Below are 262,651 nucleotides of genomic sequence, written 5' to 3' on the forward strand. Positions count from 1 at the left end.
GAAGCCCTAGATAGACATGCGTGTGTTTCTTCCATAAATTTTGACTATTTTGCTATGGACAGCCTGGATTAATTGAAAAATGCAGTGTACTTTTTCCTAACATGAAAAAAAGAATTGAATCAGCTGAGAGAGATGAAGTAGAAGAATAAACACGGAAATAAACATTGTAGCCAAAAGTGAAGTAACTAAAGTGAAAATGTTTTCGTAAATGAACTTTTGTGTTTAACAAGCCCAGACACTGGGAACAGTGTAAGCTATATTAAACCCTTTTATGAGAGGATTATGTTTTGTATGATGAGTGTTTTAATATAACTATGGTACACAGCATAAAATACTACTACATTTAACTCTAATTAATTACGAGAATTCAGGCAAAATTATTTTCTCCTGTGCTTTCACACTGATGCAGAAAAAAAAAATTCTCCTGGAACCTTTCACCAACATGTCTCTGTTTCAATTATTTTTGGCAGTATATATTGCGTCGCTGCCTCAGCTACCTTTTATATCGACAGTTGGTAGCACAAGCCTTTTAACGCACAAAGGGTAGCAGCTCTTCAGCCAATCTGTGATAAAAGGAAAAAAATGAAATCACTATGGAAACTGCAGGAAGGATCTAAAAGCTCTCTTTATAAAGTAAACGTCTGATGTTTGTGACTGCAGGGGTAAAAAATTCATAAATCTGTATGATGCTATCATTTCTGATTTGTTATCACTGCAGATGCCAACTCGAAGCAGCCTGACCTTAGCTTCATTAAGTGCCGGCTATTCAGAAATAGTTACTATTCAGCAGGAGGAAGACGTGGTCTGCGGAGAGGTCAGGGGTTTAAGGGGATAGTGTGGGACTGAGCGAAGAAACTAATTTGCTTAGAATGTCTCCTTTCTTTTCTTATTTAATTGTCTTTTTCTTTTAAATCACAGTGATTTGATGGAATCAGGCACACCGAGTTGTTCTGCTCTGTGTTTTATTTTGATTTGCTTTTTGTCCGGGAATGGACACATCTCAAACCCAAATTCAACTTAGAAAAACTCTGTCTTTTGATTTTGAATGGAAAAAAAAAAAAAAAAAAAAGCTAACCACTTCCTTCCATTCTAAAAGCCAATAAATATCAGGGAGAAGCCGTTCTCACTTCAGTACCCTGGACCCCCAGGAGGAAAAAAATGCAGGAAATTGTGGCTACCCAGGCAACTGATGAATCTGATCTGACCACAGGCAGCAGCAGACACCTGTGTCACGGAGGAAGTTTCAGAGCATCTCGTCAGTTCTCAGAAGTCCAGTGACTCTTAAAAGATAGTTGACTGGCTGTTGAGATGGGGAGCTTGTTATGTGACGACAATTTACCTGTGGAGGAGGGACTGTGGGAGGAAGAGGATGCTGAAAAATTCTCAAACGTGAAAGTCTACAAATTCAATAATGGTTTTGATTGAGAGGAAGACGAAGATTCAAGTAAGTAGACCAGTTTCAGCATTGCATATGCTACTACGCTTATTTCTCCAGTGTTCACAACTGAATTCTTCATTAGTGAGATTTTTCAGGCAAGAAAACTCTGGCTTTTTTTTTTTTTAAGTTTATGGCAACTTTGCTACAGTTATAATGCATTGAAATGTCAAAGATTGATGTGCATGGTAATTGATTTCCTAGCGTCATGCTGTATTTAGACAATTATAAACATTGCTAATCTAATGTTTCAAGGTACTTATGAACAATTAGTGATTCTGCACTAGCATCTCAAATGCACTTTTGATGATAATAATATACTGAGATAGGTTCTATAAATCCTAGAGGGGCTGTTGTGTAAATGATTATTAGAGAAAAAAAATCAGAAGTTTTTTTTTTTTTTGATGTTGTTGTTTGTTTATTTTTCCCAGTGAAATGATGAAGACTTCGAAAATAAAAACACAAGTATTCTGGTTGTGAGCATGCACAAATTGAGCACAATTAGCAGGGAGGATACATTGCTTCGTAGTGATATACATGCTTAAAATGAGGGAATAGGCCATCCACCGTCAAACTTTATGGAACTTCTACGACCACTTGTGACTAACTTGGCTGTTCATGCAGCTGTTCTGATTTCCACAACGCTTTCTCTCATGCTGGAAGAGTGTTAAGGGTCAGGGATACATAATCAAATGGAATTGTGTGTTTGGGCTCCCAAACATAAATACATGCATACTTTCATTTGAAAATATTTAAATGTCTCATACATATTGACTACACTGATGCTTTTTGTGCATCTAATGAAAACCAATTATCTGTGGAGAAAACTTGACTGGGTGGAAGGAAATTAAATCGGTTTTTAAAGACTTTCTTAAACAGCAGTAGCTAGGGAAAGCTCTAATAACATTTTAGCTCAGGATTATAATGACTTTGCTGTATCAATAAATCATATCTTATCCTGACTTTCATCAAAAGAGTGGGATGAGGAAGACTGCAACATGATGGAAGAGAGAAGAGAAGAAGAGCACTTTCAGCTGGAGCTTGGCATGTGTTAGGCCACTCTCCCCATCCCTGTGAAGTTCTGGAAACAGCTGTTGGAGAAGTCAGGTAGGTTTAATTCCCTCAAAGAATGGGATACAGAATAACATATGTCTGCTAACAAAAACTTCCAAATTGTAATTCTTGAGGGAAATACTCATGTTCTGGAAGAGTCTGTGATTTTTTAAAATGCTGTACAGGGAAATCTTTACCAACTTTTCTGCCCAGTTCCCTTCTGGGAGTTTCCCAATTTGTATGAAATGCTTTTATGTTGAATATCAACTCTCATCAATCAGCTCCATGTCTCCCCCCCCCCTTTTTTTTTCCATTTTTGCTGTAAGTCTGAGACCACTCAAGAGGACATTTATGGAACCATGGAAAACATATTGTTTCATTTACACGTGCAACAATGCAAATTCTTGCCCTTTGTGATTATTCAAAATATTAACATTCTGTTCTCCCTTTGTGGGTTCTTAGAGTTGAATTCCAGCGGCTATTGTAGAACAGGAAGGCGGAATGCTCCACTGTTACCTCAGAATATCTGATTGCTTACTAACGGGTGAGTAAAACATGTCATTGAGTTTTTCTGAAACCAAACTTTTAACTCGTTTACACTGTATGTCAGAAAGTTGATCATGTGAACTCTGTGAAGTATATACATTATAGCATTACAGGGAGGGTGTTGTTAGGGGTCAGTGCCTACTTTTCCTCCTATTCATCATCAAATGGTGGAATATTAAAATGTTGCAGGTGTTTGGGTGATATAAAGTAGTCCCTAATATTTTCCATTAGATTTTCACTAACTTTTCACAACAAGGCTCTCAGAAGTAGTGTTTCACTCAGTGGATTAAATGGAAATGTAAGTAGCATTTACCCCTTCCTGGGTCTAAAGTATTGAAAGCTTTAGCTTTTATATTTAATGATGTATTTTCTAATTAACCAGGTTTTATGATCAGATTTTTAAGCCTTCAGGTTGGAATGTAATCATACTAATACATTCCCCGCAGAAACTGCACCTCTCGTATGTCTCTCTCCAACTCTCAAGAAATTCAAGTTCTGTGGAATAAGTCACCAGGGAATATTTTCATGGCACTAAACACCCATCATCAAAAGCAGGTCTTGGAAGTTGTTTTTAGTTTTGTATTATTTTCTTTCTATTAGAAATACTTTGTAACACGCCATTCATTTCCAATTGGCAACCATCGGAAATCTCCATTCCTTATGAGCTTTCACTCTGCACCAGAATTCAGTCTCTAATCTCGAATCGACCAACTGAGATAAGACAAAAACTTTTAATTAGAATTTTAATATGTAATCCAAGCCATTTATAGGTCATGCACACAGGTGATCTTCTATGTATTTAATAACTGTGTGGAGAACTTAGATAATGTTTAATTTGGTGCAGAGACTATTTTTAACTTTGCTGGAGTCGGGTTACCTGCAATGTTCCCGGAGAGTCCCTTAGAAGTTTTATCAGCGTGAGGTTTATTGTGTGAATGAGTAACTGAAGGTGTCTGTAGCAAGTCCTGGGGGTAAATTATAAAAATTGAAATATTATTTAACACAAAGAAGGTATTCTGTTTTCCTTCCACATTTCTCCTGGAAAATCTGACTTCATGTCTCTCAGTTCAAGCTATGTGGATGAAAAGAGATAAATATAAATGCCCAGCAGAGTACCAAGGGAATTAGCCTACCCCCTTGTTATTATTAATGAGTGGTGCCCCTACCCTCATGTGTTTATTTCGTAAAAACCCAGCACGTGAAACAGTTGTTTGTTTGTTTTTTTCTCTTTCAAGAAATAGTTGGCACTATATGTTGGACTTCTGCTTGACATGAATTATTTGGCAAATTGGGGACTGAAGTGTGAATTATAAACTTGGGGCTGTGTAAAAGGTTTCAGGGGTGTTCTAGAGACATCCTAGTAGGATGTCAAAAATACTTTATTGAGAAAAAAAATTACCTTTACTTCTACTCATGAAACAACAAAAAAATGTATACTTTGAACAAATGCTGATATCCATTTATAACACACACATAGACTTTGCAGGAGTGTGTCCTCTGTTTTTTATTTACATGTGCACATGAGTCTCATTAACGTTGAATACCCTCTGCACATGCCTCCAGAAAATAATGGACCCCGACTGTGAGAACTGTCTGTATTCAGACATGTTAAGAGCTGAATATTTAAAATCTGTTTGGCACACGAAGCTTGGTTTTCTGAAGACAACAGAAGTTGGACAGAAAGATCAAAGGGAAAAAAAAAGAAAAAGAAAAACCACCGTAAAAGATAATGACATCTGGATGGGGCCTGGGTAATGCTCTAATTAAATGTACTTACACCTAAGTCTTATCACATGCTCAGGAGTGAGAGCTTAGATGCCCCTTTTAAACTGCAGCTTTAGAGGCAGTCCTGAGAGCCTCGCATGGGAGCTGTCACCTCTTGTGATCCAGCTGTTCTATGTGTGGACCTATAATCTATCATCCTTTCGTCCATTGAATGGGCTTCTGCTATTTTGCTGTTAAGATAGCCATGATAAAAATAGGTTACCCCTTAAGCCTGCAAAGATACGCATGTTCTATGAAACAGATTTGAAAAAATTCTGTCTATCCCACTTGGAAAAAAAAAATAAAAGCTATAAGATTGTCTTGTTGCTGCTGCTCACAGGTGAAGGTGAAACCTTGTATACTTTTCTCCCTGTTCAGGTATAAAGTCATTTGACATCCTTGCCCTTCTGAGCATGATAGAAGCTCTCCCCAAGTACGAAACACAAGGTGGACTTTTCAAAAGTCACTGAATCAAGCAGTTTTAACTTCTAAAAGAGTTTCTGAAGTCTTTATTAATTGCACAGTGTTTTTGTTAAATTAGCATGACTAGAACTGGTTTCAGAATTCTGGGATTTAGGACAAGAAAAAGGAGACTGTCTTTTATAAGTCTTTTTTCTTTCTTTCTTTTTTAATGGAGTTTTGAAACATCGTGATGCAACCTCTTATTAGGATTTTTTAAAATAAATAAACCCTAGTTATTTAGAAGAAGCAGCTGGGCAGTGCATAGATACATACTGCATATCTCATTACTATTAACAGCCATGCATGGTTAAACCTCCTCCTATTGCCTTGAGTATTTACCCTCTGGCTTTGGAAAGTGATGCTTGAGTGTGGGTTTTACAAAGGAATTTCACAACCACTTTATATACTGCAACACACCTACAAAGTCAGAATATGCACAGTGTTTCTTAGGTATATGGTAACAATTAATGAAATTGGTGTTCATTCTGGAAAAAAAAAAGTCTGAAGTGTTTGTATGTTTTAAGTCTTTGCGGGGAGTGTAAGTCCATCTCTTATTTTAACTCAATGAGAAGCTACTTTTTCTTTTTTCTTTTTCTTTTTCTCTTGTTTTTCTATGTTCTGTCTTCTAACAGTGCCAAACAGTCAAATGCAAGGTATTTTGCCTTCTTCCATGCCTTAGAAGAAAATTAATTAATATACAAAGGTGAAAATTAGAAACCTACTGTAATCCAGAAAGGTCCAAGAATTTAAACAATCGCATATACCCTCTGGATCTCAGAACCCATCAGGGATAATGTAGAAGAAGTTATTTTTCTCTGAGCTCCCTTGATTTAATATTACTGCCTTAGACATAATTTAAATACTGATAATTTAAATACTGTTGGGGTTTTGGGGAAAGTGGATTTGGGGGGGGAAGGGGGGGTGCCGCTTGCAAAAGCAGTGAGGTCTAGAAACACAGAGTTCAAAAGATTCCAGCCCCTAGGAAAACAGGTCTGCCAAGGTAGCTTTTTGAGCGGAATATGGTCAATGTGCCACACCCCTATGCAAAAGATTGGAACCCCTTTGGCTAAGGTAACCTTATTCGTGCTCTGAAGTATATGTACTTATATTCAGGGGGCTTTGAGCAGCCCCTATTTCTGCCTTCCTTTTAAAATGGGCTGTGCTATTCATCTTGGATGTCAAGATTTTCTTTCCCTTGCTAAGTCTTTCCCGTTTAATCGAAATGTTTCATTTCCTCCCCGAAAAAATAAGATATAAGATTTTTGCCTTACATTCAGCATTTCAATCACAGGAGTGAAAAGTCCCTCTTTGTAAAAGATACGGGATTAGCGCCTGCCAGGAGTTCATCTGCATTATCTCCATTTATTTCTCCTGGGTGATGAGAAGACCTTTGCATTTGGCCAAAAAGCGCTAGTAAATAAGGAGTTAAAACGAAGGCAGGCTCACTGGTTTGCTGAGATCTGTCAGAGTCTGACTGGCTGGCTACATATCTGTCTCTGGAACAATAGGTACCTGTATTCTGCACGGACTGCTGGGCAGCCCTGACACTCTGGAGAGGGTCTGCCTCTGTCTGCGCTCTCCTGGTGAGATTCCCCAATGACAGCTCCACTTTTCAGTGGAGGAGGAAAAAAAAAATATCTGTCTACTCTCTTGATGAAGGACAGAGCTTTGATCATTTTTATTCAGGCTTGTCTTGGCCGGAGGTTTTAGGTTCTTAGTCTCAAGTCAGCAGCTCTCTCTCTCTCTCTTTCTCTCTCTCTGACACACACACAAGCACACGCGCGCGCACACACACACACTCCCTCCCTCTCCCTTACTCTCTCTCCCTCCCTTATTTCCCCTCGTAGGTTCTGTGCAGGCAGAGGAGTGCCACAGCTGCACCTGAGGCACAGAACCATCAACATAGTGAAGCCAGTTTCCACGATGGCGAGAGGGGGCACCGGAGGTGACAGCGAGGACAAGGACCCAAGGACCATCCTTCCGACAAGTTTTAGGTAAGAAAACGTGGATGCCCTGATGCTGGCGGGTTTTTTTTTTTTTTTTTTCATCCTTGTGGCTGAGAGAGACGCTGAGACAGAAAGCGACTCTCAATAGGAAAATATTTTCAAGAGGCTATATCCTCTGTGCTGTCACTTGCCTGCAAACCTGTGTTCTCGGGGCTTTGTGTTAGGAGAATCTCTGGAGGTGAGGTGTGAGCAGGGCTGGTCGGAAGGGTGAGCTGCTTTTTATGTCTGTCTGGTGACATTTATCATGCTGTTTAAATTCGTATCTGGAAAAAAATCCTGTTTGATGATAGTTAGCAATGTTTTGTGCAACGTAGAGCATATGGTCGTGTGGAATTCAAGTGATGCTCTTTCATTCTTAATTTGAAATTATTTTTATACTCAACTGTACTGAGGTCAGAGAGTTTTAAAAATTAATGAGATTCCCTGTGGAGTTCAAATAGTAACGTCTACGTGAGCTGACACAAAAAGATAAGATAGAGCTGGTATATTTTTAACATAGATTTAACTGTCTTAATTGAACATGCTCTATTTGAAATGCAGGAATGGTACAATAGTTTATGGAAACCTAAGTGTTTAGGGATATTAGCCCTGAAAAAGAAATTTTTTTTAATGACCTGGAGAAATTTTGTGAAAACTAGACTGTAGAAGATGAATATATTGTGTGGAGATATTGCTGAAACTTAAAAGACACGATTGTCCTGGCAATAGAGAATACCTTATACTTTCGAGGAAATGACAAAAAATGAATGAACCACATGCTAAAAAAAAAAAAAATCTGCAAGCGTGCTTTCATCTTAAGTAATATATAAGAATTCAGGAGATATTTAGGGTGAAAAACTGCTGGCACGAACAATGAGGCAAGTGTACCCACAGATGAGAATTCTTTGTCACAAAAATGAATCCGGGGCACGGATTTAGGAGGTTAAGTGATTTCTACATTCTCAGTGCCCCACAGAAGGGGCGACTCCAGACATTTAAAAATGTCCTGCAAACTTTTCATTTCCCACAATTTAAAAACATTGTTTATGTTCTTGATACAACACATTGTTTAAATGAAGGGGATTGAAAAGCAGTCTGAGTATACAGTAATCGGGGCTAAAGATGCTTTTTATCCCAAGTTCCCCATTTACAAGACCCATTCTGAGCTTCCTGTGATATATTGTCATGTAAATACTGTGCAGCCAGGGAAAGCAGTACTATGGAGATTCAATTTACTTTGAAAGTTGTTCATTATGGCAGGGATGAATGTTATTTATTTGATGTGATTCAAAGGCTGGAAATGACTTTTTCATTGTGGCGCCTTTTGTAATGGGTGCAGGGTGATCTAATCTTTTTAATTTTGGCTTTCACACCAGTGGAGATGAAAAGAGATCTGAACTCATTTATCGGTTGCTAGGTCCTTCTGGAGACCCAGGTCCTGTTCTTGGTTGCTATGGCCAGTCTGACCTCAATCTCTGTGGTTTTGGGGACTTAAGGAGTCTTTTTTTTTTTTTTAATTGAGGAGCATGTACCCTGATTTATGTCCAAAATTGTGGCTGAACGTCTTTGTCTGTGAGTGATAAATGGTGCCGGACAATTCATCAGTTCTTACAAGTAAACACCGCTGTCCCACTAAAAATATGTTTTGTTCTGAGTTAATGGTATGGAACAAGGCAGCCTCCGCAAACAGCTATCTTTTATTGCAGAGGGACCTCTGAAACTTAGAGCAAAGTGGGAGAAATTGGCGTGTCTTTTCATGTGCATTAGCATCTCGCTGGTGCCTGGGATGAGGCCGCCTTAGGTGGATGGGGACAGAGGGGAGACCTTCCCTTCTCTTACCTCCCGGGCACTTGGGGCCGCAGGAGGAGCAGGCCCTGCCCCAACGCCCTCCGGGAGGAGGTGCCCTGCCGGCTCGGCCTCCGCTTCCCCAGGGCGGAGCGGGGGCACAAGTGGGCAGACGTGCTGCGGCTCTGGCACCTTCGCTCTTGCGCTGGTTCTTTGAGGCAAACTTGTATCCAACGTTGGCGACTGCCCGGGGCCGTGCTGCTGCTGTGCCCCTTAATGGTCCCTGGCCGGCCTCGCATTCTAGAACCTCGTTAGGGCAGGCGCCGCGCTGATTAGCAGGCTGTGGAGGCTGCAACCCGGCTTAGCAGATGAGCCCCCGTGCGTTGGCCGGTCCCTTACAAAGTGCTTAATTGATGCTGCAGGGAGCATACAGTCTGCTCATCAGACGCTGCTCACAGAATAGGTATCAGGATGAGGCGTTTATTGCTTATAAGCGCTGTCAGCTTCTTTTCCGAGACACTGCAGCTCTGTAGTGTAGTTTTTTTATTTCCTCTTTTCATAGTAATATGCTAATGGTTTTTATTCTAAATCGGCCAGAACTGAGTATCTTCGGGAGATATGGGCTCCAAAAGAAGTGGCATCCTCCTCGAATGGAAAGGTAAAAATTAAACATTTTTTCTTTAAGTGCCATTGTCAACCCATTCCATGTACTTGCCAGTAGCATTGGAAAACTGCTTCCTAAATAAAACGAAAATGTAAGCCATTCTTTCTAGCTGTGAAAGGTTTTGGGAAGAGACTGTCTTAGGGAATTTTATTGTGAGTCATTTTCTGAAGATTGTCCAGCCTTTGTTAACAAAATGCTACCAGGTACTTGATATGTTTCCTTCCAGCCTTGGAAACGGGCAGATTTTGTTTTTGTTTTTGTTTTTTCTTGAGAGGACATTATCATTTGGGGGATCCATAAAAGTGATGTTTGTTTTATGTTTTATTCCTAAAGCTGGTAATTTAGAACAGGGATTGGGTGACATCGAAGGTCTTCCAGCTTGACAGTCCCTCAAAGAGCACTAGTTTTTCAGAAACAAGGCATGAGATGCCTTTATTGGTGTTAATTGCGCTTCTTCCAGTGTTCAGCTCCTTTGAGTGGAGCAGCACTTTAAAAGTTCTATGCTCTGTGGTACCGTTAATAATTGTGGCTGGAAGTCATTTTCCAAAAACTGATTTTTTGAAGGCATTTTTTAAATTGCTACTCTCACGCTTTATGAAGACTGGGGTTTCGCAAAGCTCAGTGCTGACTCCTTGACTTGGGTTTCTTACTTAAGGTCTCCTTGAAGGTAATACTTTAGATGAGTGGCTAATTTCACAAGAAATGTTTAATTCTAGGTATCCGGAGGCCGATATTCCCCAGTCTGTGGTATGTATGTATGTGTGTATGTGGACATATCTTAATATAAAATGTCTTATAAATTTTACATTGTGTTTTGCCTTGCTGTTATTTCAGAGGATTTAAGTGAATGTAGATAGCGCTCAATTTCCTGAAATGATTAAATTCAGTCTCTGAAGGATCTGGGGGAAAGGCCTGTAATGACATTTTGATGACTTTCATTTTAAGGAATAATAGAAATTGAGTAAAATATTTTAATAGCTGTTCTCTAATATCTCATTGCAAATACAATGTTTTTATTGCTCATTCTAGCTTACCGTTTTCTGGTGATAATAATGTTGGCTGGTAATTGTTTCTTACACAGAAATCATTTTATCCTTACGTAAAAGTTATTTCAGAAAAGTCTTCATGCATTTATCTCAGCTGAAGCAACTGCATTGAAGTCTTGAGATAAACCAGTGAGTATTTCCAGATTCCTCCCATTTTAATTTGGGACTTCCTTATAAGAATTAAGTGTATCTTAAAGGGAGGAATATTGCAAATGATAGTTGGTGGTGTAAAGAGGGAAAACAAAGAGGCAAGTCAGGGAAAGGCTGCGAAGACAGAAAGAATCAATATTGTGCACTGTCACAGAACTGACTTCACTTCGAGATGTCATGTGTCTTTTAAATTTAAAAATGGACTAAGAAATCAAATATGTGTATGTGAATATGCAGTTGTATCTGTCTGTACTGAATAGGTAAATGCATGTATAGAAACTTAAGGTAATTGCAGCGAATGTTACCAGGAACATCTTTGCACCTCAATTCTTTCGGGAGATGTAGACACAAGTAAAGTTAATCATGTAGCTTTTAAAGAATCAAATCTTTTGGGGACTGGAGTTGTGACATATTAGATCAATTTTCATGTAAGTCAGAATGAAAATCTTAAATCAGTTTTTCTGTGCAAGTTACACAGAGCCATTAGCTTCCAAACTGCGTTGTTTTAAACACTAATTAGAAAAATTTGTATGCAATTGAACTTGATTGTCATGAATATTTCCAGTCGGAATACCATATTATTGCTGGATCAACATACCATCGGTGTAATTTTTTAGAAAAGTGAAATTAAGTTCTGATATCTGCTTATTCTCCTCTCCTAATATGTTTGCTAGATTTCCCCAAGTTTACTTTCTTTTGGTCATTAATACTCCCTTCCAGATGCCAGTGTTGCAGAGTAATTGATTACTCTTAGTTTCTCTCTGCCCACTCTAATTTTGGTTTCTGTCTTTTTGGTGTGCCATTATTCTTATCTGTCATCCAGACAGTTATATTGGCTTTGAAGCTATTTGTGTGACCTGTCTGTGTTTAGGGGGTGGAAAACTGATTTCATTAGAAATTGTGGATAAAGTGCTGAAAGATTTGAGTTGCCTTTGGGATGTGCCAGGGCTTGCTATTGGGATATAGCATTTCCTAAGGGGTAGCGAGGCATTTGCATAATTCAATAAAATCTTTCCTTCAAGCTACCTTAGTTTATTTTCCACCAAGTGGCAAACCTCAGAATTATAGTGAACATCATCTAGAAAACTTACAATTAAAAAAACCTGGCGGGGAAGGGACCCTTTTGGATAGCTGTCGAAGGTGTCACTCCAGGTTACTCGTCTAGCCTGTTGGCAAGGATACATTGTAAAATTTTACCGACTGGCATTTTGTGTTTAATCACCTCTGTGATCCAAGAGCAGAATTTAATTTGCATTACCATCAGTTGGGTACTTTTTGTGTAAAGGATCCCAGAATGATTTCAGAAAATAGAAGTTGTGCTAAAACCTTAATTATACACTCTAGCACTCACTGATAATTAATTGAAGCATTGAAAACTTTGTTTAGATTTTTAAATGTGAAAATTGTAGTTTTCTTCGTGGTCTTTATAATCTTTTTTTTTTTTCTCTCAAGAGATGGCTTGTGTAGAATCAATGGCGCTAGGTCTTTCTAAAGTTGATAGACTTTATGACCCTACACCCTGCGGTGAACAGAACTGTTTCACATTTTTAATAACATCTCTGAGCCATAATATATGTTCTTAATGTTGCTTGGCATTATTTAAGCACAACATAGTTGTGATTTATAAATCTTTGAAAGTCCTGTATTTTTCTGACGATTGAATTCACAGTCCAAATGGAAAGACTGAAATACACCATAAGGCCAGGAATTTCCTTAAAGAAAGAAAGACAAGGTAGCAAGCACACCATGGTCAGGAACATATGGTGTACTGTTAATTATCACAATCTCAAGGGTTTTAACATAGTTTACTGCAGGCATCTTTGAAAATATTGGATTTTCGGGATATGTTTGAAGAAGGATTTGATTTGTTAGAAATTTGAAACATGGAAATCAAATAAATTATTTTTTAAATGTTCTCCCATAGGATTTAGAAAATATTCTTTCATTCATTCCACAGACATTTATTCAGTGCCTACCCTGTGCCAGACACTGTTCTTGTGGCTCCTAATATGCACCATTAATTCAATATTCATTATTTGTCCAATTTTGCAGATTATAGGAGTCTCGCCAGTTAGTCATACACTATCAGCTAATCACATGACAATCCAATATTATTTTGGAACTAGTACTTCACTTGCCTCTTAAGGGCTTAAAATATATTCTAGGCATATACACCAATTTAGAAGATTCTATTGGCAAAGCAGTCAGAATGTGTTATAAGAAGTTACCGTGTTGATGTGTATTTAGAACTGTGGTCTAAAATCATCCTTTCCCCCTCACTATTTAGGCCCATGATGCAGCAAATACTAACTTGGTTCTTTTACATTTACTTCCTTTCATGCTGCTTATAACTATTTTAAGGGACTTCTAATTCTAATTATTAATGGTCAACGTTTATTTTCTGCATGCCAGTCAATGTACTAAGCCTCCCACCTAGGTTTTCTTGTCTAATCCTTTCAGTTACATTATGAGAAAGGTAGTACTGGTGTCCCTGCTTGTGGAAGAGGAAACCAAGGTTTTGAGAAGTTAACTCCCTCAAGGTCACAGAGCCAGCAAAGCAGCTGAGATGACTTAAAACCCAAGTGTTTCAGGCTCTATTCATTCTTCCCGTCATTCAAAAAGTATTATTGAGCTTTTATGATGTCCTAGGCCTCCTCGAGGTGTTTAGAATAGAGCAGTGCATATAACAGGCAAGGCTCTGCCCTTAGAATAGGAGCATGCAGCCACCTTGATGCTTTCATTCTCTCATTTCCCTTTGCATCTGCAGATTCCCCAAAACCAGTAGGGTAAAACATTGGAATGTCAAACCCTCTTTAGACCTCTCACTATTTGGCTTTGGTCTTTGTTTCCAACGCATTATTACCTATTTCTAAATAGGAATTTGCTAAACCAGAAAACTAATCTACTCATTGCCCCCCATGAACTTTGCCTTGTGTTTTGTCTTACCGTTCTTACCCCAAAACACTTTTGTCATCGTTCTCTCAACACTTCCCGTCCTTCTGTGTCTGGGCCAAAGCCCATGGTGCCAACAAAGTCTGTCTTGGAAATGAAATCCTAAAGTTCTGTTATCTGCATCGATCATTTGACATGTGATGTGTGTGACAACCAAAGTGATTTGAGGCTAGGTAAGATTTCACAAATTCCCTCTGTCCTGGCTGCTTTAATGCTCGAATGTGGGACCAGGTGGTATGTTGGCAAAGAGTTCAGGGAACCAGTAGTAAAATAAGAGAAGAAGGTAGAAGAGGAAGAGGCCTGGAAAGCTTGGAAACAAGAGCTCCACAGCCTAGCACAGTGCCTGGCATAGAATATGCAGTTAATATACATTTGAGGCCAGGAAAAGAAAAAGAGAGGCACAAAGCGGGGAGAGATTGACAACAGGAGGAAACATAGCAGGGAAAGATAATATCATATTCCTAAATTTATAACCCCAGTCCAAGATCTTTAAATATTTAATACTAATTAAATATTAGTATTTTTTTATTAGTATTCAGAATATTAGTATTAGTATTAGTATTAGTATTAGAATATTAGTATTCAGAGATCCCTTAAGAAATGTGTGTGTGTGTGTGTGTGTGTATATATACACACACACACATAATAATCTTACTTTCATATATGTTTTTGCCTTTTCTAGGAATAATCTGTCACTCTTTTCAACATCAATACATTAGGTGTAGAATGAACTTTCTGGTGTTTCTAAGAGAAGGTGCAATGTGGGTTTATGTTTATCAACACTCTTCAGGCCCAGGGTGCAGCAGACTCTGGTTGTTGTTTTTTTTTTATGTTTCTCTATATCCTGGGACATTATTTAGTATCACAGAAGTTGCTGACCACCCCTCCCCAAAAAGAGACATTCTCCTAACCATCATAAAGTTTTATTGGTTAATACTTTATGTTAGATTTTTTTTTTCCAACAAAAGCTAAATTCAGCATTCAAAATCCTAATGGAGCTCTTCCTCTATCAACAAGCAGCACTTGTAGTTAATTTTACTTACATTTTTACTCAGTTGTATTTAAAAAAATGCAGCTTTGACATCTCAAAAAAAATTACACATCTGTATTTTGTGTGGGTTCTCAAATCAAGTGCATAAGGTAGAAATTTTATTTTGTAGGAAATCCAGGTACATATTTCTCAAAGCAATTCCTATACCTGAGCTCTGCTGTGGAGCTCTTTTACTATCAGAGCCATGACTTATATACATAGTCACGACTATAGGGCTTACTTCAAGGAGGTATTACTAACTAATACATAATATATAATCTAATGTGTATTAATTTCCCCAGGTAAAGCAACCTAGAAAGGTAAAGCAAGCACCTGGAACCAGTGATCATGATAGCCCGTGTGTACCGTCTAATGTATATGGGAGTGCTCTGCTGACACAGCCCCGTTCTCTGGGAATCCCTATTTGCTAGTTAAGAAATGAGTGAGGATGAAGCTTTGGCCATGAGGAGCTACATGCTGCTTTTAGGAAACAAGGAGTGTTCTGCAGTCTGTATTGTAATAGTAGCAGTTGAACAGCCCATGAGAGTTCCAAAAAGTGAAAATGTGCTCCAAGTACTCATCACATGCTGTGTTGGTGTCAGTGAAATGCTGAGGATGAGCTTGTCTCCCCCTGAACCCTAACTTTCTGTGGTCCTTTCATTTTAACGCTAATTTCAGGCATGAACCTTGGCACTTAGCTACAGTGTGTAATTGTTGGTATCTTGCTGCCACCTGGGTGCACAATGGTGAACAATATTTAGCCCCTGTGATTTGCCATAAGAACACACCACATGCAGTTGGAAAGGGAAATGTTTAATCAGCCAGTTTTTTCCACGCAGCCCCAATCAGTTGAGTTGGTTGTGAAGATTCTGTTTTCTCTGAATTAACTGTGTGTTTTGTCACTGCAAAATGAAAACCTTTGGCTCCTTCTCAAATTCATATTCTGCAAAACAGTGGACATGGCTTATCCATTTGAATGTACAAACAAAAAGAAGGTATTTTCAACGTATGCTAAATTAATAACTTGTTTTGGTCAAAAGATTTTTTTTTTAAAGTTCGTTGAGTCCTCTGTTTTGTTTGCTTGCTATGGGTATAGGATATGAAAGGCTGTGAGTGACGCACAAATAATGGCATTCCACTTTTAGGCATCCCGTATGATGAGGCTGTTGATCTTTAAAATAAATTCCATTTGGTGACATATGCAAAACTAGTTTCACATTAGCTTTTAATTTAAATTTTTAAATAAATAACGAAAATGATATGACTTTCAAGTGACCAGGAAGCCACCTAGGAAGCGTGTACTTACATAATGGAAACAGGAAATACACGTGGCTTCCCATCAGACATTGTGCTTATAATCAGTCCAGAGAAATAGTTTTGACAGGTAGAAAAATGGGATAAGAATAGGATTATTTCTATAAACAGGCAGCATATCATCCTAGAGATCAAGATCTATTTTTTAAGCCTCGTGCTTTCCAAGTGCTGTCAAGATTTGAATCCAGAGCTTAGTCCTCATTTTGCTTTAATCCTGCTAATTCAGTGCAGTACAATAGAATCCACTCTAACCTACGTCAATTCATTGGATTTCTGATATTTATGAATACCTTAACCTCTTTCAATCAGTTATCTCTTCGATAGTATTTATTTCTTGGCTAGGTGAGTACAATAAATAGGAAATGTCAGCATATAGGGCAAGGAAGTTCTGATCTATAATATTTTAAAGAGTTAAGAATTTCTGCGTAGTTTGGGGGCTTTATATTTTCCATTCTAAGGTGAGTTAAAGTTGGTACAGTATATGACCTCTCTAAAATGGTATCTTTTTTGCTTGAAAATCAAGATTATTGTTATAAATTTGGGAAAACTTCAAATCATTTATTTACCCAAATATTCAATTGGCTTTTTTCCCCCTTAATTATCTTGTCTGACCAATTTGCTAAAGGCACTGAGGAGGATTTTATAAAGGCAAAAATACGATGTTTCCCTCATCAATTCTTGTATAATTGGAGAGAGAAAATGAATTTTAAAGAATTAATTGGATAATATAATAAAATGACTTTTAACAATCTTACTTCAGTTCTGTGAAGGAAGAAGGTATTCCCTCACAGGTAGAAAGCAGTATTAACAATCAAATAGATAGCTTTTTGCTTCAGAATATTGTTTCAGACTATTTGTTGTAAGAATAGTCATGAGAATGTTTACAATAGAGGCTAACTCTTGAAAGTGATTTTTACCATTTTTAATTGATCTCATCAACAAAAAGATTTTCATTTTGTAAAGACTTAAAAAAAAATAACTGTGTTACATGGTTAGTAATTCACCATCCAAAACTTGCAAATACTTTACTAAAGGTTTATAATAAACTATGTATGTGTGGGGGAGGGATGGGGTTTACCTTTGCCTTCATTGTACTTCATGATACTCTTCTAAAATTTGGACACAAATGAAAATTGAAAAGTGTTTTGAAATGCTTAAACTTCCTCCTGCTATCTTGAGAAGACTAACTAACATATTCTGTGCAATGGAAAACTTCTCAAATCTGTCTTTAACAGCATCCCAGGTGTATCAAGCCCTGCCAAGAGCATTGTTCTCTGGCAGAAATACTACACTATTCACCCACGTAGCTAAAAACATCATTCCAAACAACACCTAACAGTAGGCAAAGAGCTTTGGGATTTTTTCAGTCTTCGTTGTTATCACCATTATACAGTTTTAGTATGTTAAGGAGAAACAACTTTGTATTCACTTGTCATTTACCAGGGAAGCCAAAGGTTGGCCACCCAAAAAAATGTTAAGGTTTTTTTTTTTTTTCAAAGATTGTATTTATTTATTCATGAGAGACACGGAGAGAGAGAGGCAGAGACATAGGCAGAGGGAGAAGCAGGCTCCATGCAGGAAACCCGATGTGGGACTCGATCCTGGAACCCCAGGATCATGTCCTGAGCTGAAGATGATGTTCAACCACTGAGCCACCCAGGTGCCCAAAAATGGTAAAACTTTAATCAAAAAAACCTTGAAGTTTTGCCCCTAGTTAGGTTAAGACCTCAGTATTGAAAAGTTCAGAAATAATGTAATTATTCTTTGTTTTTATCTTGTGGAGTTTATATTTTATAGATGTAGGGAGAAAAGCCTTCTCCCTAGAATACTATCTGCCTTCTCTACTCAGGGGAGGGAAGAATTGGAGGCAAGTGAGCACCCTGTTCCCTCCAAACACCCCCTGTGGACGGGGTAGGGCATTCAGTAAGTGAGGAGGACAAATGCCCTAATGTGTTGGAAATGGGCAGGGTGCAGCAAAGGACTGCCTCCCCTGAGTATCCTGTTAGGTGAGTGGACTTAGTTTAGACATGTCAGAGACAGCTTTGGGCAGAAAGATATTTAATGAGCCCCACTCAGAACAGAGGAGTTTCGTCTCTAAGAGGTGGCAGCTCATGGTTCCCCAGGTCTTTGGGAAGCAGGGCTCACCATCCACCTGTCTAAACTGATAAGGAGAGCAAAGACACTACCCGCCTTCTCTCTGTGACTTGTGAGTGCCTTTGGTATTCCCAGGTCAGGGACTCCTCTCACTGCTGGCTACTCTAAGCTGCGTTTCATTTTTGACAGCCATTTGCAGATGGCACTTTCAGACTGCATGGAACACAAAAGGTGTGGTTGAGATATTCTTCAGTGAGATTTTCCCTGCCTATCCATCCCGCACCCAGTAGGTGATTTGGAACATACATTTAGAGACTTAAATACATTCTATCTATCTCTACCTTTAAAGCTACACATTAGGGGCCCTTGGGTGGCTCAATAGTTGAGTGTCTGCCTTCAGCTCAGGGCCTGGTCCCGGGGTCCTGGGATTGAGTCCCACATTGGGCTCCCCGCAGGGAGCCTGCTTCTCCCTCTGCCTATGTCTCTGCCTGTCTCTCTGTGTCTCATGAATAAATAAATAAAATCTTTTAAAAATAATAAAACTACACATTAAAAAGAAAACTACATATTTAGACTCACAGCATTTGCAGAGAAATGAAGCAAACAAAAAAACCTCAAGAAGGAGAAAGCATTCTACATCGGGGCATATGATAAGTGGCTAAATTTGTGAATCAGAAAAGAGCAAAGACAATATTTAGGAACAGAGATCAAGTTTTTGTTGAATTTAGATTTTTTTCTTGCACCTATGGTGAATCCCTATATCTTGTCAATAATTGACTGTTAGCTTTTCAGGTTCATAGTCATTTTTTAGGCTATCTTGCCTGGTCATGTCATTTTCATGTTTGAGCTTAGCACTCTGTGATTATGAGGTTCTTGGGTGTTTTCTGAAAGTCTAATATTCTAATAATCTGATAGTTGAGCATACACATTAAAGAGAGGTTATGACAACTCAGACTTCCTTGAATCATCAAGATGGCATTTGGAGCATCTTCTCAGTCACTGTGCCCTGTTTTTGTTCATTTTAGGGCCCTACGTTAAGAAGCAGCCTTCAAGGCAGGAAATGATAGTCTCAGGAATAAGACTGAATTTGATTCAAAATCCAAGACATTAAAAAAAAAATCCAAGACATACTGTTATTACCTTGGACCAACCGTTTAGCATCTTTGAAACACAGTTTTTCCCCCTGCAAAATAGGGAGTATAATACCCACCTTACTAACATTTCTTGACCATTTGCTACATGCTAGGCATCTTACTCACATGGGCTGTAAGGCAAGTACATTATTATCCATGGTTTGCAAATTATCAAACTGAGACAGAGAGGTAAGGAAAATCCACCCCAAAATACACACAGTTGTTAAGTAGTGGGGTCTCTGGTTGGTTCTTTTATTTCTGTGGAATTTCTTTGTAGGAAAGGACTTGCAGGGTCAAAAGGTATGTACATAGTAAATTTAGTTAGTTTCCCAACATTGTTTGGTTTTAAGCCCTTGACTAGGAGAAGCAGTATTAAAACTGTAATTTAGATTTCACTGTGTTGCTGCATTGCAGATTGTTGCTGGTTGAGAGCGTTCTCTGTAAGTGGCCTTGGAGAGCTATATGCTATGAGAGCTGCTTTATACTTTTCTTCTTGAAGATAGCGATGATGCTCTCATCTTGATGAGCACAACTCCTTTTCAGTAAAGATTCTGGATAAATGGCTGTTGCATGGGATTGAATACTAGTTTACAAGGCAATTGTTATGTCTTAGATGAAGAGTAGATGCCATTTCCAGAAGAGTTTGACATTCTCAGGGAGGAGTTTTATAACCTTGAAGAATTTTATGTTTGTGATTTGTATGGCTCTTGATAAAGAAAAAAGAGGAATTATTTACTAGGAGCTTAAAACTTTTGTTCCGTTGTGCTTCATCTGCTGCCCGTTCCCCATTCACAAGACACCACTAACTTTAGTTTCTCCTCCTACTTCACCTGCAGGCTCTTGAAGTCTGTGGGATGCCCAAGTGTATACAGAAACACGGAAATAGCACAGTCCCTTTGGTTAAGAATAACATGTCAGTTTTCTTTTCTTGCTTTTGTGTGCTCTCTGGAGCTTACCCATGCATGATGTTCCAGTTGACTTCAAAGGCAAGTCTGTGGTTGGATTAGCTCCACAGGACAGAAAGCAAGGTAAGCAACAGGCTTAGTGCTTTCAAGGCCCACTAGGAAGCAGATAGAGCCAAGCTATGTGGTTACCAACATGATTTGTTCATTTATGTCCTTGTGGAAAAACAGGTACATTCATGTAAGACTTTCTATTTTATTGTCCCTATTAAAGTCATTTTTTAAATGGTGACTGGACAGTCCTGAAAAGATTGATTTATAGCTCTATCATTCCCATACTCAGAGAGTTTAAAGTCTAATGAAAGAATATAAATATAGTAAGTTTGGTGTGAGAAAATACTTGTAAAGTAATGAAGGCAGGAGATATGCAAATAGGGTCAGTCTAGATATTAAAACAGGAATGACCTAAAGAATGGTATGTGCTTGAGAAATTGCAACTATGGCACATTTGCTTTCCAGATATTACCAGCAAAGGTAGAGTTCTGACAGAAGGCTAGAGCCAGGCATTTCTGAAGGCAGGACGGAGAAGACCTCATCACACACTTAGGACATACTTTGGGAGGAGTTTCAGAAATGAAAGAGGGATGGCTGGATGATGTGGACATCGAGATGCCTTGCCTGGAAAGAATATGACAGATTGGAGACAGTTAAGAGGCAAAGCACATAGGGCAGGATGGGGTGCCCATAGGAACTGTGAAGCTAGGAAAACCTACCAGGTAAAATGTCAGCATGGAAACCTAAGAGGAAGAGGAAGTGATGAGGTCCTCGGGAAAGGGTGGGAAGCAACCCTGGCGGTTCTGCTGTGTATTGATGTCTGGAAGCCACACAAAGGCAGATGAAGAGTCTGAACTTCAGCAATCAGAAGGCCAGATAAAAGAGGCCACAGTAATCCTTGTGGGCGATCACCAAGCCCTGGCCTGAGACTGAAGATATGATATAAAAATGGGTAAACGTAGTAGTGGTGAAGGAAAAAAATAAAACAAAATACCAAATGACATCCACAAAACCCAATGTCAGTGAAGGAGGGCTCAGAAACAGGAAAGGAAAAAAAAGGGGGAAAAAAAGTAAACAGGAAAGGGTAGAAAGGAATTAGGTGTTTGAAGGTCTTGTTTCTCTGATGTTGAAATTATAGCTAGAGCGAGCTCAAGGATACACAGAATCCCACCAAGGCCTAAGAAAGGACCAGAAATACTTATTGCATGTTTTTTCTTCTGTCTCTGGAAGAAAGAAGGAAGAGAAGAAGATTTCTTTGCATTAGGATTTTTCCCTTTTATCTCCAGGGTCCCAGAATACGCTTTAGGTAAATTTCTATCAAACTAAAAGCACTTTTTAATTTCCTCATCCCCACCCACTAGAGTTCTTTGAGGTCACTTTATCCAACATCGTCTAAGGAGATACTACAGAGAAACTGCTGTCTGTGTGGTAACCAAAGGCATGGACTTTGTATTAGTGAACCTCAGATTGAATCGCGACTGCAGTTATGTTCTTCTGGTGAACAGAGCAGGAACAGAAATGAATCATTTGTCTCCAGAAATTGTCATTCTGACTTTGTTTGGAGACACTGGCATGTGTACTATGACTGGAACAATCCTGCTTTGATTTGTCATCAAACACTTGTTACTGGACTTTGAAAGGGAAGGAAAATATTGTGAGATTCAAACGAGCTTTTCATTTGGAAAAAGAGAAGACAATGTGTATAGCTCTTTTTCCTAATTATTACCAGGAGGTGTTTCTCACCCAAGATATAGACTGTAATTTTATGACCTTGATCTTGCTCAATATTTGCTATAGTAGCCACAAAAATGTATTTTGACTTAATTTTCCTCAATCTTAGAAAATATAAAGGGGTATTGGTGGTAGTTTCCCATTAGCTGGAAATTCTGGAAGAGGGAACAATTAAGCGGAAGCCCCTCATTCCACAGTTAGAATAGAGGCTGAATCTTGGAGAAGGAGCCTGGGTGAGGTCACAGGGCTAGGTGGTGACAGAGCCAGGAAAAGCTCAAATCTGCTCATATCTGGGTGACCCTCTTTTTTAACTATTACTTTCCAGTGTAAGAATTTCTGTGCTCGGGATCCCTGGGTGGCGCAGCGGTTTAGCACCTGCCTTTGGCCCAGGGCGCGATCCTGGAGACCCGGGATCGAATCCCACGTCAGGCTCCCGGTGCATGGAGCCTGCTTCTCCCTCTGCCTATGTCTCTGCCTCTCTCTCTCTCTCTGTGTGTGACTATCATAAATAAATGAAAAAAAAATTAAAAAAAAAAAGAATTTCTGTGCTCTTGAAAACTAACTGCACAGATAATTGCCGTCCACCAACAGATCAGATCTCATGTGTGACGTCTCCTAAGACACCTGCACATCTATCTCAAAAGCATTAGCTAAAGTACTGTACAAGCACTCTGATAACGATAGAACTTAAGTAGGAGGTAAAGAGATTTTTTGTTTGTTTGTTTTAGATAGTGGCTAAGAAAACAATCACTTTTTCTCAGATTTCCTCAGGACATTTCATACAACAAATTTTGATTCCGACTCCATCATAGTTCATATTGTGCTCATTAATGAGCCTGCTATCCTGAGGACCAGGGCACATCGCCTGGAAGGGTTCTCAAACTGAATGTGGTAGAACAGAAAGGATGAATGGAAGAGGAGAGGAGGTTGGCACAGCCGCTGACAGAGCCACAGCTGGCTTTGCTGCGGTCGGGTTGGTGCTTTGGGACAGACGGTCGTCTGTTCAAGTGTAATCCCTTGTTCCTGCTGCCTCGAGTTTCCTCCCTTCGTCCTGCTTCCAGTCCATCTTCATGCCAGCCTCTGTCTCCCCTCTCCGTCTCATTCAGACCTCTTGCCAACCTGATGTAGGTATCCTTCGTGCATTTCCTTGTCTCCCCTTGGTGGTCCCCAGCATTGGCACCTGCTCTCAGTTCACAGCTGGATGAGTGGTTCCTAAATCGCTAAACCTAGGGAAGGTTTTGAGTCTCTGCTGGATCTCTCAGTGCATTTGGCCATGTGGGTCACTCTCTCCTTCTTCAAGGTCCTCTAGTTGCTTGTTCCTTCCCTGTCTCTTCTGTGGCCTTCTCTTCCCCCTTCTTCCACGGGGTTCGTCCTCAGCCTGTTGCTTCCCTCCCATCCTGTCATCCATTGTCAGGATTTACAGTTATGCACACACGTCACTTATAGCTCAGATCCCCTTCCTCAAATATCCAGCTGCCTGCTGTGTCCACCAGGCGCTGTCCACCCTGGCATGCGTACAGGGCCCTCATCTCTGTCCTCCTCACTCAACTCTCTCACTCGGTGCTCTTCTACATCATGTTGTGGACCCATGGCCAGCATTTACCTAGACTAGACACCAGAGACTCCATTTTGGTTTCTTTTTCCCATTTTTGTTGCCAGGACTGGCTCTCATCTTCCATCCTAATTACGTCTTGGGTCTACTGCCCCCATGGTGGTTCAGAACTGCTGCCGCCTGGCTGTGATTTCTCTTTCTCTGCCACCTGCACCAGGTAAACAGCTTTGTCACCCTCAAGTGCACCTTGCACATCCCACTAGGGCAGACCTGCCTCTCGCAGGCTTAAATTAGGCTCATGTATTCTTGCTCTGGATCAAGTCCAGAATGGTCCCAACTTGAGTCTGAGCCTTAAATACACTACATCCTGCCTTGCTCATCTTATCTCTAACAATTTCCTGTTTTAAAATTTGCTTTCCAGACACAGACAACAGCTGGGGATTCTGCTTATGAACCCTATTATTTCTTAGCTCTTACTGTCTCCTCTGCCTCTGTCACTTCTGGGTCCTCTGTCCTGGCTCACTCAGAGGCTTCTTTTACCAAAAACAAATGTGTCACCTCCTCTAAGAACCCTTCTTTGGTGTGCTTTGCCACCCTCCTCCCAACTGTCCTCAGCTCTACCAGTGCCCTATGCATGTTCCACTCATTGAGTGAGCTGTGTCATTTTCTAGTTGGTGCTGGTGTGAGTTCCACAGTCCATTGACAGCTGCTAGCAACTTGTTAGCAACTTATTCCTCTCAACTTAATTCAGACTGACTTCTTTGGATAAGAATGTGGTGCAGAACCAGAAAGATCTCTGTTCCACTGTTGGTAATTGAGTCAGGAAGCTCCAATGTAAGGAGTTAATATGTATGTAATTTACCTTTAATTTAATTGTACCTTCCCTTCCTTCTGAGCAGTAACTGAGTCACAACTATGCAAGTATCTTGATTTTACCTTCTCTCCCAACATCCACACCTTACCTATATTTTACCACCAAAAGAAGCTGAAATTTAAAAAGACTAAGTTTTTGGCTTACGCCAAACACTTCCTCTAGTTTAGAAGTGTCACAAGACTCCATTTTCTCAATTTCCAGATCTTTCCTCTTGCTGCTTTATGGCATTGCTTCTCTGTGATTTTTTTTTAAAGATTTTATTTATTTATTCATGAGAGACACAGAGAGAGAGGCAGAGACCCAGGCAGAGGGAGAAGCAGGCTCCCTGTGGGGAACCTGATGCGGGACTCAATCCCAGGACCCCAAGATCAGGACCTTAACCAGAGGCAGACGCTCAACCACTGAGCCACCCAGGTGCCCCTATTCTCAGTGATTAGAGACATTTAAAGGTAAATTTTATGACTTTTATTCACTCACATGTCTAAAACATTGATTTTCCAGGGTAGTCAGTTACCATGCCAGAAGAAAAAAACTTTAAAGCTTTATTTATCACATGCATTTTTTTCATACCAAAATGTAGCACACTGAACTTTGCCATCCCCCAAAATACTATAAATGCTATTTTCTCAGGAAAAAGAGTGAGGTTTATTTTTTGTTAATGAAGTGCCAAACAGGCCCAGCCAACTTGCTGGGCATAATTAAATTGGAGCATCTTTGGCAGTACACTATGTAGCTCCATCCATGCAAATGTTTTGCAAAAATTTAGCTTAAGCAATTTTTTTTTTTGGACAGATTCTCTTCAGGAAGAGACATTGAGGAATTGGGGGCAGTTCTCACAATATTATAAACATTTTCAAAGACTGGTTAAATAAGCTCCATTATTTTGCTAATCACTTAATTCATCTTTTCTCCTATCCTTAGCATACACATTCAGATTTCAGCCCTTGGCCCATCCGGGTGTGAATGAAGTGGTAGCAAAGTTTAGATTTAAAAAACATTGTAAAGTCCCTCCATTTCTAATTTATATATTTTTTTTCTACTGATGCTTTACAGTACTGTTTTTTTCGCCATCTCTTTTTGTTCTTAATCGTATCAGGGAGGAGACACACATGTTTCTTAAGAAATCACTTGTAGACTATCCTACGGAAACAGATTCCCAAATAAGAACATACCAAAATGGAAGACAAACAAGTACTTTACATTTTTTTACGTATACCTTCTGATGTACACAGTGAAGGCATTGGCTCCTGTTTCTGCTTACCTCTTCTGTTATAGCTCAAAAGCAGCCATAGATGATTTGTAAGCAGATTAACCTGACTGTGCTCCAAAGAAACTGTTTACACAAACAGGTGGCAGGCTGAGTTTGGCCCACTGCATGCTTTGCCAACTCCTCATGTAACTTGGAACTCCCTTGTTTTGACTTTTAAAGTCATGGACATAAAAAAGTAATGCTTCCTTCTATAATGAGTAGTATTTTATAATCAAAGACAAGTACATGAATTCTTCAAAGGTTAGAAAAGATTGATAATTTTTAGGATCTTTTCTTTTCTTTTTTTTTAAGATTTTATTTTATTCATGAAATACACAGAGAAAGGCAGAGACATAGGCAGAGGGAGAAGCAGGCTCCAGGCAGGGAGCCTGATGTGGGACTCCATCCTAAGACCGCGAATCACACCCTGAGCCAGGGGCAGGTGCTCAACCGCTGAGCCACCCAGGTGTCCTTTTAGGATCTTTTCTATACCTGAAGTTACTGCTTGGACAATTACACGTTTCTTGAGGGGAGAGATGCTAATTTATATCATGCCCTAGCCATGACCAAAGTGCTGGCTTCATCATACAGGCATATTTTCAAACAAATGAATGAGCGCTTAGGGCCCTGTATGCCAACCGTTAAGGCAAGTTGATCCTATTGCAGAGTATAAGACCCAATGTTTAAGACTCTTAGTTCTTTGTGCTCCGATGTTTCAAAGGATCCCAGCTTAAATGCACTGACCGTGATGTAGAGAATGATGCTGTGGACAGTGGGGAACACAGTGTGTGCTTCCATCTGAGCTCATATTCTGAAGCAGCTGATTGGGGGAGTGTTATATGCTAAGCCTGGATGGATAAGATTTTAATAAGTACAGTATGATTTTTTTTTTTTTGTCCTGTGCTTTCTATCTGTCCCATTAAAACTAAGAAGGAAAACTCTCTTAGCAGAGTTTGAATATAGTCTGAGGAGCAGGATGGATTTATTATTATTTTCACCTCCTTACATTTGAGGTTATCATGGACGTAGTGTCTTGGGTGGAGCTTTGGAAGACCTTGTAACAGATCAGTAACCCTATGCCAGACGAGATGCTCTTCACGTCAATTAAGAATATCTGCTCTGCAGAACCCGGTGAGCAGCATGAAAAGTAGAAGCTTCAATTACCAAAGACCTGTAATTACATTCAGTATTCCTTTAGTATAGGTGCCCTAATGTGTATTTCTTTAAACTTACATTTCTTTAAAAATTAATTATAAAAATGATAGTAATCACAGTGAAATTTAAAGAGAGGAAAGGAGCCCCCCTCCCACCTCAATTCTACTTCCCTTCTCACATAGAACATCTGGTAACAGATGGATCTTCGTCTTTTTTTTTAAATACTTTTTCTATACATATACTTGTCTGTGTGTGTGTGTGAAACCTGTTTGGGACTGTGTTATGTTTAATTTTCTACAAGTCCTTTCTCATCCTATGTATCATCTACCCAACTATCCTCTATCTATCTATCTATCTATCTATCTATCTATCTATCTATCTATTTATCTATCTATCTATCATCTATCTCTCTACCTACCTACCTACCTACCTACCTACCTACCTAGTGATCACTCTATGCTAGCCCATATGAATCTCCCTCATTCTATTTAGGAAAGGACTGCCCATTATGGAGCCCCATTATACTTTTCTACCCTTCCTACTTAAGCTCTGTGCTGTGCCTACAGCAGAATTCCAAAGATAATTGTATTAGACATAAAGGAGACAAACACAACCCATCCCATGTGGAGAAATGAATATCTACTTTGATTAACCTAGTTTTACCTTCAATTGTTTTACGGATGGCTATTGATAGCTTTGTAGAGCTCTATAGCACTCTGCCAAATGTGTCCGAGGTTCTTCCAGTGGCATAGTTTCGTGTAACTGTGTTGTGTTTATAATTATACCCATGTCTTCTCATGCATGCTCATGTACATATGCAGATTTATTTATTTCAAGGAAGCAATTCAGATGGCTAGGCTCAGAGTGGAAATCGTTGTGACATGTATCTGACTTTTGTGACAATGGCATCCTAACAGATACAATGTGCGAATGCAAAGCTTTCAGAATATTCCACCATCCTGCAATAATTGCTACATGCTTTTTAGCTGTATTAACAAGAAGTATCTCTAACCTTCTACATACAGGAATCTTTATACCTTACTATGCAGAGACAGCTATTTTTAAAATTTCCAAATTCACTTGCAACTCTGTTCTCTGCAAGATCTTCCCATCTATTCCAACTGTGTCAAACTCTGACAAAAACAGAAGAAAATAAGAATAGACTCTACATGTCACTCATGTTGGCTTAGAGATGAGCTGAGAAAGCAAGAATTGGATGATGGAGGAATAGATATACCATCGTTGGATAAAGAATTCTTCTCTTTTGAGCTATATATAACATCTGTTGTAAACTGAGCAAGACTATTAAGAGTAATAATTATGTCTTATACTTGTCTAGTGCCGTCTAACTTACAAAGTCTTCTTCAAATTTTAAGTCATTTAATTTTTTTTTTTTTTGACAGTCTCATCAGTGAATCAGGACAGAGCTTATTGTTTCCTCCCTATATCCCACCCCTGCAATTACTTCCTGCTGTTCTTTCCAAACCTGGTACATCAGATTCAGAGAAGTGGAACTCCCAGCCTTCAGCTCCACCCAAAAGTCATTATGTTGGGCAACATGCTTGGTGAAATGTTAGAATGTGGAAATTTCTGTTGTAGTTAACATGCCCCTAGAGAGAAGAGGAATCACTAATACGCTCAGGTCAGATAGCTCAGAATCATTGAGGTACTTCTACTTTTTGGCAGTAGAAACCTATGATAGTATTCAAAATAGGTAGCATAGATTAATGCCTAAAATTTATTCTCACTTATATCATAGAGCCATTTAGATTCCATCCATTTCTCTAGTCAATTAGCCACTGATAATCATAATTACCACCCTTAGGTGTGGTAAGACAATGAAATGCCTCCCAAATTATTAAGAAGTGTCAATTTAAATCTACTCTATATGTGGTTTCAAACATTTTACTGCAATTAAAAATTGGTCACCTGTATATATGATATATACATAAGCCTAAGTTTTGAGTAATGATATTTCTTTAGAAGAAAGCTCTCAGTGCTAAATAAACATGATTATGTTCTATGTGGATTTTCCCCTAGATCTGTTTGATGTCCATGGTCTTGACCTATTTCCTCATTAGTCATAGGTAATTATTTGAGAAAAAATAATGCCAAGCATTTGTATGGTGTTATATGATGGATCATGCTTTGACCGTCATATACATTATCCAATGTATTACATAAGCCTCAGAAGGTGTTTTATAAAATAAGCCTCAGGGAGCATAGGTGGTTGGCTCAAAGCCATGTGGCTAATAATAAGTGGTAAAGAAGAAGCCCAATTCCATCTGCCCAAGCCAAGAACTTTGTCTATCAGTCTGCAGCCATACCAGAAACCCGTCTGCCAGAATTTGCATCAGGAGATTTCAGAGGGCCGCAGACCTCTCCACTCATAAGCCCATCTGGTGGAGTTTGTTCTGAGAGCCCGTCAGTGGAGCTAATATCAACCAACAAATCAAAGATTCAGGAAATTTGCTATAATCTTGATTATCAGTGAAAAGGGATAATGTCCCCAGTATTAGATTGCTTTCCATCCATCTGAAGAGGTGCATAGGATACATCATTTTGTAGAGAGATGACTTTATTTATCCTATGACACAACCAAGACTGATTGGGCAGGACCCTTCGCTAGCTTTTTTCTTTCTTTTTTTTTTTTTTGGGGGGGCGTGTCTTGGGTTCTTTCGTTGGCTGTGCTGTTTCTGTTTGCTTTGGGAAGGACGGTTCTTTACGTTTGCCTTCCTTTCTGGCCTTTCCTTTCCGTGCCTTTTCTACTTCCTTCCTTTCGTCCCTTTTTCCTTCTTCCTCCTTCTTCCTTCCTACTTCCTTCCTTTTTTTCTTTCTTTTCTTTCTTTCTTTTCTTTTCTTTCTTTTCTTTTCTTTTTCTTTTCTTCTTTTCTCTTTTCTTTTCTTTTTCTTTTTTTTTTTTCTCTCTTTCTTCTTTCTTTCTTTCTTTCTTTCTTTCTTTCTTTCTTTCTTTCTTTCTTTCTTTCTTTCTTTCTTTCTTTCTTCTTCTTTCTTTCTTCTTTCTACCATATATGAGAATAGTAAGCCTTGACAGGAAGTATAGGTGTGGGCATTCTCCATTTACCTTGGATACAAAACAGATTTTCTGCCTTTGATGAAAATGATAGGCAGTACCCCATTCAAAGGAGAGAGTGTGAAATAAGAGCTCTGGGAAAAAGATCCTGCTCCTCCGCCACCCCCCATTGTAATCAGAAACCTGTTTTTAAACAAGCTGCCCTGGGATCCCTGGGTGGCGCAGCAGTTTAGCGCCTGCCTTTGGCCCAGGGCGCGATCCTGGAGACCCGGGATCAAATCCCACGTCGGGCTCCCCGTGCATGGAGCCTGCTTCTCCCTCTTCCTGTGTCTCTGCCTCTCTCTCTCTCTCTCTCACTCTCTCTCTCTGTGACTATCATAAATAAATAAAAATTAAAAAAAAATAAATAAACAAGCTGCCCTGATACTAAGAAGTAACATAGTGAAGTCACTGCCTTGAACATGTTTATATGAAAAGCGGCATGAGAAGGTGAAGGACACCTCTGAGGAAGAAGAGCCTTTGCCATTAATAATTATCTGTAAGGAACAAACAGTGCCTGGAAGATAGAGCCGGATTCACAGAAAGAGAAATCCAAGACATTAGGGCAGGCCTCTGCTTTTTTGTGAGATATTGCTGATGCTGAATGCATATTTCCAAACAGAGTGAAGCTGATAACAAAGCCATCCTGCGCTCATCCATTCCAGAATATTAAAGAGAAATGTCTCCCGTATTTAGGAAGCCACTTATAATTATTTCTGACATGTCAAATATACTGAGGATAGAAAGAATAGTAGAAGATTCGGGGGGAACATTTTTTAATGTGATGTCAGTCTTCAAAGAATTGAACAAGTGGCCCCAGAAATGATCGTTTCTTTAAGTATGACATTGCCACTTAATAAACCAGCAGAGAAAATATTGAAAGGAATTCTGTCAACATTCTGGAACTAGTGTAATTTTGAACAATCAAGCATAATGGCAAGATCAAGCTTGGTGTCACGCTGTATGACTTGTAATTCTGTGAAATTATAAAACTTGTGAACAAAAGGGAATGAGAAATATGTAACTGTGGAAGGGAGGTAAAGTTTCAGGAAGCTTGAGATTCCAGGTCTGTCCCCTCTGACCTTACTGATACGCACGTTGGTTCATTATATCAAAACCGCAGAGGAGGAGGGGATCCCTGGGTGGCGCAGGGGTTTGGCGCCTGCCTTTGGCCCAGGGCGCGATCCTGGAGACCCGGGATCGAATCCCACATCGGGCTCCCGGTGCATGGAGCCTGCTTCTCCCTCTGCCTGTGTCTCTGCCTCTCTCTCTCTCTCTGTGACTATCATGAATAAATAAATAAAATCTTTAAAAAAAAAAAAAAAGACAAAACCGCAGAGGTGAAACGATCAAGGTTTCCCAAGAATAGAATTTCCGGTTTTACCACAGAAAAAGATAAGTTTTGCATTTGGAATGACTGAGAGGATCTAAAGTGTTGTCTCATTAAAATTTATGATCAGAATTCAGATTCATTTTGTTAAGAACCGAAGCACCTGGGTTGAATTTGTATGGGGACTTAAAAAAAGATAATGAGGAATGATAGCAGGTCTGCAGAGTAGCCAGTTGAGGACCCCTTGTAAATCTGATCTTTTTTTTCTTTTTCTTTTGTAAACTTTCCACTTGGCGTTTGAAGATGGTTTGGTGTTGAAGAATCAATGTTATTTGTTGGTACTTGATTTGATATGAAATAAGTAGGATCTTTTTATTTTTTTTGAAATAAGTAGAATCCTTTTTTAAATCACTCATGTTAGGGACGCCTGGGTGGCTCAGTGATTGAGCATCTGCCTTTGGTTCAGGTCATGATCCCAGGGTCCTGGGAGCCTGTCTGTGTCTCTGCCTCTCTCTCTGTGTTTCTCACAAATAGATGGATAGAAATCTTTACAAAAATAAAATAAAATAAAATAAATAAAATAAAATAAAATAAAATAACTCAAGTTAAAGGATTTTAAGACCCTAACACGTAAAAATAAGACTGCCACAGGAAAATAAGAATTTTGCTTGCTGAGGGCAATTCTGTGCCTGGTACCAGGCTCAACTGACTTAATGATGCTTGCAGATAGAAAGCCTGAGCACAGAGTGAATACCTTTCCTACAAAGTTTCTAATGATCCATTTCCTTTGCTATGGATGGTTCATCATCAGGTAAGAAACCAGATTGTGCTGTTTGGCCTCTCGCCGCCCCCTATTCTCCACATCCTCTTGGTGGCAGAATGGCGAGGAGAGCATCTCCTCTTCGTGCCCCTGTCATTTGCATGGATAATTCCCAGTGGAGGGTGTGGCACCTCTTGCAGATAGGAGTCATTGTGCATTTCCTGGCCTTTCCATTTACTTTCTAATGACTGAGTTGCTGTCAGGAAGTTTACCTCTTCTCTAACCCTTCAAGCACCTTCTCCCTCCATGACTTCTCATGCTAGAACTGTCCCTCACTTCATGATGCTTTAGACAGGTGAGTATTTCTGGGACATGCCGTGCTCATCTAGAGAACCGGAGGCTAATCATTTGCCTAAAATCTCATTTCAGAACGGAAATCAGTTGACCTGGGTAGTTTATGAGTCCATGCCTTCTGCATGTTGATGGCAGGAAGCTTTCCCAGGCACAGATGTAGGATTAAAAATTGAGATTTTGTGTGCTTTCTTTCTCCATTCCATTTTCTGTCTACTTTCTTTATGTCAGATGAGGCTGCACATTGGCCTCTTTATTCAAAAATTCATGTCTTGACCAAGGTGCTACTTTATCCGTCCATACTTGCTTCCCCTCTGGATCGCCAAAGAATATGCCATCCCTGAGGTACTGGGAAATGAGGCACTTTCCTCACTCCTAGCCCCCTGGGGACCAGCAAGAAGTCCCCGAGTCCCATCACAGTCCTGTGTACCCTGGGATATTCAGGCAAAAGTGTGAGTTTTACCCAGAATGGCTTCTCCATGATTCTCCTGTTAGGCCTCCAGGCTTCTGTCTGTCTGCTGTCTGTCTCTCTCTGGTGATGGGGTCCATTTTAGAACCAAGAGGAAGAAAGGTTTCAATCTGTTCCTTTTCCTTTTGTCTAACATTTACCGAATAGCTCAATTGCAAGTGCTCACTCAATGAGTCGTTTTCCTCTAGTACTTGCATTATGCTCTCTTTGCAATGGAAATTTCTATTTCACGTTCCTAAGCAGCCATTTCTACATCACCCATGTGGCCTCAAAGAGTTGGGACTTACACATAAGCCCAAGCTTTTAGAGTATAGAGAAAGAAAAGGACTAAAGAAAGACACAGATGAGCTGAATGCATGGACAGTTTGGCTCCTGTTGAATTGCACAATTGTTAAAATCACCTCCCCACTGTCCAGGTCACTTTCACTTCAGTAACTCTGGGCCGAAATCTGGATTGTGATATAAAGAAACAACAACAACAACAACAAACCAATTAGGCAAGCAATCCTTTCAAGTTACTTAAAACCTTGCCATATAGAAAAATCTGCTCCTGGTGCTTGAGGTTAGGTGTCTGACAACATTGTGAGCTCTGATAACTTTCTAAGTAGTTGTGTCATATTCTGTGATTTGCCTGTGCTCTCGCAAAATAAAGTGGAATGAAATTATTTGTAGAGATCTGTCACAGTGAATTCTTAAAGCTAAATTGTCCCTGGGCTGAAAGGATTTCCTGTGACTACAACCGATTTTCCTAAAATCCCTATTAATACTTTCACACCCAAATAACAAAAACTTTTGATTGTTAGTGCTTAGTGGCAGCTGAAGGCTAGGCTTAGTTGCAGCGACCAACTAAATGTAATAGCAACAACATGTATTTATTGAGGGCTTGCTACGAGCCATGCACGGAGTCAAACTATTTTACATAGATTAGTTTATTTAATCCTCAGGATCCTGAGCAATGGTACTATTTTTATGCCCATTTTATCGATGAGGAAACTAAGGGACACCTGGGTGGCTCAGTGATTGAGTGTCTGCCTTTGGCTCAGGGTGTGATGCCCAGGTCCCAGGATCGAGTCCCGCATCAGGCTCCCTGCAGGGAACCTGCTTCTCCCTCTGTGTCTCTGCCTTTCTCTTTCTCTGTCTTTCATGAATAAATAAATAAAATCTAAAAAAAAAAAAAAAAAAAAAGATGAGGAAACTAAAGCACAGAGAGAAAAAAACAACCTGTCCAGCTTGTAAAAGGTAGTGTCAGGATCTGACCTCAGTAGGTCCGATTCCATGAGGCAACGATTAGGTTCATGCTCTACTCAGAGGCCCTATTTAATTGGCAGTTTCTATCTTTGCATTTTCTTCTTTATTTGCTATTTTCCACATTCAGTAAGCATCTTCCAGGATATAAGCTTTAAAGGAGTAAACGGTACCCTTGAAATGATTAGCGAGGAACAGTTTTGCTTCTGAGGACATCCAACTTATTCTGAAAGGAGGAGATGCTGGCTCAATATGGAAGGAAATGCCTCCAAGGAAGACGCAGAAAAATGAGCCAAGGGGCCAGAACAGTTCACAGAGTAAAGCTTTTAGTTCCAGGCAAATTAATTCCACTTATATAGGAAAGAAAGCACCAATTTAAAAGAATCACCTTTTGACATAAATCCTTGTCTGTAATGACAGCAGTTTGGTTAGCATGGCTGGGCAAGGAGAGAAGCCAAGTAAAAGCATAGATTGGAGCCTGTCTGGATTCAAATCCTAGCCCCACCACTTCCTACCGTGTGATCCAGGGAAACTTCCTCGTTGCCTCTGACTCTGTTTTCTTCTCTGTCAAAGGAAGATAACAGTACTTGCCTTATAGGGTTGTTAGGGGAGTCATTGAGCTCATAGGTGTTGTAGAACAGTGCCAAGCACACAGAAAGCACCACAAGGACCTTTGTTTGCTTTATGTCATCCTCATGAGGTACTCAACATTGTGTGCCCAAAACATTGACAGCGGTTTTATATCCAGACATTCTTGGGGGTTTCATACAAGACAAGGAGATACTAGATTTGATTTATCTTGGATGGACCTTGCTAAATAAAGTGATTCTTAGACAGCTCAGATTTCTTTTTTTTTTTTTTTTTTAAGATTTTATTTATTTATTCATGAGAGACAGAGAGAGAGGCAGAGACACAGGCAGAGGGAGAAGCAGGCTCCATGAAGGGAGCCCGATGCGGGACTCAATCTCAGGTCTCCAGGATCACTCCCTGAGCCGAAGGCAGGTGCCAAACCGCTGAGCCACCCAGGGATCCCAGATTTATTTTAATTTCAGAATTTGAGTGGTATTTTGCAAAGTCAGTCGACTAACTTGTTGCCGTGACTCAGTCTGAAGGTGGAATTTTGCTCCCAGCAGAAGGAGCTTTAGCTTATAAACACTTATCAAACAGAAACAGACAGACTGGCCATGCTCTTGAAAATCGGAAAATGGGAGTAGCAAAAAAATGAGAGATCATCCTTCCTGCAGTCCAAGGAATTAGAGAAACTGAGGTTTGGACTTTGACGTAGCAAATTTATTTAGAGGTGATATTGGTAGAAGTAAAGTATGGTTCATAGATGATGGTGTGGATGGATTCCCACACGTTTAAATCCTGTCTCCTGCTTTCTTTGAAGAGTTGGAATGAGTGATCTGTGACAGCCTTTAAAGGCTTCCATGGAGGTGAGGGGGGCTTCCTCCTTCAAGGCAGTTTGGTCCAGCCCTGCTAGTTCACCCATGAGAGAAGCCTGGCAAAATTCCAAAGGTGATTAATGTTGTATCTGTTATTTCACAGAGTGGAGTGTGTTTGGGTGGATGGAGGAAGAAACCTATAATTTCATAGCTACTAATAGAATATTTCTGCTAAACATCTTTTTATTTAAAAAATTGGTGAAAAGACCTTAAAATTCGAGGTGATACAAGGGCATTGACCTGTCCCCAGAATAGAATGCACCCACAGTTGTTAATAATATCTTGTTGGCGCAGGTTGGAAGGGTATAAAATATTTCCTGCAAAATATCAATCGCCGTTTTGGCCCATTGTTCTGGGAGGTCTAAATGAAGTTTTTAATTATCTGAAGTCTGAAGGCTTTCCCCCTACAAATATAAAGTCAGGGGTTAAAGCCTAACCTAGACCATTTAGGAAAAAGTACTGTATTTTAAAATCACGCCACCACGGTCCTGTTTGGGAAGCATACAACCTGGGTCAGACTAAATGTTGAGTCGTCAACTATTTCAATGCCCATATTCATCATGCCTAAGAAGTATAAGTGTTCTTATTTTTAAAAAGTTTTTTTTTAATTTTTATTTATTTATGATAGTCACACAGAGAGAGAGAGAGAGAGGCAGAGACATAGGCAGAGGGAGAAGCAGGCTCCATGCACCGGGAGTCCGACGTGGGATTCGATCCCGGGTCTCCAGGATCGTGCCCTGGGCCAAAGGCAGGTGCTAAACCGCTGCGCCACCCAGGGATCCCAAGTGTTCTTATTTTTTTTCATTTTCTTTTTCTTTTTTTTCTTTTTTTTTTTTTTTTTTAAGAAAGAAAGAAAAAGAAAAGAAAGGGAAGGGAAGGGAGTGAAATTGTGTTCATGGATAGGAAGAGTCAATACATCAATTCCTTCCGACCGGATCTGTAGAGTCAGTACAGTTGCATTAGCTCCCAAAGGCCCGGGAATGCTAAGCGCAGGCAGACAGAGGATGGAGACCTCTGGTGTCAGAGGGCCCCAAGGAGAACTAGGAAAAGACTGACTGGTAAACTCCTAGGCTCAAGCCTGGCTTGAGAGCCAGCCCCCTAGGGGCCGTACCAAGAGCGAGGCCTATCACCTTGAGCCACAGAGGCCCGAGGACCGCCACACCCTCCGTAAGGTAGAACTTCTCTTTGACAGCCGGTCATTTCCCCCGAGGGGGTGCACCTTCCCTGGAAGTACTGCAATACCAGGTCGATGCGCGGAGTGGACAGAGCAAGCTCCTATTCCATCTCCCTGCTCCAAAAATCCATTTAATATATTGTCCTCGGATAGAGGACGTATCAGATATTAAACTGATAAGAACAGATACTATACTTGATCTTAGCCAAAAGGCCGAGAAGCGGTTCTTATTTTTTTAATAGGTTCTTTGAATTATATTCTAAATGACTGCCATGTAAATAAATTAGAACAACAATCATGCCATGCTTTTTTGTCGTCCTGGGTCATTTTCATCAAATGCTTAGTAATTTCATTGCACGTGTGTAATTAGGTGAAGAAGCTCCACCCGAGCATCCATGGGTCAGCTATGTAGACTCTAGCTGCCAAAGGCGCTTCTCCTTCTGAACAGAGCGCTTTGCTCAGCCAGTGTAGACATGGCCTGATAAACAATGGAACTTCTCCCTTGAGCTGGAGTTTGGATTGATCTAATTCTTTAACTCAGAAATGTGCACAGGTTTGATGAGTGTTTAAATGACTGCATTTTAGTAAAACAGGAGCTTAAATTGACAGTAATGTGAGAAATAGCATAATTTATAATGAACTTGAAAGGCAGTAGCACTCACTGTTGCTCAAGCTAATCAAGGGACTATCAAATCAAGGTTTTAACATGAGCTTAAATATATGTGGCAGGAAGGTAGTTCTTGCGGGCTTCTGTCTGTCAGTTCAAAGCACTAAACCTGTCAGAGTGCAACATGGTCGTGTCACTTTTAACCAAGATGTCACATATATTGTGAGAAACAACCTGCTTTGTGTTTTCTCCTCTAGGATTTTGCTGGGAAAAGCAAATGTAAAAGGAATTTTTTTTTAACACTGCATTTTTATTTTGCAGATTCTCAGGCTGATGGAGTGAGTGACAGAGTGGGTTGCCAACTCGAGTGACTCCACTCAGTGTACACAGTGGCTACGGGGGATAGATTCAGACATGCCCAAAGAAGTCTGCCTATGGGGAGACTCATACCTTTGAGGTTTAAATCAGGTGTGTGAAGAATGCTGGAAACATGACTTTCTGGAGTTTGGTCTGGGTTGGTTTGGTTTTTTTGTTTTTGTTTTTCAGGGAAAGTGGGAAGCTTGGTGGCTCTTGCCTGTTCTTCCAACTCTTTCAGAGCCATAAAATACTTCCAAAGTGTAATGTACTCTCTCTCCTAGGGTTTAGTCTACTCTATGCCACTGCTTGAAAGGGTCATCCTATATTTTTATCAAAACTTTAGGTGTTTAAAGACATGATGTGGTTTTTCATATGCAAAAAGGGTTTTGATTTTGGAGACATTTTTAAATTGGGGATTGAGGTTTACTGATCTGTCTCTTACCATGTGTCTATTTCCTTAGAAAAAATAAGTACAATTTGTCATACACAAGTTAGCTACCACATACCTGAAGAAATTACGTGCAGATTATCTTTAAAAGTAGGTGTTCACGTTATCTTTAAAAAGTTGTTAAATAGCTCCAAAATATCAAGCAAATGTAATGTTTCTTTTGAAAATACAACCCACGTTTCCTTGCAGAATGGTTATGCTTAATAGCCTCTGTTTAATTCATTCAGAAACTACACGATTCTTGTTGCTATATTTTGTTAAAAAGGAAAGAGAGGCTGTTTCTACAGGTGTTACAGAAAAATCAATACTGAGCCACGGATTATTGGATCCCATAGAACCATGGAGACTTGGCAGTGAAATTCTTCCAAAGGTGAGTAGAGGCATTGATTTTCCTTCTCATGCCTGAAGAAATATGACACGAGGAACGGAGGCTAAATTTAGATTGGAAGCAAATCTCATCTGAAGCTATGCCTTTAAAAAAGTTAGTGACAATTTAAAAACAAAATTAAATGAGCAAATTGAATGAGAATTTGAGTATACAAGATTTTTCTCATGTATTTTTTCTTAGGTTCGCTTTTTTTTTCTTCATTCCTTTGAATGCTTTTGAAAAAAATTTGACTGTTTGACCAACATTTTGTCTGTAATTAAGATCCAGTGATTTCCCTGTACAATATAAAATAGCCTCAGTCTTTTTTTTTTAAGATTTTATTTATTCATGAGACACACACACACACACACAGAGAGAGAGAGAGAGAGAGAGAGAGAGAGGCAGAGACACAGGCAGAGAGAGAAGCAGGCTCCATGCAGGGAACCCGATGTGGGACTCGATCCCAGGACTCCAGGATCATACCCTGGGCCTAAGGACAGGGACTAAACCCCTGAGCCACCCAGGGATCCCCTAAAACAGCCTCAGTCTTAAACCCATAACCAGGAGTGCAGTAATCCTTCAGCTCCTAAGAAAAAGCATATTATTTACACAGTTTTACTTAAAAACACATGCTCATCACGAATCTTCTTTATTTGAACTGTGTATTTTTCCAGCCAATTTGTGCCATAATTTTTAGACACATGCTTGCTTACGTGTTTACTTATTTCACAGTTTCTCCTAGATTTCAAAAAGTTGAAAAGCTATACATAACGCATTGGTGGTTGTACTGCATTACTTAGCATTCCATCCATGCAGGCAGACGGTGTTCCTAGGTTTGGAAGTATAAATCCCAGGGGAAGTGAGCTGAAGAACATTTCATGCATCACTCATCCTATTATGAGCCTTGTGCTGTTCCATCTCTCTACAAGGTAAGAGATTTATTGCGAGCTGGCTTCTGCCAGTAGAAAATGACATATGCTAATGGCTCATGCTTCTAAGTGTATGTTTTTGGAACTCATAATGGCCAGTATAGCAATTGTTTTATAAAGAATAATTGGAAAATTTAAGTTACTCACACATGCTCTATCATGTTCATCTGTCCCCAGGTAGCATTTGGTTGCTCTGTCCTGAGACCCCACAGTGTATAGTATTGTCTTTTCCTCATGTGAAGTGGGATGGTAAATTGGTCATTTTTATAATGAATTTGAGTAGAGTAGATGATCAAAGGAAGATAATTCAGGTCTTAAAGTGGAAAATTGCCCAACTACCCCTGGCTATGTCTAGGGGTAGGTGTAATTTAACTTCTAATACTTGGGATCAAAAACTGATTATGAGAAAGTTAAAATGTAAACTGCTAGTGAGTACATGGGAATGTATAGAGTTATCTTAATAGTAAGCTTTTCTTTCTGCTGTTCAGTAGAACATTCTCAGTTCTTTTTTTTTTTTTTTTTCCTTTTCCTGAACTTTCAGACTGGCAGAAACAACAACAAAAATTGTTTATAATTTACATTCTAACTTTGGATCACCTAGCTCATACCCTGACTCTGACTACCCAGAGAGACAAGGCTTTGAAGGAAGAAGTAGCTATTGGAAGGCCGTTTCTGCTTTATTAATAAAATCACAGGGAAAATGCGACATTCTGGATGTCCCATCTGATGAGGTAAGATTTTATCATGTCTCATAAAATGAGATTACATTTGATCTTATTTAGCATTATCCCAGCCCCAAGAAAGTTTGCATTTGTCAATTTGACACGGAAATCTGTAATATAAAGCTTTATATACACTGCCTAAACTGTAACCAATTTGAGGCATTGAAAGCTAGGCTATTTAATAATGTATTTTATTTATGTACAAATTACATTATTGTTACTGTTTTTCTGTCCTCAGCTTGGAAAATTGTAACTCAGTATATCATACAACATTCTTAAATAAAAATAAATTACATACATTGTAATTCTTAAGGGGGGCAAAGGCACACTATTTTCTAACCTTCCAGGAGGTTTAACTTTGGAAGTGTGAACTCTTAAATGTGAACAAACCAAAGACGATGGCATACTTGGGAAGTATTCTAAAACTAAAATGGGAAATAAAGATTTCATGGTAAGTGCCAGCCTTGTGTTTACTATTGTAATACTTTCACATATGCCTGAGAAGGAAACAAGTACCAAAGACAATGGAGCAGTGATGAAGGAACTGAACGTATGGGAAGCTCAGGTACCTGTAGATACAATACGAGGAGACACAGGTCCCTCGGCCCCTTTATTTGGTACCTATCCTGTAATCCATCAAAGTGGCCAGGTACTCACTTTCCAGTTCAAAAATATTAGTGTTTTCAACATAACTGCTCTTTCCATTATACCCACATCCTCTCCACTACATAAAATATATCTTATCCGTGTCTGAGCAACATGAATGTAGACATTCTGTCTTTGGGTTAAGCACATTGGTATGACTTTTCCTAAAATGTTGCAAAGATGAATTTCCACAGATAATTTGTAGTTTGTGAAATATGAATTTTTCAGGGGAAAAGTGGCAATTAATGGAAGAGTAATTATCTTCAATGTGAAAATAGTCTGGGCTGCTGACTTTGGCAAGCACAATGTCTTTGACTCATTATCATTTTCTTTGCTTGCTTTGTTGTCATTCTTTGGATTCTTTCTGGATCCATCTCTCTTTTGTTCCCCTTCAACTCCTCTATTATATTCCAGTTGGTAGTTAAAGAACAGAAACAGAGCAGTAAGACTGCATGGCTACATTTTTCCAGTGCCACCAACTGGGAGTTAAGCTGGCTAACATTTTGAAAGCCCAGCCCATTTCGTTCACAGCAGGAAAGGCAGGTAAAAGCATTTCTGTATTAAAGTACACACTTTGTTTCTTCAGGTTCTTCTGGTCTAAATTCTCATGTTTGCCAGTTGGAGGGAGAAATGGAAAGGAGGTTGGGGACCAAATACCTGGGGTATTTAATCAAATACCCAGCAACTCCTATTATAGAATGCAGAAATTTCACTTTTGAGGATTAACTAGAGTGGATTTTGTCAACCCAAATGGGTGTCCCCCTCTTCCCAGCATGTTATTGGGCTACTTCCTACCACTGCCTAAATACGATGCAGTGGGAGAACTCCAAATAGCTTTAATAGTAACTCCTGGGTTAGCAGAAACTAAATAGGCAGGGTGAGAATTCCCATAAAACATAAGTATATAAAAAAAAAAAGAAAAAACAAAAAAAAAAACATAAGTATATGTGAAGTTCCTCAAAGAGTACCTTTTACCTGTGATTGTTTACTTCTATTACAACAAGAACTTGAGAATGGATTTTACTTTGTTCTGTTCATTTGATTACTATTTCCTAAGTGGTAAGTATACACCTTCTTAAATATTTTATGAAGCTCGCTTAATCAAGCAAATATCCCAACACACATCACTGTATTGATCCTTGACCTTCTGACCTGTCACTCTGCCATGCTGGATGCCTTTTTCTCATGTTCTTGAAGATGAGATTTTAGGGAACTGATAGAGTGAGGAGAGATGTCTGCCTTCTATCTCCGCAGCAGCAGACCGTGGTGTCATCTCATTGGAGGGGACTTCCTTGCTAGTGGTGAAATTGGGATGAATAATATCACTTCGCGTTCATGCTGAATATATATATAAGCTTAAGAGCACTATGTAAGAGTTGTCTAGGAGGGATAAACATAGTATATATTTAAGGCAGGAGGGCCAAAGTTCCAAGATGTGTTAGATTATTGTGATAATATCATAGCTTATTTTATGAATAAATCAACATGCTCCCCAGCTGGTGCCCACGGGCCATATATTGAAATAAATCCTACAGATCCTCTTTCATTGGAGTTAGAGCCTTTACACGCACCACCTTACCATGGACTAGAACCCTAGTTTGTTTTATGTTTTATGAGTGTCATAATATGGATATTTCTTATCAAACAAATCAGAAGTTAATAGAAGGTGCAGTGGGAAAATCAAATAACTTTGTCTTTGAGGTTTAAGCAAAAAAGGAAAAAGAAAAAAAGAAAGAAAAGAAATAAAAAGAAAAGAAAAGAAAAAGAATGATGAAAGGCCATGGATGCCTGCACCATGAGTGAACCTGGGATCTTTTCAAGAGTATGAGGTCCCTTCCAGTTTAGCAGTTAGACAGATTCTTTAGCCAATTTAGCTTCAGCTTGACAAAGATTTCCTACTTATAAATGTCTCTTGGGGTCCATGAGGAATCTCAGATACTCATTTATTTTGTAAAGAAGTGTTCAGGATCAATACCATCAAAATATTTCACAGTTACCGTGTGCATTCCTTGACTGAAGTGACGGTGCCAAGGATCTGGCCATATCCTGTCAGGCACCTGGCACAGCTAACCTCCACTGCACTTGAGTGCACTAAATGGCCTTCTGGATGTCCAGTTGCCTGAGGTCTCGCATTTGTTCACTTATTGCTTTCTTGTTTCGAGACTCTTGCCCAGGATAGTCATGGCTGGGAGCAAGGGGTAAATGGGTAGGGGATGATTTGTGTGGGTGTTTCTTTTCTAATTTGTTAAATGAAAAAGGCTGGAGAATAAAATGTCCTTCTTTTGTTGATCATTCAAATAAGTACGTGAGATGTGAATCATAGCCTAATGGTGGTGGTGAGGAGTGAGGGAAGGAGGCAGTTCCCCTTCAGCTGCTATGGTTCTCAGAGCCCCACTACACTATCTTAATAAGCTAAAAGGAATGATGTACCATTTCTATCTAATATGACATAAAGATAGCAGTTCCTTTAAATGGATTCATTTTTAAACATGAAAGGCAGTGGTCCATGGTCTGGGTTGAATATGTGCACTCACCTATTTGCACACATATACTTCTTGTACACATTTTTCAACCAAGTAATAAGAATGGTGGAGGGGAAACCACAAGGACTCCCTCAGGGTCTGGGGTGTGGGTGTGACCCTAAGCAGGTACCAAAGCAAGTGCATTTTTAATTCGAAGCTTTGGGTTTTAGCTTAGAAATTGGCTCACATTTTACATTCTGTTTCATTATATATCGTGATTGTTTTATTAAAGAAAGAATTTTAATTTGCTTACTGTTGAGAAAATCTGATGTTTGAGACGTGTGTGCCATGTTTGCCCTTCTTTGATATTTTTCAAAGAACACTTACTTAGCTTCTGCTATGTGCCAGATACTAGTTCACCCCTCTCCCCCAACACTGATGACTATCCCAGAGGCTCCTATTCGAATCTGTAAAGTACAAAATAGAGGTTCACAGGGGTGTGAAACAGATGAATTGGCAATAGATATGTGAATTGTAAATTGCCATAGCTCCTTGATCCTGGGCACATTTTTCCACCCAGGGATTTTAGTTGGTCATTGTCAGAATTTAGCAGAAAGCCCCATCAAATCTGTAAATTTTTGTTGAACTTAACGCAATCCCTTCACGCTTTAGAAGCTTTCTAAAGCTTCTTTTCTACTTCCTACCTTCCAGAGGCACAGAAAGTTATTCATTTCCCATTTCTACTTTGCACATGCTCCACACCTAAAGATTGACACACCCCCACCCCCATCCGCCTTCCATTTTCACTCTTACGCTCCTTGGTTCCCATCTTTTCTGAAGATAAACTGCTGCATGTTCTCCTTGTTTGTCTAATTCTTGTGTACTTGGTATGTGTTAAACCAGGAGCTTAAAAACTCAGTGGATGGTGGCTCTGTCTTCTCTGCTGCAGGGTCTGCGGTATTGATTGATGCGTGTGTGTCTGTGTCATCCTCTGAAAACATGGCAGCTTAAGTTAATGCATAAACATAGCAGTTAAACTGGAATTGGATCGATGGGTTTGAGTTCCTGCTGTACTGCTTACTAGCTGTTTAAACAGTTCTAACCCTGCTTCTTCGGCTATAAAATGAGGAAAGTAATCATACCCACCCCCCCTTGGGTTGCTGTAAAGATTACAGGAAATAATGAGTATAAAGCACAGTGCTTGGCGTATGGTAGGAGGTCAATAAACGTCAGTAACCATCTTTAGTATCGCTCCTATTTATTGCATGTCTGTGCAGCTACTCACATACCCCATATATACAATTTTTCTATATGCATTAGTCAAAGAAGGATGGCTAATCTTAGACAACATCGTGAAAAGGCAATATCCGCCTTCCGCATTGCCAGCTTTTAATGTACCAGAAGGTGCATTTTGTCCTCGCTGCCTCTCGATGCCCAGACCCTGCCTCTCTTGCCTTTCCTGGTAAAACCTCCTTTCAAGCAATGACCTGAAATTTATCCACATAAAGGTCTAGATGACGGAGAACATTTGAGGTGTTGCCCTTGTCAAGGTCACTAACCTCTTATCAAAGATCAAATACTGAGCTGATGAGATTGCAGGCATCCAGCAGCAGCTGGAGAAGTTTATTTGACAGTATGATCTCTCCCTTGCCTTCAGGAGATCTCCCCAGAGTGGGAGTGGTTAACTGGGCCAAGGAGGAAGGTTAGTCCTCCTGTGGAAGGTGCCTGCTGGGGCTCTCCTGGGGGTTGTCTGACATCCTCAAAGGCTGCCTCTCTAAGCCTGGGGCCACTTAGGAATATCTGTCAGCTTTTCCTTTTTTTTTTTTTTTTTTTCCAATTATGACTGAGTTTTGAACCTAGTTATGCCTTAGACCACAAGCTGAAGTCCTTTGAGCATTTTTTCCTAATACTCTTCTTTATGTTTGGCTATACATCCCCTTTTCTCTGTGCACACCCCATCCATGCTTTCGTTGTCAGTTGCCTATTGTATTTCTTTCACAAAAGGCCTGTATTCATGATTTCAAGTTGTTTGCACATCAAACTATTAGGCTGAGATGTTCTCCTAAAATACTCTCTGTGTATATGTAACACTTTCTATGCACATTTTTCAGAGTTCGAAGGGCTGGGTTTAAGTTTAGAGTATGCCTTCAGCAGCAGTATATGCTTAGGAAACCATTTACTTCCTCAGCCTCAGTTTGTCAGTGAAGTGGGAATAAAAGGGTCTGCCAGAGGGTTGTAACAATCAAATCAAAGCGTTCTCTAAAGTCAAAAGTAGTATAGAAGCTTCTTGATCTTCTTTTTTACCCATCATGCCTACCTCCTCAAGCAATTTTTTTTTAATAGAGGGCATGCAGAGACACATTATGTTTAGTAATTTGTGAAAGAAGAGATCAAATTATCGTTCTTTGACATTTTTCCTCATTACCTGACATCACTCTTCGGTGCCTTCTCCTACCCCTGTCTGCTGCCTCCTGTCAGGGCTTTGTCATTGAATCAGAGATAGCCCAAAGGAGAATGTTCTCCATGAAAATAGAGGAAGAGAAACAAATGTCCACTGGTAAACAAGGAGTCCACACCAATGGGCTAGATCCACAAATGGCTTCTCAAAGGGTCCAGATCATTCTGTAGACTTTCTGTATGTGGCATGGTCAGGCCATGCCACCGGGTCACTCAGGGGTTTGGAGTAAGGCCACAAGGCATTAACATTTTCAGAATCTTCTATGCAAAAGTGAGAAATAAATAAAAGTATTTATTGAGTAGCTACTATGGGCAAGATACTTTTCAATAATAATAACAGCTAACTGAGTTTTTGCTAGACACCAAATAGGCACTGGGCTGCAAGGCTACCCAATTATCTAATCCTTACAACAACTTTGCAGCAGTGGTATTATATCCATTTTATTGTAGGGAAACAGTGCTCTGACACCAAACCACTATTTCCTGGGTTTCCCAAGGATCCTGCGATAGAGATAGCATTAGGCACATTTTGCATATGAGGCAGTTGGGTCACAGAGAAGTTAAGTAACTTGTCCCCATGGTTCTAGGTGGAATCCCACCCAGGTCAGCCTGACCCTGCACACTATGCTGCACTGCCATTCTGAGTGCTCTCATTCTCAAAGGGGACCTTTTTTCTTCTCTCTGAATTTACAATCTGTTGTGGATTGATACTTTGGTAAAAATATAATTAAAATAAATTACTGGAAAAATAAAATTAATAAAGACATTCAAAACACAAACTCATGTATTATTAGATTCAACAAACCTGAAAATACCCAGGTTGAAAATAAAATTAAATGCCACGTCCCCTGTTTTTGTATTTTTTTTATCTCACTAAAGTTCAGCAGCATGTCTTAACAATATACCCTCGCAAATTGAATTTTATATGGGATATGTCTATTATTGGAAGGCCTATCATCTCATAACCTACAGAACCAAGAAATCTAGACTGCTATAAATTCATTTATTTGATAATGAAGATACCACTGTGGTACGGGTATATCACTCTGTCTCCAGGGCACAGGCTCATTGTTGCATTGATTAATAATATTCTTTCCCACTGCATCGAAGTAGGCTGAAGAAATTAAAAGAAGCATGATAACACAAAGCCAGCAAAGCAAACTGGTTAGTTCCCACAGTGGTTAGTGCTCTTCTGGGCAGAGCAAGTTAGCTGAGCAACTTCCCCTTTTCAGCATTCCTGAAAGCAAATTTTAAAATAGAATGGCTATGAAAAACAGCAAATGTGTATTTCCCAAGGGAGAACAGGATCTGTAGCAGGTGCCTATCTCCATCTCCATCTGCAGAAGTGTCTGCAGGAAATAGATGAGAGAAAAAAGGCTTAATAAACAGAAAATGTCAGAGACACTATTTTTGATTTTTATTTAGCAAAATCATGTCTCAGATTTCAAGACAAAACTGTTTTTTGCCTGATTCCTGGCCCAGCCCTCCAAACACATCACTACTGTTTGAAATGCTGCATCTACACAGCATACATGTTGGTTATGGTAGATCTCACTTGGACTTTGGCTTCAAGGAAGAGATGCCACCTTAGAGGACCTGTTGGCAGCAATCATTGTGTTACCAGTGTTACAGTTTGTTAATATAGAACTTTCTCTGCATTCGGTGAAGGTAAAAACGATGGTAGAAAATAGAGGATTCTTGTTTGCCCTTATAGAGGAGCCCTTTGCTGACCGTTACATTAACGACCATAGTTTTCTGAAATTCAGATGGAGTTCCATTCTTGTTCTTAAGCAATGCCCTGCCCTGGTATCTAATCTATTATTTAAGCTTAATATCATCATTTAAATATTGATCATTTGTTTATGGAGTGCCCACTAAGTGCCAGATCCTGTGGGAGACTGCTAGATCTTGGAGAAACAACTGTGGCAATTTGGTTCTACCTCCAAAGAGTTTCTATTTCTAGCCTGGTTGGGGAGGCACAAGGTACAGATTTAGAACATCATAGCACCGTAATAAATGGAGGGACCAATAGACCTATCACTGTCGAAGAAGTGACAAACTCAAGCTATGGAGTCAGAAAAGGCTTCACAAGTAGGTGACATACAATATAGAGCTGGAAAAATAAGAGTTTAAGATTTAGTAACAGTGGGGCATCTGGTAGGCTCTGTCAGTAGAGCATGTGACTCTTGATATCAGGGTCATGAGTTCAGGCCCCGTGCTGGGCTGAGCATGGGGCCTACATAAAACAAAAACAAAAACAAAAACAAAACTCAGTAATGGTAAATACAATATTTTTGTACAGTGTGGTTTTCCTTGAACTCTTCATTCATGACCTGTTTTCTGGGGACTCTTATTTGGCCTCCCAATGGAACTGCTGTCTTTATGGAATATTTTCATATTGTTTCTCTGCTTCTCCACATCACCTTTCTGTGTTTGGGCAATATCTAAAACATAGAGTGGTTAAAAGCAAAATTGTATTCATGCTCACAACATCTTCCTACTGTCTTTGCCACACTGACTGCTAACAGTTTCCTTCTAGTTTCAAAAACTCAGCATATGTGATCATATTTGTTCCTTCTTCCCCATGATAAAATTCATCAGTGGTTAATGAGCTCCCTACTATTAAATGGGACTTTAGCCTTGCCTCCAGGATCTATGAGACAAGGCATACCTAAGATAGCTTTAAATTTTTAAAAAAGTAAGCAATCTCTACTCAATTTTAGCTATGGGAGTCTTGACAAAATGGAGGCTTTTGTTTTAGAAAATGAAAGTGAGTAAGTAATCTTAGGGAGATTAGATGTTTAAAAACAGCTTTTTCTTTCTTTTTCTTTCCTCCTTTCTTTTTTTCTTTTCTTTTCTTTTTTTTAAAGAATTCCAGGGAAAAAGAATGGTACTTATAAAAAAAATAAACACTTTAAAGAATGAAGATTGTAACCATGCATTGCTAACTGGCAAACCAGACATCAGCAACAAGGAAAAAAGATAATGTGGAACAGCAGGAAGAAATTGCCCAATGAACCAAATAAGCTGCCTGACAATGTTTGGTTGGAAACTAGACCCTGGGTGGGGCCACACAGAATTTAGGGTCATTGGCAAGGAGTCTCACCACTATAGTCCATGTCAACTAAAGGATGAAGGTAGCATATCCCTAGATAATAAGAAAGTGGCACAAGTGAATCCCTGTATCTTATTTTTGTACAAATATACACTCTATTGCCATCCAGAATCATGCAGCTCTGATCTGAATAAAGACATCTGAGCATCCAAAGAAGTTGATAGGAAGTGCTCAATAAATGTCAGTTGCTATTCATTTAAGACAGACTGATGCCATTAAAACACTATTTTTACAATCAAAACCAAAATCTTGACACCACACTGTCACGTACCAGCAGAGTTCTTCTAGGGATTGGAGACACTGCAAAAAAATGAGCAACACTTATTCCCAATCTTGTAGCATTCATGGCTCAGATGGAGACAAAGATAGTCACCTAGAGTTGAACATGTGACAACAGGGTACGTAGAGGGCACCATAGGTGTAACTAAGAAGGAGAGATAGCACCAGGTCGCGGGGTATGTCTGAGGAAGTTTCCTCAGGCAGTGAGGTTTCAGGTGGGAATTGGAGGATCCATCGAAGCTAGCCAACAGTGAATAGAGGCTGAGATTGGGCAGAGTTTGGAGTCCCAGGATAGAATGGAGGGGGAACAGATGTTGAGCGAATGTGAGAGATAGGGCTGGATGTCATAAAAGACCTGTTGAGGGATCCCTGGGTGGCTCAGCGGTTTAGCGCCTGCCTTTGGCCCAGGGCACGATCCTGGAGTCCCGGGATCAAGTCCCACATCAGGCTCCTTGCATGAAGCCTGCTTCTCCCTCTGCCTGTGTCTCTGCCTCTCTCTCCTCCTATGTCTATGATGAATAAATAAATAAAATCTTAAAAAAAAAAAAAAGACCTGTTGGCTAAAACTCAAGATACAAGAATTGGGGTATAGCTCTGGGAGCTCACAGGAATGGGAAGACCAATTAACAGGGGACAAAAGACGTGAGACCTGGTGCCACCTCAGACGCTTGCAATGGGTCAGCTTACATGTGTCTCTTGATCTGCTACACTTTCCTTTCTTTCATGCAATATGGTGGAAAATACCTTGCCTAGCTCATAGGGTGCCTGTGTGGATTGTATTAGGAAAGTTCTTTGTTAGCAATAGTCCGTATATGAAGATAAGTTTTGTTTATTAGTACTTTCCATGGCTAGGGAAACCACTGGAGGAAAGTATCTCAAAATATAAATCCATTTTGGAAGATTGAGATCCAAGATTGGGAACTCAAATGAGCCAGGCAGGTCACATTAAAATTTGAAGGGGCCTCAAGCAGAGCAATGCCAGAGAATAGTGGGGACTCTGGCAAGCTGGAGAAGGCATGCCCTGTCTGAAAATCAAAATAATGTGTTGTTATGTAAGAATATAGATCTTGCCATGCTAGGTCTTCTAATTTTAACTTCTAAATTGGTAAAGACCTTCTAACTTTAAAGCTGTAAGTTCAAATGTTTATGTGAACCTAATTGATGACTAGTTCAGATATTCAACAATGATACTTTGTGGGTCAGTGTGAAACAGTGTCGCCCTCCATACATACCCCAAAGAGCTGTGAATTCTGACCTGTGGACTGTGATATCACGTTTAGAGGAAAAATGGAGAGAAATACATCCCTAATCACTTGAAATCAGTATCAAGGTCATGTAAGTGAGCCACATTCTTTGGTGCACAAAGACAGAATACTGGGGTAAAACACTTCATGATGTACATGGCAGTCTTTATGTTCCTTGTCACTGAACTACTACGACATTTTACTCGCTCTTTCATCTTTTTTTCCCTTCTGTAAAACCCATTATAGCCCTTTGAGTCCTGCCTGCTGACTTCTGTATTGAATATGTCACTCCCTTGCTCAAGAACTTCAAGTGGTAACTCCCATCACATACACCCAATGCAAAATTTGATCTTGGCCTACTTTTTCTTGCTTTGTCTTCCTCTTCACTCATCCCACCTAATTCTTTCTTTCTGTTCTACTCGTCATTCTTTACATCTTACTAAAAGCCAGCTCTGCACCTTTTCCCATGTGCTTTGAGCCTTCTGAACCCACTTTATTGGCTGTCCATTCTTAGAATTCTTTAAAACCACAGATACACAATTGCAGAGCTTATAGGCTTTCTTCATGGACTTACAGAAATTTTCTTAATCTGATCAAGAAATGTGGGCCTTCTTAATCACTTATTATTATGGCTCTATCTTATTAAAGTATATTACATTTCAAGCCAACTGAAAGATGTAAATACCTGATTAAGAATGCAAAGACACACACTTTAATGACTAGGTTTAATCCAAACTGTAATGACTACGTTTCTTAAAATACACTTCTTATTTTATCTTAGCATTTCATCACAATATTAAAATATCATCCTAAAAATATTATTAGCACAATAACGTATGTGTTTAGTGGGTGTGGTATCATAAAACCTCAGCTTTTATCTTTGGCTTTTGTATTACCAATAAAGGAGAACTCTGAGTATTGAATTCCTTTTAGAAACATGAAGAAAACGTTCTTAAAAAAATTATATGCTTTAAAAGGGGTCATTTGTATTTGTTTTTATATTTATTTTCACCATATCTTGGATTTCCTAATACATATGGTTTCAGACTTCAATTTGCTTTATATCCAGGATATAAGGATAAGGAAAATGAGTAATTTCTTCTTGCTTATTGCTCTACTGAGTTCTACCCTTTGGAAATGGAATAAATGACTCTTAGACTTGTTCTCTGTGATTGTAGAAGGAAGTGTTAAAGGAAGTAATATAAGAAGGATTACCTTCCTGGAAACCGTGGTCACCCTTATTTGAGAGCCTCTCATTTTAATCTTCGTGATATGTTCACTTTTATTCCACTTTGCTATTGATGGCCTATGAAAGTATTTTAATTGGAAGATACTAGATTCTCATTTCTTTCTGGGATTTATACTTTGAAACAGGTGAAATTTAGTTGTCAGATGTGTGCAAATTATTCAGAGGTGTCTGAGGCAAAATCAGTGTGATGGTTTCCCTTCAGATATTCAATTAGAAAAATATTAATACCCAACTCCTGTGATTATGTTACAGGATCACGAGTGCACAGGAACAGTTAAGAATGTCCCAGTAATCATTGAGGAATACAAATTTCAAATGAATGACTGCTTGCAAAGAATTTGGGTTTTGACAAAAGTTTAAAACAGAACTTGACAGCTGCATGGGGCTGTGTTTAGACTTCTCCTACTGTAGGGTAGCAGATGCTCAGATATGACAACAAAGACTGAAAAGGTTTATAGTGAAAACTCACAGAGAGCAACACTTGTCTTCTGCAGCAATGAATACTTTAGGCTTTTTGCTGTGAATTGCAAATGGTTTCTTTCATGAAAACCATAAATATAGGTGGTGACAATGCCCTGTATTACTCACTCTCTCATTCTTCTTCTCTATTAACAAGATGTATGTAGTTGTGGATGCATATTGGTAATGTAGTGGATAATACATGGTCGCTTCTGTTTTTACCAAAATCACTTTTATTTTTATTCTTCTAGAGTTTTCAATATAGTCCAAAAAAATTTTGGAGCTGGATTTAATTTTTGATATCACTGCCATGGCAGAGTATTTCAAACAAATTTAGGAAAACTTCCACTTGTATCATTCTTACTGCAAAAAAAACCAAAGCAGGTCAACACTTGATTTGTAAATTTTCAAATAGGATGGAAAGAAAATATGATTAGGTCTAAATATCTGAGAAGCAGTTTATTTTCTTATACATTGACAACAGGATAAGTATACAATATATTTAAGACATGAAGGTGTGAGTCATTTAAAATGTGGACATAAATAAATAAATAAATAAATAAATAAATAAATCTATTTTATTATTGAAAAACCATTTATTTTAATAGAAGTAGACATTAAGCTATTTATTTAAAGTACATTTCATGATACATTATATTCTTAATATACGTCAGATAAATAGACTGAAAATATAAACATGCATGTCCACATAAGATTTTATATTATAATTGACAGGAATATGTTAGTCTTCAGGCTATCTTGTTAACAGTCCTAATTTGTCCCATAAATATAGCTTTATAAAATGGCTTAAAAATCTACTTTCTTTATTATCTACATGTTTAGCTAATTTGTAAAGGTAGCCTTTGAGTTTAACATGATAGACATGTTGAAATTAAAATAGTGGTGTGTGGTGAGTTTCTTCCCCTACCTGAATGTTTATCATTAATTTTCAGTGATTAATATAAAATATGTATCAAAAATATCAATTTTATATGTACTGACTACTGCCTATCTCCCAGGCGCTGTGCCATGTTCTAGAGATATAGAGACAAGTGAAATAACTTCTCTGTTCTAAAGGACTATACTGTGGTATCAGTGACAGAAAAATGGATAAATTGCCACACAAAAAATTAGAGAAGATTTTGTTAGTTTCAATAGCTCTGTGGGGTAACTGGAAAAGGTTTTACCTAAAAAGATGATATTCAGTCTGATTATTAATGGATGCAGGATGAAAATGTAGGGGAAATCTTTCTAGGCAGAGAACATAGCACCTGCAAAGTTGGCCCACAATTACCATGGAAAATCAGTATGGTGAGGTTTTGGGTAGATGTACATATGAAGGAGGGGAGGTAAACAATGAATTAAAAAGATGTGATGAGGCCAGATGGTGATAAGCTTTTTTTTTTTTTAAGATTTTATTTATTTATTCATGAGAGACAGACAGACAGAGAGAGAGAGAGGCAGAGACACAGGCAGCGGGAGAAGCAGGCTCCATGTCAAGAGCCCGATGTGGGACTCGATCCCCGGTCTCCAGGATCAGGCCCTGGGCTGAAGATGGTGCTAAACTGCCGAGCCACCCGGGCTGCCTGGTGATGAGCTTTGAATGCAAAGGGAATCTGAATTTTAATCTTATAGAAAGCGACCAACCAAGATATATGATTACACTTTTTTTTAAATGGTCTTATGATTTGAAATGCCCTGTTTTTATGATTATTTTTTAAAGATGGCTTACTCTGTCAATCATGGAAAAAGGCTAGACTCAATAAATATTTCTGAGTTAGTATCAGTAAATGTTAGCGACCAACGAATGTGATGAGGCAGAGAGAGGGAAGAGTCAGGGATAGCAGCAAATTGCTCTGGGTCAGAAGACTGTAACTGATGATAATGCCATTCATATTAGTACTGAGAGTGGGATAATTTACTGGAGATGGGGTGGGAGATAAATATCAAGTTTGAAATACTTGAAAGAAATCCTAGTAGGGATCTCCAGAGGCCATGGAACTCAAAAGGAATTTTAAGGCCTTTCGAGTACCTTTACAGACAGGTGAACGTTGGCTAAATAAATGGGGTAATATTTATGTAACAACAGAACACCTTTCTCCTCAACCTCTAATCTAGGAGAATGAGGAGAAAAGCATTGAAGAGTGCCATGGAGGGAAATTTAGCAAACTAGCTCACATTGAAAGAATGAATAGGATGGGCGAGTCTACCAAAGGAGAGAGTGAAGCAAGGGAACCTTAGGGAAGAATGACACTGTGGGAGCCAAGGCAAAAAAAAAAAAAAAAAGGATTTTAAGCAGAAGGGAGTCTTACGGGTGCCAGATTTCACTAAGCTGCCAAGCAGTATGAAGATTAAGCATCCAACCTTTGGTTGGAAATAAGGAAGTTTATGGTCATGTCAGAAAGACTGAATTAGTGGGAACGTAAGCCATATTACAATGGATGCAATGACGAATATGACTGGAGAAAAGTAAGAGTAATGGCAGATAGCCTACATTTTCTACACATTTGGTGTTGAAGGAAAGGAGGGGACTAGAAGGGTAGCTATAAGCAGTGGTAGGATAAAAGGACGACTTTTGAAAAAGTAAAAGAATGAAGCACATTTGTAGGAAATATGTTTATAATGAAAGAGAGAAGCAGAAGCCAAACCGATTACCTAATGCTAGAAGTTGTTAATCCATCTGAAGGAGAGACCTTAGAAAGAAAAATGTTTGCTTCTTTCCTGCTAGAGAGAAAGAAAGAAGCTCAGGATGATTGTCAGCTGGTAAAATGAAGATATTTGCACCTCTTGGGATCTTTTATTCTTTAGGAAGTAGGAAGCAAGGTAGTCAGCTGAGGGTGGACAAGAGAGGAGTGGTGAAGATTTGTCAGAGCGCTCATGAGGACTAGGGCAGGGAGATGCATTGAAGGAGTTTCTGAAGGCATCCTTTTGTAATGGCATCAATCTTCCCAGTGGTCTAAGTTTTTTCAGCATCATTGAATAGCTTTGGAGTGAGAACAGAGAATCTATTAATTAATTACCCAGAGTTAGAAATTAATCCGGGGATATGACAGAAAGACAGTGGGGCAAAATATAAAAGCCTGAAAGTGATAATGCAGTGATGTAAGGTGGCAGACACTAAATAATTGAGGCTTATAACACTGCTTTTATTTTTTACTACAATCTTGGAAGTTTCAGCAGAGAAACTTAATGTATTCTAAGTCAGCTTTAAAAGAGGACAAATATTTAGACAGGAATCAGCTTCTTTTCTTTACTAGATTCGTCATTGTGTAAGGTGGCACAAGTGGAAGAAACCTAGACTCATTGGCTTAATTTTCTTGAGTTTTTATAGTAAAATGAGTTCTTAGAAGGTTCATCCTTTGAATAGGATCTTAACCAGGAGACCATTATTACTTTGTCTCAACAGCTATCTTTGTAATTGCTTGAATTCTCACTTACATCCTAGTTAGCAGGAGAGAATAAAGATAGACCTTTGAGAAGGGATAATTATAAATTTATTTGTAAAGATTCTATTGTAGGCATACAGCTGATTAACTAGAGTTACTCTATTCTGTTGGTGTCTTAAGTCAGATCTTTAATTTACTGTCACAGAAATGTGAAGTCTGCCTTCAAGTATAAAAAGCTTTTTCATTAATATGTTCGCTGGGGTGTGACATAGTGAATGATATAGTGAACTTGCTGGCCCAGTTCTGCTTTCAACCACTTAAATCCAGATATGTCCCTTTATAACTTAGGGCTTCAGTGTGATCAGCATGAAAGTAACTGCGCTTTTTCTCCAAGGTACAGGCTCAGAGACTGCCATCTAGGAGAAATCACCTTAAAATAAAATCCTCTTAGATGGACAGTTAAGATGGCTCTATCTTCTCTTGCTCCCTTTCCCTTTCTCCTCCCCAAATGAAGCCAGAATATTCTGGAAACATGCAAGTAAAATCAAACATTTCCTCCTCATCCATCACTCCAGTCTGCAGCATGAGTGCCCGAACTCGATGTAGGCAGGTAGCTCTTCTGTTTCTCAGGCAACTGAGATTCATTCAGTCGTTCATCTAGTCAACAAGTATCTGCTGAGGGCCTACTATGTGACAGTCACATTTCTGGATACCAGTGACATTTGTGAACTTAGACAATACTCTGTAATTCTATTTTTACCTCACCACATTCACATTTTATGCTCCTGTTTATGTCTTACCCACTAGAGTATACCTACCTGAAGAAAAGGAATTGTGCCTTATTTCTTCAAATCCCCGTGATGTAGCATGATGTTTGACACATAGTGGGTGGTCAATGAAGGTTTGTTGAGTAAGTTAATTAGCACGGTTAGATCAGTTAACCTAGGGATATTTGGGTGGCTCCGTGGTGGAGCGTCTGCCTTCAGCTCAGGGTGTGGTCCCGGGGTCCCAGGATCGAGTCCCACATCGGGCTCCCCACAGGGAGCCTGCTTCTCCCTCTGCCTATGTCTCTGCCTCTTTCTCTGTGTCTCTCATGAAGAAATAAATAAAAACTTAAAAAATAAATCAATAAAACTTATTTAAAAAATCAGTTAACCTAAGCACATTTATATTCAGAGACCTAACAATGGAGGAGACATATTTCCAGAAGACTTAGTGTAACTTATCTCTTAAGATGTTGCCATCTGCCACATTAAATACAAAGAAGTACTTTTAATTGCTTTGTTCGGGACCTCAGAAATGAAGCAACTTTGTAATTTTGATGAAAGTTAACAGTTAAACTTCTATGAGGAACACTTATTGAAAGTGCCAAGAATAAATGGCGTTAAAAAATTCTATTCATGAAAACTACAGAGGGGCAGTTTAAGCCCGTAAAGAAAATAAGATCTTTGGTTTGCATTGTTGCCCCCTAATAAGTGATTTCTATGAGTTGCTTATTTACTTTGTAATTGAGCAAGTTATGAACTGAATTGAGCATCCACAGATTTGTTACAAATGAAGATGAACCATCATGTGCTCTTATTTAATAAGAAATTGAATTTTCAAGATAGTTAAAAAGGTCGGTACATTGTATGGTTATAATGCCATTATTCAAGCAAGTGATTATGTAGTTTGTCTCAGTAGAATGTTAGCTAGCCTATTTGGAAGGAATATTTTTGTTGAATTGGCAGTTGTTTGAATTCATTGGTCAAAATTGCCTTGATCTTTTTAGCATACAGGGAGTTGTTTCTGGACAACAGATGATACAAATTATTGTCATGTATATTCGCTCTATGTGACATGACACCCACCAAAATGGCCAACAATTTTTTTTTTTAATTTCAATTTACCACTAGTTTCTTCTGGCTCATTTTCATGAGCCAGAACAAACAAGTAGAAATACTATCTTTTTTGTATGTGTGCACAGTTTTTTAAAAAAATTTTTTTCGTGCACAGTTTTTTAAAGTTGCATTTAGAAGTTGCCTTGTCATTGTGCAAACACAGTTTATTCACACAGAGTCCAGATTGGGGTCTTGTTTCTCCCCGCCTTAAATTTTTTGTTTTCTACCTCTACCAGTTTCTTTAGTCATCGGAGTGAAAATTAAAAATATGATGTAAATTTCAAAGTTAAAATTTTCTTTTAGTATTTTAATCTCTAGTTGTTGGAGACTATAGAGGAGAAAAGGGGAAATATCTTAAGGAAAAAATGGTTTTCTACTGGGAACTTATAATAAACTCTTTGGAATGGTACTTCTCCTTATCGGGAAGATAAGATTATTAGAGAGTATCTCTCTTTAGAAATTCCTTGCCATGATTTTCTCTTTCCCATCATCTTTCAATTTTATAAAACGGGGAGCATGGAATGGTGGAAAACATAGGATTTGGTCAAGAGATACCTGAATTTGGGTCTTGATCCTGGAATTTTCCTTTGGTATGAGCCAAAGCTGGTTATTAATTTTGCTATGTCTCAGTTGTCTCATGTAGGATATGATGACTATCACTTGAAGGGTAATGAAATAATGACTTAGAGCAGGATTAAAAAGTGAAGTTAATGTACAGAGGGATGTTTACTTTGCAGTTGAAAAGTATAGGATATGATAAAAACCAAATGACTTTGAATCCATCAGGCCTCATAGGCAAATTGATGGAAGCCATTGCTTTACAGTCACTACTTTTTTTCATGCGTAGGTACTTGCATTCAGTTTCAGCTATCGCAAATGCCTGATCTAATCCCAGACAATATTCAACAGATACATAGCCCTATATTTGGATTTTAAAAGTCAGTTTCATGAGTATTGAATGGAAGGGACGTAGCTTGTTAACAATGCAATAAGCAAAGATCTAGCATCCTCAAATGGCTGTTTTACTCCTTACATTTATTCACCAAATGTTTATTGAGGCCATCCATGTGCTCAGTGCTGAAGATGGAGCAGTGTACAAAACAGACAAGAATTCCTGCCTCTATAGAGCTTCTGCTGTAATTGATCATAAATTCAACGTAAAACACATCCCGTGAAGCTACTGTGAGAAAGAAGGAATTCACTTTTATATTGTAGTTTCCAATCACAGTAAATCAGGGCTCTAATGGATTTTATGCTTATTGAACATACTTGCTTTCTTATGTTCACTCTTGATGGTACAAAGTAGAAGAGATATTGATAAATTGAAGTATCTTGGGAAGAATTTTATGAATGCACCGTGAATTTTCTGAGACCGTGTGCACAGTAAGTGGTGTAGTAGGAGAAATGGGTGAAGGGCCTAGATGGGTTATGTTCAGAAAAGAAAAGGGCCAGAGGAAATGATAGTTGACCTCAAGCATCTAAGGGACTGGTGCAAAGGAAAGGCTGACTTTATGTTGTTCCAAATACAGGACTAGAACCAAAGAGTGGCAGTTTTTTTAAAAAGTAGATTTCAGTTCAAGACAGAAATTTCTGTTTGGAAGAGTTATTCTAAAGACAGGAGGTTGTCGGGGGCAAGCTTTCTCTTTGCTGGAGGTAACGCAATAGAAGCTAGAAGAACAGGATCAGAAGGTCCTCTCTGAGCAGGAGACTGGCAGGTTGTGCTTTGGGCCCTGCAACTCGACAATGCCATTGTACTGTGTCATTAACCACTGCAACCAACAACAGCCCCCCAAAAACTCCAAGCCAAACTATTTCCAATGGCAATCTCCCTACAGGTCTCTAACCTTGAAGGTTTTTTTTTTTTTTTTTTTTTTTTTTTACATTTATGCAGTTCTAAAAGCATCCCTCTAATCTGGTACATTTTATAGGAAATGAGAATGAAGCCTTCCCTATTTAATAGCCACATTCAAATCTTTTCTTGATGTTTGGATTTTGCTTTCATTTTTTTAAAATGGTGACCCCTTGGAGATTTGCCTGTCTAAATCCATTTTCTTACCAGGATTGGAGATGACAGGTTATTCTACTGCCCAAATATTAATTTCTATGGCACATCTATATATTTCATTGGCCAACCTTCTGTGAATTTTCTGGATTTCGATTATCTTGTCCTAAACTCCTGGCAAGCTAAATTTCTCTAACCAGTCTTCAATTCATTGCATTAAATGCTTATTCAGCCTTGGATGATATATTGATTTTTTTTTCTTAGCAAAGTGACAAATACCATTTTCATGACTATAATAGAGATGGATTACATTTTATAGAACACAGAGAGAGCTGGTCTCTCTCGAGCTTACAAAAATGAAAAAATCATTTGAATTAATAATGAAGTTAATGAATTCATCTGTTGCTGATGAAGTTGAAGTATTTTTGAGAAAAAGCAAAAAGTTCTATAGTGGCACAATCACTGGGGAGCTTTGAGACCAATTTCAGTACTTTGAAGGGTCTGGTTTGTGAAAACTTTAGAAAAGTTAATAGTGATTATTCTCACATCTAAAGCTGTGACATTAACCCTGGTTACACCTGGGTGTGTTGCATGATAGTATTCACATTGAAAGACACTTTTCAATTAAGTCCAGACAAAAGCAAATCTCAAATAACATCAACTAAACTGGGAATATAAAGAAGTCTCTGGGGAGCAGTTTAGGTTTCTGATATGGTCTGTGTAGCCTAAATTTAAAATTGAGCCCAGTTTCCTTTTCATTCTAAGCTTTTTTACAGTTAGACCTAAACTAGAACAAATGTTAATATGTTTGTATTGCTCTTTCTGTCCAGTAGCCCTCACCTTATGACCTAAGAGGTGTTTTGGAAACAAACAGAAAACCATACACACATGTCATAAGCCTAGCACATGTAAAGGATACCTACTGTGGTTTTTAAAATAAACAAACAAGAAAAGAAATAAAGAGTATTTTAAGGTATTGAAATAAGCTATGGTGGACCTGGGAGACATTGCTAGGAAAGATAATTGGATTACTTTAGGGGAGAGGGAACTCTAAAAAAAAAAAGAAAAAACAAGAAAACCAATTCATGTCTGTTTAGGGACCTTATGATTTATTTATCTTCTGTCTCCGATTTCCCAGCATCATTCCAAACACAGTATCAAGCATATAGTAGAGCTCAACAGTATTTATTAAATGAGTAAGTTTTTCTGATAGTCGAAAGAAATAAAAGTCATCATAGCAAACAACACCCTTAAGCTACTAATCTGTGCCTTGGAACTTTAGTATTTTTACCTCTGATGTGTGGAATTCTTACATGGCTACAAGGTGATAAGTCCGGGGTGAGGTTGAAGCAGGGAAGCTAGCATTAAGGAAGCTGAAAATAAACGCATATTCTGTGATCTGTGCTTTCATGTTTGTTATACTTAGGAGGGAAGATGACCATACCTGAGGATTTGAAAAATACCAGAGAAATTATGGATGTTTTTGTAGCTCACCCTCTTAGTCTATGACTGTACTACACATAGTGACACTCAAACATTTGAAAAATATTTTCTAATTTGTTTCATAGGTATATGCTTTATCTCTTCTATAAGCCCCTTGTTGGTGAATTATTTTTGGTCCTTCCTAGATGTTCTCCATCAACCTGAGTGTAATTTTGAATTCAAAGTATTTCTAACTAAAAGTCCTGGGTCCTTGATCCAGATGGTGGAGAAACCTCCAGTTGTATTTATGCTTAAGTGATGAAGAAACTATTCTAACAGGAGTTGACTATGTCCTTTGGTCATACATCTAGAGACAACATTTTATATTATTTTTGTCATCTTCTTGAACTTCCTAATTTTACATGTATGGAAAAGAGTACTTTAGCTCAGGAACTTAATGTTAGATGAAGTATTCTCCCCATTTGTAAAACATGACTTTAAAAGTAATTTAAACAAAGTAAGAGCTGTAAGATTTGCTAATTGCCATCAAACTCTAGGAAATTCTGTGGGTAAATAGTTTTCTCCTTATATCTTATATGAATAGTCTTGGTAAAGCTGTTCCTTTCACTGTGTCATACACAGCAAAGGATGCATTCCACTGGTACTATTGTAATGTATGCATTCCACTGGTGCTATTAAATATAAGAAAATGTGGGGATCCCTGGGTGGCTCAGCGGTTCGGCACCTGCCTTAAGCCCAGGGCGTGATCTTGGAGTCCCAGGATCGACTCCTGCATCGGGCTTCCTGCATGGAGCCTGCTTCTCCCTCTGCCTGTGTCTCTGCCTCTCTCTGTGTCTCTCATGAATAAATAAATAAAATCTTTAAAAAAATAAAAATAAATAAATATATTAAAATGTGATTTCATTTTATATCATACAACTATTTATATTTAATTTTTCCTTTCATATTTCTTAGAATTGGAAGGAGCAGCATTCCAATTAAAACCAATTGCTAGGGGATCCCTGGGTGGCTCAGTGGTTTAGCGCCTGCCTTTGGTCCAGGGCACAATCCTGGAGTCCCAGGATCGAGTCCCACGTCGGGCTCCCAACATGGAGCCTGCTTCTCCCTCCTCCTGTGTCTCTGCCTCTCTCTCTCTCTCTCTCTCTGTCTATCATAAATAAATAAATAAATCTTAAAAAAAATAAATAAATAAAACCAATTGCTAAAAACTTGAAAAATGAGATCTGAGAAATACATAAATCTACCCAACTGTAGAGAATTTCATGATAAAGTTATGTTTTTTTCCCATAATGTTTAAGAATTTTCTCTAAGAGTAAAAAGACATTTTCTAACTTTTAAAAAATACATAAATTAGCTTTATGCTAATTTTTAAAAATTGTGATGTTGGTTTAGGAAAAACCCCATCTTTTACATAGTATGAAGTTGGTACATTAAGTAGCAAATTTTGGAAGCATTTTGAAAACAGATTGCTATTATACGTAAATGAAAATTAGTGTTCATATTTAGTCTTCTCATATAAGTTGATATTTTGTGGGAACCACGCATATAAATCAGAACATAAGTGAAGGTGGGCTCACGAGATGTATCTAATGAATGATCAAGCAGCATAATTATATAATTTAGGCTATAGCTCTAATATTATGTGTATCTATTTATTTCAGACTCTCGTCTTTAAAGATGCAAATATAAAGTTTTCCTCCATCAGATGGGAAGATTGATAGATTAATTAAAATGGAAAGGCTTTTGTAAAGTAGAAGTCAATACATGAATCGTTAACGTTTCTGAATGATTTTTAAAGGCTGCAAGTCCATTAAATTTTGAGAACTAATTAATCAAAATGAAAGGAAGCTGGTTTCCCCTCTACACCATCTTTAGAAGTGACACTTCTGAAGTGTCACTTATATTCAGAAGTTTTTAAAATTCTTGTCAAGTATTTAATAGATTTTGCAAATACTAGGTTCATTTTTGTAACAACTTCAAAAATAAATATTAAGTTATTTTTTTAAGTTACAGAAGAATTTTTGCTTATTGTTTAAGGAAATAAATGATACAGACATGTAAAAATTAGAGTGAAAACCTCACCCTTTATTTCTTGTGCTATTCCTCCATCCTACTACTGTTAATGAGCTTTTTTTAAAAAAAAAATGTATTTCAGAGAGAGAGAGGAGCAGAGCAGGAGCACGAGCAGGATGAGGGGCAGAAGGAGAGGGAGAAGCAGACTCTCTGATGAGCTAGAGCCTGAGGCAGAACTCCATCCCAGGATCCTGAGATCATGACCTGAGTCAAAGTCAGATGCTTAACCCACTGAGCCATCCAGGTGCCCCTAGGGGCTTTTTCTATAAATAAAGAGACGTACATAAATACACTTATTAACACACATTGCCTTTTTCATTGAAAATTGGATTATTCTATACATATACATATTCTTATAATTTGGTTTTTAAATTATTTATCTTGAGCATTATTCCATAACAACACATAGATTTTCAGAATTTGTGACTATAACTGCACCATTTTCTGTAATATATATGTACCTTGATGTAATTCTTCCATTACTGAGGCTCTTATAAATTATTTCCATCATTTTTCTGTAAATTAATGATTACATTATGTGTGTGTGTATGTGTGTGTGTGCGTCCATGCACTATCCATCCTTATATACTTCTGTAGGTACTTTTCTAAACTAGACTTTTAGAAGTATTTTTGTTGTTGTTAAAGAGTGTGGACATTTAAATTTTTGTTAGGCATTACCAATTGCCCCTGAATAAGTGTATAAACTTATTCATAAATAGGTATAAATAATACCTATATAAATAAATAGATATTAATAGTCCTCTTTTCTTAGTACCTCCATCAGCACAGAATATTATTTATTGTCTTAATTTTTGACCAATGGAATAGTATGTATAGATGTTATTCTGACGGGTCAGACTTGTGTGAGACCTCCTGAAAATGGGTACTTAAAGGAGTGATCAGCTGTAGATTCGTGTACTTTTAAAAGTTTTTTTTAAAGGTGACAGTTATGTCTTACAGAAATAAGTTGGACTTTCAAAATCATTTTTAAAGACATTGGAATATTAATATGTCAGAAATTGTGGTGAGACTTAGGATTAAGGGCTTCTGCTTTTGAGAGAAATGGAAGTTTATTTTTTATTTTTATTTTTTAGAGCAAAGGTGATTATTCTTACCATGCATCTAGATTAAAACAAGGACGTCTGATCTGGGAGCGCCTGGGTGGCTCAGTTGGTTAAGCGTCCAACTCTTGATTTCAGCTCAAGGTCATGATCTCAGAGTCTTAAGATTAGACCCAGGCCCCAGGTCAGCTGCAACCCTCAGGGCAGAGTCTGCTTGAGATCTTTTCCCTCTGTCCCTCTCCCCTCCCATGCTCCTGCGAGCTTGCACTCTCTAAAATAAATAAATAAAATAAATCTTTAAAAAAAAAACAAACTTCTGATTTGACTTCTTGCTCAGTGTTTCTTCTTGTCTCAGAATCTTCACTTCCCAAAGTCCTAGCTTATCCTTCAGTTTGCTTCTTCCAAACTACTTTAAAGGTTCCCTATTGTCTCTAAGACATTAAAAATAGTCTCATTTGTGTGTTTGTTCAAAATCAAGTTTCTCATTTCTTATCTCTGAAGATTCTGATCCACAATGTCCGGATCATGAGTTTTTGATAGAAATGCAAAGTGATTTTCCAGACTACTGGTAGAGAACATGTCTGAAAAGATGGGGCAGAGTGGGGGGAACCAGCAAAGGTTCCTCATAGTTACCTTTCTTCCCTTTCTTAAAAAAAATTTTTTTAGGGCAGCCTGGGTGGCCCAGCAGTTTAGTGCCGCCTTCAGCCTAGGGTGTGATCCTGGAGACTCAGAATCAAGTCCCATGTTGGGCTCCCTGCGTGGAGCCTGCTTCTCCCTCTGCCTTGTGTCTCTGCCTCTGTGTGTGTGTGTGTGTATGTGTGTGTGTCTCATGAATGAATGAATAAAATCTGTAAAAAAATTTTTTTAAATATTATTTATTTATTTTAGAGAAAGAGCAGGCCGAGGGAGAGACTGAGAGAGGGATTTTCAAGTAGACTTCCTGCTGAGTATGGAGCCCCGATGCAGGGCTGGATCTCAGGACCCTAAGATCATGACCTGAGCCAAAACCATAAGTCAGATGGTTAACCAACTGAGCCACCCAGCTGCCCTCTCTTTTCCCTTTTAACATCATACACATGTCTCTATATGTCTCAGCAAAATGGAATGATATCTCTCTCTCTCTCCAAGTGGATTCTATGTTCTTTTATCTCTGTACTTCCCCTTGAAAACCAATTTCCTCCCCTTCACCTCATCCCTCAGGTCCTAAGTCAATCCCACCTCTTAAATAAAGACCTCCAGTTCTTTAACCCACAAGGTTCCACTTCTACAGAATTTATCCATGTCACACGTTTGACACCTACGGTTTAGTACTGTTACTTATAGTTCTCTGTATCCCTCATAGCATCTTACACGTAATCCACACTGTAAAAACAGTTCGTTAGTTGGTTGGTTGAGTGAGTGATCATGTAATTAGACTACTAGGGAGCAGGTCAAAGACTGCACTTCAACCCCATGAAGCCACTTCCTGATGTTTTGCAGCTCATTGTACTCCTGAGAGACTCTTGCTCTCGCTGCAAAATTGGATTGCTTGTTTTGGTGAATTAAACAAAAGCTGATGCTTACCATATATTTTGGTCTATTAATTGCATGTTTAAATCACCGTACATGCTGTGCTTGAGAAAGTTAATCCATACCAAAGGTAAAGTTTTTAAATTTTATTTGAAGTCTAATGTTATAACTCCATACGATCTTTTCCCAGTAGAGCCTAAAGGCCCAGCATGCTTAGCTTAGCTTTCTTAAAAGAAAATTGTATTTATGTTCAGAATAATTTCTTATCAGTAGCTACAACATAACTTGTGGTGAAGTCATTAGAATAAATGTACCATTTGTCACGGGCCCAGGACATTAAATGCATTTGATTTCTGTGCTGTATTCTTGCTGTATGGAACTGAATTGTGTAATTTAGCATAGCTCTGAGTAGAACTTGGCCTGATGTTCATAAAAATTGGGATCTACTACTAAGAATGATAATTTCCTAGGAATGGAAAATAGAATTAGCATATATTTACCAGTGTTACTCAAAGTGGTCTCAAGAAAAGCACCATTTATTGGAAAGAAATTGATCATGAGGTAGGCAGCTCCCTAATACTGTCTCATGACATACTTGATTTTGAATCAAATACACACACTTGAAAATACACACTTGATTTTGAAAAGCAAGCATTTGATAAGTCACCTTGAAAAATGGAGGTGATTTATTAATTTGTCATTTTCCTGGACTGAAAATATCTTGACAAATAAAAAAAGACATTCTTAGGACATAAATTCCGTTTTCTTAAAACTGGCAATTTTGTAGACCATCTTTGGCCAGGCTGGTCTCCTGTATGTTTGACTGTGGAGGAGCAGGTGTGCACTTCCAAAGTGTCTTTACAAGTGTCTCAGTGGGGCTTCCCTCCCACGCCTCTGCAGGAGACAGCTCATCTGTTTAATCCTTATGTTTTAGTCAACCTTTCTTATTATGCAGACAGGGCTCTGAGGCTCAGCTGGATTTTGACTCTCTGAATGAATTGATGGGGCTCTTTGATCTTAGCTGTGTATTGCATCTGTTTCATCTTTCCTCTTAATATATAGTCTTCCAAACTCTCATTCTGGCTGGTGCTCTTAAAATAAGTGGATAATTTTACAAATAAATGAATAAAAATTGTCATTTAAAACTCAGGTACACTCTTCACTTTCTGTTTTGAACTTTTATTTTTGGTCATAGCGAACTTTCTTGAAAAAAAAAACCACGCAAATGATTTAATCATATAACTTAGTAAGGGACCATTAGAGTTGAGAGTATTTAACCATGTGCGTATGAATGTGCATGTGCTTTTTGTAGGATTAGATTTGCACAGAAAGTAAGAATGACCAACCTTTGCAATTTAGTAAATTGTGTAGTAGCGTAATATCTTATTAATAGACCATATAAGAGCAAGAGTTATACAATCTACTTAGAAAAATCTACCATGTAACTAAAAGATCCTGCTGGGAATCCTTTTCTTCTCTTCTCTTTTCTTCTTTTCTTTCTTTTCTTTTCTTTTCTTTTCTTTTCTTTTCTTTTCTTTTCTTTTCTTTTCTTTTCTTTTCTTTTCTTTTCTTTTCTTTTCTTTCTTTTCCTTTTTTTTTATGAAAGTGAAAAAGGCTGAGTTACAGAGAAAATCAGTTGGAATTAGAACAAATCCATATTGAGAAATCTAAGATGTTAAAATATCATCATTTCTTTTATACAAATCTTGGAAATGAGATGTATTTGTTTTTGTGTGATGTGGAAGTGGATGATTGTTGATGGCACAGCATGGATTGTTTGCTTACCCATATAAAGGTATGATTACTTGAATGAGAAAATATCAAATTTTTATCTGAGTAACCTTTGATATTCTAACTTGGTATTTTGGAGACTTGTATTAATTCTTTTTACTTTTAATTCTCCATGAATCCTTATTTATCTTTAAGTATACCACTATCTTGTAATGATAATGTGCTGTCAAAGCTGTCAGAATAATTTCAGCAGAGAGCAAAAAGCTGGCTTTTAGTAAGAGTCAGGGGCCTGTAAGAGAGTTGTGGAAAGGTCTTTCTCTGAGAGGAGGAATATTGTGATATGGCCTTCCAGTCTGTTAAACATATCTTTATCCTAACATATATACACTAAATATACTACCTATTAGCGAATTGTTGGAAAAAAACATCTTCCTTAGAAACATTTAGGGATAAAATATATAAGGCATATGATCTTTGATCATCACTCTAAAATATTGCTGTTGTAAAAATATTCCACTCTCTTCCACTGAAAAGTATCTCTTAAGCCTCCGCATGGTACCCAACTCTGAACTAGGGAGATTTTCTTCACTATTTTTGTACTCCCCATATGGAATCTGAGAATAACTGTGCAGGAGGAAGTATGAAAGGTTACCCAATCCTTCTTCACACAGAGCTACTCCAAGACCCACTAAAGATAGCAGTACTCCCCTCTCACCAGTTTGTCTGTCTTTTACCAACTGCGGTGCTGGTGTTCTTTCTCTTTGCTTGTTTGCTTGCTTGCATTGCAATTGGAAAGAAGAGATCTAGCCAGTACCCAGGCATTGACATGTGGCTTCAGTCACTTCGCTTAGGTTCCATGACTTCCTTGGCTTTAGTTTCTTATCTTATACACCTGATTGCTGACTTCCTTCTACACAATGGAAACGAAAATGCCTATGCTTGTTGTTTATAACAATTCAGTGCCGCTTGAATTTTTTGAAAGGTACAGTTTGGCCTTTCCCACCTGAAATGGATCAACACAAACCAAAATCTCATTCTGTTTCCATGCTCTTTTCATGATTTACCAGTCCTTAAAAGTTCCAGTTTCTGTTAGAATAATGTCCATTTGGCTTACTGGTGTGACTCCCAGATCAATGCAGCTTACTATATTCGAATGTGTTTAAAAGATGCTAAATTGCTACCTGCACATTCCCTTGAATTCATCAATTCTGACCCATAGTCATCCTTCACTTGCTTCCTTATTACTTCCTAATGGTAATTGGGTAATTCATTTAAACACCATTATTCTACCTAATTGTGAAAGGTGATTTTCTTACATTATCCTCCAGAGAAGGGAGGGAAGAAAACATTTATACTGAATGTATTGGTGGAAACATGGTCTGTTATTGGCAATTAAAATGCCCTTGTATGGGCTTTTTGACCAGGCCTTTTGTCTGTGAATGTCAAGACAACGTGGCCTCAATTCTTAAACATCCCTTGCACCCATGAACTTCCACAGAACTAGCCTTAGCTCTCAGAAGTTTTCCAAGGTTGGAAGTTTGAAGGACCCATCAGTGGACTTTGAAATCAACTGAATAGGTCATAGCAGCATTAAAAATTAATAATTTAATAATTTTAATAACATTAAAATAAAATATTATTAATACTAATACCATTAAAATAAAGAGAAGAGAATTATCAGAGCACACTGAATGCAGTAAATATTGTTTCATGAACACATTTTTTTCAAAAGTATTCTGAGTGTGTGTGGTACTTAAGTCTGTGGTAAATATTTTCTTACCATGGATCTCAGTTTGAAAAAAAAATGAGAAAAACAAAAACAAAACTGAGTTGAACCATATAACTCCTTAGCTTTTGTCTGGATGCTGCGTTTTAGAATTCAGAGTATTATTTTGCCATATTCATTTTTTAAAGAGTTTATTTATTCATGAGAGACACAGAGATTGAGAGAGAGAGGCAGAGACACAGGCAGAGGGAGAAGCAGGCTCCCTGTAGGAAGCCTGATGCAGGACTGGATCCCAGGACCTCAGGATCATTCCCTGATCCAAAGCCAAGCCACCCAGGAGTCCCTATTTTACCATATTCAAATTTTATTGTTTTTTCACCATTTATCCTCAAGGGAACTAACTTATAGCAATAGAGATGATAATGAAAGCTTAGCAAATATTTCCAGAATTGTTAAGAGTTATGCAGTATCAGCTTACTGAGGGTACAATATTCTTACTGATTAAACCATTTGGCTTTGTTCTAAAAAACTGACGTAAATGTTTAGTTACACGAGAGTACCATACATATCACAGAAAAAAGATTTTGCTAATACCTTATTTTGTTGTTGGGTCAAACAAAATGAGTATAAACAATGACTTGGATTGTGGTAAGAAAGGAAATAATAGTTATCACTCTTTTAAAATATCTCAAGGGTTAAGGGCATCTGGGTAGCTCAGTCAATTTGTGTCCAACTCTTGATCCCAGCTCAGGTGTTGATCTCAGGGTCATGAATTCAAGCCCTGTGTTGAGCTCTACCCTGGGAGTAGAGCCTACTTAAAAAAATGCCTCGAGGCATTTTCTTTTCCCTTAAAAATTTTTTTTTTTTTGTAAATGAGACCCTTCCTTTATGAATGATATAACTGATTTTTCCCCTTGTATCCAGCAGGAGTCAACATCAAGAGGAAAGTAGTTGTACTTTTATTGCACACCTACATTTTATTTGAAGACTAAGAAATGTAAATTCAGAGACATAAGCATGAGAAAACAAATATCTCAAGGTTAAAATCTTTGCCTTTTCCCTTAAAAATTTATTTTATAAATGTGCCCCTTCCTTTGTGGATGATATAATTGGTTTTTTTTTCCCTTTGCCTTGTATGCAGCAGGAGTCAACATAGAAAGGAAACGAGTTGTACTTTCATTGCACACCTGCATTTTACTTGAAGACTGAGAAATGTAAATGCAGAGAGATAAGCATGAAAGAGAGAAGAAAAAGGTATTCCTTGGTTGCACACATAAATATATATATATAGATAAATATATATATATTTATATTGTTTAATATTCATTGCATTTATTACCAAACGTGTCATTCTTACCCTCTGTAAAGTCCAGGGTCTACATAACCTTGATACCCCAAAGCCAGCAGTGGCAGGATCCCTCCAGAGTTCAGAAATGTGGAATGTCAGGCTCCACACAGACCTACAGAATCAAAATCTGCATTTCAACAAGATCCCTAAGTGATTTACGTGATCATAAAAGTTTGAGAAGGACTGGCATAGAGGATGAGTATTACCAGTTGCTGTATGAACTTGTGTTCATTTCATGAATAGCATTTACTCTGGAAAAGAAAAATTAGCAAGTGGAAAGAACAGCAGTTTTCCATATCCTACTACAGCAATTGACCATCTAATGGTGTTTAAAATTAGTGATGATGACAATGATGTTGCTACTGATGAGAACACCTGGTATTAAGTGCTCCCAAGCACTGGCCATTGTGTCTTGTACATCAGCTAACCCCTTTAACCATCATCTTTTCACTATGGGTTCGATACTGTTTTTTCTAGAGAAGCAACAGAGGCCACAGGTTGTCTGAAGCTGTTGTAAATCCAGGCATTCTGATGGCTGACATCTGTGATTGGCAGATGCACCTTTTAAAAGTAGGAAAGACCATCCCATATAAGGTGGCAACATGACGCATGAACAATCTCTGTGAAAATTATCAACTGGTAGTCTGGGTGGCTCAGTTGGTTAAGCGTTGGCCTTCAGCTCAGGTCCTGATCCCAGGGTCCTGGGCTCCTTGCTCAGCGGGGAGTCTGCTTCTCCCTCTTCCTCTGCCTGTCATTCCCCCTGCTTGTGTTCTTTCTCTCTTCATCAAATACATAAATAAAATATTTTTAAAAAGTTATCAATTGATATATGTTTCGATAACATTTATAATTACCAGTGAGTTCTCAAATCTGCATATTTGAAAAGACAAGAGGAGTCTTAGTTGGAAGCCCATACCAAACTTTCAGGTTATCAGTGTGGAATTGACTATATGCCAGGAGTTGCATCTTATGCCCCATTGGACACCCTCAGCTCTGGGCATTTCTGCTGGCAACTAGAGAACCTAGCCTTGAGAGCCAAGTGCCTGTCTGAAGACAAACATTTGTCCATTTGTCACATGAAGAGGACACTTTACTTGAAATGATTTCTAGAATCATCCAGAATGTAGGAATACAGTTTGTATCTCATATACTGGGTTAAATCCTTTATAAGGAAGACATACTTTGAGATAGGAGAGACTGCTGGAAAAAATCAACATTTTGGCATTTATTGGGTGAAGAAAATTCACGCAGGCAACAAATGCTACTGAAATAGCATTGAAATGAGAATTGAAAGGAAAAGGTCCTGTTATGATGCAAACAACCAACATTGTGGGGGCGCCTGGCTGGCTCAGTGGGTAGATGTTGACTCTTGACCTCCAGGCTCTGAGTCAGCCACTGAGGGTGAACCCCCCATAAGCTTATGACTCTTAACATTTCTGTATCTATACATCCATCCCATTTTTCACTTTCTGTACAGTATCCAGAAAATCACAAGAGATACTCAACACTTAATTATAAAATAGGCTTTGTATTGGATGATTTTGCCCCACAATAGGCTAATGTAAGTGTTTGGCACATGTTTAAGGTAGGTGAGGCTAGGCTATGATATTTGGTAGTCGAAGTGTATTAGATGCATTTCTGACTTGTGATATTTTCGGTTTTTGATGGGTTTATCAAGACATAAAGCCATGGTAAATCGAGGAAGATTTGTACGATGGAGAGTTCTGTTCCTGTCCTACAAGCCCCACGTTCCCTACTGAAGCAACCACTGTTAGTGATTTCTTGTATATCTCTAATACAAGAATACAATTCTCTAAATATACAAACATCATGTACAAACTTCTATTAAATAAAACGGTAACATATGGTACACCTTGCTGCACCATTCTTCCTTCTCTTAAGATGGATCTTAGAAATAATTTCATATCAGTACTTTTTCATTCATTTTAATGGCTGCCTGGCATTCCACAGTATGAATATAACCTTCTTTAACCGCTTACCTTTGATGACTTTTGGATCATTTGCAGGCTTTTGCTTTTGCAAATAGTGGTGCAGTATGAATATGGACCTCTGTGAATATATGTATCGTGAGGTTGTCACATTCAAAGTCCTTATTTGTTCTTACTAGACAATAGTTAAGCAATAGGGAAGAAATAACCAATTAGCACAGTAGGCAGAATAATAATAATATTTGCAAACATTATTTACTATGTGGTAAGTACTTTGCAGTAGTCATTTAAGTTTTACAACTCTAATGGGGAAGTTATTATTACTATTATTATTTCATTGTTGGTTTTAGTCATTGAAGTGAGAAAACCAGGATCTAAATTTACCCAAGAAGCTTGATTGCGGGTCTCTTACTCCTATGGCAGAATTCTGTTGCTTCCCAGTGATTCCCCTGCTACTTCAGCAATGGCAGAGCCTTTATCGAATGCCTACTGTGTGCTGAGCCATTGATGTATAATTTAATCTTCACAACAGTGTTACAAGGTGGTGTTACTGTTTTAAACAGTTTTTTTTTTTTTAAGATTTTAAAAATTTATTTATTCATGAAAGGGAGAGAGAGAGGCAGAGACACAGGCAGAGGGAAAAGCAGGCTCCATGCAGGGAGCCTGACATGGGACTCGATCCCAGGTCTCCAAGATCATGCCCTGGGCCAAAGGCAGGCGCCAAACCGCTGAGCCACCCAGGGATCCCTAAACAGTCTTAATGAAATTTGGTAACTTGCCCAAAGTCCCAGAGCTGGTAAGTGAGGGGCCAGGAATGGAATGGAAGCAGGCTCTCTGCCCCGTGACACCACGGTGCAATAGAGAGGAGAAGTAGGCATTTGGTTCTACATCCAGCGGGCCAGAAGCAGAAATAAAACAAACATGTGTGTGAGATTTAATTAAACACATTCAAGTGACCAGAAGGCATGTTGTGAGGGCCAACAGAAGCTGGTTGGTGGTACATGGATAAAAGCATAAGTAGGATTTACTGGTCCGTGTGGATCCGTGGTGAATACTTATCTACACTTCTCTGCAGAGAGGGCGTTTCCAAGTCTAGATTGCCTTGTTCTCACTGTTTCCATCTGCACAAAAGTCCACACCTGTGCATTGCATTTATAGAATAACCTGTTGTGAGGTGTGGCCCTGTCATCCCTAGAGAAAGAGCAGCTTAGGCAATGCTGCTCCGAGTCAGAATTTGTGCCCATAGGGAGCAGAAATAGTCAGAATTTGTGCCCACAGGGAGCAGAGATCAGCAGGTACCATGTTGGAAAATAGAAGGAAGAGCATGAAACTCCTCCGGGTCCGTTTCTCCTGTTTCCACTCCACTATTCCCAGCAGGGCTGCTGCTTGCCTGGCGTGTCCCAAGTCAGAACTGGGACACGGAGGTCTTCTAAAATAAGAGAGGTCTTGTAAGTCTAATACAAAGTATAATTTGTAACTGAAGTCATGTTTATCTGTTATTATTATTATTGCCATTAGGTTTTCATTGACGTGTATTTGCCATACAGTGTCATATTTGCTTGTGTGGTGACCGATGGTGACTGTGCTCAGGGTGAGAACTGAGTAACATATAGAATTCTCAAATCCACGTGTTGTACATCTGAAATTATTACCGTTGTTATGATTTTATAAATCAATTTTATCACCTAGGCCATATTTCTGTGCTAGTTTTCCGTGTTTTAGATTGTGCCGTTTAATTCAGCGACTCTTTGGTGATGTTTCATAGACAAAAATAAAAGATGTTGTATAGATCAATGTGTGAGGACCACTTATGTGGGGCTCATAGTAAAGATACTATGATATGTAGTGAGTGCTCACCGCAGGAAAGATGCAAAAGGTTTTATATGCATTATCTGAGTGAATACCAAAGCTCTATCAGGAGGCTATTATTCTTGTTGTTCCCATTTTACAGATGGGGGCTCTTTTTCAGACTTTTTGAGATTAACAACTTTAATGCTGTCAAAGCAAGCGGCTATGCAAGAAGAGAACACTTTCTAGTCCCATAGAACATATTTCCTCTTTGGGCATTTTTCCTTCCAGTCTCTGTCCAGATGTACTCAGTTATCAGTATATAAACAATCCCTATTCTGCTTTTTTCATTCACTATAGTCATAAGAAGTTAATTTTCTCAGCCATCCCCATTCTCATGTAATGACTGCCTACAAGTAATTGCTGTAATTTATTTAATAATTTTCCTCTTTGGGAATATTAGATTGTTTTCATTTTCTCTTACAGATACAACGGCGATGAAAAACTCTACATAAGTGGTATATTTTATCTTCTTTGAATTTCCTGGGAAAAAGTCTTTCAGTCAAAGAATAAAAAGCTTTTGACTCATTGGAACTTTCTGAGTTAGACTTGTTTTCACAGGAGCAAATAGTGAACAACATTGAAACATTTATTTTGGAATCTTAAGAAAAATTATATCTCGAACTCTTTGCAGGTCTGAATTGTTTTTTTGTTATTTTAAAGATACAATTTTGAATGAATATATGATAATTGATATATAGTGACCAACATGAGGCCTAAAGAGTGATTTTTTTTTTTTTTGGCATTAAGTTTAAAATGGGTAAATTGGGCCTTGGGGAGGCTGATGTGTGCAAAAAAAGTATTCATTCTCCATCAGTGTGCACTTCTTGAGAAGCTACCACGTGCCAGGCCACATGGTGGTCACCAAGTCTGTAATGATGAAGGTGACAGCCCAGATCCTTTCCTAACAGAGTATCACTAAAAGTCAGGTCTAAGATTTTTGTTGTTGTTGTTGTCCTTGAGACTATGCCACACGACACCCTCAACCTCTAACATTTTTGAGTCCTTTGTTCTTTTGCTTTCATGGATCCTGACATATTTCTTAAACGCAGCCCCAGACACCAAGGATAGAGAATATTTTATTTTCAGAAAGACATATACATAGATAAAATGTCTGAGAATTTCTGGAAGCATATGTTTCCCCTCTCATCTCTGTTGATAGGATTTAAGGAACCCTTTTATCTTCCTGGAATGAAAGTATCTTGCTCTGTAGTTTTGGGGATCCCTACATCATCTTATCCCTGTTGTATATAGCTTAGATTGCATCTAAATACATTTATCTTTTCAGCACTTCATGCTAAATAAACCAAGTGCAGGGACTTTGGACCTTCCATTACAGGAACATCCTCATGTGAAAATAAAATGTAAATTTAGGATACATACCATGATTTATTAAAATAGTGTACTGTACCTGCAATTTTCACAGGTAGAGAACTGTTTGGTCCCTTTTGGAAGCCAAATATATAGGATTCCTATTTAAAATGTAATTCAAATTGCATTTTAACTTTTCACTAAATTCTTCCATCCCCGAAAGACCTACTAATTTGTTGATGAATATAATTTTGTCATCATGTTATATATTATTCTTTTTAAAAGTCTGCAGCATAAGTGTTATTACTTCACTGATGTTGAAACATTTCATTGGGGAAAAATAATCGTTTAGTAAATATTACATTGGTTTAATGGCTAACCATGCAGATCAAACTCTTCACTGGCCAACTGAATGTTTCACTTTAAAAAGATATTATAATGTCATTTTATGGGAATGTTAGTATGTGTGTTACCAATATGCGTTTCAATTTCAGTAAATTCATGAACGTATATGTGTGTATATCTACCAATCACAGTTCTATATGGTTTGAGTAGACTGATTTTTTTGAAGGAAAAATTTATATTAGGATGTAAAGACATCTGTCTCTTTGTCTAAAGTGGTATAAGTTACTCTTGGCTGCCATGCCCAAATCAGTTTGTCACGTTATTCTCTATACATTTGATATCAACTTCTATGTGAGGATAAGTTCCAGGAATGGGAATTTATAGAGTACTCTTCTTGATGAAAAGGAGATGGGTGGAGACAACTTCATAATGTCAGAATCCTGTTTCTGTGGGTCGACTTAAAGTTACTGAGGCATGAAGCTGGCTCTGCTGGGTGGCAGTCTGTCCATAGACATTATTACCAAGGTAACCTTGATGTGGAAAAGAAAATACAAAGGCATCTGAAAAAAGAATTCTGATAGATTTTTTTTCATTCTCTTTCAATTTCTAATATCCCATATCCTTAACACTGGGGTTGAAGTACTACTCTCTGTTGCAACTTTACACATACCCTACTGTTTGAACTCAAAACCCTAGGAACTACATGTCTGAGATCTGAATGTATTCTAGGTCCCAAATCAATCTTGTCACTCCTCAGAAAGCAATGCAAGATAATAAGTAGTATTCACCTGATTGCTTTCCTGCTCGGAGACAGCTGGTGACGCGTGTCTTCCTGATAACCAGGAGTTTCAGATCTAAGGCAGGGATAAAGGGAAGCTGGGAGCTCGCAGAATCTAAATTTGACAGTCGATGGCTGAGGAGAGGGTCAGAAGGGATAGAATCTGTGACACGTATGAGAAAGGAACAAAATTTATCTGCTCTGGTTGCAATGATTAGATGTCTCTTTGTCTGGCTTTCTTACAGCGGTTGACTGATTGTACCCGCCAGCTGGCTAATATCATAATTAACAAAGTTGCTACTACATCTGCAAAGTTTAATCGAAAAATTTGCCAGTGATATGATGGCATTGTCACAAAGATCACAAGGGACACGGAGTTGACTTTTGCTCAAGGTGGAATGGCAAAGCTGTATAAGCAAGACAAGAAATTGTGAACTTGTTCAGCCAAAGGTATGTTTGTTGTGGGTTGTTTTGTTTTGTTTTCATAATTCCACACCTGAGCTTTCTTATTAAGGTTTTTGTTCGGTGGCTTGTGGGTTCGTTTTTATTTTTTCTTTTGTGATGAAAATGATTCCTAAAAAGATCCATATGCATCTTGAGCATTTACAGCATATTCTCTGAAAGCTTTGTTTGTTTTTTTTTCCAAATCTGGAAATTCAGAAATATAATAAAATGGCTTTTGATACAGAATAGAAATATAAAGCAATGTTTTGACTGTCATTGTATCTAATCTTCATCAGTTTTCAGAATAACTGTTAACAAATATCAATTGAACATTTTATATCGTGTAACATTGGATTTATTTCTCTCAACAATAAAAGCCATTTCTCTACTTTATTCTATTGTGTCAACCTCGTTATGGGAGTGAAAAAAGCATGTATAGCTATAGAAGATGTAGAGGTTCTATTTCAGTTTTAAGAAATGCTCAAAGCAGGGGGAAGGAAGGCTGGGGTCTTGACTTTCGTCAAAGTAATTGGGTTTTTTTTTTTTTTTTTAACATTTAGAAAGACTAGCATGTCTTAAAATTATGTGCTATTCCTCAATGCCAGTCTGGCCATTGACTGTCATACCTGTATTTTCTTTTCACTGTGATTTGCTTTGCTTGATTGAATATTCAGGCTCTGGGGAGTTTCCCAAATTACAGCCATCACATATTGCTAATTAATGAACTTGAATATTGATGAGGAGGAGCATGTGCCTCTGTGTATATATATATGCCTGTGTGCTTCCTCTGAGTACAAAGACATAGAGAGGAAGGTTTCTCAAAAAAAAATATGCAGAAGGTAGAGTTTGGGCTGTTTATGCTGTGTCACACCACTGCTGGAATACCAAAGCAATTGATTTGCAGTATAATTGGGACTTACACTGAGGTTTTTTACTTTCCCTCTGCGGTCATGCAGATCACTATATCATGGCATAAATAAAGCAATGTTTTATTTATTTATTTATTTTTACCCATGCCATTCGTTGTGTGTGTTAATAGCAGTTTTTAAACATAATGAAATAATATTTGGAAACAAGGTAATACATAACAATGCATATTTTTAATGCCTATTTAAACTTTCTCATGGCTTTATTCCTACTCATGGGAGACTAGATACTCTGAATATATTCATAAATATAAGAATCAAATTTCATGTTCTCAAATTTTAAAAATGGGCCATTTATGGGATCGTGAATTTTAAACCCTTTAAGTGTCCAAATAATAGAAAAATACTGTCTGTTGAAATTTTGGTTAAAATTTGACTCAACACATTTCCAATCTTCCCTAAAATTTAATGACATTGATAAGAAAAGCTGAATGTGAAGGCTTAAGATATTATTTTGTTATATTCTGGATGTTATTTTCAGAAGAGAGTGTTATTCTCATGAGAGAGACTCTCTTTTTTTTTTCATTTGACTTTGCATTTCTCCCCTCCTGGTAAGTGGTACATAATAGGCACTCAATATATATTTATCGAGTGAACAAATTAATGAATTTAAGTCTTTCTGCTGCTATTCAAATATGGTTAACATTTGCTTCCTCCAAATCAATAACTTTTGAACACCGTAAACATTATGGATAGAAACAAGGAGATGAATGGCATAATCACAGACAATAGGGGGGATTAAGTTCCTAAAATGATATAATGTTGTTTTAACCTAAACCTCCATAACATTTTGTGTCATTGAGATTTCCTATTGTAAGAACTCAGTTGGAGCAGCGAAGGTCTATGAGGATTAGAAAGAGCCAGGAAAGTGGTTCACAGCTGATGCACCCGTTCTTTTAAACAGGATTATCTCCTGAGATGTGTAGAAATGAACTCTTGTCAGAGTTTCAAAGGAATTAATATTTTTGGTAAAATGTGCTAATGTAAAGAGTTAGAAGATTAGTGATGCATAATGAAAGCAGTGCATTCTTTCGCATGGAAATAGGAATATAATAAATGTCCTGCAGGTGATTGGGGCTGTAGCAATTTTATTGAAGATTAAAGTTTGATTGACCTTTGTTAGGGTGATTAACCCTTCTGAAATTAAAAGCCAGAGCTGAATTATTCTGGCCAATTTAAATGCAAACATTAAGCAGGTCGTATGTCATTCAAATAATAATAATAAAAAACCCTCCTATTTTAATTTTCATTTTTGCACATCTGAATGGGATGATGCTTTGGAAAGATCATAGCTCTGGAGAGAGCATCCCAGTGGCAGGAAACATGGGATAATGTGTAGATAATTGGGAGCACGTGGAAGAGTCTCAGGCATTCCTCCCCCCATCAAAACATCAAAACCACCACCTCGCAAAAAGCAGGGAGCCTGAAGGCAATCTCCACACACTGAAAATGCGTGCTCTCAATAGAAAAACCAATCTAGAAATATCCTGAAGAGGTTAGAAATAAATAACAGTGACATCTTTATTCTAATCCACTGGCAGCCACCTAAACTGCATATTATATCCGTGTTAAATCTGTATGATGTCTCCTGAAAATGGGGGCTTTGTGGTACGGTTGCTTATGAAGCTGTTTGTAAAAGTTGATTATTTCCAACATTTAGAATTTCATTGCCTGTAATCTCTGAGAGTCTATAAATATATTCAGCATCTTATATGAAGTCCAAAAATATTATAAGAGGAGCAAGCTCTCGTTATTTACAAAGTCACATAATGGTTGGGTTTTATTTTTCTTTGTTAAATTTTTCAAGATGCCCTTGTGAAAAGTTGCATATTCACATCACTTCAAAAAACTGTTTCCATTTTTTCATATCGTGTTAAATTTTTTTATTACAAGGTCGGTGGTCTTTTTTAAGTCCCATCACATAATGAACACATCTTCCTTTTATGTGTCTGTGGATTATTAAAATGATAATATGAGTTCTCTTCATTCTATATGTAATTTACTTCTCTCTCTTTTCATCAAAGCATTTACTCTGAACATGTCAAGGTACAAAAGTCCCAAATATTATAGTGTAAAAATTAAGAAGCCTGAGGTGCTTTGGTTTATTTTTGCACAAGCTTTTCATGTACCTTTTTTAACAATTTTTTTCTGAAAGATAGGCTTCTACTCCAGGCCTATGAGGAAGTCAAAGATGAAAATCCTGTGATAGAGTGAGAGAGAATTCAGCTGGCAAAGTGACTCTGGCATCCTCTAAAGAGCTGGATGATACCTTGCAGCATAGATTAATAATCTGTTTGACTAAGATCTGTCTGCTATAAAGATAATTTCCTAATTCTTAATCATGGGGCTAGTATTCAACCATAAGCTGTAAACAAATATGTTGTCCTGTACCTTGCCTGATAAAGTGTAGATTATCAGCTTTAGTTTAGGTACATTAAATGTCCAACTTAAAAAAAAAATCCAGTTGTTCCATGATAATACTTGTTTTCTTGTTAGAGACACTTCGCCAAAAAGAAAGAAAGAAAAAAAAAAAAAAAAACCCAAACACTACTGCTAAACTAAATCTCTAAAATAAGCACTATTCATTCTTCAGCTGTAATTCAATAATCTCCTCTAATTTGATTATTCTCATTTTACCTCTTACCAGAGCTGAATGAAAATAATCGGGAGCATTAAAATTTATTGTAAATACAACATCCTCTAAGCATAAAAAAACGAATATGCCAACCTACTGATAATATCTTCTATGCAATGCCATTAGTTACCAGCAATCTCTCCCATAAAAGAAAATCATGGCTTGAGAGGGTGAGATTCATATTGTCTTAGCATAGAGAAAAGACGTGCTGAAAGAGCAGAGGCAAATAAGATTAGATTTTGTTAAATCCCAAATCCAATCATTTGTTTTGCTTCAGTGTATTTAGAAGACATTTTTATTTCTTTGTTGCCTTTGTCTCTGGCAATCTGTTCCCCTCTAATCCACCCAGTCCCAGACCTGACATTTTCTCTTATGGCTGGAATAACATTCTTTACCATTAACAAGCAAAATTAATCCATTTGGTATTTTCTTGGGCCACATATTTTAGTGAGAGTCCTTGCGTTTAAAAAAATAGACTGGTCAGAGAGTGACCAGTGGTGTCATTTTATTCATTGCATATTGTGTGGTTTGTGAATCAACAATTTAATTCCACAAAAATTAAGACTAGATGTACTATGAGCCATTTTGTGGTGCCAAACAGAGATAAGTGGCAAATGCAAGGATTTTCAAGGTTTTTAAAATCACTAATGGTCAAGAAGTTGTCTGAATTTTTCAAAATGTTACTCTCCTCAACAGACAGTACTTCTAGAATAAAAGTATTTGGTTAATATTGGTCAAGTGAATTTTTTTCTAGGAATTTGTTTGACAAAATAATAAAGATACTCTAAACACAATAAATGCCCTGATGCTAACTTTCCAGGTAATTGTGAAAGCTCCATAGAATTAGTTTTCAGGTGAATTGGAAGGCAACCTAATGAAGTGGCATGTGGCCTATTGATGTATTCCATGCTACTTATATTAGCACCACCTCTACATATTACTGTGGAATATGGAGAACTGCTTGATGAAATAACTTTGACTAATCTGAGTTTAGCATTAGTATTTCTGGACCTATAACTGACTAATCTGCATTGGGTTTTGACAAGAATGATTTGGGCACCTTCTATGTACCAGGTATTCCCTACAACACAGTGAGGTGGGTCCATGAGCCATGTTTTATGAACCAGAAACTGAGACTGAGGGTGGAGAGTGATTTGACTGGGTTGGGAGCTGGTGCCATATTTCAAGGCCTTCTTCATCAGAGCTAGTGTTGCCATATCTGTTTTCCACGTTGCTAAAATTTTGGGTGCCTGTGAGCACAGGGGTTTTAGATTAATATAAACTCTTTCCTCACACAAAGGAATTTACTAAATTGCAGGAACTACATACAAGGGAAGAATTGGCTCTCCCTTGATTCACTCCTAAGGAACAAAAGTGCTTTAGAATGACAGATTATTCACTGGCACATCCATGCAATGAACTTCACTTATTTCAGAGACACTAAAAATTGCCCTCCCCAAATATTATTTAGTTCATTGGAAGTCAGCCATTAGGCTTTTTTTTTTTAATCTTTAAAAATGTAAGTATTTAGCATATCTTTCATTTGAAATTCATAAATAATTCTGTTTGAGTCAAAGTCAGAGGTATCCCTGACTTGTCTCACACATTTTCATTGGTTGAGCAGTTTAACAACCATTGATAAATGTGCCACCATGTTTGATGATGCCTGCTCTTGAAACTGGATATAAGCACAGGGGTCTGTTATATTTCTATTCCATTGGGAATTATCCAGTTGCTTATGCCAAATGAGTTTAAGGAAATATGTGGGAAAAATCTTGTTGATAAATATATATACACAAAAATACAGGTTATATGAAGTTACTGCAATATGAGAGAAAGATAACATGCTATTTGGCAAAAACAATTTTGGTTCTCATTTCCTGATCTATTATGAGAACAAAAGAATTAGTAGGGGTTAGACAAAAAGTAAACCTTTGCAAAATTAGGATAAGAAGTTCCAAAAGTTTGGAATTGACAGATCAATTTTCAGTTGGAGTCTTGGTCCACTTTTAAAAAGTTGATTCTTTTGGTCTGTGAATCTAAAGCCATCCTGTATCTGTCCACAAGGGCCTAGGAGAGTGCCTGAAACATGGAAGGTATCAAGGAAATGTTTGTTAAACTGAATTGTGACTATTACCATTAAAATAAAATTAGGGACACTGAACTCAATATTTCATTATAAAGTCCTGGGGTTTGCACTAAGAAATAAATCTAAGTTTCAAAGTCAGAAAAGAGAAAGGAGAAATTGAGATGATAGATAGATTCCCATACCTACTGTAGAATGCTTTTGAAAATGACCCAATTGTTTCCTTTTCTTTAGCTTTAACTCTAAGCCTAATTTCCTCCCACCCTGCATTTTTAGTTACTGGTTACTGATAACTTATCAACAGCTAAACTAGTTTTTCTGAACTGACTAGAATATCTAATCAAAATTACCAGATAGGTTTCTTTTTTTAGGAAAACAAGAAAATGATTCGCAATATTCGTTTTGAAAATGAATGAAAAGGCAACTGGCAACTAGAGGGCATTGTGTAGAATAGGGGAGAGATGGGAGAGTATTTGCAGGAAAATTAGAAATTTCTATTGTGATTTTAATGGCAAATGAAAGTCCTTTGTAGCAGAGAACAGTAAAGTGTGTAAGAAAAGGAGATCTACTGAGAGCATGTTTCCCTAAGAAAGACTAAGCAAGATGGAAGAGCAAGTTTGACCAACATCTCTTCTAAATATATAAATACTTGAGAATTCATTAACCATTTGAGTCCTGCTTAATGATGATTAAATCCTTAGGCAGATGTGAATCAACTTCACTATGTGGAAACATTGAGAGAAACATTTATGAAAAATATCCAATTTCTGAAAATACAGACCGATTAAAGTTTGAGATTTAATTTAGGGATTTTTACTCTGTCTGCATGATGTATATATTAATGATGATTTCTTTCCCCTCATTCTTCATCTTCATAAGCAAAAGGAGATTTTTTTACTTATTGACATATTACTGAAGAATCTAGCTTTTCTCCAAAATTACACATTTTTTGCATAAATGTGCCTAATTACCTGAATTCAGTTTTGATTAGCAGTGTTAATTGATGCAGCTGTGGATGGTATCTGTTTACCTAAATTACCATGTGCAAACAGCAATATGTCTGGAAGTGAATATGCTAAACTGAAAATACTAATTAGCTAAGACAGATTGTTATTCAAGTCACATCGTGGAGCTTTCTAATGAAAGCCTAGATGTGTCAGGGTTTTATGATATTCAGACAGAAATGTCTATATTACATATGATTTCTAAATTTAATTCGTAAGAACAGATGGGATGTCAGCCAGGGTTCTTCTGCCTTATTCCTGTATTAATGTGAATATTTTACTCAACTGGTGATATATTCATATGTTTTTTTTTGTAAGAAACTCATCGTGTGCTTTGACAGTGTGCCAGCCCTGCACATCCAGACTCATCTATTTCTTGGCCAATATATTCCCAGATTACATCCACCCACTGTCCCAAAGATGAAGATAAATAAACCACCTTGCAAATTTAACCACATCAACTGGTTAATTTAATGAAGTCCAGTAGTAGAAAGGTTAGTTAGCTTCCAGTGAGTAGTATTTTAGGGATTTTTTTTTTTACATCCCAAATAACTAATAATAATAATTTGATCATGGGATTCTTAGGAATCAATGAGCTGTTTGCAGCACTAAAAAGTAAGTTCTCGTTGCCTTGATGTTGTCGCTCATCTTCAGTCACCTAAAGATGGGTAGCAAAGCCATACTTATTTTGAAGTGCCCAGTTTTAAAGTATTACAGCTGTTACTGTGTCTTTGATTCCCATTACCAGTGTCCTAAAGCATGACCTGCTTTGCTTAAAGTTTCTCTCCAATGAAAGCATTAATCTTTTACTGTCTGCTGTGGCACTCAGTGCTCATTAATGGCAATTTAACTTAGAGGTACCCAAAGATTATAGTACAAATCCTGCACATCATATCACAAAGAATAATAGACCCATCCTCCCATTCCCAAGAGGCTGTATAACTGTGCTTAATACATAATAAGTCTCTTCCCAAAGGCTGTGAAAATAAGGCCTCTTGACTCAAACTTAAGAGTTTAAGATCCCTTATTAGATATTTTAAGATGCCATGAGCAAAATGGGGATAATTTTCATGATGCAAATTTGAACGTAATTATAGTTTGGCATATTTAATTTAGGTTTAAGTGAGAATTATAATTACCAAAAATTGAATTATTTCAATTATGCTAATTTCTATCCCCAAAGTTTTGTGTCATTTGGGTTCTCAAAGATAGGTTTAGATCCAGCAAAATTACAATGGAATCTAATACTAAACATAAGGAATTTGTCGAAATGATTCTGTTCTCATTATTTTGGCTACAAAAACGCTAAAATACCATGAACTGACCCAGGAAACCATGGAGTCCTTGAAATAGCTTAAATCAAAGTAGAAAAACCGAACATAAGTCCTGCTTGGACCGTTGGTCTTCCATTTTCTGTATCAACACCAGTTGTAGCATATGATTGGTATTTGCTGTCTAATCAGTGACGCTAATCCCAGCATTTTTAAAATAAAATTTATGTGTAATAAAATTATGGTTATTTAATAGTATGCTTTGAATAATCACCTTCAGAATTTTCTCACCTTCGATGATCATTCTAGCATTAGTCTCTTCAAAAATGCTTATTGCCAAATTCCTTTATTCTTGAAATATTTTTATTTTTGAAAACTTGAAGCATTTTATTTCCCAGTAGCTAAAAGTAGCTTGCCACATGTTCTGTGGATAGTCTCAGGGAGTTCATTGTTAAAAAACCAAAACATGTGTGTGTGTTTAAATACATTCATAAAAATCACCTAAATGAAGAGTTGAGTGTAGACACTAGAGTCTGCCAACCAGTTTGGTCATTAGGTATATTTACTTTTTGCTGCTGTGTTCATGAAAGCGACTGCTAAATAAATGTATGTCTGCTTTTAGAGCACAGAGAAAAGAAGGAAAGTTCTCCCTGCAAAGTTCAGTCATGTCTTCTATTCCAAGTGATGTTTGGGGCACTCTTTGCTCTTCATGAGATTCCCTAGATGTTTTAGTAAAAATTTTTGTTTGTTGTTTGTCTCTTTGTGAAGAGGTGAACTTGTTTGGTGTCAGAATCTTTTCTATAATCTTGCTGACACATGTTAGCATTTCTACACAGTTACCTTAAAATAAGAAAACAGGTCAGCGATGTAAAATGTGAAATGGAATTAGTTATGGAGTTTTATCAGACATTCCAGTGAATTGTCTTTAGGCAAATCACTTAACCTCTGTGTGCAAATTAGTTAATTTTAAGAATAAATATAGCTATCTTTCTGACTTATTAAGGATTTATCACTTGTGCCCAGGGTTCAATAGATCTGTAAATGAAGTGTATGAATCTTTTCTTTGAACTCTAATTGGCATGTGGGGGAAGCAGGTCAGACTGAGTTAAAGGCTGAGAGACTTAATCCTTTGAAGAAATTTTGATTTGGTTTTATTACTTCTAAGTATTGCTAATGTATTTTAAGATTAATTTGACTCTTTGGCTGCTTCGTGTTTGCTGGTTTCTTTTCAAAAGGGTAGATTGTAGACTTCCTGAGGGATATCTTTTGCTTCTTTGTTAAACCTTCTCCTGCACCTTCATGTAGCTCTACCACAGGAGAAGTGGTATGCACACAGTAGGAGCACTCTTGCGAGGTCTCTAGTGAACTGTGGGGATCAGTAAGTAAAACTCATGGTCATTAACCCCATTCATAACTCAGCAATCTAAGTTATGAGATACCATGCATTACCTGACCCAGCAATTGTAAACCCTCTAAAGATGTGTGTAAAAAAATGTTTTAAACCCCTTATTATTCTGAAAAACTTGCACATTTTTGATCATTTGAACATTTTACAAAGGGTAAAGTGAATTCATTTGAATTCACTCTCAGAGAAGCATAACATATGCTATACTTGAATCAATGCAAATTTCAGATGAATAGGATTTGACTTGGTAAGCCAAGCTTTGTAAACAGGCAGACCTGAATGCAGATTTTGCCTTTGTCATTTGCCAGCAGTGTGACCTTGGGGGCATTTCTTAATTCTTTTGGGCCATGGTTTACTCATATGGAATGGAGAGATAATAATACCTACTTAGAGTGGCGCTACAATGAATAAACCACACAGTGTGTATCAACACCTTAACCCAATGCCTGTCTTTGAGTTGACACTTAATAAATAGTAGATACAATTACTTTTTAAAACACAGTAGCTCTGCATCAAACAACAGAGATAGAGAAGTTTTCCTAATGTGGCATTCATTAGCTCTTGAAGTATTATGCAGTAAAGTGATTCAAATTTCCCACCAGTATATATACAGGTTCATTTTGTCCCAGGGGTAGCTGTATGCATGTGTGTTTTTACACATACACGTATCATTAACATAAGATTTAAATTAAACACCTGGCTGCTCAAGGCATGTTATACACGAGCGTACTTTCCTTCTTTTCTAATAATGTCTTACAGCTGTGTAATGTTTCATGGCTCAAAAATAGTTCTGTACACGTTATTATATGTAATCTTCACAGTAACGAGATGGGACAAGTGACATTATGTTCTTCTTATTTTATAAATGAGCTATGCAGGGACTTCCCTAGTGTCACTTACTACTACAGCGAGGGACAGGGAAGAAATGAAGGTAGATACTCAGAGACTTTCTGGACTGTTTGGGAAAAAGAAGCTAATAATGCTGTTTCTCCACACATTAACAGAGTGACATCCTATGTAAATATCACTACATTTAAGTGTAGGGCCCAGGGATACCATATATTGTGAAATTCAGGATATCATCCAGGTTTTGACAGGTGGAGTGGAATTTGTTTCCCCTCAATAAACATATGTGAAGATGCTCTGACTCATTGACTTGTTCACAGTAGTTAAAGATTGTTATTTCCACCGTTACTACTAGGACTTTTGTGGAAATGAGGTGAGCTATCGTTTGAAAAGCTGGGACCAGGAATTTAGGTCTCCCTCAGGCCTGGCCCAAAGCCCAGAGGTGGAAACCTGGGTGCATGTCTAGGGATGTCTTAAGCAATTAGCACCAAGAGCCAGATTTTAGAAAAAATCCATTCTTCCTACATATAAAGAGCTAGTATCAGGAAAAGGCAAATGATCCAAGGAAATCATTTCATTCAGGTGCTGTTTGTTATGTTGGGTTAAAATATTTCACCGATTCCACAAATATTTAACAAATGTTTTGCATTGCAAAACAAATGTATCATAGGAATCTAGAAAGTATAAGACACAATGCCCCCAAAGACTTTGAATAACTATCCTGTCATTGTATACCTACTGTTGCAACAGGATATAGTTTAAGTGGCAGATTCTTCCTCCTTTCATCCTAAGGGTATAAAAAATACCCTTATTTTTCATTTACATATTCATTCAACAAGCATTTATTCCTCCCTGCATTGGGGGTGGAATACAAATGTGGTCTCTGAAATCAGATGGCCTGAGGTAGGGTGAATTCTCTGAGTCTTCAGCTTGCTCATCTATAAAATTCAGGTGATGATAAGATTGCTATAAGGTTGACGGTATTTGTGAGGGGTTTTCCTTTGCGTGGGGCATACACACATGCTGTCACTTCATGAAAGGGAGTGCCTCCTCCACTCAAGGGATGTAAAAGTAGTTGGGAGTGGACACACTCCTAGAGCAACCAGAGAATTCCACCTGGCATTTAAGTAAGTAGAGTCTAACATGGTCCAGACCCCTTGGGTGCTGACAGAATTTAGAAATAGGAAAGGTCTTTTAGAGAAGGGGAAACAGTAGCAAAAATGTTTTCTAAAGAACAGTGTGGTATCTAGATGGCAGCGAGGCCTTTGTTCAGTTTATGCAGCCTGATGAGCATCTCCCTGGAGACCACTGTTAATTTAGGAACCTACAACATCTGTACAGTGGAAATGGGACCAGAGCCTAAACCTAAAAACACACAGAACATGATTTGCTATTCAGTGTGGTTGAATAGGGCAACATCCATCCCTGGGGTTTGATTCATGAACCACATGGACCTAATTGACACTGGGTTGTCGCCTTTTCAGATAGCAGGCATGGTCGAGTTTTGGTGTATTTGGACTTTTTCAGTGTTCTTAGGTCCAGAAATTCCAAAGTAGATTTTTGTCATTAGCTCGCCAGGCTTGTCTTAAACCCACTTAATGAGGTCAGCCGGTGGAATGTCTTTTATGTTCTGTGGCCTTTATGCTGAGTCTCAGCTACTCTCAACTGTGGCAGAGAAGTTAATGAAGTTACCACAGTGCTCGCTTGTCTGCTGCTTTTGAAAACACACCTCGTATGTGTTTGGGTATTTAAATTCTGTTTTCTAGCTTTTAGGGTTTATATCCTCGTGGTGCATTCAAGTGCTATGGAAATAAGACCAGATGGATGTGACAACCAGCCATTCGGGAAATTACATACACATTACATTTCAGAAAACCAGTGTACATATGTCTATCTGGATGCGTTCATATGCTGGATTATTTTTGTTGCAGCCAAATGGTTGAGATTTCAGTGAAGCAGTTACCTTAGAATGTCAGCCTGAGAATTCCTTTCCGAGGAAAAGCAGGGCCTGCAGGGAGCTGTTGTGTCAAATATGGTGAACATGGGGACAGAGTAAAGATCACCCTGCATTTCTCCACCTTCCTTTAGTTTTCCCCATAGTATTCATCAGTACAGACATTATATTATTAATTTCTTTATTGTCTACCCCCCCATGTAAACTCTATAAGGAGAGGGAATTTTTCTGCCTTGTTTAATACTGTAGTGCTTGGCACATAATAAGCACTCTATGTATGATAATGAATAAATTGGCTATTGCTGAGATAATGAAATGGCATTTAATCTCCCTCATGCTAAAAGTCAGCTTGATGTGGACATGATCTTTTGTCTCTGAAACTATGAACCGATTCATTGGGCATAATGGTGGTGATAGTCATGGTCATGCCCATCACTGACATGGGGTTAGCTATGTGCCAGGTCCCGGTCTGAGCACTCACAAGGGCCTTCAGTGTAGAGGCTGTTACTCTCCCTAGTTTATGGTTGGGGAATTTGAAGCACAAAGACTCTGATGAGACAGAGCCAGGATTTGAACCCACCAGCCTGCTCTTCTACATCTCCTGTGTTGTCAGAGGTTACTTTCAGGGTTTGAAAATAAATCATCTCAGGAACTTATCGATCCTTTTGATTAGCCAAAATCATCCCACAGCCACAGTCTGTTAGTTCTGTGCTCTTCTTAAATACACTGTTGAGTGTAACCAGGGGTGCAAGGGCAAGTGTTCCCATTTTACTCTAAGAGGTAGAAATCTGGAAAAGCAGTCACTTCTCTTATGCTGTAATATTCTCTCCAGTGAGTTGCCCACCTACTTGCTCTTGTGTGGAAAGGGAAAAATGATGATAAATGCTGTAAATAACTACTCTGGGTTTCTGTACTGATTAAAATATTGTGTTAACAAACCCCAAAGCATATTGTCAAGCCACATGGAAACAATGAGTATTGGGGAGTCCATCTTGGCTTACTCATACTCAGGTTTCATTCTCAGTGATGCAAATGGTGACAAATTTAGACCTGAAATCGAGACACATTAGAGAACTTTCAGCATCAAACGTGTCTGCACAATTGGGGTTGGTTAAATTAAAATTGAAGATTAGTTTCCATACCTGAGCACAGCCCTCCAAGGGTAGTATAGGCTTTGTCCCAGGTGAGGGCCAGAAGAAATGGAGAAGCCAAAATAGAATTATAAATCCCCTACACATTGGTGAAAATCACCTCCAGTCACAGAGGCAATCAGGGAGTAGACACTGCAGAGAATATAATGACTACCAAATCCTCGGAAGAATTGCACAGCTTTCAGGGATGATTTGTGTAGTGGGGGGACAGTGTTCCACAGCAAGAGGGACACTTGTTGGTGGGAGATTTAATCTTGTTCATCAAGAATGGGGAATTTTGTTCCTGACCTGCACATTTCCTTGAAACCTTTCCTGTTGTCCATCCATGCAGCCATGTTGTTTTACCAGCTCACTTTTCTGATACCTCTTCTCATCAGTCCAGATGTACCCAAATCATTCTTCCTATATCCCTTCTCTTGAATTTATCAGTTCCATGAAATCCCATTCAAAAATGAAATAGCCTTATTTGGGGCTAACTCTGCTGGTTCTTTTTATATAATTTGCATTTCTATATTAGACATTCTCGGTATTACCTAATACGGTACAATATCAGTTCCTGCCCCTACTATCTAAATGAGATCATTCATGCAACAGGCTTAGCGATAATAAGTATATGGTAACAAACCCCAATAAATGACATCTGTTGTTAGGCATCTATTACCTGTAATCATATTCAAGTACATTGGAAGAAACTTGGAAAAATTCATTTGACACAAGAACTTTTGAATGAGCTAGTGATTTTTCCCCTTCTGGGTCAGATAAACAAAATCTTATGTTTCTATTAAATTGCACTCTTGGACTTTGTCATTGTACTTCCTCTATGTGCTTCCTCATACTTTCCTTTTCATATATTATGAAATCAACTGGTCTTCATGTAACAATTATGATTATCATCATCATCATCATCATCATCATCACTACCATCATCATCATCACCATGATAACTATGTCTCAACCCCCACCCCCACAATATTTAGAGTACTTACCAGTTTATAAAGCACTTCCCCTTATGTTTTCTTCTACCCAAAACCCTCCATAGTTGACATTGCAAGTACAGAGGAAACAAATCATGTTGCTAGTGTGGGACAGATCCAAGATTCTGATTCTCAGATTGCACATCACAGAGATAAATGGGAGATCCACATGAGTTTTAGTGCTGCAGAGAATTTTTTTTTTTTTTTTTTAGAGAATTTTTAATAACACCTGCATGTGTGTCCCACCTTCAGAGAACAAATTTTGGAAAAAGTATTTTTGAACTAATCAGTGACTGAGTCTGACCTTAAGGAATGTAGACATTCTCTCCTGTATCTCTCCAGCTGCTGACTGTGGAAAGGGCTCTCAGACATTGGCTTGCAGCTGCCCCCAAGCTCTTCTAGCAGTCTGAAAAGCAAGTGGGTAATCAGGGTATAGAGCTAAGAATATTTGCTTTTTTATCAGGACTGCAATATGACAAGGCCAGAAATATGGCAGATCGTGGCATTTTTTTTAAAGACTTAATTTTTCTAGAGCACTTTACAGTTTACAACAAAATTGAGAGGGAGGTACAGAGAGACCCTGCTTCACACGTGCACAGCCACTATCAACATCACTCACTAGAATGGTATGTTGCTTTTTACTGGGGATGAACCTACACTGACACATCATAATCACCCAAAGTCCATACCTTTACCTTACGGTCCACTCTTGGGGATGTACATTCTGTGGGTTTGGACAAAAATATAATTACATCTATCCATCATTCGAATATCCTACAGAATATTTGTACTGCCCTATCAATCTTCTGTGCTTTGCCTATTCAACCTCTTCCCCCTCCTCACCCCACCTTTGGCAAACACCAATTTTGTTTCTGTGTCCAGTTTTGCCTTTTCCAGAGCATCATACATTTGGAATCAAACAGTATACAGCCTTTCAGACTGGCTTCTTTCACTTAATAATCTGCATTTGAGTTCTCTCCATGGCTTTTCATGGCTTGGTAGCTCATTTCTTTTTAGCACTGAATAATACTCCATTATCTGGATGTACCACATTTATTTATCCATTTACCTACTTGAAGACATCTTGGTTGCTCAGGTCATGGAATTTGATGAGGAAAACATTTTAGGGATGAACAGGTCTGTTCATTAATGTGTCTGATACTGTGATGTTACCACGACTCCACGTAAATAGGTCTAATGGCTTTAAAGCTGAAGAAGAGATAAATGAGGTGTGGATTTTTAGAAATTATTTGTGTTGTTGGATGGGAAGAGAAGTGGGAATATGCCAGTTTCTTATTGAACCACCAGTTCAGCAGGTGACAAACCATTCCAGTTAACAAGAAGGACGGTCTGTGAGTGCAGTATAAAGGCTTAGTCATTGCCTGGCAAGAGGAAGTAGGAAATGGAAGAGGATGATTTAAGTAGAGCTGAAAGAGATAATGCCTAGTCATCATTATTGTTATCAACTAATCATTGTTGTTTTTCCATCATACACCCCGAATCTGAGTGCCGTCTTCATCCTCCAAGGGCTTATATCTGAGGTAGATGAACTGCTATTTTTGCCGACTTGTTTTCCTATTTATTGAGAGTATTTGAAGAATATGCCTGTGTGTTGGCGGGAAATTTAATCATCACACCTCGGTTTTTAGTCAAGGAGATGTTAGTTTCAAAGTACCTTTTTGTGATTTTTGACGTTTTGTATTTGAGATATTTGAGAATATCGACAAAACAGAAAAGGATCTTAGAGTTTGCAGGAAGACGGGCCTGCCCATTCCCTGCTAACTCACCTCAAATGGTTTTAAACTCTGAAAACAACATAGAACAAACACATCTGCACAACATTAGCATTAAAACTAGGCCCTGTAAGAAGTCAAAATATCCTTTGGGAACAAATTGGTACAGTCTCAAATCCCTTTGAAATTGCAGAAGAGAACCTGTTTTACCTTAACCGTGATATGACTGGTAGACCGTTGAGACTACCTTCTGTATACATATGTATTTATTTGATTTGTGTAATAGGCTCTTTTCCTTCATAGCCAAAGGAGTCATTCTCAGAAAGCATGCAGGCAATCAAAATATTTTCAAATCCCAAAAGCCAAAGAAAACTAGCTTTTGGTTTATTTACCAGGGTGTGTCTTTCTAAACATTTTCTCTTTTAAATTGGCCCTCAAGGGCCATAAGCCCTATTAGGCCCGAGTGGAGAAAAAAGAGAAGGATTAAAGGACATTCAGCAGGAGTGTCCTGAAAATGATGTCTGCCTGAAGGCGTATGGTCAGTCAGGTAAGTCTAAACAGGAAAAAGTAAACATAGGATAGTCTGGGTTCATGCAAAGCAGCCAAAACATTCTCAGCAAAATGCTTATCATAAACTCAACTAGGTGACGTATTTGTCAAAAAGAGATACAGGAGGGGTTTTCCCCATCCCAGTCTCATTCCTAGGTGTCAGCAGTGTGCTATGTATTGATGAGGGAATACAAACATTCAAGAAATCAATGGCTGTTTTTTTTTTCCTGGACATATAAGCAGGTATTAGATAATAAAGGGTAAATTCAAGATCTGTGCTCCACAGAAAGAGAATGAAGTGACTTAAACCAAGTTGGAGTTTCAGATCTCTACAGAGTTCCATATTTTTTTAAAGAACGTTTCCTCCTCACTTTATATGCTAAGAGACCAACACACACAACGTTTGTTAAGTAATTAGCATCACTCAAAAGTTCAAAGTTGAAAACAAATTGAGAAAAGCAAATGGTATTATTGGCAAAGGACCCGTTTTTAGTGTTCTAAATGCTATATAAGTGGTCATCAACTAAATATTAAAAGAAGTGAAGGGCAACCCGGGTGGCTCAGCGGTTTGGCACCACCTTCGGCCCAGGGCGTGATCCTGGAGACTCCAGATGGAGTCCCACGTCGGCTCCCTGCATAGAGCCTGCTTCTCCCTCTGCCTGTGTCTCTGCCTCTCTCTCTCTCCTCTCTGTGTATTCTCATGAATAAATAAATAAAATCTTAAACAAAATTTTTTAAGTAATAAAAAAAATAAAAGAAGTGAAATAATGTAAATAGTATCCAGATATAGAGACATTGACTGTGTTTTGACAGTCCAATTACCTGTATCAGATACTTTAAGGTATGGTTGGAGCCCAGGGACCCAGAACAAAATATTATTTTGTGGCATTTATCCTTAATAAATGTCTTTAGACCATATACTCGTCTACATACATATGAAGTGGGGATGGGAAAGGAGGCTTACCAAATCCCAGAATTTAAACATTTATGGAGTTCTCCCTGAAACCATTGATGAAGGAATGGGACCGTCTTTATTGAGCCCCACTATATTCCAAGTGTTTATTATATAACCTCTATGTGTCACAAGTATCTGGAAATTAGACAACACCATTGCTATTTTGTAGAAAGAGAAATATGAAGCTAAGTATGGGTTTTGTTTTGTTTTGTTTTACATCTTTTAAAGATTTTATTTAGTTAAGAGAGAGAGGAACAGAGGGAGAGGGCCAAGCGAACTCCATACTGAGCATGGAGCCCGATGCAGGACTCAATCTCAGGACCCTGAGATCATGATCTGAGCCAAAACCAAGAGTCACTTAGCCAACTGAGCCATCCAGGCACCCCTCAAACTAATTGTGTTTAACGGATTTTTCCAAGGTTACCCAGATCAGATTTTTAAGTGAGTTTTGCTTCCAAAGGCCATATTCTTCCTTTCACACCACATATGCAAGCTTACTACCTTGAGAGGCTGTACCAACTCGAAATTTAAAAATAATCAGTGGCGTTTATGGTCCATGGTTAACAAGTGCTAAGTACCATCCCCCTTTCATCTGAAGCTTCTCAGTCCTCTTGATAAGTGAATTACTGTGCCTGGCATTTCTTATGCCATCTACGGAAAGATCGAAAGTTAGCTAAAGGAGGGGAGAAAAATGAGAAATAATATTGGATCTGTCCAGTTGGTGGTTGCTGTCAGAAGAAGTAAAAGGAAGACACTTGTTTTCCTACTGGGTTGTTTTGTTTTGTTTTGTTTTGTTTTCTGTCTATAAAGGAAAAGGGGTAGCATGGAGTAATGGTAAAGAGAGAATATTGATGTGGTGATGATGAAGAAGACAGAGCATAGGAGAACTGGTTTGTGTTATTTCTCCATCTCCCTGGCCATCCCACCCTTCCCTGAATGAGAATATTCTGTTTAGCTTTCAGGCTGAGGTTGTCATGCGAGAAGTGTATATTAATTTCATATTTTCTCATAACTTTCTTTCGAGGATAAGCGTTTTGGTTTTCTGCTGTTTATTATTTCAAAGGCATCTATATGCTAATATATCTTATGCTAATTATTTTCATGTTTTCCCCTTAGGTTATGCTTCATATCACCCACCGGGGAGGATCATCTCTCATGAAAACTTTCAAATTTGATTTTGAAAATTATTCAGAAAAATTTAAGCCACACTGTCTCCCAATATAGGAAAGAATATACTCTGGAGGTTCCTGTAATTCAAAGAAAATGGACCAGGATGACATTTGGGTTCTCGTGCTACCAAAATCCTCTTGAGAAGGATAGCCAGGTACACAAAGCATTTAACATTGTGACATTGAAGTGTTGGAATAATAATTAAAATAAAAATCTAATAATGAGTTTTTAGAAATTGCTAAATTGCTATGTTTGATCCAGAGTTGAGAAAGGAAAGGCTGTTTTCATTATCTTGACATCTGAGGTGTAACTGCTTCTACTGCTATAAATACTATAAATATTTTAATTGTATGTCATCATTTCTTATCATCATTGCTAGAAAGTTAATTCTAATGATATTAATGCCTGAAGCTGAGTTTCTGCTCACAGGAAGAATCCAGTAAAGGGGAATTTCATATGATAACCCAGTTTGATGTTTTCTTCCAGTTTTATTTTTTCTTTACAGAGATCGTTATTGTTGTTGTACTTTGAGAGTAGGTTGCAATAAACACACACACACACACACACACACAACATAAGAAATTAGCCAATTAACCTGTCTTAAAAAATACATTTTTCATGCATCTTCTTGAAAACAATTCAAATAGAAAAGCAATTTGTGTTCAGTTGGGCTCCGAAATTTATTCGGTGGAGGTGAACCTCTCCAGCCAATGAGGGAGGCTGCTGTGAAGGAGGCTCCCCTTCATGTGTGCTGCATTCCATGAGGACAGGAAGGGGGTTTGTCACCAGCTGTTAGCCTGTAGCTCTGGAAGGTGGCTGCCTTGTGTGCACTGTCAGCAAATGTTTGGTGGGCGTGACTCAGCCCATCTTAGCAATGAAATTTGGTTCAACATCACTCCAGAAATGCTGGGAACTGTGAGGAGCGACACTCCTGGGGCCTGTGAATGCTCAGGGGGCATGGTTCAAAGCACACAGCTTTGAATAATAGGGACTAGAATCAAGTAAGCCTGGAAGCTGAGTCCCACATCAGTACTTTCTAGTTTTCTGACCCAGATGAGTTTCTTGCTCTCCTTGAGCCTCATTCTCCTCATGGCTAATAACGGGAAGAGAAAGAAAAAAACCACCTTTATTTTACTTCAGTTAGCTGTGATGATTAAATGAGACAATACATTTGCATGGTGCCCACACCTCGTAAATGCTCAACCAATAGTCACTAGTTCTATTATCATTATTATTGTTACTCGTAATACTACTTTTAGGATTGTTATTATTGTTGTGATTAATGATATTAATGGTTAGAGGAAATGCTTAAAATTCTTCCTCATGGAGAACTTAGGTAGTGGAAGTCAAAAGATGTGTACATTAGGTACGTTTTCCACTAGTAACACAGGGCTTATGAAATGAAGATGTGGAAAAGCTTGAGTTTTAAGTGTGATTCACTCGGAACTTCTGTACCATCATGAAGTGTCCATAAGCATTTTCTGTGGTTAAAGCTATTATGTTGTACAAGGTGAAAAAAAATGTTTTTTTAAATCCACCAATACCAATCTAACCATACCAGATATATTCAGGTAAGATAGGAAGAAGTCACTTGGAAGATGGATATTTTATCCTCCCTGCCAAGAACTCAGATGTCCGGCTAATGAGCCGGCTTTTCCACTTGTCTTGGGGGTACCTGAGATTATGCAAAGCCATTCTGTGGTTGGCTTCTTGTGTTGCTGGAAGTGGTGGCTTGTGGATGGCAGGGTATCATTTAATACTCCTGAATCTCATGAGGCCTGGCATGGATCAGAAAGAAGGTTTTCTATAAGAAAAGCCATCCTGCTGATTGTAAAGCCCTAGTGAGCAGCCAGGCCATCATCATGGAGCCAGACCATCATGAGAAAGCATGCAGTTGGGTCTGCAGGCCATTAAAAAGTTCCAGCCTCGCTGCTAAACAAGAGGAGAGTAAATAGTCTTGTGTTTGCGTCTGAAACACATGGCTCCTCATAGACAGAAAAGTCAGATGTTAATTAAACCTTCACGGGGTTAGAATGGATCATGCCATTCCATACTGAAAAGTCAGTTCTGACTTCTAATTGCATACCAAAAAAAAAAAAAAAAAAGACCCTCAAATGTATTTGCTAACAAGTTCTAACTGCACGCAAGTCGCATTTAAAGTAAAATGACAAATCTTTTTTTCTTTGTATTCGGAAGGGTTCTAATCCCCACAGAGCCTTCATTAAAACAATATCTTGAGTCTATATTTATATGTTTCATTTACTTCTTATGTTTCCTGTGGATTTCTCTCTTTCCTGAAGCCATTCCTCAAAGGAAATGCTGACAATAAATTAACCTGCACACCCTGGTGTATTTTATGGTGTTTCATTTTAAATATTCACACTTGGATTAAAGCGCAGCATCCTTTACCTTTCGATACTTAGCATATAGTAGAGGCTAAATAAATGGCAATTAAGAGAGCTCGCCTTAGGAAAATTGCAGCAGTACTTTCCTAGATTCTCTTTTCATCCCGTCATTCTTCTATGAAGTGGTGTGATTTCTCCTCTGATGGGCAAGATTTGGGATTGTTCACAGTCACAAGTGAGAAAACAAAATACAAGAGATTTTCATTTAGAAGATGGCCTTTCTCTTATCTAGTGGTCTTGCTTCCCAGACTGTCTGTCTGTCTCTGGAAAGCAAAGTCAATAAAAATGATTAGAGCTGGCATCTCACAAATGTACACCCTTAAACCATGAAGCAGTAATGCTGTGCAGGAAATATTTTTCTGACCTTTTCAAATTGCATCCAACTGTCTCGGGAATTTCTCAGTGACTAGAGGTAATAAGGTTCAATCCGTTTTACTGGCTGGCTTCAAATTTAGTTCCTCCGAATCTCTAACTTATCTATTCTTTGCATCTTGGCTCTGGCATCCATTCAACACAGAAATCCATGCATCTCATCTTCACCTCGACCCCCCTCAGGTTTTGCTAAAGGATCACACTGTGGCCTCTACAACCGTGACAACTCTGCACTTACTGCCCCTTGAAAAACAAAATATCAGCCTGGGAAGGTTAGTGGGCATGTTGTCTTTTCAGAAGCCCTTGTTGAATTTAATTAGCCTGTAGATCCCGTCTCTGTCACACATCTCAGTTCTTACCTATGTGATTTATGCCTCAGTAATCTTCATTATGTAAAACTTTTTCAATGTAGCTATACCACAGACCCTCTGCAGAATAGCAAAGAGGCAAAAATACGTGAGTGTCTTTTATGTTAAATTGATTTTTTTCTTTCCTGTGAGTCCAAATGCAATGGACATGTTCCCCTCCAACACCCTCCCCCCGCCCCTATCCCCCGCACCCCCAGTGAGGATGGGAGTCATCCAAGTGTGATGTGCTAGAAGGCAGCTGGGTGGCCCCATTCTTCACCATGTTCCCTGGAGGAGAACAGAAAACAGAAGCTGGGGACACATTTCTTGACCTCCTGAAAGTGGTGGATGTCAGGAAGCCTTGACAAGGAGTTAAAAAGCTTGTCTTACTTTCTATATCAAGAGCATCTCTGTGCTGAATGTGATTCTGGGGAAGACACCCGTGTTCCCTCATTTGTAGGACACACCAAATCCCACACGCACCATGTCTCCTTGCTCCCGTCCATCGCCTTCACACTGCCTGGCGCAGCGGTGATTAGAATCTGGGCTGGAAGTTCCTGTGGCCCGCGCAGCTTGGAGCCTCTTTCTGGAGCCTCTCTGTTTGTGGGCAAACAGCCATCAGCGGGAAGAAATCCTTTTGAAGTTGCCCTTCTAAGAGTCTGTGTTTGCTTGTGTGGTAATTGTCAAGTCTGATCATCGTAAGATATTTGGCTTTATAGAAATGAGATTATTTCAAACAACTCTATTCAGAAAATAGGTTTAGAAGGAAGAGGTTGGAAAGCAGGCCGTTTTTTTTTTCACTCACCGCGATGTATTTTTAAAAGAAAGTGAGTGTACTTGTGCAAAAGTTCATCTTCATAATACAGCCTAGTTTTTTTTTTTCATTTTAGAAAACAAAAGTACTGGAGTTGCTGAAAGTTAAATGGGATCATGCAAAATGTGTTTCAGAATATGAGTGGCTTTGGGGCACCTGGACGGCTCAGTCGGTTAGGCATCAAACTCTAGATCTCAACTCAGGTCTTGATCTTGGGGTCATGAGTTTAAAGCCTGTGTTGGGATCCACGCTGGGTGTGGAACCTACCAAAAAGAAAAGAAGAGAAAAGAAAAAAGGATATGAGTGTTTTTCGAAGTTGCTGTTTTGTCTTATGAAATTCAACCCATACTGATAATAGATGTTGACCTTGAAAGGGACATTAGGGCGGTTGTCCCTTTATAACCCCGAGTGTGGCTGGCTGGTATTTTGTTTCGTAAAGATGAGGTATTTGGGCAGTTTGGTAAGATCAGAAATACCCACTATTTGCGGTGTTTTCGCACCAGCTGGGGTAGAGTGAAGATTTCCAGGTGAGGCCCTAAAGCAGGGTCTGTTCCCTGACAGGTGGCGTTCCCAATAGGTTATTCATGCAGGTGTGTATATGCCTGTGCACATGTGCACAACCAGGTGTGGGGCATACAAGGTGTGCATGCGAACTTGAAATTGGGCTTGGGGGACAACACTCTGGTTCAAAACCAGATGGATTCTAAGTTCTCCCCGGGGACCCCATGTCTTAGTGAATGGCAGACTTGGCTATGCCCACGATCCCTCTCAGAACAGGGGCCAGCTTGGCCTCTGGGGCTGGATTATTACACATCTGGCACCTCCTCTCTCCCATTTCTACCCGCAGGACCTGGAGGTAAAGCAAAATCAGTGTCCAGCCCTTCCACTGCAAGCGTGAAGTGATTTGAATTGGGCGGAAGAAAGAAATGAGGCAGAGCAGGGGTCCATTTGTCATGGGTTAGTTTGTTTTGCCAGGTGTTCCTAGAGTTTGGAGCATGATAGGGGACTGAATCAGGAATTTCCAGGTAGAGAGGCACAAGGGGGATGAGAAGCCCGATGAGTGACAACCCTGAATGCTAATGGTTGTTTCTTCTTGGGAAAGTGCTGCTTACGGGGTGCGTCCTACGTAGCTCAGAACCACACATGTCATCCTCTGAGAAGCCCAGTGAGACAGGCCCAACTAGCCTCAGTTTACTGGGTCACAAAGTGATGCCTTAGAAGGGTTGCAGCTGAGTCTGCTTCTAAGCGGCAGGGGCGTTAAGAGAATTGTATTTGTGTAGAAAGGATGGGACTGACTCACTTGGACCCCACAGGCTTCTGACATTTCCTCTTCCTCTTTTCCCTTCTCCTGTCACTTCCTTCTTTCTTGCTTGACTTCTCCCCTTTTTCTTTTCTGAAAGAGAAAACGGAAGGAGACCAGATTGTTGGAGCACCTTCCCGCTGTGTCTCAGGCCACGGGGCAGGCATTCCTCTCTGCTTAGTCATAGGGTTACTTTCTGTAGAGCTACGGACTTAGTGGTTTTGAAACTTGAGTGAGGGCCAAGGGTTCTGCCTCGAGTGGCATATATTACCTTCACCAGAGGCAGTTTTTATTACCTGAGAACAATCATACAGACGGCGGAGACTGGTGACTGTATGCTGCCCTGACAAGTTCACGTTCAGCCCGGCCTAATCTGTCTGTCATCTGGGTTCATGATTTACCAGGGTCAGGGAATGGATTGAGGGAAGCAGAGGCACAAAGATATTTTTGTGAGTCATCCAGCAGAACCGATTTCCGCAAAGATTATGCTTCTAAATCAGGACTGAACTCCTTCAATTAAGGTCTCTTTTCTTCTTCTATTTGTCTCACATATCAATATTACAGAAATAAACATCCCTGATTGCCGAAGCAGGCTTGTCATTGTGGCCGTGGCTCAATGGAGATGTCGATGCCCGAGGATTCAATTTCACTCTTACAGAGATAACTAATATACTCCAATTTGTTTCTCAGTGAAGGGGCCTGGTTATTTATTCCAGGTAAACTGGGCTGCTTCTGTTGCCACAGCATCGAGTAGTCACCGAGACTGAGGCTGGCGTCCTGATGGGCCTCCTTTGTTCCCAGGCTTATCGGAAGACAGGAAATGGATGCAAAGCTTCGGCAGGGCAGTGGACTCTCAACAGCCCCGTCACCACCGTTAACTGCAAATATACCTCTTGCTAGAGTGGGTGCCCCGAAAAATCGGGGCTGCATCTCGCTTGTAATAAGTACCTCCCTTTAAAAATTTCAGACGGAGCTGCATAGGAGAGGCAGCGTGGCTTTAGATGCAAAGATGATTTCAAGGCACCTCCCTCTCTCTCTCTCTCTCTCTCTCTCTCTTTCATATGCATGTGATCCCAGCACAGAGTTCTTCCATGACAGCCTTTATGTTTACACAGGTCCCCCTCGATTCCCCACTATCATCCTTCCTGGAAATAAACTCAAAATGACCTAAACAAGGAGAAATTGTTCCAAAACTGTCTGCCACACACAGTTCATCTCCAGCACATTGCTTTCCGTTACTGCTGAAGGAAGGGAGCCGAAGACATCGGCTTTACATCCGTGGATTTAGTGGTGGGCACCTGCCTGTGCTTCCTGACAGCCTGGCCATCCCCGCTCCCTGTCCGGGCTGCGGCAGTGTTTATTCTCCCCTAATTGGAACCCCACTGATGCCCCGTGGGAAGGCCTCCTGTTGGCTAGGTGACACATCCATATAGATGTAGGCCATAGCCACCGTGGGCCACGGTAGTGCTGTCCTCAGGAATATCAACATCGGGGTCAAAATTAAAGCAACATCGAGGCTAATGGAGTTTCTGGACTGCCTCTTGATATTATTAGGAGCTCCCCCATTTTTCTCAGTGTTTATCTTTGGAGTTAAAGCAAAGTCAGCAGAAATTCTCATCGGAGAGGCTTTATCGCAGCGTTTTCCTCTCCTGTTTAATTCTTCAGCGCACTGCTTCCAGAAGCAAGGGATGACTGATAAAATTACCAACTAGCACACGTAATGAGCAAGCAAACGAGAAACACACGAGGTTAGGGCACTCTGTGGAAATGTTACCCTCTCATTATGTCTTCTTCCTTTTTAAGTGAATGGGTATAAGGAGATCAGCTTTATGCTGATGCCTGGGAAGCTTAATTTTGTTTAAAATTACATTAATTAAAATGAAATGAACAAGTAAATCCCCTTTATCTTAACTTTCAGTGTCGGAACAGAACTCGTCACCTTGGACGTCGGAGGGCCCCTTCGTTGTCTCTGTTTGTGGTTACAGCGTTTGCCTATTCCTTGTGCTATTTTTATTTTTGTCATTGGAGTCCATGAAGACTTAATCATCGGCCCTCTCTAATTTTCCGGAAAGAAAAATAAAAAAGGAAATATGTTGATTTATTGAACTGGCTGCAGAAAGAGAAGAAGAGGAAGAAGAAGGAGAAGCAGAAGAAGATCAATCTGCCATTGTGGGTTAATAGTAGGGAACAAAACACATTCATAATTAGAAGAGAAAAGGACTTTCCTCGTCCATTCCAATTTATAATAAAAAGCCCCTCGCCGAAGTGTCTTAGAAAATAATGCATTCAGACTGAGTCGAATTACCGCCTAGCAGATTCTATTTATCTGTAGCTTAAAAAGCAGCTGCGTTTTTGTAAAAAGCAATGAATGTGGCAGTCCTACTTAAAGGTGGAAGAAAAAGAACACCCCTTGTTTTGTAATAAGGGGATTTTCAATTTAAAAGAGCGAGCGAGCCCGTTGTGTGGAGAGCGGTTATTACATTCGCTGTATTCTATCTCGCCCACCAGGAGGCTAATACCGGGCGGCCGGGAAGGAGGCCGCGCTCGAGGGTTATCTCGCCGCCTCAGATGCCGGGAAGCCCAAGGAGCCCAGGCGCTTCTGGACGACGTTCAGCAAGGCCGCGGGGATTCCTGCGCGGAGAGGAGCCTGCCTGTTCTGTTCCAAGGTAAACAGCCCATTTCCTCCGTCGGCTGCATGGTTCGGTCTGGGAATAGGTTTCCGTGAAGATCCCTAAAAAGTTTGCCTCCGAAAACACCGTTTTAGGTGCTGGACACCCCCGCCTGGCCGGGCCGGGGCCCAAGGAGGTGCAGGCTCACTTCTCATCACGGGAAACGAACTGCCCACGGGGCCAGCGGAAGATGCGCGAGTGGAGCCAGCGCCTGGCTGCGGGTCGGGCTGCGGGTCGGGCTGCGGGTCGGGCTGCGGGTCGGGCTCCACGCCGGGACGTCTGCAGCCCACGGAGGCTTCGCTTAGGAGAATCACGCTCCCTCGCAGGAGCCCGCGGCCCGGAGCGCAGGGGCTCGCCGAAGGGCGCTCGCAGCAGCCGCCGGCAGGTGCACAGGTTCCCGGTTGTTACTTCCCGAGACTAACCCTACGTTCGCAAATAGGCAGAAGGCGATTCGGGCGGTCGCTCTGTGTGTCTGTGTGTCCCGCTGTGAGTGCACGTCCACTCCCGTGTCTGTGTACGTCTGTGCCCCCGTTCCTGTCTTCAATCCCTCGTGCACGTCCCTCCCCCCGGTCGGTTGGTCCGTCGGTCGGTCGGGGAGGTTTGGCCAGCCAGCGCCTGCTCAGATGTGGTCCCAGGCCCCAGGCTCTCATTTGATTTTTGGCCCGGGACAAAAAGAACGTGTCACATCGTGATGAATGGTCAATCTGAATTTTCAATTCATCTGAAAGGAGGAGGGGGAGGAGGATATGAGCCTGCTGATGAGACGAACCTTTTCCCTTTGGGAAGAGCAGGATTCAAATTAAACATCACTTTCAGTGTGAAATGAGTCTGGAGGCTTCTTGTCTCCCCCCCCCCCCCCTTTAACTCCTTGGTGGCCGCTCCTTCGGAGAGGACCCTTCGTGGCCAGGTCCATCCCCAGTAGGCCGCAGCTCCTCTTCTTTTGTTTTATTTTCTCTCAAGACTGGGTCCAAGAAACTAAGAAACACACACACACACACACACACACACACACACAGTGGATGTCTTACTATTTTAAAAGTGTCCTTATTCACAAGATATGATTTTCCCCAAGATGTGTTATTCCCTTGCGTCCCAAACTAATGTTTCCAACAAGTACAAATAAACCAACAAACCAAGAAGTCAATATGTAAATAATGTCCTTCTTTTAAGCATAATTTTGCCAGGAAGGAGGAGGAAGAGGGAAAGCAAGGGATCCTTTACAAAGACCCTTTGAGTGCCCTGTGCTGTAGGCCAGGCTCTGCTAGCCCGGCGAGCCCCAGAGGAAGGACAGCAACCAGAAACCTCGAGTCCCAGGATCGTCCTATCGACCTGCAGCAGGTTTGGCTTCAAGTCAAGCCTCTGCGGGGACACCTGGAAACTACCCTTCAGTACATGCTGGTCCGAGGCCTCAGGCCCAAGCTTGTAGAAAGAACCCGCTGACCATGGCAGTGCTAGATGGCTTGCCCACCTGTGCACGGTCCGGATGTCGCAGTCTGGCATCTTCCATCCATGCTCTTCCTGCACTTTGGTGGCTTGTAGGGAAAGAGAAAGACTAGAAAAGGCTAAGAGACAGGCTTGTTCGTCCTGTATCTTTTCAAAAGGAAGATGTCGGGGCTTTTTCATCCCTCTTCCTACAGGAAAAGAGGTGTGGCAGGGGAGGGGAGGCAGCTGGAGTGGGCTGTGGCAGGGGAGGGGAGGCAGCTGGGTGGGTGAGGCAGGGGAGGGGAGGCAGCTGGGGGCAGAGGTAGAGGTGGAGTGGGGGAGGTGGAAGGTGGAGGCACATGAGCAGCTGTGTTTATTTTAATACATATCATTTAACCCTCACCTAAAAACAAATTGGAGAGGTTTGGGAGTGCATTAATCTGGACCCAATTAGCATGTCTTTCTCCTTCAAAAGTGCAACCTGAGATTAATGAATATAAAGTAGAGTTTCAGATGCAGTGCTTACATCATTTGCATGTTTCATGCATGATAATTGAATTTATGTATGCACTTCCTTTCATTTAACTATTTCCAGTCTCCTCCCTGTGATTCACATACACCAAGATTTCATTACAGTAACCTCCAGGTGGAAATAGCTTGCCTAGACTTTACCCCTCACGAGAAACTCGGGTTCTTGTTTCTTTTATTTGACTTTGAATAATACAATATTAAAAAAAAAAGAAAAGAAAAAGCAAAGGGCAGTGCTTATTAGTCTGGGACATTGTTTTAGGAGTTGGTAAATAGGCATTCCAGGCCTAGTTTGGAAAGGCCAGCGAATCCATCGAAACTTAGGGCATTGAGTTATTAGTGGTCACAGGGAACTAGTTTCAGTGTGGTCACTTAAAAGTGCATCAACAACTCCAAGAGTAGTGTCACTTTAATGCAGCATAAAGAATGTTCTGGGGCCCTGGGCCTGAGTTATTTAGATCACTGAGAGCTGTAGTACACCGGATTGTTTCTGGCATAGATATTGGCTTCTACAGATGTGGGGGGGGGGGGGGTGTCAGCCTCCATGGAGGTCTGCAGATGAGCTTTTAGCACTCATGGTCTCTTAGCAAGCTGTAGGGTTTCTCTCTCTCTCTCTCTCTCTCTCTCTCTCTTTCTCTCTCTCTCTTCTTTTTTGTTATTTAGGTGTAGAAGGCTTAATGCTGACTTAGGCTAAGCAGGTGCTAAGGTCCCCCCTCTGTCCACCTGCTCCAGAATGAAAGGTCTGAATGCTGGCAGTGGGCCGGTAAGAAAGCTTCCCGAGGAAGAAAGTGAAGCAAGAGGTTTGAATGAAATCCCCTGGTTTCAGTTCGTATCAGTGATTTGTCTGTCTTCCGTCTTTCCTCCTGTGTTTCCAAGTCCAATGTCAAAGTGATGAGCTTTTCTCCAGGAATTCTTCCCAGTGTCCTTTGTTTTCAGTGAATTCAATGGTTGAGTGTTGCTGAGTGTCTCTGGTCTTGTTTCCTGGTCCTTGTAGCTAAGAATGTCGTTGAAGGATAACACCTTGTTAATTTGTGATGTCACAATTTAAGTGTGCTTCCTGTCACTTATGTGTAGTTTAAAATGTTCCTTAATGTAGCATGAAATGATTGGTTAGCTTTGAAATGGTTGTGAAGTCATGTGAAGAAAATAAGTTTTGCATCCGACCAAGATAAATTCACTCTAGTGCTTTATGGCTTTTTATTCCTATGTGATAGTAATAAAGTCTCATGTAGGGATGGAAGCCATGAAATACATTGTGAAAAATCATCAACTAAGAAGGGGCCATCAGGATAGAAAACGTTAGCCTGTGCAGCTGTGAATGTGATGGAGCACTGACTTAGCGTCTAGCTCTGCTACATGCTTGGTGTTTGAGTCTCTTTATCCTTGGGTTTATGACAGCTAAGGAATCTAGGTTATGAGAGTTGATTCATCTTCGTGATCATCGATTGACATGCACATTCGGTGTCGCATGTTTCTGTTTATCATACATTTTTCTCCGTCTTCGATGAACCAGTGCACCCTAGGAGAACTGTTGATAGCCTGCCAGCCTGGTAGGTAGTGGTCGGTCCTCCTATGGCTTCTTTCTCCTGTGGTGTTCTCTATTCTGAAACAAAGAAGAAATAGTCAAATCAGACGTGCCCTCTTGGAAATGTGGTCCAGATTGCTCTACTCCCAAGCTCCAAAAAAGGTATACGTTTCATGGGCTAGATCGACACCGCCTCAGATGCAGCAGTCCACTAAGGCCTGTCCGGTGTCCAGGTGTAGCGTGGTAGAGAAGCACCTGCTGTCAGAGGAAAGGAGGAGGGCTATGGGGTGGCGTTGGGTTCTCCTCTCTCAGCCCCTTCAACTTTGAGCCCTGGGGCAAGTTATGTAACCTCTGTGAACCTCTTGTAGTACGCCTCGCAGGGCCGCTGTAAGGATTAACTGAAGTCATGCACACAGGACCTAGTAGCACATTACTGAACGTGTTGCAAAAAAGGCCCATGAGATATAAGTTGTTCTGTTTTCCCCCCTTTCTTTCCTCTCCCTTTCCCCTCTCTCCCTATCTCACATCCTCTCCTCCCTTTAGACATTGGTCTAAAAATATTATCTCTGAGAGAGAAAACAGTTCTTCTAGAATGTCGAGTTGCAGCTCCTTTCCATATGTGGCTTAAATGTCTTGGTTGGATTCATAGTTTCCTTTCTTTCTTTTCTTTCTTTCTTTCTTTCTTTCTTTCTTTCTTTCTTTCTTTCTTTCTTCTTTCTTTCTCTCTCTTTCTCTCTTTCTTTCTTCTTTCTTTTTTTTTAAATGAACCGTTTTAATGTTCATGACTGACTTATTTCACTGTTCTTTTTTTTCTGTATATATATTTTTCCTCGAACTGTTTTCATTCTGACTGTTGACCCTTTTTACTGGTGTTCTGTATTTTTTTCAATGAGAATTCTAATAAAGATTATTTTTGTTATCTTTTGCCTCTCTGTTTCCTCCACACAATGGGATTTTAGCTTGTGCTCTGAAAATGTCTGGGCTGCCCCAGTAAGATAAATGCTGCCTTTTCTGCAGAAACTGCCCACTGGCAAGGCTGAGCCATAGCCTCCCTACATTTGCATATCAATGCACTTGGGGAGATTTGTCAGTTCAGTTGTAACTTTGGTGCTGGTTTAACTTCTAAACACAGAGGAGTTATCATTTGACTTTATCACTAAGGTCTATAGAATATTTGTGAATGAAGAAAAGCACCACACAAGTACACAAATGCTGAAACTTTAAAAAAAATTACACAATGGTATAAGTGTACTGCTGTAAAAAATAAAAGATAGTGAAAGTCAGTGACCCCATATCTGTATCCAGAGTTATTTTATTATAATTAAATTTATTTATCTACTTATTTATGAAGATTTGTTTAGAGAGAGAGATTGTGTGTGCGTTGGCGGGAGGGGCAGAGGGAGAGAATCTCAAGCAGGCTCCCTGCTGACCTTGCAGCCCTACATGGGGCTCAGGCTCATGACCCATGAGATCATGACCTGAGCTGAAACCAAGAGTTGGCTGCTTGACTGACTGAGCCACCCAATAGCCACCCACCTATTTATTTATTTTTAGAAAAGGAGGAGTGGCAGTGGGAGAGGGAGAGAGAGGATTTTAAGCAGGCTCCATGCCCAGGGCAGACCCCTCCATGGAGCTTGATCTCATGACCCCAAGATCATGATCTAAGCCAAAATCAGGAGTCTCATGCTTAACTGACTGAACCACCCACACGCCCCGAATTTATTCTTTAAACCTCATGCTTACCTCTACCTATCCAGAACCCCGTCATGTCCCTGATGCTTAAAGACATTAGGTAACTCTTCAGATGTTTGTGAATAAATGAATGAGAAAGAAAGGAAGGAGGAAGATGGAAGCAAATACAGAAGTAGAAGGCCATATCACCTTAAGAAGTTTATTGTACGGTTAGGGAAATAGAGAATAGCTGACACACATACACAGTTAAAGGTGAACTGCAAGAAGGAGAGCTTAATTCTGTAGGGGGGGGGTCAACATTACTAGTCATTCAAGATGGCATGTAGTGAACGGTGTATCCAGAATTACGATAGGGATCCAGAGCAGGAAAAGTTCCCTAGAATCAGAGTAAGATCCATGTGAGGGTTGAAAACAGCCAGATTTTCATGGGCAAGAGTCAAGGATTTAAATATCAATTCATCAAGGAATTTATGAGAAGCTCAAATGAGTGGTTCTTGGAAAATTTTTCTGGCCTATAAAGTATTCTACCCCGGAGAACATATTTACTTTTAAATATCTTCACAAGGACTGTTAAAAGCAGATCATAGATTTTAATGGACACACTTGCTTAGATGAATTAATCACTGCTGAGTCTCAGTGGGCTGCAATTAGTATCACCCATGGGGGCACGATGAGTCCAAGTTGCCAAGATGCCCATGATTTCCAGGATGGACATGTGTTCGCTCAGTTTCTCCCCTCCTTTATTCTTGTATTGAAACTCTAGTACTTGCTGGAATTATGAGGCCTCTTGTGCATTAGTGGCTGCCTTTGAGAAGGGCTCAGCATCCCCCAACAGCTCTGGATAGTGAGCCTGCCACTGGTCTCTTCAGGGTTATTGGTTGGCAGCAAATCTCTTCGTATGCCTGGGTAAAGTGCATATAGGTATGTTGGCCAGTGGAACAGAATGCTGCAGTAAAAAGGGATCTCACTCCTCAAGTGAATGAGTCCATCTCCGTCTTGCCAGTGGTCACGACGCAAGTGGAAGATGCGAGCTTTCACCACCAACATCACCTTACTCGACAGAGGATAGCATGCACGGAATCTGGGATTGGGCAGGTTGAGAAAAGTCAGATTGTCTTACACATTCAAATCCCAAAATGTTACAATTATTGGAATTGTGAGCCTCCCAGAGAAGATGAAATAAAGAGTTCAGAATCCTTCTCTCATTTTTCGGATGGTCCCAGGTACTCTGAAGCCATGGTTCAAATAGCAGAGCCTGATCTTTTTGTCACAATTTGGGTCTCACCAAGGAGACGATGTGTCCTCTGAAGTGTCTTTGCCCGAGTGGGAATGGTTTCAGTCTGGCCCACACACTCACTTGCCTACCGTTAGCACCACAGTCACTCTCATGGGTTACACACCATTAAGGCATGACTTGGGGGGAGATCCAACCAACAGCTCTGGATCACAGTGGGGTCTACATGGACCAGAGCCCTGAATCTCAGTGAGCACCACATAACATGACCCTCTTGGTCATGAGCTTCAGATAGTCATGACCATCTCCAAACCCATTCTTGCAATCAGATTTCCCAAGGGTAGCTATGCCAGAAAGAGCTGCCCCAGACCCTGTTCTTCTAGATTAGACTCTCTTTGGATCTGAAACATTGATAGTCCAAGGGTGGAGTGGAATGGGATTTAAGAAAATCTCTCATGATTTTACCGAATGGCTCTTCTCCTCACAACCTTTCATAAAGCAGACACCAAGACATATGATGATCTGGGGATGCAGGCCACTGATGCCAGGCCCCTCTTACCTTTATTTCCACCTTCAGTCCTTATCAAGAATATAACATAAATTGGTTGGCTTAAGATAATAATATCAGCCATGTTTCATTCTTTCATTCCATCGGGTTTGTTTTTTTTTTCCTCTTTTATGTGTTTAATTAGGCACTAAGAATAAATGCTTTCTAGCCAAGAGATTTATAAATATTCTGGGAGTATGTTTTAGTAGAGAATATGTAAGCAACATACTGGTCACCTAAAATTAGATTACAAAAGAAAGGCTCAAAATATATTGATGACTTAATTCCTTGCTTAATTAAGTTCAAAGTCTTGGCTATCACCCACAAGGCCCATATGGCCTATACTCACCCCCACTTTCTAGTCTCATCTCCTGTCCCTCATTCATCCAGTCCAGCCCCACTGACTTTGAGGTATTTCATGAATGTACCGAGTTGCTTCTACTTCACAGTCTTTAGAATTGCTGTTCTCTCTACCCAGAACACTCTTTTTGGATATTACATATCTCACTTCTCACCACCTCGGGTCTCTGCCCCAGAGTCTCCTTATCAGTGAGACCTGCCATGACCATCCTATATAAAATAAGTCCCCTCCTCCTGCAGACACCCACCACCTTACCCTTATTCATCTTTCTCGACAGATGACACTTTTCATCATCTGATGTACTACATATTTACCTGCTTTTAAAATATTGATTGATTATTTTTTCACACTAGAAAATCAGCTACAGGAGGCCAGGACCACTTTACCCACAGAGCCTAGAATTGTACATAGCAGGCACTCAAATATTTGTTGAGTGAAGTAACACTTAATCTGGCACTTCCTGGCATCTCTGTGTTAAGATAGTGGCATCATATATCACAACAAGAAAGAATCACTGATATTTCTCACTATTTGAATTAACCATGCTTTAAGCATTATATTCTTTTTTTTTTTTTTAAGCATTATATTCTTGTAAGACATATGGCTTTGTTTTTCCAGTTTTCCCCTGTTAGAGTACTGTGACGTGCATTTTCACCTATCACTTTTATGCCAATTCTTACTTAGGATAAATTTCTTAATTGTGGAATGACTGTAGTTTATGGGCATTTTTATAGTTCCTCATATATATTCCCAAATTGCTTTCCAGGCATGATGTACCAGTCCACATTCCTATTAGAAAGGAGATGTCAGAAACTTACAGCTTGAGACTTCTTAAAATTGGTATTAATGCTGTTTCACCAAGTTAACTATATCCCCTTGCTCTTTTGGTGTCTTTTGCCTATTCTTTCCCGGAGTATCAAACTGTGCTATTTCCTTTTTCAACTTTAATTTCTATGATCAGATGAATTATTTTAGAAATGGAAGTCAGAAGTCATATTCTTTAATTCCCCTATTCTACATATGAGGAAATGAAGTTCCAAGATCATTCTGCTGGTTGCAAGCAAGGCTAGCAAGTCTAGGACTGAGGGACTCAGCACTGCACTCAAGTCAACACCTGAAAATATTTAAAAACCATGAGTCAGCTAGTAGGAATCAGAGTACACCATGCTCTTACCTATGAGAGCCTACCTGTTCCTTATTAAAATGAATGTCAGAATGTCCACAAGAGTATCTCTTGATGTTGAGAGATTAGCTCTATTTGTAGTGCGTAGGATGTAACTTTTAAGTTGAACTACCTGTTCCACTTGCTGTGTTAACTTGTTCTGGAATCTTTTATTTGTCTTAGTCTCTCTTGCACAATCTGGCTCCTTCTCATTTATCTTCTTTCTGAATTTCATAAAGTTACAATCCAACCAAGAAACTAGTAGCATTCATTGCACTTCTTTAAATATAAGTAAAAATAATTAGATTGCTGGTCTTTTTACCAAAGAAAAAGATCGTGTGCTTCTCTGAAGCTAGCACAAAATTGTCATTTGGAGATTTTGTGGGAATGACTATTCAAATCAGCATATACATTTGTAAAAATCTATACACCTTTGAAGACATCTGTCTTCATGGATAAACACACATGGTCTCCCATTTCTCAGTAGAGAAATGTACACTAATGAAAAACTTTGGAATCCTATATTGCCTTTCCTTTGAAATCCTCAAAACTGGCCCCACATATTTTTTCTTCCATGTATATGCTTTCATAAGATTTCAGATAAGGTGTTCACACCTCATTCATAAGTTGAATTGTTACGAGAATGCCAGAGCTAAAGATCAAACTGGTTAACATCCATGGTAAACAAGAACAATGAACAGAGCTCTATTTCCCAACACATCTTGAGGGGTGAATCAGTTGATAGCTTAAATAGGACACTGTGACCTGATAAAAAGCATTAGTATACAAATATATGTCTTACCCTGGGTGCCTACACTAAATTCAGGAAGTCTGAAATTCCAAATGGCTTATGGAGAATACACTGTTATTTACCGATAGGCTTTAATGGCTCTAAAGAAAATGTAAGAGCCCAGGTGAAGTAAATAACTCAATTGACGGGAGACCTCCCAAGGGAACTAGCATGACTGAGTTGAACAGTTGTTCACCATAGTTGAATGGGGCAGATGTGTACATATGGGTGAATCCATTTGTTTCAGGGGAACAGATTTGTTAAAGGGCAGGAAGTAGTGAGGCTCACCTGAAAAAAACCAGGCTGTGCAAACAATATACATGATTTTGCAACTTTTTTTACTTTGAATATGTATTTTCTAGTTGTGGCCCCTTCTTACGAGATTGTAGAAAATAATTTCAGTAAATATTTTTTCTCAGTTTTATCAAATCCAAATCTTTAAAGCCAGGTGTACCCTCAACATCTGTCAGCAGGTCTACCCTCTCAAGTCTAGAAATAGCCTTCTCTTAAGACACCGATGGCCTCTTCCCTCCTCACTTCATTTCTATACTCTGTCCTTCTCCGAGGTGCCTAGGAACTAAGAAAACAGTAATCCACCAAAAACCTGTCTTCCAACCATGTCTTCAATGTACATCATCTTGATTAATCCTCTCAACAATCTCACCAGGAAGAGTTTATCCTCATTTCTATTTTTCATGTTTGGAAACTGAGAGACTGAAAATTGTGATTCACCAGGCTGCTTCTCACAGGATTCTCGTTATGCCCCCAGTGTCAGTCCTCAGACCTGGGGCATGACTCCTACTAGGTGTGCTAGTTATTAACATATTGTCTCTTAGCTCCAAACCCTCCTTCTGTGTTTTGTATATAGTGATACAACATGATTCTTTTACTCCTACTTCTTAGAGGTTTGAGATCGCAATGAGTGTCCAATACCACCACCACACCACCTCTACACACACACACACACACACACACACACACACTCACCCATTTCCTTATTTCCTCTAATGGCTAATTTGCCCAGGAAAGAGAGGCCTTGGGTCCCCCAATCACAGCTCCCATAGCTGATTTTTTTCTGTCTGCTGTTGGCCAACATTTTCCCGTAATTCTAGCTTAAAGATCAGAATGATGCTAAAAAAAGCAGGGATGGCCCTATAGGGGCAGAATGTCCTATGAGTACCTGAGTGGTAATCTTCCTGCCTCCCACAAGGGAAACAAAGCATCAAGGATCACTCGGCCCCCTTGGGGACATTTTCTAGACCTTCCCCACTTTCTTGTGCAAATAGTGCGATTGTGGGAGGGTCTATATCCTAATTCTACTAGAGCAGGTGACAGCAAGAAGAAAGAAGTAGGTATTTCAAAGTGACCCAGCCATCCTTTTGCAACCCCTGCAAGCTTTTGATAATAGAATACAGAGCATGCTGTCCAATAACAGTTGGAGAACATGAGAGTAGAATTACAGTCAGAGTTCCCATCGCTGCCCCTGGCTAGATGCTGTGACCATGAGACATTCATTTCCTCTCTTGAAGCTGAAATTCCTCATCTGAAATCTGGGTATAATTTCCATCCTTCTCATTTCAAGTTGTTTTGAAGCTCAGCTCCAGCTATGCATGAGCAGAAATGCCTTGGTGAACTACGTACTTTGGAAACGTAGCATCTCGAGGGTTGTTAAGTTGGAAATTAACACAAAATGGCAAAAACATAATTTCACTTGAAACTTAATGTGGAGATTTTAAGTTCATTCACTGGTTCACGTGCCAAGCCCTGTGCCAGGGGCTGGGGATAGTGCCAAGAACAATACAGGCACAGTTCTCAGTGGAGCCTAATGGCAGGGGGGATGACCCAGACTGAACAAGTGATCAGTAGGATGAGTGCTATGAGAATGCCTGCCCAGGGTTGGATGGATACATGGATGTGTCCTTGGGGGAATCAGAGAAGGCCTCCTAGAGAGAGAGGCCACAACTTCCTAAATATCATAAAACTAGAGTACACAAATACTGATACTCTCCCATTATGATTTCCACATCTTAACTAAAGATTCAAGGTCATTCCTTTTACTCTCACACAGACACACACATAAAATTAAAAGGAATTCTTAGGCTAAAGATAACTTTACAAAAAAAATTTCCCATTCTGACCCTCTTTGGCCAGCTGTACAGGGTTCAGTGTCTCCCTGAACCACAATTGGGAGGTGCACCTCCATTTCTCCTGATACATACAACTGGGAACCATCTCTCCACTTCTCCGAGGGGATAAAAGTACATTTTCCTATCACCACATAAACATATCAGGGGCTTCCCTCTGAGGGTTAAAACCAAATAAACTTAAATTTAAATCAATTTAAAAACAAATGTACTTGATGAAAGAGGAACCCTCTTACACTGTTGGTGGGAATGCAAGCTGGTGCAGCCACTCTGGAAAATAGTGTGGAGGTTCCTCAAGAAGTTAAAAATAGGGCTACCCTATGACCCAGCAATGTACTACTAGATATCTATCCCAAAGATACAAATATAGGGGCACTTGCACCCCAATGTTCATAGCAGCAATATCCACAATAGCCAAACTGTAAGAGCCCGTATGTCCACTGACAGATGAATGGATAAAGAAGTTGTGGTATATATACATTGGAATATTCCTCAGCCATCAGAAAGGACGGATACTTACCATTTACAGTGATGTGGTTGGAACTGGAGGGTATTATGCTCAGCAAATTAAGTCAGTTAGAGAAAGATAATTATCATATGGTTCCACTCCTCTGTGGAATATAAGAAACAGCACAGAGGATCATAGAGGAAGGGAGGGAAAACTGAATGGGAGTCATCAGAAAGGGAGACAAACCATGAGAGACTCCTAACTCTAGGAAGCAAACTGAGGGTCTCTGGAGGGGAGGGGATAAGAGCAAGGGGTAATTAATTGGGTGATGGGCATTAAGGAGGGCACATGATGTGATGAGCACTGGGTCTTTTATGCAACCGATGAATTATGAACTCTATTTCTGAAACTAATGGTGCACTATATGTTGGTTAATTGAATTTAAATTAAAAAATTTAAATAAATAAAATTGTGCCTGAAACATAGGAAAGATACAAGTGGAGGCCGATGTTACAATGACCACAATCGCTGTTTTCTTTGCCTCCCCTCCTGCTTGCTTCCAGTTTACTTCAGTTTGCTTAAACCTCATGACTCATAGCCATAAACAGCTCTTAAGTTCACCAGTAGCTTCTATGTAGCTGGATCTGAAGAACTATTTCATTTCTCATTTTACTGACCTCTCCATGGCCAGCTACCTTGTTGATCAGTACCTTTTAAAAATGTATATTCTCTTCTGTTGACCTTATGAGACAACATTTTCCTATTTTTCTTCATATGTCTTTGGCTATGGTTCATTTCCTTTGCTGGCTTTTCCATCTCTGCCCACACACTTAATATAAAGTTATTCAGGATTTAGACCTGGCTCTTTTTCTCCTCTCCCCTTAAGTAAGTCTTTTTAAGTCCATGGCTTCAATAACTTCTTCCCAGATGACATATATTCAAATACGTCACTACCTCCTAGACACCTCCACTAGGATGTTACAAAGGTATGTCACTTGCATTATGTTCAAAACATATCCGTTATCTCCTGCCCTGAACCTGGGACTCCACTAATTTCCTATGTCAGCAAATAATATCCATTGCATAAAGTAGAAATCCAGGAATAATCTTTGATTCAGTTCTCATTCCGTTTTTAAACGATTTCAAGTTGTATGTCACATGTATCTGTTGAATACGTCCACTTGCCTTTGTCCCCATGGCCACGACTCAAGGTCAATGTCCTCTCTGTTCTGTAGTCTCTTTGGCCTCCAGCCTCAGTGCAGCCAGACATAGTTCTTCATATTCAAGTCTCACATGTCAACTTGCTCTCTTGCTTAAAATCCTTTAAGGGTTTTCCACTTGCTGTTAGAATAAATAACAGTCATTACCATGCCTTCCAAGGTACTGTGGGGTCTGGACCCTGTCTACCACTCCCACCTCATATCCCCAGTTGATCTATGCACTCTGTTCACTGTTTACATCAGTTCCTCAGTCTTTCAAACATGATAGTTCTTTTGCGCCTCTTTACACTGATGGCTGTCTCCGTCTGGAAGCTTCTCCAAGCTTGCCACTCCACCTTCTTGTTTCCAGGGAAGGACTTCTATTCAACCTCCAGATTCTTCTCCTCCCCTATGCCACCTTCCCAACTTCCCAGTCTAGATCAGTTTCATCTGTTATACATTCCCACCAGTGTTTCTTTTTCTCAGGAGATTTGACTCAGTTTGTAATTATTTACTAGGTAATTAATTAATGCTCTTATTCCCAAAGATAATTTAGGCTCCATAATAGAAAGGCCTGTTTTTGGCCTCGCCCCTGTTTTTCCCCAGCACTTACATAGGAGGGCCTATATATGGACGGAACTAACATTTGTTGAATACTTGAATGAATGTTTTCCCGCCCTAGCTTAAATTATCAGAATATTTCATGCTTCTTTTCAAAACTCCCAAATCTTCTCCAGATTGTGATCTTACCACATTCCAAGAAAGACTTGAAGATTATAATTGAATTTTTGGCTAAAACATAGCAACAGTTCCTTTTTTAATAGATGTGGCTTTCCTATAAACGTGAGATTCATTTAAGCAGAAGTTGAAAGAATTTGTGTAAACATCCTCAAATCAAGTATACAAGATTCAAATAGGATCGCAGCTGCAATTAATTTGAAACCTAAATTGCATTTTTACATCAACAAAGTTACAGAAAAAAGAGTCATTAAGTAATTGCTATTGTGACATAGATTCATGCTATAGTCGAAATACTTTGCACAGTTGTAATCTCAAACTACCTTGAGGTTTGCCACATTCTTTAATTTTCTGATTGATTAAATGGATTATTTGACATTTTGGCAGATTGTAGAAATTGCTGAATAACAAAGACTCCTTTCATTCCTCATTATTTGCTCTCTCTGAGCTTAATGCAAATTCTTTAGAAACAATGGTGTGATATTTCCTTTTCTATAATTTTATTTCAGTGTTGTAGTTTTACTGATAACAGTAGCAATTCCTACACAAAAATTGCACATCATTAACTTAGCATTCTCTGTAATTAAAATGTAATGCATAATGAGATATGAACTTCATATCACATTCAGACTTTTTTATTCTTGCCATTGTACAGATAAAAAAAAAAACAACGAACCGACTGATGATGGAAAATTTCTTCAGTTTTGGCTGCCAATGCATCCTTTGGGAAGCTAGGTATTTCCAGGTGGCCGGTTAAATGATGGTTTGGATAGTGTTTACATTGACTAGACTGGCCAGAGAAGGGCTTTTTTGTTCCAAGTTCATTTTTTCTAGTCTATTCAGTTAGTACTGGTTATATAAATATTGCATTATTTTCCCTCATTCACTGGGACACCCACAGGCCTTCCTTTACAACCTACATCCAACTTTTGACTTGTGTAAGGTTCCCTGGGTAGACTCTCTAATTAGATTATCGTGCCTTCTCCAGGAGGGAGCGTATTTGTTATGGGGCTGATGGCCCAGATAGGCTACCCCAAACAAGCATTCACTGAGTTCCTACTAAGTGATAGGAGCTGTGCTAGTCTTAGAAATAGATACTGAAGAGATGCTGACTTGTCTTTAGCACAAGATACTCAGACTCAAGTGGGGAAAGCAATTACGACATATAAATAACTGCTATATTGGAGGATTTAACCATCCCTTACCCAGACTTGGCAAGCAGGGAAGCCTTGTCAAGGAAGTAACATCTCAGCTAAGATTTGAAGGATAAGTAGGAGGAAGCCTTGTGCAGGGGAAATGTACAGCATTCAGAATGAAGCAGCAACATATGTTCAGTGTGGAAACATCATCCACCTTGACAAGATTCAAGATCGACAATCAATTCCAATCCAGTACATCCCAAGCGCAGACTATAGAAGAGGTGGCTTCAAAAGAGGTGATTCCTGTAGACGTGACGGGTGTGTCAAATATGGAACTCTATGTTATCTTTGTATGCAGTCAAGAGCCACTGAAGATTCAGAGACAGGGAAGGCTATGATCAGCTTTGATTCTCAAGAAGATCTCCCTGGTGCTTGAGTGGGAAGAAAAGATAAGATGGAGGCAGGGGAACCCATTAAGAGGCTGAAGCAGGAGACAGTGTTTATCAGGACCTGAAGTATGTGATAGCAATGGAGGAGACAAGGAGGGACAGATGAGAAAGCCACTTAGAAAGAGTATTAGGCAGGAGTTTTCAACCATTGAATACAGGTGGGGAAGGAGGAACAGGGTTGAGGACAATGCTTAGGCTTTCCTGGGCTCCTGCGTGGATGGCATTACATTCCATGAGATTACACATGCTTCCTGATGGTAGGGCTAATTAAAAATAGCTGGACACACGCCTGGATTCTGGGAACTTTAAGCAGAAGTGATCCATAGCATTCCTTAGCTGGAAACCTTCCTCTCTGTGCGAGAGGTTTGAGACTATGGCCTTTTCCACCACAGGGAGTCTTCTGTTAGGTGGCCTTTTATGTTCTCGTGCTACCCTCCTCCATGGGTTTCTTTCTTTTATACCACATAGTAGACTGTGCTGCAGTTGTCTCTTTACTTAACCCTTTCCCCTGCTAGACTGTGAGTACCTTTTGAGCAGGGACTGTGTCTTAGGAATCATTACTCAGACATCCGTGAACTCCACAGTGTGCTCAGCATTCATAGTGTGTACTATGTGTCAGGCACCAATTCACTGCAGACTCAGGACCTTCCATAGTGCCTGGGACATAGGAGATCCTTAATGAATGCTTGAGGAATTGAATTCAGCCCAACATTTGATTCAGTTGGCTACTCTTCAAAGATTTTTGCTCCAATGTGAGCAAATCTCAGAGTGTAAATTCTGCACAGTTTGGTTGAGACTAGCCTTTCTACTCGTGGAGTCTGAGGACCAATAGCATTAGCATTACCTGGGAGCTTGTTAGAAATACAGAATCTCAGTGCCACCCCCTACTACCCCCTCCCCCCACAACACACACATTTACTGAATCATAATCTCTGTTGTAACAAGGGCCCCAGGAAAACTGGGAGCATGGTAAGGTTTGAGAAACCTGCCTCTGGAGAGTCAGTGTGCATTGCTTTAGCCCACAGATGAGTAGTGTGCAAACAGTGTGCAAACCCAGCATCCCCTGATTATGCCTCCTACATTCAGTCTAAACTCATCTTTCTTCTCCACTCTGCCCCCACCAAACTTCAGTCACAAAGGGGCAAGTTTTCCCCCTCTCTTGTTTTATCAATCTGTTACCCATCTGGTCTGGCTGCACTGTGGCAATACCCTATATAACAAGTCGTAGTGCCTACCGTTTTTCCAGAATAATAGTGAATAACCATGGGTGCTTTGCAATTAAGTTCAGTATGTATTTAAATCCTGAGTCTGTCACTGACTATTGGACCCATTTTCTCATCAGTAAAATGAGGGTGACAGTAGTATCTACATCATAGGATCATGGTGAGGAATACATGAGGTATTGAGTACCGGCTCAGTAATTGACACACAGAACTTGTTACATGGAGCTGCAATGATTCCTCTCATGGAAATCCTTTCAACTTTTCAGTAGCTATTTAATGACACTTATTGAAGATCTTTGATGTGTAAAGCCTTGGAGCATGGAGGTTGCAAAGATCTACACCATAAGTCCAGTGAAGGAGATAAAATAACAAATAAATTACTGTACTGAAAGGGAGCATCTACTGAGTGCCCCACGTATGATTGGTTGCTCTAGGTCAGTGGTCCCTAATGTGGTTTTTATAAAATATTGATGCCAGGACCTCCCCCTAGAAACTTTGATTTAATTGACCTATTTGGCACCTGGTAATTTTTAAGTACACCCTGGATGGTTCTATGTGCAGCAGGTTTCAGACCACAGACAGGAAATCCAATGAGAAGAAATCACTTCTAGATGAGATCCTTGAAGAAATCTTATAGAAGGGGTTAGTTATCTGGAGGGCATGGTATGGTATTTTTTAAAAAAAGATTTTATTTATATATTCATGAGAGACACAAGGAGAGAGAGAGAGAGAGAGAGAGAGAGAGAGAGAGGCAGAGGCACAGGCAGAGGGAGAAGCAGGCTCCATGCAGGGAGCCAGACGTGGGACTCGATCCTGGGGCTCCAGGATCACGCCCTGGGCTGAAGGCGGTGCTAAACCACTGAACCACCTGGGCTGCCCTGGTATGATATTTTTTAAGCTTAATTAAGAATCATACTTTTTGTTATAAAAACTTAAAATGGTGAAGACTATTTTTTTAAAAAAAGCAAAATATTCACACCAAACCCCATCATTCTTTTTATTGTGTAAAGTTGTCTCCCTTCTTTTGTCCATATGCATATATATGTGTCATACTGAAAGAGAACTATTCAATAGAAATATAATGTGAGCCTGAAATTCAAGCCACATATGTAATTTTAAATTTCCCAAGATCTGTATTATAAAAATTTAAAGAATATAGGTAAAAATAATTTTAGTAATGTATTTCATTTTACCTAATAATGCAAATATTATCATTCCAACATGTAATCAATATAAAATTAAATAAAATATAATTTGTTCTTTTTGCACACTAAATATTCAAAATCCAGTGTGTATTTTACAGTTAATACAAATCTTAATTCAGACTAGCCTCATTTCAAGAGCTCAATAGCCATATGCAGCTGGTGGCTACCATGTTGAACAGTATAGTTCTAAAAAGTCTTATTTAAATAAGACATGGAAGCAATTCAGAATTAGTGGATATTTTTTAACTATTATTATTATTTTTGTAGTTATTGCTGATATAGAGATCTGGTTCAGGACAAATCTCATAGAGTCAGACCACATTGGGAATTACCTCAAATACTGGGTTAAGGTATTTTAATTTGATTTAATGGTCATGAGAAAGGACAAGCAATTCCTAATAAGAACATTAATTTAGCTGGAATATGTTAGGTGAATTGGAAGAAAGGCCAGTTGGAGGTGAGAAGGCCAATTAGAAGTCCAGGGGAGAGCTAATTATGTCATGGATTCCAGCCAAGGCAGGGGAAATGGAAAGAAAGAAATAAATAGGGTAATGTTCACAAAGACATGGTGATGGATTCCATTTGGGATTAGAGTAGAGAATAGAGTCGATGATGACTCCTTGACAGATCAGAAAGTCAAAGGGAAGAGTTTATTTAGGGGGTAGCAGAGTGATTCTGTTCAATTTTAGTGTTGTTGAACTTGAGATGACTTCCTGATCCAAATGTCTAACTGGTGATGATTGGAACATGGGCTTGGAGTTTACAAGAATGAGGAGTGAAACCACAGAAAAGAGTGGAAGGCATAACAGAGGAGTGCTGTAGGGCAATAGGAACGCTATCTTTAAACACCTAAAAAACTGGTGTCTGGGAAATGGGCGCCAATGTGACTCTGCAAAGCAAAAGCAGCATCAGTCGGGAAAGTCATAGAGAGGCAGAGTTTAGCTTCAGATGAAAATAACACTCAGATAATTGCCCACACATAGAATACGTGGCTTCAAAAGGTAGCAATCCTTGGGATTTTTTTTAGAGCAAACATTGAGAAATAAAAGCACATATAAATTCACATGACTTTCTCCCTAACTAGACTTTGCCTCATTTCTATAAGACCTTATTTAAACTCCAGTCTTTTTTTTTTAAAAAAATACGTATTTATTTATTTATTCATGAGAGAGAGAGATTGAGAGGCAGAGACACAGGAGAAGGGAGAAGCATGTTCCATGCTGGGAGCCCGACCCAGGACTCGATCCTGGCACTCCGGGATCGCGCCCTGGGCCAAAGGCAGGTGCTAACTGCTGAGCCACCCAGGGATCCCCTAAACTCCAGTCTTAAACACACCACCTGAGTAAACTGTTACTCTCTATGAAACTCCTTTATGCATAGGTTTCTGGGCTTAGGCCATACCACTGGTAGGTTTTATTAGCCACCCTGGACTCATCCTTCTTCTGCTTGCTCCTTGAGTCTTTCTGACAGAGTATTTCTCTCAACACATGTTACTCTGTTTTCTAGCCAGGGATCGACCTTCTTTGGCTTTCTTCTCTCTATCCTACCAATGGTAACTATTAAGAGGGCATATGCGTTTTGGTTTGTAGGGAGAATCTATTATTCCCTTTTCTCCTCCTACCTCTCCTTAGATCGATCCGGAATCAATAAAAAGTACATTTAGTCAATTATAGGGTTAAGTTGTGGTATGATTTTTGTATGATGTGAAAAGAAATAAAATCTGAACCTGCATGAGGGTGCATAACTTCCCTCCCTCCCTCTCTGTCTGTCTCTCTCTTTCTGTCTCTCCCCCTTCCTCCCTCCTTTTTTCTCTCCCTCCCTCCTTTCCTTCTTCCTCCTCCTCTCTTGAATCTTTTTTTAATTTTGGCTTGACATCGGACATATTATTGGTTATAAAGGGACCTCAGTCTTTCTCCCAAAAGATATAGGGGTTCTTTCTCTTCATCTTTTTAGAAAACAAGCAGGATTCTGGGAGGATTTGAAGCATTCCAGATGATGCCATACTGTTTTCTCTTTTTATTTTAGCCCCAGATCCCAGAAGCAGAAGAAGTTGTGTGGATACACATGGCTGAGTCTATTAACTAAGACCTCTATTGGAGAGCGTACAATGTCGTGGTAAGAGCACAGAGTCTGGAGCCAGGCTGCCAGATTTAGTCCTAGCTCTACCACTCACTAGCCATGTGCCCTGGATCAGTGTTGTTTCACCTCTGTGTTTCTTCCATTCCTAACCTGGAAAATAGAGATGTGTTATTTCTACAGTTATGTGGCTGGTGATGAGGATAGAGCAGTGATGAAACAGATAACATCCCTGTTCTGATAGAGCTTACATTCTGGCAAAGAAGACAGAAAGCAAACAGGTATATCATTTGTTGAGTGGTGATAAGAGCAAAGAAGAAAGGCAATACAAGGTAAAAGGATAGAGAGTGATGGAAGGGTTCAATTTTTATGGAAAAAAATGTAAGGAAAGGAAGAGAAAGCCTTTGTGAAAAGTGATGTTTCAGCAAAGACTTTGTACATATTTGGGCAAGGTGCATCCACACTGAGGAATAGCAAGTGTAAGGCCTTGGTGAGGAAAGCTTCTTTGAGTGTTCATGAAAGTGAGGGGGCTAAAAGGCTGCCAGCAGATGAACATAGAGAGAAGACAGATCATGTATGGCCTTGTAGGCCATGGTAAGAGATTGGATGGTATTCTGAGCAAAATGGAAAGTCACTGGAGAAGAGTGAGAAATGACTGCAAAGTATTTGCCAGCACAATTAGAATTCTGTAGAAAGCTGTCATTTACTGAGGTGAGGCAAGATTGAGGAAGAAACAGAATGGGGACATCAAAAGTTTATGACCAGACATATTAAATTTGAGATGCCTATTAAATTTTTAATTGCAACGGTCTAGTAGGAAGTTTAATGTATACATTTGGAGTTCAAATGCTGCTGTGAGTCCGTGGGGGATGAGAACTGAAAATTGACCATTGAATTTGATAGCACAGAGGTCGTTAGTGACTTGGACAGGAATATTTCAATATTTTCATATTTCACCATGTCAGTGGGAGAATGAATGCCTGACAGCAGATAGGGAGACAGGATGAGAAGATTCTGCTTCTCGCTGTGACAAGTAACCTCCTGCTGAAATAACTAGAAAAGCTGGATTTTAAAATCCTATTTGAAGATATCTGAGATATATTGAGACTGAAAGTATTTGAGAAGCCAAGGTGCACAAAGGAAATTCGTTGAGGCAAGCTCAATATTTGGTACGGGTGTTCTTTTCTACTTAAGGAATTTGCCTATTCCTAAGTGGTACTAGAAATAGAAGCTGGGAGACCAAGCAGGAAGTCATAGCAAAGGAATTAAGAAGCTTGCCAGACCTGCAGACAGTGTAACAGAGCTGTAAAGACCAAAAATTAGAGGGAGGAGGACGGGAGAATAACTCAGGATTTTATTTAGGACCCGTGATGGGCTTTATCTTGAGTAAGAGGAACCAGAAATAGGCCAACCTTCCCAAAGAGTAAAACCCAGCTTCTCCTCACCTCAATCACAGACTAGAGTAACTGTCTTCCAGAAGTGAAAAGAAATTCTCTGGAGCAGATTTGTCTAAGAGAACTTTACGTGCTGATGGAAATGTTCTAGATCTGTTTTGTCTAATGAAAAAGCAGCCACTAGCCACACATGACTCCTGAGCACTTGCATTGTGACTAAGTATGACTGAGGAAATAATTTTCAATTTTTTAAAATTTTAATTAATTTAAGTTTAAATAATCACATGAGCTAAATTGCCATCATATTAGACACTCTAACTCTGGAGGAAAATAACATCATTCGGAGCTTCAAATTATCTCTCTAATTTCTAATAGTCATACATCTTGTCTACTTTTGAAAAATGGCAGGCATATCAGAATATTAGGATAAATGATTAAAAAACAAGAGAAAAAATTAAGAGAACCATAGATGATCCAAATGTATCAACTATGATTGATATATTTAAAAAACTTAATAAAAAATAGGAATTTCAACAGAAAATTGGTACTAGAAACATAGAAATAAATGGAAATTTGTGAACAAAAAAATTTAAAATTCAGTAGATGGGTTTGGTTATAGATTAGAACAGCTGATGAGAAGATTAGTAAACTGGAAGATTGGTCATTAGAAATTGTCTGTATTGAAGTACAGGGGAAAAAAAGAATGGGAAAAAATACAAAAGCTCCTGTATGACATGAAACATAGTGACCAGGTCTAGCCTAGTCAAGTGAAGTACCAGAAGGAGAGGAGAGAGAATGAGGTATGAACAATCTTTCAAGACATAAGAATTTTCAGAACTAATGGAAATCCTCACACCAGATTCAAGAAACTGGACACATTCTAGGTAAGATGAATGCAAGCAAACTACACCTGGGTACACTGGGGAAAAAACTGCTGAAACTAAAAGACAAAAGATCTTTAAACCATCTAAGTCTGGAAAAGTTTCATTACCTTCAAAGGAGCAACAGTTAAGACTTAAAAACTGACTTCTAGTTGAAAATTATGGAAGCAAGACAGCAACAAAGCATCTTTAAAGAACTGAAAAAACAACAACAACAACAACAAAAAACCCTGCCAACCTCACATTCTATACTTCAATGAAGACATCTGTTTAAAAGTAGGCAGAATCACAATGTTTTCACACAAATAAAAATGAAGAGAACAGATTCGCAAACATAGATGAAATATTAAGAGGAGATTTTTAGGCAAAAGGAAAATGATCCCAGATAAAAGTGCAAGAAGGAACAAAAATCACTTGAAAGGATAAAATCTGGATGATTCACATAAAACAATGTAATGACATCGTCAAGGAGCAGTGAGCTACTATGGTACAAAGTTAAGGGTCTTGGATCCAAACCAAGCATACATAATTCCATTTCATATATCCTACATCAGTGCCTGGCCTAAATGAATCAAAACACCATATCTCTTACCATACCAGTAGAAGCTGGTATACATCCATGTACAATGCCAGGTTGGTTATCAGGTTACCCCTGTAAACTTAAGTATCTTATTAGGATAAGCAAAGTAAGAAAATTAAATGTGTTGAAGAGAACATAAGTGAAAAACAAAGAATTATTTTGTGTTGAACCACTTACCACATCGTAAACTGCTGGCATAAAAAGGATGTGGTAATTCTAGATGTTATTCACCTCCATTTTGCCTTAACACAAATGACTGGACCATCTACTTAAGAAACCTGCATCCTACTTCTCTTTTCCATATTATTCAGAAGTTCCTCACTTCTCTGAATTTTTAGTTTAGCAGGGGGGTACAGAGAATGAAAACACTGACAACAAATCTGACACTTGAAATGGAAGCCATACACAGAATAGAATAATGGAACTGAAAGTTGTTGAGTCCAGGGAGCTCTGAAGGTTTGGAGGAGGGATCGTGCTAGGTAGGTGGGCAAGAGATTGATAGGGCTCTTTAGAGTTCCTCCTTTATCCAGAGCTATTCCAGTTCAATAATGATTTTATTTGAGGGAATCTTTCTATTGATTACACTAAAGAAAAAAAAACTTTTCCTGATATATTTTTTTTATTTTTTATTTTTTTACTTTTCCCAACTAAATGGCAGTTACTAGTCTAGTCCAACCTACTCAGTGAGGAAACTACCTCCGAGAAGAGACCAACACAGATTTATTTTTTATTTATTATTTTTTAAAGATTTTATTTATTCATGAGACATACACACACACACACACACACAGAGGCAGAAGGAGAAGCAGGCTCCATGCAGGGAGCCTAACATGGGACTCGATCCCGGGTCTCCAGGATCCCATCCTGGGCTGAAGGCGGCGCTAAACCACTGAGCCACCTGGGCTGCCCCAGATTTACATTACAATTTTGTGGAGCTTAGAAGCAAACTTTTTTTTCCCCCTACAAAAAAAAGACCCCAAGCTTCATCCAGTATGAGTACTCATGTGTGAAACTTTACATTAGTCAGTTTGAGGAAATTACCTGGATAATTTTAGTGGCAAATAAATCAGTAATCTGAAGTGATTTAGCGTGGGACTAATGGCACTTTATATCATTTTAAGTACAGTTAAATTTCTTAATTACAGATACTCTAGGGACTTAGAAAAATGGCTACAATTAGGGCATGTCATTAATTCTAAGGAAATACAGCTTCCTGGGCAGCACCTGCTAGGTATATGCAATTGCCAGGTTAATATGGATGATTAGAAATTAATAGTTTCTGGGCTCTAAAGCCAATTAACTCCTGAAATTCCAGCTACACTGATGTCCACAGTGGTTTATTTAATTAATTAATTAATTTATTTATTTATTTATTTATTTATTTTTAAAGGCTTTATTTATTTGAAAGGGAGAGAACATAAGCTGGGGGAGGCAGGGGGGCAGGCAGAGGGAGAAGGAGAAGCAGACTGCCCGCTGAGCGGGGAGCCCCGACGAGTGGCTTGATCCCAGGAAGGACCTTGAGATCATGACCTGAGTGGAGCACAGACACTCAACCAACCAAGCCACCCAGGTGCCCCAGCAGTGACTTATTTTAATATTCTATGCCAATGTGCTTACATTTCATAACTATCAGAGGTTGAGAAAATTCAGTACACATATTAAGTATTAGCCATAGAATAGTAGAAGCTGATTCCTTGACTCCGCATGTTCTGAAAATGCATCTTTTACGAGAAGAAATATGTTCACAGTGATGACACTCCCTTTCTGATTTCTTCACTTCCAACTACAAAAGTTGAGTAAATGGTAATGTACTTTTTTTTTTTTTTTTTTACCATTTCATATGTGTCTGATGGGCAAAGACATATATTTATGTTCATTCTCTTCAACCTAAATCAAATTATCCTTCAGCTTTAATTTGAAAGCCTCTGGATATTCTAGTTCTTAGCATCCCAGCAGAATTTTGTTTTCATGAGCCACCCGTACTACATAACTTTAAGAAGGTAATTGCAGTCATACGATGCATCCGTGTTCTTTAAGGTCGGGACAGTGATCATAGTTAATGTAGAGAACCAACTCGACAGCGTGCCCAACCATTTGCTTTACACACGTTATCCCAATGTCACCTATCCTGCAACCCCATAAATACTCCAATTATACATGTTTTATAGATGTAGAAACTTAGGTGCAGGGGAACAAAAGAAGAAATTGTCCGATGTCACAAAGCTCATTGGAGTTAAGCTGGGCTTTGAACGCTGCTTTTACTCCAAAATGTATGCCTGGAAGACTATGATTTCTAGCTCTGCTTGCAATGCTATGGCCAGGAAAAAATACTGTCTCATTTGAATGATGCTTTGTATTTACAGAGTTCTTTATCCCTTTGTCATATTAGATTTGAAAAGTTCTCTAAGGAGGTAGGAAAGTAAGGAACCTGGGACATAAAGAGGATGTGACATACTCAATATCCTATATTTTACTGTGAAATCCAAGTTCTTCCCAAGAACTTTGTTCCCGTGCAGTAAAATACATAATAATTATAATGATAATAACAATAATAATAAAATAATGTAAACACGTATTGAATGTCCATCTTATGCCAAGAGGCTTTTCTCCTCTCTGCCATCATTTTGTTTGAAAATCTTAACATTAAAAAACATATGAAGATATCATTAAGATTTTTATGTCTATAGTAATGTCAATGGGCCCATAATTGTCTCAGCTTTCGATCTGGAATTACTTTTCCATTAGGCACTGTCCCAACAAACATCTACACATACTCATTTAGGAGCCCTGAAAATCATTCCTTTACAGTTTTCTGGCTATTCTCAACAGTAATACCTCAGTGTAAGATCTCTTCATTTCACACCAGAGTTACAACAGTTTTCTAGTCAACCTTTATTTTTTTTTTAAATTTTATTCATTTATTCATGAGAGACACATGGAGAGAGGCAGAGACACAGGCAGAGGGAGAAGTAGGCTCCATGCAGGGAGCCCGATGTGGGACTTGATCCCGGAACTCTGGGATCACAAACTGAGCCAAAGGCAGATGCTCAACCGCTGAGCCACCCAGACATCCCAACATTTTTTTTTAAAGACCTAATTTTTTAAAAAGTAGTATTAGGTTTACAGCAAAATTGAGGTGACAGTACAGATACTTCCCATAAAATCCCTGCTTCTATACATGCAAAGTCTTTCCCATTATAAATATCACTCAGCAAAGTGGTAATTTTTTTTTTTAATCAAGAACAAACTCACATCAATACATCATAATCACCGAAAGTCTATAGTTTCCCTGAAGGTTCACTCTTGGTATCATATACTCGATGGCTTTGGGCAAATGTATAATGACATACGTCCATCATTATAACATTGTACAGAATATTTTCAGTGCCCTAAAATCTGCTGTGCTCTGCGTATTCATGGCTCCTACCTCCTCTCACCCAGCAATCTCTGATCATTTTACTGACTCCATAACTTTACCTTTTCTAAAACATCATTTGTTTGGAATCACACAATATCCAGCCTTCAGATTGGGTTCTTTCACTTGGTAATATGCATTTGAGGTCCCTGCTTGTCTTTCTGTGACTTTATAGCTCATTTCGTGTTAGTGCTGAATAATACGCCATTTTCTGGGTGTACCACAGCTTCTTTATCCATTCACCTACTGAAAGACATCTTGGTTTCTCCTAATTTGGGGCAGTTATGAATAAAGCTGCTATAAACATCCATTTGCGGAATTTTTTGTAGACATAAGTTTTCAGTTCCTTTGGTTAAATTCTAGGGAGCATGATTGCTGGATCATATGTCAATAGTATGTTTAGTTTGGTAATAAGTCATCAAACTATCTTTCAAAGTGTGTACCATTTCTCATTCCCAGCAGCAATTAGTTAGAGTTCCTTTTGCCCTACATCCTCTTCAGCAATTGGTGTTGTCAACATTCCAGAGTTTGGCCATTCTAGTATGCATGCAGTGGCATTTCATTGTTTTAATTTGCATTTTTTTCTGATGATTTTTGATATAGAGCATCTTTGCATGTACTTATCTGTATGTCTTCTTTGATGTATGGGTGTCTTCTTTGATGATGGATGTCTGTTAGGGTCTTTGGCCCATTTTTAAATAGAATTGTTTGTTATTGTTGAGTTTTAGAAGCTCTTTGTTTATTTTGGATAACAGTTTATCAGATATGTCTTTTGCAAATATTTTCTTCCAGATTGTGGCTTGCATTCTCCTTCTCTTGACATTGCCCTTCACAGAGTAGAAATTTTTAATTTTATGAAGTCCGGCTTATCACATTTCTTTCATGGATGATGTTTTTGGTGTTGTATCTAACAAGGCATCACCATACCTAAGATCACCTAGGTTTCCTCCTATAATATCTTCTAGGAGTTTTATAGTTTTGCATGTTACATTTAGGTCCATGATCCAGTTTGAATCAGTTTTTGTGAAGTTCTAGATTCCCTCTTCTGCACATGGATGTCCAGTTGGCCCAGAATCATTTGTCAAAGACATTATTTTTCCTTCCTTGCATTGCTTTTGTTCCTTTGTCAAATATCAGTTGAATAAACGTGTGGAAGTTCATTTCTGGGTATTCTATTCTGTTGCATTGATCTATTAGTCTGCTCTGTCACCAATACCATGCTGTCTTGATGACTACAGCTTTATAGTAAGTCTTGAAGTTGGGTAGTGTCAGTCGTCCAACTTTGTTCTCCATCAATATAATATTGGCTACTTTGGGTCTTCCGAACCATTTTGCCTCTTCCACTTTTTATTATCTTTCTTTCATATTGTGTTTTCCTTTAGCTGTATGCTTTTGTGAAAAGTAACTTATCTCGCAAAATCTAGTTCCTCTACTGTAATCAAAGCATTTGTTTTGGGAATAAAATGCTAAAGTTTCTTAAAATTCTGATATTCTCCAGTTCCCAAAATACTTTTTTTTTTTTTTTTACCAGATCACCTCCCTGCTTAACATTCCATGGCTGCCATTACCTATATTTTAAACTCCAATATTTTTAAATGTAAGGCAATAATATTCTTCTTAAATTATATCTCAACTTGTCTTTCAAGTCTTTCATCTCTTTGTTTTAATCACGATTTACTCCATGAATGTCAAGTTGGTTGTAGGCTGCACACCATGTTCTTCCCACTCCCATAATTTTTCTCATTAAACCTTATAACCTTCCCCACAGAGAGTACCAGGAGACCACTACAAACAGAAGAGTACAATCTGAGACAATAAAATAAACATGCTTAAAATATTTAAAGAGATAAAAGAAGGAACGGAATCAATAATGGAAAAACAGGACCTTATGAAATATGATCAGAAGATGATTTGAAAAAGAACCAAGTAGCGTTTCTATAATGAAAAGCTAAATGGACAGACGAAAGCATACATTAAATGCTGAAAAGAGAATCAGTGAGCTAGAAGATGCATTTGGAGAAATGATGCAGCATGCAAAATAGAGAGATGAAGAAGTAGGAATTTTGAAAAAGCATTTAAAGATGCAAAAGCCAGAATGATAAATTTCAATAATACCTCTCAGAAGAGTTTTACAGAGTGAGAGAGGTGAGAAGTTAATTTCAAAGAAGTAACGGCTGACAATTTTTCTTAATTAAAGAATACATAAACACACAGGCTAACGAAACACTGATTAGAAAGAAATTGCAGAAAATAAAAATAAATCTACTCCTCCGTGGGTCCTAGTGAAATTGCAGAACATGAGAGACAAATAGAAAATATGATATGGAACAAGGCAAATATACAGATTACCTCCATAACATCTTGACACCGACAACCTAAAATCCATATCCTGCTAAATTCTCCTCCAAGAATTAGAGTAAATTAAATGCCTATTCAGGAAACAATAAAATTACATGAAATCATGGTTGTACCCGAACAATCATGAATCTGTAAATGTATTCCATCCCTGTAAGGAAGTATACACCGCCAGAGAAAATACTGCATACATTTTCTAATTTCTTTTCATTAATTTACTATCTTATACAAGCTCTATTAGCACAATTCTTTCTCCACATTGTTGTCTGACCAACACACCTAAAAATCAGCCCTGCTCAAGGCACCTGCATGGCTCAGTCACTTAAGCGTCCCAGTCTTGGTTTCGGCTCAGGTCATGCTCTCAGGGCTCTGGGATCTTGCCCCATGCTGGGCTCCCGGCTCAGCAAGGAGTCTGCTTAAGGATTCTCTCTCTCTCTTCCTCAGCCCCACCCGCTGCACACGCACGTGCTATCTCTAAAATAAATAAATAAAATCTTTAAAAAAGATTTGCTTGCTCATTCTACTTGCTCATACTACTTTTACTCAAAAACTCTTAAATATAGGCTAATGCCATCTGAATCAGGGATCAGCAAAATTTTTCTGTAAATATTTTAAATATTCTGTAAATATTTTAGGCTTTGAGGACCACATACATCCTCTGTTGTATATTCTTCTTTATTGTTTTTTTAATCCCTTTTAAAATATCAAAACCATTCTTAGCTCTTGTGCTGTACAAACAGTGGCTCTAGGCAGATTTACCTGGGTCATATATGCTGAGCCCTGATCTAAACTCTGAACTCATCATTCAAGGACCCCTATTCTTTTTGCAGGGTTTCATTTTAATACTGTATAGCAGAGACCTTCTATCCTGATGTATTTAACAGAATAAAATACGTTTACTATAAATAGAAGAATATACATTGTCTTTCTGGACTCTCTCAAATGCTATATAGGTTGATGGGGCTGAGGGCAGCCTACTGGTCAGCGGGATTCAGAAAATGTTCCTCTTTAATGAGGTTATGATTTAAAAGCAAAGCAGTCAACTGGAGGTCTTACTGGTTCATAGTTATCCTTGGAATTATGTTCATATGTACTAGGCTACAAGAATGAATAGGGTTCTCCTCCTGAACGTGGACAATTCAGTTTAACATTTGCATTTCACGAATACCCTGAGCAGATCGCGTACACACTGGCCTAGTTGCCAGGGTTGCAAAGATGAATATAATAGTACTTCCTCGGAGGACTTCAGAATCTCTGAAAGAAGAGGGTTTGGTTGAATCCGTCAAAGAATGACATTTAAGTTCGTGATCATCAATTTCTAACTCTTGTCTGCCAACGGGACATTGCAAGCAAAGTCTAGATGTTAATCTTGAATGCTTGCCATGTAAGTCATTTAAAAAGCAAAACCAAGACTCTTGTGTCATACAGAAAAGTGCCCGATTACTTCATGATTCTGTTTTCTTTGGGCCATAATGTATCACACAAACATTTGAAATATCTGTTATTTCCTCGCGTTCTTGTTTTTCCAGATACAATCCTTGATCTCTGTGGCAACCACTAGGTTTAGGAGACACTTGGATTAAAAACTGTTCTAAATTAGCCATGCTTTCTGCGAAAGGTGTGGTTATCTTGGTATGTGGGGGGTGTGAATGTGTGTGAGCGTGTGTGAGTGGGTGTGTTTGGTAAAGGCTGGGGGATGCATATTGCTGTTGGTATACAGACAGGAAGGTCTCCCTTAGACAAGGAAACTGCTTTGTTTTTCTGGATCTTTTAAGCAACTGAGAAATCCCTGAGAGTTCTGTCCTCCTCGCGGTCATGGATCACATCGCCCAGTCAAACCCCCAGTGCAGTCACCTTGGCCTCCCCGTGTAGCTGCTTGGCCGTAACAGGACTGCAGCCTCTTGGCGCTGGAGCCGCAGCATTAACGGAATGGATCAAGTTGTTTGTGATGCTTCATTCACAGTAATCAGAAAAGGAAGTCAGGCGGGCACATTTATCATGGTGACCGTGGAGTTTGTAGGTTAGCTGCTCCGAAGGGAGAAGATACCTTTGATTAAGTTAAGACAAACTATAATGGATGAGAGTTCTGCTCCAGTCCAATAAATCACCAGAGCCTTTCCAAGCTCACAGGACTAGGGATCGTTGGTAAATTAAAGCTTGCTGCAGTGGCTGTGCTGGTGCCTCTGGTTTGGCTGGCGCCTGGACCCCTCTGCAGAGGACAGCTGGCTGGAACAGGGACTCTGAACCGTCTTGAGAGGGTGTTGGTGATGGATGGCTGCAGAATATATTCCCCACTGGACTTGTTCAAGGGCTACGCTTTCATAAGCCCCGGGCCCTTGTAACTGTGGGATGTGGTGAAAGGTCGCGGGACTCCATCTGAGCAATCAGGCTGGCCTTGGTGTTGGGGCCCTTGTGTTTGTGGATGAGCCTCTCCTCTGAGGGGCTGAGACTCAGGACGTGTCGCTGGAAATAAGACTGTGGTAGCCTTTTTGTTTTGGATTTCTCTGCGTCTATAAATTTTTGGATTTTTTTTTTCCCCTGGGATTCTGAGGCCATGAATAAAATATGAGTATGTTCTATTTCTTTTTCCTTAATGAGAGATTGCCTTGGATGGTAGGCCATTCCCTGCACAAAGAAAGCCACACGCCGGATTTATTAACTCTTAGCAAATGTTTGTTCGATGCTGAGTAATGAGGAGGTGTGCCGGTGCAGCAAGATAAAAGGCTTCCCTACTTTGTGTTTATCCTCTGGGTAATGAAAAAACAAATTGACGATTTTGTATTTTTCCTGTTGGAAATTCATAAGGTCACCCGGGGGAAACTGAGAAGGTTAAGTGGCCCGAGCACTTGCCTGTAAGCAAGCACGGCGTCGGGAAAGCAAGGTCACAAACGGATGAGGCGTCCTCAACCACGACCGGCGCCACCGCAAACGCAGGGCCGCAGGAGAAGAAATTGCATCGGGCGAGCGCGGAGCCTTGGGAAGGGCCCGGCGGGCAGGCGGCCCACGTGCGTCCGCGGCCGCCCGCGCCGATGCGCCTTCTGCAAAGCCAGAGGGATGATGAGCTCTCCCTGCTTTGAAAGCCCTTCGGTTTTGGCCGCCTTCCGTTGTCTCCCTCCGTGGGCGTCCCCCCCCCCCCGCCCCGCCTCTGTATTCTGTCCCCCGACCCCCTTGGCTTCTCCCCTCCCTGCAGGGAACAGGGTCCGCGGGCGGCGGGCGGCTGGGAGCAGCTGAAGCGGTGGCCCCGCGCAGGGTCGCACCTGCAGGCCCGAGCCCTCCCAGCCGCCCGCCCTCGGCCCCAGGACTTTCCTCAATGTGGAGCAGGACTGGGTTGTCTGCCTTTGTTCTGTTTTCCCGTTCCTTCGTTAGGCGCCGACCCCTCAGGAACCGGGGAGATGGGATTTCCTACAGGTTTGCAGACTGTTTCAGGGGGATGTTTCACCACGAAGTCATACCGGTCATTTCCCCCCGGTTGGCTAAGCGGGTCTGGCTAAGGATCGTGCTGACTCCGAGAGCTGAAGCCAGGGGCCTTTCCTGCCCGCGAGCTTATTTCCCCACCCGGGGGTGGGGGTGGGGGGGTGGGGGGGTGGGGGGGGGGGAGAAGCGCCTTTTCTCCCTCGCGAGTCCCTCTTCTGCTCTCTAAGGATCTAAATTGGGTTAAACTTGGAAGGACACTGTCTTCTGATTGACCAGTTACTTTCCCAGAAGGCACAATAATCCCTGCCTTTGACGGCGAGGCGGGTGGTGTTTGTCACCAGAATTGGAAAACTGGAAGAAAAGGAGAGAGAGAGAGGGAGAGAGGAGAAGAGAAGGAGAGGAGAGGAGGGGAGGGGAGGGGAGGGGAGGGGAGGGGAGAGGGGAGGGGAGGGGAGGGGAGGGAAAAGAGAGAAGAGAGAAGGGGAGGGGAGGGGAGGGGAGAGGAGAGGAGACAGAAGAGGGGAGGGGAGGGGAGGGAGAAGAGAGAAGAGAAGAGAGGAGGGGAGGGGAGGGAGAAGCGAGAAGAGAGGAGGGGAGGGGAGGGGAGAGGAGAGGAGAGGAGGGGAGGGGAGGGGAGGGGAGGGGAGGGGAGGGGAGGGGAGGGGAGGGGAGGGGAGGGGAGAGGAGAGGAGAGGAGAGGAGAGGAGAGGAGAGGAGAGGAGAGGAGAGGAGAGGAGAGGAGAGGAGAGGAGAGGAGAGGAGAGACAGGAAGAAGGAAGGAGGAGAGGAAAAGCCACAGGGCGAGGTGGAAGCAGTAGTAAGAAGAGAGAGAAGAGTAGAGAAGAGACATAGTGAGAAGAAGCAAGGAGGAGAGGAGAGGCCCGTGGCCGTTCTCCCTCCCACAGGAAGGGGGGCGGGGGACAGGAGCGGCGGGGAGAAGCCGAGCTGCAGGTCAAGTCAGTCAGGCTCGAGGGGACGGGGGCTGTGGGAAGCCAGTAATGCCGCGTTCCCAGGATTCCTGTAGACCTTCTGACCTTCACAGGTGGAGGGGAGCGGGGTTCCGACCGGGACACTGTCGCCCCTCGTGCTGGACCCGGGAGCGAGGGAGGCCCGGGGCGCCCAGGGGCCCGCCGGCCGGCGGTGAGGCCTCTGCGAGCGCGGCGCCCCGCCGTCGTCTGCGGCCTGGAGGGGCTCGTCCCGCAGGGGCCACAGCTGGCGACAGTGCCGCGTTGGGAGCTGCGCCCCGGTTCTCGGCGGGAGCAGGCGCCGCCTCGGGCGCCCTGGAGCGCGGCAGGCAGGGGGGCCCCCGCGGGCTGCGGCCGCGGACTGACGGGAGCGCGCTGGTGGCAGAGGCTGGGTCTCGCGGCCCGTGAGGCGCGCGGAGGCTGAGGAAATCACGACCCCACAGGGCCCCTCGCACAGGCCGCCTGCTCCCTGCCTTCGGCTTCCGCGGGAGGCGCCGCGCCGCCAACATTTCCCGCCCGAGGCCCCCGAGGCCCTCGTGGCCTCGTGGCCCGGCTGACAGGCTATGGCGGGCCCGGCGCTTGCCCCCCCTCCCTCCCCTCGCTGGCCGCCCAGGCCCTCAGGCGAACTGGCCCGACCGCGGGCAACTCCGGGCCGACCGTGGATCAGATGCGGAAGAGGCCGGGCGCACCCGCGGCCCTCAGCTCCGCTCCCCTGGCCGAGGGGATGTGATCCCAGGTAACAGCCACAACGCAGGGAGAGTTGGCACAGCAAGAGACTCCCCGCGGGGTCCCCCGGCCACCAGCTGGCGAGAATAGCACCCCGGGGGTTCTGGCTAAAATGGTTCAGGACCTAATTGAAGGCATGGGAGTAGCAGCCGATTCTGACACCGGTAACACTGTCGTCGTGAAGAAAACCTGACCCCTTAATTATTTCAAACCAGTTGCTCTCCTGTTTTACATTCTGGAAGATACAGTTTCAAAGAAATGACTGTCTCTTGGCAGAACTTATCCTTAGGAATCAGGTTGGTAAGAGGCCATTACATGGAAAGAAGGGGTCAGTAATGAGGCTCTGAAAAAATAGTTCTTGTCACAGAAGAAGACAGAAGTGTCTCCCAAAAGATACAGTGTTATATGGGGGAATATTGCCCTAATGTTTTCAGAAATGTCGTGGGTGGTTCATAAAGCGTTCTCTGAGGTTCGAGAAAAATTAAGTTGCCAAGGCTAAATCAACAAACAGATTGGGATATTTGATAAACACGGGGAAACTAAACCAGGATCTATTATTGGATAATTGAACTTAATGCCCACAACAGATAGGAGGAGGACCAAAAAATGAAGTCAAGGGAAATGAATTTGCCTGGAAGGAAGAAGTAGGTAAATACTGAATGGCCGCCCACTCAGAAATACAAGAGTGTGTGTCTCTAACTCAGTGATCAGCCTGAAGAAAAACAGGGTTAGGAGGTGTCATTTGTTTCACTGAATTATTTTTTCTTGAGAGGCATTCACAAGTCAAATCAGAGAATCTGATTACTTATAGAATTCTGGAATCAAAATGATTTTCTGAGAACTTTGAAGGCTCTATTCTATTGTTTTCTAGCATTCATGGTGACCTGTTTGATTACCTACTTCTTGGTCTTTTGTAGATTATCTTTTATTTTTTTCCTCTTTGGGAACTTTTGAGATCTCTATCTTTGGTGTTAGGAAATTTTAGAAATTATACGATGTTCCTTGTAGATCTTTTTTGGCATCTGAAAAATTCTTTAAAATGAAGCTTCTCTCTTGAATGCTGGAAATTTTTATCCATATTTATTCATTATCTTTATTTTAAAAATTTTATTTATGTATAATCTACTTAGAGAAAAATGCATAAGTCATAAGAGGACACTTTGTATTTTTTCACAAGCTGCAAATATCCTTGGAACAAGCACCAAAACCAAGAAATGGAATGATTCCAGCACCCAAGAAGCCTTTTTCATGTGCTCTCTTCCAATCATGCTGCCAATGTAACCACCACCCTGATGGCTAACAGGAAGATTCATTTTGTCTGTTTTGCCTTTTATATAAATGGAATCTATATATTATTTCTTTATTAATTTCTTTCTACGCACATTTTTCACCCTTTCTCTGGAACCCCTAGTAGTCAGATGGTGGACCTTCTGGATTTTGTACTTTATATCTATTATCTGTTGTCTTATATTACCCCCTCTTCTGTTGTACTGGGACATATTTTTAACTTTTCTTCTAATATTTTGTTGTAAAGCCATTTTTTTTTTGTTCTTTGTTACTTTTTCATATTATGTAAACTATTGATGAAAAGTTGAGTTGCTGTCATAATAGTTCCCCAAATATGGTGACTTGAATAATACAGAACAGTATCTCATTCTCATATAACTGATGTGGGTGGGGTGATTGTGCTACCTGAAGACATTCAGGAACCTAAGTCCCTCCATCTGTCACTGTGCCAGCCGTCAGGGTGCTGTTCTCATCTGCATGCTAAGTCAGAGTGAGGTCCTGGCCACATCCACACAAGGAAGGAAAATGAAACTATAGGACATGGCATGGCTGCACACATGACTTCTTGCATTAAGTGGACTAGAACTTTGTCACATGTCATAACCAACTATAAAGGAAGATAGAGAATACAACACTGCGGTGGATGCCATCAGGAAGAAGGATGGCATGGATTCAGGGAGGAAAAGTAGAAGTCTATCATACCATCCTGTATTTGTATTACTGATAAAAGATCTTTTTGACTTTCTCTGAAAATAATTAGAATATTCTTTTTTTTTCTCTTTTCTTCGTTCCTTCATTCCTTCCCCCCAGTCTCTCTCTCTCTCTCTTTTCTTTCTTTCTTTCGATTTTTTTTTCTGTTTCCTAGATTATGATTATTTCCAATGGTATATTTTTTTTGTAGTATATTACTCTCATTCAGACCAAGGAAAAATCAATTGACTGACACACCCAAAAATGACACAGATAATAGAATGAAGAAACAAGGACATTATAACAGTTAACAGTATTTGATTTATTCAAGAAGATAGAGGAGTGATTTACTATGTTACATAGAAGTTGGAAAGACATTTTCAAAAGACCTAACTCAACATTCTAGTAATGAAAACTACATTATCTGAGATGAAAAATACTCTGAATATGGTTAATGGCATAATAGGCATTGCAGAAAAGAGTGAGAGAACTTGAATTTTATTTATTTATTTATTCATGAGAGACAGAGAGAGAGAGGTGCAGAGACACAGGCAGAGAGAGAAGCAGGCTCTCTGCTTAGTAGGAAGGCTGACATGGGACTCTATCCCATGTCTCCAGGATCACGCCCTGGGCCAAAGGCGGGGCTAAACCACTGAGCCACCTGGGCTGCCCAAGAACTTGAAAACATAGCAGTAGAAACTATCCAAAATTAAACACACAGAAAAGGGACTTTTAAAAAATAAACAGACTCGTTATTATTTAAATAAAAAAATTAATTAACTGCTTAACACAAAAATAATATTGGGTATTGTGGGGCTTAACATATATGTAGAAGGAAAATTTTGATAGCAATTAACACAAAGACTAGCAGTGGAGAAATGGAAGTATACTATTGTAAAGTTCCTGTAATACATATAAAGTAGTATAATATCACTTGAAAGTAGACTGTAAAGCAATAGATGACCTCTATAGCCCTACTCAATACAAAGCAATTGATTTTGAAGGGGGAAAAAAACCTTATCACAAAGAAAACTCCAGGTCTAGAGTGTTTTACCAGTGATTTCTACCAAACCATTAAGGAATAAATGACAACAGTACTCTGGTATCTCTTCCAGAAACTCTTCCAGAAAACTGAAGAGGAGAGCATATTTCCAAATTCATTTTATGAGACTAGTATTACATTGACACCAAACCATAACGTTATAAGAAAAGAAAACCAAAGGCCATTATCACTGATGAAGATAGATACAAAAAATTCTTAAGGAAAGTTTAGCACATTGATTCCAACCAGTGGGGTACATTCTAAGAATTTAAGATTGGTTTGACATTAAACAATTAATAAATACAACTTATTAACATTAATTTATTAAATTATGTAACATTAATTTTTAATAGTCAAAAGTTCAAGCCATATGACATAGCAAATGATACAGAAAAAGCATTATATAAAATCCCACATCCATTATTAATATAAAAATTTCAAACTAGGGATCCCTGGGTGGCGCAGCGGTTTGGCGCCTACCTTTGGCCCAGGGCGCGATCCTGGAGACCCGGGATCGAATCCCACGTCGGACTCCCGGTGCATGGAGCCTGCTTCTCCCTCTGCCTATGTCTCTGCCTTTCTCTCTCTCTCTCTCTCTCTCTCTGTGACTATCATAAATAAATAAAAATTAAAAAAAAAATTCAAACTAGCTAACTAAGACTAGAAGGGAACTTCCCCCAATCTGGTAAAGGGCATCTAATAAAAACCTATAGCCAACACCAAACTTCAGAGTGAAAGACCACATTCTTTCCCCCTAAGATCAGAAGGAAGACAAGGATGTCTGCTCTCACCACTTCTATTCAACATTGTACTTGAGGTTCTAACCAGTGCAAGCAAAAGAAACAAAATGCTTCCAGTTTGGAAATAGAGAACAAAATTTCCTTTATTCTCAGGCAACATGATCATTCTGTGGAATCCTATAATCCTATGGAGCTGCTAAAACTAATATGTAAGTTTAGTATGTGAGATCAACACACCAAATCAATTGTATCCCTTTATAATATTAACAATCATAAATTAAAAATTAAAAAACATACTATTTCATAAGGTCAAAACTCTGAAATAGGGGATCCCTGGGTGGCTCAGCGGTTTAGCATCTGCCTTTGGCCCAGGGCATGATCCTGGAGTCCCGGGATCAAGTCCCGTGTCAGGCTCCCTGCATGGAGCCTGCTTCTCCCTCTGCCTGTGTCTCTGTCTCTCTCTCTCTCTCTCTCTCTCTCTGTGTCTATCATGGGTAAATAAAATCTTAAAAAAAATAAAACCTTTGAAATACTGGGGAAAAATTTTAAAAGATGCATAAGCCCTATGCAATAAAAACTAGACATATTGCTAGAGAAAGTAAAAGTCACCTACCTAAAATAAGAAATATACTGTATTCATGGATTGGAAAACTTAACATGTTGACAATTCTTCACAAGTTGTTCTATAGATTTGGAAAAATACTAATAAAAATCCCAGAATGCCTTTCAAAAAATAAAAATTGGTAAAATACATATGAAAATGCAAAGGCCAAGAAATGCTAAAACAAGTTGGAAAAGTAGAATAAAATTCTGGAAAACTTTATTTCCTGATTTCAAGTTACTATAAGGTTATGGAAATCAAGATATCAAGACAATGTGGTATTGGCATAAATGTAATCAAATATATCAATGGAACAGACTAGAGAGTCCAGAAAAAGAAACAATATATGGTAATTGTTTTTTGAAAGAAGAGCTCAAGATAATTCAGTGGAGAAAGGATAATCTTTTCAACAAACTGTTCTGGAAAAATTGGATATGTTTATATAAGAATGGAACCTCAATCCATTTCTGACACCAAATGCAAAAACTAACTTAAAATGGATTATAGACCTGAAAACCTGAAAACCTAAAATTATAAAACTCCCAGAGGAAAATATGGAAGCAAATCTTTGTGGCCTTGTATTAGTCAAAGATTTCTTAGATATGACACCAAAAGCATGATAAAAAAATTAATAAGTAAAAAATCATCAAAATTAAGAACTTCTTCTCATAAGACATTCATAAGACAATGGAAAGACAAACTACTGACTGGGAAAGAATATCACAAATTACCTATGTGACAGAAGGCTTGCATCCAGAGTATATAAAGAATATTCTAAACTCAATAATAAGCAACGGAATTTAAATTTGGCCAATTTAAAAATGGGCCAAAGAGTTGAACAGACACGTCACCTAGGATGGTATATGGATGACAAATAAGTACATGAAAATATGTTCAACATAAGTAGTCATTAGGGAAATGCAAAGTAAAGCCACAGTATGATACCACTGCATACCTGTTGGAATGCTTAAAGTTGAAAGACTAACCCCACCAAATGTTGGCAAGGAATTCTTGTACACTGTTCCTGGAAATCTAGGATAATATCATCATTTTAGAAAACAGTTTAAGGAGTTAAACATACACCTACCACATGACCTAGCTATTCAAGTCCTATGTTCTTAGCTGAGGGAAAGGAAGTCATATGTTCAAATCCAAATTTATGTTCATGTATTTACAGCAGGGTTTTTTTTGTTTGTTTGTTTTGTTTTGTTTTTTGTAACAGCGAGATTTGGCAACAACCTGAATGCCCACAAATAGGTGAATGGGTAAGCTAATTGTACTATATCCAAACATGGAATGATAATAAGGAACAAACTATTGATACACACAACGGATTACACGATTCTCAAAGTAATTATGCTGAGTGAAAGAAGGCAGACCAAAAACGACCTTATCCTGCATGATTCCACTTATAACCTAGAATTCCTAGTATATGGTGAGAGGAAGGAAACCAATGTCTGCCTGGAAATGAGGTGGCAAGGGGGACGAGAGGAGAGGATGGCACAGGGGCAGAAGAAGTCTGGAGTGATTGGTCTGTGTATGGTCTTGATTGTTGTGGTTTATGGATGTGAGCATCTGTTGTAAAAAAAATCTTACTCTCTTTCCCTTAGAATTTTGACAGCCTTTTTGTCTTCTCTTTAACCATTCAATAGATGTTTAGAAAACTATTACTTTTAGGGAAATCTTTCTTTGCTGCCAGAGGTCCGAGGGTATATATTTTGGCCCCTATATTCCCTTATATCTATTCTTTATATCTCACAGTATTTACCAGATAGACTTTATGATTTTTTTTTTTTTTTACTTTGGGGTCATGTTGTTTTCTGATTTAATTTGACTTTTTTCACTTTTTTTTGTGTTGTTTTTGTTGATTTTAATGAAGTTCAGGAGAGAAAGTACAGTAAAATGATCATACACCATATACCTCCACCACCTTTAAATTTTTCTCTGGATGGTGTATTTGTAAGACATATTTAAAGCCTCGAGAAATGGTGTGATTCATACAGGACATACTGGATTGGAATTATTACCCAAAATTAACCTACATCTGTAGGTAACTGGTATAACTGGAAGACAGCAGAGCAGCTGAGACAAAACTATGTTTATGTGTAATTGAAAAGAAAAGAGAAGAAAACAATTAACATCCTACTATTTTTGAAATTCGGACATTTTCTCTGCCCTGAAGACCAAAGTTCAAGCGAAAAACCTGAACTGTTTTGTTAGTTGAACGTTAAATAAGGTTTATAACTGGCCACAAACTTGGTTTGCTATTGTGAAAAGCTACCATTATTCTGGGTCATGTTAAATAAGTATGAGGCAGAAGAAATCAGAATTTATACTTCTAGCAATCCTTGTCAGACCATTACTTTAAAAGGCATCTGGTTTCATTCATAAATTTTTCTTATGCATCTTCTATCTCCTCCAGGCTCTCTGCTGGGCACTGATGATATTTAGTGAGGAAAAATTTTATCCCCCCTCTTGAAGTGCCAAGTTCCCCCCAAAATCTGTATTGTGAGTCCTAATCTCTAGAAATATGTTGCTCAAAATTTCTCAGGTACCCCTTTCTCTGCTTCAGGGGGTGCTCTTCAAACCAACAGCTGAGGTTGCTCAGATGCCCCAAGAGTTCTGGGACTTAGGCCTGTGACATAGTCCTGGGCCTCAGAGCTGTCACCCGATTCCAGGAGGGAGACCTGGCAAGCAAATCTCTCTTGCTGACCAGTATAACATTTCCTTCAGGATAACATGAGCTTCCAGGACAGTGCTGATATATATTGTTTATATAGACAGAGATCCATGGGAATTTTCTAGGACCCTGCCTACTTTCAAGGCAAATCTGGGAAAGGAGCACACTTTCTGTTAGCAGAACAAAGAGTTCAGAGGCTGAGTGCAAGGGAGAGCAATGGGACTAGGGCAAATGACTTCCATAGTAGAACATGAGGTGCCTTGTATCCCAAGGAAAGAACATTGGACTTTATTTTTAAGTGGGAGGGGTTTAAGTAGGGAAGTTACCAGATCAGATTAGTACCACTCTACTCCAAAAAACTAACAAGGACAATATCTAAGTCAGTAGAGCAAGGAGGAACAAAAAATGATCAGAGGAATCAAGTCAGTCTTTAAAGATGAGATTACAGGGATAACTTAAGTTTTCTCTTCTCCTATATGACAATTTGAGGGGGAGAAGGACATGGAATTTCTCTGTGGCTTTCTGAGAGGAAATGAACTTAATCTAAATCAGGAGAAAAAAATTGAACATTAAAAAGATGTTGTCTCCTAAGAGAAGGAAATACAGGAATAATCTGCTTAATGGGTGGCTGGCCTATCCCTGGAAACCTACAAGAAAGCATAGCACCTGAATTTGGCTTCTATCTTCTCCTTGCCCCAAATATGATGACGAGATAGAGAACCTTGGTAATTAGAGGGAGCTTTTGGTTTCGAGTGACAGGGATGCATCTCCAATTAGTTTAAATAAGAGGGAAGAATTTATTGATTTATGTAATTAAGAAGTCAAGGAATCCACATACCTTTAGGCATGGCTGGATCTAGAAGCCCAGAATGTCATCTGGAATCTATTCTGCTCTGTTCCTTCCCTCTGCTTTTGTTGTTGTTGTTGATCATGTTGCCCCACGCAGCAGTTTCATATTTACATCCTACTTCTTTAAAAGCCTCAGTGAAATGATAATAACCTTCTCCCAAGAGTCCTGGCAAAATTCTAAAATTGACTGATTATCTTGGTTTGAGTCAAAGGCTTACCCATGAACCAATTACTGAGAGGAAGAAGTTTGAATAGCCTGACTTGTCATTCTCGAGTCATATGCTTAACTGGGAGCCAGGGGGATTGGGCCAGCCACACCTAAATTAAGAGCCTGAGTAGTATGCTGGTAGTGAGGGACTCCCAAAATTACACTGGAGGTTTTGTTTTTTGTTTTTTTGTTTTGTTTTGTTTTGTTTTGTTTTGTTTTTTTTAGTAACAAAAAAGGAAGACATGCTGGACAGGCAGGACAAATAAACAACGACAACCCTCATCCCATCCCCACGCACAGATGCTCTACTTTTAATGTCTCTTTCAAGCCTATTTTTATTGAGTTTGATATCTTAAGATGAACCCAGCCAAGAACCTTCCTTGATTGACTAAATTTTACTCTGTGATTATTTATGCTTTTGCTGTCAGCTTCCAAAAATGTGTTTTTGTTTCCATCCTGCACACTTTACAATAAAACTAACTTCTTGGCTGTGGGTCACCCAATAAAATGTGTTCCCCATATATGTTCTGGGCTGGAAATACCTCTTGGCAAGAAAATAATGCAACTAGCTGCCTTCATCATAAAGGAGAAGAGCCATGTGTAGCTTATGTATGAAATAAAAGACCCAGTGTACAACTTTCAAATAACAGATTGTCCCCAGCAGTGGTGAGCCATGGGCAGTGACAAATAAAGCCTTCTCAGACTGTCCCCTGTACCTTAGCTGTTTTCTGAACTGAGCAGAGCCACAGCTGAGAGTCATCAAGGCACGGTGCCCAGTTAATCCTTAGTGCTCATGCCAAGACTGTCAACAAAGGGTCCCATTGTCATGGCACAGTGGGGCTATGGGCACCAGTATGCTAGGAACTGGATAAAGACGACCAACTCATTGACTAAATGCGGCCTGCCTCCCACTCCCTTCCCAAAATGGAAATCAATGTTTGGCACTTGGCATTCATGAGCAGCCTAATAATACCGTTCTCGATGTGCACATGCTTGTGAGAAGGAGAAATGGATATGCTAAGAGCAGACTCCACTTTCCAACCGCAGAGGGGTCGCACACATCATAGAGAAACATTTATTTTAACAAAATTATGGGCAATCCTGTCTGCCCTTTTAATTCCATGCTGAGTTTGGTGAGGATGTATCTGATTTTCCTCACGCATTAAAAAGAAAAGAAGTAGAAAGAAAAAGGATGGGAATCAAGACTCCCTGAAATTTCCTTCAACATTTTCAGTCTCAGCACTGTCATGCTGGCTGTTTCTCTTTATTCCTTGCTAAATGGTCTCACTTTCAGCGTTGGAGGTTATTCTCTTGAACCCTTTCAGACAGTTTTCTGTTATTACTTTAATTCTCAGTAAGCTGTTGGCAATTGCTATCAAATTGCTTCATGGATCAATTCTTCCCTCATAGCCCATTAAATTTTGCTTTTTTTTTGTCCCAGGTAAGAAGTCACAAACACATTTGGTTACAAATGGTTGGTGGGCCATAAGCCCTTTCTTTAGAACTTACTGCAACAGACTCACATTTGGATTCCTGAATGCCCCACATTTATGGGGCTTTTCCATATTCAATCCTGACCCTGCTATTATGGAAAGGTCTGCTGGGATTCCATGTTATTTGCTTGAATATGTAATCGAGGAGGGGCATAAGTCTACAGGATGTACGTATCTTGGTTAAATCGCAGGAGTCTTATCTATTGTAAAAAAAAATGGCCACAAGTTAGTTTTCTTACATTATCCAGGCCGCTTGGCAATGGGAACTTTGCAGCTCCTTCTACTAAGAAGTGGGTCTCTTTCCTCATGTCTGAAGTATGAGTGGGCCCTGTGACTTGCTTTGATCAGCAGCATGTGGCCAAAGTCCTGGGGTGCCAGCCCCAAGCCGGTGCATGCTTCTGCTCACTTTCTGGGAAGCCTGCTGGCCCCAGGTGAGCCACCCCAGAGACTAGCGTGCGGGAACATGGGAAGACTTGGAGGAGAGACACCGTGTCCCCGCTTAGGATAAAACAGTGCCCCCCGGACCTGGCAGCTGACTCCACACACAGCTAAGACCAGGCCAGATTGCCGACCACAGAGCTAAAGAAATGCTATCGTTTTAAACCACTGAGATTTTAGGGCGGCTTATTATTGCTACAAGCATTAATTGATAAAAACCTCATCTTCCTGGTTCTGGTGGTCCTCAACATACTTATCCTGTGAACATCATTTTCCAACTTTTACCCACAGTAAGAAATCCTTTCTCTTTGCCTGGTAAGGAAATGAATGAAGGATCCAGAACTATACATTTCTGTCGACGATGACAACAATCCTCGGTTAGAAGACTACGAGCAGCTCCTTATTGCCTTCCGAATAATACTCGAGCTTATCAACCCCACACTCAAGGCCCTCCACGATCGGGATTTAGCCTGCCCTGTCAGCTCTATGAACGTTTTCTTTCACTGAAAAACACTGTTTTCTGGACTGCCTGGATTACTCTATTTTTCTCAAACTGCGATGCTTTCCCCCTCCTTGCTTTTCCTCCTACCATATTTCACTACTTGCACTGCTTTTTTGCCTCATCTCTGTCGGCATGGTAAAATCCCACGTATCCGTCAACGTGCTCCTCCCCCCCGCCAAGGGTCAGTAAATAACACAATTGTTTTCCCTTTAAAGTCTATACTCGAAGTATACATCACTCAACTCCTTGGGTAATCATGGAGTTTTCCAAGGTGCAGTCGTGAGGGCATCACAGCGTTGCTTCAACGTCATCGAGTTGCCCAGTGGGGAAGATCCCTCCCTCCGCGCAGACGCCCTCGGAGCCACGAGTTCGGCAGGTGCAGGGCGGCCCAGGGGGGTCGCGGGGTGGGGGTGCGGGGGAGGGCGGGCCGCCGGGGGGAGCGGAGCGAGGGGCTGGAGGCTGCGGAGCGCCCCTGGCCGTCCGGGGAGCCGCTAGCGCCCGCAGGGCCCGCAGAGCGCCGCGAGGGGAGCCCCACTCCGGGGCCGCCGAGGCCTGGGCGTGCGGGGGTGGAGCACCCGGCAAGGGCGCGGCCCGGGGCTCCCTCGGCCCAGACCGGAGAGGAGGCGATCCCGGAGGCCCGCACGGGGCTGTCCCCGCAGGGCCTCAGATCCCCGGGCGCTGCCAGCCATGAAGGCTCTGCCCGCCGCCCCAAAGCCTGGCCTTCGCCCCGCAGTCCAGGGCCCCAGGCGGGCGATGCCCTGTGTTCCTGGCCCTCCCCAGGAGCGGGGGCCCCCAGGCCGCTGGGCAAGCTCCCCCGCCTCCCCCGGCCTGGCAGGGCAAATCCAGGCCTTTTGTGTCTCCCCCTGGCGGAGTCCATTTTGGATGTTGCCTCTTTCGTGATGATTTTCCAAAATATCCTGATTAGAAGGGATGATTCCTTCCGTCCTTGGAATGCTGAACGGCCCTGGCTCCCAGCCTTCAGAAGTGGCCAGAGGGTCTTGGGTTCTCCTTGCTTGGTCCCCTGTGATGCCCTGGTACAGGACACCACCTCTACCATTGTCCTCATAGAGTCTGTCGCATGCTTATCACAGGCCAGACCATCACAGATGAGCTCCTTCAGTCCTCTTAATTACTCTCCTTGGTAAATGTTACACCTTGCAACTCGTGGATGTTAAGGAGTGAGACCCAGTAACCTAAGTAATTGGTCTAAGGTTCTATATCTCTTGAGTGGCAGGTATAGCATTAAACTTGGGCTTTCACTTTGTCCCTTAGGCTTCCTCCATAATTCCTTGTGCAGGGACACACAGGGGTTGCCAAAACAATGCCTTAGAGCATGATGAGAGCTTTGGCCACATTTATTGGCCCACAGAACCGCTGTACTGAGTTAGGGAGTCAAATGAAGAGAAGATATTGCTGAGGTGACTCAGTGGGGTAGCTGGTTAGAAATACTGAGCTATATCAGGATTTGTTTCTTCAGTTTCTTTTGCCTAATCTAGAATGTTCTGAAATATTTTATGAGCTATTAATGTCAGACAGTGGCTCACCACTATAAACAGTTGATAAGCTTCTTGCTGTTTGCTGCTAATTGGAAACTAATAACATGCCCCCCCTCCTTCCAGTCATAATGAATTTCTGTTTGTGTAGTCTGACTATCTGTAAGATTGAGTTTGTGACATCCAAGAGGTTGGCCCTGATTGATCAGATTTCAATATGGCGGCTGCCCTTCTACTCACGTACTGTGTGCAGAGCAAGTTGGCAGCAGAGATTCAAGGTAAGAGGGGGAAAGCTTGCCACTTGGGAGGTGCAAACAAGCCTCGCTCCTTCTACCTAAACTTTTACAAGGGCCTGGTTTGTTTGTCTGGAAAGCCATGGATTATTCTCTCACACCTATGAGGGAAGTGGGAAATTTTCCATATTTGTGAGTGATTTCCTTTTTAAAATAGCGAAAAAGAGAAGAAATCAAGCGACATTATGTTTTGGTTCTTATAGAGAGAGCATCTGGATTCTAGTGTTGAATGGCAGGAAAGTAAAGTCGATTTCTCACAGTCCCACAGCCCACTGGGCCACGGTCTCGGCCATTAATCTTCAGTTCAATTGGGAGGTGGCATCTACCTGACGGGCAGAGCTCTGATCTGGGGTCTTGCACTGGGAGATATTTTTCCTTGAACATGGCTCAGTCTTCCTGACTAAACCTGTGTCCCACCGAGGAGTTTCCCAGGCTCTATCTCCAACCATCCTCCCCTCTGGCCAGAACCTTGAGTGTCGCTGCCTCAGAACACAGCGCATGTTCCTTGAGGACCAAAGCTGTATTCCATTTCACCTAAAGAGCTGCCCGCTGAGGAAGGCTTTGGGTTGTCTGTAGATTTTGTTATCACCCAAGCACAGTACCTAATTGGGTAATGGTGATCCCTGCCAAGTTCGCTCCCTGGCTTCTTGAAAGTCTCTACCCCAGTGGAGTTGGAGCTGGCTGATGCCAAACATGCTCATGGTTCAATTTGATAGGGCAAATATCTGTAGGCATTCTGAAGGCCTGGCAGTGTGCTAGGCCCAGAAGGGAATTAGACTCGAATTCCATTCTCCAAAATATATTCAAGGATATGATATAAATAGATGACATTAGAGAGAGAGAAAGAAAACAAACAAAGCTTGTACTACAACCTGCTTCTCATTGTGTTTCCATGCTTTAACTCCATCAGGTTTCATTTGCTTCCCCTTTCATGATGCCACTTTCTCATTTTCAGGTCTGAGAACAGCAGAGACAGTGTTTCTTTAGCATCTTCTTGAATCTGTCCTTCACTTTAAACTGATAACCCACCATTTGAAAAAAGCTGTTACTGGAAGTTCAGGATTGGACACTGGCAGTGCCTTGCACCTCATAGGTGTACAGGCAATACTGGCTGAGTGGAAGAATTATTTAATATACCACAGTAGGCTGGCCAAGTGGTCAGTGCTTGTTCTTTAATATCAGGATATCTGAGTTTGACATAGGGCCCTGCTACTTGCAGTGACACTATGGGCAAATGTCTTTTTGTTTGTTCTTTTTTTTTAATAATTTTTATTTATTTATGATAGTCACAGAGAGAGAGAGAGAGAGAGAGAGGCAGAGACACAGGCAGAGGGAGAAGCAGGCTCCATGCACCGGGAGCCCGACGTGGGATTCGATCCCGGGTCTCCAGGATCGCACCCTGGGCCAAAGGCAGGCGCCAAACCGCTGCGCCACCCAGGGATCCCTGTTTGTTTGTTTTAAAGATTTTATTTATTTATTCATGAGAGGCACAGAGAGAGGCAGAGACACAGGCAGAGGGAGAAGCAGGCTCCCTGCAGGGAGCCCAATGTGGGACTCAATCCCGGATCTATGAGCAAATGTCTTGACCTCAAAGTCTCACTGTCTTCATCTGTCAAATTAGGATGATAACAACAACAACAACAACAATACCTAAACTGAGGATAGTTATGAGGCTTAAGCCATAAGCTCAGTGTGTAGGACATATTAAGCACTTAATAAATATTATAATTATTACTGTGATGGTGATCATCACCAAACATTACACAAAGTGCTTTTTCTGCAGGTTTTCACTGAGTGTTCACAACATACACATTGAAATAAATATTAATATATATTTTTTAAATTCCCCAATAGAAAATCAAAACTCAAGAGGTAATAAAGTTATCCAAGGCCATAGAAGGGACTGACTTTGAAATCTATTCCCTCAATCCCCAGCAGCCACAGAAGGTGAAGATGTGAGAAGCAAAAGGCTCTTTATGAACTTAAAACATTTTTTTTAAATACTCTGTAAAGTTGGTGGGAGGCTTATTATTTCAGAACTGGCAAAGGTTATTCTACACAACTCAGTTGGTCAATAAGTTTGGCTGCCCTTGAAGCAGGATAATTCAGTCCAGAGCTGTTTTCTCTGAAATCTCTTTGCAGAATGCTAATGTTATTTCCCATCAAGTAGAATACGAAGCTCTCATTTCCTTTGTTACTGGAACCTTCCCTTTCTCGGGCCACTCATCACACCAAGAACCTGTGGTCAGGTTATAATTTAGGATCTCTTTAGCAGTCCTAGGCCCCATTCACATTTGGGTCTCATAAGGGGGTGCTGAAAGACTAAAATATGAACTCTCTCAGCTTCCTACCCAACCACATTCCAGACACACAGAGACATATATGCACACGTTCACCATGTCTCTAGGGGCCAAGAGGGTCTTTGGTAGAGTGGAGTGGGCTGGAGCTCCTAAACAGTAATATTTCCTGCAGTACTCAGATCTGGAATGTGGTTACTCCTGGCCTCTATGACCTTAGGCTTTTCAACAATGTCTTCTTATATATATTTTTAAAGATTTTGTTTATTTGAGAGAGAGAGAGAGAGAGAGAGCAAAAGAGAGACAGCAGGGGCAGAGGGAAAGGGAAAAGCAGACTCCTCACCAAGCAGGGAGCCCAATGTGGGACTCATCCCAGGACCCTGAGAACATGACCAAAGGCAGATGCTCAACCACCTGAGCCACCTAGGCACCCCTACAGTGGCTTTTTATAGAAGAGATTCCAAAAAGACCCAGCTCCAAGAGGGTCTCCCAGTGACAATTGTGGCAGCTCCCAAAAGCAAGCCTTGTTCATGGACCTCCTGTGCCTAGGATATCTCAGGCATAGTACCATGCCTGTCCTCGGGGGGCTCCCATTTAGTGTGGGACTGCTGAAGATAGCTTCCTTCAGTAACGGCATGTACTAGTGGCCATGAACCATTCTCCTGGCAACAGCACTGACCTCCAGACCTCTTAGGTTTTATCGGGTCAGAGAGCCCACCCTGAGCATCATCCCTGAGGGCAGCTTCCAGCTGGGCCTCTGCAGAGCTCTCTACTAGCAGGAATGAGGCACACTCTCTTAAAGAGCTCCAAACTCAGCTTTCAGAACTGCTTAAAGAGTAACTACTACTACTACTACCACTACTAATGATAAACTAATATTAACAATATTTGTCATTTTTATACACTTCCTACATGCCCTATATTAATCCATTTTATCTGCATCGCAATATTATGAGGTATATACCCCAATAACCACTTAAGACATAAGGAAATTGAGGACCAGAGAAACTAAATGACTTGCTTAAGGTTACTGATTGGCAGACAGCAGAGTAGGTATTGGAACTCAAATTTGTCTGACTCAGAAGCCCTCGCTTTTATCCTCAAACTGCCATTTTGTTAAGTGACAGGTACAGTTCCAAGAGCCTTATACACATTGCCTCACATGAAGACTGCAGACAGTGGGTGCTGTGCCAATTCCCATCCTTCTGGGATGGGCCATGTATGCCTCTCACTCAGCCTGAGCCCTCGGTATTCTGAGGAGCCATCCTTACCTCCTAGAAGTGCCTGTCAGGCCACTGGCAATAGCTTAAACTCTACATCACATCCCTATGCTCTTCTCTGCCACCACCCCTGCCCCCAACCTCTACAAAACAAATCCCTGTAAAACCCATTTTTCCCTAAGACATACAAACCAAACTCCCAATTTTGGCTGACCTAAGTTCCCTAAAAACTGGTGGCGATGAATGCATCTTACACTAAGTAAACCAATTTGTGGATCTCCCAGGAAGCAAGCTGAAGTCAAATCTCATAACGAGCATAAAACTCCAACTCTGATTATCCATGAATGGAGTACCCATGGCAAATGTTTAATCCCACATGAGGTAACATATGCAAGAGGGCTTTGAAAAGTATAAAATATTCTACAAGTGTCAAATGTGATTATTCTTGTCAATGCCATATTCGCCCTCCCAGCAGGTATATGCTGAGGGAATAGAAATGATCTTGGGACTAGTCTGAGCCAAGCATAATTGGCATCGTAGACTGCGTGACGGTTAAACCTGGTGATGTCAGGGTAAGATCCCTCATGAAACAGTCAGGAAAACTGGTTCTGAGCCCTGACCCTGCCATTAACAGGCTGGGGGAAATTTGGCAAGCCACTAGCCTTCTCCGATCTTCAATTTAGTAATCTAATAATAATAATAATAGCATATAGAATACGATCACAACTATTATCAATTGATACACACTCACTGTAAGCCATGTGCCTTGCAAAGAGCTTGACATGCAATAGTTCATGTAATTCTCACAACAATCCTCCATGCTATTAACAACCCCATTTTACAGATGCAGAAACAGAAGCCTAGAGATGTTAAGTGCCTTACCTCTGGCTTCATATCAAATAAGCGAGGAAGCCAGTATTGGATCTAAGCCAAACTCTATTTTGCTATTCATTAAAAAATGATTTGGGGGTCATTTGTGCCCTGTTTCTAATTCACTTGTAGAGAAAATTAGCTATGGATAGATTTAGAATTCCTTAAGAAGAAGGAAGACTCTTGTTAGAATCCCAGAGAGAACAAATAGACTCCTAATAAGTGAAGCAGGCACATGATTGATTATGACGTTTTTCTAATGCATGAGCTATGCTTGCTTTCTCTGTAGAAAATTCTTTTCAGACTAAGGGCATTGCTACCAGAAGGGGCTATTGGGAGAAAATGGAATATTGTTCTTAACTCCTTGTGTTACAGATATTGATTGACCCTTCTGTCTTGCTCCTTCTAGACTGAATTCTTTACGGAAAGTACTGGGACTCATCTCCATCCCCAGTACCTATCACAGTGTTTGTCACATCAACGTTTAATGGCAGGATGAATGGACATATGTTTGCAGGATAAATGAATGTATAAGTGAATGAATGTCTGGCTCCTTGCTCTTATAATTCTTTGTTCTTTGCTAGTAGAGATAAATGACTCCCTGGGAGAACTAAGTGACTAATCTTGTCCCACTTGGAGTCTAAGAAACTTAGTTCAGCAGCTCAGGTATTGAGTCAACCTTGGTGCTCATGTGCCTCAGCTCTGTAGGTCTCTGCCATCTTGTAAGAGTAGTGACATTTGTTGGTCATGAGTACCTGGAATCCATCTTATCTTCTTTCAGAAATATCTATTCCCTATTCTCAGTTCATGTGATACTGATTGGGCTAACAACACTCCTTTCTTTCCTCTAGCCCCAGGGCCCAGGGATGAATATCCTCTGGTCAGAATAACTGCTTAGTTAATAGAAAAACACATCATTCACACTCCCCACATATTCCCCAGTGAATCACAGGATTTGCATCAAGTCAGTAGGGAAAAAAAGTTCTTTTCCACTAGGAATGCTAAGCTAGTTCAGTGTAAGCCTGTAGCTGCTAGTGGCCATCCTGCTACCACAAGAGAATAAACATGCCTGAGAATGAAGCCAAATTAGGAAGAGTTGTGTCAAGAGATGAAAGAAGCATCCTTACCACAATTTATATACTGTTTAAGAAGTCATCCATGCTTGGAGCCAAGTCTATTATTGACTTCTGGTTATGTAATTCAATAAGCCTAGCCCCTCCTGTGTGTGTGTGTGTGTGTGTGTGTGTGTGTGTGTGTGTGTGTCTGAGAAAGACAGAGAGAGAAGGAGAGAGAGATTTGACCACCAGCTTGGGCCACCATGTAGCCCATGTCCATGTTTGTTGAATACTATGCTTTAAGGATCTAACCTAACTTGCTCCCACTTACAGGATATAGAGAAATCTTTGGACCAATGTCTGCCATTGGTGGTCATATGTAGTCTCCAGGTCTTTGTTCCCCACACTGTTCCATCACTGATAGAGTCCTGACATTGTGGTTTTGACACATGGTAGTGGAGAAAACTCAAGGTTTTCTGTTAAAGCTACAGCAGTCTTGCTTAATAGGTAAGAGACTTCAGACTCAGGTAAAACTGGGTTCAAATCCCACTTTCAGGAGCTATATAACCTTAGACAAATTGCTTTTTCTCCATGAAACTCTGCTGTCTCGACTATACATGGGGATAAAGATGTCTATACTACAAGGAATTCAATGAGACATGTAAAGCTTGGAGAGCTTGGCAGTACATAGCAAATGCTCCATAAATGGTAGCTATTACATAATTTTCTTTTTATAAGTCTTAAAGGCAATCTAGAAAAAAAAAAGAATTCTCTCTGGTCCCCCTCAAAGCTGTATACTGTTGTGCAAAAAACAGATGCCAAATGCACATGGAAAGAAAACACTGTCATAAAGAATGACTCTGACAACAGATTGTGTGATTACTAAGAACTTCAGAAACTGGAGGTGATCTGGCATATATTGTTGTGTAATGTGGACTTCAGAAAGAAAACAAAATGCCTTGAGGGGCTTTTTTAAATTGAGCGTTCTTGGGCAGAACAATAAAGATTTTACAATTTATGAGGCATCAAATAATTTACATGAATACAAAGAAATATGGGAAGCCATTTTAGATTTCATTTAAAAGGATTAGAGAAATATGGGTAGGACTTCTTGATAGGATACCAGCTAAATCAAATATCACAAGTAAACAAATATGTGGAGGGCTTTATTACAACAATTTATTTACAAGTATGTGACATTGTACTATAAAATTTTTGAAAGGCAAGCACATAATGTGGAGACAAAAATAGTCACTGCACAATTTTTTGAATGGAAAAAATAAAGATAAAACATGCTAAAAAGGCAAAAGAGTCACGGTGCAAAAATATTAAGAAAAATGTGAGGACATACCGTGTATCAACTCTACTTCGATTTTAAAAACAATGCATACACATACAAACTGGTACACAGAGAGAACACTATTTTAAGGCAAGAAGGTCCTTAGAGAAAGAACAAAGTGTGGTTGGCAGAGGCGGTAAAAGGTAATTAAGTAGCTGAAGACCAACTTGCCTTATTATTGGGGCCCTTAAACTTGCTTGGGAAGGAAACTCTGATCTGGAGCAGAGGTTAAAGGGAATGAAAAAAGAAATCTAGGTTTGAGAGGTGACAAAGTCATAATGAAAAAAAGTGGGGGGCACATAAATAAGAACACTAAGACCACAAGGTAAAATATGGAGTAGTCAGTGGAGTGGAGATGTAAAGAATCCAAAAGACCAAGGGAAGTGGAGCAGAGAATAATGAGATGGGAGAGAGTAGGGAGGAACCAGAGCTTTCCCAAGCGGGCAGCAGCATAATGACAGGTGAAGGCATCTCTGAGGTAGTCCAGCGCTTCCCACAGGTTCTCTTCAGTAGGACACAAGATCACCCGGTATCTGTGGGTGTTCTGCAGAAGAGAGGGCCTATGATGATGGTAGTTACTGTGAGCTGCATAGGTTCTTCAGTCGGCTTCTTCAGAGCCCTTTTATGATTGCTGAGGGACTGTCTAAAAGAGGAGTAGAAGAATGAGGAACATAACCTTTTACCAAGATAATTTCCCAGGGAATGGTGTGGGGATGGAAGGAAGAAGGACAAGAACTCAACTTTTTTTTGGCGGGGCGGGGGGTGGGGGTCAGAATTCCTCTCCTTTCATGAGGACTCAGGAGTCAGACACACTGTTGAGATGAAATTTTGCCCTGCCTATGTTTTGGCCTGTGGAAAAATGTTCTACCATTGATCCTAGAGTTATCATGGGATGCAGAATGGATTCTTCATCGTTCTGAAACCCCCAGTCTGGATTTCGGGAAGATTATGGCCACGATTTGAAAGTGGCTCTTAACTTAAGCCCAGCATACCTCCAGCTGCCCACGTTAGTGTGTGAAGCCTCGCCGTTTCCAAACACCATCCACACTGAGTCTTCTCCTTGACAATACATTTCTGTTTTTATCTGTAACCCTCTACATCCCTGCATGTATCCTAACAAGCGCTTAATGTATTATAAATGTAACTAACCCATGGTCTGACACCACCACCCAAAAAATCTTCTGCATGTTTCTCAGAGCTAGATTTTCCCAAAACTTTTATTTGGGAAATAAATTCCTCCTTTGCAGGAGGAGGAAAGGAAGCAGGGCACCCTCCTAGGAGCCCCATCGATTAAGAGATGAGGGTTTTGCAGTGAAATTGGTCTCCTTTTTGAAATAAGGCCAGATTCCATCTCCAATTGCCTTTGGCCCTCTTCATCGTCCCTCTAAATGTCACATCTGCCCTCATCGCTCAATATCTTTTGCATAGGTCAAGATGTTTCCCCAGCTCAGCTGAGAAGGGATGAAGTCTTGGGCATGAGGATTCATCATCTTTATAGATGTTGAGTGCACTCAGCATTAGGAAGAAAAGCCACAAAGAACAGTATGTGAAATCCTCTAATCCCAGGGATTTGGTCCTAAGAAATATTTTGGAAGGTGTACTGGGGCTACTTCAGTGGCATCAGAGAAGGCTGACCACTAATTGGTTAGTAAGACCCCCTTGCTAATGGTTGTATGCCTAGTGTGTCATTATCATATTCTTTTTACTCTTAGGCAATAAATGTCCCTCAGATACATACAACCAGTGCCTCAGACATTGATGGGTGATCAATTTAGATTATTGGATAGTGGATCAACAGCAGTTCTCCTGCTCAGCTACTAGAGCAGTGTGGCTGAACCCATGCGGTGCCCCATGTCTCACGTGGGCTTCAGTAGGAAAGTTACCCTTGAGCCCCCCTTCTACTGCCCCATCCCCCTAAAAAAACTTGTAATTGGTGTGTTGGGTTTAAATCGTAGCCTAAGTTTTGTTTGCTCAGTGAACTCTCCCAGGATACCTATTTTGAACAGAAATAGCAAGAATAGGAGGCGAATGTTTTGCCTAGAGAATTAATCTAAGAACCCAAACAGAATCCTTTCCAGAGGCAAGAAAATTGACAGAAAATGATGGGTGATACACAGCTTGCTGTCAGAGTAATCATCTTTAGTTGTGGGAAGGGGGGTGGAGGGTGAGAATGATCACCATTAAATGAAACAGGTATCACAGAGAACGCATTCCTGGGAGCACATTTTGATGGAGATGCCTCATCAACCGCCAAATCTCTCAGCGGCTTTGCAAGGATCATTCTGCAAATGGCCATTGCGGTCTGGATTTCATCGTTTCACATTTGCACCTTGCAGCTTTTAAGGGCTATTAGTACCTAAATACTGCCCCATTAAAGCTCGACCTAAAAGGGGTTGTTGCCGGCAGCCAGATAGCCAGTGGAAGTCTCAGCCTTCAACAGTTCTTAATAGGTAAATACTTTTGCTTATGAGAGAAAAGGATGCTCTGGAAATGCCTCTGCTCTAAAAGTCTTGGAAATTTGACTCCGACTCCCACGGCAATCTAATGTAACTCCGCTGTCCTGTGGGGTGGGCTTGAATATCAGAGACCTCATCCTTTGAAAAATTTGCATAATGTGAGATGTTAAAATTAAGGCTGGTGTTTACTGTTCAGTTCTTACAGAGATATTCCCAGATTCACAGTGAGATATTATTTCCCTTGGAAATGCTTTCTGTCCCTGCCAGTTACTGAATGCAATCAGATAGCTTTGTGTGGGCTAGCATACCAATTAGAGGCCTTGTCTGGGTTACGTGTGATGTCTTCCCTCCTAAACTCAATGACACGTCTGCACATAAACAGATGCAGGGAGCAGAAAGCCCAATTCCCATAAAAACCAGGAGACTATTTCAGTTCTTAAAACTACATGTGTACATATACTTAAGGTGGAAGGCAAAATAGCCATAAAGCATCGCAAATAAAAGAAGATTAATGAGGGAAAGAATCTGACAAAAATATTTAATTAGAAAGCAATGGCCTGGCCCTATTATCTTGTATTATTATATATCTTGTCATTAACCAAATCTGTAGCTAAACTGTGGACATTTGTCTTCATTATGTAGTAAAATGGTATAACAAGCAGATTCCAAACAATGAAGAGCTAGCCTAAAATGATCACAAACCCAGAGAATGGCAAATGTTTCTATTTCGATTCACTGGGGTCTAGTAGCTAGAGCTCAGCCCTAGAAGCAAGAGGGATTCTTCTGTGTTCAAAGTTGTGGGTAGATTCATAAAACTAAGTCATCTTTGGTGTGACATCTGACAAGCTGGCATCCAGAAGCCCAGAGGCCTGCCTCCGCCGTGAGCTTACCCGGAGATCTTCTAGCCTTGTAGTTTCCTCATCTGTCAGGCGTGATGAATCTCTGTCATCACGAAGGTCCCTTCTGGTGCTAATATTCTGTGTTCAAGAAAATGATATGAATTGTTAATTCTTGTTTGGGGTCGAGTTTCACTGCTCTGCAGAAAGTCATTCTTCATTCATTCATTTGTTCATTCGCTAGATATTTATTGAACGTCAATAGGACGCCAGCTGCTGCCTGAAGTAGGAATAGTCCAGAGATAAAATTTCTGCCTGTAAGCTAGTTCCAATCTTAACTGCACATCAGATCAACTGGGGAAATATTTTATGACCCTGATGCCTAGGTCCTGGCCCCAGAGATTCTAATGAAATTGGTTTGCAGTAAGACTCCGTTGTAAAGTGTGGCCTGACTTGGGAAACTCCTGGTCTAGAGGCAGATGCAGAAATTGCATTATACTGCACATTATTGCTCTGTTAGGTGTGGTATCTCCTAAACACCTCCTAGTCCCTGAGAGAACTAACAGCACAGAGGAGTTCTTCATACATGCAAGACGTGACAGTTGACATCGGCTTTGCAGGATGAGCAAGAGTTAAGCTGGCTGACAGGTGTACTCCTGGGAGCAAGAGCTGCATACCCTAGCATAGAGATATGAGACATCAGGGAGATGTCCAGAATCTCAAGAAATTTAGTGTGGCCAGAGCACAGGGGAAAAGGCTCACCAGGTAATGTTAAGGAAGAAAGCCCTTTAGTAGAACTGTTGCCAAAGTTACCCAATGTCCCGTACTTTTGATGGGGGCACTTGGCTATCTAGTGAGCAGCCATGTGCCCCAGCTCCCTGGCAACCAGGGATTGCCACAAACTAAGCTCTGGCCAACAGGGATGTGAATAGAATTGATATGGACAACTTCTAGGTCCCATCTTCGGGAAGAAGTCTGCTTACCTCCTCTTCTTCCTTTCCATGAGCTGAAACACAAAAATAATGCCTTAGCCATGTTTGTCAACAGTATCTGAGGGCATGAGAGATCAGCAAAGCAGAAAAAAAAAATCCCTTCTCCAACTGATGCGTGGATCACCCACCAGCTCGTGCTCATTATACCCCAAGAAATAAATAGACCTTTTATTTTGCTTGAGCAATTGCTTGGTATTCTCTGTTACAGCCGTGTAGACCGTTCTCTAATTAATATACCACTAGAAGGTTAAAAAATATCACATTTGGAAGCATTGGCTTTTCAGGAACATCTGCTTTTGAGAGGTTCTGTTGTATAAAGTATAAGATGGAATTTTTAAAAAGTCCTAGTAAAGGAAGAAATTCTCTGAATGATAATTTTTCACAAACCACCCCCTTATTCTCAATACAATTTTAGCGTGTCTAACATGTGCTGTGTTTCTAAACCTCTCAACATTATAGATAAATGTTCTTCATTCAACAACGAAGTGTGTCTTCAGTTGATTAAGGCTCAGCTATAATTCCCAAGATCTGTATTGTTGGAATGGGGCCGGAGTTGGGCCTTTTGCTTGATATTCTGGAATATGATTTTAGTACAATTCCCAGCCTTCAGGGTAGTACAAGCTCCCAGACATTTTATTGGGTTTTGATTGAGAATATTTACAGGAGCAATTTCCAAGGGAACATTTAGGTGATGTGCCCCAGGAGGCAGCAGAGCTAGCTGCAATCTCAGGTCCCGAGGGGAAGGAAATCACCAGTGGAAACTTGACTATTACTGAGGAAATAGATCTTCTTGACAGGACATAAATCAGAAGCTCTGACCAGACATGGCAATGAAAATGCCCTAGGTTGTCCTACGAGACCAGAGGTGTTAACATCATCAGGACAGGATAGCAAAGAAAACCAGTTTGACACCAGCGATCTCCCTCCTGCCTCAGACTGGCATTCACAGACCTGCTTGCAAACACCAGGCAATTGGTGAAGTCACTCAGAACTCAGAGGTGCTGTGGGGCCTGTTTCGCCGATGGATGGTGGTTTCCACTTTCCTTTCTCTGGAGCTGAGAGCCCTCATTCAGTCTTACCCCTAAGGCCTCATCTAGGGTAAGACCCTCTCCTTACCATCTCTGAGGCTCCTATTCTTTCAGTCTCTCTTGCTGCAGTCTTGGTTCACATTCCCCTGATCTTTAATCTGAGCTACTGTGGCACTGGCTCTTAACTGGTCTTTCATCCTCCCTTGGTTCTCTGTGCTCTAATGTCATACTGACGCCACAGACCTTCTAAGAGCACAAATCTAATTGTGCTTCTCTCCTGCTCCAGGCTTCCCATGACTTCCTTTTGCCTGGACCAGATCTGTGACTTCCTACAACTCCCCTGGTCTTATCCCTCATTCTTCTTCCCTTAGATTGGCAGGTGCACAGCTTCCCCTTGCCTTTGAGAGTGGGTGCCACCATTTTTATTACAGGGACTAAGGAAGACACTCCAACCCATCGGGACATTTCTGAGCCCAGTGTTCCCTCTCTGCTTCCATTTGTCCCAGCTCTTGGGGAGCAGCATTTCTACATTGCAAATGCAACCAGAGTCCAGTTGCTGCCAGCATACTTGTAACTGGCGTCTTGACATTCAGGGTACTTTTGCTCCCAGGGTGAGACATCAGATTGATTGGCTGTGGATGGTTCTTATGATATAACTGGCAAGTGGCAGTGGGTGCTACTTTCATATGTGGTATGATTTTAAGAAGATTAATGAGTTCATTAATAAGCATTAATCAGTGTTGGGTGGACCCAACACACACATACACACGTACTTCCTAAGAACCATATGGTTATTTAAAACACCTAGGATATGGAATAGGGAACAAGATAATATTAAATGGGATGAAGGAGTGTCAAAAGACAAAAATGGAAGAGAATATAGTCCTGAAAGATAATTGAAGAGACCAAGACCAACACTGAAACTTTGAATCTGTCACAGTTTTGTCCAAAGCTGCCCCTTGGCCCAGGCACACCTGTTTTATAGTCAGAGTCCTTTGGGTTCGGGTGGTCTGTGGAGCAATGACTTCAGAGATGCTTAACATTTGTAATAACCTATGAAAAAACCCTTTAAGAAGTTATGATTCTCTGTCACTAGTCCTCTCTCTGAATCTCTTCAGAAATGAGGAAGCAAGATATTAAAATGCAAAGAGCACTGCACTGAGGGTGAGAAAAATTGGCTTGCAGTCCTAGCTTTCCAATTTACTACCTCAGGGCCCACAGATAAGTTGCTTAACCTCTTTGAGCTTCAATTTATTTAGTGGCAAACATGGGAACACAAACTCCTACTTACTAGGCTACCATGAGTCTCAATGAGATAAGGATGTTCAATAGCCAGTATTGAACCAGCACATAGAAGTGATCACAGATACTTTATCTCATCTCTTCTGAGCATGAATCCCATCTATGTCAAATGGTAGAAGGATGATTTGTTTTGTCTCTTCCAGGGCTAAGATCTATAATTAAATAATGCACATTGAGATACCACTGGATATTATAAAGTACTATATAACATAAGTAAGATTTTATGCTGCTACTGTGGCTTTGTTAATTGTGGTTCTGATTCTTGAGATATTTATGGGGTCCTGAAACTTAAAATTCTGATTTTAAAATGCTAATGATCCTCAGTCAAAAAAATGCCGCTATCTGGTTCATCAGCAATATAGGTCTCTTCTGGGAGCTAGGCCACCTGTACTGAAGAGAAAGGAGAAAACCAAAGTCAGAGAAAGGCTACCCTGGGAAGGAGAGTGAATGGAGACTTAGTGGGTTGGGATGTAGTCTTTGCTCTAGAGTCTCTGGTTCCTGGATAATGGGAAAAGCTCACGGTTGCTTTGCTGGAGCAAGGTGATGGTGAGATCACAATATAGCATCACTCTCATACGGTGGTTGTCAATATCTAGTGAACTTCTGCCTCAGCTCAAAAGTCAGCTCAAGCATCGCCTAGTTTACGTGAGTTTGGTTCCTTCTCTATGTTCCCACAGCACCCCATGCTTATCTCTGCCTGTGTAGCTATCATCCTACATACTCCACCCATCCACCCTTCCACCCATCCACCCACCCATCCCATCCATCCATCCATCCATTCAATAAATATCTACTTCATGTCTTTTCATGGGCTGGGCACTGTGCTATATACTGTCCTTATATAATTAGTTCATTTTCCTCCTTCCTCCACTAGTCTGAGATTTCTCTGACCTTTTTTTATTCGTGGCTGTATCCTTGGAGCTTAGCCCAAGGCCTGGTACATAATAGACACTCAGGAGATGGTACAGCATGGTGATTAAGAACATGGCAAGTCCTGCACATGTTGCTTAAGCCTTAAGCCTCATTTTCCTCATCTGTCATTATAATATCTACCTCTGTGGTTCCTGCAAGGATAAAGATGATGTAGTCACTTAGTGAAACACTAAGTCACCAAGTGAAACACTTAGAAAGATACCTTGGATCTACTAGGCACTATGTAAATGATAGCCACAATCATAATTAATAAATTCCTTAGGCTTACACTCCCCGGCATGGGAGACTGGCCTATCACAGTGGATGGCAGGAGCTCATGTTTCCTTGTCCTCCTTTCCTCATCCTTGTCTAGGTGCCCCTCCCTACCGGCACCCCTGTGACCATATACAACTACTGCAGCTTCTTCTGGGCCCCTCTCGCCCAGGGGCTCAACTGGGATTTAAAATTTGCTACAATCTCTGACAGGCCTTCCCAGGACCAGGTGTCATCTGTCCACTTCTTAGCAACTTGATTCCCTCTTTCTGTTCTCATGTCAAGGAGTTACAGCATCCCAAGGGGCGAAACTCATATCCGAGCACAAAATGCTTCATGGTAGAAGCAATACTGAAACTGTCTGGCCACGAACAATGTCCCTTTCCCCAGGATTAATGTTTCCTTTTCATAACTGCTGATCAAATTAAGACTACAATGTGAGAAAGCAGAGAATGGCAGAGAGGAAACCACAGAGTATAGAGAATTCACCCTCCCCGGCCCCCCCAGCCAACCACACAAGTCGTGAACCTAAAATAAAATTAAAGGGAAAGAGAAAGAAAGGGACCAAACTGATTAGGTGCTGGTATGCAGTTTAGAAAACCCGTTTAACTGAAGTTAAAAAAATAAAAAGTGCTGTGGTGGTTTCTGTGATTGGATTTAAAAATTCATCTTCTCAGATAAAATCTACTTTGTCACTCTGCTGCCCTTTGCCCTACCACCAACTCATCCTGATGCTGGCTCGATCTCTTTGAATCCTGTTTCCTGCCTCCCTGGCCAGAAAGACTGTGATGTGTCAGTGACAGTCAGGATCCCAGAGTCAGCAGGAAAAACTGTAAACAAAACCATGGGCTTTGGGGTCAGTTAAACAGAGATTCCATTCCAGATTCATCTCTTTTGCGTTCTGTGGCTTTGGGCAAGTGTTTGAACTCTTCTGAGCCTATTTCCCCATCTGTAAAATGTGTTTAATGCCTACCTCACATCAATAGTTCTGAGAATTGCATAAGATATGTAAACTGCCCAGCACACAGTAGGTACTCCACAATCAGTAGCTCCTTTGTCCTTGACACCCAAACATGTTACTTTTGTTTTTGGTTTTATACAAATCCCCAGGAAAACAGTAACTGTAAGCAATTACCAGTTCCTTGTTCCTGAACAGATTCAGGTTATCATTTTTTATCTGAAAACAGACTTTCATAGAGGAAATGGAGCACAGATAGAGTGTGCTGGGGTCCAGAGTAACCATAGGATCCTGGGGAGAACACAACTTGAGACCAGAAGCCCCCAAGACAATCACACTTCCTTTAAAATCTTAACACCGCCTGGTATGTCCTTCCTCTCTCCTTCCCTGCTGTCTTGTCTCCCTGTCTTCTTCCTTCCTTCCTTTTTTTTTTTTTTTCTCTCTCTTCCTAAATTCCAGTGTTGCAAGTAACAGTGGTCAGATTGTATAAAGAAGTGAATGAGAAGTTGTGAAAAGTGATCTGTTAGCTGTGGGCAGAGCCATGGCTGGAAGAAGCTTTGCCTATTTTTTCTGATTCTTGTCTCTTTGGTCAACTTTCAGGTGCTACAGGGAGCAACCTATACAAATACAAACACGCATACTACATGCAGATACATATGCATGCAACACAATGCATGACACATTTAGGGAGCTCTTCGGATATACTAAAAAATCTTGTATAAATTATCCTTATTTCGAGGAGAATTCTCAGAAATCCGATTCAAACAGCTCAGTGCAAAAAAGAGAAATTATTGACTGATAGAACCAAAAAATACAGAGCTATGGCAAGACCCAGTATTTAAATCTATCTCCCTCTACCTCCCATCTCTTACTGTCTCTGTCAGGTTCATTCTTAAGCAAGCTTTCTCCAAGGATTCCAGCAGCTTTGGGTCTAATTCCTATCAGCTCAGTTACTTGAGCACCCAGAGATCACTTTCCACAATATTTGCCTAAAATATATTTAGTAGGAGTTTCATTGTCCCAGCCTTGCATGACTTTGCAGCAGCTCCCATGGCCAAGGGTTGCAGTGCTCTGAGAGTCCAGGTGCAGATCCTACACCCCATCCCAAGAGCCTGAGGTGAGGACATCCCCCAAAACTACAGGTCTGGAGGGTGGAAAGACTGCTCCTCCAAAGATAATTAAAGGTCTGTTACCAAAAGAGTAGAAATGGATGCCCGGGCTGGTGAAGAAAAGAGATGTTCACTGCAGCACTCTCCGAGGTAGGACTGTTTTACAGATGATGAACTTGAGAGTTTGAGAGATTATTAACTGACCTGCTCAAGGTCGCAGAGTTGGCCAGTGACAGAGTCAGGCCTGGAGCTGACATCTGCCAAGTTCAGAGCTATGCTGCCTCAACTAGACGTTGACACTGAGTGGAACAGTTAAATATTGAATGGTCTGTAAATTGAGAAAACTCACTGTTTTGTTGTTTTTAAAGACCATATGAAATGAGTGTCCCTTACCCCCTTCATGATGTTAGATTCATCCTTTTCTCATTTCTTCCTTCTGGACAGATAATGGCTCTTCCTATCTATCCTTCTTGACAGACACAGCCTCTATGTAAATAAGTTCTTATTAGTAAATTTGGGGGAATATTTATCTGCTGCCAGCTTAACAAAAAAAGGGAAGAAATTCTTCTCAGCAATGTCAGCCTTGTCAAACTGAAATGTGTGGAAATCTGTGTGTGGCAGCCAGGGGTCCATTGTGGGGATAGATTTTTTTTTTTTTTAAATTTATTTCTACATTTGTGTTAAGGTCAGTGTATTCATTTCACAGTAGGGAAGGATGAATTTTGACATTTTTATAAGGGTGATTGATTGCTTTGTGTCCATTTGTGAGACTCAACATGGCAAGAGGCCATGGCTAATGGAAGAGAAAAGAAAAAAAAAAGAAAAAACAACTATTTTTGTCAGAAGTCCGCCTATCACCATTTTGGAAGCTACCCAGAATTGTTGAACACGGACAGAGATCTGAGCAGGAGATAGAGAAGTGTTCGACACACATTAATTAAGGTACAAAGGGAAAGTTATTGACAAGGATTTCATTTGACATATGCATCCCAGTCGCCTTGAGATAGAGTTCTCCAACTCCCCTGTCCCCTATCCCTTGCTGATAAACCTTCGGCGTTGCTCAAAAGGAATCACTGCAGAGGAGTGAAATCCTCACAAAAGGACAACATGCTAGACCTTCTGCCTAGAACCCTCTTGCCCAACTTCATAGTCTTCATTTAAATTCAATTTACACAGATATTCCTTTGAGGGAAGAGGGAGCAGAAGACTTTCTAAGCTCCCAGACTAATTCTGTACACCCTGACCTTTGGCTTTTACCTGATGATAATCAGAGCTCATAACTACTCAGAGGTTGTCTTCCTAGCTGGCCTCTAAGTCTAATGAGGCTAAGTGGCATGAGTATCGTGTATCTGCTCATCACCATATCTCATGTTGAGGATACGGCACAATATTTATAGAAGGCATTACCAAATATTTGCCAAAGGAGTGAATGAATTTCAGTGTCTCCTTTGGAGCTGGAGTGAGAACTTGCTTTCATTTTGAGGAGATGTAACCTGGTTGATATTACTCATCCACACTCTGGCACCATGGATGAGGAAGCAAACTCACTAAATAGAGATAGGTTTTCAAGAACCCATAGAACCGTGAGGAAACTGTACTATGAGTGCTTCTTATTTGGTTAGGTTAGCAAAGGAATAAGCAGAAGGAAGGAAGTTAACATAGAATGTTGCTATATGACAGCTCTAAACAATGATTTCTTCCTGTCTCATCAAGGATGAGAGCAAGCTGCATCTCAAGTAATATGCTTACAGATTAGTGATAGCAAGTTACAGACATTTCACTGGAAAACACTTCTCTATGCAAACAGAATACAGTTCCTTGGTAACTCACCACATGTTTTCTGTGATGACCTCACTGATTGTTTAATCACAGGGAAACTTCAGTTTGACTCCAAGATTATTGCTTTTCCCTGGGAACCTGTGTGCACTGGGCCTTGTTTTAGAACATTTGAAGTCAGAGGACCTCTGTGGATGTCAGTGTTGGTTATCCCAAGGTCCTAAAACTGACCATTCTCATGGTGATGGTCCCAGGTTTGGGCACGCCATGATTTTAGTTATATTCTTATAGGACCAGTAGGTGGAAATTACTTGGTTCTGTTAGCACCATAGGCAGTTCCTGAAATAGTTAATACATGATATTGTCCAGGGATTCACTAGGGTCAGTTATGCCTAGAAGAGTAGTCTCAAATGTTGTATTTTCTGCTTTGAGATTTATCTTGTATGTCTTGCATAAAGGGATGAAGCTACTATGGACACTTCCAGATTATTGCCTTACTACTCTTTTCCCCAAAAGAAATTCTGGTTTTGTGAATCAGTTTTAATTCTTCCTCTATTCTAACCTTTGAACTTCTGTGTTATGGAATCTGAAGGGGTAGAGTCGAAAACACCTCTAATTCAGGAGGTAGGTTATGATAGCAAAGTAGGCCTGATTAAAGTCCTCTCCTCAGAGGTGGGGAGTTGAGTGAAGGGGGAAAAGAGTATGAGGAGGGAGCACGTTGTGCATTCACGTGTGCCTTATAGGGTGGGATGAAGGTGCAAAGAGAGAGGAAATGAGTTAGAAATTCCCAGAAATGATAAGATATTGGAAAACTGGAGACTAAGGTCACTTCTAACAGCTTCCATGAATTATGTACAGCAGCCTGCTTTATGATTTTCGAGAGACATGAGGATGGTTGGAAATTCTGTTCAGACCCCCTTCTTAGCTGAGAGCTCTCAGTAGATCAGGACCCACACAAATAGAATGGACCCAAAGCATTCCTGCAACTTTACACAGGTCTCACCAAAATAAATGGGCTTCTTCCATGCCTCGTTTCAGGCCCTTCTGGAGGATTCTTTCCCATATTTCTTTTTTTTCTTTCCCATATTTTTTTTTTCTTTCCCATATTTCAACACCCTCCAATCCATATCCCTCCTTCCAGCTCCTTACACTTGAACCAGCTTTAGGATTTACCGGTAGACTAATTTGAATGTGGACCTACAATGGTGATGGATATCCCAATTGTGAACCTTCTCTTATTTTTCCTTATGAGTATAACTAATAACATGAAACCAAGGCTTGTCACTCATTGTCAGACTGCTGCTGACTGCCCAGTGGAATCTGTACCTGAGCTGACCCTCAGAGTTGGCTTGACAAAGTACATGGATCTCATCCTTGATGGCCACTTCAAACGAACCTCGTGGGTTCGCCCCGGTAACCCCTTCTGTTACTACCTCCCTGGGCATAACCTAAACTTCTGGGACAATGTTTTACTACTACATCCTAAAGCATCACTTAGGAATAAATGTATTCCCAGTGCACAACATGCTCTGTGCCCTTTACTAAATGTGCCCTTTTCAAAATTCAAAGGATAGTTAGTCATGCATCTATTCTCCAAAGGTTTAGCCAGGCCCACTCCTGTCTTCTTCAGTAGCACAACCCTTCCTCCTTCTCCAAATTCTGTTTATATCTCCATTCACTTTTCACCTATCAACAGGGTTTCTACCATTCTACCTTTTGCCCACAAGCACTGCCGTAGGCCGCAGGGCGAGAGCAAACGAGCTGAGAAGCTTCCCTTTCCAAGGTTCAGCAGCTGGCACAGTATTTGACACACCGCGGGTGTCCAGTATATCATTATGGAATGAACAGTTCTCCTTCAAAGATTCTTTGGGTCTGTGTCTCTCACAGTATCAGGTGGAATGAAGAGATAAATTCTTTAATTAACCTACTTATAGATTGCTCAGCGGTATTGCAGAGGGTTTTATTCATTCAAACAACGCCTAGGCTCCGGGCAACATCTGGGGCCAGTCTTATCTCCATACCTCTTTCAGACGGATAAAGAACTTGCATTTGGGCAAGTCAAAGACTTTGGCTTAGATCTGGCTTTATCACAGTAGGCTCCAGTGACTTTAGGGAAAGGATCCAACCACACAGACTCTTATCTTGCCCATCTGGAAAGTGGGGATAAGAATGTCTTCCTCACAGATTTATAATGAGAAGGAAATGAGATAAGAAAGCATGGCGCAGTGGAGAATATTCAATAAATGGGCCCCGCTGGTATTGATTGATTCGCTGAAGAATCTCTTCAGGAAAATTAGGAGTTTTGAGCAGGTAAGTTAGCACAGATTCGTTTTAAAGGGAACCAAATTTTTTTTTTTTATTTCGATTGCAAGAATGTTGCTCCTACCTCCCTCTGCAACTCATCAATTCTGTTTTGAGCCAGTCTCACTGCTGGAAAATTCAGGCTCACCTTATTCAGGCAGGGGCTAATTTCCTCTGTAGAAAATGACTTCTCATAATCCTCGGCAGAATAGCTTCTCGTAGCTTTGGAGGCCATTAGTTGACATAAAGCTCCACAAAGTAAAATTTTCATTTCATTCAATGTGTTTGTTGTTTTCCTAGGCATAATGGAAATAGGTCTATGGTCACGAGTCCTGCATCCTGGGCCATTGCCCGTAGAGGAAAACTATCACTAATTAGCACCTTTGTGCTGGCCCGTGGAAGGGCTTCTGTGTTTTTTTGCTGCTTTCATCCCTTTGGCAAATGTCTCTGGAAGGCTAGTCGCAAATGCTAATGAAATCACAATTTCTGTTGGAAGATGCAGTCCCAGAACATTTGAAAGCTCAAGCACTCTCTTTGCTGTGTGATACATTGTCATGTATATTAATATGCTTTTGAAACCTGCTTTTTATGTAATTTAAAAATCTATTTAAAGGGCATTTGTCCAAAAGTAAGGCATTGCCTATGACTTTGCTCACTTTTTCCATCAATCAGCAGGGACAACGCATCCCAATCACCTCGCATGGGTAGAAATTATCGTTTGAGTTTCAGAGTGCCTTGGTGATAAGAACTACATAAATACACAGGTGGATAGATGCAAACTGTCAGGCTCTCAAAAGGGATGTAAGATGAATACCTAAAACAATCTGATCCAACTATTTCAAGTGGCACATCTCCCTCCTCAGAGCTGTGGTCTTGATTGGATGGAGTACCCACCCAAACCAGAAAACTGAACACCAGAAACAAGACCTTGAACATTTCACATTTAGTATTAATTTCCCCAGTAAAGAAGTCAATCTACTTTCTGATCCCTAGCAAAGACGTGGAGGGTATCAGGCTTAGAGGTCACACACACATCCCACGATTCTACTTGAGGCGGAGGAGAAGAGAAGAAAAAATACACCCTAGTTTATAAGTGACTGGAACATGGGCTGGATCCTCTCTGAGGAGTCAGTTGGTCTTGGTTCCTTCTGCCACATTTTAAATTCCAGCTTCCTGGTCTCTGAATTTTGTTGTTCTTGGTTCTACTACACACACCCCTTCCCTCCCTTTATCTGGGAGTACACGCTGGTGTCTGGTGCTTCACTACAGTTTCAGGTCTTGACAGTGTTTCCCATCACAGTGTGAGAATTTTCTATTTTCCCAGGCTCTTGAGATCAGCTCTGTCTTTTGTGAGAAGGAGGCTTTTAAAAGACAGCTGAAGTGGATAAGAGCAGCGGCCGGCTTGTCAAGGAGGGGCCGTGCATGAGCTGCCAACCGCAGCATTAGCCCTGCTCCAGCTCAGCTTCGGAATGGCCTGTGCTGAGGGGTTTGGCTTAAGCCTATGGAAATAAAAAGACTTTTCAATTTTACCTGTCCCCGGGATGGACCAGAGTTACCATTCAGTGAGCAGAGGAGGCCCAGCCAAGAGGAGAACCAACAAAACTTATTTTAACTGAGCAGCAGAGTCCCACAGCACAGCGGTTCCAACGAGGTCAGACGAATGCAGCCCTTCCTTGCTTGGCCCTCTGATATTTCCTTGGTTTATTTATATATTCAATAACACCATGAACAGCAACATGAACTCTTCTTAAGGCTTTGGTGCCGGGGGTAAAGTCCCAAGCATGAGCTTCTGCACATCAGTCAACAAGATTGTTGTCCAAGTTAAGTGAGGAGAATGTTGTCATGTGTGTCATGCCAGGGAAAACCATTATGCAAAATCAATATCTCCTTAAATACAAATGACTCTAATTAGGTTGGGACAATGAAGGGACTGATCTGTACAGAAGTGAACTGGCTTATTGTGATGATTATTTATCCTTTCAAAATAATCTCAATAGGTGAGTCAAGACATTTGCCAAGTCCTTCCTTATATCCCACAGTTGGCTTCCCTTTACTTCTCTGTTTTTTGAGCTGTTGTTGAAGAATTAATATATAACAAGAAGATCATTAAGGGTGGCCTAGCAATGGGAAGCCGGCATTAATATGAGCTCAGACTGTCCCTTTAAGTCACTTGTGAGATAGCACAGAGGACGTGAGGACTAGGGGCTTTTATTGCGTGGCTCTGTGGGAAGCAATGCAATAGAAGGAACATTAGTATTATTTCTGGCTTAGGTTGCAGTAAGATTAATCTTCATTTCATTTGTGCTGAAGAGAGCAAGCAAACACAAAGGCCTTTATCAGAAGCATTACTTTCTATACGATAATGCTTTGGAATAAAATCTTCGTTTTGGTGGAGACACATTTCCGCATAGAGATTTTTGAGTTTCTGCCCTGAGTAAGAAGCAATGCAATAATGTAATCAAAAAATGCAAAAAGAAACTCACAGGAGACCTTTACTACCATTCTTGCTTGTGAAGAAAAACTTAATCAACATGATATTAATGTTAAAGCCTGTATTTTGGCAGTGTTTGTCACCCTGTTCTCCAATGGAAACAACAACTGTGCTTGGAACCAGAGACTAAAACATGTAAACAGTTAAAGTTCTCCAAAATCTGAAAGGAAATAATGCATGACAGCTCCCTGGCATGATGGTTCACAGCTGTCACAATGTGATGTTAGCCTTACCATAGCCGTGGAAGTGGAAGGGGCTCCAGCGTGGTTATTAAGAATGCCAGGTATTTGATGTAGGTCCTGAATAGCATAAGACTGAGCAAGAAAGGACTAGGGCACCGGAAGAAGGCTAAATGGTGGAGGCACATATTTATACCTGAATGTGGATATGGTAGGCAGCTTTGGAAATGGCCCCTAATTATCTCTGCCTCCTGGTATCCTGCCCTTGTGTGATGTCCTCCCCTTGAGTACAGTGACTCAATTCTAATGAATAGTGTATGGCAGAAAGGACGGGATGTTACTTCCAAGATTAGTTTACAAAGAGATGGGTACTTCTGTTTCATTTGTGCTCTCTCTGGTACTGCCTGCTTGTTTGCTCTGATGAAGCCAGCTGCCATCTTGGGAGCGAATCTGTCGAGAGGCTCAAGTGGCAAGGATCTGAAGGTGGCCTCCGGCCAACACCCAAAGGAACAGAAGCCCTCAGTCCAACAACCAGCAAGGAGGTGAATCCTGCCAACAACCGTATGACTGAGCTTGGAAGCACCTCTCTCCTCAGTAGAGCCTTGAGATGACTACAGCTCAGGCTGACATTTTGATTACTGCCTGTAGACATCCTGAGCCCGTAGACCCAGCTAAGCTGCACCTGGATTCCTGACTCACAGACACTGTGAGATAATACATGTTGTTCTAAGCCACTAAGTTTCAGGGTAATTTTTTTACACAGCTCTCTATAATGAATAAATTGGAGAGTTGAAAGTTCTATCAAATCAGGCATCATTTCTGGAATGACTCAAGCTTTTCTATTCCTCTTTTCAAAGCACAACACACAATAGCAATCTTGTTTATGGCTGAGCCCTCCTTTTTTCTCTTTTTCTATCATTCTCAGGCACTCCACTAGGTTAGGGTCTGGTTCTGATCATTGTGGTGCTGTATCTGATCCCTTGGACCTTCTGGATCTTTTTGATGGCCGATAGAGCCAGTAATCACATGGATCAAGATGATAATGAAAAGTTACCACAGATGGGGAAGCATTTCATTCCCAAAGTTCTCAAGAAATTGATTGTAGTTTCCAGTAATAAAAGCATTAGACCAAATCCGGGGAGTTCAGCTTAACAACTGAAAACCTCCTGCATTATCTCCTTGATAGCTGTGTATCTTGTGCCCACCAAATGGAAAGCACCACACCAGGACTCTGAGGAATACCAAAATAAATAAAGTATTCTTTGCTTTCAATGAATATCTAGTTTAATCAGGGTGATAGATATGTCCATAAACAATTCTAATATAAAAATGGAGTAAACATCTGTGTGAAGCAATCTCTGGCTACTTCTAATTAAATGACCAAGAATAATTTGGGGAAATTATTTGCTATGAGACTGTAATAACTTTGAGACAACCAGAACAGGTGCTTTTTATCAATGAGGTTTAATTTTTCTGGGGGAAGCTGAATGGGAGGGCACTCAAACTTAAGGTATTAGCATACCTCCGGCATCATGTGGCTTGAGCCATGCTGTCATGCAATGATCATTGTGTAACCTCCAGAAAACCTGATTAAATGCCAAAGCTGAGGATGACTTCTCAGTATAAATTGGGATTAAGCTCAATAAATATTAGAGAAGGGAAGATTCATAAACTTTAAAAGACATTATCCCAATATATAGTGAGTATAGCTTGAGATGGGAAATAGAATGGCAGTTAAATATTGCCTAGGATATAGTATGATCTTGAAGCTAACTTAATTAATGTCCTGTTTCTCCCACTTTTAGCAACTTGTGAGAGCCACAAGTAAAATGTCATTGGTTTTAGTTCTGGAGCACAAAGAAACAGAGTTAAATGTCATGGGAGCCCAACTTCCCTGATATTACCTTGTTTTCCTTCTCCAAGGAGGCAGTCAGGCCTCTCATGGAAAATGGACTTTGGCTATAAAGTCTCACAGGTTAATAGGATAAAAAGATGGGAAATAAAAGAACATGGATTAAATTTCTGTTCCTTTCCACAGTCATGTGCCCACTCCTTTAAGCCTCCCTAGGATAGAAAATACTGATCGTATTGGTAGGATCACAAGATACTAATTAGATCCCATTTGCTAGATGGTAGGTTTGTTTTTGCGTTGTCACACATATACCTCGGACCTTTCCCCTCTTTCTCATTTCTCTATGAGACTGGGGGTTAGGTTGAGGAGGATTTCAAGCCAAGACTGGCCACAAGGGATCCCCACTGTCTTGCCAGTATTCTTTCTCCTCAAACGCCACTTGGAAGTTCTCTTGAGATTTAACTGAGAGAGGCCCTCCTTAAGCCCAGGGACTAATCTATAAACTGCAACCAAGTATTACTATAGTTCTGAATTGGGGCATAATGCTTTGTCTCAATTAATTATTGATACTTTCTTTTTTATTTGGCTATTGGTCCCTATGTATGTATTTATGTGTATTCTTTCAGAATTTCAAATCTGCTATCATGAAGACGTGCAGGGCTATGGAATTTAGAGAACAAGGAAATTAATTTTGGTAAGAAAATTTAGGAAGACTTCATAGAGATATAAGGTGATTCTTGAAGAACTGGTAAGATTCAGTTAAGTAGATATGAAAGGTCAGGGCATTCCAACCTGTTTCAACTTTAGCAGGATAGCTCTGGTGGCCATATGGAGAATATATTAAAGTTGGAAGCAACTAGAGCTATTAGGAGGCAGTTGTCATAGTTCTGAGATGAACCTTACAAGAGACAAAGAATAATGCTAAACCGAGAGTGTGTGATGTCATCAGAAGTGACATGAGATGAGTCATTTTTTGATAGAAAAGACATCTTTGAAACATCTCAAACTTGTGATTTTATTTTTTAGCTTTATTTTTTATTTTTTTAAACTTGTGATTTTAAGATAGATCTTAGGTGGAACACCTGGGTTGCTCAGTGGTCGAGCATCTGCCTTCGGTTCAGGTTATGATCCTGGGGTCCTGGGATCAAGTCCCACATCAGGCTCCCCACAGGGAACCTGCTTCTCCCTCTGCCTCTGTCTCTGCCTCTCTCTGTGTGTCTCTCATGAGTAAATAAATAAAATCTTAAAAAAAAAATAGATCTTAGGCTAGAAGACATGAACTGTGTTTAAAGCATTGTATTAGACAAGTGTGATAATAAGGAAACAATGCTTGGAAACCTTCTCTGAGGAGACTTATATATAGCCTCTTCATACAGAAAATACCAAGATGTTCAAAATGAATGAAAAGCACTTCTGAAATCATTTACCTTACAAGAGATGTTTCTTCCATTGCCAGTTTTGAATTGAGAAGAACAGCACTGAATGGAGATGGTGAAGCAGGAGAAGCTGAGGATGAATGTATTGGTATATTCAAATATGTTCAAGGACATGGAAGAGTATATTGAATTGGTGAGGATTATTTGTTTTTATTCGTGGGCATTGTACTCGCCTATGAAGATTCAAAGCTTAAAAATAAAGGGTTCCTACCCATAAGAATCTTACATCTAGTGTGTGTCATCTGGGAGAAATAAGTTCAAAACAACTTTAAGGAGATGAAATGCATCAGTTCGTGGAAAGAAATGTATCGTTCCTGCTAGAAAAATAAGATCGTTAAGCGGAAAGAATACAGAAGTGACCAGTATATTCCCTTGGTTGTAGATGATGTTTGGAAAGAGTTGAGACTAGATGTTAGTAGATTTAATGGCCACACTGAAGATGTTGGTAGAAGTCTTGGTGATAGGTAGGTCATTACACATAGAGTAGCAAGTGGCTACTTTCTACTGAAATCTGAAGGATGCTAAGAAGGTTCCCTCTTGAACTAAAAACATCCTCTTTTAAATGGGCCATTACTTTTCATAGGCAATAAACTCTCTTAAAGCATGACTACCTTAGAAAAGCTAACATATTAAACTGGCCTTCAATCATTCATACTTATACTGGCACTTGAGACACTATAATGCCTTTTTTTTTCCTGAGAATTTCTCCAAGGTCAAGAGTTTTCAGAAACCAGGAGAGGACTGAGAAAAAAATTTAGAAGTTGTGGGTATTGCCCAAGAGAGATATCCTGATTTGGGTACCTCAGGAGGACCTATTCCATAGAGAGCAGATTGATGAGACTGGGTGGAGGTGGATTAGAAAGTTAAAGAAAAATGGAAGTGAGAGATAAACCCAAGTTTGCAGAAGAATCTCTTGGAGGAACACAAAAGAAGCACTAGCCTCTCCTCTTGGAATCAATCCTGAAAGAAAAGTCAACACAGTTCTTGGTAATTGACCTCTGCTACCTGGTTATCAGTGATAGCCAACTAATGGGTTGTCATCTCTGAATAGAGCAGACCATGAGAGCTGTGGGTAGTACCAGGCCTAGCTGGAAGGTCAGGAAATGGAGAAGCAATATGAACAGAAGATCACATCTGGGGTTTCTGTTAGTATAGTAGAGTGGTCAGCAAAGTTTTTCTTTAAAGGTCCATATATTAAATATTTTAAGTTTTGTGGACTATATGGTCTATGTCGCAAATAAGAAACTCTTTTTATTGTATTGTGAAAGCAGCCGCAGACAACACAAAAATGAACGAGGTTGTTTTTATTCTAGTAAGACTCAGTTCACAAAAATAGTCTATAAGCCAGATTTGGCCTATAAGCCATAGTTTGCCAACCTGTGGCATAAACAAGGTGTCCTATTCCTATGTATGTATGTATAAATAAATAAAATTTAAAGATAGACAGACAGACAAAAAGAAAAAGAAAGAAAGAAAGAAGAAAGAAAGAAAGAAAAAGAAAGGAAAGAAAGAAAGAAAGAAAGAAAGAAAGAAAGAAAGAAAGAAAGAAAGAAAGAAAGAAAAAGAAAAAAGTAACTAAGGCCAGGTTCAGCACATCCCAGACAACCAGTAGTTTTAGGTAAGGTGAAGAGTCTGGAATCACGACGTAGGCATCAGAATTAGGCAGGATGGCCCAGACAGCTTCTGTGTCTGACCTCTGGTAGTACTTCTTGTTCAGAGTTCAGAAAGGCTAAGAGAAAATGAATGAGGTTGGAGACCAAGGGAAATCTCAAGATAAACACTTAAGGAGCGGGTAAGGAGGAGAAAGGACTAATTTGGGTCAAAGGGAAAACAACATATAACCAAGTGCTCTCTATGGAACTAACATTAAGTACCCTTCTCTATGGACAGATAGGGGCTGGCAGATATGACATTGGCTGGATAATGCTTCACAAGCAAAATGGCACCACACTAAAGCATCCTGCCCATTCTAACAAATAGTGATTTCTCATGTCTCTATGTCTCTGAGCCCAGGAGTTCAGCCCCCTCACCAGAAGTGCATTTATTGATATTCCACATGGTTAATTTGTTTCTAAATTTCTTCATAGAATTCAAAAGAGCAGTTTGATTTGGGACATTCCATTTGTACTCAGAGAATGAGACTGTAATTCATCTTTTATGCCTTTCTGCCTCGCATGCCAAATAAAACTCAAATTGTAGTTCTTTGTTCAGAACCAAATGCCATCTTGAAATTGTTTATTCTTATTGTTTAAAATAATTTTTATTCTAGATGGCTTTTCTATCTCAAGTAAACAATACACATTTAAGAAATTAAAAATCAGATTATTTTTTCAATTGCAATAATTTGTCTAAGAACATTGTTTTGTCACTAATTGGAGTGTCTCAACACTTTCTATGGTATTTTTTTCAGAGAATTCTAGTTGCAGTGTTAGATAATTGCCCAAAATCAGAGTCTTATTTCTAATTCTGCCAATTATTAACCTGTGTGATCTTGAGGAAATTGTCTAATTTAATTTTGTTTTATTTCATTTTGTGGTTTCTCTTTTTTATCCTTAGAGGAAAAGAGAGATATTAGTTCTTACTCTGGCTCTCTAGTAAGATTTTGTTACAATCTGAGGAGTTAATATATACAAAAGTTTACTATAAATTGTAGAACTCTATAAGAATGGTAGATATCACTATTGATGAAGAGGGGGTTTTTGTTTTTATTTAATACCAGAAACTGTGCAATGGAAAGGGATATAAAATCAATAAGATTAATCTATTCTCTCCAAAAGCTAACTACATAAAATAGATAATTATGAGAGCTAACACTTTTACAGTATTCACCATGTTCTAAAAAAAATCTCTATGTTTCATTTAATCTTTATAATATGAAAAAGTATAATCATTATTCCCATTTTAAGATGAGAATTATAACACAAAAAGAGATTAAGTAATTTTCTCAAGCTTACATAACTAGTAAGTGTCTAAGTCAGGATTCCAATCCAGGGTGTCTGATTCTATCATCCATGAGCTTCACTATTATGCTATTCTGAATATTAGGACTGCAAATACTTAACTGAAAGTGATTAGAAAGCCATTACTGATTTAGAAGGCAAATAATTCAGAGAAATAAAAGTGGGGATGGCTAGAGGGAATAAATATCTCCCTAGGTGTATACTTTAGAATGCAAGTCACTTGGATGCTCAATGAACAAAGAATTATGTAGTCAGAAGTGTGGAAGACACCTCGACCCTCATTAGAGTCTTAATACATGTTAGCTGGTAAAGTCCTGCTTAGAGATCCTACAAAAAAAAAAAAAAAAAAAAAAACCTATCTTTTGTTTGGTTCAGTGCTTCCCAAAAATATGTGTTCTCAAGATCCTTTTTCACCAACCTAGTTAATTGAGTTATGCTGAATACAGTTCTCCATGAAACACTGGTGTAGAACTTCCTTCAAAAAAAATCTGGCAGAGGATAGAAGGATACTGATACAAAGAGCTAAATGTAAATGAGAACGATTTCTAACAAGGGGCAAAGTAAGGAATTGCTAAAGAGCCTGTGGGCACAGCTGGTCTTACAAACTATCCATTGCTCATTGTGACATAGTTATGAGATCATCTGTAGCTACACTCAGCAGTTGTAGAGTAGGAGCAGAAAAAGTAGAAGTTCGGGTTGACCCCAGATTGAGAACTGGCAAGGCAGATGAAGTAGACCATAAGAAGGGAGGAAATGAATTTACTATTTGCATTTTCAAAGGACAAGACAAAAATGTTGTTAGGTTTCCTTCACATTGTGCAATGTAACAAGCTTACAGTATTCAGAAACGTTACCAGAGACATAACTTGACAAAGAAGACAGAGAAGCATGTTCATGAATTTTGAGGGAAAGGTGGCTCTCTCCCTTAGTTAATTGGTGTCTCTTACGCATTCTCATTAGAGTTGCAACTAAGACATTGGAAGCACTGGCACTCAGACACCTCTGCCACTATACCTACTACTTGCAGAAACTGTATTATTATATTAAAAGTCATTGAATCCTCTTGGACTTTAAATGGATGTTTCATCCCTGTGAAACTTCTTAACATCATGCATTGGCCATTTGGAAAATGTTGGTTCATGAAGATATACAGATCTTTATAGTTTTTAGTGTTTATAATGTTTCATTATACAGTATAAAAATCACATTTATTAATATCACTTTCATCTTGTCAAAAAAGTCTTTAAGTTCATAATAGTCATTATGGGAAAGCCATAAGTTCATAATAGTCAATACGAATTTTCAAAATTACAAATTTTGCCTGAAAGCTCAAAATTTTATCATCAACCACAAATACTATCAGTATTTTCCCTGAAATGGCAGGTTCCTTTAGGGTGACCAACCATTGTACTTTGCTCAAGGTTGAGGGGCTCCTGGGAAAGTGCTAGGCTTCCAGCACTAAAACCAGGGAAGTTCCTGGCAAACCTGGATCTGTCGCCCTATGTTCATTCTTTGTTGTTGTTTTTGTTAGGAACCCATGCTGAGATCAAGACTTGAGCTGAGATCAAGAGTTGGATGCTTAACTTAGCCACCCAGGCACCCCTGGGTTCATTTATTTTTGAGAAAATATCCATCGACTACTCAAATCAAAGTAAAAAAGTAATTGCCATTCTTTCCAGCAAAAAAATGGTAGTCCAAAACAAAAGTGACTAGTTCAAGTAGCAAATCAAATAATCACACAAGTGCTTTTCCCTTAGATATTTGTCACCCTTCAGTATGCAGTAGATATGCTTTGTGGGTATTTCCCATTTTATCATATAGAATATTTAAAAGACATGTACTCAAGGGTCAATGTTTAATAAAGATATTTGTACAGCTCATTAAAGGCATTCTTAAATAAAACTGGCATTTTTGTGATGTAAGCATGTAGCTATGAAGAATATCCTAAATACCAATAGTTTGGTGTACTGCTCTGATCCATGCTTAGGAGTAAGCAGTTTGTCCCACCATGGCTTTTCCACTATGTGGGTAAATGTCAAAATAAGGGAAAGGGGCAAATAATGTCTTACTCTATTATGAATATAGTTTTGATCTCATGGATTATCTGTCCCCAAGGGTCAATGTGCCATACTTTAGGAAGCCCTGTCCTGGGGCATAAGCTATGCCAGAGGATCTAAAAAGTGGTTCGTGCATCTGCCTCCATGTGAACCCAGAATTACTGTCCTGTTTTCTTCCCCTCTAAGGATCTTCCCATGATTTGGGACTATTTTCCTTTTAAATTCTTAAAGCATACAAAAAAATTTCTTTAAGCATACAAAATTTGAATATGCCTTCTTTCCTTCTTTTTGATAATGGACTGATGACCATGTGCTCAAACTTCTGAATAAAGTTATTTTTAGTGATTTAAAAGCCTTCTATCTTCATCTTTCTGAGAGAATCTTCCTTCTATGATTCCAGCATAGTTTTCTGGCCCATCCATCTAAAGAAGAGTGAACATAAAACAGAAATTTAATCTCCTTTGGGTCATCATCCTGCTACACATTTAATAAATTTTAATTTCTTAGTAGTTCTAATCAAGGCAGAAAACTAGCTTTGAAAAGACTATTTTTAAATTAGTGAAAGTTCTGGTTTTTATTATTTCACTACAGACATTAATATATTTTATTTTGGGCTGTAACATATACTTAAGACTTAAGACTGATATTGCCACTAAGAAACCTCAGTTGGAATTATAAAAATAATGACATCTTGTAACCTTGAGGCCTCTGCATAGAAACAAGGCTTTGTAATAAAAAGTAGAATCTGAGCCACTTTTGCTCAAGTCTTAGAGCTGTTCAGGGTTCTCATTATCTATCAGAACATCTGCCATAGGCTGATGAAGAATGAAATAAATGTAGTTTAGTGGTGACATTTTGCTACATTTAGGGTTTGAGATAGCTTTTTTTTTGGTAAAAAAAAAAAAAAAGGATAGATAAAAAGAAGTCCAAGACAAGATTGACAGGTACATGTATTCCCTGGAGAGGTACATCGCTATTCTTTGGAGTGAGAAACATAAACCAGAATTAATTTGTCTACATAGTTCTACTTTCATTTTGTGTGGCATTTTAATTTATTAAACATTTAACATGCACTTTCTTACTTCTCTTCACAGCATTCCTAAAGTAGTTATTTTTTCCTCTCTTTTTGACCAGGGGAAGCCAAGGCTGAATGATCTGCCCACGGTCATACCACAATAGGAATCCTACCCATGTCTGTGGATCTAGAATGCAGCGACCATCCAGTGGGCAACAGTGGCTTTACGGAAACCTTGATGGTGGAGAGGAAAAGGTGGAGGTGAGTGGAAAAATTAAATATGGCAAATTGAACTCACTCTCTCATCTGGTCTAGCCCTCTGCACGAGACTGTTGGTAATGCAGCGCCATTCCCCTTCTGAGCCTCTCCCCACCCCACCCCACCCCTGGGAATACACTTAACAGAATCCCTTGCCAGAGTCTTTCCAGATTGGGTGGAAGGGAGGAGACAGACAAATGTGCATTTTATAAGACCTTTAGCAAGAATGTGCAGAGATGGAACCTCCATGGGCCTGAGGTCTCCATGGACACTGGTTTGCAATGTCGCCCTTAATGCAGCATCATAAAATCAGCAATTACTGCAGATAGTTTCCTGTGCTTCTTGCTACTTCCTGCCTCTGAAAGCTAATGATGAACCTGAGAATAAGCAGAGGCTTTACTTGATCTTTGAAATGCTAGCCTTTACCACAGTCTTCTAAACATAGATATTTCCTAAATTAAATTCCTTTCTGCTTGAAATGCCTGAGTGGCTTATTATTTTCTGAAAAGTACCAGCCAGTAAATTCCTGAATCCCACAAAAATGGCAGTAAGATAAGAAAAGAAATATCAACCTTTAGGAACAGTGAGAATGTGCATTAAAATAGCAGCAGAGATACCAACATTTTTTTTGGAAGACAAAGGAAATGATAACTGACAAAGCAGAGAGGAGAAAACTGAAATCGAGTACACATCATGGTGAAATGCTGATAAGAAGTAAGTTGATTCATACTGTCCCACAGGTTCCTGGAAAGTTTCAGGAATACAAGTCACAGGGTAATTTTGGAGTTGGTAGTGCAAGATGAGTTAGAAATAGGTAGATTGATTGAAAGTGTGTTAATATAGGTCAAGGGCTGGAAAACTTTTTCTCTAAGGGGCTGGAGGTAAATATTTTAGGTTTTGGGCATCATGTATCTGTCACAACTGTTGTACTTAGAATGCAAAAGCAGCCATAGATAATACTTAAATAATGGACATGAGTGTCCCAACAGAACTTTATTTACAAAGAACAGGGAGCAGGTCAGATTTGGCCTGTGGGCCTCAGTTTGATGACCCTTGTTTGGATCATTAGAACCTTTCATTAGCTTGTGTATTTCTTCCCATTCAAGATAGGACATGACTCTCTGGGAAGATTGGAACAAAGAGCTTTCATAGTTGAGGGTGTTATGTAGCTGGGGTGCGGACATGAAGTGAAGAATCATACAGAAAATAGAAGGACGGCACACAAGCCTGCAAACTCTTTGGGAAGGAGGAGTATAAGGTAACAGATTAGGATATAAGCTTTGATGTTAGATAGAAACCATGTTCCCTGCATAGTATCTATAGGATGTTGGACAAATTATCTAGTCATCATCCTGGTTTCCTTCTTTATAGAATGAAAGTCCACCCCTTTTTTTCATAAGCCTCTTTTGAGGATAAAATGTGATAATAATAAATAATCTCTTACTCAGTTAAGGGTGGCCATTGTTGTTAGAGGTCAAGTGATTACCAAGACCACTTACTTTGCTTAATGAAGATGGGGCCCCAATTTAAGTGTATTGGCCCTTCAGACCTAGAGCCTTCTACTTTATCAGAACTCTTGTGGTTAGAACACCATCCCCTGGTTTTGCTGGGTGAGAAAGCCTTTCTCTGGTGTTGCTTGAAATTGAACGCACACTTTTCTACATGACCTTCCTTAACTGTATACTTTTGCTAAGAGAAAGGGGCCTTCTTTGGGCATGAGCTGTTTCTTTTCTCTGCTAATCACTGAAGTAGGGCTGTCCCCTAAAGACAGCCTGTGATCCTATGTCTTGGGATCCTTTTAATTAAAGCTCTGAAGGCTAATAACCAGCCTGCCAGGTGTGTTGGGTAGGATGTAGGGTATGAGGAAGTCCATATGAAGTAAGATACCAGAGACTACACAGATTATTGAATATCAGGCATCCAAGATCACCATTCGTAATTGCTCAAAATCATTTCTTGGACCTGGCACGTGTGTCTCAGGTACACACCCACCAAGACCCCACATCTATCTGAGGCAGCAGTGGTGCACTTCCTTTTTCAAAAGGGAGATGCCTTCTAAGTCCACATAACCCAAGAAACTTGAACTTCTGCAGGTCAGCTGCAAACAAAGATAATTTGTTTCTGGATAAAACCCTGAATCTGTCATCTTGTTGAGAGTATTGCACATTCCCTGGAATGTAGGACACAGCTTATCACAGTTCTGTGCAGTTTTCAAGAGTGGATTTGATATGCTGATACAATGAAGAGTAGCTCGGTCACTATTCCACGTTTGATTACAAAAGAGTCCCCTTGATGCCTCCCCTCTGGGTAAATGAGTGCTTTGAAAACTGTGGAAGCATTTTAAATGATTTTTATCTTCTTTCACATTCTTGTATTTATTTTATAAAAATAAATTCATCTTTTATATTATAATAAAGTATCTAGATCTATGGTTCTTAACTTCCTTGGGGAGGCAAGGCTCACAGATTCCTTAGGCCCTCTACACACACACACACACACACACACACACACACACACACATTTTGGATTTAATGTTAAAGAATCCATGTTCTAAGAACCATGAGTTTGGGTAAAGGGATGGAAATAGACTAAGGGATGATATGTTTAGGGAGATATAAAAAGGATTCCTGGGAAGATGACCAAATCCTGGTAGGTACTTTCATGACTCAGCTTCTTGAAGAGTCGTTGAAACTTCTAGATTTAGATCCTAGAAGGGGGGAAAGAAAAGAAGAAGGAGGGAGAGGGGAGAGATGAGGTGTAAGGAAGGCAGGTAGGCAGAGGCAACCAGAAAAGTTCAATAAATATTATTTATCAATGGCATCCTCTACACCAGGCATGGCATTAGGAACAGGCCACACAGACCTACATAAATGTTGTTTTTGTCCAGCAGGGATTCACAGAATAGAAAGGGAGCAAACACATAATCATTTAGCTCTGAAGAAGGGTGCACACAGTGTTCAGGGAGGACAGTGGGGGACATTCGGGAAAGGCTTCAAAGCAGAACAGATATTTGAGTTGGGCCTGCAGTATAACAATAATTTCAGCAGGCCACAAGGGTTTACATTTTTAGACCTCCTGAATGCCTGTGGATTTGTGCTGGCAGTGTGACTAATGTCATTGTTTATAACTCCTATTTCAATTGGAATCACTCAACAAATACATGTGAGGCATCTGCTCTGAGGCAGGGACTGAGGAAGACAAGGAAGCAGCCACATATATGGTCTGCATCCCGCAGGCACTTAATGTGGGGGACAATACATGTCATTGATGTTGGCAAGCACAAGCCAGAGAGGGAGGCCAGAATGGGCAGATAAAAGCCTCCAACAGAAGGCCTCTTCTGGGTTCACAGCATCAGGGCAGGAACTGGCAGCTGAACCCAGATGAGGATACACCTGGTTCCATGTCTGAACACCCGGGTTTTTCCTAGCAGTGAGAACCTCCATTAACTTAGGTGCAGAGGATTTACTTCTATCCCCATTCTTCCCCTTTTCTCAGTACTATCATTTTCTAAATAACAATGGTTATTTTTTGTTCTAGTTTTTATTTAATCCCTGGAAAAGGTCAGTATGCTCATGTGGGTTAAGAGATCCTTGGAGCCCAGCCTTGGTTAGGTTAGCAGAGGAAATAGTAAATATTTTTAAAATGCAACTATGGTGGTTTTATATTTTTGAAAAATCTAATTTTGGTGTGTAGGGGAAGGAAAAAACCTCTTCCATCTTCCCTTCTAAATTCTAAGCTGGGGCTCTGTAACAAAAGACAGATTAACAAGAGAATAACATACAAATTTATTTAACATTGATTTTATGTGCATGAGCCTTCATAAGAAATGAAGACCTTAAGAAGTGGTTAAACCTGAGTGTTCTTATGTGAGTTTTGATGAAGGATGGAGAGTCATGGGAATATGTGACAGGACAAAAGGTATGAGCTGAGAGGGGAGTAAACTGAGGAAACTTAGCAAGGCCTATTTGTTTGGATTTATCTTGGAGTTCTTCTGTCAATATTCCAAGATGCCATATTTTGGGATGGTGTGTCCTGAACTCCATTTTATTACACTTCACATAGAGTTCCTGTTCTTCTCAGTCTTTGGCTCAACTTCCTTAAAAGAGAGGGAAGTGAATCTTTGTGTCATTAGGAGGGCCGCTAAGGAAGATGAAATAAGAGTTCTTATCCTCCTCAGGAACTCTTTGAACTCCTTCTAGGACTGTATTCACTGGTTTGTCATTCTAAAAATATTTATTGAGAGCCTATGCTATACTCACCACAGCCCCAGGAAAGAGCAGAGCGGGGCAGTCAGGAAAAGCCTTACAGAGAGTGACACCTGGAAGCGAGTGGCAAAGATCCTGAAGAATAGACTTCCATGAATACACAAAGCCCTGTTTCACCCAAGAGAAGCATTTCTTTGGAATGTCCTTTTTTTTTTTCTTTTTGATGCTAAAATATATTTATCATAAAATTTACCATTTTAACCAATTTGAAATGTACAACTCAATGGCATTAATTACATTCACAATTTGTGCAACCATCACCACTATTTCTAAAATATTTTTTATTATCCCAAACAGAAACTCTGTAACCACTAGACTATTAAGGATAACCTCTCATTCCTCCTCCCCCCATGAACTCTGGGTAACATCTAATCCATTTTCTGTCTCTGTGAATTTGCCTACCCTGGATATTTCGTATAAGTGAATTGTACAGTATTTCTCCTTTTATGTCTGACTTATTCACTTAGTGTGTGTTCCAGGTTCATGTATGTTGCATCATGTGTCAGAATTTCCTTGCTTTTTATGGCTGAATAATATGCCATTGTAGCCATATACCATGTTTTGTTATCCATTCATCTATTGATCATATTTGAGTTATTCCCACCTTTTGATGATTGTGAAAAAGATTGTGATGATTATTGGCTTACAAGTATCTGTTCAAGTGGCTGTTTTCAATTCTCTTGAGTTTATACCTAGGAGTGAAATTGGTAGATCATATGATTTTCCATGTTTAGTGTTTTGAGGAAGACACCAAACTATTTTCCACAGTGGCTGCATCTTCTGCATTCCCAGCAGCAATGTGTAAGGATTCCAAGTTCTCCACATCCTTGTTGACACCTGTTTTGTTTTGTGGGTTCCCCCCCCCCATTACAGCTGTCCTAGTAAGTATGAAGTAGTATCTCATTGTGGCATTGATTTGCATTTGTTTTAATGACTTATGATATTGAGTATCTTTCATGGGCTTATTGGCCAGTTGTGTATCGTCTTTGAAGAAATGTCCATTTAGGTCCTTTGCCCATTTAAAAAATTGTTACTTGTCTTACTGTTGAGTGTTAAGAGTTCTTTATATGTTCTGGATATTAAATCTTTATCAGAATATATGATTTGCAGATATTTTCTGTTTGGAGAGATGGTTGTAATAAAAACCATATGATAAATGTTAAGGAGTGAGGCAAAATAAAGAAATGCAAGAGGCAGACAGCAGACCAGTCTTTGAGAAATTAGGTAGTAAAGAGAAGGAGGTAACTAGAGAAGATATATTTTATAAAGCTGAGTGATAGTTAATCATAGTAAGAGGTAGGATGGAAGGAGACCACAAGAAGTGGCAGATTCAAAGACAGAATCACAGATGGGATGGGATGGTGGTAGTTCCAGAGAAGGGAGGGGGTACAAGGATATAGAAGGATATAGCTGGAAATAAGTCTTGTAAAAGAGTGCCAGCAAAGAGTGACCTCTTTTTCCTGATTTAAGAAGGAAAGTGACAAGGCAGGGCTGGCTCTATGTCCTCTCTGCCAACCTCATGGATGTGAAAGTCGATTTGAAATAAATCAAGTCAGTATCATCTAGGATTTATAATTTCTCTCTCATAAATTCAATGTGAGGAATGAACAGTTATTTATCTTCCAAACAGCCTCAAAGGAGGCATAAAGCCTATGCCTGTACATTACAAACACGAAGTAAAGTCTTTTAAAAACCCTTAGATTTTCTGTGCATCTCAATTTCCAGGCCAAAATGTTTTGCAGAGGACTGCCTCCTGCTGCTCTTTGTTAATGCTGGCAATGATGAGACTTTTATTTTGATAAGCCTATCTCTGTAATTAAAGATCTTGATAAGTTGTTCCTGGAAAACCAGCCTTGTGTTGCCTCTGCTCTTGCCCTCTCTTAAAGTCTAATTGTCCATTACAGTGTTAAAAGGCCTAAGAAGAAACCAATTTAACTTGGTTAACCCAGGTTTTAAAAAACTCATTTGAGCCCAAAACACTCTGTTTATGTTAGCACCTATTAACCTCTGAAGGACTGAAATTCCAGATAATATACTTTTGGAAATGTTGACCTGGATGGACAATTCCTTCTCTGGAATATTCCACTTCTCATTAGTTTTGTCTCACAAATCTTAGAAGAAAACCTGCTTCAACTCTGCCAATGTTTTTCTTGCTCTTTATAGTGTTTGCTTTGCTCTTTGCTTTTCTCTAGGAAACATGTAAAGTGACATTTCCCTGAATGGTATTCTATAGAATTGAGTCTCACACTGAAAGCTGAAATAAAATGAGATGTATATACCACACACATATACATGCATACATATTGTTGTTATTATTATTACTGGCTCAATTTCTTTCTACTGTTTCAATTGCTGGCACTCCCATGGCAGTTCTGTGGGCACCATTCCCATCACATGGGGTTTTTAAGCAGAGATAACTCAGTGGGGGTGTGGAAATGTGCCCCAGGGATGCAAATTGAGCCCCATATGAACACACAGCCTAACAGCAAGGTGGTATTGGCAGCAGGCTTCCAGCTTGCCCATATGTACTTATAGAGAAAGGGGCAGTTATAATGATCTGATTTGACAAGCCTATAGCTTCTTTCCTGCTGCTGTGATCATGAGTCCCTACTGTAATTATAACGAAGTGATTCCATAAACATTATTACCATGTATTAAACATATGTGATAGCGTCAGATAGACACCATAATAACAACAGAATGTTAACAAGCACAAATGTTTTTGTGTTTGACAAGGCATAGCACAAAACTTCTTTAAGCAGTGCCTTTCCTTTCAAAGGATGCCAGTAAGTCTGGAACATAAGATTCATATCGGATAAACAACCAAACAAGGAACAATACATGAGGAGAAAGAATCCCTACAAAATATGAACTTGAATTCCAATTTTAAGGGAACAGATTGAGTTTTTTAATCCTCAGCCTGAAGTCAGAATGACAATACTATTTAGGTGAAAAAATTGAAATTGAGTGTAAGAAGGAAGCACAGTTGATGGGAAAAGAAGTTCTGGTTGAGATATTTAGAGGACAGGGAAAGATAGAACCAAAAATCAGGTCAATACGAAATGGCAGGCATCCATTACAGGACATGGATTCTGCTGTTGCTGCTACAGTAAACCTTGCTAGGCATCAGAATAAATGAAAATGGAGAAGAAGTAATCTCATTAAGGTAGCAACACATAGAAAACAGAGGCATTTGCATCTGTGGTAAAATATAAAACTGGCAGGAAATCAAATGATCAGAACTTGAGAAGCATGTTTTGGAGAATACATTTTGACTCATTGTGCTGGGTAGTGGGACAAACTGTCCATGCTAGGTTACCTCTGGTAAAAAATAACCCTCAAATTAGAGTAAGTTAGCATAATAAAAGTTTCTTTCTTACACATATCACAGACCAGTGTGGTCAGCGTTGGGCACTACATCACCAAGACATTCAGGGACCTAAGACATTTCCTTCTATTAGATCCACAACTCCTAGGACCTCACAGTCTTCTAGGCCATGTCTTGCTGGGAGAGGAAGAAAGAAAGAGCATAAGAGAATGCAGGAGAAGTTTTATGGGCCTGGAACCTGGAAGTTGCATGTATTATTTCCACTTATGTTCCACTGGCTAGAACTCAGTTGTATGGTCCCATCTATTTGCAAGGGAAACTGGGAAATGTGGAATGAAATGTGACATGAAAACATGTCAAGGCAGAAAATAAAATGGGTTTATCTCTGCCACGTAAGCCTGCAAGTGAAACTTTTCTGTCTCACTTTTCTCATCAGTGGTCAGGTCTCAAATCAGACAAAACTGAATTCATAGCCAGGTTCCCCCATTTATTAGCTTTATGGCTTTGGGCAAGCACTATATAATTTTGAGTCTCATTCTTTGCTTCTAAATTGGATAATAATAATATATACATCACAGAGTGCCTAAGAGGTTTCAGTAAATGAATTATAAAACAATTTAGCAGTTTCTGGCCTAAAATAAGCACTCGTAAAAGGGTAATTATACTGTAAGATTTATTTCAGGTCTGGAAGTTTAAGATTTTATTTTTCTTAAATTAGTTATTGTCAGGTCAGCCCATAGCCATCGTCATCAGAGAAGTAAAAGTTTCTAGGATCATCAAACATTTGAAATCTGTGTCACTATCCTCCTCTTCCATTAACATGGTTGCCATTGCTAATTGATAGCCACACTTTTCCCTTCTAAGCTTAACAAATCCTCAGAGTCTTCATCAGCTCAGCATTAGAGTTGGCATGCATGATACAACCTATCTGCCACCATGCATTTAATTCTTATCCTAATAAGAAGAGAGATCAAAAGCTCTGGGACCAGTTGCAACATATAGGTAACAAATTTGGATGCAAGAAACATCTTGATTTCCAAACTGAATTTAGCACTACCCCAGAGAAGAGAAGAATGTAAAGTAATATCCAGTTGTGTGCATGGTAAGTCTTATACAGGAAAACAGAATGAGGATAAAGGATAACTGAAGTTGATAAAGGGTGTTAATGACCAGTTGAATCTCCAAATCAAATGTTAAATTAAATAAAATCAGGGCTGATGAAAAGCTATTTGATTTGAGTAGTAAGAGGTTTTCAAGTAAATCTCTGAATGCTGTTTGTGTGCTTTGATTAGTTCTGGAATGGGGGTGGGGAGAGGTGCTGCAATTGTATGCATCTGCAGAAAAAGAGGGTTGAGCTCCATTCTTGAGGAAATAGCCAAAAATACAAGTGCAGAAATTGGCTCATGCTTAGGCAGAAGTTGATAATCGAGGAAGGATTTTTTTTAATAATAGGAATCACAAAAATATGCTTAAAACCCTACGGAAAGAACCCCAGAGTCCAAAGGTCTATTTCATAATAGCAGCAGAAAGAGAAGGAAAAATCCCAAACAGAAAACCAGCAGGGGCATAGCGGAGTGACAAGAAGTTAGAGAAAATTAAATAAGAGGCCAGACATAGCCTTTGCCAACCAAGACTCCAAGTGGCAGGAGGAAAAATTGCAAACTTTCTGAAAGTTAGGAATGGTGCAGAAAACCTGTGAAAATGAGGGCAGATGAATCTAAACTGAACATTTCAAAGTGAAGAGCATGAATTCCATTTTATTAGGACACGGGCTGCAACTGGGAAGTCTGTGAGTCACGGAGCAGAGAGAGACTAGGCTACCCATATACAGTAATTTTGCCAGGCCATGCTCTTTCATCTTCTAGTCCCTTCTTTAACCCTAAAATTTTCCTTCCACTGTGAGAATCCCTCAAGGACTGCCACATTATCCTTCTTTCATGCATCTCAAAAGGAGGAGAGGAACACAGGGTAATGGACCAGCACCAGCATTAAGACAGTCCCTGGTCTGAACCTGAACTCTAGTCCCTACTGCTAACAGCCACTATTTCCTCCCTTGTTAAGTGATAATAATACATCTCTTTAGAAGCTATTATGAGAAAAAATAAGAAAGATATATAAAGCATCTAGCCCTGTGCTGTATACTCATAGATTCTCAATAACGAATAGCTGTTATTAAAAAGCAGAATTCCACTCTGTAGTCCTATAAATTTGTACTCTAAATATTGTATTCGATTGCTTAGCACAGCCTTGAAAAAATAAATTAGACAACTTTTGTGTCTGGCCACGAGAGAGTAACAGGATTCAGACTCATCCTCCCACTATAAATAACTAGAAGACTGGACAAAATGTGGAAACAACTGCTTTCAGACACTGGACCAGAGGCAGCATAGGACTGTGAGCCCCAATAAAAAACAGAGTTAAGCCCTATGACTGCCTCAGTTTCCCCCTTAAAATTCCTGTATCAATATGCAGAAAGGAGAAGCCTAACCAGAGCCCTGCAGTGTCTCAGAGTTAAGGCAACAGAGATTATATACTGGACAGTCTGAGGGAGCTGACATTCTCAGAGGAGGATATCAGAAAAATGGAGGCACAAGCAAAAGCTACTGAAATCTACATGGGGGTCATGTTGAGTCTTTGGCTGAATATCAATCTGCCATGAGTAAAGTGAAACTATGAAATTCACCAAAGAATAACTTTCAAGGAAAAGAATTTGTTTGGGGGGGTTATAAGTTAAAGTTCCCAGAGCTCACATGAGGCTAGAACTTTTTGTGTTTTCAGAAGCCAACCAATATGGAGAGACCATATTGAATACACCAGGCATTCAGTAGACACTTCAGAACACTCACAGCTTACAAGTATGACTAAACTAGCCCCATGCTTACTATATATATATATATATATATATATATATATATATATATATCTTAAATATATATATACTATATATGTTATATATATATATAAAAAGCTTAAAATCAAGTCTCACAAGGATTGACATGATCCACAAGTAACTTAACAGCTTACTGACACTCAAGGAAGAGCAAAACAATAATAATATAAATAAAAAGCAGCACTTAACATTAGAAAATTTATAATGTCCATTTTTCAATAAAAAAATTCTGCTAGACATGTAAGAGCAGGGAAAATGACTTTGTACAGGAAAAAGATAATCAGTCAATGTAAACTGATCCATTTGTGACAGATGATAGGATTGGCAGACAAGGATGTTAAATATGCTCAATATGCTCAGAATTTTTAAGGAAAAATATAATGTGACAAAAATATAAATAGATATTTAAAAAGAACAAAATTAAATTAAAAATGAAAAAATATATAAAATGAAATTTTACTGGACAGGGTTTATAATAATTAGACATTACAAATAATCAATAAACATACCTGAAAACATGATAATAGAAACCACTCCAAAATTAAGCACATAGAGTAAGAAGACAAAAACAAAACAAAACAAAAACACCTAAGAACCTCAAAAAAAATGTCAAATGATTTAACTATAATCAAAGCCCCAGGTAAAGAGTTTGTGGGAAGAACAGAAATTATACTAAAGATATGCTCACCAGAAAATTTCTAAGTTTGATAAAAATCATAAATCTATAGATCCAAGAGAGACAAGAAATAGTATACAGGAAAAAGAAAAAAAGACACCCCAAAATTTATTATAATTGAAGTACTCAAAAGCAGAGATAGAGAATAATCTTAAAAGTAGTCAAGGAAAAACGTCAAATAGATATAGAAAAATAAAGATAAGAATTATTTCAAAAAAAAAAAAAAGAATTATTTCAGATGTCATGGAAATTATGTAAATTAGAGGCAATGGAATAATGTATTGAAAATATTGAAAGAAAAATAGCACTATCAACCTAGAATTCTATACCCAGTAAAAGTATATTCCAAAAAATAAAGTGAAAACAGGTTGTTTTTAGACACAGCAAAGCTAATAGAATTTGTTGCTAGCAGACCTAAACTATGAGAAATATTAAAGGAGATTCTTCAGGAAAAGGGAACATGATGCCAGATGAAAATTTGAATTTACAAAAAAGGAATGAAGAATGTTGGAAGTGGAAAATATATTGGAAATATATTTTAAAAATTGTCACTTTTAAATTTCTTTTAAGAATACTTATTTGCAGTAAATAAAGAACAATATATCATGGGGTCTATAATATGTAGGGAAAAATGCATGGCAACAATAGAACAAATTATGGGAGAAGACAACTAGAAAGTGCTTCATTGTAGATGAAGTGGTATATTTTATATAGACTCTGCTTAGTAAAAAATGTAGATTGCAAACCCTGGAGAAACTACATAAAAAACAAAGAAGCCCAGAAAAGTTAATATAAATCATAAGATAAAATATAACCATAAAAACAATAAATCCAAAAGAAAGGAAAATCAAAGAAATGAACAGAAACAAGTAGAACAAATAGAAATCAAGTTACCAGATAATAGATACAAACTGAACCATATTGATAATTACACTATATATTTGATCTTCTCAGATGGGATAAGAAAGCTGCTATGGGTGCCTGGGTGGCTCAGTTGGCTGAGCATCTGCCTTCAGCTCAGGTCATGATCCCAGGGTCCTGGGATCGAGCCCCAAGTCAGGCTTCCTTCTCAGTAGGGCACCTGCTTCTCCCTCTCTTGCTCCCCTGGCTTGTGTTCTCTCTCTCTCTCTTTCATTCTGTTAAATAAATAAATAAATAAATAAATAAATAAATAAATAAATAAATAATTTTTTAAAAAAGAAAGCTGGTATGGTCTGAATGTGTCCCCCACGAAATCCATATGTTGAAATTCTAATGCTCAATGTGATGGTTTTTGTTTTTTGTTGGGGGTGGGGGGCTTTTGGAGGTAAATAGCTCATGGGGATGGAGCTGTCATAAATGGGAGTAGTGCTCTTATAAAAGATCCTACAGAACTCCCTAGCCCCTTTCACAATGTGAGAACACAGAGAAAAGTGTACAATCTGGAAAAAGGCCCTCATGTGATCATGTCAGCACCATGATCTTGGACTTTCCAACCTCAGAACTGTGAGAAATAAATTTCTTCTGTGTATTAGCCACCTGTCTATGGTAATTTATTATAGCAGCCTGAACATATTACAACAAAAGCAAATCTCAAATACATGCTACCTACAAGAAATTGACTTTAAATATAAAGAAACAGTTTAAAAGTACAAGTAAGGGGAAGATATACAACACAACGCCAATTATAGGGTAGCTAGAGTGGCTAAATTAGAATCAAAGAAACTGGAACAAGAGATATTATCAATGGTAAAAGGGACATAACCCAATGATAAAGCACCAATTCATGAAGAAGGCCTAACAAATTTAAATGTGTGTGCACCTAACAATAGAATTTCAAAATACATGAAACAAAAAACTGATGAAATAAAGGAGGAAATAAATTCACAATTTTTAGTTACAGATTTTAAACCCCTTTCTTAACAACTGATAGAACAAATAGATAAATCAGGAAAGATATAGGAGACTTGAACACTCTCAGTGAACGACAAAATCAACTTGGCCAAATTTTAAATTTTAGAACACTCTATCCAATAAGAGTAGAATATATATTCTTTACAAATATACACATATATTCACTAGGACGTTATATTTTGAGCCATAAAAGACAAAGATTGCAATCATAAGATATATATTATATAACCATGCAGAATTAAATTGGATATCAAAAAATAAATCTTCAAAATCTTTGAACGTTTGGAGACTAAGTAATATACTTTTAAAAAGCTTATTGGTTAAAGAAGAAATCACAAGAAAAAATATTGAAGATATTTTGCTCTGCAGGAAAATTAAAACAAAGTCTATCATTTTCTGGATGCAACTGGATGCAATTGATTTCTGGATTGCAAATTTGAAATTGCAAATTTTCTGGATGCAACTGGAGCAATGATTAAAGAAAAATGAATATGCTTCCATTTGAAAACAATAAAAGTCTAATTAAATTATTTAAGCTTCCATATTGAGAAAATAGCAAAATAAATAAATAAATAAATAAAAAACCCACCCCACAAAAAACAAAAACATCAAACAAAAGACACCAAGTGGAAAAAAGGAAATAACAAAGATAACATAGAAATCAATTAAAATAGAAAAATGAATGCCAATTAGAGAAAAACCAATAAAACCAAAAGTTGGCTTTTAGAAAAGATCAATAAAATTAATAAATCTTAATTAGACTGACCTTTAATGGGATAAGGGGGAATGAGGAATAAAAGGGAAACCATCACTGCAGAAGCGACAGATATTAAGAGAATAATTCGGGAATATTTTAAGCAATTTCATGCCACTGAAGTTGACATCCTGGGTGAAATGGATGCATTCTTTGAAAGACACAAATTACAGAACTTAAGAAGAAATAGAAAACTTTAAAAATCCTCAATTTTAATAATTAAATTCCTAAGTTGAATTTTTTCTCAAAGGAAAACCCCAGACCCAATGGATTTACTGATAAGTTTTAAGGAAGACATAAGACAAATCCTAAAATACTATAAGATAGAAAAAGCTACAGAATATTCTTCGTGTACATAGAATCAAAAAGTGCCTCAACAAAGCATTAAAATCAAAGCTAGCTATATAAAAATAAAAACATATAATGATCAAGTGCAATGCCAGATTGGTCTAACACTTGAAAATCAATTGACTTAATTCACTGCCGTTGTAATTCAGCAATGTAATTTCTTTAATGAAGAGCATGGTTACCTTAAAAGATGCAGGAAAAGCATGCAAAAATTCAACATCCATTCATAATAAAAACTGGAACTATATAAAGAAACCTTTTTATTTTTTTAATTTTTTTTTAAATGTGTAGAGTTCCTGTTGCTTCAATTTCTTGTCACCACTTGGTATCATCAGTATTTTTTTTTTATTTTAGCTATTCTGATGGTTAGTAGGGACATCTCACGTAAGTAGGTTTTTTTTTTTAATTTTTTATTTATTTATGATAGTCACACAGAGAGAGAGAGCGAGAGAGAGAGGCAGAGACATAGGCAGAGGGAGAAGCAGGCTCCATGCACCGGGAGCCTGATGTAGGATCCGATCCCGGGTCCCCAGGATCGCGCCCTGGGCCAAAGGCAGGTGCTAAACCGCTGCGCCACCCAGGGATCCCAAGAAACCTTTTTAATTTGGAGAGAGGGCTTCTTCCGCTAACACTGAAAATTATAAGACCAATTGTTTTCTTACTAAGACTGGGAACTACTAGGCAAGGATATTCATTCTTACACTTCTATTCAGCATTGTCCTGGAGGTGCTAGCCGGTGCAATGAAGAAAGAAAAAGGAATTACAGGCACACCAATTAAAAGGAAGAAGTAAAATTCTGTTTTTCCCTGGACACATAAAAGATCCAAACAATTTTTTTTTAAAAATGTTAGTAGGACTAAGTCATTTTAACACAACACTAAAATACACAAACCAAAATATTAAAATTAAGCATTTCTCCATACTAAAAATAAACAATTGGGATATTCAGTTTCAAAATACTCAACCATTTAGAATTTCAACATGAATGTTCATAGCAGTTTTATTTATAATAGTAAAAACATGGGGAATGAGCCATTTATCTATGAATAGGTGAATAGATTTTTTTTTTGATAATTTTTTTAATGGTACAACCATGCACTGGAAAGCTATTTAGCAGAAAAATAATAACAAAAGGTGGGTGAACTTCAATTACGTTTATGCTAAAATAAGAAGCTAGATATATAAAAGTCCCTACTGCTCAATTCAACTTTTATGAAACTCTAGAGAAGACAAATCTAATACATAGTGAATGAAAGCAGATCAGTGGCCTGGGGCTTGGGGGTGAGGAGGATATTAGATGAAACAGGAAAATCATTAAATCTTTTGTGTTGGTAAAAATATTCCTTATCTTGATTTTATTGGTGGTTACAAAAACTTATCAAAACTCGTTGAACTGTATAATTAAGATGGCCACATTTTATCTTATATAAATGCTATCACAATAAAGTAGGTTTAAAAATAAGTTGAAAAAAAAATAAATAAAAATAAAAATAAGTTGAACTTGTTATTCTTTCTCCACTTAGGCCCAGTCTTCTGAGTCCCTATTGCCTCATGCCAAGCCCACTTCATTCTATGACAGGGCCAGGATTAGGGTGAGGCAAGAGGAAAGGAGAGGGCTAAATGTAAGGAGGCACTCATGGAAAAAAAAAAAAAAAAAAAAAGGAGGCACTCATGGTCAGTGCCATGCACAATCCTGTTCTCCTGTTCTTTGGCATTATCTGCCTTGCTCTCCATGACATTGCAGTCACTGTTCTCTCAAAGCTCACAAAAAACAACAGATATTCTGTGCTTCTACATGCCATCTCTCTAACTTTGAGCAATGTTAACTACCCCATCTATCCTGAAATCTTTTGTCATCATCAGCTCCCAATTATAGGTAAGCCTTGGTTTTCTGTACACTCTCCATTGGCCTGTCCATCCACTGTTGTGGTGACAACTATTTCACTATTCAGGAGGCTTCTATATCTTCTTTGAGCTTTGACTTCTATCCTCAGCATTGGATCCAACTGTTCTCCAGCCAGTGTACTGTTACATAGGAAGTCTCATGTTTACATTACATTTCACTGTATACATTTGAGTTCACCAACTCACTCCTCAGATGTTCTCCTGGTCTCCTTACTCCTTTCCACCACCTCATCTAGTCAGTCCCATCATGGGACTTACTAGATGGATGTTACTTCTTTTCCATTCTTGCCACTGCCATCCACCTCCCCTCAATCTCACAATTCAGTATCTTTTACAAGTGTTGCCTAAATGGCCTCCAGAATGGGGCACCTGGGTAGCTCAGTAGGTTAAGCATCTGTCTTTGGCTTAGGTCATGATCCTAGGATCCTGGGACTAAGCCTTGAATCAGGCTCTCTCCTTAGTGGGAAGTCTGTTTCTCCCTCTTCCTCTGCCTTCTGCTTCCCCTGCCTGTGCATTCTCTCTCTCTCTCTCTAAGATTTAAATAAAATCTTTAAAAAAGATGGCCTCCACACTGCTCTGTGCTTCCTAGTCTTTCCTATGCTAATACGTCCTACCCCCATGAAAATCAATTCACCTATTCATAGATAAATGGCTCATTCCCCATGTTTTTACTATTATAAATAAAACTGAAGGACCCACCTAACAATGCCATTCTCCATTCAAAAATTCTTGAATGACACTCCTTTATATACTGAAGAAAATCCAGGTTCCTAGTCTATGTCCAAGGTCTTCCATTCTTTTACTTAAATCCCTCTTTTACTCTTATCTCTCCCTAATCCCCTACTCAGATTATGTAAAAGAAAAATTGTACTTTCCCTGAATATGCACCCTACTATATTCTAGACTTTGTTGATGATTGTGTTCATTTGCCTGGGCTTCCATAACAAAGCTCCACAGACAGAATGGCTTAAACAACAGAAACTTGTTTCCTCATGGTTCTGGAGGCTGCAAGTCTGAGTCAAGTCAGCAGGGCTGGTTTCTTCTGAGGTCTCTTTCTTTGGCTCAAGATGATCAGCTTCTTTCTGTGTCTTCACATGGTCTTCCCTCTGTGTGCACCTGGGTTCTAATCTCTTATAAGAACATTAGTCACATTGGGGTGGGGCCACCCATATGATCTCATTTTTATTTAATTACCTATCTTCAAATACAGTCATATTTCGAGGTAATGGGGGTTAAGACTTCACTATATGAATTTGGGTGGGGATACAATTCACTCCATGACAATGCCTATTGGTTTGGTATGGTATGTATTTGGCTGTATATGTATGTACAGCCAATCCAAATCCTGCTCAGCCTTAAGGGACACGTCAGATATTACCTCTGTCTTAAAGTTTTTCCATATGGAAAACCAGATAGTCTCACTTACTATTCTCAGCCCCTATAACATTTGGTTTATACATCTGTCGGTACATGAATCACAGTCATTATCCAGAAGAGCTACTAGTGAGCTTTTCTTCTTTCTTCTCCTCTAACGTAAGTTCTCCATAGCCAGAAAAGATGGTATTTTTGGCGTCGTAACTCCTTTGACTACTAGTGTTGTTCTGGTACTTATAAACATTTGTGGTTGAATGTGATGCTTCTGGATAGGTCGACCTTCAAAATAAGGCTTCGGGAGCCGAGAGTAAAAGTTCCTTTTACCTCACTTCCTCATCTACTTTATTAGTTCTAGGTCAATTACAACATCTTGGCAAGTGCAGTGATATTTTAGGCTATTAGAATAGACTTTAGTTGTAAGAAACCATGAAGACCTTCAGGAGTTAGGGCAAGAAGACGGCAAAAGACGAATATAAATAATTATTGACATCTTATTACTGGATAGGACTTACAGAAACTTTGTGTTCATTGAGTCCTCAAGACAGTGCTATGGAGTTAGGCTGTGTTTCCCACATTTTACCAAGGAGAAACCAGAGACTCAGAGAAGTTAAGTGACATGTACTGAGTACCAGCTATTGTTGAATTAGTGGTACAACCAGAACTCTAATGCAGGCCCAGCATGTCTCTGGTACTCAACTTTGACCTCTTTCTACCATCTCCTACTCAATTTTAGCTTAGTTATCTAATAAGAGCATGGTATATGGTGTTTACTTAGTGGAAGACACTGCTCCCAGGGCCTTAAGTACAGTAATTCATTTCATCTTAGCAACTCAGTGAGGTAGGCCTTTTATCATCATCACCATTTTACATATGAGTAAATAGAGACCCAAAGATGTTAAATGGCTTGCCCAAGATCAAAGTACTAATAAGTAGAAGGTCCAGAATTTGACCCCAGCTGACTGATTTCAGAGTCACAGCCCTGAACTACAAGTTGCCGACCCACAAGTTTCCCAGCTTCCCTTAGATTAGCACCTCTGCTTGGAGTTCCTGTCCATCAGCCACAGGATTAACAGCCCCTTGGAGGACAGCCAGACATAAATGTATGAGTTAGTTAAACCTTTTTCAGTTTCTTTCTTTCTGAAACTTTTCATACTTCAGGTGACTACTAAAATAATAGGCACTAGTCTCTCGCTTTTCACCCTTTGGGAAATGTCTTTCCTAGTCCACATGCCAGTACACATACCATCTCAGCCCAAGCTGGGATGAGAATTGGGTTTGTTTTATTTTGAAAAAGTGAGTTTCACACATCTAGTTGATCTCCATGGGGTTGCCTTTTGGATTTTGGTTTTATTTTTACCTTTTTAAAGAGAAAATATAAATTGGGAAGTTGTCCAAAAGCATATCAATTATTTACACTGCATTGGTGCAGACATTTTCCCCAGCTGCTGCTAAAAGTCAAGAAGACATTTTACCAAATGTTTTACCTATGGCAACTCCCTGTACCCTTGAAGAAGAAAATTGAATTTTACCAAGAAGCAATGTAAAAATGTGTTCTGAGCACCACATCTCCCCTTCTGGTTTTAGGGTAGGGGGAATGTTTCAGACTCTCTTTACTCACTTTTCCCCAATAGAGATGAAATAACTTTTCATATAAATAATAATTGGTAAACTTGGGAAGAATAGCTGGATCAAATTCTGTTCCTCCTTTATACTTCCTTGAGCTGCCTTCATGGCTAAGAGAGTGAACCACCCTTAAATTTATGTAGCTGGTTCATACCTCAAAAGATACTTTTCCTACAGGAGTTCAAGCTGATTTTGAATTTAGTAATTACACAGGAAGTCAAAAAATTTGGGGAAGGAAGATCTCTGAGACCTAACCAATTTCATGATAGGAATCAGCAGTAATGGACATAGCAACATAAAACCAAAATGTTCACAAGATTTTGTGAAGGCCAGAGTACTAAACAGAGTTCATGAGTGACTGGAGCTGCCACCATCCAAATTCCTAAACCATTGCTAGAAGGTAGGAAGTTCTCCCGTGACTACCTCTGAGAATGAAGTCAACATAGAGGTGAATTCACTTTATCTCTAATGGTAAAAGCAGAGTGCCAAAATTAGGCTCTTGTAGGAACATTTCTTCCAACAGTGTTTAAAAGTCCATGGATTGTAACTTGGGACAGCTGACACCCATATGGTGTTAACATCCTGGTGAGGATAAAACTTCTCAGAGACCATTAAGTTTCTGGTACCATTTTTGCCAATACTAATTGAAGTGATACAGAAGGCATGCTAAATGTTGGGGTTTTGCTTCTGCTCAAGTTTTGAATAATTTGAAAACATAAAAGAGATAAAGAATGAAGATGCTGATGGAGACGAAGTTGGGGAGACAAATAAGTTCTGGAAGCCAAGTGGACTTACGACTATTCAGTTTTGGAGTTAGGCAGACATACCTACTGGGTCACACCAATACTGGAGCCAGTAGGCCCCCTGACCCTTCTCCTGCAGGAGCAGCAGAGAAGCAAAGGCAAAAGAATGTTCCCTGTGGGCAGCCATCTCAAGAGAAACAGGGAGCTAGGATGAGCATACTCGGTTATTCTTTTTCTCCAATATAAAAATAAAGAAGCCAGAGAAACTCTCCTCCTTGTGGGAACCAAGAGTGGGAAAATGGAGTTTCTATTTAGCAAAGCCCCAAATAGTCCAATTTTCCTATTTCCCATTTCAGGTCAATCTATAAAGCATTTTATTGTAACTGGTGCGGGGGAGATCAGTTCTTACACCCATATTTTGGACCATTTGTTAACTCCTGTGTTACAAAGCATGGCGATTGAGAAGGGCATCAGCCCTTTACAAGTTTGTACCAGGACTGTCATAAGTTAAGGTCTTGCTTTCCTGTGGCTGACCTCGAATAATACGTACCTCATTTTCTATTGTTAACATTTCACTGCAAACCATTCCAGACTGCCATGTCAGAAAAGGTGAAAAATACCTTCTCCTATTCATTGGTTGGGCAGTCACAATTTAAAAAATAGCTTTCAAACACAGACTTATGAACACAGAAACAAACATGTCACTTTTGCCTTTGGTCACCAGGGAAGGGGATTTCCAAGTCATTTTGTTCCCCTTTTCACTCATTTGTATCTCCAGGTTTTTCTGTTTATGTATCAAGACCTCCTTCAGTCATCATACATTATTCTACCTTCTTAACCCCGTAAAGTCCCTTCTACGGAAAGTAGATTTATTCTATTTTAACATTATTTATGCTGTGCTTTCATTTGTGAGTAAATATCATAAAATAAGCTATAACTTAAAAAAAAAACAATTGATGGTTGGGCTCAAAGCTAGTGGAGTGTGTCTTCAGTGCTGTAAGACAATGAGTCTTGTTCCTCTTCATTGGAATGATGGGTCAGTGACAGGCATGACCATTAGCTGATGTCCCATCTGGACACCTCAACCATCACATATGACACCTGCCATAGTATTTGCTAAGCTGATTTGTCAATGCTGAAAGGTTAACCAATTTGATTGCTTAAATTTTATTCCTAAGTTAGCTCTTTTCAGGTTATGTCACATCACTGGGGCTTGGGGAAGATTAACAACATGAAAGGCTGAATTTCAGAAAGCATGCCAAGTTTTCTGGAGTTACAGAGGGCTTTGAAACAACTTTTTTTTTTTTTTTTTTGCAAAACATCAACTCTCAGTAAATGTTTATCTTTAATTTTAACCTGAAACTAAGTTTGAGAATTCCAGCCCACATGGATTTTGTTTTTGCAAAACTCATCAAAAAGGCTTATGGAAGACCAGCTCTGATAAAAAAAAAAAAAAAAAAAAAAAAGATGAAATTACTACTTCAAACTCCGAGAAAGTCTGGAGAGCTTTATTTATTACGACCCCATTCACTGACAAATCTCCAATTGGTTGAAATCCAGTTTAAATAGATGCAGAAATGTCTACACTTTCCAAACCAAAATATAAAGAAGAGGAAGGGAGGGAGGGTGGTGGAGAGGAGACAAATACAAATCATGCCTTTCAGCCTCCAGCAGCCTCTCTGCTGGTCACCAGGCCTTTATTTCTCCTGCCAGGCCAGAAGGTCAGACTGGAGACATAAGGCCCATTTTCGGTGAGCCTTGGGCTTATGCTGCCCCATTCGGCTGCCTTCCTAGGAAGCACAGGGCAGGTGGTACAGCTCACCTGCAGGAGTCAGCCTGCAGTGATGCAGACGCCCAGGCTTCTAGCCCCAGAGAGTTCGAAGCTTGAGCCTAGCTCTTGATTTCATTAACAATACAGCTCAAACCAGTCAGTTTTCCTTCTGAGAAACAGTTCTTACCGGGTACTTGCCCAGCTTAGAACTCCTCAGTGGCTCACTCGAGCTTTCTGCCTGAAGGCCAAACCTTGCATTCTGGCTCGTAGGCTCTGAGGACTCTGGGCCCCGACTCCCCCTTGGCTCCTGCCCATGCCACTCTCCAGTTCACGCTCCAAACTCCTGTTCTCTGGCATCTCTCTCTGGATTGTCAGCTCTTCTGCTTGATTCTAGAGCAGAGGACCACACACATCTTCCCTGTAAAGGGGCCAGATGGTCAATATTTTTTTTCAGGCTTTTTTAGGCCAAATGGTTTTTGTCACAACTACTCATCTCTGCCATTGAGCTGCCAAAGCAACCAGGGACACACAGACAAACGTGTGTGGCCGTGTGCCAATAAAACTGCATATGGGAGGGTGGGAGTAGTTAGCGGGGTGCAGATCCCACCCAGGAGCTATAGTTTGCTAACCAATGCTCTACAACTTTCGTTCATGCTACTTGTTCCTTCTTCCTGGGATACCTTCAGCCAGCCCCTCATGTGAGAAACTCAATTTTCGGTAGGTTTTCATTTTTCTGGCCTAACCTCAGCTGCCACTTCCCTCAGGAATCTTCCCTTGTGCCTGACTCTGGGTCATATGCCTCCTCCCCATGAGTTTCCAAAGCCCTCTCCTCATCCTTGGGGATATTCCCTGTTCCATATTATAATTGCCTGGTTCTGTATCTGTATCCCTCCCTAGACGGCAAGTTTGCACAGGGGATAAAATAAAACTGTGCCTAGTAAGATTCGATATCTTGTTATTGTCATCACAGTAGTATAAACGGAATATGGTTGTGTGAGCCTGAGAACTTAGCAACTCTAATGTCAGAAAAATCAAGCCGACAGACTTGCAAAGGCAAAATTTTCCCCAATCAGGCTTGTCTGGGGGTCTGCATGGAAGTGAGTTTAGTTGGTAAGCAGGTGTGATCACCTGAGCCAAAGTCACTGGCTGTAAGCCTTTGTGTACACTGGGATCGCCTGGGAGGACTTTAAACCTCTTTGAGGCTTACAGCCTACCTGCAAGCCTTCTGTGGTGCAGCCTGGAAGAGGAATTTTGACTCTTTCCCCAGCGGTATTTGTTTCCCAGGGAAGCCACAACAAATTACCACAAATTAGGTGGCTTAGAGCAACCAAAATTTATCCTGAGTTCTGGAGACTAAAAGTCTGAAATTAAATTGCTGCCGGCTCTAGGGGACAATCTTTCCTTGCCTCTTCCAGCTTTGGGTGGCTGTCAACATTCCTTGGCACCTTGGCTGGTGGTCACGTCACTCTGATCTCTGCCTCCGTCCCCTGTCACATGCTCCTCAGTGTGTCTGTTCTCCTCTATATGAGTTGAATAATGCCACCTGTCATTGGATTTAGGACATACTTGGATAATCTGACATGATCTGACCTCAAGGCTTCAACTTCCTTACATCTGCAAAGATCCTTTTCCAAATGAGGCACAATTGTGGGGTCCAGGAATTCAGACATGGATCTATCTTTTGGGGTGGGGGGCAGCATTCAACCTGAAGCACCAGGTAATTCTGATTTATAGCCACTCTGATTATACACACACCTTTGTAGGCAGGCTCACACATCCGTGCTCAGGATTGCTTGGGAACCGACCACTTCTTGTACCAGGTGAGAATTTCGGAACATTCTCCATCCTGAGAAAAGGAGCAAAGCACTAAGGAGGGATGGTGAGGAAATGCCAGGCACGTGGGACAGGGGGATGCAGAGCATGGCTTGGATGAGCAACTCCTCTCTGTGTTTTTCACTGCTTTCTCCATCTAAGTTCTCTTTCTACAAAGGGATCTGTAATAACCAGACTTTTCTTCACTTTTTATTTTTTTCTTTCCCCTTTCTTGGTTGAAGCATTCTGTGTCAGATGGAATATCTACAGTCCTATCATCTCCTCTTAACCATACCCCGCCTTTGGGTCACGCTTTGAGACAAAACTGCAAAAATGTTTTTGGTTCATCTCTTTGGATAATAGAGACATTTGTAATTATGAAAAAAGAAAATTTTCTCCTCTTTCAGACCAGTTAAGGATAGAAAGTCAGAGGTGTGCCTATATCTCGGTGAAGCCAGAACTGCCTCACACTGAGTCTGAATCCTTTAAAAGCTTAAAAAAAAAGAGGGCTGGGGAGAAAGGTGTAAATCTCATGAAACTAGGGCTCCTTCCTGCTTCTTTCTGTGGTTTAATTTTCAAACATCATTTTACGTTAGCTTTTATCAGAAATAAGTTAGAAACTCTAACAGTGATGATTCTCCTATGGAAGGTCACAAGGTTGGAAGTAGAATGCTCAGTTACCTTTTGATTTTTCCACTCTCCCATCTTTGGGTAACCCGACATTATTAGAAGTTCTAATAATTGCAGTACAAAGAATACTTGCATGGCAGTCCTTCAGCAAACCTCCTTGAAGAGAAATGTCTTGTCCTTATTTATAATAACATAATGTGATTTTTGAAAGAGGCAACGTGATTGTGGGTTTTGTTTGGGCTGAGAAAAAATAGACACTGCATTTTTTTTTTTAAATGGAGGAATGTAAGGCTGTTAGATGCTGTTTGGATAAGAAGTAGTAGGGAGAGTATACTCATTAATGCATTCTGCCGTCTGGCATGTGGGCTAATACTGACTGCTGGCACCAACTTGCCTCTGCTATTTTGTTAGAGAAAAAAAGAAAAAAAAAAAGAAAACACCCATTCTGCCCATTTTCACTTTATTGTCTCATTCTTATTCTAATCCCCAAGTAGAAAGTGCAAAGACTTTCTGCTGATTCAAGACTTTTTGCAATTTAGAGAAAAAAATCCCATTTTTTCCCCTCCCAGTTTTGATGGGATGACAAGCAATCCCGCTAACTTTTCAGGTGTTCTTACTGAAATGAGAATTGCCAGAGAAATGTGAAAAATGCTAGCACTTATCGAGAATGCAAATGCAGCATTTGTTCAGCCTAATGTGAATAGCCTTGCCCAGGCAACTACAGAAGAGACAGTTAGAATGCAGTCGTGGTTCCAAATATTCACCCTTTCTTCCAACTAATATGACATTCTTTTCAAAAAGAAAAGAAAGGAAAGAGAAAGAAAAGGGGGGAAATATACATGTGGTTTTGCTTCAGTTACCAACACAAAAATGCCAATTTGGTACGGGTTTTATTTTAACTAAAATAATCTGTTATTGTGCAAGTATTGTCAGAACAAAGTAGCAATAAAGGAGTTTTATGTCTGTGCTGCCTTCATTATGGCTGGGTTTTAAGAGCAGTGGAACACAGGTCAACCCATGTTAGGAGTGACGGTGGGTGTTATTCTCCACCGAGGACTGCAGCGCAATAGCCATGTTTATTGCCCATCATTTTTCAATGATTTTATGCCATCATTTGGGAGATGAATAAAATAGCTCTGTAGCAGGCATGCATGTAAATAAATTAAGCATTAAGAACCAGCCAGTTGTAATCATCTTTCTTTGAGAACGTACTAAATAGTTGCAATCAGTGAGATGGACTAGAAATTGCATTAAATTGCAGTCCCGGTTACGCAGCACACCCGCTCAAACCAGTCTCGAGGTGCAAGGGGAGGTCTAAAGGGGAGAAGAATGTGGTTGTCTTCTGAGTGTGTTTTAGGCTACAAAACCAAGCCGCCCAAATAACGCATGGGTCACTTAACCTTCCTGAGTGAAAGTATCTATTATTGATGAACAAACAACAATGAATGAACTCTTTAACAATATATTACCATTTCTCTCACTTGAGCATTCAAGTCTCCTAGGCCTGAGAACCTTGGCAAATATAAAACCAATTGTCTCCTTGTATCATAATGCCTCTTCCCACAATGACCAATTTAATTATTCAGAGGATCCTTTTAAAAATTAAGATTAATTGGGAATAAGAGGAGAGAGTTTAATGAAGAAATGTGGATTTCCGCGCCCTCCCCCTTCTTCTTTTAGGAGGAAAATGGGAACTGTGGATAGAGAAGCATTTTCTTCATTTTCACCGAATTAATGGTTGGGCCTCAGTAGTGTAGATTTTCCGGCATCTTCTCCAAAATAAGAAATTTTTAAAAAGGGCCCTCCAAACCTTTCTTGATTTTTCTTATTTTTTTATTTTTATTTTCCTTTCTTGATTTTTCAATTGAATAGATTGAATAGGGATAAATTTGGCCTCCCTAGATATGTGCTATAGTCAGGAGACAGGTTCAAGTTACCATCTCGACACAAGTGAGCCAGTCTATCTGGGGAGGAATTTCAATAAATGGGGGAAAGTATAGTCTTTAATCAGTACCAGCTTTGGTTCAAATCCTGGTTCTGCCACTTGCAGGCTGTTTGACTTTAGATTACATTTCTTTACCTCTCTGAGCTTTTTGTCTCATAGGAAGAAAGGTCTACTATGATCACATGACGTTAGCCTCCTGGTATCATGACTGGCACATATCATGTCCGGTATTTGCACAATTAATGGATGTTGAAGCTGTTAGTCTTATGATTCAGAAAACTGCCAGTCAAATGGTACAGGGCAACTGGCCTGCAGCTAAAGTTTTTTTGAGTTCCTACTATGTGCCAGCCATGCCAATAGATGCTTTCATGTATCTTATCTCATTTGCAACACTCAAGCTATTTGGCACAATTCCTGTCTTATAGAGGGACAAAGCAAAGTTTAGGGAATGGGTCACCTGCTCAGAAACTACTTAACTACTACTACCTGCTGGGGCTGGAATTTGGATCCCAGTCTTCTAATTCCATGCTAGGACCGCTGTCTCATCAATGCTCCCTCAGCCACATATGCCAGCAAAATTCAGAGTTCTGAACTTAGGATTTGATAAATGAAGCTTTTCCTAAGGCTATGTAACTATGATTTATTTGGTAACTTATTGTATCAGTTAAAATTCTTTAGACCTAGGTAAGAAAAACCCAAGGTGTACTGGATTATGCAAAAAGAACTTACAGGCTCAAATAATGGAAAAGCTCAGGAAAAACTCTCTTGACCATCGACTCCATGCTGCAAGATTGTCCTCTCTTCAATTGCTGGCAAGATGCCCGCTAATAGCTTCACAGTGGATATAAAGATCCTCTCTTCTCAATGGAAAAAGATTCCAAAATTAAATATTTTTAGGCAATTGGAATCACATGCCCACCCCCAAACTGATCACTCTTCCAGACAGCGGGCCAGAACTGAGTTGTATACACAGTCCTGGATTTAGAAGTAGAATTCAACAGTGTAAACAGGTGTTTGGGGAAGGGGAGGAGCCTCACAAGGAAAGTGTCTGGAATTCATGTGAGTGAACTAAGCTATACAGTTGCTTTTCTGGAAGGAAGCTGAGAATCAAGTTTCTCATCCACAAGCCATGTGAGCTTGAACCAGTTGGGAGTCTATTAAGGATTAGGACTCTAGTGCCAGACAGACTGGATGAATTCTGGCTCTAGTGTGTCTTAGGTGTGACTCTGAGCAGGATACATCATCCCTCTGTAACTCAGTTCCTTCTTCTCTATGATGGCTCAATTCACAGAATTTTTGATGAAGACTAAGTAGATTAAACCATATACATAGTAGAAAAAAATATTTATATATTCTAGAAAAATCCTTGGAATATAGTAAGTGCTTATTAAGTGTTATAGGCAGGCTAACATTTCTGAATGATTAAGCCTAAATTTCCCAGAATTTAACATAGGACCTTGTCTTCCTTGAGTAACACATAGAATGAAAGTGAGAACACACACACGATGACACACACAAAGAATACAAGGCGTCCTACAGCCATTCTCTGGTGATGGCGTTGTGATCACACTTGCAGGAGTCACATGCCCTTCCTTCATGTCACCTCCTTCAAGTAAAATTTGTGCAACTGTACCTTTGTAATGATTTTGCAGCATCATACCATACTGGCCATTCCCTAGTGCACAACTTCACTCGTGGGTGATAAAGGAGGAGTGGGGCATGGCAAGCGTTGGGTAGATCCCACCTCTCCTCTGCTTCAGCTTTCCTGTCTTATTCAGAAGAAAATGCAAAATCCTCACCATGGACTTAAGATCCTATATAATCTGCTCTTCTAACCTCTTTCTCTCCTCTCACTTTGCCTCACATCCCCCTTTTCTCTCATTGGCTTCATCCACCGTGGCCCCCTTGCTCTTTTGGAAATATGAACATGCTAGGTCTATTACAGCCTCAGGGCCTCTGCATAGAATTTCAACTGTTCCTGATCCACTTTCTCTTCAGTCAAGGATCTGAGCAAATGTCATCTTACACATGAAACCTTTTCCAATCCACTTGACATAAAATACATCCTTCCTGACACTCTAATTCACCTTATCCTGCCATAGCTTTGTTAGAAATGCTCATCTTCACTTGCCATTTTATGTATTCAGTCATTCATTCATTTATAATGTTTCACCTTACTCGAAAAAAAGTTCCTCAAGGCTCCCTCCACAACACCTCAAAGAGTCTGGCTATGATACTAGAGATTCAATAAATATTTTTAGAATGAATGAATAAATAAAAAAGGGATGTAAAAGTCTTTGCTACAAAGCTTGAAACATAATCAGTATTCAGTAAATATTGGTTTAAAAATATATTTTTGGTTAACCCCTCAATGAGATTTAGTTGGTAGTTATTAAAAGTTACTAGATACCTTATCCAGAAATTGCACTCCTAGGTAATTACCCGATGGATTTGAAAATTCTGCCCATACAAAAACCTGCAAGTGAATATTTATAGCAACTTTATTCATAATCATCAAAAACTGGAAGCAACCGATATGGGTTTCAATAAATAGATGGTGGCACATCCATATGATGGAATATTATCCAGCAATAAAAAAAATGAGCTATCCATCTGCAAAGAGACATGGATGAGTTTTAAATGCATATTGCTATGTGAAAGAAGGTGGTTTAGGAAAGCTACACTGGATGATTCTGATTATATGGCACTCTGGAAAAGGCAAAAATCTAGTAATAGAAAAAAAAAATCAGTGGCTTCCAGAGATTCAAAGGAAAGGGAAGGAAGGGTTGAATAGGCAAAGCCCAGGTGATTTTTTTTTTTTTTTTTTTAGTGTGGTGAAACAATTCTGTATGATACTGTCATTATGGATACATGATATGCATTTATCAAAAACCATTGAATTTTACAGCACCAAGAGTGAATTTTCATTTTTGCCAGTTACTTAAAAACCATTTTAGAAGGTCTGGTAATCACAGGATGGAAAGCAGAATGTCACAGAACATTCCAACTGTAATACAAATGCTTGAAAATGACCTTAACTAGAGGAGGTAGGGTGGGGGGAGAGGCAGACTGAAATAACACTAGAATGAGTGTAAGGAAGCACTATATTCTAGTTGACAAAGCCCTAGGTTGACACATAAAGGTATGCGTCAACAATTCTGATATTGCTGTATGTGTGGCCTGGAATCAAACAACTGAGTAAAGGGATGGTGGGTGATGGAAGCCAAGTTTATTACCACTGGAGTGGAAGTCTACAGACACACACAGCCAGGAGGCCAGGGTGGTCCATGTAGCAGTGACTTAGAATTGGAGATATCACCATGAACCCATGGTTAGCTTAACATAGATACAGATGGTTACATATAAGAATATGTATAGATATGTCTATATCTGTGGATTTATACACACATACATGTCCTTGCTATTTCAGCTAAGGGGGTCTAGAGGCAATAATACTCCAGTAACAGTGAGTACATTTAACAGCCCTCTCTTGGTTTCAAATAATGTTCTCCAGTAAAAGGAAGAAATGCTCCTTGAAGAAATGGCTGAAATGCTGACCCTAGGGATAGGACAAGGTGAGCCTGGAGCATCTTATACTGCCAGAAAATAAGTGCTTCCAACACCAAAACCTCACAAGGATGAGGGTATGTCAAGGGATACAGGAACCAACTGAAAAAACTCTCGGTGGCCAAAGCTAGAATAATTTAAGCAACAAAATAAATAGTGTAGTATTGGATTATAGCCTTAAGTACAAGATAAATATTCCTCGGCTCTATGGATATAAATAAAGAATTGAATAAGCAAATAAATGAGGGAGAATAGGTAAATTTCCCATGCAGAAAAATCCCAAAAAATTTTAGACATATTCCTCTCAAGAGTGTGGAGCAGAACTCCCAGACCCGTAAGTGTAACTCACCCCGTAGAGAAACCTGGCGAATACAACCTCAGCCAGGGGATCAGCCTTCAGCCACCTCAGTGATAAGTCCTGTGTCTAGTCTGTGCTGTTGGCTCCATGCGATGAAAATGGCGCTTCTCCTCTGTGGTCTTCCTCACTCCAGTCCATAACCCCAGGCTCATCATGAGACAAATTCCACGCCGATCCCAGTTAGAGGGCTAGTCTACAACATACCTGGCCAGTGCCCTGCCAACTGTCAAGGTCATCAAAAGCACACACAGTCTGAGGAACTGGTACAAGCCAAGAAGAGCCTGAGGAGATTTGATGAGCAACTGCGATGTGGCACCCCGGATGGGATCCTAGAACAGAAGGAGTCCTCAGGTAAAAACTAAGAAAATCTGAATCAAGTATAGGCTCCAATTAATAATGAGATTGTTAATAAGAATAGCATCAATATTGGTTCATGAACTGTTAACAAATATGAATATAAGGTGTTCGCAATAGGGAAAATGGGTTCCGAGCATATGAGACCTCTGTTGACATATGTAAGAAAGTTACTGAAGACAGTCCCTTAAGGAGCACACAGATTAAGGATGTAGTGACCAGAAAAAAATTGCTGAGGAGGTGCAGATAGTCTGGGTGCCAATCTTTTATTTTTTGAAAAAAGATTTTATTTATTTATGTGAGCATGAGAGAGCATGAGCAGGGAGAGAGGTAGAGAGAGGAGGAGGCAGGTTCTCTGCTGAACAAAAAGCCCACTGTGGGGTCTGATCTTGGGACTCCAGGATCATGACCTGAGCGAAAGGCAGATGCTCCACTGACTGAGCACCCCCAGTGCCCCAGGGTGCCAGTCTTTGACTTGGACTAGGTAATAGTTTTATCTCCCTCCATGGCCACTTCACATGTCTGCATTGACCAGGGCCGTGCTAGGAGGTGGGGACACAGTGGTTAACCAGGAAGAGGTACATCCACCATCCCTGGGGAGCCAAGCCAGTGGGTGACACAACCATGACTAAAATAATGGCATAAGTCGACATCAGATTCCCATGGTAGTTACTGTGCCGGGGGAGAGGCCCACGGGCCACTAGAACACAAAAGGGAGCCCATGAGAGGAGCTAAGAAATGGGAAATGGGACCCTGACCCGGTGTTCAAAGGGCAGTGGCACTTAGAGAGGGCGGGCAACTCCTGGAGCCACTCACCTCACCAAGCAGAACTACCTGAGATGCCTCTGCTTTATTTTGTCTGCTGCCCTGGGTGTGAAGGCACCGCCTGCGGGGCCAACAGCTGCCACTTGGTTTCCCCTTGGCTACCTGTCATCGTGGGGTAGACGACTCCTTGTCTGAGGGGAGAAGTTGGTGAGGAAGAACTAAGCCGACTTTAAGACTACCTGACAGGATGGCTTCATGACAACAGACAGGGCCCTCCAAGATGTTTCAGGGGTGAAACTGTTAGTTCCCTGGGCCAGGGGGTGGGGGGGGGGGTGGGGGGCATGTTCTGTTTTGTTGTCTGGTCTCTGTTTTTCTCTGGGCACCCCCTTCCTCATAAGCCCTCCATACATAAACTGCACTTGCTTGTTTTGGGGCCCTAAGGAGAAGGAATATCCCAGGTCTGCTTTCCTCTCATTTGGTCTGAATGTGACTAATGTCTATTCTAATCCTTGAGGCGTTCTTAAAAAGAGCCAGCATATGAATTAAAAAAAAAAAAAAAAAAAAAAAAAAAGTCTTTAACCTTTTTCCTTTGCTCATTATGTAAATTCTATTGTTCTGCTTCCCTTTTTCCCCCCTCGGGTCTCAGTGCCTTCTCTCCTCCCCCTTTCTTTTGCTTTTTCTTTTCTTTTTTTTTTTTTTTTAAGATTTTATTTATTTATTCATGAGAGACACACACACAGGGAGAGAGGCACAGACACAGGCAGAGGGAGAAGCCGGCCCCACGCAGGGAGCCCGACGTGGGACTCGATCCCAGGTCCCCAGGATCAGGCCCTGGGCTGAAGGCGGCGCTAAACCGCTGGGCCACCCGGGCTGCACCCCCCGCCCCCCGCCCCCGCCTTTATTTTTCTGAGTGAGCCTTCCTCTTTTTGGTCTCTTTCCCTGGGTAGGTGTTACTGGGCACGTCCTTTGGGGGCAGAGAGGTCTATTTCAAGATGATTAATACGTTTACCTTTCTACCTACTGAGACGACGGTGAAAGACAAGGCCAATAAAAGAGGAAGGGCTGCGCCCCCAGCCCCGCAGCTCGCAGGAAGGGCGGGGCGGGTCTCCCCAGCGGGAAGTGGTAGTCGGGCTCGTCCTGGGGGTGAGCTGAGCACCCAGCATTCTCCTCCTTTCCGGGTAAACACAGCCCAAGTAAATTAATTATAACCCGAGAAATCGACGTGAGCCTGTAACACTCCTCCACCTGGGATGAAGCCGCGTTAGCATAGAAATAGAATCATCCTCAGACTCACTGCTAACCTTTGGCCTCATTTTCATTCCTGGTTTTATGCGGGAGTAACTAAGCCGGTTAATGCCACGGAACTGGCTGTGATTATTTTTAGTTTAAACAACAGTGTCTGCCCAAGATAAATACCCGTGCGAGCTAGATTTCACCCCTGAGAGCAGTTCGTCTCCTCCTTTTGCCGGGTTTTCCCTTTACTGCCTCTCCGATGGCTTCTGAACGTGTAGATTACATTATCGCACTAGATGGGGATGAGGAAGCTTCAAAGGGTTCCGATTACGATGGACCTGGACTTTGAGATTCCGACTTGAAAGCCAGCTCTCCCTAACTGATGTAGAAGCTCTGGTGGAGACACCTAAGGTGGTTGTCACATTCCCCTCGAGTAGTTGTAAAATGAGACAAACTAAACACAGCACTTCGGGGCGTTTGAGTTAACCTCTAAACTAATGCTGGAAAGGAAGGGAAAAGAATGCTTTAAAATCTTTCTGAAATCGTGCATTTCTATCAATGTATCCGTAAGCCAACCTTCTGTCTCGTTGAGTCTGGTTCATCATTAAATAAGAAAAAGAGGTGTAAACCACTGTTTGGGCACATGGAAACAACACTATATATATATATAGTTGTTTATTGGTTTATTCCTTCATTTATTCATTCAACAAATGAATCTTGAGCTATCCAGACACTGTGCAATCAGGTGAGATCCTGAGACTCACTTTAGCGACCAGGCTTTGGGCTGAAGTAAACCCGTGTCACTTCTGGGCCAACGGTTTTGATGGCTGGTGCAAGACTCTCCAGAGCTACCCTCCTGGGCTGGGGTGACTGAGATGGCCTCCTGTCTCACGTGACTGGTTACAACATCGAGGAGACTGTCAGCCTGGCCACCTGCGTATGGCCCTCACCAACCCAGAGTGGACATGTAGTACGAGCGGAAAGATTTCGTTGTGTTGATTGTGGGATTTTGAGATTGAGATTGATTTATTATCGTGGCATAACGTAGTTCATCTTGACAAAGTGTTAACTGCTAGACTAGTACTCGTGATTGCGAAATAGTGATATGAAGTCCACAGCAAAAATCCTATGAGGCAGCTGTCATCATTTGCACTTTACAGGTGAGGAAACAGAAGCTCAGGAGGTCCAATAACTTAGGTTCACACAGTTTATAGGAAGCAGAGAAGGGCTTTGAACCCAAGCCCCAGGTCCATGAGTTCTCTCTAAGTACCCTAATTAGGGGCTACACATAAGAATGAAGCTCTTTCACAATATTAGAGCAATGTTTCCTGATGAGCCCATGTCATTCAAGCTTTGTTCAGTGCTCATGAAACAGATACACACTTATACCGGTGCAACACTACCAGTGTTCTACACAATTCTGGAGCCTCCACATGTCAATAAGTCTTGTTCTGTGGTCAAATAATGATGTGAAACACTCTATACAATTTAACTGTACTCATCTCCCACCTGCCACTACCGTCTTTACAGTGACAGCTGCCACCAGCCTCTCAGCATTACCAGCTCTCCTGCCAAGGACTGGGCTCCAGCACGCCTCTATCGCTCCTGCTGTCATGGAGCTAAGACATAGTTGATAGATGTGTCAGCGGGACACATAGGTGCCTGCTGGAATGAATTGCTGCTGTGTGATAACCTCACCACGGGTGGGCCTGAAGCCCTTCCAGCGTGCACAGTGGCAGGTCATAAGCTACTATTGGCCATACACTGGCATGGAGGAGAGATGCCTGGGGTATGGGTGCACAGTGACTTCTGGGCAGTACAAATGGGCTTCCTGGTTGGCTCGTGAACTGGAAGAAACAAGACTGAAGGATTAGTGACAAGAAGGCCTGAGATGGAGCTACACAAAAACTCCTATGGAAATGGGCACAAATGAGCCAGCTTCGGTAGCTTTAGGGATAAAGAGAGAACATCTCTTCATAAGATCAGAGTAGAGGGAACTATAGTAGGACTTCCTTTGATACGGATTGCCCTCCAGTTACTTATCACTATAGCTCTTACCATAGTTCCCTGTGCCTTTCCAACCTTAAACAGGACTAATCTATACAAATTGGAAAAGCCAGTTTATGATGTTTAATGAAGTTAATGTGTCACCCTGCCCAATGGCATTGCTATTTGACTTCATAAGTCTAATGTTAAGAAATGGGTAGTGGAATGATTTCCACTCTAGCAGCGAAATAGTCAAGAAAAAAAATCCCAAGCAAGAGAGGCTTTTGGTGCTTCTTGTATTACATTCATCAACTTTGCCTAAGGAAAACCAGTTCTTCAGTGGTATCAGTATCTCCCACGAATATACTCATTATCCTCAATATACCGGGTCCAATGTAGGGATTTACTGAGGAGCTTTAAGGTAGCACAGGTCCGTGTAAGAGTAGAGGAGGATTATAACCTTTGGTGGAAGAAGGAAGGGCGAGGGTAGAGGTGCCACTGCTAGCATCTCCTGAATCATTACCCCACCGTTTTTCTGGGAAGTAAGAATTCCCGAAAATAAGACAGTAATTCTTTTTTATTGTTTTTGTTTGTTTGTTTGTTTTTAGGATAGTAATTCTGTAGATAAAGTGGTAAGTCCCCTCAGATGACCTGGACTTGAATCTTGGCTATGCTGCTTAGATTTAACTGTTTCCCAGAGTTAATATATTAAGTCTCTGTTCTCTAATCTGCAAAGTGGACATAATAGATAACATCCACTCTGCACATATCAAATTATCATGAATTTTAATAAGATTGTGGTACTTCCATTGTTTGTATAACCTTGGGAATGTAACTTAACTTGTCTAGGTCCCGTTTTCCTCTGTGTCAATTCTACGTCAGAGGCTTAGGTTAGATAATCACCAAGAACCTTCTAGCTCTGGTGAAAGCATCTGTGCATGTGAAAGCATTAACTAGGAAGTGTTAGAGAAATGTAAATTTGATTGCCCTTATGATTTATATTCACATCAGTATTACTATTTTGAATGCAGTAGTCCTTGGGAACCAGCTATCTCTAAGAAGGGAGAAAGCCTGGTTCCTGATACCCTCCACGCGGGACTACTGCCAGTGGCAAAGATTTGTCTTTGTAAAGGCCATTGGTAAGAAACATAGAGCCCTTTTGCTCCTCCTGCTCCAAACTGATGCCCTCCTGTTCTAACCACCAGAAGGGAGACATCATGTGTTTCATGCTCTGATTTACACACAGGAGCTTCTAGCGGCAGTTTTGAAATTAATGAAGCCACAGCCTCCAAAAGTCAGAAGCAGCAGAATCATCAATTTCTCATCGATTTTAAGGAGGAGGAAGGAAAGCTCCGCCCTCTTAACTCCTGTCCTCTACTGTCCTTGGGGGGTGGATGCAGTCCTGCAAAGGAAACCTGGTTTCCAAAGGGTCATAAAAATGCTCTTGGAAGTCACTGCACATTATCACTCCTTTACAATGATGATAAACCACTTATTAAGGCTTGACAGTGTGCTCAGCACTGAGCTCCGTTCTTCATCCATATTTTCGTATTGCATCCTCACAACAGCTCCGTGAAGTAAATGTCACTCTTATGCCAGGAACCCTAAGACTTAGGAAAGGGTAAAATCAGTGAAATGGGAATTTTAACCTACGTCTGTTTGAGCCAATGTCTGAACTCAACGTAATTCTCAAATTTTTTGGTCTCAGGATGGCTTTACATTTTTGAAATTTATTAAGGACCCCAAGAGGTTTTGTTTGTGTGTATCATATCTATCGATATTTGTCGCATTAGAAATTCAAGCTGTGAAAAATTCCACCCACAAGGATACACAAGCAAACACTTCCCTAGCCATTAAGGCAATGATATCCTCCCATTATTTAGCCTGTGGAAGACTCCACTGTACACTCAAAAGAGAATGAGACTAAAAGAGACAAATAACATCTTAGTATCCTGTGAAAATAATTTTGACCTTGTGGATCCCCTGAATGAATTTTAAGGACCGGTAGAGGTCCCAGAACTGTACTTGGAGAACTGTGCTTGTCAATGTTCACGTCCTCCCCTCTGTGCTAACATGCCTCGTATGTCTGATGTAATGCTCAAACTGACAGAAATAATTTCTGCAAATCAGACAGAGATCTACAATTCTCAAACATTTTTATCTCCATAGTGAGGAGTTCAACCCCTCTGTCCCTTTTGAAGATGCGACTTACTGTTTGAAGAAAAAACATAAAAGACTAATTATGAAAATTCTGTACAAAGGAAAGGTGGTTATTGTTATTCCCAATTTCTGTGTAACTCTTCCTTGCTCCCTCTTAGAGTCCCGAAATCCTAAGTATTATCTGATGACTTTCACCATCACATCTCATTCAAAGAGATGCTGTTAGAAGCAGTTCCTTTTTACTTGCAAGATATGTTTATCCAGTGTCTAACTATGTGCCAGGCACTGAACCAGGCCTGAGGTTGACAGCAAGGAGTGTAACCCAGTTTTCGTGCTCAAGAAACACAGAGTCTGATGAGGAAGGATAGACAAATCCAAAGGTTATTTTATAAAAACAATGTGATAAGCTAAGGATATGGGAGCACGTAACAGCAACACCTAATTCGTCTTTCAGAGATCACAGATTAAGAAATATAGTAGTAATTTTACTGCTCTATTTCAAAAGGCCCATTTGTAAATTTAATTCCATTATCCCAACTTGATGTCACTTTCAACATTGACTTCTGGTTTTCTCTCCTCTATTTAAATGTTGGAGATTTTCTTTTTTTATATTCAGACATACCGCTTTGCATTTTCAAAGTCAAGTCTCATTGTTATTCCTTCTCTGGGTCCTTTTGTATCATTTTTTCTGATATCCTGGTATTCATAATATCTCCCAAATGAGTACCATCTGTGAATTTCATCAGTCTGCTGTCTGTTCCCTATTCTGGCTTGTGAATGAAGATGTTAAATAAGAACAGACATTGTAGGGCAGCTGCTTCCTGCAGCACCCTACCAGGAGTCCTCTCAACATTTATGACACCTTCTCACTGGCATTCATTACATTTTGTTTATAGCCCTTCAGGTAGCTACGAATCCCAAGTGAGAAGGATACTATTCAAGTGAATGTAGAGTTTTCTGATTAAAATTTGAGGTAAGATGTGGTATACTTTCTGCTAAATTCTGAATTCTGGAAGGCTGCTAACTAACTTCCTCCCCTTTCTACCTCTGGCCCCAAATGACTCCAGTATTTTCTGATGAAATAGTCTCCACATGCAGATTTTTCAGTTTATGTCAATGAACAGGATGATAAAATGAAAATAGGTGTCACATTTTAACATGAGGTGAGAAGCCACAATGTAGAATTTGCAAAAGAATGATCCAAATCAGTTAAAAGATTCTTAACCCAGTACACCAAGTTGGGTGGGTATCAAGGATTGGGTTACAGGAGATGATAGAGGGATTTTTAGAGGCAGGTGGTATATGGTAAATCCTATCCATTCACTCAAGGGCAAGAGGCGTATTCCCCATTCACCTCAAGCCAACAGAGAGGAAGCTTAAAGTGATTCCAAACGTTTGATAACTAGGCTCTGAAGATTGAGGGATATTACACATTGAGATCTCTTACCCACAGCAACATCTAAAAGCAAGAAGGAATGACTGTGGTAAGCAACCTACAGTCAATCTGTGCAAAAAATATGGAACCATGTGTGGGATATGCACAAGAGAAGTCCACTTAGACTCATTGCTGTCTTGTCTAAAAATGGGAAGTTTGCAGAAAGAAGCTAAAGGGACCACTCAGTTCCTACTGATGATAAATGGAGATATAAGCATTGAGCCAGAACGGCAATGAATTCATTTAAGTCAGTGGAGCTACTGAGTGGGAATGGTGTAACTTGAAAGAACTCTTATGTATCAGTTAGCTTTTGCCACATAAGGAAAGACCCCAGAATTTAGTGGCTTCAAACAACCACTTACTTAGCTCATGACTCTTCTGGTTACTGCTTTAGGTGAAGTTTCAGCTGGGCAGTCTTCATAATCTAGGCTAACACACACAAGTGTCTGTGGCTAGATGTGGGTCAGTTGGGGGCTTACTGATCTAATGTAGCCTCCACTGAGACAGCTAATCTCTGATACACATGGTCTTTTTTTCCCTCTAGATGGTAGTTTTAGTCATATCAAAGCAGGTTTCCAAGAGAGAGTGATAGAGTGCAGGACTTCTTAGGCCCAGGCTTGTAAATGGAATATCTTTAATTCTTTCATCTTCTTTTGGTCATGGCAAGTTACAAGGCCAACCTTGATTCAATGGATAGAGAAATAGCTTCTGGCTCTTGCCAGAGGAGTGAAGTCCTTTCCTTCATCTTCCTGTGTGTAATATGAGCATGAGCCTAGAAGTGCAATAGTCATCTAGTGACCAGGAGATTATAAGTGTGCTGAGAGAGACCTCATCCTGTGGGTAGCAGAGAGGGAAGATGAAGGAAAAGAAAGGATCCTTAATGACATCACTGAGCTACCAGCCTGCCTTTTATTGCCTACTCCTGTGCTTTTATTGCATTTTAAGACAAATAAACCCCTTTCCTGCTTAAGATACTGTTTGTTGATGTTTCTGTTACTTTCAGGCAAACACATTCCTGACTGATACAATAACAAATTTTTATATAAGATGAGCTAAACTGAGCTGCACAACTAAAGAGGGATCAAATTAGGAGAAGAGTCATAAAAAATGGATTAAGAGTTATGTGAGAAAATATCAAAGCAACTAGAATTTTCCTGGTTAGAAACAAAAGAACAGAACTTGGGGAGAGTTTAGCAAAATTGCATGAATGGTTGAAACATAAAAGATTATGCATAAGCTAGTCTTTTTTTAGCAGGAACAAAACAGAAACTGAGATCACTCTGTAAGATAGTTAGATCCATGAATTCATCTTTGAGAGCAATGTAAACACTAGCATTCCATTTAAGGATAGCTCTGGATGTCTTTTTCTAGAAATCTTTGAGAATGGAAAAATGTTTTCTATCTAGGATTGGATATGTTTTTATCCCAAAGAAAAATAGGTAACCCCATTTTGACATTATTCAGGCCTAACTTTCTTCAACAAATTCTTTGTTATATGTATGAGAAATAGATAAATGTATAAAGCAAATCTGATTCTTCCCAATAACTTGAAGTAGGCTTTTGAGAAGCAAAAAAAATATGTCCAAGAATGTTTATCTTGGTAACTTATGCTTCTATTTTTCTATATTCTGAGTTGGAACCTTGACTTACTGATTCTCCATGTCTCACATATAGTCTTGTTCAATAAAAGAATTTATTTTTCTCACAAAGATTCATGGTGTTTTGATAACCCTCCTTCATAATAGAAAAGTGGTTTATTTTACAACAAGGAGTCATGGAGCTTATAATTGTCATTTTAAATCTCACTTAAACTTTGTCATGCTGCACATCCATCAGTTGCTTGAATCTATTGTCTTCATTTTCTTCATCTACTTGGTGTTAAAGGTAAAAGAAATTATTCTAAACTATTGATAATAAAAATGTCAACAATTCTAAATGACTAATTGTTTTATTTTTTTTCTAAGAAAAATTACATTTCAAAATTATTGTCATATGAAGAAGCCATCAGAGAATATGCAGCCAAAAGTAACATACAGATATGTCAGGTAGCTAATTAATAAAAATCATCATTAGTTTTGAAATTTTTATGGTATTTGGCAGCTGTCAAAAACTTATAATTTGTTGTAATTTCTATTCTTGTTCTAAATAAGCATTTATTCTGATAACCACATTTCATTTATATTTTTGTGTTCTTTTTTTTAAAGTGGGCCCTACATTATAAAAGTTTCAGGTTTCACACAATTTAAATTCACAACTGATAGAAGTGTCTCTCTCTTTCTCTTTGTGTGTATATCTCTCTTTCACACACACACACACACACATAGAGTTTAGTGAACTTAAACTGTGTTTATGTTCTTGATGATACTGCTTTTTTGTTTGTTAAATCAGACTTCTTGATGTTGTGGTGCAGAGAGATATTTTAAAGCTCTTTCTTTCTTGGGGAATATCCACTCATTGGGATGAAGAAAGGTCTGAGCTGGTAAAAGGCTTTCCCACTGGGTGACTCCATGAGTTTTCTTTTCATCAAGTGGTCAGGATGTTTAACCACATCACATGTATGATCATGTTAGTAACCTTCACATCAATCCTTTCCTGCATATTGAACAGCTTCATCTTCTCCTTCTTCTTCTCTCTTCCTCCTCCGATAAGTCCTATGCATTTAGATTTCATTTTGCCCAAGAGAAAGAGATAAGGTAACAAATGCACCAAGAAGAGTACTTTCAGCTAATAAAAGATCAACCTGCACCCCAGGTAGGGCTGCTCTTTTGTGGTACCAGAGGATGGCACAGGGCAAATAGCAGCTATGGAGCCCCTGCCCGATTTAGACTGCGAGAATGTTGAGGCCAAACTGCAGATAGTTGGTTAAGGTTTCAGCCAGTGCCCCAACTGCTCCCCACTTTGAAGGATTGGATCTGGCTATTGCTGGGCTATAACAGAGATAAGAGACTTCATCTTCCGAGCAGCAGCATGGACTCCAAGAGACAGATTAGAAGTAGAGTTTCTGAAATCCTCATTGAGCAGTGATTACAATTTCAAATAGGCTTAAGCATGAGTCTGGTGACATATTTGGGAGGAGATGAAAGACTTGAGGGTTCAAGTTGCAGTCCCCCCATGACAAAGTCCTTAAACTCAATGATTCTCTCCATTAAACCAATGGCAACATCTCTTTACATTGAAAGTTGTTAAAATCATTCATTGATGTTAGTGAGGGGAATTTTTAGAAAATAATTTATTGTATTAATAGTGTTAGCCTGCTTTAGAGGTTTTTACATTCTCTTTTTTTTTTTCCATTAAAGGAATGTAGCATATGCCCTAGATGTTACAGTTGTTATTATTAGGAAGAATAGCAGCATCATTTAATTTTACTTACACATTTTATTATGTTTGTCCAACTGAGTGCTATTATGTCCCAGAATAATGGAGGATATTCATAACTTTCTCCAATCTTAAAATAAACCAAAGACTTAAAGTTTTCCCCAGGTACCTCTAGCCTTGAATTCAAATAGTATTCCTCCTTGTGCATTCCTCCATTTTATTCTATCAGACCTTCCAACTTTAAATATTGCTTTCAAAACCCTGAGGGTTTTATAAGCTCAACCACAGGCTGCATTTAAGCAGACTTCACTCATAATTAATTAGTTGAAAGTGTTAACTATTACTCATTGTCCAAATAAATGACAAATAAGGTATTTCTACTTAAGTGTACAAAATAGCCATCTACAAAATCATAAGCAATAAAGTCATATAGTTGGGTTTGTTCCACTTCTTTGGCTAAGATAAAAATAGAATGTTAGCTTCTAAGTAATATTTTCTTATACTAAAGGAAGATATAGCACTTTTGATTGCCTATCAACTTTAATATTTGCTGATACAGGAAAGCACTAGTCTCTGCTAAATATGGAGAAGGCTTGACCTACTTTATTTGATTTTAACATCTTGCATTTTAAAATGCAGGATCAAGGACTGTAGATTTTTATCATCTTTCCTCACCTTCTTTACAATAAAGGAAACACAGGGATTCTCTGGAAGGAGAAAAGATGCAGGACTCTTGAGGCCAATTTGATAGAAAGGATTACTTTAAATAAATTCTAAAGTGAGACACATGGAGACTTGTGCAAGGATAGACATGGAATTCCCCATGCCTCGTATTGCTTGTCTGTCAGATCCTGAGGGGCATGATGGGATCAATGGGAGAGAAGGCTGTGTTTGTCTTGGGGGAAAAACCTACTTCTGTGTGTCACAGTTGGTGACTGTTGATAGAGTACTCAACAGACATGGGTACCTGAGCAGATTGACCAAATATAGACCAGAGAAGAGAAAGACAATAATATAACTTTCAACAGACACAATTGGGTGATGAGACAGGACAGGAAATGGTTTTGCAACTATCAGTAACCTGAACAAGAGATTGCATAAGAAAACTCAACAGCAGATAATGATGAGAGGGAGAGATCTATGGAAGGAAGGAGATGACTGGGGTAAGTATTGAGCATACATGATCCTCAGGATGCTTACCTAGATATCTGAGAGTGGGAGTTGATTTAGAAAGGAGTTGGTGCTCCTGCAATGATGTATGGCTGAAGAGCCAGAGAAATGTGATTTAATAACAGATATTACCTCATTCTACTACTCATCATAGCATGAACTGAGAGAATATGGTCCCAGAATTTTGGAAGAAATAATGGAGTTCCAAACACTGCTTCCATATAACTTGCAGAATCTGAAATACTGAGCACTAATCTGTTACTCAACTAATTAAAGAGTCTTTAAATTTCTTCTGGTGTGTGTCTGAATGGCAATGTCATTCAAATAAAAATGTTATGGCCACTTTTCCTGGTTTGAGTTTCCCCCAAAACAGATCATGAGATGAGGACTTCTGAGCATGTAACTCTTTAGCGTCCTTAACTCAGATTAAATATTGCAAGTGGATTGATGGAGAAGTATATAGTAATAGTTACAGGCAAAAGCTCTGAAGCCAAACTACTAGTTTTGTAGTCTGAAGACATTTACTAATTATGTGGCCTTTGAGTAGTTACTTTTCTATGCCCTGATTCTCTTATCAAAAAAAAAAAAATGTTGAATCTACTAGGACCCAACTCCTAGAGTTTTGCAAGTATATAGTCAATTAATACAAATACTGTGCTTAACATAGGGCCAGAGGCATGACAAGTGCCCAATAAGCATTAGCTCTCTTTGTCATGGATTTATTTTCACACAGCTTCAAAAATCCTTCTCAAAACCATGTTTAAGGCAGCCCCTGTCAATCAGAGTTAACACAGAGACAAAACCAATTTATCTAGTCTTCATTTTCCATAAAGTGAGAAGATGGTTTTGTGTCCATATGGCTTTAAAGATTTATGAAATCATAGGATCTCAGAGGAGAAAGGGACCATAAATATCAGCCACTCCAACATCTAAACCACTCTGGAAATGCCTTCTATCATGCACTCTAGCACACATGTGTCTGGGCCTCTGCTTGCTACTCAATGCTCATTAAATCATTCAATTTCAATTTTTAAACATTGTCTTAGTTTTGGCTGCCATAACAAAAAACCATGATGCTTCACTTAAACAACAACAGAAATTCATTTTCTCATAGTTCTGGAAGCTGGGGAGTCCAAGATCAAGATTCTGGCCCATTGAGTTCCTGGTGAGCAGACAGCCACTTTTTCACTGTCTTCACATGAATTTTCCCTAGTATATGCACCGGAAGAGGAAGTATTTCTCTCTCTTTTTCTTTAAAATGCCACCAATTCTATAGGATTACCCTTATGATCTCATTTAGCCTTAACTACCTCCTAAGAGCCCTATCTCCAAATACAGTCACATTGAGGAGTCAGGTTTTCAACATATGAACTGGGGGTAGGAGGACACAATTTGGTCCATAGCAAAAAAATTTATTTTTATTGAAGTAAATTTGGCCTCACTATAAGTCACAATTTTGTTACCAAGAGCAACAGAGATGAGATCTCTTTCCATATGATAGATTTCTAAGAATTTAAAACATTTGAAGTGTCCTTCCTGGTTCTCATATTTAGGCTTAATGTTTCCATTTATTTCAATGATTGCTCATCTAGACTTCTCACCATCTCATGAGCTATATCCTTTGTTAATTTCTATATTTGGAAAGGGTGTCTACAATTGCAATATAAAACACACAGGAATTAGTATCTTTTCTGTTCTTGTAACTATTCTTGCTTCCCTATAAACTGAGATTGTGTTCGTTATATTAGTCATTGGATTTCAGTTTATGGACAAATAGCTTACTGCCTGGTATTTTACGTACTCGATAAGCATCGGTTGAATTGAGCTGGAGTTCACTCTGATGGAGTTCTTTGTTACACTGAGTCTTAGATATTTTCTGAATCATCTTCAGTCTAAAGAGTTCATAGAACACTGGAAACTGGACCATTCTGGAGTTTTAATATTTTTGCATTTACAATGGAGGATAGTAGTAAAGATCTGGGCCAGCATGGACAAAAATTGCAATGGGCAAATAAAGAAAATGCCTGCACTGAAGAAAAAACTGAGAATCTTTCCCATCTCTTTCCAGAATAGCATGGACATAGAGATAGAGTGAACAGCGGCCATGCTTCTGTTATGTGTCTTTAGTAATTGCTTTAACATGTGACTTGCCATTTAAGCAATAAATGACATTTACTAAGGGTTTAATATATGTCAGCTACTGTGCCAGACACTTTCACATTATCTCATTAATCCCCTCAGCAGCCCTGTGGGGTAGGTCTTATTAGTCTCACTTTACAGAAAGTTATGGAGCTGGCCTAATTTTACATGCTCAAGATCATTCTTGCTTTGGCTGCCAAATCCCAAGTGCTTTCCACCACACCTGAGCTAGTGAAACTGGGATGTGCCAGGGGACACTGGAAACCACGGTATTATATGACACATCACCCTGGGACATTAATATTCCTGATGACAGGTATATTAATTTACAAGGGCTGTCATAACAAATAGCACAGACTGTGTGTGAAGCAGTGCCTGGAATGTAGTAAGTCCTGTGTATGTATTAACTGTTGTTACATAATGGGATGGATGAAGTAAAAATGCAGAATTATTTTAATTTGAACATTAAAGCATATCATAGAATTTTTTCCCTAATGGAGGGCTGCTTTAATAACAAATATCCATTGATATTTCTTTTAGTCAACAGCCTTCAAGGAACTGACACCCCTCAGGTCAAATTCCTGCAAGGAAATGAATCTGCTCACAACTACCTAACTGAATTAAGTGGATCCCTCACCAAGAGAATTCTTATTTTCCAAGCCTTGGAATGACTGAAGCCCTAGTTGGCATCCTGCCTGAAGCTTGTGAGGTGCCTTGCAGCAGAAGATCCAGCTGAGCTGTGGCCACACTCCTGACCTACAGAAGCTATGAGAAAATAAATACTGTTGATTCAAGCCGCTAAATGTTGGGGTCATTTTTTAATGCAGCGATAAATAACTAATAGACTCTTTTGGAAGTGGAGGATGTTGTGGAAGAAGATGGCCCATCATGATTCAGATAGAAAACAAGATTCATGTGAACACAGCAGAAGGACCCAAAGAATAGAGGGCAAGAAGTGAGCTGTCTTCAGAAGATCTCAACTATTTCCCCATGATCACTCTGCTCCAGTAGCTTTTCTCCATCAGCATGTCTGGAATCAACCTTTAATTGGATAGTTTGCAATACTTTTGCTTTGGACTAGTTGTATTTCAAAGCACTTAAATTGCTCAACCTGCTCCAATACATTTACTCCTACTGTTTTCATCATTAATGAGGCATTCAGCTTTTATAATCTGGGAGACGACTTAAAGATTAGAGTTAATTTAATTTAAAATCCATATACGAGAGAAAAAAGCCCCTGCCTGCGGTATTGACGTCAAACTGTGGGCATCTGTAAACTTGGGAGCAAAGACACACACGACAGCATATGCCATGTTATTATTTCCAACAGGTGCCCATAGTCACACAGTCACAAAGTTCTACCAAAGATATTCTGAAAATTGGTCCCCAACTGATTTAATACTACTTATCAGAGGCTTTTGTTTGATCAAGTAAGTGGCAAACCACTTCTTGGATTCATTATGAAGTCTTAAAAATCCCACTGAGAAGCTAAGACCAATATCAATGAATCCTACATCCCTGATATTTTGGAGAAAGTCATTCATGACTGATATAATCAAAGAGCTTAGATTTATTAGTAGTGGTTCTTATAAAGTATGTGTTCTTAACTGAATTTTATTGGCAAAATTATTTACTTCAGTATAAGAATAAGGCTGTGGCAAGCAATCCCTGGAGGCATCTATTTCACATGTAATTTTTTTTTTATCTTCAAAGTCTGTTTTCTGATTTGTCCACGTCTACAGTGAGTTAGTTTCAGGTAATTGTTTTCTATTCATTCACTCATTCATTTGTTCATTTGGCAGACACTTACTGTGTATATCTTCTGTGCCAAGCATGATGCGTGATCTTGGAGATTATAAAAATAATAATAGTAGTCTTTCCGTCAAAACGGGTAAGTTATGCTATTGTAACAAGTTTAAAATAATCTCAATAGTCTATCCCAATAAGTCTATTTCTTGTTCACAACCCGTCTATGAGGTCCATGTGAAAACCTCATGGCATCTTGGGCTACATTTGCTGAGACAAGGGAAGATGAGACTAGGAAGTCCAGTAGTAATAACTAAATCCTTCTAATTTGTTCCAAACAAGCTATTCTGCTTGCATGACCATGTCTGCCTGCAAGTAGGAGTGCAATCCCCAAGAGTTTCATTAGGAGAAACAGAAATAAAGCATATCATGGTCTGCCATATGCAGACTTTACCTCTGACAACCCAGGCCCAATCTGGTTTTGTTAGCATGTGCAAGCTTGTCATAGGCATTTGTAGAACTTTCATCAAGCCTTTAAAATACTAAACACATCATGGTAATCTCCCATTACTATTCTCATGGACAGCTAAAGGAACAGGTGCTCTGTATTTACGGTGACCCATCTCTGTTTCTCTGATATTACAGACTTTATTTCCCTCCCTTCCTCTCTGGTCCAGGTAGGAGGACCTGGTCACTCCTTGAGAGTGATGAACAAAGGATGACATGGCGAGAATCAAGTTAGACTTGCAAAGTTACCATTAAATTCCCATTTATGTATGTACGTATGTATGTATGTAACCAGTGGAGCATTTGACAACTATATATTAAGCATCTCTACTCAGGCTGTGTGTTAGGAATGAAATGTTGATCAAACTAGACATGGTTCAAGCAATATAATGAGGAGATTGACAAACAAATGGGCAATCACAATGCAGGGCAGTATGTTATGTTAAAGAAGTGCAGAGTGCTCTGGGAGCATGCTACTGGGGTGATCCAGGGGGTGAGAGAAGACCCCTGGAGGTAATAATGACTGAGCAGATGTCTAATGTAAGCTTGGTGAAATAGCTGGGGGCAGAGTGATTATTCTAAAAGAAGAATAAAGACCCAGAGGAGAGAGGGAGACAATGACAAGAAAAGAGCAGAGGAAACTTTTGACAGGATCAAGGAATTGCAAGAAGACAGAGTGTAGAATCAAGGTGTGGGCATTTGGGGAAGTGAGATGAGAAACATAAAGAGGAGCCAGATTTCCAAGGACCTTGTGAGCCATGAAAAAGAATTTGGACTTTGTCCTAAGAGCAGTGGGAAGCCACTGAAAGGTTTCAAACAGAAGAGAGTGATATGATAGGTCCTTCAGATTTGAAGTAACAGTGGCCCCTTTACAAAAGCCTAGCAGTTATTGTGTTGCCAAAGGACCCAGCCCAACACTTGTTCACAGCGGTCCTGGTCTTTGGCTGGTTTCCTTAAAAGGGCAATCTATGAGGGAGCGGACTGGGGATTTGTGCATTTGGTATGATCAGGAGCCTTCGGAGAGCCCTTGTGACAAAATGGTTCTTTTCTCCTTCTGCCATCAATACTAAAATCCCACTCTGGGCAGCCCTGGTGGCACAGTGGTTTAGCACCGCCTGCAGCCCGGGGTGTGATCCTGGAGACCTGGGATTGAGTCCCACATCGGGTTCCCTGCATGGGGCCTGCTTCTCTCTCTGCCTCTCTCTCTATGTCTCTATGAATAAATAAATAAAATCTTTAAAAAAATACTAAAATCCCACTCTTAGTTCCATCCTCTTCCCATGTATCTGTTCATCAAATATGCACCAAGCACCCACTTTATAAATGGAATGGAACTTATGCCATAAAAAAAGATAAGGATGAGGATCTTGCTTTCAGAAGGCTAAAGTTCCGGGGGAGGGGGGGGGGCGGGAGGCAAAACGAGTTTAATAGCATCATGTATGGGAGGAGAATAGAGCTGTAGGAACCCAGAGAAGAAACCAGTCTTTCAGACTGAGGACCCCAGGGAAGACTTTGTGGAGAAAACACTACCATGGCTGGACCTCGGAAGTTGGATACGATGATCTCAGTGCTGAGCAGTGTTTTCATCAGAGGCATTTCAGCTATCCATGACAGAAACTTAACTCCAATGAGTTTAAACAAAGAGAGAGCATTTATTTATTGGCTCACACACTGGGAAGTCCAGAGGTGCCCCTGACTCCATACCTAGCTGGAACGAGGGACCCAATATTATTATCAAAGCTCATTCTCCCTCCCTCCATTCTTAGGGAAGATTCTCTCTGGCGCTTAAGATGGCTCTCAGTGAACTCAGTATATTAGTTCCATTGGGCTGCCTTACCAAATCACTACGAAGACTGAATAACTTAAAATAATAGAAATTTGTTCTCTTGAGGTTCAGGTGGGCCAGAGTCCAAAATTGAGGTGTCAGCAGAGTTGATTCCTTCTGGAGGCTCTGAGGAAAAATCTATTCTATGGCTCCCTCCTAGCTTCTGGTGTTTGCTGGAAATCCTTGGGATTCCTTTGACTTCAGAGGCATCCCACCAATCTCTGCCTCCACCTTCACATTGCCTTCTCTGCATTTCTCCTGTGTCTCCTTACCTAAAATCTTCCTCTCTTTTCTATTGTAAGGACACCAGGCACTGAATTTAGGAGCCACACTCAATATAGACTGATCTTTCTTGAGATCCTTAATTACATCTACAAAGAATTTGTTCCAAACAAGATCCTACTTCAAAGTTCCAGGTAGACAAGAAATTTAAGAGGACGCTATTCAACTTGCTATAACCAGCAAAACCATCTTTCCCACTACAGCACAAAGATCCCCCTCCAGCTGGCCCAGCTTGGGTCATGTACCAGATCTGGGATGGATGGGGGTGGGCTATGGAGTTCAGCCCCACCAGAACCACATGAGTTGACTTCCCAAGGGGGAAAAACATTCGGGTATTAGAATAACAGGAGAAGATGTGCTAGAGAAATATCACTGATAGGATCCTGGAACAAGCAGGAAAGAGCTTTCTGGGGGGATGATAATGGAAAGGTCTTTGGAATTAGAACTGAATAGATTCTAAAGGCTAGTCTATTGGCTGCATTCTCTTCTATAGATGAGGAATAAAAAGCATAGGGAGGGACTTTCTGAAGGTTCCTATCCCTAACAGTCAGTGAAGGGTGTTCTGTTGGAGGGCAGAGGCCACCTGACCTGAATATGGGGGGAAGGGAGGTACCAAGAGAGCAGGATAAGCCAGACAGGGAGGCCAGCACTAGGAGACATGGATGGATCTTTAAAACACATTTCATGATAATTCCCACATCTATCTCTGCCTTCGTTTACTTAAGCATTTTAGCCATACAGCTACAAGTTAGACTATTGGTTTTCAGAGGCTACTCTGAAGACCAATGTTGAGGTAATGTTTGCATCCATCTTCTGTGATATTAGAAAAGTAAGAATAACATGGAACTTTTTTTAAAGCTGCATTTCCATTTAAAGGTCTGTGTTTTCTTTCTGAAATTGTATCCTCTTTACCTTTTTTGATATTTGTTTGCTATTTTTTATTTTATTAACCCATGATCACAGTGGAAAGTAATTATTAGTTTATGTCATTTAATTTATGGCCTATATTTGGCAAATAAAAATGTTGGAAACCCTATGGTAGTTTTCATATTTTGGGGCAGGCAGGAGATTTTTACTGATTCATGAGATCCAAAGGTCTTGGATTCCTGGTCTCAACCAACTGCTTCATCTTGTTGGGCAGCCTTGGAATTGAACAACCACAGTGAAAAATTACAAGAGACTTCTTGGAATATTCATTTTTTTAAAAAGAAAGGTGGCCTTGACTTTGACTTGATTTTCACTGTTTGGCACATTTTAAGAAAGCTCTGCTTTGCTCAAAACAAGATGTAGCTTGTTAGTTGCATTACTGGTTGCTAAGGGATGTGCCACTCTGGAGTGGTACCTCCTAAACTCCTGTAGCCTGGAGACCTCTCCATCATTATCCCAAGGGTTCAGAAACACTTGTTAGTCAAAGCAGCTGAGCTGGTTGAAAGCCTCTGATTCATTTGAAAACCTTTACAGGTACTTTTTCAAAAAGGAAAATTAGTAGGGCATTCTTCAGAGTAATTGACCTGTGAATTTTACTTTGATTTGTTTATCCACAACAGCCATCTCTCCAAGTTAGCAATCTTCATGCTTCAGCAAAACCTCATGGCTGGCAACGTTTGAATTACACATCATCCGTTATACTGCAAGCACTCACAGCCCTTCCATTCAAGCCACTCCTGTTAGAATAGCTGTTTGGAAGTAGGGAGGGGGAGGGTGTGGCATTGTGAAGGCTTATTTAAGGAGCCAGTCAATTCCTTCCTGGGATTTGAAGGATGAGTTTTCTTTGTCTCTGTGAAAAGCAAAGAGATAGCCAAGAGTAGTATATATGCCACTCTATAGAGTAGTGAATTTTTGTTAGGTAGTACTATTGGATCCACTTTCTCTACCTCCCCCAGCTTCTTTGGGTTTTGATCAGTTCTTGAAGAATGAAAGAGGTAAATAATGCTGAAATGCCAGCAAAGAAAAGAAATGCTCTAGAAGATCTAGAAGATAAATGCCTCCCCCTCCAGGCCCTAGGATAGAGAAGACAGTAAATATCTCTTGTCTGTTTCTTCTTCATTCATTGGTTTATTCATTGATTGGCTGATCCATTCATTCATCAATCCACTAAAAATCAAAATTTTATTAGCGACCATTTTATGCAAGATATTCTTAGGACAGTGAGATAGAGAGGTAATTAAAATGGATTTAAATGAAAGAGGCTTTTAGGAAATTCATTTTAGCCTAGTGTTAAGGAAGTTGCTGGTACCCTGAGGGCTTCTGGGTATCCTGTTGGCCTCAGACGTGTTGAGTAGGTTTCAAGCTTCTACTTCAGAAGAGGTGAAGCAGTTCAACTGGCTGATTAGGGTTTGCTCTGGGCCACAATATTGATAAGTGCTTCCCAGGGGCAGTCAATTCCCCAGGGAAGGAAAGCAGACAAGGATATAAGGTACAGCATATGTCTGTCCAGGAAGAGTGTGTCCCCTGGAACCTAAACCCAGAAGAAAGCTCACTGAGGAAGAAAGGAAAAGAGACTAGTCACTAATCACCCTGATTTTTCATTAATAAAATTTATACTTACTGATATTAAGAACCATTACTGATTATGGGATATTAATAACCAATCCAAGTCTGCTTTTAATGATCATCACTGGGCTGGAGCTACAGAAAGAAAAAATGCAATCCTTACCCTACAGGAGCTCATTATCTAGTCAGGAAGTAAGATTGGCTAAAAAAAAAAAAAAGACAGTATTGCTTTCAATTGAGCTTAATGAAACATATGAGGGAGTATAAAATCTTCATCCTTCTGGCATCTCATTGAAGGGCTGGTTCTAGCTATTATTGAAAGCAATAATAGCCATATTTATTGCATACTTGCTATGTGCCAGGTACTATTCTAAGTGCTTTGCATAAATTATCTCATTTACAACCCTGTAAGTTAGACAGTGTTATTGTTCTGGATTTGCAGATGAGGAAATTGAGGCACAGAGAGATTAAGTGTCTTGCATGAGGTTAGATGGTTATTAAATAGTGGAGCTAACATTCCAATCAGGTAGCTGCTGGGACAACTTTTGTATATAAGTAATGTGCTATTGTGCTCTGCATCTGAGAGATTGCTCTGTCAGAATCAGGGCTTGACAGCACCCGAGTGGGCAAAACTAGGTGGGACTGGTTTCTAGAGATTGGATGGGGGACAGAGCAGGTGTTTCAAGTCAGATTACATTAGTCAGAAATGTCATAAATAGAGATGGTTATCCAATACTCTGTGAGATGAACTGGGGTGAGAGGGCTGAGCTTTGGAAACTAGACACACTGACAGGGGTAAAGAAGGGGCCTGAGGAGAAGCTAATGTCCACAGGGGTAAGCAAATGTAGTTTCACTGACAGATCACGAAAGATGAAACCAGCTGGTACTCTAAGCAGATGGATGATAATAAAATTAATGTATGGATGACCTGCAAGTGACTGTGAATTTGTTGAGTTTTTGTGTGGTTCTAAATGAAGGAAACTTAACATAAACCATTTTATATAAGCAAGGAAATGTATTAGCTCATAAAATGGAAATGTGCATGGGTTTGTTTACTTCAAGCACATTGGATTCAACTACTCAAATCAAGAATCTGTTTCTTTATCTCTGGGATCTCCTGTGTGTGTGTGTGTGTGTGTGTGTGTGTTGACTTCTCAACCAGATTTTCTTCTTGTAGTAGTTTTTGAGAGTTTAGCAATGACAGCGAAAAAGAAAGCTTCTTTCCCCAATCATTTATTATTTAATTAAATCAAATATTTGTTTAACATCTACTATGTACCAGCATAGGGAATACAGTGGTGAAAAGAAAAGGGAAGTTTCCTTCCTCATGGAGATTATATCCAGGAGGGGAAAAATGGGCAATAAACAAACAAATACAACTATAATATTAAATAATAGTAAGTGCTCTGAAGAAAAAAAATAAATCTGGGTAAAGGTTTGGTACTTTGTTTTCGCATCCCAAACGGACTGAGACAGTGATCAAAGTAAGTCTCACCAAGGAAATGACATCTGAAAAAAATTAAAAAAAAAAAAAAAAAAAAAAGAAATGACATCTGAGTAGCCACATGAATGAAGCCAAGGAGTGAGCTAGGGGACAGAGAAAGAACACTCTAGGAAGAAGGAAGAGCAAACCAAACTCAGCTCTGCTGAGTTGGAGAACCTGGCTTTAGATGTCATGTTGAGCATATAAAGATGAATAAGACTTGGACCCTGAAGTCCAAGGAGTAAACAATCAAAGAGGAAGAAATAGGAAGATTTAAAAACGTAAAGAATAATGATGGGTTGACACGGTGATGCTCCTGACAATGAGTGTTAGTGCACAGTAGGGGCATGGAAGCAGGGATGATCAGGGAAAGCCTTAGTTTGGAATCAAACCTAGGGTTAAAAACAATAGCACTCTGGTCATCACACACAGTAAACAAAATCACGGCTATGATTTCCATACTGGAGTCTTCAGTGATTTGTTTTCTTTTCCTTTTCTACAACAAAGCTGGTTAAAAGTAGCAGGTTATATCTTGATTTGTGCTATGGCCTGTAGCAGATTGTCATTGCTGTGGTGATGAATCTGAAGTCCATCAAGAAGGAATGGACAAATAAGCTCCGCTTCACAAAGGTTAACCTTAAAATCTGATGTTGTCATGGTGCTGTGAATAAAGGGACATTTGCTAAGAATCCCCAACCAGATCCACCAATCAAGCTCACTTGCCCTTTCTGGCTCTCTCTCTCTTTCTATCGCATGCACTGAAGAATGATTTATCTTTTAACTTAGCCTTAATTCACAATTTCACAATTAATTAAATATCAGCCTAATCATTATACCCACAAAGCATTTAAACTGATGTTGGGAGAATGATGGGGAAATGAATAATGCTTTGAAGGTCCATTTCAATTTAGTTATTTGATTAATGAATATTCCACAAGGGCATTTGGGAGATGACCTCTGTTGATGACTTAAAAAAAGACATGTCTGTTTAGATAATGAGAAGACAAAGCGAGCTTGAGTTATCTCTGGGTGTACGTTGTGTAGAATTACAAGGATTAATCCATACAAAATGTATTACTTTTCCCGTGGCTTGTTGAAGATAACAGAGAATTGGAAGATCAATAAATAAAGTTTGGCATTTCAAAGATGCTGCTGGATGATAAACTGTGCACCCCACACCGCCAGCCTTGGTGGTTCTGAGCATAAGACACCCACCGGAGGCTTATGAAAGAAAGCTGGGCTTGTTTCTGATAAAGCTTGTGGTGGGGAGGGCTGTTTGCCTCATAAACTTTCCCTAATCCCTCCTAACACCTGACCTTTCGATTACTTAGATGTAGAAGAAGAAAATTGGTTGTCACCAGCTTCCTGTATATTCAAACAAATAAGGAACAGCTTACCTTGTTTTGTGGTTTAGAAGGAACCTTTCCCAGGCACTTTCATGATCAAATGCGCATATTGCAAAAGGGAATCAAATATAGGTCAAAGATGCTGACTGCAGCGCCTGATAAGAGTGGGATGTGAAGAGTGGGAGGAGGTGTTTCAATCACAACCAGACAGCCTTCTGCAGTGAGAAACACTTATCACAAACTCGACATTGTAATCTTGGACAGTTAAGTTACTTTTCGTCTTTAATTATGCTAAATCGTAGCACAGTCTAAGCTGAATCAAAAAAATTGGGGTCAGCAGGGTCCCCAAAGGATTGGAGTTGTTTGAACACGAAGTGAATGCTAGAGAATATTTTTTTATAGTAAGGAAAATAGTACTTCTTTCCCTCCTGAATTGTTTTTCGTTTAAACCACGGAAATGACTCTTCGAAAGCAAGATTTGCGTTCATTCAATAGATAACTGATAATCCAGAGCCTCCTGATGCTAAATTTCCTGGAAGCAAGTTGAGAACCTGAACTCTCATGGGCCTCAAAAGATCTTTGGATGCCCAGCACAGATAGTGGAAAACAGGGCCTGCAACTTCTAAGCCCAGGGAAAGGTTGGGAGGGGACCAGCTACGGTGCCCACCTCCTTCCCAATGTATAAAGGATGAGTTAACACTTTCTAAAGCCATCTGTTGAGCAACTCTGAATGAGTCTAATTGGAAGGGAAGAAAGATGGGAGTACTCTTTTAGAAACAAGAGACTTTATGATATGGTTCAGATTTCAGGGCTCTAATTGGGATTAATAGAAATTTTAGAAATTACAAGGTCCCAAATCCAGTGGTGGCACTGAAACTGATTAACTGCTCAGTTTGGGGAATGACATTTAATTTCCTTCTTCTGAAAATAAAGGAGATTTGTTCAGCTCAAAGTTTCCTCTCAGTGCAAAAATCTCTCTTCTTCTAAGTGTTATTCCTTGCATGGGCAACAAAATACGGGATTGTGGCATGGGAATCATTTGTAGTCATTGTCACATGACCAGCAGGAAACTACTCTTTTAGTCTTTAGTTGTTTCTTCAACCTGAGTTCTCAAGTTTTACTTTTTAGATGTCCTTTGACATAAATCACCCAGCAGGAAGTTCTTACACTCAGCATTTATTTGCACTCACTTCCAAAAATTACTTGAGAGCCAGGTTTTCTCATATCCTTTGTAGTATTGCATGATGATTTGGGCATTTTTTTGGCATACACTCATTTTGGACATGAAAAATTCTAGCTCATATGGTAATTTCTAAGGTTATTGTCAATGGAAAATTCTTGCTTTAATTTTGACTTAAAAAGATCCCCTTATGCTGAATATTTCCAAGATAACCTTCCTCCAGGAGATCATTTAAAAGTCAAATGACGAGACTGGCTTTCATTTTCCCTTGTCAAGTCCAGAAAGTCTTTCTCAAAATGTTTAGCATCCTGCTCTTTGGCAAAGCAGCATCTGGGGATTGCCTAGGATGGCAAGCACTTTTTTTTTTTTTAATCTGCTCTTCTCTTCTTACAGATGGGGACCTCCTTGCTATTCAGATCTGGGGTAGGAGGCGTTTGAGTGATTCTAGTACCTCTTTCTGGGCCTTGCATTGTCTTTCTCAATACACCTTTAGTTTGGATTTTGAGTTCCACTCCAAGGACTGATAGTTCTATCATTGTACTTTCATCTTTGTATTGTCTCTGGAGCCTCAGTTCCTGAGAGCTATGGCATCCTGCTCCTTGAACTTGTGCCTAGTGATTGGCTGGCTGGTATTACCTGACATTCTTTCCTGATACCAAGCCCTTGCCTGGCTTTGTCAATAACTATTAAACCTTGTTCTGATTCACTAAAAGGTTGCAACTCTTCAGGACTGTTCTCAGAGACAAGTGGCCACCAGGACTCCAGAGATCTGACTACTTCCTTATCTGTAGCTAGCTTTGTACTTCTGACTTTGGTCACTTCTTGAATTCATTTCTTGATTTTAGTCCAAGCAGAACTGATACCTGGCTTTAACATCCTTGGTGATTCCATACTCACCAGTATGCATTACAATTTTAACAACGTGCAACATTGGGCCTCCTGGGCTTAGCTGGTTAAGCATCCAGCTCTTGGTTTTGGCTCAGGTCCTGATCTCGGGGTCCGGGGATTGAGCCCCCCGCTGGCTCCATGATCATTAGGGAGTATGCTTGAAGATCCTCTCCCTCTGCCCCTCCCCCCAACAAAAATAAATCTTAAAAAAAAAAAAAAACCTATGTACAACATTATCTTTAGTCAACTAACATAAGTATTCTCCTTACTAGAAACTGATCAATATGCCAATTCTTTTATTATCTATTATAACCAACTCCATCTTTCAGAGTCTATACAGGGACCTGGATCTAACCATTCCAGATGTACCTGGACTGTGACAACCCCAGGTTGTATTCTTTCTTTTTATTTATTTATTTTTTTCCAGGTTGTATTCTTATAAACACAATTGCTGTACAGCTAACTTAGCCATCATAATATTCTGGTACTTCCTCTTTCTGTCTGAGAAACTGCTTCCTCCATCAGCAAGCTCATTCTGTTGGGAATATCTGGTTTCTTGTTTTAGGGCCTCCTCTTTTTGGCCCCAGTTATACTCTGCTTATCCACATGTTAATAAAGCCACAAAACTTGATGGAATAACATTTTGAAATAGGGCAGTTTTGCTAACAGAAAATGCCCTATTACTCAGAAATTGTAATGCTACCAAATGTCTTTTCAATTTTTCATTTGCTTCCATTTTTTTCCCTTACATAGCTGGTGCTACTTTATCATTAGCATCCCAGTAGGAAAGGGCCTTCACAGAGAAAGGGTACTGAGGCTGTCCTGGTGGAAACCTGTTCCCCTACTTGCCTTTTCATGGCTGAAACCGGTGATTATATTTGCTACCTACCCTTTATCACTTGGGCTTTCTTGAAAGAAAAAGAATTTAAGAAGCAAATGTGATAGGAATCTAAAAAGACTAGAAAGTGTACTTAAGGACCAGATCTCCAGCAGAGCGGAGGTGTTTGGGAGAGTAGTTGCAATCTTTATTCAGAAATGGACCCAATTCAGAGGGCTTTTAGTGCAGTGAAATCACACAGTTGATAATCATCAGACATAATTTTTACATTGAACTACCATTGTGGAGTCCTTTTTAAGACACCAAACTTATTTTCGCCACTCCATAAAAGTTCAAAATCAGGGCTATTGTGAGTATATCCTACCTTTAAAGTTGGTGGGAGTGGAGGGAGTATCTCCTATTCCTTAAAGAAAACGGCAAATTTACACATACAGATAAAATGCAAGAATTCTTAGGATCTGGGCATATGGTAAATGTTAAATTTGGTCTGAGGAGTAACACCTCCCCAGAAAAAGTGAAGTGAGGGAAGCCTTGCCGGATAATGTTTTCAATGCAAACTTGAAAGTCAAAGCCTGGGGCTACAGGTGACTATGGGGCAGAAATCTGAGTTTATCTCATTTTGGATCATCTTTCCTGGACTGTGGAGAGTCTTGTACCCCTTGAGGCTCAGATGTAAATAGGATGAGGCAATCTCTAGCATACTGAGGAAAATTGATTGTGAGTATTGTGATTGAGGAGGGTACTACTAAGTCATTCCTAGCAATTATTTCTCTCCTTGGATAAATTCTTAGGATTTAGGGGTAAAAATGAGAGTAAGAATGCACACAGGTGGCACAAATACAGTAATCTATACCAAAGGTGGGTTATCTTCAAGCCATCACTTATGTTTATTTTTAAGTAGATGTAACACTCTCCTATAGCAGGGAAAAATGTAGATAACTTTTTCCATTATGTTGCCACTGGAGGGACTGATTGGGGCACATTTTAATGAAAATAACAAAAGCTTTGCCAAATTAATTAAGAACACAGAAGCACCCATTTGCTGGTGGTTCAGCCTTGCTTTATACTGGCTGGCTCTGGAGTGTGAAGACAATGTCTCTGCAACTGTCTTTTCTCTTCTTGCCCACGTTGCAGTATGGCTTTTGTCTGTTCATGTTGCCATAAAGATAATCCAATTCACTCTGTTCAACTTTCAGAGCTATTCAACCTCTGTTCAACCTCTGGGTCCCACCAGCACTGGCCAGGAAAGGACTCATATGCCTTGTCACTAGCATGGTGGATACTCAATCAATGTATATTTGTCGGATTACCAAATACACCAGTCAAATAAACTTTAAGTGAACTGGAGAAATATCACTGCAAAACCCTTTATCCAACCTATCAGTAAAGCAATGGTCTCAAGGAAAACAAAAATTGACTCAAATGAGGAATAGACACAAAAGTTCATTAATATAAGAACCTCTGCATAATATCCTGGTTGTATTACAGGAGGAGGGAAACAGAATACAGAAAAAGCTATAGTGCCCGAGGACATTGGGAAAGAAAGGAATGTGAGGGGTGAGGATCCCCAAGGCTGCCTAATACAATGGCTTCATGTTTTAGCTTTTTCTGAAACATTGTATCTTAAGATTCCCTGGGAAGGACCACAAAAGATAAAGGCATAAAACTTCTTAGTGTGGGAAACATTGGTGCACAGCTAGACTCCAAAACACACTCCTTAGGGATGCTTCTGATGGACTCCCTCTTTAACCAAGCTTCAACCTTGACCTGTGTTTAGCAAGAAATGTGCTAGGTCAGTTTTAATGAGACTCCTCCACCCTTAATATTTTATCAAATTCTTCGTTCCACCTTTGATGTTTAAGTCCTTGGCCTTTGTTGAGCAAAGAAATTTGTTAGGCCAGGTTAGCAATAATATCTTACTATTGACATATACATACTCAGGAGCTGTCTGTCTACTGAACCCCTCACTCTGACTCCAGCTGCCCTTACTGTATTTGGAGCTGAATTCGATATTTTTCTCCTATTACAATAGCCTTGAATAAAGTCTTCCTTACTGTTTAAAAAAAATATTGGACTGATGTATCTTTCATACCCTTTCTTCACTTCCTAGTCATATTTCCCCCTCCCACAGGCTGCCCTTCCTGGCCTCTCTGGGGAAGAAAAGATGATGGCTGCCTCTTCCTATAGTATCATCCAGAATATAAGATATAGGTCCTTACATTAGTGAACTCATATGCCTCTTCCTGATTCAAGTCAGTTTTTGTTTTCTTTGAGATCATTGTTTCTCTAAAGTTTTGGGTGGAGAGATTTTGCGATGATATTTCTCTAATTCATCTAAAGACTATTTGATTCACTCATTCAACAAAAATATATTGAGTGCCCACCATTTACTCATCACTATACTAGGTACTAGCCATATAGGAATAATTAAAACTCAGCCGTGTCTTTTGTTTACTTTTTAATTAATTTTTAACTGTTTTTAAAAAGTAAAACAATAGTAATGAATGAATGAATGAATGAATGAATGAATGAAAGAATAGTAAGGAATGACCTCATATACATCTTACCATCCTCTCCCAACTTCTCCTCTCCCAGAAAGAATCTTATGAAATTTTCTTTAAATCCAGACATAAACATGGGTTCAAGAGGCCTAACCAGATTATTTCTTTTGCTCTTTGAAATTGATATATCATGACAGTTTGATTTCCATTTCCTTCATTGAAAGTTTTCAACTAATCTTGATGTCATGGGAGTCAACTTTTATCCAGTGTCTAGAACATTGTCATGCTCTGTAAATATCTGCTAAGTGACAATTCTCCACCCCGACACCCTGGCTGCTCCCATGGAACCTTCTATTTCTACTTGGCCATCAATGACCATTCCTTCATCTGGTCTACTATTGTATAATATATATACACTTATATGTATATTTTCCATACTATTGGGTTATTTGTATATATAGTCTTATTTGTATGTCTTTTCTCCCAACTAGAACAAAAACTTCTTAGAGTTCAAGGGTACAGCTCACATTCTTAAAAGACAGAAACATAACAGACTTTGGACTAGGTTCTGGGTAGATATGATAACAGCAGGTAATATTTATCAGCACTTACTATGAGCCACAGCATTAAGCACTCCGCATAAATTACCTCAATCCTCATTACAACCCTATGAGGCAAGTACTATAACAACCAACATTTTGTTGATGAGGAAACTGAGGCACAGAGAGGTTAAGTAACTTGACTAAGGCTTCCCAGCCAATAAGTGGTCACACCAGGTTTTAAATGCATACAGTCCAACTCTAGACTCCATGCTGGCATCTTTGTTTTATAGTCTGACTCATAACTCCTGGTTAATTAATTTGAATATATGGGAAGATAAAATTTTTCTACCATTCACTCAATCTTAAAAGAACTATGTTGGAGAAAATAGGTTGGCAAGTTTGACATCCTTTTAGCTGCTTTGCTAGAAGAGATGCCTGCTGTTCTGAAAATAACTTCAGCATGACACTGTGTTTTGCCAGCCTCCCAGCTAACTTTAAATCGTGTGGGTCACAACTATAAATGCTCTGTCCTTTTTTTTTTTGTAGGGATTTTGAATTTGCAGAGCTTACATAAGTAGATGTTGTTAAGACAAGGATGAGAGATGATTTGATTCTGGTATATTTGCTCAGGAAGGAAGTGCAATAGAGAATTAGCCCCGAGGGGAAGGACTTCTGATATCAGTTTTTCATTTTCCGGAGAATCCACTGTGCCTCTAAGCAAGTCATTTTACTTCTATCTTCCTGTTTACTCTTCTCTAAACGGTGTGAGATAATTCCTATGCCTCCCAGAAGCAGATAAAGAGGCTAGCTTATTTAAATATCAGAAGAAAATGGGATGAAAAACTTTATGATTACATGTTCTTGTTATACTAAACAACAGCAGAGTCATAAAAAGTTTAAATCACTCAATGCCTTGATGTGTATGTAGCACACTGACAAGATTAAGCCCGTTAAATCGACGTTCTGAAAGACACTGCTTACCTGCTTATCCGCAGCCATTCTGGATCCCTGAAGTCTAACTGAAATAGCCTTTGGGGGTCTATTCTAGAGGAATCAATATAAAATACCATCAGGAGGGACTTTAACTCGAGACCTCATGAAAACAAAAGACATGGTTTAGAATGACATGAATACACACTGTAAATAGACTAGGACATTAAATGTCCATACGAAATGATAAATTCTGTGTGTTCTAGATTCTGAAATAAACTACCAATTCATCTTTGCTTAGAAAGTGCTTACAACCCTTCAACAATAAACTTCAAAGAGAAGTCTCACGCATTATGGATTCCTTATTCAGACTCCCCTGCTTTCATGTATGTTTTTCATCATCTGTGCTGAGGTTGGTAGTATTGTTGTATTAGACCTTATTATTATTATTTTTTTTTGAAGATGATTTTCAGCCTCTGTGAATGCGTTGGTATAAAGTTACTATTATTAGTGGCCTTTATCAATTGGTAAGGACTTTAACGTTCTCTAAAAGGCTCCTCAAGATGTCTGCAGCCATGATTTGTTAAACCCAGACTGATGTGTCTAACCTCCTCTGTGTTTTGTGCCCTCTACTCTGCCTGTGATGAGCAGACATATTTGGTCATTAGGTTAGGGTCCAAACTGGAGAAGACAGAAAGTCTCATTGTTTAGCACCATGAAAATCTCCCGACTCAACAGAACCCTGAGCTTGCAAACAAAAGCAGGAACAAACACCTTTATGACTAATATCATTATGCCTTTCTCATTAAGTTTTTATTGCCTTAACATAGATGCCTAGGGCATCTTGACTTTCTTTTGGATAATGTAATACAAAACCCATTGTGTGTGAGAGAAAGTGAAGGAATAGAGGGAGAAAGGGAGAAACAACTTCATGGAGTGAAGGAGAAAAAATGTGCATATCATATCTTGTTTTGCATTCAGATTGTGATGAGGTCGTTTTCTTTTCTTCCGTCTTCCTGAGGAAATACGTATTTGAGATGTGTCTTTGATGCAAGAAATTGCGTTTGTTTACTTCTATCCAGGTCCACTGGCTCAATCTTTTCAGTTATCAGGAGCTTTTGGGAATATGGGAATAAGAAGATAATTCCATGTTGAAATGCAATAGAATAAGAGGGATGGATTAGGTAAGAAATAAATTCAAGCCCTTTACAACATGGCTTTCAGATTGGGCTATGCTACATCTCAAAGTATACCAGATATCCAACCGTACTTTGTAAATGATGGAGGGTTATCTAAATGCAAGATAGCTGCTTTGATTTAAGTAGAGTTTGGGTGTTTGCATCGTCTTTGGCATTTGGGTACATTAACAGTTGCCGATTAAGCTCAGGAGCCTAAGAATGGAGGTGGAATATGTCTTCTTCCAGTCAGTGTACAGTAAAAGCCCATTCTCCATTCAATCTGGACTACTCTTTCTAATTTGCGTCTTGGTGGAGCTGGGGTTTGTTTGCCAGGCAGTACTTCCACGTGATCATACCCAAGAAAGCACCCTTAATGAACTGTCTACATGGTGACGATGCTTTTGTGCAAATGTTTGGACAATTAGTTCAGTGCTCTTTGTGACATGGAGAGGATGAGACAGTCCTGGAGTTGGGTCAATTCAGCGGTGGTCATATCATTACATTCTTCCCACAAGTGGAGCCGCACTGTTGTGGCAAGAGGTGGTTTTGATCCCACCTTCTTTCTCACTATTCCGCAGAGCAATCAACTCTCCCTTAAAGTTTTTAAGTAGAGGTAGAACTGGAGTTTTTCAATCATTTTGGAATGGCATTGCCATAGCAGGATTGCTCCACGTCTTTTCACTCAACTGTTAATGAACAGATTAAGGCTCCTCATTGATGACTGCGAGTGTGAACAAGATGTTGTCATGGAGATACAGAGCTGTCTGCACACTTACATTTCAGCTCCTCTGCTTCCCAGTTGTGGAAATATGGACAGGTTACTAAAACTTGTGCAACTTCTGTTCCTAATCTACCAGAGTGAGAATGCCCACTTCTTAGGACGGTATGAGTGTGGGCCTTACCTCCCAGTGCTACCTTGGCAGACATTTCCCAGAAGTCTCAGCTTACTTTCAATTATTGTAAATGTAATCTCTTTGAAGGCTTCTAACAGAGAGAGATTGATGCTGGGGGATAACCATCAGCCCTCACTCTGGCAAACAAGCTGCCAGACACCCATGCATATGATAAAAAGCCCCAAGAAAAAAAAGTGAATCTCATGTCCAGGTGGGATCATGATGGTGTGAGCTTGGAGAATGACAGATGCATGGTGGCCTCTGGGAGCCCATGTTAGTGACTCCCTTTTGGCCAGTGCAGGTCCTGGCTCAGGGCTAGGGCACAGCAGGGTGCCTCTTTCAACTGAGAGCCTCCAAGTATGTCCATATGCATTTTGCTCTCCTTCCTGGGCCCTCCTAACTGTGTCTCTAGGCCTGTAAAACCAGGTTAAGCCTCACCAACCAGGCTGGAGCATGAGAATTTTATGAGTGCCTGGTCTGAAAGTTTGTACCCCTCCAAATTCATATACTGAAGTCCTAACCCCCAAAGTGATGTCATTAGGAGGTGTGGCCTTTGAAAGTGCTTAGGTCATGATACTGGAACTCTCATGAGTGGGATTAGTGCCCTTATAAAAAAAGGCTTCAGAGAGATCCTTCCCCCCCTTATACCATCTGAGGACACTGAGAAGACTACGAAGTCTACACATCAGGTCAAAGGCTCTTATTAGACTCCAAATCTACTGGTGCCTTGATCTTGGACTTCTCAGGCTCCAGAACTATGAGAAATAAATATTTGTTGTTTATAAGCAACCCAGTTCATGATATTTTTATTACAGCAGGCAAAACAAAATAAAACAATGAGAAAACCAGTATCTTTAACACCCTGTATCTACTCAAGCCACTTAACACTAATGGTCCCAAGTTGACTGTTCTTGAGAAATCTGTTTCTTGTTATGCCATTTGACATTTCAAATCAGTGACTATGTTCCTGTAATATTCAAAACAACTATGTTAAGGTTGTGATAGAAACTGTGCTTTTTGGAATATAGTTCATACACATATATTACTTGAATATTGTTTGAGATCACTAACTTGCCAGGGCAGTTCCCACTGATCTAGATGGTCCAATATAATCTCATACAGGAGGCTTGAAACATTAATGGTTTGGTCTTGTGAATTTTAACAGTTCCCTGTCATCATTTAACAAACTCAACAACTGGCACAACTTTTTGCTGTGATTTCAGTCTCTGCTAGTTCATATTGCATGTTTATTTTGGACAGTCTTCTGTTAGGCATGATGCTTGTACTGGTTTAAATAAAATGTTAACATGAAAAAAAAAAACTATCTACAGGGTGTTAAAAAAAATGTAAGTTTCCTTTTCTTCCCCTCCCTTATTATAATGCTCTTGGTTCTTATGTTACTATAATCATGCTACTCACAAGAATAACATTGTTTGAGTACAGTATTTGGTGGTTTTCCTTAGATCCAATTTTTGCTTACCCAGTGTAGATACTTTATCCTTTCTGGCTATGGACTTAAATAGCACATAAGAAAAATAAGAAACAGCCATTTATCCTATCTTTACTATAATAGAACTTTTGTTTTAAATTAGGGAGTGAAATTGTGGGTATATAACAAAAATAAAATAAAAATAGGTCAGTCTTGCTACCAATAATTTTCAACCTGGAAACTAAACATTTCATTTAGTCCTTATTGTATGGCATGTTCATTTAGTGAGACTGCTTGAAAGGTATTTTTAAATTCAGCCACTTAAATCATCATGTCTCACATACTGTCTAGAAGATGCAATGTTTCATTATCAAACAAACATTATGTACTGTGGCATATGAGTCATTAAAGAAGCAGAAGATATGCTGTCACTCCCAAATAATAAGGCTTGTTACTATTATTGATGAGAAGTCTTTATAGAGCCTCTTACCTGAGAATCTCAAATAGCATTATAATTGAACTACATAAAATTCTAGTAATGTAGGTATTTTAAGGAATTTCATATCCATCGTCCATGTTTTCATTTACTTAGCAAACATCTATTGAGCATCTACTATGTACTAGATACAATGCTAAGCCCTGAGCCTCAAAAATGAATAAGGCCAAAACAAAGCCTTATGCAAATCAATTACTATTTAGACAAATTTAGTTAGAAACTATTTTAAAGTCTGTTTTATTATAACCTGTCGGGTAATCTTTGTACTCTAAAGAACCTCCTATTATGGCAAAATTAAAAACAGAAGCTGTTGGGAAGCAGATTTAAAACAAAAAATAAAAACAAAAAATGATTTCTGAAAACCATGTCACTTGGAAAGAACTGAGAGTTCATTCAAAAATCTCCCTATAATCTGTTTAAATGTATTTTTAGCCTAAGGTAAGAATGGAGAAAGTTGGAGAGCATCTCAAATTGGATTTTTTTCCTTTGGTTATCTTAAAAGCTGTCAAGAAGACTATGCCTGAAACAAAGACCATCATGAGGTTTATATTTGGACAAGTGATTCACACTATGTATGCTGTCATTTCTCTATTTCAGCTAAGAAAAGAGAATATTGATAGAGTGAAAATAGCCAAAAGGACTATTATTAAGATACTTAATCTATTTTTTCCAATAAATGTGAAAGTAACTAGGATTCTACTGCTAAAGAGAATCTCTTTAAAAGCTTTTGATTCTGTATAGCTCTGAAACCCCAAAGTAATCTCTACACCCAATTGTGGGGCTTGAATCCAAAACCCCAAGATCAAAAGTCACATAATCTGCCAACCGAACCAGCCAGGAGCCCCAAATCAACACTTACTTTTAATAAATTTTAGATTGTTTTCCATTTTTATATTTTAAAATGTTCCTCTGACATGTATAGGACACTTTATTTTAAAGTAATGTATTTTACACATATGTGCTATAATAAAGGTCTAATTTTTCATGGAAAAATGATAAATGGATAAAAAATAATGCTTTGTAATATGTCTTATCACTGACCATACCTTTGGGAAACCCAACAACATGGATCATGAGAACAAAACTGAAGCATTATTGTCCACTCAGTGGAAATTTATCCAGAATTCAGACTTAGAACCCTGGAGAAAATGAACATTCTTGTAGGTATCTCAATAAACAGAAGTATTTTATACAGCCACTTAACATTTATGAAAGTTCTACTATGTGCAGGAATTGCCCTAGGTGTTGGATATTTAACAATGACTGAGACACATTCCCTTATTCCAGGAATTCACTGTATGTCAAGAAAGACACTCAAAGCACAATATGGCAATGAACAATGGAATGTCTACAGCTTTGTGAGACTATACAATCCTTATTCAGACAGGAACATTATCTTCCTGGAATTCCCATATTTTCCTTTTCTGAACTAATACTTAATCATACTTCTGATCTCAGTTTTTTATTTTTAATCTTTTTTTTTTTTTAAAGTAGGTTCCACATCCAGCATGGAGCCCAACATGGTGCACAAACTCACAATCCTGAGATCAAGACCTGAGTTGAGATCAAGTGTCAGACACTTAACTGACAGTACCACTCAGGTACCCCTTCAGTTTATTTTTATTAAGTTTTTCATTTTATTTTAATTCTAGTATAATTAATATATAGTGTTTTATCAGTTTCACATGTACAATATAGTGATTCAACAATTTTACATATTATTCAGTACTCATCAGCATATTCTTAATCCCTTCACCTATTTCACTCAACTCCCTACCTACCTCCCCTCTGATAATCATCAGTTATTGTTTTTTTTAATATTTTATTTATTTATTCATAGAGACACAGAGAGAGAGAGTCAGAGACACAAGCAAAGGGAGAAACAGGCTCCACGCAGGGAGTCCAACATGGGACTCGATCCCAGGTCTCTGGGATCACGCCCTGCACTGAAGGCGGCGCTAAACCGCTGAGCCATCGGGGCTCCCCAATCATCAGTTTGTTATCTGTCATTAAGAGTCTGTGTCTTGGTTTGTCTCCCTCTCTTTTTTCCCCTTTGTTCATCTGTTTTGTTTATCAAATTCCACATATGAGTGAAATCATATGGTATTTATCTTTCTCTTACTGGCTTATTTCATTTAGCATAATACTTTCCAGCTCCATACATATTGTTGCAAATGGCAAGATTTCATTCCTTTTTATGGCTGAATAATATCCCATTATATATATATATATATATATATATATATATATATATATATTGCCAAAATACATTGGCAATCCAACAGATTTCTTGGTCTACTGGAAAAGTACTAAAGCATGATTAATTTCACCAAAATGAAACAACCAAGACAATGCACACATAAGCTCTCTCTCTATATATATATATCTTCTTTATCTATTTATCTATGGATGGACACTTAGGCTGCTTCCATATCACGGCTATTATAAAAAATGCTGCAATAAACATAGGGGTGCATGCATCCTTTTGAATTAGTGTTTTTGCATTCTTTGGGTAAATACCCAGTAGTGTGATTACTAGATCATAAGGTAATTCTATTTTTAATTTTTTGAGGAACCTCCATACTATTTTCCAGAGTGGCTATACCAGTTTATATCCCCACCAACAGTTCATGAGGGTTTCTTTTTCCCTACATCATCTCCAACACCTGCCATTTCTTTGGATCTCAGTTTAAGTAGTACTTTTCAAGAGACATTTTGTCTGATCCTGCAGCCACGGGTGAGTCCATCTGTTTTATGTTTCCATAGTATCTTGTACTTTCTTTCTTTTTCCTTTTTTTTTTTTTTTTTAATCACAATACCTTATGATTATTTGTTCACCCATCTTTCCTGCTGTTGCATTTGCTTCACAAAGAGAGCTTGCATATCTTCTGGTTACTGCTATACTTCACAACTAGAGCAAAGATTTCCATATCATAAGTCCCTGGAAGAGGAAACCTGAGCATTTATAACTTACTGAATCATCTGAACTTACCATTTTTATTGAATTCCAGGACTTTACCCTCTGCTCCTGGTCTACTATCTCCTTTTCCAGAGACTGATCCTGTACTACTTGCCTGAGGGTTCATCTAATCTTTTTCTTCATTTCTAAGAAGCATTTGCAATCAAAACTATTCTTCAATTTGGACCCAAGCTCCTCTCAAGTATCTCTTCAGAGTGGCTGGCCTTTCTGTTGTTACCCCATGTTTGTATCATACAATTCCCTAGAGGCCTATGTTGTGTTCTAAGTGATGATTTCTAGTCAGAATTGATGGTTGTTTAAAGTTACAGTCCTGATGATATGCCTGGTAAACACAGATCCATAAAGAGACATTCCACATCAGAGGTTTTGTGTTTGAAATTTTATTTCTTTTAATATTTAAGTTTAAATATTAATGAAATTTGTATTTGTACAAATTAGATGAGAAAACAAGGGGAGAAAAGTGCTTCCTAAATCCCATGAGACAAATCAAGCAAGAGTGTGTTTCCTTCCACAAGAGGACATGTTTTGAATTTCCCCCCTCATAAATATTTAAATTTGAAGTCTAGCAGCACTTATGTCTGGACAAGGATGACCAGCTTTTAACAATAGGATGAAAAAAATACATTGGCAATCCAACAGATTTCTTGGTCTACTGGAAAAGTACTAAAGCATGATTAATTTCACCAAAATGAAACAACCAAGACAATGCACACATAAGCTCTATAATGATATGTTTGCACACAGGGATATATCATAAACATGATTTATAATATAAATATCCTTTTATTTGCTACTGCTTATTTTGACAAGTGTCTGTAAGGTACACATTTCAAGTTGTATATTATAATGCCTATCCTCAATTGTAAAGGAGTCTTGCCTGGGGAAGGAATTTTTCTGCCCAATCCTCCTTTATATCTAGGTTTGGGCCAATATTGTTCAAAAGGCAAAAATAATTAATGAGAAAAGTTAAGCTAGTTCTTAAGGTATTTCTTAGTTTAGTCTGTATGTAATTTAGAGTAGAGACAATTTAATATCTAAAATAAGTTAATTAGCTTGAATCTTACAGTTTCTTAAAATGTTATCTTGTCACCTTTCTTTGAAATCATTAAATGTTAAATATTCAAAAGGAAAGGTTACGGGAGTTGTGATATAATTGTTTTCATGTATCTAATGAGGACACAACCAATTATTCTCATCTCAACTCCACAAAAAAACAAATAAGGCATGCATTTTTACGCTGACACAGCAGAAAAAGTAGAGATCTTCTCAGGAGTGGCTGAAATACCAGAAAAGATTATCAAAGAAGACCTAGAAATCACTTTTAATATAATCACATATTTTTCAGATCATAAATATCATATAATTATATAAAATTCAAACATTATGGAACCAATATCATAAAAGGTAACTATCCCAAAAGTAACTACTCCAAAAAGTTGGTTGCATATTTCTTTGATGTTTTTCTCTGTGTAATAAATTACTATTTTAAAATGAAATCACAGTTGAAGAGTGAGAGAATTTATTAGCAATATACAAACCAGCAGAGAACTATATCCAAAAATATGTAAATAATCTCTACAAATTTGTAAGAAAAACAGAAGCTCTAGACTCCATACTATTAACCATCCTGGTGCATTTTTCTTTATGAGTGTCTTGGTCAGTTCAGACTAGTATAATAGAGTACAGTAAACTAGGTGGCTTAAATAACAAATATTTACTTCTCACATTTTGGAAGCTGAGAAGTCCAAGATCAAGGTGCCAGGAGATCCAGAGTCTAGTGAGAGTCCCTCTGGCTCCTAAACAGCTGCCTTTTCGTTATATTCCTCACATAGTGGAGAGTGAGGGGAACATGCTCTCTCAGGTCATGTCTCTTCCTACAAGGGCACTAATCCGATCATGAAGTTCCTATCCTCATGACCTAATTACCTCCCAAAGTCCCCATATCAAATACCTTTACATTGTGGTTTAAGGTTTCAACATATGAATTTTGGGGGCACACAAACTTTCAATCTGTAACACTGAGATTTTCATAGGGTTTTACTCTCTGTTTTTCAACTACTGGATTCAAATCTCAGGTTCATCATTTACTAGCTATGTAACTTTAGAATTCTTTACATATGCCCTCATTTTGCTCTTGTCCCTTCACCTGGAAACTAGAGATCACTATATATCTTTCATAGAATTGTGATTAGAATTAAATGTAATGCTATTAGCAAATGTCTGTAAAGCTGTAAAAATCCTAGGTAATAGACTAGTAAATAGAGTCAAGCAATATAAGTAATTCATTACAAACAAGGATTTATTCCCCAAATGCAGACATACATGTTCATTATTAGAAAGTTAGCTCTAAAGTATGAATATGATTACTATTAGTTGGAGATAAAATAGTATTATCTAATATAATTGTTATAAGAATTAAACAAGATGTTTTATTTTGTGTAATGCTTAGCTTAGTACATGGCAAGTATTAAATTTCAATAAATTTGACTATTTTTATTTTTACCATTATTATTATAGATTGTAGGTAAGACAGTATATCAGCATCCAGAGAAATGTTGATCTTTTGTTAAAAATCTAACAACCCTTCTCGATTTAAATATATTAACTTTTATAAGGTGTGAAAAGAAATTTCTTTAATAAGCTAAAAATAGCTATATAAAGATGGCAGGCAATATCATATCCATCAATGGAATATTAGCAGAATTATAATTAATCCTAATACCAAGAATATTTTCTATGCTAGATATAATTATAATTATTCTAGGAACTGTCGCTAATGCAATAAGTCAAGAAAAGTATGAAATAAAAAATATCTGAAAAAAGTGAAATAATTCCTTATTTGCTTATGATATGTTTTTACCAAGAAAACCCTAGAGAGTCAACTATAAGTAAAGTTAGTAAGGTGGCTGCTGACAAAACAAGTAGACAAGTGAATAGCTTTTCGTTTTTACCAGCAATAGGCAGGTAGAAATCAGAGTAGAATAAGACTTCTTTTCTGAAGAGAAAGGAAAAACCCTGGCAATGAACTGAACAAGCAATCTGCATGGCCTATGTGGAAGAAAGATTTGGATGTTGAGGTTAAAAAAAAGGGCGGGGGGCTTAAGTGAAGATGAAAATGTGATCTGCCTGGATGGAAATAAAGTACCTTGTGAAGATACTAAGTTTATACACATAAGTCAATAAATTAATGAAATTCCAATAGAACTTCTGAGGATATTATGTGCTGAGTAAAATCATAATTAAAAGAACATTATATAACATGGGGAAATTTTCTCAATACAATATGAAGTGAGGAACATAGGATAGAAAATTATATGCACTGTATATATTGCTCCTGTATTTTGGTAAATTAAAACACAGGAGCAATATATATAAAATATCCAGAAAAAAATACTATAAAATTTTAACACTAGGATGGGATGGTGAAGACAGGGATTACTGATAATATTTTCCTATATTTTTTCAATTTTACACAATTGGAACGTATTACATTCTGTATTTTTTTTTTTTAAAGTATGCCATATAAGTAAAATCTAATGTGATTTTATCAGTGTGAAATAGGCTGATGAAAACATTGGTTTTCTGTCATTCACACTTGGGCTCTGCAAAAACATCATTATCCACAGTGTGGGTTTTTGTGCAATGGATAATATATTTAATAATTAACTCTCTGCAGTGTGTGAAAATTATGTTTCAATACTAAGTTTTATTTCACATAATAGATTTCAGTAATGTGTTTTATCACACAGCATAATTTGTTAATGAGGTTATATTCATAAAGACTTGGTCCAACGTAGAATTATGTTACTTTTAAGACCTCTTCCTTTTGAAATTACACACTCTGCTGTGCTTGGATTACACGCACGCGTGCTCTCTCTCTCATTCAGATGATCATAATTTGTGGCTTTCAGAGAGTACTTTCTATTTTAACTTCTATTTTATCTTGTAGTAGAAAAATATCAATAGATTGAAAATATGGTGAAGTTTAGAAATATTAGTAAGGCTGTTCATTAAGTATTGTGTGTCTAGAATGAGGTAAAAGAAGTTCTCTTCTAGAAATACTATAATAAATTTTTAAGAATGCGCTTTTACACATTCTAACATAAAACATTTTATTCATACAGATATTGTTTTATGTTATAATATTCTTATAGAGGATTCATCAAAATATTTTACCATACCAAAAAAAAAAAAAGAAGCTAATTACTATCATTCTGGTTTCAATAAATGTGTTCTTTCAGAGTACAAGGCATTAAGAGACTATCTTCTGGTAAAAAACAAAAAATGGATATGGAATCTTATTGGTCATTGATACAGAAACTTCCTTTATATGTTGACATAATAGAATGCTCATATGTAGAAGTCAGGTAAACCATATGAAAATATTTTAATAAAGCTTATTTCTCTCCTAGTACTCCATATTACACTTTCACATGTGCTATTTTAATAATTTCACAATAGTTTATTGTATTTGACATCACTGCAATGTTACAGAAAAAAAAAAAAACCTTTAAAGCAAGGATACTAAGTAATCTGCTGAATAACAAAATAATAGTAAAATTGAGGATCAATGCCCTGCTAATTATAAAGCATAGTACTTTTGTTCTCCATAGTGTACTATGTGAGTGTCTGTAATATTTCTTCTGAGTTTATCAATGTTAAAACTTGCATTGCCTTACATCTTACACTGTCAAGCATTTACACTCAACAAATTCAACCTTTATGTAATGTACACCCTTGGGAAGAGGAAAGTTTGTCTTTCTACTCTGCAAGTAAGGAAGATACCCAGCCTCAAACCCAGGGACTACTTTTGACCCCTTCCCTCAAGCCTTTGGTATAAGTCCTGTCAATTCTGCCTTGAAGTTACTGCACATCCATTATTTCTATCTTCATTGGCTCCGCCCCGAGTCAAACTCGAATTCCCCTACCTGGACCACTACAGCATCTGCTAACTGACCCCTCCTTTCCACTTTTGATACTTGAAACATTCTCTGCAAAGTAGCCAGAGTAATTGTGTCAAGCTTAAATTCATATATCTCACACCTCACTCTCATGAGAAGGCCTCAGTAGCATCATAGTGCTCTTAGAATAAAATAATCACATCCAAACTCTTCACCTCGCTTGTAAGGCTCTGAATGACCATGTCCTGAGCTAGCTCTTCAAGTGTCCACTTGTGCTGCTCATGTGTGGCTCTCCATTCACCTGCCACGTGGTCTTCTGCTAATGCCCAGAACACCACAAGCTCTTAGCTACCTCAGGACCAATTTACTTGGTACTCCTTCCACCTGGATCATTCTCCAAATGACCAGTTTCTTATCCTTCAAGTCTCATCTCAAAAGCCACTAACTTGGAGAGGCTTTCTTTAAGCACTAAATCTAAGGAGGGACCCATCCTTTTTATTCTTGACCAAAGCATCCTATGTATTTCCTTCTCGAACACAACATAATCATCAATACTTTGTTTGCTCATTTGCTATTTCCCCCCTTACCGATAGAACTTAAATTCAGGGTGAGCAAGGGCCTTGATGTCTCTGTCTTCACTGTAAGCACTTTTCTCGGCACATTTCCTAGAGCATAGTGAGCTCTCACGGAAAACTGAATGAATAAATACTTGCATGATAAACACATGAAAGCTGTGTAGAGAACTTCAGACATGCACTGTTTCAGATGTTTCTTTCTCATGTGAATTTCAATAATGCAAAAAGTAAATTATAAGCCAGAAGATAGGACAGTATCCCACTCTTCTCTAAGGAAAATATGCTTATGAAATATTCAAAGAAAAGCAAAATTTTAGTTAATCTAATTCAGAAGGAAATCTGGCATTAGTTTAATTGCTGTTATTGTAGTGAAAGTCACTTTAAAAAGATACCTTGGTTAAATGGATATTGTTAACATTAATATAATGATTTCTTTTGATAATTAGTTTTTTGAAGCCTGTGGTTAGGAAATCTATGTTTTCTAATTAGTTTTTTTGTTCGTTTGTTATTGGCTTGTTTGTTGTTTGTTTTTTCATGGAGAGTTAATTACATTTCACACTATTTAGGGTAGACAATATATAATCTCTAATATATAATCTCTTATATTCAATTCTAGACTTAACTTTTCATTTGCATTATTGTTCTTCTATGCTGACTTCTGCTTTGGGTCATCTCAAACTGTGGTTTAAAATTAAAAATCTAGTTACTAGACTATGTAAACTTTAATAGAAAAATATAACCTGCTAGAAGTTTAAAACTTTATTCTTAGAAGCGGGCATTTATTCTGCTCCTACAGTATGCATGGTTCTAGCAAGAGCAAAAATAATACAAATGGCTGGAAGAAAATAGTGTCTTTACAACTTGCAATTTTTTAATAGGCATCTTCAAAGAGATAACCCCCTAAAAAGAGCTTATCTATCTGAATTTAAAACATAAAGGAATTTTTTATAAATGGATTGACTTGCCTTGAAGTTGATGTCAGGATTAATTATTAAAATAACGTTTTATTTATAAAATTTTGTAAGTTAAATTATTCCAAAGCAAATAGAAAGAAGAAATGAAATTAGTGAGGCAGTTTACCACATTAAAAAAAAAAGCAAAACACTAAATTGCACACAGTATCTTTCTGCCATATCTCTCTTTTACACCATTATTCAGAAACTTAGGACCTGGGCTTTGTTCACAAGCCAGCAGTAAATATATTGGCTATAATGTCAATGAACTTTAAAGCAAGCTCACCAGAATAGAACTCATTATTCTTTGAAGCACATCACTATTGGCATATGGTACGTTCATTCCATGACTTTTCATTGTGTAAGTGGATTATATTTCTCAAAACAATTCTATTTTTTTAATGCCTAAACAAGCATGCATTTTTTTTTTACTGCAGTTCTGGGAAGCTATGTGTGAAGTGACACATCTTTAACTACATGTAAATTTTGTCCTTGGTGACAAGCTAATACAAATTACACAAGAGAATTTGGTATAGATTGATTCCTTTTAGCGGGTGAGAATAATGCTGGCACCTTTATCCCTCTTATAAGTTAATGGGGAAAGGGGGTAAAGAAAAGGTGGATTTTTGGCATGGTTCTAATTAAAGATTACAACATTGGCATTCCATGACAGTAATAGAGAAGAATATTCTTCATTTAAGAGTTGACAAAAAAAAATGGTGGATTAGGGCCAAGTGAGCTGGTGAATATACGTCAGAGGCAAGAATGATTTAGGGAGATAGTCTGGATTTTCTAAATTAGGCACAGACCGAAATCAAGCAATGGTCTGAATAATTCTCTGTCAGACTTGGGGCGTAGGATTGATCAGAATCAGTTGGTCATCTAGATGAAAACAGAATGAAAGTGTATTTACTCTCTAGGGCGTATGTACTTCTGCAAGGGAGGAACAGCTGGAAAATTACATTTTTGGTCATAGGAAATACATAAGACATAAAAATACCATTTCTCTTTCTCATCTTGGACCCAGGTCATCAACAAACATATGGTTTTGTCTTTTTTTTCCATCCTATGCACAATGCTATAAAAATATAAAATGAATATAACCAAGACACATTAGGCATACAAGGACATAAAGGAAAAGTTATGACAGTACTGCAAACAAATGCACCTTTTGGCTATTTTTAGTTCCTGATATGTGGATATTAAGCATTGTTTTTCCCTGTAGAAATATTAAGTTGCCAAATTCTCATTTGGCAGAAAACTGCATAAAGCGTATCTTTTCTTCTATCACATTACAAAAGGCTGTTTTTCTGTTTTAAAATTACTTATTACATAAACCACTCCAAATATTTTCTTGTCCCCCTTTCCTCAGATGATCCCAGCATCATTCACCATGTACCTCCCCAGATACAATTTGGTACTCCAAATTTCTGTTTTTACTTATTTTTAAAATCACTGATATTTGACATTTCTTATTGGGTCTCTAACTCTACTCAGTGATACCATATCAGACTCACACTGGAGACTTTGCATTTGCCCCAAATTTCTGTTCCTTTTTTGTTTTCTTTTTCATGTTAACTTAATTAAGCAAAACAAGAAATGAAACCCAGGACCAAAATTTCAAACTCTTAATTTGACAAGTAGCCTTTAATCTCTCCTCCTAAAAAAATACTTAACGAATAAGTTAACAAATAAGTAAGTGAAGACATAAATTAGAAAGAAAAAGTTAAAAGCAAATTATGGCCTCATTTGAGAATAACGGTCAGCTATCAGTTTATAGCAGCAACTTGCAAATCATGACTATTGTTTCTGCAAGCCCCTTGCTGGGGAAGGTATGTGCTTTGATGGCTCTCCTCCACTAAGCAGAATGTCCGAATATGGCAAATATTTAAAACTTCAGTACCTGCAATTTTCATGAATTGTGAGTCTAGGAACCTCGTTAATTCTCCTAAACTAAATGGCTACATTTTAGTAGATCTATATATGTGAAAATTCCTATAATGCTATTGCGAAGAAAATTTAAAAATCATTTTGTAATTCTCCCCTATGATAAGGTAATGATAACTATATAAGCTGATATTTGTTGCACTTACCCCTGCAGCAGGTCTATTTTATAGTCACTGTCTCATTTGATTTTCTTTACTGCCTTGTAAAGTGGGTTGAATGAGCAGGGTTTACAGGGTATAATCATAAGTATTTTTGTCTCCTACACAATGTTTTGTTTTGTTTTTTTTTAATTTGTGCAATGAGAAAGAAAGTTCCTTTCACCCCACCTAGAAACATGGTCAGGCTCCATAGTTTCCCTGGCTTCTCTTAAGAAAGAAAAACCTAAGCCAAAAATATAATCTCATTTTTAGTATCTAATTTGTGAGGAATATTTGTGGGGGAAGCTACTTCTTCCTGACGTCCCAAATCCCATGGATCATAGGATTCCTATGCAGGCCTACCAGCCCATTTACACAGATAAGATAGGACAGATTCTAGTAATATCTCCACACCTGGAAACACTTATGCCTTCCTTTAAAAAAATAGCTTAGATCCGGTATTTATTAAATCTAAAAGGATGGTTATAAGGTATGTATAAGATAGAATAACAGCATAACGAATCCATATATATACAATATCCAGTTTAAGAAATAGAACATTCTGTGTGTCTTCCTAATTCCATTATGCCAATGCATCTTTGCATTCATTTGATAATATTTCATTGTTTGAATTTACTGTAATTTATCCATTTTACTACGGAAGGACATTGTGCTTTTAAATTGCATTCCCATGACTATTGATAAGGTTGAATGTCCTATTATTACTTGTGTCTTTTGTGTATTTTTCTACTGTTTGTCTTTCTCTTACTGATTTTTGGAAGTCGTCTCCTCCTCTCTCTGCTATCTCTCTATCTATATAGATATCTATGTATCTATAGGTATAGGCACCAGAATATAGAAATCTGTATCGATAGATGGATAGAGATAGATGATAGATAGATGATAGATAGATAGATAGATAGATAGATAGATAGATAGATAGATAGATAGATAAGAGATAGAGATACATAGGTGGAGATACAGGTATCTATATCTATATTCTGGTCCCTAGTCCATTGACTGTCATAGCCGTTAATGTTTTCTGCCAATGCATAGCTTGTCTTTTCATTTTCTTTATAGCTATTTTTGATGAAAAGAAGTTCTTAAACTTAATGCAATCAAATATATCAATAATTTCCTTATGCTTTATGTTTTTCAAGTTTTAGTTAATAATCCTTCATCTCAAGATTACAGATCTATTTTCTTATATTGTCTTCTAAAAGTTTTATAGGTTTGACTTTCGTATTTGTCTATAATATCCATGGAATTGATTTTTGCATATGATGTAGTATAACAACTCTCCAAGCACCAATAACTGCAAGATCCATCCTTTTCTCACTGTTCTATAGTTTCCTATCTATCATTAGATTTCTATATATCTGTGAGTCTGCTTAAGGAGTTCTATATTTTACTCCATTGATCAATTTACCTTTTCCTTGAAATAGTAACACCTCATCTTAACTATTAAAGCTTCATAATAAGTTTTGATATTTTGTTTGCCACCTCCCCACATAGTTCTCCAGCAGGAATATTGTGGCTATTCTTGGCTTGTTGCTCTTCCATATAGATTTTACAACCAGCATGTCACAGTTCACAAACCACAAAATAAAACAAACAAAAGCCCCATCAGATTGTGACTGCGATTACCTTAACTCCATAGATGGAGTCAAGCAGCACTGACATCTTCACCTTGGCTTGGTGATAAGTCTCAGTATCAGTAAGACAAGTTATTCCTTCTTAACTGTGGTCTTTCATGTTGCTTTGATTTTTTGGAGATATTTAATTTTCCACAAAAATTTTAGACTTAGTTTACTGAGTTCTTCAAAACATTCAATGGAGATTTTATCAGGACATTGTGTGGTTTAATTTAGGGGAGAACTGACAGCTTCATAAGGGAGGGAACCACCCAAGAGCAAAAAATGTCTCTTCACTTATTCAGAACATTTTCTCTCTCTTGATTCAAGTTTTAAGGTTATCTCCATGTAAGTCTTATGTATGCCTTTTTAAGATTGTTTATACTTATTGCTTCAATGGTTGGTTTTGATTTTAATTAAATTTTCTGGTTGCTTATTGCTTTTGTAGAAACTCCTATGAAGGTTTGTACTTTGGTCTTGTATTTACCACTTTGCTAGACTCTCCCAGTAGCTTGCCAGTTTAATTATTATTTTTAAAATCTTTCCTCTCATCCTCATTTCTTTTATTTCTTTTTTTCTTTCCTCACAACATTGGCCAGGACCTTCAGTGCTATGTTTAATAAGTAGTGGTACTAGTCTCACATCAAGCATTCATGGTCCTGATAAACCCTTTCTCTAGGTTTTAGGTAACAGGAGTAGGAGTAGTGATACCATAGAACATTCAGCAGGTTTCTTCAAGGTTTTATAGCTTGCAGTAGTTGGATCTGTGACACAAACCTGCATCCTTTAATTCCAAAGACTTTGATCCCTGTGTTGTATGTACAATAAACACTAGAATTTAATTCACAATAATAAATATGTATGGGTACAAAATAAATATTATACTAAGTGACAGTGGTTTCTGTCTGAAATGTGTGTTATAATTTCATGGGATACCCATTTATTTAAAAAAAAACCCACAATATAATATGCCACTTGATCTCATTAACTCCCTCAAAAAATTAAAAACAAACCCTTGGAATGTTCTCAGCAAGGAGAGTCCTCAAACAGATTTGTTAACCAGAAGATGGAATAGGAACACTGTCATTTTTCAAAGCATGAAATTATCCAAGGGAAATCATAATGTCGGTTTTATAAAAAATGCTTTCCTCTTTAATAGTAGGCCTTAAAAGCTAAAAGTTAGTCATTTCAAGTTTGCCCTTCCTTCAGAGTAGTATTTGATTATTCATAATGAGAAGGCCATGCCTTTGAAAGTAGACTATGAGAGAAAATAGACCTTCTCTTTTCATTTTCCTAGTGACTGCACAAATGAAGGACCTCATTAATCAAGATGATTCCATTGAAAAGTTGGCATTAGACACATGTCACCATGCAGTTGTCATTTTTATCCCTCTGTGATCTATTTAAGTTTCATTCACTTGCAAAACAAGTTTTATCCTTTTGTACCCCATCAAGAATCCAATTGTTTTTCTTCAAGTATTTGAAAAGTATTAGAGGAGGGAAAGGCATTCAATGAACATTTATTAAGTACCAACTAGGTCCTACATGGCATCAAGATCTCAGCATATGGAGAAAGATGTAATCATCTCCCTCACACTTCTCCAATGCCAGAGGGGAGAAAGGAAGTAAGGAAGTAAGCAGACTTCCAATAGCAAGGGATAAGAGCTGGAATCAAGGCCTATTATAGTGTTTTGAGAATACAGTTAGATAACGTACTGAGTATCTATTACTACATAATATCACTTCAAATTTAGCAGCTTAAAAAGAGCACATATTTATTTTTGCACAATCCCTGTAGGTCAGGGCCCATTTTAGCTGGGTTCTCTTCAGAGCCTTACAAGGCTACAATCAAGAGGTCAGCTGGAGCTATGGTCTTACCGGAGGCTAGACTGTGGATGAAACTCTTCCAAGTTCACAGGATTGTTGAGAACACTTGATTCTTGGTAGGCTGCTGAAATGGTGGTCCCAATCTCTTGCCAGGTGACAACTGGAGGATATCCCCAGTTCCTTGCCACCCGGCACTCTCCATCATTGCAGTGTGGATAGAGAATTTGTTCAAGAATGGAGATCAGCAAAAGGGAGCAGCAGGAGGATAAGGGAGCATTTTTACT

General features: G+C 39.4%; 4 long non-coding RNA genes and 1 other non-coding gene across 25 annotated transcripts; 1 reads left to right on the plus strand and 4 right to left on the minus strand.

The window, feature by feature from the left end:
• Window positions 1-1,077: 1,077 nt before the first annotated feature.
• LOC112654405 (uncharacterized) lies at window positions 1,078-232,252 on the plus strand. Of its 20 annotated transcripts, none has more exons than XR_003132996.3 (18): window positions 1,081-1,444; window positions 2,411-2,542; window positions 2,951-3,032; window positions 7,108-7,254; window positions 9,628-9,688; window positions 37,706-37,852; window positions 38,417-38,559; window positions 39,373-39,485; window positions 40,027-40,216; window positions 69,856-69,967; window positions 70,073-70,182; window positions 74,500-74,707; window positions 76,753-76,957; window positions 95,557-95,764; window positions 102,767-103,017; window positions 103,357-103,514; window positions 182,279-182,420; window positions 227,397-232,252. It is a non-coding gene; the product is annotated as an uncharacterized LOC112654405 (long non-coding RNA). The 20 variants fall into 20 exon arrangements; XR_003133008.3 differs by lacking the exons at window positions 182,279-182,420; window positions 227,397-232,252 and adding an exon at window positions 103,613-104,656 and having other exon boundaries at window positions 74,500-74,531; window positions 74,635-74,707; XR_004805121.2 differs by lacking the exons at window positions 182,279-182,420; window positions 227,397-232,252 and adding an exon at window positions 103,613-104,656 and having other exon boundaries at window positions 1,078-1,444; window positions 39,289-39,485; window positions 40,087-40,216.
• Window positions 36,812-37,002, minus strand: LOC112654931 (U2 spliceosomal RNA). The gene has a single exon (XR_003133475.1). It is a non-coding gene; the product is annotated as a U2 spliceosomal RNA (small nuclear RNA).
• On the minus strand, window positions 97,725-100,948 carry LOC125752550 (uncharacterized). The gene is made up of 3 exons (XR_007402363.1): window positions 100,849-100,948; window positions 99,218-99,811; window positions 97,725-98,278 (listed from the first exon to the last, which is right to left on the minus strand). It is a non-coding gene; the product is annotated as an uncharacterized LOC125752550 (long non-coding RNA).
• LOC112654406 (uncharacterized) lies at window positions 156,041-236,733 on the minus strand. Of its 2 annotated transcripts, XR_003133012.3 has the most exons (5): window positions 236,590-236,733; window positions 212,291-212,628; window positions 160,502-160,524; window positions 159,573-159,659; window positions 156,041-156,869 (listed from the first exon to the last, which is right to left on the minus strand). It is a non-coding gene; the product is annotated as an uncharacterized LOC112654406 (long non-coding RNA). The 2 variants fall into 2 exon arrangements; XR_003133011.3 differs by lacking the exon at window positions 160,502-160,524.
• LOC125752551 (uncharacterized) lies at window positions 230,524-233,846 on the minus strand. The gene is made up of 2 exons (XR_007402364.1): window positions 233,765-233,846; window positions 230,524-232,993 (listed from the first exon to the last, which is right to left on the minus strand). It is a non-coding gene; the product is annotated as an uncharacterized LOC125752551 (long non-coding RNA).
• Window positions 236,734-262,651: the final 25,918 nt, after the last annotated feature.

This window comes from Canis lupus, chromosome 15 (assembly GCF_003254725.2).
Source record: "Canis lupus dingo isolate Sandy chromosome 15, ASM325472v2, whole genome shotgun sequence".
Lineage (NCBI taxonomy): Eukaryota > Metazoa > Chordata > Mammalia > Carnivora > Canidae > Canis > Canis lupus.